Here is a 227,910-nt window from a genome sequence, read left to right on the forward strand (position 1 = left end):
CAGCCAACAGTTCTGTCAGGTCACAAAATGTACAAAACAGAAAATAACTACCCACAAACCCCAAAGGAAAACAGGCTGCCTAAGTGTGACTCCCAATCAGCGACAACGATGTACAGCTGTCCCTGATTGAGAGCCATACCAGGCCAAAACAAAGAAATACAAAGCATAGAAAAAAGGACATAGAATGCCCACCAAATCACACCCTGACCAAACCAAAATAGAGACATTAAAAAGGCTCTCTCAGGTCAGGGCGTGACACCGGTTTGAGCATCTGAAGTGGAAAGGAACCCCCATAGAAGTACATTAGCCTGCAACACAGGAAGAAATTGCCAATATTGCACAACAATTCAACATCATTGATCCAGAAGTTGACATGATGCATGACCTCAGCAGAAAAGACCTTGACAAGGAACAGTACATTCCAAGATGTCACAATAGATGGTACAGATCAAGAAATGCAAGGGAGAAGATCCATGCTGGTACTGCTTAATGAATCCTCCACGCTTGCCAGAAGAACAATTTAAGAAATTAAGGTTTGTGCCTTATTCAACATTTACAGCAGACAGACGGGAATACCAGACATATGATGTGTACAGCTTGGACACCACTGACAAGGATAGGCCTTCTCTGACTCCAAATATAGAAAATGTAAAGAGGAGTGCTGCCATGGTCAGTGCAAAGGTGAGAGCAACCTTCAACTGTGTTGAATGTGAGAAACCAAGGTGCTTGTATGCCAATAGCAAGCTGTCTAAAGAAGAACAGAAAGCAGTCCAACACATTCGGGGTGAGAACATGTTTACATGTGGTTCAGAGCTTTTCCAAGAAGACAATCCCATATCACGAGCCGATAGTTGCTTTCAAGGGGCTACCCTGTGGAACGCAAGTGGAGACGCAGTATTACTCAGCAATCACAGTGTCATTCCCAGATGTGTGTCCATTGTGGATGTCCAGATGTTCTTGAGGGGGAAGAGGTGGTGAGGCTCAACGTGCCCAGGTGTGTAAGCAAGAAGGGAAGCAGTTCATTACGAGAGCTCCAATAAATCTTAAAAATAAATGAACACTCTAGAGACCATAAATAATAAACAACAAATAAAGGACAGAACAGGCGGCGCTGTTGAACAGTAAAAAGCAGCAGGTGATTGTGCTATTGCCTTGGACTACAGAACACTGGCCATCATTTTCATTTCCAGCCAATTCTCCATGTTGAATCGCCAATGTTTGTTGACACCCAGTATGTGATCTACTGCACACGACCAACTTTAGTTATGGTGTCTTGTGAAGCTGTTCTTGATTTTTATCAGGCATTTTTTTCAATCAGGAATAAAGAAACTGTCACAAGTTATACTTCCTATTGGGTTTAATTTCTCATAGTCATAACAACATTGTAACAAATACATTGTTTTTAAGAATTAGGCCTAGAGCATGCACAGTGCCTAGGACAATGTGGTAAAGTGCTGTTATTCCTAATCCACTTAATGTTTGTATTTATTTGTTAGTTTTTTTTCGCTCACTCGCCTCACTTTTCTGGGGGGGAAATCCGTTAAACAGTGAATCAATTTTGTCTGGCCGGCCAAACCCCAAAATGTGCCTAAATAATCTACAAGATCAGAGTATTTTTAAATCTACCAGTTGGTGCTGAAACGGAGACAAATATGCATATATGGCTTTCTTTAATTGATCTCTATATTCTGACCCTAATTTCTGTATTTTATTCAGTATGTGGACAAAATTCTAATTAAAGGTGCACCATATTTAAAGGGATGGCTTAAGATAAATGTACTGAAAACCCCATTGAATGAAAACTCCACAAGAAATGTTGGACAGCAAGTGGGAGGGTTTTCAGCAGTTGAATGACATTTATTCTGAGCGCACAAGGTAGCCACACCTGCAGAGCGCGTTACATGACTGAAAAGGACAGGCATAAATTCTTAAATCTGGATCTTAAATCGGGATCGGGCCCTTGCTGAACTTTTTGTGTGCTGCCTAACCAATGGCTGTGCTGTCTAAGCCTCCCGAGGCAGTTCAGGAGGAGAGTCAAAGGCTTCTTCTTAAAATACATTTAGATTAGGACCAGTCCAAAACAATTCACTGTCTTGCGTGTGGACTAGCCTACAGCCTGTGTTATGTTCAGTTTGAGAAAAAGAGTGTGAAGATGAGGACTGGAGGCCAACTTTGATAGCTTGCTACTAGACTACTATCATTTATTTGATTAAATACAATATGTTTCTGGCCCATGATGTAGGCCTATTTATCAGAGTTATTGACCTCACAATACGCCTGATTCGAGTAATTTACATTGTGGTGCTGAAATTTGAAGCAGCAGCCGCGACACAATCAATGGACAGCTTATGGTGCTGAAAGTAGGCAATTTAGAGCAGGAAAACTAATTTTAGTTAGACTTTACTAACAACAAGAGGGCTTTGTGTTGAGCTTATTTCCTTTAAAAAATTAGGTAGGCCTACCTGTTTGACAGATGAAATTAGGCTATAGTCTGATATCCATAGATCTTTCTGTCAATTCTTCCACTCACAATGCATTCTTTAAATAGCCTACCTCTTTGTCAGTGAAGGGCTGTTAAATTAAAACCAAGACTCGAATTGAGGGAGTATGAGAGGGTACACCATAGGACTACTTTTTATTAAAGAAAATGGAAAAAGCACAGGCCTACCCCTCGTTAGTTTACGATTCTGAAGAACAAAGAATACAGATAAAATCATATAAAGCAATCTATAACAGCGCGTTGGTCCACGATGCTTCATGCTAGAAACAAGCTTTAAAATACCCATTTAAAGATGTGATATTGTTTTGTTTCTTTGACATTCAGAGGCTGAGATACAACCTTCTATAGCCAAGGAGACAAAAATGGACTTTGCTTGGGAAGTAATTCTGTCACTATCAATTGATTAAGCTATTCACTGTCTGTACAATAGAAGATGTTTAAACCCAGACAGCTTTTATGGAAACACTTGTGACCTCTCGTTGGGTTATGCCACGGAAGAAGAGTAGCCAGCAGTTAAAGCTTACATTTTCCTGCATCAGTAGGCCTATTATGTCTGGGGTGGAAAGGTAGGCCTAAGTTTTGAAAGTACATATTCCCAATGATGTCTCAGATTAAATGATGTGCAAACAGGGACAGTTTCGTTGCAAACAAGACACACTGATTTGGCATTGGAGAATCTCTGTCCATTCTTAGCCTGTAACTTCGGTAATTTGTGTGGTATTAAAAAAGATTCTGCTAATATCTAAAATCACGTAGAATTGCATGAAATGTTTATTAAAGGGGCATTTTTTTCCTCTGACCTAAAAATACGATGATAGATGAATGCTTTTACTATCAAGGAGATCTTTCCACCCCTACTTTTATCCACGGTGGTTTACGAACCCACAACCGTCTGGCCCGCAGCCCTGTGTGCTTTCAAAATGCCTGCATTGCCATATAATGCTTACAGGACGAAGAACAGTTTAAAAAAAATTGCACATCAAAGGTTCTGGTCTGTCCAAGAAGTAAGGGTAAATGATAGACATGTTCTCTGCTATCCAATTTGTGTTAATGACTATTTTGGGTAGGCCTATAGGGTAAGGGTCACTTTATTTATTTTTTCAAGCGTTCAGGGATGGTTTAGGTGAAATATATTTGAAATAATGTTTGGTTCCCAGCCTTGGCTCATTCTAAGTTAATTGTGGCCACAGCTTGTATGGAGGCATATCATTAGCAGTAATTGCACACAGCAACCTACTGCCATGTGCCTCCCTTTTCATTCCAGACTTCGGTATCAGTGATTCATGAAAGCATTGTATTACCCCACACATGCTGCTTGAGGTGAACAGTTGTCTAACTTCTGGTGGAATATACAGTAACTTCAAAAAGCATTCACACCTCTTGACTTTTTCCACATTTTGTTGTGTTACAGGCTGAATATAAAATGGATTACATTTAGTTTTTTTTCACTGGCCTACACACAATATCCCATAAAGTCAAAGTGCAATTATGTAGGTCTTTTTTTTATGTAAAAAAAAAATGAAAAGCTGAAATGTCTTGAGTCAATAAGTATTCAATACACCCAGTCATTACAAAGATACATACGTCCTTGCCAACTCAGTTGCCGGAGAGGAAGGAAACCGCTCAGGGATTTCACCATGAGGCCAATGGTGATTTTAAAACAGTTACAGTTTAATGGCTGTGATAGGATGGGTCAACAACATTGTAGTTATTCCATAATACTAACCTAACTGACAGAGTGAAAAGAAGGAAGCCTGTACAGCCTGTTTTCAACAAGGCAATTGTGGCAAAGCAATTAACTTTTTGTTCTGAATACTAAGTGTTATGTTTGGGGCAAAGCCAATACAACACCTTATGCTTGTAATCGTTAAGGACTGGGGAGTTTTTCAGAATGAAAAATGGAATGGAATGGAGCTAAGCACAGGGAAAATCCTAGAGGAAAATCTGGTTCAGTCTGCTTTCTACCAGACACTGGGAGATGAATTCACCTTTCAGCAAGACAATAACGTAAAACATGAGTCCAAATCTACACTGTAGTTGTTTACCAAGAAGACTGTGAATGTTCCAGAGTGGCTAAGTTACAGATTTAACTGAAATCTGCTTGAAAATATATGGCAAGACCTGGAAATGATTATCTAGCGATGATCAACAACCAATTTGACAGAGCTTAAAGATTTTTGAACATAATAAAGTGCAAATGTTGCACAATCCAGGTGTGGAATTCTCTTAGAGACTTACCCAGAAAGACTCACTGCTGTAATTGCTGCCAAAGGTGATGTATTAACTCAGGGGGTTGAATACTTTTTGTTCGATTGTTAGATGTTTTCCCCCACTACGACAGAGTATGTTATGCAGATTGTTGACCAAATATTACAATTAAATCCATTTTAATCCCACTTTGTAACCCAACAAAATGTCGAAAAAGTCCAGGGGTGTGAATACTTTCTGAAGGCACTGTATAGTATACATATGTGGTATGTGTGTATGTGTGCTTACTTGCATACATGCTCCTATTAAGTGGTAGTACATGAGATACAGTACTTGAGGTGTGAGTGGGCTTTATGTATGTGTGGCCGGTGATAGCACATGTGAACGAGCCCTTAACCTTGGGGCTAGGGGGCAGAATTTGCACGGCCGGATAAAAAAACGTTCCCGATTTAAACAGGTTACTACTCTTGCCCAGAAATGAGAATATGCATATAATTAGTAGATTTGGATAGAAAACACTCTAGAGTTTCTAAAACTGTTTGAATGGTGTCTGTGAGTATAACAGAACTCATATGGCAGGCCAAAACCTGAGAAGATTCCATACAGGAAGTGCCCTGTCTGACAATTTGTTCTCCTTCTGTGGCATCTCTATCAAAAATACAGCATCTCTGCTGTAACGTGACATTTTCTAAGGCTTCCATTGGCTCTCAGAAGGCGCCAGAAAGTGGAATGACGTCTCTGCAGTCTCTGGGCGAAAAACAGCAGGAGTTTTTGTGAGTGGTCAGGCAGGGAACAATGACACTGGACTGCGCGTCCACGAGAGGACTCCATGTTTTTCTTTCAGTCTTTGAACGAATACAACGTCGCCCGGTTGGAATATTATCGCTATTTTACGAGAAAAATTGCATAAAAATTGATTTTAAACAGCGTTTGACATGCTTCGAAGTACGGTAATGGAATATTTTGAATTTTTTTGTCACGAAATGCGCTCGCGCGTCACCCTTCGGATACTGACCTGAACGCACGAACAAAACGGAGGTATTTGGATATAACTATGGATTATTTCGAACCAAAACAACATTTGTTGTTGAAGTAGAAGTCCTGGGAGTGCATTCTGACGAAGAACAGCAAAGGTAATCCAATTTTTCTTATAGTAAATCTGAGTTTGGTGAGGGCCAAACTTGGTGGGTGTCAAATTAGCTAGCCGTGATGGCCGGGCTATCTACTCAGAATATTGCAAAATGTGCTTTCGCCGAAAAGCTATTTTAAAATCTGACACCGCGATTGCATAAAGGAGTTCTGTATCTATAATTCTTAAAATAATTGTTATGTATTTTGTGAACGTTAATCGTGAGTAATTAAGTAAATTCACCGGACGTTTGCGGTGGGTATGCTAGTTCTGAACATCACATGCTAATGTAAAAAGCTGGTTTTTGATATAAATATGAACTTGATTGAACAAAACATGCATGTATTGTATAACATAATGTCCTAGGAGTGTCATCTGATGAAGATCATCAAAGGTTAGTGCTGCATTTAGCTGTGGTTTTGGTTTTTGTGACATATATGCTTGCTTTGAAAATGGCTGTGTGAATATTTTTGGCAGGGTACTCTCCTGACATAATCTAATGTTTTGCTTTCGCTGTAAAGCCTTTTTGAAATCGGACGGTGTGGTTAGATTAACGAGAGTCTTGTCTTTAAAATGGTGTAAAATAGTCATATGTTTGAGAAATTGAAGTTATTGCATTTATGAGGTATTTGTATTTGGCACCACGCAAGCGTCCCACCTTGCCCAGGGAGGTTAATTCAATGTCAGGATGTATGGTGATTAATAAGAAGCAGAGTGTGCTTGTGTGAGCATGTGTGTTTTTATATCAACAGCGGTTAACCTTGATGGCGCTTGTTTCCCTGCTACAGGGGACTGGTTGGGACATGCAGGGCCAGAAGGAGCTGTAGATTTAAACCAGTGGAGGCAGGTGGGAGGAACTATAGGAGGATGGGCTCATTTTACTGGAATGGAATCAATGGAACGGAGTCTAACACATTGTTTCTATCTGTTTGATGTGTTTGATACCATTCCATTGATTCCATTTCAGCCATTACACCAGGCTTCTCTGATTTAATCACAATTACCCTGTTTCCCCTCTCCTTTCTACATGAGCAGATGGTTGGGGCCCACTCAGCAGCAATGAAGCCCACTGTGATGTCCCACTAGGCTGGGCACCAGCAGAGAGACCAAGAGGGAGGGAGAGACCCTCTGGCTGAGACATAGGAATTCAGTATCCTATCCTTCTCTACTGGAATATGGTTATGGTAACAGAGGTGGTTCTGAAATGAGTGCTGTCAGAGAGGAAGAAGCAAAGCAAGAGGTTTTACTCAGCCCAAAATCTGTACACGAAAATAAGCTCACGAAGTGAGGAATTTTTGTATTGAGGTCAATGACAGGGTCAAATTTGGTCAACAACATTTTTTATTGCTAATGCTACGTAAGACTTATATAAAAGTATATACGTTTTGTAATGGTTAGGTTGTTATGAGTGCACTGATATATGAGAGATGCAGACTCGGTCTCAACATAAAGTCTTTACTGAAGACTCGTCTCTTCAGTAGGTCCTATGATTGAGTGTAGTCTGGCCCAGGAGTGTGAAGGTGAACGGAAAGGCACTGGAGCAACGAACCGCCCTTGCTGTCTCTGCTTGGCCGGTTCCCCTCTCTCCACTGGGATTTTCTGCCTCTAACCCTATTACAGGGGCTGAGTCACTGGCTTACTGGTGCTCTTCCATGCCGTCCCTAGGAGGGGTGCGTCACTTGAGTGGGTTGAGTCACTGACGTGATCTTCCTTTCCGGGTTGGCACCCCCCCTTGGGTTGTGCTTTGGCGGAGATCTTTGTGGGCTATACTATACCTTGTCTCAGGATGGTAAGTTGGTGGATGAAGGTATCCCTCTAGTGGTGTAGGGGCTGTGCTTTGGCAAAGTGGGTGGGGTTATATCCTGCCTGTTTGGCCCTGTCCAGGGGTATCGTTGGATGGGGCCATGGTGTCTCCCAACTCCTCCTGTCTCAGCCTCCAGTATTTATGCTGCAGTAGTTTGTGTCGGGGGGCTAGGGTCAGTCTGTTATATCTGGAGTATTTCTCCTGTCTTATCCGGTGTCCTGTGTGAATGTAATTATGCTCTCTCTAATTCTCTCTCTCTTTCTCTCTTTTTCTTTCTTTCTTTCTTTCTTTCTTTCTCTTGGAGGACCTGCGCCCTAGGACATGCCTCAGGACTACCTGGCCTGATGACTCCTTGCTGTCCCCAGTCCACCTGGCCGTGCTGCTGCTCCAGTTTCAACTGTTCTGCCTGTGGCTATGGAACCCTGACCTGTTCACCAGACGTGTTACCTGTCCCAGACCTGCTGTTTTCAACTCTCTAGAGACAGCAGGAGTAGTAGAGATACTCTGAATGATCGGCTATGAAAAGCCAACTGACATTTACTCCTGAGGTGCTGACCTGTTGCACCCTCGACAACCACTGTGATGATTATTATTTGACCCTGCTGGTCATCTATGAACATTTGAACATCTTGGCCATGTTCTGTTATAATCTCCACCCGGCACAGCCAGAAGAAGACTGGCCACCCCTCATAGCCTGGTTCCTCTCTAGGTTTCTTCCTTGGTTCTGGCCTTTCTAGGGAGTTTTTTCTAGCCACCGTGCTTCTACATTTGCATTGCTTGCTGTTTGGGGTTTTAGGTGGGGTTCTGTACAGCACTTTGTGACATCAGCTGATGTAAGAAGGGCTTTATAAATACATTTAATTGATTGATTGATATAAGTGGACATAAATGGCATTTCGGCAACTTTGCAACAAAAAACTATTGGAGTTGTGCCTGTTTTCAGAGATAGATAGAGGACCCATTTTAGCATGGACATTGCCCTTCACCATTTTAAAGTAGTCAACTGGGTGGGGATTCCTATGAGTTGGGAGTAATCAGCCAATTAAGAAGAAAAGGTTCTACTTTAAAATGGAGATAGCCTCAATGGCGCTGACCATGCTTTCACAGACACTATAATTGCACAGATACAAATATGAGTCCTCGATATATCTCTTTCGCCTGTTGTTCACGCGCGTATCTGCCCTTCCATTGGCTAGAATGGTCCCACCTGATCACGCCTCCTCCCGCCTTCTCTATATCTTTGTGGACATGTATTTCCATTGTTAGAGCGGTCACTTGACTATATTGTCAATGTACCAGACAAGCTTTGGTGCTTGTTACAAAATGGCCGCTGCACTAAAGTAAATCGAAGCAGGAATGTAGGCTGCTAGGGAGATTGTGACGAATGTAGGATACACTTCACTGGACATCTGTGGAACATACCTTTTCTCCTTTCCCCATTACCATCATTATGCTAGGCTCCTAATACTGTCTCTTTGTTTAAGTTGTGTGGCCCTCTGTGCACAACCTAGTATAAAGATACAGATTCTTGGAACCAATGGTGCAACCACACTCTCTCTCAACGCAGGGTTTCAAAAATGCTGCAAGCCTGCATTCCTTCACCTCACTTGCGTTTGAATGGGGTCTGGGGGTAGAATGGATGCTAGGAAACAAACACTGAGCCAAGTGCAGCTCTGACCATGATGGTCAGCATCATATTTGGACAAGTTTAGGGCCAAAGGAAACAGCCTGGAATGAGAGCTATGAAATCTCTGGCAACAGTGAGAAAAGCAGGTCAGTAGTTTGAGAGAAGTCAGGGGTATGGGAGGGGTGGGCTGAGCTTTCTGAAGTTCCTGGTAAGATGATCTGATTTGGAGATGGGAGGGGGGTTACCTAACACTGGATTGGGCTGGCGTGCTGCTGTCCTCCTGGTTATGCAATAATGACATACAGGTAACTGACAAAATAATGGAAACACGAGTATGAAAAATGAATGCACTCATGACTGTAAGTCACTCTGTATAAGAGCGTCTGCTAAAGTTATTTATTTTATTAACCTTTAACTAGGCAAGTCTAAAATGACTAATTGACAAAAATGTAAATGTAAAATGTGTAAATGAGGATTCTGGCAGCTAGGATATGGTGTGGGGTGCATTTCCTTGGCATGATTTACAGTACCAGTCAAAGGTTTAGACACACCAACTCATTCAAGGGTTTTTCTTTATTTTTACTATTTTCTACATTGTAGAATAATAGTGAAGACATCAAAACTATGAAATAACACACATGGAATCATGTATTAACCAAAAAAAGTGTTAAACAAATCAAAATTGATTTTATATTTTATATTCTTCAAAATAGTCACCCTTTCCTTTGACGACAGCTTTGCACACTCTTGGCATTCTCTCAACCAGCGTCACCTGGAATGCTTTTCCAACAGTCTTGAAGGAGGTCCCACATGCTGAGCACTTGTTGGCCAAACCATCTCAATTGGGTTGAGGTTGAGTGATTGTGGAGGCCAGGTCATTTGATGCAGCACTCCATCACTCTCCTTCTTGGTCGAATAGCCCTTACACAGCCTGCTGGTGTGTTGGGTCATTGTCATGTCGAAAAACAAATGATAGTCCCACTAAGCGCATACCAGATGGGATGGCGTATTGCTGCAGAATGCTGTGGTAGCCATGCTGGTTAAGTGTGCCTTGAATTTTTTTTAAATCACAAAAAGTGTCACCAGCAAAGCACCCCCACACCATCACACCTCCTCCTCCATGCTTCACGGTGGGAACTACACATGCAGAGTTCATCCGTTCACCTACTCTGCGTCTCACAAAGACATGGCGGTCAGAACCAAAAATCTCCAATTTGGACTACAGACCAAAGGATACATTTCCACCGGTCTAATGTCCATTGCTCATGTTTCTTAGCCCAAGCAAGTCTCTTTTTATTATTGGTGTCCTTTAGTAGTGTTTTTTGTCAGCAATTCAACCATGAAGGCCTGATTCACGCAATCTCATCTGAACAGTTGATGTTGAGATGTGTCTGGTACTTTACCTCTGTGAAGCATTTATTTGGGCTGCAATTAATGAGACTGGTGACTCTAATAAATGTATCCTCTGCAGCAGAGGTAACTCTTGGTCGTCTGCCAGTTTCATCATAGCGCATTGATTTTTGCTTCTGCACTTTTGTATATGTGCAACTTTGAAAGTTCGTGAAATTTTCCGGATTTACTAACCTTCATGTCTTAAAATAATGATGGACTGTCGTTTCTCTTTGCTTATTTGAGTTGTTCTTGCCATAATATGGACTTAGTCTTTTACCAAATAGGGCCTTCTTCTGTATACCACCCTTACCTTGTCACAACACAACTGTTTGGTTCAAACGCATTAAGAAGGAAAGAAATTCCACAAATTACCTATTTACAAGGCACACCTGTTAATTTAAATGCATTCCAGGTAATTACCTTATGAAGCTGGTTGATAGAATGCCAAGAGGGTGCAAAGCTGTCATCAGGGCAAAGGGTGGCTACTTTGAAGAATCTCAAATATAAAATACATTTTGATTTGATAAACACTTTTTTGGTTACTACATGATTCCATATGTGTTATTTCATAGTTGTGATGTCTTCACTAAAACCCTTGAATGAGTTGGTGTCCAAACTTTGTGGACTGGTACTGTAGGTCCACTCAACCCCTTAGAGGGCAAGTAACACCAATGCACAGCCATTTTGAGTGATCACCTTCAACCTATAATGAATCATTTCTATCCACAGGGCACGAGTGTTCAATTGTTTGATGAGCATGAAAACAATGTAAACCATATGCCATGACTGTCTCAGTCACCAGATCTCAACCCAATTGAACACATTTGGGAGATTCTGGAGTGGCGCCTCAGTGTTTTCCACCATCAACAAAACACCAAATGATGGACTTTCTCATGGAAGAATGGTGTCGCATCCCTCCAATAGTGTTCTAGACACATGTAGAATCTATGCCAAGGCACATTGAAGCTGTTCTGGCGGCTCATGACAGCCCAACGCACAGCAGGCAGGGGTCAAATAAATCAACACTGACATGACTTCAAATGAATGAGAGCCATCCAGGAGGCTGGGGAAAGTGGAGCAACACAGCAGCACACTAATATCAACTCAGTGAATTGCAAGCAGGGGTTAAATTGGGAGCAGCGAGGTAGAAGTTAGACTTTTTTTTAGGATGGATGAGAGTTTAGATTTCAATTTGATTAGTAGTTAGTTTTCTATTGAAAATCATGAAAAAGCAAGAGAGTTGAACAGTTCCACCATTTACAAAGTCATCTGGTAGCAAATCACTGATAATAAGGAGAGGATGGCTATCATATGACCAGTGTGGCTAGTGGAGGACGAGTAGTTGAGTTACACTAGGTAACAGACAGTGCTTCACTTAACTGAGCGAGGTGGTGAATGGTTACATAAAGGTAAACCTGGCTAGACCAGACTTGTATCACAGTAATGGTGCGGACACACCAGTGAGAGCTAAACTACATCAAGTCAGTCAAAATTGATAGAAGTACATTGAAATATACACAAACCAGCCAGCGCACGTATTGCCTGTATATTTTATTTTATGTACATGTAAAAAAAATATTAAAAAAATAAACTGAAAATAGCCAATAACATTGACCAATGTGGGCAACAGCAGACAGCCATGTAGCTCATCAAATACAGGAATTTCCTGACATCTGCTTCCATCTTAATCATAAACCAGGTGAAAGGGGGAGCTAGGCACTCTCCTTCCCCATTCTTCCTAAAGAGTCAATCAAAACCAAAGGGACTCAAAATGGAACACAAATGCGACAGGAGCTCTGGGTAGCGTTCATTAGGGCTTGCAACAGAAAACTAAAATAAACGATTTCTATTGGACAAGTCCAGGTAGTCCTTGCCCGTTTTCTTCTGTTTAGTGCCTACTGAACAACCCATGGTTCCTGCGGTCCCTCCCTTCCCCCTACTTTCCAACAGTGCTGCTTTCAACTCCAAGGTCAATAAAGGTTGATCCTGCAGTCTCTCCCTCTCCGGACTGCAATCTGCAACCAGTATTGAGCATACAGAGTAGCCACCTATCTCCCCCACCCTTCACCAGCACACTCAAAGAGTTGAATTCACAGTATTCTTACAGCATTTTCAGGTGAATATAAAGCTTTAATTGATGGATAGGGTTTGACATTTGACAATCTTCTCCAGTGGAAACATTTGATGGAACTGGGTTGAGTTGAAAGAATGTACAAATACACACCCGAGACAAAAATGCAAGAATACAGTGTACACAACCGCCCGTGAAAAGGTTCGATCTCTGGTGTCCCAAAACTTAAATTAAAAAAATTAAAAAGTATTCTCCAAGGCCATGGATAGTGAACCTTGATATGAACTCCCGCTGCCTGGCAGTGCTGTAACTCTAGTTAGTGAAAGGACAATGAGCTTACAGCAGGCCACCAAGGTACAGATAAAGTGCTTTTTCTTTACATGACACATTAAATAATGAAAGTGAGTAGAAATGAACTTTGGGATCTCTCAACAACGACCAATACATACCACACTTCTAAAGGTATTCAAACCAAAATGGAAGAGACAAATTTGAAAAGAAAAGTATAAATAACATTACGTCGACATATCCAACTAGCACTGCTGAAGAAGGCTACAAGGATGAATCACTGTATAATAGAAGAAACTACAGTACTATCTCTGGATGGAACAGTTTCACATTCTCATATTTGGAAAGTAAGGAACTTAGTGTAAGACTTTTCACCAGAAATGCAGATATACACTTCCTGGTCTGTTCGAGAGAAAAAAAAGTGGGTGGGCTTCCAATGAGGATGGCACTGGGACTGAACAGACCTGACGCGGCCCTCTGACTGGTTGTCGTTGAACCACTTCACGACCAATCGGTTCGAGAGGACGTTCACAAAAGCAGCAGTATGGAGATCTTAAGGAATTGTAGAAAGGTAAACTTAAATCGTTATGGATAATAAATGGTTACAGATAATAAATACATTCTGATTTGTAGTGTGTTGCTATTCAGTTTCTACTGATATGGTTAAAAATAAAAATTATTGAAGAATTGTTCCTTATAGTCCATGAGATGCCTCAAACTGGCATTTCTTGCTCCCTTATCCAGTCAACAACACCCCACCTGGGTGGCCATTTTCCTCCAGCCATGTGGGAGTGGGAGGGGGGGGGTGTTGTATAAATAGTGACCCTAGCAACTGCACACGCTTTCTTGCTCTCCTGGGGAGTCAGATTTCCACAAAGCCTTTGAAAGGAGACTATTCTTCAGTCTTCAGATTCTACAGAGAGAGAGAGACAGATGGGACAGAGAGCAAATAATGATTAGGCAAATAATGGCAGTACGTTTTCCAATGGAGGGACATTCTAACTACAGGCCTGGACTTTGCACTGGAAGAGTTATGCATGTTTACAGAAAAGACAGATTCTCACTTGACCATTCAAGATATGGAACATTTCTAACTGAACTCAAGACACGATCTTCTTTCAGAAGTCACTCTTGTGCAGTGGTGGAAAAAAATACCCAATTTTCATACTTGAGTAAAAGTAAAGATACCTAAAAAGAAAATGACTCAAGTAAAAGTCACCCAGTAAAATACTACTTGAGTGAAAGTATTTGGTATTAAATGTACTTAAGTATCAAAAGTAAAAGTATAAATCATATCCTTATATTAAGCAAACCAGTCTCGGTTTTTCTTTTTTCCTCTCTGATAACCAGGGGCACGCGCCAACACTCACAGACATCATTTACAAATGAAGCAGTTGTGTTGAGTGAGTCCGCCAGAACAGAGGCAGTGTCCTGCTAAGCATTCAAAATGTAACGAATACTTTTGGGTGTCGAAAATGTAAGGAGTAAAAAGTACATTATTTTCTTTAGGAATGTAGTGGAATAGTCAAAAATATTAATAGTAAAGTACAGATAACTCCCCCAAAAAACAACTTAAGTAGTACTTTAAAGTACTTTTTACTTAAGTACTTTACACCACTGCTCAAGTAATGAACACAATGCATTTCAGACACTTCACAGCCAGATCTCTGGACAGCTGACGTGGCAAAACTATTTATGAGTTACGGAAAGAATGGCATTCTCAAAAGAGTCTGGTGTGCATTATGAACATAGTTCAGTACAGGTGTACCTTCACATGACTACTGGGCCTTCACCAAAGCAAACAGTGGCCCTGGGAGCTGTCTGGCAGTGTCATATCACCCTAAGACAATATTTAACCTAGGTGTAGGTGAACAGCCTGGTGCTTGGCTACATGGGGTCTGATTCCACAGACCTATCAACAAAAGAATACCAAGGGAACAAGGGCTTGTGCTTTCGATCTATATGATCAGGCCTAATGTTTTATGACAACTATTGGTAGGCAGACTGAGACCAAATCATAAGTCCATGGGTTCAGTCAACCAAAATCATTCAGTTAAGAATATTTTATCATACAAGGGTGAGGTGAGCAACAACTTAGTTTAGGCATTCAAAAGAGAAGATGTATTCTGCGTGAAAATTTGAATGAGCCCAAACCATTGCCCAGCATGTAGCATTAATCCAAGCTACCGTACTACTGTGTATTTAGTGAACAAACTCAAATTGTCTGAGTGTTGTGGACTCACCTACGTTTCGCAGTGAGAGGTGAGTAGAGAGGTGATCTCGGGGCTCATATGGCCCACGGCCTTGGCAGCTTCCACAATGGCTCGTCGGTACATCCCTTTCTTCTTGCGGTTGAACCGCGACCTGAAAAACTCCCGGAAGGGAGAGAGTTTGGCAACGGAGAGCTGGGAGGTAGTGGGTGAGCCAAACCAGGCCACCTTAGCCTCTGGCCACTGGGCTTCGCAGTTAACGGACTCCTCTTTGCGGCTGCCGCTGATGCTGAGCACCCTCGCCGGCCACCAGGGGAACCCATGGATCTTCCCCCACACCACGTCTCCCACGGCCACAGCGTGGCCCTCCTCCGTCACACACTTGGTCATGCTGCGCGTGTGCAGGCGCACGGTGAGTGGTGGCACAGTCTTGCTGTCGTCTCGCGAGAGCGACGAGGAAGACACGGAGGTGATGTGCTCTCCTGGAGCCAGGTCGCACAGCTCTGGGGGCGTGCCGTCTGAGGTGAAGGATTTTGATTCGTCCAGGCTATCGGTGCTGCACACGGACAGGCTGGAGGAGTCCGCCTTCCTCTTGCGGAAGTTGATGAGCAGCGTGAGGTCACTGTGGCCTCGGTCGGCCTCCTCTCCAGAGCTCCCCGACCACAGCTCCATGGGAGTCTTCTCCTCAGAGTCCTCCGAGTGGGACAGGGGACCAGGGACTGGCACCCTGGGGCCTTTCTTCCTCGACCCCTCTACCAGCTCCGCCTCGTACACCGTCAGGCTGTCCTCTCCGTCCCCCAGGGTCGTCACGCGGATCTTTGGGGACGGGAGGTCCAGGCCGGCCGTTAGGGGCCTGGGGAGCTTGAGTTTGGGAATGGACACGGTCAGGCCCGTCCTGGTGGCATCCAGGATGTGGCGCTGCTCCTGAGTCTGGGTTAGGGTGGTGGGCTCAGGCACTTTGCCCTGGTGGTCTCGCAGGCCGTTCTGCATCAGCTGCTTGGGGCAGAAGGGCTTGACGGAGCCGTGGACCCGAGCTGGGATCTTCATGACCTCAACCTTGGCTTGCGGAGTGCTGTACGAAATCTTGATGACTGGGCTGTGGGGAATGATGTTTACTGCAGGGAACTTTGGTTCGTCATCCCTTTTGTCCTTCCGGAGCCGCTTGCCGTCGTAGCCAGTGGGGCCATTCTCCCGTCTCTTGTTGTTATCCTTGGTGGCGTCTGCGTCCTCTTTCCTGGCCAACTTGACGGACCCCTCGTCGCTGTATAGCGCGTTCTCTTTCCTAGACGTCTTGGTGGTGGGCATCCCGTCTTTACTGTCTTCGTCACTGTTCAGCGTGTTCTTACACTTCTCGCACAACACCTGCCGGGGGCGGAGCCTGATGGTGCTCATGGTCATCTGCCCGGGCTCTCGGGTCCGCCTCTTCTTCCTCTTGATTGTCCGCGGTGGTGGCTGAGGTACCCACTGACCATAGCTGTGGCGGACCCATATGGGCTGAGGGAAGGGAGCGCCTTCAAAATAAGGAGGGTATGGAGCCTGCCCGGCAGGCACTGGTGTGGGCAGAGGGGCAGGGAGATGGGCACCTGGTGGATCATTTTCAGAGAGCGTGTTTTCATCCTTTGGTCTATGATGTGAAGCCTGGCTGGGAGGTTTAGTAACTGGCTCCTCTGTCAGTACTTCAAGGATTTCACAACCAGGTTTGAATGCAGGGCATTTCACTGGCTTTGTTGTGACATCTGGTAGGCAGAAAAGCCCAGTCCTATAAGAAAACAGTGAAAATATATACTTTTGTATGTTTTGTAGCTTCTGAGTGTTTGCATCCAATCATGATCAAGTCAAATTGTTTGCGCTCAACATTCACATTGTGAAATAAAGCAGGAATGTCAACTCCTCATCGAGTTCCTGTTCAAGAACATTAACTCAACAAAATCTATGCGCAACAGATGCACTCCTTTGACCCTGTCGGGGCACTTATGAAAGCCCTTATGGTTGCAACACTTCAGTTTGTATAGAAGACGCAAATCAGACAACAGATGCTAATTGCTACTTACAACAGATGTTAATGCTGTGAACACGCTAATTTACAAAACCCACTTCCATTTTCCTAATCAGTGTAGTTCATATCCCAATTACTTCAATACTATAAAAAAAAAGCAACATCAATAAAGATTTCCCTTTGTTAGAACATTGCACTTTCTACTGGATTGGGGGTTGGGAGACAGCAAGCAAGCAGGTCGTTGTCTAGCTAGCCTATAGTCTGCCCTCCAGCCGTGTGCTACAAACTGAAAGAGCTGGAGTGTTTTTTCCCCTGTAAATTCACATGTTCCTTTCCATTCCAGTGGACCTGCAGAGGTAACGTGTCCAAGCCGGGCTCCTCGAAGGAGCCCTTTGAAAGGTAGCTGACAGCAGCAACAACATGGCTGTGCTCGGCTGTCAGAGACAGCAGACAAAGAGACTACAGGAAACCCAGGAGCCCCCCTCCACTCCATCTGACTGAACAAAAACAATCCCATGAATCACTCGGGACCAAGAGAGCCAGGGGATTCACTTGTTTTCATATCAGTGTCTGCTGGGAGCTTGTATGTTATGAGAATATTAATTAAAGCACATTTAGGAAGCCCAAAAGGCGTTTCCCCATGAGCAGCCATTGGCACCTTTCAATAAAGCGGCTCGGCGAGGCCTGTTTCCTGTGCTTTGGGGGAGACCTTTAAAAAGGCCCTTATTGAGCAACAAAATCTCAGCCGGCCCAATGATTGACACAGGAGGTACAGTCCTGGCCTATGCTGTGTACAAGGTCATAGTGGTTAACCGGCCATGACGCAAACACTTGCCATTTAATCTTGTATACATCACAACCAAATAAAGAGATCCTGCTAAAAAAAAGTAGACGACATGGAAACTAGAGACACAATGAAGGGAAATGCATTTTTATGAACCTAAAAAGGAAGAACTCACATTTTGACACGACAAGGCAAAATAGGCCTGTATGCCAAACCACTGTTCTTTGTTTAAGCCACAGGGGAAGGTGAATCTCAGGGCATTTGGAGTGATCGATCACATGAACATGTAGACCTACTGACAGGAAAAGCTGTTAAGAGTAAAAACAAATAAACCCAGGAAAATATAAAAGGTGCACTCACTGCACTGTACTAGTGCAACACAAGGCCAGAACATGTGACTAGAGTCCTGGTGTGACACACTGCATGCCCCATATTAATACCAATCATTCAAAGAAAATGTTATACCTTAGGCTACCCATTGTTAACACCCTATACATAGGCCTAAATGTGATTTCTAGCCAACATTGTCTACTCTAGTTCACCCTTTGTCAAGCACAAAGTAGGCATATAGCCTAGTTTTACTGGTGTCTGTAACCTCCTTGGTAACTCAACGAGTGCCATCTTTAACAGCTGTATAATCTCTTATTTTGAGTTTCAGGTCAATCATTTATAAAAAAATATATACTTAATTGTATCATTATAAGGGTAAAATTCTATGACTTTGAGTTTCAACCTAGGCCTACAGTAAAAGCACCAGAAGTCGGCTAAATTATTAATGGTGTGATGCCCATCACCTTACATAGGCCTAGCTATTAAAACATGATGTAGGTAGATCGATGAATTAGAAGAATGCATATACAAAAGTGTAATATGAGAAAGGGTGTTTCAGCAAGGCCTGCCATAGTTGGATACATTGTAGCCAATCTAAATCTAGACAACAGTGAACTAGCTTGATAGCTAAGCTAACAATGAGGTATGAAGGTACCCACAAATATATGTATAACTAACCCCTGTCTGTGGTACCCACGTAGGCATACTTTTTCTTGAAATGCCCATCCGCATGTTACTTTCACGGGGTTTTTGGCTTTATCCAAGTTTCATAGTAATGATACACGTGTTTATATTCTATTCATATATGTTGGCTGTAAAAGTGAGCAAAACAGATATTTAACGTTAGCTGGCTAACTAGCTAGCTAAACCCCCTTGGAGTCTTTTGTATAAAGGCCCATGTAGCTACCTAGCTAGTTTAGCCAGCTAACGTTAGCTAGATAATTACTTTGTGATAAATGTATCAAATTATTCGAAAAAATAAGACTTACTTTTTATTGCAATCGAGTAATATCCCCATGTAGCTCCTTTCTTGATAGGTTAGCGTAACCACTAGTGTATCGTTAACTATTTGATCGATAGTAACAGGAATCTGAGAGCCGGCCCGCAGCTCGTCTGCCACAGCCTCCATATTTTCCGGCGTGAGATGTCCGGCTTGGCGGTACTCGATCGCGGCCGCGGGAGCCACGATCGCCTCGGTTAAAGATGCTACTCCCTTCTACTTTCGAGCACGGGAGGCTACACCAGGGCACGAAATGATCAACCCCCACATAGTCAATTACAACAGTTCTGCCACTGATGACATCACACAAGAAGAACAGAGGAGAGAAATCTTTTTAAATTGCCTCTCTGTCTTGCTTGAAATTATACCATTTGGCTTTCAGTTTATTAACTCTAATGTAGCCACAATTCAGAAAATATAGCTATTTCATCATTAGCTATACTCTAGCTAAAAGCCATGTCTGCTCTGCTGGTTTGCAGACAATACATCCACCTTTCTTGGAATGACGAATGCATTATTTTTTCGTATTTATTTGTATATTTTCTATTATCTTCTCTTCAAGGACATGTGTATCGTGCCATTCCCAATTAAATATAGGCTATCCTCTAACTTTCCTGGTTTACATGCATCCCCCCCATCGTTACTGTCTGTCTGCACTCTGTATCCAATAAATAAGTAATTTAGGCTATAGCATACAGTCAAATAAGTATACATTATCAGTCACTGTATAGCTTCTTTATAGATGCAGGCACCTGAAATACAGTGACCTGTTAGGCTATATATGGCACTGATTGACTTGAAGAATTTGTTTGTTTTCTTTGGGACACAAGCACTTTATAAACACTATGTAAAGTCGTGACATATTAGCAGATGTTAAAGCAGGTGCAGCGAAATGCTTATGTTTCAAGCTCCAGTAATGCCAAACAGTGTCAAACAGTACAATTCTAATACACAAATATTGTATTAGAATAAGTTAAAAACAAACAAAAAATAAGAAGAACGAACAATATCAGAACTAGCAATGTCAGAGTCCGGGAAATATGGTGTGTATAGACAGTGGTGTGTATAGACAGTATGGACCAAGATTATTATAGTAAACTGAAACAAAAACGAATCATGAAAAAACTTTTTAGTAAACTGAAATATAATTAAACAACCCCGTTTGAAAAGCTAAAGCTATACTGAAACGTATCTTTGACTCCAAAACTAACAAAAAATAAATAAAACCCATCATGAATTATGTTCAGTTTGATTTTTTTTACCTCACAATTTTGGGCAAAAATGTAATGAGGTTTGGTTTTCAAGTTTTTTCTTCTAATGGGGTGTCTGTATCTGGCAAGTCATATTGAGATTGACTTCAATTTAAAGGTAGACTGAGCAAGATGTACCTTTTTTGCAATTTAGCTGACACTCTTATAGAGAGCAATTTACAGGAGCAATTAGGGTTAAATGCCTTGCTCATGTAACCGATGTGAAATGGCTAGTTAGTTAGCGGTGGTGCGCGCTAATAGCGTTTCAATCGGACCACTCGCTCTGAGACCTGAAGTGGTTGTTCCCCTTGCGTACATTGATGCTGTTGACCCGGATCATTGGTTGCTGCGGAAAAGGAGGAGGTCAAAGGGGGGGTGAGTGTAACCGATGTGAAATGGCTAGTTAGTTAGCGGTGGTGCGCGCTAATAGCGTTTCAATCGGTGACCACTCGCTCTGAGACCTGAAGTGGTTGTTCCCCTTGCGTTGCAATGGCCGTGGCTCTTGTGGCGCGATGGGTAACGATGCTTCGTGGGGTGTCAGTTGTTGATGTGTGCAAGGGTCCCTGGTTCGAGCCCGGGTTGGGGCGAAGAGAGGGACGGAACCTACACTGTTACACTCAAGAGCAGATCAACAGATTATTCACTTAGTCAGCTCGGGGATTCGAATCAGCAACCTTTAGGTTATTGGCACAACACTCTCAACCAAGTATGGGTAGCTGCAGCCCGATATGGTGACCGATAATAGGCAACTGGGTGTGTCGAAAGCAGTTGGTGTATGGAAAGCGAATCAGCTAATTGGGCAGATTGTTGCCACTCAAGACCGTTTTGCGTGGCTGTTTTAGGCTGCACAACGTGTCGAGAAACCGTCGACCGCTGTTGTGCCTGCCGAAAGGAAGTGCCTCCTTCCTAGTAGGTATCATGGTAGTGTCGCCGGCAATAGTTACGTGGCAATTTTTTTCCTGACACGTGATTTTATTTCAGGTAGGTTAGCTGCGTACACAAGAAATAACTAATATTGATAACCATCTAGATGTCACCTTGATACATACATACATACAGTCTACTACTCAATGGGGAGGGCATAATGTATGCCATTTAGTGCATTTAGTGTAATGTATGCCATTTATTTTTAACTAGGCAAGTCATTTAGCAGACGCTTTTATCCAAAGCGATTTACAGTCATGCGTGCATACATTTTACATATGGATGGTCCCGGGAATCGAACCCACTTCCCATGATCTACAACATCAACACTGGGATACAGTGCCCTTCGCTCCCACTTGACATACACTACCGTCCGGTAACGGCGTGGGAAGTAGCCAATATCAGGGTGACAGTCACAGTAAACACACGCATACAAGGCAATAAGCAACAGTTCACCCATCATCAATACTTTTCATCATAAATAAACAATCCTGAGTTTTATAATTGAAAATGTACAATTATTTGTGTTAAACTAACAGCCCACTCAGCACGTGAAGTCCATGGACGTCGAATTATGGGTGATATCAGGCTGCTATTTCGCCCCAAAATAGCTAATCCCAAATGGGCTAGGTTTAGTCCGTCCTTTTTGGTTTAAATTTAGCCGAAGATCAGCCTGACCGCTAGCTTCCTGTGCTCGTTGAAAACACGAGATCAACAAAAATAATGTTATTGAGTAGCCCATAGCCTATTGATTAAATTATGGTGGCTTCGTGGAAATAACCACAAAATATGAATGTCTTTTAGACAAAATGAACTTGTCATGTTGTCAGATGTTTTGATTTTGGTTGAATATGACTGAAAACGGCTTGTAATCTTATGGGTGCACAATTTAACAACTGAATTTGAATATGATATTTTAACCACCAATTTGCTTCTGTGACAACATTACCAGTACCTATCTACTGCTGGTTCTTATTTAGTCATTATGTGCGTGTTAGTTAGTTACAGTATGTGACTAGATAGCAAACGTTAGCAAACTATTTTTCTCTAGCAGTTAACGTCGCCTACTCTGGGTAAAGTTACCTGCAGTCAAATACTAAGTTACCTAGCTAGTAAACAAGGCAGGAACGCATAGCTAGCTGGTTTGCTAACTACACTACATGACCAAAAGTATGTGTACACCTGTTCGTTGAACATAATATGGAGTTGGTCCGCTCCAGCTGCTATAACAGCCTCCACTCTCTGGGAAGGCTTTCCACTAGATGTTGGAACATTGCTGCTGGGACTTTCTTCCATTCAGCCATGAGCATTATTGAGGTCGGGCACTGATGTTGGGCGATTAGGCCTGGCTCGCAGTCGGCATTCCAATTCATCCCAAAGGTGTTCGATGGGATTGAAGTCAGGGCTCTTTGGACGCCAGCCAAGTTCTTCCACACTGATCTCGACAAACCATTTCTGTAGGGACCTCGCTTTGTGCACAGGGGGCATTGTCATGCTGAAACAGGAAAGGGCCTTCCCCAAACTGTTGCCACAAAGTTGTAGGTACAGAATCGTCTAGAATGTCATTGTACGCTGTAGCGTAAAGATTTCCCTTCACTGGAACTAAGGGGGCTAGCCCGAACTATGAAAAACAGCCCCAGACCATTATTCCTCCTCCACCAAACTGTACAGTTGGCACTATGCATTGGGGCAGATAGCCTTCTCCTGGGATCCACCAAACCCAGATTCGTTCATCGGACTGCCAGATGGGTAAGTGTGATTCATCACTCCAGAGAACGCGTTTCCACTGCTCCAGAGTCCACTGGCAGCAAGCTTTACACCTCTCCAGCCGACTCTTGGTATTGTGCATGGTGATCTTAGGCTTGTGTGCGTGCGGCTGCTCGGCCATGGAAACCCATTTCATGATGCTCCCGACGAACAGTTATTTTGCTGACGTTGTTTCTAGAGGCAGTGTTGCAACCAAGGACAGACAATTTTATGCGCTACGCACTTCAGCACTCGGCGGTCTCGTTCTGTGAACCTGAGTGGCCTATCACTTTGTGGCTGAGTCGTTGTTGCTCCTAGACATTTCCACGTCACAGTAACATCATTTACAGTTCACCGGAGCAGCTCTAGCAGGACAGAAATTTGACGAACTGACTTGTTGGAAAGGTGGCATCCTATGAAGGTGCCACGTTGAAAGTCACCAAGCTCTTCAGTAAAGCCATTTTACTGGTAATGTTTGTCTATGGAGATTGCATGGCTGTGTGCTCGGTGTGGCTGACATCGCCGAATCCACACATTTTAGATTTTATACCCGTCAGCAACGGTGGCTGAAATAGCCAAATCCACTCATTTGAAGGGGTGTCCACATACTTTTGTATATACATTACCAGTCAAAAACTTTGAAATAGCTAGTCATTCAAGGGTTTTTCTTTATTTTTATTATTTTCTACATTGTAGAATAGTAGTGAAGACATCAAAACTATGAATAACACTGTAGTAACCAAAAAAGTATAATTTATATTTGAGATTCTTCAAAGTAGCCACCCTATGCCTTGGCATTCTCTCAACCAGCGTCACCTGGAATGCTTTTCCAACAGTTTTGAAGGAGTTCCCAAATATACTGAGCACTTCATGGCTGCTTTTCCTTCGCTCTGCGGTCCAACTCATCCCAAACCATCTCAATTGGGTTGAGGTCGGGTGATTGTGGAGGCCAGGTCATCTGATGCAGATGACCTGTGAAATAGCACTTACACAGCTTGGAGGTGTGTTGGGTCATTGTCCTTTTGAAAAACAAATGATAGTCCCACGAAGCGCAAACCAGATATGATGGCGTATCGCTGCAGAATGCTGTGGTAGCCATGCTGGTTAAGTGTGTCTTGAACTCAAAATAAATCACTGACAGTGTCACCAGCAAAGCACCCCCACACCATCACACATCCTCCTCCATGCTTCACAGTGGGAACCATACATGCAGAGATCATCCGTTCACCTACTCTCTGTCTCACAAAGACATGGCGGTTGGAACCAAAATTCTCAAATTTGGACTCATCAGACCAAAAGACAAACTTCCATTGGTCTAATGTCCATTGCTCATGTTTCTTGGCCCAAGGAAATCTCTTCTTCTTATTGGTGTCCTTTAGTAGTGGTTTCTTTGCAGCAATTGGACCACGAAGGCCTGATTCACCCAGTATCCTGTGAACAGTTGATGTTGAGATGTCTCTGTTACTTGAACTCTGTGAAGCATTTATTTGGTCCTCACGAGATTCAGTTTCATCATAGCGCTTGATGGTTTTTGCGACTGCACTTTTCCAGATTGACTGACCATGTCTTATGTCTTAAAGTACTGATGGACTATCGTTTCTCTTTGATTATTTGAGCTGTTTATGCATTTCTCTTTGCTTATTTGAGCTGTTCTTGCCATAATATGGACTTGGTATTTTTACCAAATAGGGCTATCTTCTGTATACCAACCCTACCTTGTCACAACACAACTGATTGGCTCAAACGCATTAAGAAGGAAAGAAATTCCACAAATTAACTTTTAACAAGGCACACCTGTTCAGTGAAATGCATTCCAGGTGACTACCTCATGAAGCTGGTTGAGAGAATGCTAAGAGTGTGCAAAGCTGTTATCAAGGCAAAGGGTGGCTACTTTGTGTTTAACACTTTCTTGGTTACTACATGATTCCATATGTGTTATTTCATAGTTTTGATGTCTTCACTATTATTCTACAATGTAGAATATAATAAAAATTAAGAAAAAACCTGGAATAAGTAGGTGTGTCCAAACTTTTGACTGGTACTGTAAGTTGTGCTTCCGTGAGATTGTATAGCCAGGATGAAGCCTGGCCCCTTAACCGGCACAGGGGGCTCTGGCAATGGGTGACGTAATACCCTGTTTGCCAAATGTAGTGGCACTGTTGTCACAGTAATGTTTTTGGGTAGGGGCGTACTGGTCACTCATACCTGTGCCAAGGCCCCTCGCTCAGGGGGTTACACTAAGCCAAGTGCTCGGTGGACTGCTTCTTCTTCAGAGATGCACGCACACCCTGTTTCCTTCACTCCCCCCAACTCTAGGATCTGAAAATAGGAATGAGGTTGCCATAACACTGCGGGAAAGCTAGTACGTTTCACTCACTGGAAGTTTCACTAGCTTTTTAGCATAAGCTAGCCTCTTGGACCGCAGCACGGCCCGTTTAGAATAACCAAGCTACTTAATTCTGTGTATACTAAGCAAGAGAGCTACCCCAGCAACTCCACATTGGGGAGGCAGGAATAGCTAGGAATAGCTAGCTCGCCTCTGCGAGTTAGCCAACTTGGCTAGCATACTATGCAGCGCTCATTTAGCTAGCCTGGTCTTGAAAGATCACGTAGAAACGGATCACCAAGGTGGGACCAGATCCTTCATCAACAAGTCTGGGAAGATAGGCAAGAGATGTTTGACCAAAGCGGCGGGGGGTACCCACCAAACCTGGCCTTCCACTCTATTTGAGTAGCCTTCCGTAACCAGCGACAGAGTGCACAGGAGCTGAGTTGGGCGCAGGCAGCCACCGCATACCCCACGCCCAGGCAGACAAGACATTTGCTCCGACCACCCAACCCATCAGCGCATCCTGCACCTCGGTCCCAGCCAAGGTACCGGCACCTGGGAAAGGAAAATCGCCATCGGTAATTCCAAGCTTCCTCAGGAATGCTAGACGTCTTTCCAGGGAGTTTGTACGCAGTACGTGGCAATGCGCACACTGACTGGTTCGAGCGAGGGCCACCTGAGTGTGCTCCAAGCCAGACAAACTACACGAGACAAACTACATATAGATCATATCTTACAGAGAAACCACATGACTGGGGCCATGATCTCGACCCACGAACCCAGTTTAGCCATCGTCGTCTGTTAGTTAACTTAGCCATCATACTCATTGCACCAGCAAATTGAAGAATAACACATTGTTTGTGATTAGAAACAAGTACAACCTTCAGGGGTTAAGCATGCAACGTCCAGGGGGTGAGCATGCTCTACCACTATGGGACAGTTTAGTTGGCACAATGTAAGCCAGTCTCGTTTTCAAATTGCTTGTTTTAATAGTTTGAATCGTTCACACTGAAGTGAACAGTGGAATAATTTAAGGAATGAATCCAAGCCTCACACTTATCACCTGTGGAAGTGGAGGACCATGGCTGCACACGGATTTCTTGTCAGGCGTTATTGTAGATCCTTCAACCGAAGTCGCAATAGTGCGACTCCCCATAGTATGTTGTACTGAAGTTGACTGACTGAAAGGGAACAATGTTCTGGAGTTGGAAAACACTTGGAAAACACTGTGCTAAATGGTAGCAGGTTGAACAGGCCTTGGCTCGGTTGGCTGAGGTCCTTGATTATCTTCTTGGCCTTCCTGTGACTCCGGGTGCTGTAGATATCCTGGAGGAAAGGCAGTGTGCCCCCGGTGATGCGTTGGCGATGCATTGGGCTAACCGCACCACCCTCTGGAGAGCCTTGCTGTTGTGGGCGGTGCAGTTGCCATACCAGGTGCTGATACAGCGCGACAGAATGCTCTCAATGGTGCATCTGTTGAAGTTTTTGAGGGTCTTAGGGGCCAAGCCAAATGTCTTCAGCGTCCAGAGGTTAAAAAGACACTGTTGCTCCTTCTTCACAACTGTGTCAGTGTCGAGGGTCCATTTCAGGTCCTCAGTGATGTGGACGCCGAGGAAGTTGAAGCTTTTGACCCTCTACACGGCCCCGTTGATGTGGATGGGGGCGTGCTCTCTGCTGTCTCCTGTTGTCCACAATCAGCTCCTTAGTTTTGTTGACTTTGTGGGAGAAGTTAGGGCTCTCACCTACTCCCTGTTGGCTGTCTCGTCGTTGTTGGTAATCAGGCCTACCACTGTTGTGTCGACAGCAAACTTGATGATTGAGTTGGAGACGTGCGCAGCCACACAGTCATGGGTGAATAGTGAGTACAGGAGGAGGCTGAGCATACACCCCTGTGGGGCCCCCACTTTGAGGATCAGCGGGACGGAGGCGTTGTTGCCTACCTGAGATGATATGGTTCTTAACTAGCCTCCCAAAGCATTTCATGATGACAGAAGTGAGTGAAAAGGGGCGATACTCATTTACTTCAGTTACCTTCACTTTCTTCGGTACAGGAACAATGGTGGACATCTTGAAGCAAGTGGGGACAAAAGACTGTGATATGGAGACATTGAATATGTCCGTAAACACTCCAGCCAGCTGGTCTGCAAATGCTCTGAAGATGCCGTCTGGGCCGGCAGCCTTGCGAAGGTTAACACTCTTGAATGTCTTACGTCGGCCACGGAGATCAGAAGCATACAGTCCTAGTGAGCTGCAGGGGCCCGTGTGTGTGTGTGTGTGAGTGTGTGAGACATAGAGGAGCAGGGTATAGCACCATACTGTGGGTAAATTAAGAACACTTCATGGTGGTCAAGTAAGAATATGAAATGTTTATTGATGAATGGGTATTGGATACCATTGTGAATGAGGAAACTGTGTTTGTAGAGTGCTATAATTCCATACTACCCTCTCCTGTACTTCTATTTTTACATGCAATGTAAATTCATTTAATATTGCAACAATTCAAAATGGCAGTAGGGCTACACACTCAAAAATATTTTCACTTGTCATAGTAGAGTTCTCCTCAGTAAACACGATGAATTGATACTCGATGTCTCTCAGCGAGTTCTGACTGCAACCTCTTGGTCTGAAACAGAAGCAAAAAATTAAAAAATAAACACAATGAAAGAAAAACCCACATTTATTCAATTCCTGGGGCTTCTTTGTCATTGAGCACTGAAAATTATTGACTTGTTGCTTAAAAAATCTGGACTATCCAAATAAAGTGTGACCTACAGTAGAAGAGTAACATACTTCCTCCATATCTTGTCTTGCAGCTTCAATCTCCTCTTGGCCAGTGCCCCTGGGCCTCCTTCATCATCTGAACATGGCTCCTGATACACTGCTCCAACTCCCTGTCTCTGGCCACCCTGAGGTCACAATGGTCAAGGGTCAAATGAACTACCAATCCACAAACTAAAGATTACCTTAGTTATGTACCACTATATGTGGTTATCATTATCATCTTAGCATGTAAAATACTGGGGTGTAAAATACTGGGGTTTAATTCATTAAAACAATCAGAAGAACAAAAGTATTTCACAGAGGGGACAAAATATATGCTATGAACAAAAGAGATGGCTGTACAAGCACCCTCTTTCCACTAGATGTCTCTGAACATCTTTGAATTATCTGCCATTGGTTCTGTTGGTGGCTACTGTTAGTAGCTGCCCACTGGGCACAGAAGTCAATGGAATGTCTATTCCACGTTGGTTCAACGTAATTTTGTTGAAACAATGTTGAATCAACCAGTGTGTGCCCAGTGGGTTATTGCAACAGTGTAACTATTGATAGACATTGAGTAGACCTGTTAGCTACATCATACCAGGCTTCCACGTGTTGTTTCTGGTACAGGAACTATCTCTATCTCTGGATCCTCTTTGGTAGGGGGTTGAGGGTTTTGGCCAAACCACTTTCAGCAACACTACATAGAGACCTCGGTACATGTAACATAAAAATACATTAATTTCTATAGAAAGCTGGTATTTTCTTTATATAACCGAAACTGTGAGCTTATAGTAAGTTATGGATGGATGACAGGACATTCAGTGACACAGATGGACTACTACTATCCTGGCACATTGCTGAAGAGGTAAGATATTAGATATACAGCTATGGTTAAATCATTCGGTGAACTAAGTTCAGACTTCCATTTGCCAAAGTCGGATTTATTTAGCTATTTACAGCTAAGAGACAATTTACTGAAACACCCCAACTGGGTCAAAATGAAGAGTGAGCCCTCTCACATAGAAACACACCTAATCAATACTCAGAAAAGTTCAACTAATAGTAAAAAATATATATATATAGATTCCAATCTATTGCTGTCATGACACATAACAATACTCTGCAAACTAAGTGCAAGTGGGAATCTGAACTTGGGAGGCAGTGTGTAGGAATTCTCATACCGTTACACACTCAACCATATGGAGAGAATATCTATGGAAAATTATTAGTAGGTACTTTCTAACTCCAGACAAAATGGTTAACATAAGACCAGAAACAACCAGTGAATGCTGGAGAAAATGTGGGGAATTGTTCGCAAACTACCTGCATATTTTTTGGTCTTGTACTAGAATAATAACACTTTGGAATTATGTTTTTGACTTTGTAAAGATTGTATTTAAATGCTATTTCCACTACCTCTATAAAGAATTGCTGTGCTTTAAACCTATGCTTGAAAAATAATACAAATCTAAGTATAAAAATGTGTTTTTACAGCAATGGGTTGCTTTGAGTGACAGGGCATCACTATACCCTGGTTCTGTTGAGTGACAGGGCATCTCTATACCCTGGTTCTGTTGAGTGACAGGGCACCTATATACCCTGGTTCTGTTGAGTGACAGGGCATCTCTATACCCTGGTTCTGTTGAGTGACAGGGCATCTCTATACCCTGGTTCTGTTGAGTGACAGGGCATCTCTATACCCTGGTTCTGTTGAGTGACAGGGCATCTCTATACCCTGGTTCTGTTGAGTGACAGGGCATCTCTATACCCTGGTTCTGTTGAGTGACAGGGCATCTCTATACCCTGGTTCTGTTGAGTGACAGGGCATCTCTATACCCTGGTTCTGTTGAGTGACAGGGCATCTCTATACCCTGGTTCTGTTGAGTGACAGGGCATCACTATACCCTGGTTCTGGTACGTTGTGATTTGTACTGAAGTAGGGGGAGTGGGACCTAATGTTCATCATGATGTTACATTTGCTAATGTACTAGTCTGCTGCTGTGTTTGTATGTTTCTGACTGTGTGTGTGCTAGCGTTTTGTGGAATGGTGTGTTTACCTTCTGTGGGGGGGGGCTCCCTGGCGACATCTGACTGCAGGATGACTGACAGTGCTCCATCGCTAGCTAGGCCTGTCGCTATCTCCAACCTGGACAGCTTCAGCTTAGTGTCTGCACAGCCTGCACAGCCATCTTTTTCAACGTCTGCTCAGCCAGAATGGAAACAAGGACTCAAGTCAGTCTCTTTCTGTCCACTTCTCTCAGACAGTTTCCTTAGGACAAGAACAGAACTGAAAGCATTCTTCTAATTCTAATTTTCTCTTTCCAATGACTGTGAAACCCTTTCCTCAGGCTGGCGTTATGTTGCCCTCTTCTGGTTGAGAAGTGCACTTCAAGTATGTGAAAAAAATTGTGGATTACAAAATTATACGGTAGTGAAAGCAGACATACAGAACAGTCATACCTCCCCTCTCATATGTCTCTCACACCTTTCTTGCTTGTGCTCTAAGATGTTTCTCTCCTGCATGATCCTAGCATGAGTACGCCATTTCTTGAGGAGCTCTTGGTCTCTAAGTGACAAAGAAAGGCAGGGGTCATACAAAGCACATTGAGGATTCAAGTACCCTATAAACACTGATCTAAGGTCAGTTTAATTTTGTTTAGGTTATGATTGGGGATAAGCTGCTCTTAGATCTTGCTGCATTTCTTTACCTACCCCTTATTGGCATTGTCATTGGCTTTTTACGGCACATAATATTGATCCCTCCCTTTCTGGGATTTCATCGAACACCAATTTGACACGATACACCCCTGCTTTCTGAAACTGTAAGGAGAGTGAAAGTTCTCTCTCACTCGTGGTATTACATAGTTGGCAGGCAACTATATACTGTATGTCAGTGGAGGCTGGTGGGAAGAACTGTAGGACGGGCTCATTGTCATGACTGGAATGGAATAAATGGAACGACATCAAACATATAGAAACCACTTGTTTGACTCTGTTCCATTTACACCATTCCAGCCATTACAATGAGCCCATCCTCCTATACCTCCTTCCACCAGCCTCAACTGCTGTAAGTAATTCACATGATTTGAAAGGCCACAAAAGCAGTAGGGAGTCAAAGGAGGTATACTGATGTGAGATACTTCTGCTTGGGTTCTGTAAAATCAAACAGTAATAACTTACTTCCTACTTTGTTCATTGCAGCCAGTCTTCTCTCCTCTGACCTCTTCCAGTACTGCATGTCAAACGGAGGGACCTCTGGAAATATATTTCCACTGGTAATCTCTTTCTTTCTGACAAATAAATGAATCGAAAGAAAATGTTTTATTTTTATTGCTCTCAGAAGGGCCGTGTCCCTGCAGAGCCTGGGCGAATTTATCGCTAGGCCTTCTCCTCAAAGACTGTCATAAAAATACTCGTACACTGTCCATGCTGTATATTCCATCTCAATAGCCTATTAGTCTAGAATGGCTCCCTCTCATTGTCTCCTTTCCTAAACTGCATTGAATTCCACAGAGAAGGCATCCAACATATTGCTTTCACTTATCATTGCTTTCCTCGTAACCCATACTGACCACTGCACTGAGCATAGTGTTCAATCTGGTTAACCAGTTCAGGAGAGGACACTGAGTCCTCCCCCTAGATCTGCAGTTACCAGACGCCTGTCATTTCTCCCATAAGAGACGATGAACCTTTTTGACTTTACCTTTTAATGACGGGCAGGGGGTGTATCAGCCCTCTGCTGCTCTAGAGAGGCGTGAAAGAGGGAGGCCATAGCCAAACTCAGCTCTGTCCATTTGGATCATCTTCTGCCTCAGTTCTCTGAACCTCTGCTGCTCGTATTCATTCACCACCTCTTCACAGAGGTCCAAACTGGACTTCACAAGCTCTGTCAATTGTAGCTTCTCCACCGGGGGCATGTCTGCAACCAAAACATGAAGAACTTTCCATGAAAACTATTATGGCAGCAAAACAATACATTTCAGTCACTTCCTATGCAAACAATTATGCAACATATTGTCCTCTTTTCATTTTAACTCTTGACCAAGGTGGATCCTTTGCATCAATGCTGAAATAAATGTTTCACAGTGTAAAATGGTTGATGTGAATGCCCAATGAAAAGACAAAACTGTAATGAGCCTATAGTAAGCATGTCCTCTCATCCATTAAATAACATGATGAAATCTGGTATGACATGATCTGAATGCCAGCATATTGCCCTGCTAGTGACAAAATAATATCCATCAAGATGAAATGATTTTTCCAGAGACACTGAACCTTGAACCTCTTTTTTAATAACATAAATATATAAAGATACAACAAGGCACCTTTGTTCTAGGTGTAGGCTTTCTGCTGAGGGGTGACTTGGCTAGTCATGCTGATTAGCCATAGGCACTACTAGCCAGTGGTGGATGACAAAGTGCCTCTGTTAGAAGCACATGGGTTATCGATCATTTTCATCTGGCTAAAAATATGAATGTGTAGAGCTGCATAAAAAGTCTGCCTGCTGTACGTGCCATCTAAAAAGGAAACAGAGTCACACCGCTGAAGTGGAACCAGGGCAAGGAGCTATTTTGGTGGCCAGCCTTCCTTTCTTATGCATAATAACAGACGGCGGTGGACGTGTTCAGAAGGGTGCAGACCACACAAACCCCTTGCCGTCACATTGTCCAACTTCATCAGGTGACACTACAGTTATCGTTATCATTCACCTGGAAGAGAGTTCTGCACGCTAACCGATGCAGTGGAGGCCCTGCTGCACAACCTCTTGAGGCGGAAATGTGATGGGGCAATGCCTCAGACTCAGGGCCTTGAGAGTTACCTGAGAAATACAAACACATATGTCAGAAATACCTGGAGATGGGTTACTGAAGAATAAGCTGGGGAAAAAAACATCATGTCACACTAACAACCCACTCTTCAAGTAAAGGAAATGAAGTCCAAGCATCCTGAGAGGGACATATCCCAAAATATTGTCAAAGTCAGTGATGTTCTTGTTTAAAGGACAACGGGAAAAAACTGACAAAGGTGACAAAGTTCAACTAACCCAATTTTAGTGGAAGCTCTGTGATAGGATTCCTTTCTAACATTTTCAGACATCTGCATCAACCAATTAATAAATTAATCCATTAGAATCCACAGCACATCCACAATCTATATACAAATACTTTGACTGATAGGCCTATACAAACTAGCCTATAATACCTGTGCAGAATAATTTCCACAGGAAGGGATGTGATTTGATTACTTCAGAGATCTAACCACACCGAGTTTGACAAACTGGTGAACAGTGTATCTGGATGACTGTATATTTCATTACCTTCAAGATACAAATTCTTAAAGACAACAGGAAGATAGTTAGAGGATAAAGTCAGCTCCGAATAACAATGACTATTCTTGAAAACGAGAGCATCCGAATCATCTGCTTGACCTACTTTTAACTTAGTATTCTTCAAAATGCAATCCACAACATATTTTCAGTTGCTTCTGCTTAAATATAGGGTGTCAGATGTGATGTGCATAGGTCCAACACACTCAGAGAGAATGTGCAGGATCTCTGTCCTAACAGTAGTTTCACCACAATCTAGGCTCAAATTAAGGTTAGTCTAAGCTGTGCTGTTATCTCCTTTGGTTGGTTAGTAAACCTTCAGCCCATTATCAAAGTGTAATCTTGCAATCAGATTGTCAATGCTCATGACGGCTAGAGGGAGAAACAATAGAAAATATGTCAGTCATGAACTAATCTTCCAGTAAAATAGAGTGACAGTCCAATTCATTAACTGGACCTTTGGGAGCAATGAATGTGTAAAAACCGACCAGACATTGACGTAATTATCTTTCTCAATATCGCCTGCTGCCGGCCTTTGGGCTAATCACATTCCTGAGACACTCATTGGTTGCATATGTGAATAACTGTTATAGCTAGCTAGTTTGTCTACATTGAATATTTCTGACATGTAACATTTATGTCGGCTAGTTAGCTAGCTAACTTATGCAATATAACTTTAGCTCGCTAAAGTTAACTAGCTAACTATGCAAGCCAAAATATTTGGTGAATATATTGTACAACGCATCATAAATCATACTAAACCAAGCAATCACTGAAATGTATAAGAATGCATGTATTACATGATGATCAACAAGCTCAATTAAGTTAATTTAACTTTTGTAGAGGCAAGCTAGCTTATTTACCTAGCTAGTAGTAGTTCGCCGTCTAGTCGTATCATTAGCTATTGCCATGGCAACCGTTAGCAAACTACGGGGCATGTCAATAATCAAACAACGCCTACAATTTGCCAAAATTCTCCTCAGAATCATTAGCCCCATAGAATGAACGTTTTGGTTGACTTTAAGGTTGACAGACAAAACAAAAGTAAAAACAAACAACACTTTTTTTTAAATAAGGAAAGAAACGAAAAACAAAGTGTGTGTCAGTGTAGGCGTGATAGGCGGATATATATTTAAACAGGGCTGAAAAGTGACTGGTAGCAGGAACATATAAATACTTATGGTAATATATACATGTAAAGAGGAGTAATACCACAGACAGAGCAATGAGACAGATATTTCACCAACTGTATAAATGTGAAGCATCCGGTTGGCGTTTCCACTCACTACCAAATATGGTGATGAAAGGAAGCACAGTGGCAGGCAGTGGGAGAAGATGGAGCGAGATGGGTTTTGGCCGACATTCTGCAAATTTTCTCATCGATGAAACATTTGATCTCAATACCGTTTTCTGTTTCTAAAAACAAAATCTGCTTCTAACAGAGTGGACTAAGTTTCGTAGACGTTACCCTTTGCCAGAGTTTAAAACAAATTGAGTTATTTAAAATAAGTGCAAGTTATTGCACACGCGCACTTCACAGAGAAGGTGTTCCCTAACGGATATATGCAAATATTTGCTAAAACGTGGCAATAGGATCTCGCTCGCTCGTGTTTGGTTCTGCCAACCTCATTGCTTGTTCTGCCCACTATGATTAATTTGCCCCATTGGAAACGGAAAGGCTTTCTTCTATCTTGTTAGTTATAAAAAATCTTCGGTATTACCAAAGACAGTACACTACGAAGGTAGGCAGAAACTGCTTCTCCAATAAAAATCCCAGATCACGCTTGTAAGCGATGTCATGGCGAGGTTGGCTGGCTAGGCGCATGCGCAGAACGCGTAATCGGGTCTAATGGTCGTCTCGCGCTGAAATGCGCATGTGCAGGCCGTCAAATCAACGTTACGCCCTCGATATAAAGTTGTTTTTGACGAAAATGAAAACAAGTCAGTTTGTCACTTTCACGAGGTTAGAGTAACATGTTCAACTACTTAAGACATTGGCTCGAGTCTAGGTTGTGCCTTCAGATTTTTAGAAAATGAACAACTAAGGAAGACTGTTTCACTTCTCTCATTGACTTCTCTAACCCCAAACCCCATCAAAGACCTTTATAACTAAACCAAGATAGACCACAGAAGTTTCAAACGGGAACAAATTATTTTATTATTATAATTTTTTTTTAATGGGAACAATTGAGTCATAGAGGGCAGAACAAGCCAAGCCGTGATTGGGTGTCCCATAGGGCAGTGCACAATTGGCCCAGCGTCGTCTGGGTTTTGCCGGGGTAGGCCATCATTGTAAATAACAATTTGTTCTTAACTGACTTCCCTAGTTAAATAAAGGTAAAATAAAAAAATGTAATTCTAGTTTTGGGAACAGAAAACTATATTGAGATCAAATTAGCAGAATGTCGGCCAAAATCCATCTCGTTCCATCTTCTCCCACTGCAGGCCACTGGGCTTGTGGATACGCCAAGCGGATGCTTCACATTTATACATCCTGAATATCTGTCTCATTATTATATCTGTGTTCTCCAGCCTGGTCTGCTTAGCAAGCATTCCTGGAAGTCTCGAAATGTTGCAGCTCTGGGTTTAGAAACTCTTTGGTAATACCCACTGAGCACAGACATCAATTCAATGTCTATTCCACAGTGGATCAACGAAATTTCATTGAAATGATGTGGAAACAATACTGATTCAACCAGTGTGTGCCCAGTGGGTAGTGACCAGTAGCAGGATAAATAGATAGATACTAATGGTAATGGAAATCAATAATCAATGAACAGCAGCGTAGTGGTAGTAATACATCTAATTAATAATCATTTTAGCAGCAGGGTAGGCGTGAGGGGGAGCAGTAGTTGTTAACCATTTAACTGTCTTATGGCCAGGGGATAGAAGGTGTTTAGAAGTCTGATAGTCTGAGCATTGATGCACCGGTACTGTCTGCCGGATGGGAGCATGGAGAACAGTCCATGTCTCGGGTGGCTGGAGTTTTTGGCAATTTTTCGGACCTTTCTCAGACACCGCCTGGCATCTATGTTCTATGTTCTATGTTCAGTGATGCGCTGGGCCGTCCGCAACACCCTCTGCAGGGCCTTCCGGTCGAGTGCACTGTAGTTTCCATACCAGACGGTGATACAACAAGTCAGGATACTCTCGATGGTACAGCTGTAAAATGTCCTAAGGATCTGCGGGGCCATGCCAAATCGTTTCAGCCTCCTGAGGGAGAAGATGCTCTGCCATGCCTTCTTCACAACTGCGCTGGTGTGAGAGGACCATGTTAAGTCCTCAGTGATATGGACACAGAGAATCTTGATGTGAATGTGCACCTGCCCCAGTTTCCTGTAGACTCCTGGAGGTTTCATTAAAATTACTTTTAAAATTCTATTTTCTATTATTATCTACAGTTGAAGTCGGAAGTTTACATACACTTAGGTTGGAGTCATTAAAAGTTGTTTTTCAACCACTCCACAAATTTCTTGTTAACAAACTATAGTTTTGGCAAGTCGGTTAGGACATCTACTTTGTGCATGACACAAGTCATTTTTCCAACAATTGTTTACAGACAGATTATTTCACTTATAATTCACTGTATCACAATTCCACTGGGTCAGAAGTTTACATACACTAAGTTGACTATGCCTTTAAACAGCTTGGAAAATTCCACAAAATGATGTGATGGCTTTAGAATCTTCTGATCGGCTAATTGTCATCATTTGAGTCAATTGGAGGTGTACCTGTGGATGTATTTCAAGGCCTACCTTCAAACTTGCAAGCCGAAGAACACCATCCCAACCGTGAAACACGGGGGTAGCAGCATCATGTTGTGGAGGTGCTTTGCTGCAGGCGGGACTGGTGTACTTCACAAAATAGATGGCATCATGAGGCAGGAAAATGATGTGGATATATTGAAGCAACATCAGTCAGGAAGTTAAAGCTTGGTCGCAAATGGGTCTTCCAAATGGACAATGACCCCAAGCATACTTCCAAAGTTGTGGGAAAATGGCCTAAGGACAACAAAGTCAAGGTATTGGAGTGGCCGTCACAAAGCCCTGACCTCAATCCTATAGACAATTTGTGGGCAGAACTGAAAAAAACGTGTGCGAGCAAGGAGGCCTACAAACCAGACTCGGTTACACCAGCTCTGTCAAGATCAATGGGACAAAATTCACCCAACTTATTGTGGGAAGCTTGTGGAAGGCTACCCGAAACATTTGACCCAAGTTAAACAATTTAAAGGCAATGCTACCAAATACTAATTGAGTGTATGTAAACTTCTGACCCACTGGGAATGTGATGAAAGAAATAAAAGCTGAAATAAATCATTCTCTCTACTATTATTCTGACATTTCACATTCTTAAAATAAAGTGATGATCCTAACTGACCTAAGACAGGGAATTTTTACTAGGATTAAATGTCAGGAATTGTGAAAAACTGAGTTTCAATGTATTTGGCTATGGTGTATGTAAACTTCCGACTTCAACTGTATATTATCATTTTCACTGCATTGTTGGCAAACAGCTCGGTAAGAATTCCGCTATACTGTTTTACTCTTGTTGTATCCTGTGCACGTGGCGATTAAACTTTGAAATTTGAAACTAGTCCACGATCAGCTCCATGGTTTTGCTGTCGTTGAGGGAGAGGTTGTTGTCCTGGCACCACACTGCCAGGTCTATGACCTCCTCCCTGTAGGCTGATTAGGCCTACTACCATCATGTCGTCAACAAACTTAATGATAGAGTTGGAGTCGTGCGTGGCCACACAGTCATGGGTGAACAGAGAATACAGGAGGGGGCTAAGCAAATCTCCCTGGGGGGCCTCCGTGTTGAGGGTAAGCATGGCAGAGGTGTTGTTGCCTACTCTTACCGCCTGGGGTTGACCTATCAGGAAGTCCAGGAACCAGTTGCAGAGGGAGGGGTTCATTCCCAGGTTCCCGAGCTTGGTGATGATCTTGGAGAGCACTATTGTGTTTAACACTGAGCTGTAGTCAATGAACAGCTTCCTCACATACGTATTCCTATTTTCTAGATGGTAGAGGGCATGTGGCAATTGAGATTGCGTCGTCTGTGGATCTGTTGGGGCGGTATGCAAATTGGAGTGGGTCCAGGGTGTCTGGGATGAAGGAGTTGATGTGTGCCATAACCAACCATTCAAAGCACTTAATGATTACAGATATGGGTGCTACAGGGCGGTAGTCATTGTGACAGGATGCCTTAGAGTTTTTGGGAACAGGAATGATGGTAGTCAGATTTAAACATGTGGGGATTACTGACTGGGACAAGGAGAGGTTGAAAATGTCAGTGAAGACGCCTGCCAGCTGGTCTTCACATGCCCCGAGGACACACCCTGGAATACCGTCTAGCCCTGCGGCCTTACAAGTGTTGACCCGTTTAAAAACCTTACTCACGTCAACTACTGTGTTGATATGTCTGTCTGGTCATTATGTCTTGTGATGTTGTATGACCTGATATGATATCTTGTGAATATGTTATCTGCATGCTATATGTAGCCTACTTTGTTGCAAAGCAATATCCTTATGGGGTTTTCTATTCTATTCAATCAATTCAATTAAGAAATCTAGATATCCAATACCAACCGTAGCATGCATTTCTATCATATTCTATTTTAAGTTAGAATTCATACTTTTTACATTCTGGTCATTTTTAACAGAAATGTAGGCCTATCCCATTCCCAATGTATGCCATGATGAAGGATTATGTGTAATCTCACATCTATTCATGATGTAGCCTATTCTAATGCTGTGTTCATACCAAAGTGGGAAGGTGTTAATTACCAGTTGATAAGTCGGAAATATCAGTTGGATGCATTCAACTTTGAACTCGTTGAGAAAAGACGATTGGCTAATGGACAACAAGCTGCATCAAACATAAACAAAAATTACAGCTATCATGCTTGTAAACAAATTATAGTGTTCAAAAACCATATTACTAAACTGCTTATATAGATAATGTTTTGTTGTTTAATTTAACTGCTGAAAAAGCTGTTGTCGAGGTCATTTCCTTAGTAGGGGACGTCAGAAGTCAGCATGTGTGAGAAGTCGGAGCTCAGGGAAGATAGAGATGAGATTCCCCCTAGTAATTATGCATTCAAGTGGATTTTCCGTCGTATGTTGTAAATACCGCATTCCTACTTCGTTATGAACGCAGCATAAGGTCAAGGAAGTAAAGTGTTATGCTGCATTCATAACCAAGTGGGAAGGTGGTATTTACCACATACAACTGGGAAAAATCCACTTGAACACCCCTCCAACTCGTAATTACTAGCGGGAAACTCGTCTATCATCCCTGAGTTCTAACTTCACCCACATGCTGACCTCAGACGTCACCTACACCTAAGGAAATTACCTAGATAACACAATTGTCGGCAGTTAAATGTAAAAACAAAACATTATTTATTCATGTTTTTTTCTTTTTACCCCTTTTTCTCCCCAATTACGTGATATCCAACTTCATATGGTTTCTGAACACTATAATTTGTTTACAAGCATGATAGCTATACTTTTAGTTTATGGTTTGTTGGCCATTAGTCAATTGGCGTTTCTTAAAGAGTTCAAAGCACATGAATACATCCAACTGGTATTTACCATGGTGATGGGAAGTTCAGCTCTTTTTACTGACTTTTTATTGGAGCTGTCATTTGTGACTGAGACTTGTAAAAGTGTGCTTCAAACATTTGTTTTTTGCTAGGCATACAAATAATTGTATTTCTTGATACATCTGAAAAGAAGTCTAGTTGTGGCTGCAACCGGACTAGATTGTGAGCAACTCTTGGCAGAATGCATTGCTTGACTGCCGGGAGGGTAATAAGCACAATATAGTTCATGATTCGTTCTGGAGTTCGAGTTTGTTGAGCAGAGGCTTTGTGTATTTTGGTTCTATAATGTTGTGTCCATCATAACATTCAATAATCCATTAATCAAAGTAATTCTTGCACCATGCGATCAATGATCAGTTCTAGGCATATTTTTCTTTGCTGTGTTGCCTGCAGCATGACCTATTTTCCTGTGTGCATATACTGTACAATGAGTATACAAAACATTAAGAATACCTGCTCTTTCCATGACATCGACTGACCAGGTGAATCCAGGTGAAAGCTGTGATCCGCTATTGATGTCACTTGTTAAATCCAGTTCAATCAGTGTAAATGAAGGGGATGAGACAGGTTAAAGAAGGATTTTTAAGCCTTGAGACAATTGAGACATGGATTGTGTATGTGTGCCATTCATAGGGGCAAGAATGGGCAAGAAAAAATATTTAAGTGCATTTGAACAGGGTATGGTAGTAGGTAATTCTAGGTGCACCAGTTTGTGTCAAGAACTGCATCACTGCTGGGTTTTTCATGCTCAACAGTTTCCAGCGTGTATCAAGAATGGTCCACCACCCAAGCGAAATCTAGCCAACTTGATGGAACTGTGGGAAGCATTAGAGTCAAATGGGCCAGCATCCCTGTGGAATGCTTTTGAACCTTGTAGAGTCAATGCCCCGACGAATTCACCTAAATATTAGGAAGGTGTTACTAATATTTGCTATACTCAGTGTATGTTGGTTGGAGACATAGGTCAGAGCACGTCTCTGGTGACACTGAGTCGGCGGAGCGTGTTTCAATCTTTCTGTACCACTCATTGCGGCTAGCAGATCAAATGACGACTAAAATGAATGAGTCACTCAGAAAAACAAATCACGACTCTCGAATCCGTAAGATGAGTAATTGAAAAAAACGAATTGCTCTCAAATTGCACATCACTAATTTACGACTTCACAACGGGTAATTACCACCTTCCCACTTGGTTATGAACGCAGCATTAACCCCTTTTTCAATGATCTGGCGCCAATAATCTCTTAATTAGATTCGCATTTTTGCAATGACAGAATCCAGTTGTGTAGTATACAGCAGCACTTCCTGTAATATTGAAAATGGTCTTACATTCTAACACGAGACCTGCAGAGAGGCATGGTTCTTGACATCCATGACAGAGACTCAAGCCACGACGACTAGAGGCGAAGTGTCACACACAGCTCCGCGAACATAGCTAAATCAGTTGAGGAGGGAATAGAAAAATAGGCAAGCCGAGTGTTTTTCTTTGAAATACAGTATTGAGGCTTTCTCTCCGATCTAATCTCTCGTCTTCATTGGTTTAGTGAGACAAAGTCGCGGTGCGTAAATGAGAGAAAATCATCGATAAAATAATAACCGAGGACGGAGCGATGCATTTGTTCAACGTGTTCAATACAGAGCTGTAGCTAGTTTTTTTAAGTGGCGAGGAATGCTATCTGAGCTCACGCATCAATGTTTCACTGGGGCAAGTGGAAGAAGAGGATGGGCGCGAACAGTTCTAAGAGACCGGTCTACGATGAAAAGGAAGATGGTAAGAAAACACAAAGAAATGAAAGCGGCGCTATTTTGCGTTGATAGTGAACTATAGCGCAACATTGTAGCACCACCTAAATTGCATTTGAGTCAAAGTTAGTTCACTGGATCAAGCAATTTCATCACGATGTTGCCTAGGCTATAGATGATGAGCTCCTATTGATGTCACCTCGATAATTGTTTAGGAAATATTTATAAAATGATAGCCTCAAAAAACATGCAGCCTAGAGATGAAAGCAGATGTGTGGGGTTCAACTTTAGATTGATGGACAGTGAAACAAAATGTAGAACGTAGGCAAAAGTCTAGCAACTGACACCATATTTCACATTTACACGTTTTTTTTTGTTGTTGCCAAATTATACCAATGTTTTGTTGTTGATGATGACACAAAACAAATGTTCCAGAAAGAGGACACTGAAATATTGGTTGCAATCTATTCATTCTGGAGATCAATCAAGTGGCTACAGTGTCATGCAGTCAGTGTAATTACCGGGGATTGCATTTCATGTAGATGTCTCATTCTTTGATCATTTTTCTTGCTATTCTTCAGACTTTTCAGGATGTGTTTGCCGAATGCAATACCTGCACACTTCACTTCACCTTTACATGCGTCGTTTGTATGCAGCTATCTTTGGGGAACTATTAGGAAATATGAGAATGTGAAGTCATTGTGTTAATTGAAAAATTCATACAAGATTAGTGGCATGCATGAAAGTAATGCACATTCATGTCTGTCACCGTGATGGAGAATAAGCCCATTCGAGCTGAACCAAATATGCCTTGCTTTGAATCATCAATGCCCCTTTATACTGTTGCCAACGAGTTATCTAAAATGACAGATGAACTGACTAAATCAGTGAAACTGTAACTAAATGAGGTCAGTTCACTGCAGACTTGTGGTCATATGATTAGGAAGGGATGGAGATTGTGTGTATGTGAGTTCTTGTTTGTTTGTGTGTGTGTGTGTTTAGCTACAAGGGTGACCCATTTTAGAAGCTACATTTTGTCCATACAGTTCAAATGGTACTTTTGATGTATCAACAGACTTCAGTGAAAATGATGTAAATGTTATGAAAGGTGTAATGAGAAGCTGTGGACCTGCAAACAGTGCAATTTTTGTTCTTTTTTTATGTGGAGCTGTGTACAGTATGTCTTTGTTTGTCAAATAAACAATTATAAAGGTGGTTCTATTTGCAGAGGGAAAAGTGTGGCAGTTTGGCAGGCATTATGATGTTGTTTTTCCCCTATACTTTTGATTAATTGAGGAGCCTTGAGGCTCAAGGCTGGCATGGCAAAAATGGGGAGGAGACAATGTACACTGAGTACACAAAACATTAGGAACACCTTCCTAATATTGAGTTGAACCCCCCCCCCCCCCCCCCCCCCTCCGCCTCGCCCCGCCCTCAGAACAGCCTCAATTCGTTGGGGGATGGACTCTACAAGGTGTCGAAAGCAGCCCATGTTTACTCCAATGCTTCCCACAGTTGTGTCAAGTTGGCTGGATGTTCTTTGGGTGGTGGACCATTCTTGATACACACAGGAAACTGTTGAGTCTGAAAAACCCAGCAGCGTTGCATGTCTTGACACACTCAAACTGGTGCGCCTGGCACCTACTACCATACCCCGTTCAAAGACACTTAAATCTTTTGTCTTGCCCGTTCACCCTCTGAATGGCACACAAACACAATCCACGTCTCAATTGTCTCAAGGCTTAAAAATCCTTCTTTAACCTGTCTCCTCCCATTCATGTGCACTGATTGAAGTGGATTTAACAGGTGACATTGTAAAGGGATCATAGCTTTCACCTGGTCAGTCTGTCATAGGAAAAGCAGGTGTTCCTAATGTTTTGTGCACTCGGTGTATATTCTGTTTTAAAGTCTTATATCATCTCTATGGGCCGGGGTGATTGCTGCGTATTCTATACCATACTGCCATATCTGAATCACTAGTTCCATGAATTAACCCCGCCTCCACTCCACCTCACCCAGAGTGAGCATGCCATGCATGATCATAATCACCATCCCCATCACAGGAGGTTGGTGGCACCTTAATTGGGGAGGACGGGCTCGTGGTAATGGCTGGAGCGGAATCAGTGGAATGGGATCAAATACACTACCGGTCAAAAGCTTTAGAACACCTACTCATTCCAGGGTTTTTCTTTATTTTTGACTATTTTCTACATTGTAGAATAATAGTGAAGACATCAGAACTATAAAATAACACATGGAATCATGTAGTAACCAAAACAGTGTTAAACAAATCAAAATATATTTTAGGTTCTTCAAATAGCCACCTTTTGCCTTGATGACAGCTTTGCACACTCTTGGCATTCTGTCAACCAGCTTCATGATGTAGTCATATAGAAAGCATTTCAATTAACAAGTGTGCCTCCTAAAACTTTTGACCGGTAGTGTACATCAAACACATGGTTTGATGCTATTGTATTCACTCCGTTCCAGCCATTATTATGAACCATCCTCCCCTCAGCAGCCTTCACTGATCCCCATCCTCATCATCATGTGTAGATGCACATAAATGAAGTGGTGGTGGTTGATTTAATTCCTTTCGCAACGTGAAAAGACTATCTTAACACAGCATAATTACTCTCCTGAAAGGGTGGGTAAGACAAGTAGGGTTGCACATTTTGGGGAATATTCAGAGGTGAAAACTTTCCATGGGAATTAACGGGAATATATGGGAATTAACGGAAATATATGCTAATTAATATAAATAAAATGTATATGTAGATGTTTTTTGCATATGATATTTTTACCATATCATATAGAGACAGAATCATAAACATTTTACCTTATCATAAGTAGACATGATTAAATTCTTCCAATAGAGTTTAAATAAACAATTTAGTTACGAATTGAACTTGAATTACATTTGTTGACTCTTCACATGGGATGATTTCACTGAACATTTTACATTACATTTAAGTCATTTAGCAGACGCTCTTATCCAGAGCGACTTACAAATTGGTGCATTCACCTTATGATATCCAGTGGAACAACCACTTTACAATAGTGCATCTAAATCTTTTGGGGGGGGGGGGTTAGAAAGATTACTTTATCCTATCCCAGGTATTCCTTAAAGAGGTGGGGTTTCAGGTGTCTCTGGAAGGTGGTGATTGACTCCGCTGTCCTGGCATCGTGAGGGAGCTTGTTCCACCATTGGGGTGCCAGAGCAGCGAACAGTTTTGACTGGGCTGAGCGGGAACTGTGCTTCCTCAGAGGTAGGGAGGCGAGCAGGCCAGAGGTGGATGAACGCAGTGCCCTTGTTTGGGTGTAGAGCCTGAAGGTACGGAGGTGCCGTTCCCCTCACAGCTCCGTAGGCAAGCACCATGGACTTGTAGCGGATGCGAGCTTCAACTGGAAGCCAGTGGAGAGAGCGGAGGAGCGGGGTGACGTGAGAGAACTTGGGAAGGTTGAACACCAGACGGCCTGTGGCGTTCTGGATGAGTTGTAGGGGTTTAATGGCACAGGCAGGGAGCCCAGCCAACAGCGAGTTGCAGTAATCCAGACGGGAAATGACAAGTGCCTGGGCTAGGACCTGCTCCGCTTCCTGTGTGAGGCAGGGTCTTACTCTGCGAATGTTGTAGAGCATGAACCTACAATATCGGGTCACCGCCTTGATGTTAGTGGAGAACGACAGGGTGTTGTCCAGGGTCACGCCAAGGTTCTTAGCACTCTGGGAGGAGGACACAAGGGAGTTGTCAACCGTGATGGTGAGATCATGGAACGGGCAGTCCTTCCCCGGGAGGAAGAGCAGCTCCGTCTTGCCGAGGTTCAGCTTGAGGTGGTGAGCCGTCATCCACACTGATATGTCTGCCAGACATGCAGAGATGCGATTCGCCACCTGGTTATCAGAAGGGGGAAAGGAGAAGATTAATTGTGTGTCGTCTGCGTAGCAATGATAGGAGAGACCATGTGAGGAAATGACAGAGCCAAGTAACTTGGTGCATAGTGAGAATAGGAGAGGGCCTAGAACAGAGCCCTGGGGGACACCAGTGGTGAGAGCACGTGGTGCGGAGACAGATTCTCGCCACGCCACCTGGTAGGAGCGACCTGTCAGGTAGGACGCAATCCAAGCGTAGGCCGCGCCGGAGATGCCCAGCTCGGAGAGGGTGGAGAGGAGGAAGAAAGGGAATATTGAATGATCCCAATGATCGATCGCATCTCCCAAAAACGTTTTCAAAATACAGTCTGGAAACTAAAGCTTTGGTTGTCTTCCTCTCAGGCTTCCATGTCTTCTCCCTGGACCTCCTTTATGTCCACCTGTTGAAGATCATCTACACTGTCACTTTCCAACCTTGTTGAGGATGGCTTGTTGTCGGGCTCAAAAAGCCTCAAATTTGCCCAGATGGCCACCAATTTTTCAACCCTTGTATTGGTGTGTGTGTGTGTGGTGTGTGTTCCCAAATAAGGAACAGTTACGTCTGAGGCAGCGGATGTTGGTGGGATTTGGAGGATGATGGAGGCAACAGGGGAAAGAGCCTCCAATCCACAAAGTTCCTTCCACCACGTGTATGATGATATATGTTGGCATGACTGCCGTATTGCATCTCCATCCCAAAGCCCTTGCTTGGAAGTGAACTTCGCCAGGCTGCCAAGAACCTTGCCCTCATCCAGGCCAAGGTGGCGAGACACGGTAGTGATGACACCATAGGCCTTGTTGATCTCTGCACCAGACAGGATGCTCTTGCCAACATACTTGGAGTCCAACATGTACGCTGCGGCGTGTATGGGCTTCAGGCAGAAGTCTTCACACTTTGTAATTTATTTCAAAACTGAAGTTTCCTCTGCTTGGAGTGACAGTGAAGTGGGCAGGGCAGTACGGATTTCTTCTCTTACATCTGCAAGCAGAGTCTGAACATCAGACAGGATGGTATTGTCTCCCTCAATCCGTGCAATGGCTACTGCTATAGATTTCAGGAGTTTCAGACTGCTTACCACTCTCTCCCAAAATACATCATCCAGGAGGATCCTCTTGATATGGCTGTCCATATCGGCAGACTGTGATATGGCCATTTCTTGGAGAGACTCCTTCCCCGCCAGGAGACTGTCAAACATGATGACAACACCACCCCAACGGGTGTTGCTGGGCAGCTTCAATGTGGTGTTCTTATTCTTCTCACTTTGCTTGGTGAGGTAAATTGCTGCTACAACTTGATGACCCTTCACATACCACAGCTCAAGCAAGACATTCATTAGCACTTCTCTGACTATGTTCCTACATTGAGTCAAAAAAACTTCTGATTCCAGAAGGACTGTGAGCTGTTGCTATCGATAAGGTGTCTGATTCATCATTTTCACCTCAAATAGAAGTAAAGGAACTTTTTTCAGAGGTTGCTTGTTATGAGCACTGAGGGAACTTTATGCATTTGGCCAGATGATTCTGCATCTTTGTTGCATTCTTCATATATGATTTGGCACAGTATTTGCAAATGTACACAGCTTTTCCTTCTACGTTAGTTGCAGTGAAATGTCTCCACACATCAGATAGTGCCCGTGGCATTTTCCTGTAAAGATTAGAAAGAAATGAGTGAAAAAGAACCCCAAATACAATTCCATGTACAGATAAATAGTTAAGCAGTTAGAATAAACAACTCCTTTGTGAGATAAATGTTTTAAAATGAAACGTGTATGGAATTAGCACTCCTCAGGTAGCAGGCTCATGCAATTTAAAAACCACATGGTAGCAAAAACTAACTAGCAGAAATTGTTAAGTTAGAAATGATTTAAACACACTTTGCTGTAGGCAAATTTGTTTATTTACTAGTTAACAAAAAAGTATGTATGTCATCTAAAATATATTCACCCCACCCAGTATTGTATTCAAAACTTACCAGAAAGCATGTAGTCCTTGGCTCAGACAGTGTGGTAGTGTGGGCTCAATAGCATCTCATTAGTGTGCAAGATCTTGAGAATCAGCTGTAGATGTAATGGCAGAAGGCACTGTGCATGCAGAGGGTTGCAATTCCATTGAATTGGTGGATAGTTTAACCAAAATATGCCACAAGACCTAGAATTGCCTTATGTGTATCCCACAAAAAAGGTTAGCTCTTATAAGCTAACTTCTTTTGATGAATTTAAGCAAAATTCCCCAAATTCCCAGGCTTAACTTCCCATGGAAATGTCCCGGAACGTTTCCGACCCTTTGCTACCCCAGGCACAAGAGTTATAAGTGCCACGATACTTTCTTAATGCATTATCCTTCGATGTATATGATCTCTACTAGGGATGTGACGAGTCACCGATACGCACCGGTGCATCGGTCCGCGGACCCCAAACTGATCCAGATGTAGCCTGCATCAGTCACAAAATCGCTTCAAATGTTATGGATCGCCATATTATTCTTTCTACCTTCCGAAAATACCACATCTTTTGTGACAACTGATGTATCCTCTCCTTCAGTGTCGAACCGCATGTAACTGTGTTGACAGTCATTGATCTATACCCAATTTTTCATGCCGAACACCAGGCAATATCAGTAACCTAGTCAAACTGCACTGTGCCTAGCTCACTAACGCGAGGTAGGCAGCCTGTTCCTGATCTTGGGATAATACAGGGTAAAGTAAGTAATTTCATAACGAGGACAGCAATCACTTTTACGAGACGCACCGCATGGCCAAAGCGAGAGGAGAAGAAAAGATCACTTCCTTAAAACTTCCAAAACATTTGATATTGAGATGGGGAGTGAAACCCAAAGTTGTGCTATATATTCATTAGCTATGTTGTAGCTAATTTGTAAACGATCAATATTGATGCATACTAGCTGAAACAGTTCATTTGCAAAAATGACAAGTTAGTTAGAGGGTGACGGTATTTCACAACCAAAGTGAGGGGACAAAAAACAGGCTACATTGCCTACTAATCCGATAGTGGTAGTGGGGTGGTAGATGCCTAGTCTCCTTTATGGCTCAGCTCAGGTGACTACATAGTACATACACCATAGACACACACACACTCACAGAAGTAATTTCAGACAGATCCATCTCAGAGAGGCCCATCTCCTGAGCTCTATCAGCAGCAGAATTTAATTTGAATGGAAAATGAATGTATTCATGCAACAAATGTATCATATTGCATCCAGCTCAAATTGTTTTCTAATCAAACCGAATCCCACCGAATTCTTTTAAACTACAACGTATCGTATCTAGATACGCATCTAATCGTCTTGTAAGGGATAGATGCACATCCCTAATCTCTACACATTAAACCAATAGTAGCATCACATCCCATTCAGCCGATTGTATCGAAGTTGGTTTCATATGAAGAGCATCCACTAAGTGTTGTGTTTGTTTCTGCCTGGGTCTCTTGGCTTCTTGGAAAACAATATCTCTTGGTTTCTTGGAAAACGGTATATGGTCTACATTGGGCAGTAATATTAGAGCAGTACTTGGCTAGAATGGAGTTAATGTCTAACAGAAGCTGCCCGAGGGCTATTTTAGTATATATATTTTTTTTTTACATTTATAGCAAGGAGATAGGAGAGAGCCTATGGGATTGATTAGGGCACTCATCCTCCTTGCTTGGCTGTTGTACATTGCATTATTTCTCAGAACTACTTCCAGCCTTGGTGACAATTTAACTTGTGTCATATAAACAGACCGACATATGGCCGGATCCCACTGCTCCACTCAAGCCTTTCTTTAGAAAGGTCATGCAAACACTAGCTGGATGAAAGTGTTGAAGCATGTGCCAAGGCAAACCCCAGGAGAAAGAAGCACTTTCCTTTGAGAACTTGACCTGACCACTGCAGTAATGCACATACTGTAGTCTGCTTTTGAATGGAATGTAGTTGCATCCAAAGAGTAAAACATCCAGAGAGACGCCGAATGGAGATATCCATGCGTTCTTTGATAGAGCCCACCAGGCATGTTCTTTGTGTACTCCATACAGTTCATTGCTCCTCTGATTGACTATACAGAGAAGCATACTGTGTGCGTAATGTGCTCGATGTAGTGTGTGTGTGCAAGTTTGTATGTTGGGAGTGTGCGTTCCGTGAGTATGAGGGTTTGAGGAACAAAACAGCAAGGCAGACTTGGAGGAGTGGAGGAAAGAGATAAAGAGAGATGGCAGATTGCTTGCATGGAATACTGAGTCCCGGTTCTCTTTCATCTCCAACATTAGTCTCTCTCTCGAACAGAGCAGGAGCCCTATGCCTGCAGCTTTTAGCCTCACTAGTACTGACTAATTCCCCTTATGCCAGTAGTAATCCAATACGTGGCTGATATATGGTGGTTATACTGCGGTATTATCTGATTTGTGGTGAGAAAGGAATACCTCACCAACTTCAAGTTGGACATACAGTACAGTAATAGAATAGCAATAACATCAAAAACTCAACTCGTGGGTTGAAGACTGGGTGATGGATAGACTACTTTGTAATAGTGAACAATCCCCCTTTTGCGTAGTAGTAGGCAGTTGCGTAGTAGGCAGTAGTCCTTGATAAAATAGTGTATCTAAAGGTCTTGAATGTATTTACAATTCCCTTAACTTACTTCCGGTGATAAACAGGAGACGGGTCTCATAGCAAAACTAGTTTCAGACTGTAGGTGTCTTCAAAGAGATCAGCTCAGTTGGGTTCTGAGATAAAACCCGAAAGGTCGCTCGGTGTGTTTGTGTGTGTGTGTGTGCGTGCGTGTGTGTGTTGGCCAATGCATGATGCGAGGAGCGGATGAGGGCACACAGAGAATGTAATTGACGTCAGCCCAGAACGTGTCATATAGTCAGGGTGTATTCTCACACCTGCAGACTTCTCTTTTTACATGTTTTCCTTTCTCTTTACTGCACTATTTGTTGCTCTTATTCTCCATGTATTTTCCTCTCAGGGTACAAACGGTTTTAAAATGTGTATTGATGTAGGCTAATATGAAAAGGATTGATTTATGAAAATCTCTTTCTGCCCTTTTGCAGTGTTTACTGTCACTGTTGTTTCCGTCGCTATTGCAGATGTCACGTCCGGACCATAGTAAGATGTTATTTTCTATGGTAGAGTAGGTCAGGGCGTGACGGGGTGTTTTGTGTTTTTCTATAGCTATGTTTAGTTCTAGTTTTCTATTTCTATGTTGTTGTTTTTTTGGGATGATCTCCAATTAGAGGCAGCTGGTCCTCATTGTCTCTAATTGGAGATCATACTTCAGTAGTTTTTATTTTTTTCCACCTGTGTTGTGGGCAGTTGTATTCTGTTTAGTCTATGTACCTGACAGAACTGTGAGCTGATTTTCGCTTTTGTTATTTTCTTTAGTGTTCTGTGTTAAAATAGAAAGTCATTATGAGCACTCAACACGCTGTGCTTTGGTCCCCTCGCTACGACAGTCGTTACAGCAGATGGTTGTCTATGCAGCTAAGAATCATTAATACACACTAGTAAACACAGTTCTATTTGTTTTTACGGACAAAACATATTATTTAACACTGCTTATAACCCTCACAGTTTACAGTCTACTACACTGAACAGAGATATAAACGCAACACGTCAAGTGCTGGTCCCATGTTTCATGAGCTGAAATAAAAGATCCCAGCAATGTTCCATATGAACAAGAAGCTTATTTCTCTCAAATGCTGTGCACAAGTTTGTTTACATCCCTGTTAGTCAGCTTTTTATCCTTGGTCAAGATAATCCATCCACCTGAGAGGCGTGGCATATCAAGAAGCTGATTAAACAGCATGATCATTACACAGGTGCATCTTGTGCTGGGGACAATAAAAGGCCAGTCTAAAATGTGCAGTTTTGTCACAACACAATACCACACATGTCTCAAGTTTTGAGGTAGTGTGCAATTGGCATGCTGACTGCATGAATGTCTACCAGAGCTGTTGTCAGGGAATTGCATGTTCATTTCTTTCTGTAATAAAGCTCTTTTGTGGGGATGAACTCATTCTGATTGGCTGGGCCTGGCTTCCCAGTTGGTGGGCCTATGCCCCCACTCATGGCTGCACCCCTACCCAGTCATGTGAAATCAATAGATTATGGCCTAATTAATTTATTTCAATTGACTGATTTCCTTATATGAACTGTAACTCAGAAAAATCTTTGCAATTGTTGCATTTACTGCATGAATTACGCCTTCATGGTTGAATTGCTGCTAAGAAACCACTACTAAAGGACACCAATAATAAGAAGAGACTTGCTTGGGCCAAGAAACACGAGCAATGGACATTAGACCGGTGGAAATTTGTCCTTTGGTCTCGAGTCCAAATTTGAGATTTTTGGTTCCAACCTCCGTGTTTTTGTGAGATGCGTGTGGGTGAACGGATGATCTCCGCATGTGTATTTCCCAACGTAAAGCATGGAGGAGGAGGTGTTATAGTGTGGGGGTGCTTTGCTGGTGACACTGTCTGTGATTTAATTAGAATTCAGGGCACACTTAACAAGCATGGCTACCACAGCATTCTGCAGCGATACGCCATCCCATCTGGTTTGCGCTTAGTGGGACTGTCATTTGTTTTTCAACAGGTCAATGACCCAACACATGATTCCATATGTGTTATTTCATCGTTTTGATGTCTTCACTATTATTCTACAATGTAGAAAATATTAAAAATAAAGAAAATTCCCATGTAGGTTTTCTAAAAGTTTTGAGTGTGTGTGTGTGTGTGTGTGTGTGTGTGTGTGTGTGTGTGTGTGTGTGTGTGTGTGTGTGTGTGTATATATATATATGCTCAAAAAAAATATTAAGGGAACACTAAAAGAACACATCCTAGATCTGAATGAAATAATGTTATTAAATACTTTTTTCTTTACGTAGTTGAATGTGCTGACAACAAAATCACACAAAAATAATCAATGGAAATCCAATTTATCAACCCATGGAGGTCTGGATTTGGAGTCGCACTCAAAATTAAAGTGGAAAACCACACTACAGGCTGATCCAACTTTGATGTAATGTCCTTAAAACAAGTAAAAATGAGGCTCAGTAGTGTGTGTGTGTGTGTGTGTGTGTGTGTGTGTGTGTGTGTGTGTGGCCTCCACGTGCCTGTATGACCTCCCTACAACACCTGGGCATGCTCCTGATGAGGTGGCGGATGGTCTCCTGAGGGATCTCCTCCCAGACCTAGACTAAAGCATCCGCCAACTCCTGGACAGTCTGTGGTGCAACGTGGCGTTGGTGGATGGAGCGAGACATGATGTCCCAGATGTGCTCAATTGGATTCAGGTCTGGGGAACGGGCGGGCCAGTCCATAGCATCAATGCCTTCCTCTTGCAGGAACTGCTGACACACTCCAGCCACATGAGGTCTAGCACAGGGCGCCAGTGGCGAATTTGCCAATCTTGGTGTTCTCTGGCAAATGCCAAACGTCCTGCACGGTGTTGGGCTGTAAGCACAACCCCCACCTTTGGACGTCGGGCCCTCATACCACCCTCATGGAGTCTGTTTCTGACTGTTTGTGCAGACACATGCACATTTGTGGCCTGCTGGAGGTCATTTTGCAGGGCTCTGGCAGTGCTCCTCCTGCTCCTCCTTGCACAAAGGTGGAGGTAGCGGTCCTGCTGCTGGGTTGTTGCCCTCCTACGGCCTCCTCCACGTCTCCTGATGTACTGGCCTGTCTCCTGGTAGCGCCTCCATGCTCTGGACACTACGCTGACAGACACAGCAAATCTTCTTGCCACAGCTCGCATTGATGTGCCATCCTGGATGAGCTGCACTACCTGAGCCACTTGTGTGGGTTGTAGACTCCGTCTCATGCTACCACTAGAGTGAAAGCACCGCCAGCATTCAAAAGTGACAAAACATCAGCCAGGAAGCATAGGAACTGAGAAGTGGTCTGTGGTCCCCACCTGCAGAACCACTCCTTTATTGGGGGTGTCTTGCTAATTGCCTATAATTTCCACCTGTTGTCTATTCCATTTGCGCAACAGCATGTGAAATTTATTGTCAATCAGTGTTGCTTCCTAAGTGGACAGTTTGATTTCACAGAAGTGTGATTGACTTGGAGTTACATTGTGTTGTTTAAGTGTTCCCTTTTATTTTTTGGAGCTGTGTGTGTGTGTGTGTGTGTGTGTGTGTGTGAACATGTCAAGAGAGGAATTCGGATTGGTCTGCCATATTGAAGGCTTCTGTGTATTTGAGCTCGTCAGTCTGTGTTGGTAATCCTGTTGAACGTGGCTTTAAAAAAAATGTATTGGGTAGTGGAGCTGCATAAGTGTTGCTCTCCACTTTCTGCAGGTTCAAGTTTTGAAATCAGTGGAATTAGAGTATGATAGCTAAAGAGATGGAGAAAACATCTGTCTCCGGATTACATCTTCAAACTAAGGGCAACCATGGTATGGCATTCCTGACCGGGAGACTCGTCCATCATGCATGATGATGATGATGATGTATAGAGGTAAGATAGCTAACGCTAGACTAACTACATTTTCAGATATTACACATTTCTAATTTTGACAAAGTGGTTTCATTTCAAGCTAAAGTGTACTGTTAGCTTGCTAGCTAACGTTAGCAGGCTGGCTCCCTAGCTGACGTTATTGTTTGTTTCTCAGAGCCATTTGCTTTTCTATTTAGAGCCTAATGTTAGGCATTGTTGGCACTTTGTTCATTGTTGTTTATCTAGCTAACGTTAGCTGGCTGGCTCGTTAGCTAACGTTACGTTACGTGTGTACAACACCCGTTGAATATGCCAGTGTCAGTAAACGTCTGCAGAAAAAGCGTAATGAAATTGTTGCCAGCGGAGCTGGTTAGGCTGTTTTCATGTTATCCAGAGGTAAACAAATAATCGTCCAGAGTGTCGTGTGGGCTCCGAGAGCAAAACGAGATGGGTGGGGCTAAAGCTTAAGAGGGTGTGAACGATGCTGAATGGGTGTAGACAAAGAAGAGCTCTTCACAAGATACCAAAACATTCAAAGGCTGTTTTGTCAAAAGTGAAGTTACAAGTTGATCAACTTTCAAATCAGAATTACTTTCCCATTGTTCCTCAACTGCAGTGTATGATATACCATTTTGTAGCTCTGAGTCTCTGCTTTTATCCAACGTAAAAAACACTTTCAAATTTTGCTACATGAGACTGAGTCAAGGCGGTTGGTCACATTCACTGTCCATGAGAAAGCAAGCGAGGACGATACTAAGCAGAAGAGAAGAGATGATATCAATTTTCAACCCCAAAAACGAAAAAGTTGTTGGACAAAAGCATATAGTGTCATTTTCCTTAATTTATGTGTAAATCCTGGCTCAGTTTTTTTAGACCAGCGGTTCTCGTGTGTGTGAGTGAGAGTGTTCAAAGGGGAGTACTGGAGCTTCTTCTCAATCCTCTGGGCAGTGCACTGAAAGCTGGCCAGATTTTTGCCTTTCATTTGGCCCCTCGGCTTTAGACATTTCAGAAATGCCTGTTGAATCCAATTAGGCTCAATTTATAGATGATCTCAAACAAGTCTCAGATTGGGCTTGGGAAGTTCTGCAACATTTTAAGACGCCGCTGGACTTGCGTACTTTTACATAGAAAAAATAGCCTCTGGAAACCTGTCTGTGTGTGGAGGTGTTGAGAGGTGGTTGTCCTTTAGGAATAAGAGATGCCTTGGGAAGATTTAGTGTGTTAATTTATTCATGTGGCACTTTAGAGTTCAGGGAGGGATTGTAATTTGGTCTCGAGCAGCAGATTCATAACAGTAAGAGATTGAGGCCAGGGGAGGTTACTGTAGTACTCTATTCTCAGGCTGGTTGTGTGTCTTCCGCGCTGTGCATATTGATTGCTATATTGAATGAAATTGCATTTAGATTGCTGTATCATTAAAGAGAGAGTGCGAGATTTTGGCAATTAAGCCCTTCAGCTACTTACCCAGAGTCGGATGAACTCATGGTTACCATTTGTCTGTCTCTGTGTGCAGCTTGAAGGAAGTTGAAGATAGTTTTGCGAGCCATTGCTAAAAGCATTAGCGCAATGACTGGAAGTGTAGCAGAACAACTAGCTTGCTGGTATCCATGATTTCATCTGGCTCTGGGTAAGCAGAAAAAGGGCTTAATTGGCAAAATCTCACACTATACTTTTTAATATGTTTTCTGGGAAGTTTAACACTTCTCCAGGCTTTTTGAGGTGTGATAATATGTGCAACACGACTGTGTTTAAAGACGGGTTGGAAATACATCAACCGATATGTTAGAGTTAGTCTGTTGGGCTTAGGACAATGCCAGCTCACTACCACACCACGCCTCTAAAGATATGAGCCTCACTCGTGATGCCAGAGGGGGTGTCACTCACGGTGGCAGCATGCTTGGCTCATTCATGAAACACTGCTCACTGAACCCATGAATCGGCCATGAAATGTGACACCATCAAAGCTGACAGAGGCCCCTCCCCCCCAGCTGCCCGTTGGTCCCCCAGGGAGCATATATGCAAATCAACCTGCAAAGAAAATCCTACAAGTGTAGACTAACAGTGAAATGCTTCATTACGGGCCCTTCCCAACAATGCATAGATTAATTAAACAAATAATTCAAAGATAATAACACAAGGAATAAATATACAGTGAGTAACGATAACTTGGCTATGTACACAAGGTACCAGACTGTGCAGGGGTACGAGGTAATTGAGGTAGATTTGTACATATAGGTAAGGGTAAAGTGACCCCCCCCCCCATTGGTTCTTCAATCACATTTGAAACACAGGGCTTCTTTCAGGTGCCACAAGGGATCTGTCATGCCCAATTGAATAGCAGCGTTTGAAGAAAACTGTCTGGAATAATCATGTAAATAGCTGTGGTGTAGCCAAAGCCACACCGCAGATTATGGCCATTCCACTATGCCTGTTTGTGCAGATGGTGGATGCACATCATTCACAATTTACTGTGAAGAGGGTGTTTTATTTTAGCGTTTAAAAAAATTAAATGATAAATGTGTTTGTGTGTGTGTGTGTGTGTGTGTGAATGAATATATAATTGCTGGAACGCTGTGTCCCAGATACCTGGTAAGGCTCACAGAAGCAGGTGTATCTGGGCCAGAACTCAACGTGTCCTGCCGCAGCCCCAACCAAGAGCTGGACAGAACTAGGCCAGCCCCCCCCCCCAGTCACATGCAATGTCAGAGGTTGTACTTATGAAATTTGTCATGCGCGATTGCCAAAATAATATGTTTGCAGCGTCTGAACTTTGTAGGTGCCATCATCACTTCTCGTTATGAATCAATATGCCATGAAGAAACAGACTCATTTTTATGGTGTTCATTCTTCTCCTTTCTTTGCACCATGCTTTCAATTTACACCGTAATTGTTTTCGTGCGTGTTTCTGTGTTTGTGCATACTTGTTTGTGTGTGCGCACTTGCCTGTCTGTGTGTGTGCCTACGTTGCTTCATGTATGCGTGTGTGTGAGGACAGCTGTTGTAAAGATGAATTATTCAGCCCTCTCTGTGTACTTTTCACCTCGGAAAGAGTCTTAAAATAGAACGACGGTGTAATTCCCTCTCCTCACGTTAACCCTTTATAGGCCAATTCCCACAAGTGTATAGATGGGGCTAAAACGAAATGTTTCTTACAGAAGAAATATGAAAAGCATATGCATAACCATGGTGGCAATTGAAAGGAAACAGTTTGGAGATTATGGGCAAATTATTAGACCAAAAGTGAGGACACAACAGTTCACCTAACACAAGACTGAATCCAAACATTCCACTGTGGATTTTATGTGCATTTTACATTTGTTGTACTTTTCACCGTATTTGTTGATAAGCAAATCTGAAACTACTCTGGATATATTCAGTAACACCATAAGAATATTCCTGGAAAATATGGGGTAGGTGCAACATAAGAAAATAATTGCAAGGGTTTGAGTGAGAGGACTAACCAGACCCGGCACCGTCACTAAGGGGGCAAAACATTTTGGGGTTCTTGCAGTGGAATTATATTTATGTTTTAGTCATTTAGCAAATGCTCTTATCCAGAGCTACTTACAGTAGTGAATGCATACATTTCATACATTTCATTTCATGCATTTATTTTAAATTTTTATATATATATATTTTTTTTGTACTGGCCCCCCATAACCCACAACCCTGGCGTTGCACACACCATGCTGGTGTTGCTAACACCGTGCTCTACCAACTGAGCCACAGGGAAGACCCATTTAATTCTACTTATATAATCACGCTATACCACAATAAACAAAAAGTTCAAATGCCAAGACTCCGAGATCATTAAATGCTTTTGAAATCTGTAGCATACCTCTGCTGCGCTGTATCAGCATAATGGACAGTGCTCTACAGCTAGACAGTTTTGGTAATGAATATAGGCTACAAGATAGATAGGCTGTTTGTAATATGAGAATACAGCTGTACACACGGCTGGCTTACCAAAATAATGCGAACTAAATGCTGAAAGTAATAGCCTAGTCATTCATGCATGCAAACAAACATACTGAATAACAGTTTGGCTTAGAATACCGACTGCAAATGCGAACTAGGGTTGGGCGATATGGCCAAAATATATCACTGTATTTTTCATATCTTTTGATGGTATTTTATGGTTTTGAAATATAAAAGTTCTACATTTGCTTTATGAGTAGTACGTGTCGCTACGGTGTCAACACATACCTTCTAAGTGATTTCAATGGGTCTCCCTATATTTTGATTGTTATATACTGTTCAATATATACAGTGGCAAGAAAAAGTATGTGAACCCTTTGGAAATACCTGGATTTCTGCATAAATTGGTCATAAAATTTGATCTGATCTTCATCCACGTCACAACAATAGACAAACACAGGCTGCTTAAACTAATAACACACAAACAATTATACGTTTTCATGTCTTTATTGTAACCATTCACAGTGCAGGGTGGGAAAAGTATGTGAACTGTTGGATTTAATAACTGGTTGACCCTCCTTTGGCAGCAATAACCTCAACCAAACATTTTCTGTAGTTGCGGATCAGGAGGGCCAGTCAGGAGGGCCAGACGACGGTCAGGAGGAATTTTGGCCCATTCCTCTTTACAAAACTGTTTCAGTTAAGCAATATTCTTGGGATGTCTGGTGTGAACTGCTCTCTTGAGGTCATGCCACAGCATCTCAATCAGGTTGAGGTCAGGACTCTGACTGGGCCACTCCAGAATGCGTATTTTCTTCTGTTGAAGCCATTCTGTTGTTGATTTACCTCTGTGTTTTGGGTCATTGATCTAATTGCATCACCCAACTTCTGTTGAGCTTCAATTGGCGGACAGATACTAACATTCACCTGCAAAATGTCTTGATAAACTTGGGAATTCATTTTTCCATCGATGATAGCAAGCTGTCCAGGCCCTGAGGCAGCAAAGCAGCCCCAAACCATGATGCTCCCTCCACCATACTTTACAGTTGGGACGACGTTTTGATGTTGGTGTGCTGTGCCTTTTTTCTCTCTCCACACATAGTGTTGTGTGTTCCTTCCAAACAACTCAACTGTAGTTTCATCTGTCCACGGAATATTTTGTCAGTAGCGCTGTGGAACATCCAGGTGCACTTTTGCAAACTTCAGACTTGCAGCAATTTTTTTGGGGCAGTGGCTTATTCCGTGGTGTCCTCCCATGAACCCCATTCTTGTTTAGTGTATTACTTATCGTAGACTTGTCAGCAGTGATGTTAGCATGTTCCAGAGATTTCTGTAAGTCTTTAGCTGACACTCTCTAGGATTCTTTTTAACCTCATTGAGCATTCTGCGCTGTGCTCTTGCAGTCATCTTTGCAGGACGACCACTCCTAGGGAGAGTAGCAACAGTGCTGAACTTTCTCAATTTGTAGACATTTTGTCTTACCGTGGACATCAAGTATTTTAGAGATACTTTTGTAACCCTTTCCAGCTTTATGCAAGTCAATAATTCTTAATCTTAGGTCTTCTGAGATCTCTTTTGTTCGAGGCATGGTTCACATCAGGCAATGCTTCTTGTGAATAGCAAACTCAAATTTGTGAGTGTTTTTTTTATAGGGCAAGGCAGCTCTAACCAACATCTCCAATCTCGTCTCATTGATTGGACTCCAGGTTAGCGGACTCCTGACTCCAATTAGCTTTTGGAGAAGTCAGTTGCCTAGGGGTTCACATACTTTTTCCAACCTACTGTACACTGTGAATGTTTAAATTATGTATTCAATATAGACAAGAAAAATACAATTTGTGTGTTATCTGTTTAAGCACACTATGTTTGTCCATTGTTGTGACTTAGATGAAGATCAGATTACATTTGTTGACCAATTTATGCAGAAATCCAGGTAATTCCAAAGGGTTCACATTAAACTCAGCAGAAAAAGAAACATTCTCTCACTGTCAGCTGCGTTTGTTTTCAGCAAACTTAACATGTGTAAATATTTGTATGAACATAAGATTCAACAACTGAGACATAAACTGAACAAGTTCCACAGACATGTGACTAATAGAAATTGAATAATTTGTCCCTAAACAAAGGGGGGGTCAAAATCGAAAGTAACAGTCAGTATCTGGTGTGGCCACCAGCTGGATTAAGTACTGCAGTGCATCTCCTCATGGACTGCACCAGATTTGCCAGTTCTTGCTGTGAGATGTTACCCCACTCTTCCACCAAGGCACTTGCAAGTTCCCGGATATTTCTGGGGGGAATGGCCCTCACCCTCCGATCCAACAGGTCCCAGACGTGCTCAATGGGATTGAGATCCGGGCTCTTCTCTGGCATGGCAGAACACTGACATTCCTGCCTTGCAGGAAATCATGCACAGAACGAGCAGTATGGCTGGTGGCATTGTCATGCTGGAGGGTCATGTCAGGATGAGCCTGCAGTAAGGGTATCACATGAGGGAGGAGGATGTCTTCCCTGTAACGCACAGCGTTGAGATTGCCTGCAATGACAACAAGCTCAGTCCGATGATGCTGTGACACACCGCCCCAGACCATGACGGACCCTCCACCTCCAAATCGATCCCGCTCCAGAGTACAGGCCTCGGTGTAACGCTCATTCCTTTGACGATAAACGCGACTCACCAGTGAAGAGCACTTTTTGCCAGTCCTGTCTGGTCCAGCGACGGTGGGTTTGTGCCCATAGGCGATTTTGTTGCCGGTGATGTCTGGTGAGGACCTGCCGTACAACAGGCCTACAAGCCCTCAGTCCAGCTTCTCTCAGCCTATTGCGGACAGTCTGAGCACTGATGGAGGTATTGTGCGTTCCTGGTGTAACTCGGGCAGTTGTTGTTGCCATCCTGTACCTGTCTTGCAGGTGTGATGTTCAGATGTACCGATCCTGTGCAGGTGTTGTTACACGTAGTCTGCCTTCGCGAGGACGATCAGCTGTCCGTCCTGCCTCCCTGTAGCGCTGTCTTAGGCATCTCACAGTACGGACATTGCAAATTACAAAGACAACATCTGTCTCTCCCTTCTCGGCCCCATCACCTCACCAAGGCCCTAAGGTTTTAAAATTCCATGTTCCCAAGACTCGTTCACGCAATATGAGAAGGGACTCTGGGCATCTTTCTTTTGGTGTTTTTCAGAGTCAGTAGAAAGGCCTCTTTAGTGTCCTAAGTTTTCATAACTGTGAACTTAATTGCCTACCGTCTGTAAGCTGTTAATGTCTTAAAACCTCTTAGGGATAGGGGGCAGTATTTTCACGGCCGGATGAAAAACGTACCTAAATTAAACTGCCTGCTATTCAGGCCCAGGAGGTAGGACATGCATATTAGATTTGGATAGAAAACACTCTGAAGTTTCTAAAACTGTTTGAATGATGTCTGTGAGTATAACAGAACTCATATGGCAGGCAAAAACCTAAGAAAAATCCAACCAGGAAGTGGGAAATCTGAGGTTTTAGTTTTTTCAAGTGATTGCCTTTACAGTATACAGTGACTTAGGGTTCATTTTGCATTTCCTAAAGCTTCCACTAGATGTCAACAGTCTTTAGAACCTTGTTTGAGGATTCTATGGTGAACCTGAAGGGAATAACAGCCCAAGGAAGTAGGTGTGCCATTATAAGGCATGGGTTCAGTCACGCGCAGAGACTTGGGAGCAAGCTGAGTTCATATTCATTCCTAAAGAGAACAGATAGGTCCGGTTGGAATTTTATTGAAGATATATGTTAAAAACAACCTAAAGATTGATTCTATACATCGTTTGACATGTTTCTTCAAACTGTAGTATAACTTTTTTGACTTTTCGTCTGGACTAAGTAAGCACGCGCTTGGATAGTGAACTTAACGCGCAAACAAAATGGATGTATTTGGACATAAAGAAACTTTATCGAACATTTATTGTGGAGCTGGGATTCCTGGGAGTGTATTCTGATGAAGATAATCAAAGGTAAGTGAATATGTATAATGTAATTTCTTAGTTTTATTGACTCCAAGATGGCGGGTTTATGTTTGCTTGTTGTTGGTGTCTTCTGGGCTGTACTCAGATTATTGCAAATTGTGCTTTCGCCGTGAGAAGTGTATCTATAATTCTGTGCATAACATTTGTATATTGATCGAAGTTTATGATGAGTATTTCTGTAATATGTGTGCTCATTGTGCTCATTCACCGTAGGTTTGGGGGGGAAAACATTTCTGAACATTACGTGCCAATGTAAAATTGGGTTTTTGGACATAAATATGAACTTTATCAAGCAAAACATACATGTATTGTGTAACATGAAGTCCTATGAGTGCCATCTGATGAAGATCATCAAAGGTTATTGCTTAATTTTAGCTGTATTTCTGGTTTTTGTGACGTCTCTCCTTGCTAGGAAAATGGCTGTGCGGCTTTTCTTGTTTAGGTGGTGTCCTAACATAATCTAATGTTTTGCTTTCACCGTAAAGACTTTTTGAAATCGGACAATGTGGTTAGATTAAAAAGAATCTTATCTTTAAAATGGTGTATAATACTTGTATGTGTGAGAAATTTCAATTGAGTTTTTTGCTGTTTTGAATTTGGCGCTCTGATTTTTCACTGGCTGTTGTCAAATCAAACCCGCTAACGGGATTCGCGTGTTAAGGGGTCACTATCAGGTTATTAACGACCGTTCCACAGGTGCATTTTCATTAATTGTTTATGGTTCATTGAACAAGCATGGGAAACAGTGTTTAAACCCTTTACAATGAAGATCTGTGAAGTTATTTGGATTTATTTGGATTTTTACGAATTATCTTTGAAAGACAGGGTCCTGAAAAAGGGACGTTTATTTTTTTGCTGAGTTTACTTTTCTTGCCACAGTGTGGTGTGTGTGTGTGTGTGTGTGTGTGTGTGTGTGTGTGTGTGTGGGTATATAGATATATATCTGTTTGAATAATGGAAAAATTATGATTATTCAAATTCTATAGTTAGAAGATAATAGTGGCCAATTTGAATATAGTGTTGTTTGACATGAAAACGAATAAAAATGCCAGGGAGGAGTTTTTGTGACCGGGTAGGAACCAAAGTGTTGGTTAGGGTTTCCTTGGGGACCCTATAATCTTTGGCTACATTAAATGTTTTCTCTTAACTACTTCATGTAGTTAACATATTCATGCGTTGCCTATCCCTCTTTGATTTAGAAGATAATGTTGCACAAACAACATACTGATTTAGCCCTACACCATCACTGGTATCAGGCTGTATAGCTAGCTACGTTTATTCTGACTCAGTACATTTATTAGCTAGCTAGTTAGCAAGCTAGCATTAGCGGCTAACTTAACTTAGCCACAATCTGCTAAGAAAATACAAACTTGCTGTTTGCAGATATAAGAAACACAAACTAATAATGTAATTATAGAACACTTGTGGATTTATATTAAAAAGCAAAGTAGAAACAGCATTCTAGTCATCATGTGCTGCATTGACCATGCAGACTGAACGCAAGTGTCTCGTGGTTGAGCAACAACAAATGCGTTCCTTTAGTGACAGAGGGCGGGACTCGGTCTGTATGGAAAGCAGCATGGAGAGAGAGAGCGGAGAGGGATGACTCGAGTAGCGAGTAAACTATAAAAATGAACATTACATAAAATGAAATATTTTGCATTTCCCTCACTGAGACAACAAAACATTTGCAAAACTTGCCCAATTAGCTGTAGGAATGGGGGCAACTTCTTGTTGCGCGAGGTGCTTAATTTCAGAACTTCTGTCAGTCAAAACCCATACAGCGCTGTGAAGCGCAGAACCAAAGCTCTGACGTCATGTATAGCATGTTACTGTACAACCACTACTTTCCAATTTAGGCACTTATTAGTGCCTAAATCTGGAATTTTAACCCGTATACGGGGACGTACGGGTATGAGTGTAAAGGGTTACCCCATTGCAACCTCCAACCTGAACACAGAAGGCTGCTACACACTATTAATATACTGTAGCTCTCACCCCCGTCTTTTTATCTCTTCCATTTCCTCCCCTCCATCCCTCGCTCTCTTCCTGTGGTCTCTAAATAGATCTCTGTTATCCTGTGTGCTTTGTGAAGAGGAGAATATGGCATTTTAACCCTGCAGTATGGGCCATTACTTTTACCAAGGACTTCTTCCGACCCAATGGTTTGTTGATTCAGTGGCAGCGAAGGAGGACAGTGTGATGATAACGATCATGTTTATGATCATTTCAATATCTTGATCATATTACAAAAAACAAACAAAACAACAGACAGACTCGGAGCTCTCTCAATGCATGTTGCCATTAGTCTGTTGAGATTGGTACTTTTGGCAGTCTCTTTAGCTAACATTCCACTCCTTGCCACTCCTTCTCATTGCCAAGGAGACTGACATTTTGGCAATCTCAACCTTCAATATGTGCTGGATTTATGGCAGAGTTGCTCATTGGTTGTAAATAACATGAATATTTTCCATGGTAACATGTGGAGCCTCGAAAATAGAATTAGAATTTATAAAAGTCCCCCAAAAAACATTTAGCTGTGGCTAGGCAAGTTGTTGTATTCTGAGGCTTAAAAATCTAAACTAAGACAGTTGCCAACATATTTATAAAAATATGAATGACATTTTATAATTAAAAACATTATTTTAATGAGTAAATATGTTTTTGCATTCTGAAGTTGCTAACCTAGCGGGCTGGTCGTTAGTTGTTTTCTCATGTTTTGAATAGAATTAACAATTGGGTCAAACGACATTGCTCTACTAAACAAATCATTGGCATGTAGCTAGCTAGCAGAGATTTAATGATGATGAGAGACAAGAACTTCAATAAATAATGATTTAATAAATATCCAATAGGCCTACATAGGCAACAACTATTATGGTTGGCTAGTCCGAGCTAACCAAGCTAGTTGATGATGTTATTAGTGACGTTTCCGTTGATGGCACACGAGTGGAAGAACTGTCCTGGCGCTGGTTGGTGACAGCAAGTGCTTGCCTCTTCATTGCCAGCTAAAATGTCACTCCAGCGCTTTCTGTTCTCCATGTTAGGGGCTGCCAATTACTTGTTGAGTGAGCTCTCACACTGATGACCACTCGCAGCCATTATTTCCCTTGCCTCCAGGCCCGCATCGGATAACTTTTGCTATAACTATAACATTTTCCGACAAGATAGAACTGCCAAAGGGGGCGGATCTACTGCAGAGTTCTGTCTTACTATCCAGGTCTGTGCCCAAACAATTTGAGCTTCTACTTTTAAAAATCCACCTTTCCAGAAACAAGTCTCTCACCGTTGCCGCTTGCTATAGACCACCTTCTGCCCCCAGCTGTTCCCTGGACACCATATGCAAATTGATTGCCCTCATCTATCTTCAGAGCTCGTGCTGTTAGATGACCTAAGCTGGGACATGCTTAACACCCCGGCCATCCTACAATCTATGCTTGATGCCCTCAATCTCACACAAATTATCAATTAACCTACCAGGTACAACCCCAAATCCGTAAACACAGGCACCCTCATAGATATCATCATAACCAACCTGCCCTCCAAATACACCTCTGCTGTCTTCAACCAGGATCTCAGCGACCACTGCCTCATTGCCTGTGTCCATAATGGCTCTGCGGTCAAACGACAACCCCTCATCCCTGTCAAACACTCCCTAAACACTTCGGCGAGCAGGCCTTTCTAATCGACCTGGCCCGGGTATCGTGGAAGGATATTGACCTCATTCCGACAGTAGAGGATGCCTGGTTATTCTTTAAAAGTGCTTTCCTCACCATCTTAAAAAATATAGAACCAGGAACATATATAGCCCTTGGTTCACTCCAGACCTGACTGCCCTTGATCAGCACAAAAACATCTTGTGGCATACTGCATTAGCATCGAATAGCCCCCGTGATATGCAACTTTTCAGGGAAGTTAGGAACCAATATACACAGGCAGTTAGGAAAGCAAAGGCTAGCTTTTTCAAACAGAAATGTGCATCCTGTAGCACAAACTCCAAAAAGTTCTGGGACACTATAAAGTCCATGGAGAATAAGAGCACCTCCTCCCAGCTGCCCACTGCACTGAGGCTAGGAAACACTGTCACCACAGATAAATCCACAATAATTGAGAATTTCAATAAGCATTTTTCTACAGCTGGCCATGCTTTCCACCTGGCTACCCCTACCCCGGTCAACAGCCATGCACCCCCCACAGCAACTTGCCCAAGCCTCCCCCATTTCTTCTTCACCCAAATCCAGATAGCTGATGTTCTGAAAGAGCTGCAAAATCTGGACCCATACAAATCATCTGGGCTAGACAATCTGGACCCTCTCTTTCTAAAATTATACACCAAAATTGTTGCAACCCCTATTACTAGCCTGTTCAACCTCTCTTTCGTATCGTGTGAGATCCCCAAAGATTGTATGCTCTCGTTGCCTTTCTAAGGTCTTCGAAAGCCAAGTTAACAAACAGATCACCGACCATTTCGAATCCCACCGTACCTTCTCCGCTATGCAATCTGGTTTCCGAGCTGGTCATGGGTGCAACTCAGCCACGCTCAAAGTCCTAAATGATATCGTAACCACCATCGATAAGAGACAATACTGTGTAGCTGTATTCATCGACCTGGCCAAGGCTTTCGACTCTGTCAATCACCACATTCTTATCTGCAGACTCAACAGCCTCGAGTTTCTCAAATGACTGCCTCGCCTGGTTCACCAACTACTTCTCAGATAGAGTTCAGTGTGTCAAATCGGAGGGCCTTTTGTCCGGACCTCTGGCAGTCTCTATGGGTGTGCCACAGGGTTCAATTCTCGGACCGACTCTCTTCTCTGTATACATCAATGATGTCGCTCTTGCTGCTGGTGATTCTCTGATCCACCTCTACGCAGACGCCACCATTCTGTATACTTCTGGCCCTTCTTTGGACACTGTCTTAACTAACCTCCAGATGAGCTTCAATGCCATACAACTCGCATTCCGTGGCCTCCAACTGCTCTTAAATGCAAGTAAAACTAAATGCATGCTCTCCAACCAATTTGCTGCCCACCCGTCCAGCATCACTACTCTGGACGTTTCTGACTTAGAATTTGTGGACAACTACAAATACCTAGGTATCTGGTTACACTGTAAACTCTCCTTCCAGACTCCCATTAAGCATCTCCAATCCAAAATTAAATCTAGAATCGGCTTCCTGTTTCGCAACAAAGCATCCTTCACTCATGCTGCCAAACATACCCTTGTAAAACTGACAATCCTACTGGTCCTTGACTTCGGCGATGTCATTTACAAAATAGCCTCCAACACTCTACTCAGCAAATTGGATGCAGTCTATCACAGTGCCATCCGTTTTGTCACCAAAGCCCCATATACTACCCACCACTGAGACCTGTATGCTCTCGTTGGCTGGCCCTCGCTTCATATTCTTCGCCAAACCCACTGTCTCCAGGTCATCTATAAGTCTTTGCTAGGTAAAGCCCCACCTTATCTCTGCTCACTGGTCACCATAGCAGCACCAACCCGTAGCACGCGCTCCAGCAGCTATATTTCACTGGTCACCCCCAAGCCAGTTCCTCCATTGGCCGCCTTTCCTTCCAGTTCTCTGCTGCCAATGACTGGAACGAACTGCAAACTCACTGAAGCTGGAGACTCATATCTCCCTCACTCACTTTAAGCACCAGCTGTCAGAGCAGCTCACAGATCACTGCACCTGTACATAGCCCATCTGTAAATAGCCCATCCAACTACCTCATCCCCATACTGTTATTTTATTTATTTTGCTCCTTTGCACCCCAGTATCTCTACTTGCACATTCATCTTCTGCACATCTATCACTCCAATGTTTACTTGCTATATTGTAATTATTTCGCCACTATGGCCTGTTTATATCCTTACCTCTCTTATCCTACCTCATTTTCACACACTGTATACAGACTTTTTCTGTTGTATTATTGACTTTATGTTTGTTTATTCCATGTGTAACTCTGTGTTGTTTGTGTCGCACTGCTTTGCTTTATCTTGGCCAGGTCACAGTTGTAAATGAGAACTTGTTCTCAAATGGCCTACCTGGTTAAATAAAGGTGAAATAAAAATATGAAAAAGGTGGCCCAATCGGCTAAGACGCTTCAGGCAGGACGGTCACCGGTGTTTGTGAAGCAGAGGTCCCGAGTAAAGCTCCAGGTTTGGGCCAAATCGGGAGGAAGTGTTACTTGCTCATCAAGTAAATAACTTGCTTAGCAAGGTGCGTGCTGTCCTTTACACTTCGCAACCGGATACCAACGTGTTCTGTGGAGAGAAAGTATTAGTATTCCAATATTTGCATAATTTACATTTACATTTAAGTCATTTAGCAGCCGCTCTTATCCAGAGCGACTTACAAATCGGTGCATTCACCTTATGATATCCAGTGGAACAACCACTTTACAATAGTGCATCTAAATCTTTTGTTAGAAGGATTACTTTATCCTATCCCAGGTATTCCTTAAAGAGGTGGGGTTTCAGGTGTCTCCGGAAGGTGGTGATTGACTCCGCTGTCCTGGCGTCGTGAGGGAGCTTGTTCCACCATTGGGGTGCCAGAGCAGCGAACAGTTTTGACTGGGCTGAGCGGGAACTGTGCTTCCTCAGAGGTAGGGAGGCGAGCAGGCCAGAGGTGGATGAACGCAGTGCCCTTGTTTGGGTGTAGGGCCTGATCAGAGCCTGAAGGTACGGAGGTGCCGTTCCCCTCACAGCTAATAATAATCATTGTTATTGGAAGATAGCTGTGAGGGTGATCGAATCAAGATCAAATCCTCTATGCTCCTCAAGTTCATTGATGATAATGTTCATATTTGAAGATGGCAGAAAGACCAGTCTCTTTGGCACATGGCATGAGTACAGGGAGTGGATTTGCTAAAGAGACTGGTACCCAGGCTATGTCGCCTGCATGCAGTGCCATGAATAGATATTAGGTTTTTATCGGTATCGGACAATAATTCCACCGATAACAGATATTCAATAAATAGGATGAAAAAAGGGAATCTCATGCTTATCTGAACATTTGTGGCCATTCGTATAATGTAAGAAATCAACATTTGATGCATATTTCTTGGACAATTGCTCTTTGGGACGGCAATTTATGAGAACTCGGTGTGGAAAAATTACACGTTTTACTTTCCCTGACGGAAAACAGTATATCGGCAGATGTATCTGTAAGTTTTGTATGCCGCGATGAATGGCATGTCATTACTATGGTAACCTCAGATGTTTTCTTGGGTATTTTGATCAAATTGCTTCTTGTTGCTTAGTGGCACCAGGCGCACCACTGTGCAATGTCCCGGTCAACTGAAGGCTTGAAAGGTCTGGTCTGGTCGTCTGTCCGTCTAGAACATTGTTACCCTTTAGAATCACTGTATCCAGTCTCCTGTTGTGAATGCTGTATGCGAAGTAGTCCAATTTCACATCTCTATTAGAAACTCAGCATGTTTGTGAGGATCTGCTGTGTGGCCTTATCATCCCTCCAAATTTATAAATGAGTCATTCATACGCGTGAGCACGCATGCATGCACGCACGCAGAAACACACACACACACACACACACACACACATTGCAAACATAAGCATAGCCAATTTGATCTATTTTTGTGCTGAGCGTGGAGGATTCGATGTAAACAAGCCACTTTGCGAGATGTGTCAAGCAGCAGTGCTTTCAGTGTGTGTGTGTGTGTGTGTGTGTGTGTACAAACAGCTGATGAAGCACATCTGTCTAACAGCAGTGCGGAGAGGGACCCTGCCACTGCTTACTGTAAGCCAGAGACTATAATGACAGGGTACCGGAGAGACAGGCAGGAGGTTTGGCTCATCATGTTAAAGCCTCCATCTGGGGTAATGCACTGAGTCATAAGGCATCTCTTATGATGTTTTATTTCTGATAGGCCTACAGACAATGGTAAGATAGAGAGTCGAGAAAGAATGGACCAAAGAATTATGTTCACAGGTGATAGCTAGTCTGTAGAACAAAGACCTAGTGTTATTGAAAGTGAGAAAGAGGTGAAAATGAATGGGCAGGCAAAGAGAGAGGAAAATAATTGGTCAATTTGGAGAGGATGTTAGACTTTTGAAAACTGATTACTGATTGAGCCCATTTCCCCTCTGTCTGAGTCTGTGGAACACAATCATTGAGGATGTGGAGGTACTATGGACAAATAAACAAGCACAATCCCCTTGTTGGAAAATCAATGGCTTCTATTCGCTGCTGCAGGAGCCACCCAATAGTGTGGCGTGTTGATGCACAAGCCTGTGATCTGTGCCCTCTATTGATCCGACTGAGATTCACACAAGTTCATTCTAATTTGATCAACAAGTTTAGACATGGGTTTTGGTGAAAAAATGATGGATTTCATGCCTCCACTGGACGTTTTGGAAGAGATGTGCATTGCATTAGTGAGTCAGTCCAGTTAGTGGACAACATGCGCAGAAGAAGTTGAAATGCACAGGGCGGCGCGCACACAATATTTTGCCACCATAAAATCAGCCTGACATGGGATGTAGGGTATCACTGTCTTTGATGATGAGAGCTAAAACAATGGTACTAAGGACAATTAATATAGAAGCCAGAGACTCCAAAAAAATGGCAATTCACACGACAGTCAACCGACTTGGAGCAGCAACAGAGGAATGGCTTTACATAGACTGCCTGACTATCGGTAGCAAATGGCTATGTTCATTTCGACATCCTTGAAAGTGGAAATGCCTAGTTAAGATACTCCAGCCTGCAAAGACAACAGACCTGCTTCTGCTAGTGCTCATGAGTATGCACGAGTGTCTGTTTGGAAGGCCAGCAATTACACTGTATTAGGACTGCAATGTACAGTATAAGGGGAAAATGATGATGACTGCTTAACAATGATAGTAATTTAAGTAAACAGATTAGTCAAATGCAGTCTTCAGTGTTGCATAGGGGCATTGGCCCCTGTTTCGAAAGTATGTTTCCTTACTTTTATGTTAAGTGTTTGTTTGATGTCAGTTATGTTGCTTTTCAGTCCTTTGTTTATGTCACTTTGCAAAGTGGCAAGTTCAGCTCGTCAATTATGTAGTTCTGTTAGAGCTGGGATGATAAACCAAAAATGTTTGACACCGACCACTTACCGACACATTTTGCTGATTTTCGTTCATTACGAAAAACAACCTACTAGAGAAATGTGAAGTTTGAAATGAAATATTTTTTCTAATATCGATGAGTATTGTTGGGACATTGATAGCTAAAACATATTAAAATAGTAGTAGTGGCCTTGTGGTTAGTGTCCGCCCCGCGATTGGAAGGTTGTGAGTTCAATCCCCGGCTGAGTCATAACAAAGACTGTAAAAATGGGACCCGATGCGTCTCTGCTTGGCACTCAGCATTAAGGAGATAGATTCGGGGTAAGGCCCTGCGATAGACTAGCATCCTGTTCAGGGAGTGTACTTGTACATCAAGCTGCCTCACGCTACAGAAACAGGAGATAGGCTCCTGCTCCTATGGGCTGTTCCGGCTCGCACAAGCCAAGGTTCGTGCGAGGCTACTTACATGACTGTTCTAAATGTATCGTTCAATGAATCGTTATTGTGACAGTTCAGTAAATTTAGCATGATATGGAGATTTGTCCAAATCGCCCAGCTCTAAGTTCTACCTAAATGGTAATGCAATTCCAGACGGGTTGGGCTTTACAAGTTGCACTCCAACATTGAGCTCTCATGAAAAAAAATGAACACTGCTAGTAAAGCTGTCACCGTTCCCGAGCTGAACATGCTCGTCTCCCACATGCTGCTCTAGATGGCCTCGTTTGGGGAGATTGTCATTAAAGACTATGTCCTTGTGGTAGGAGTAGTTATTCTACCACTACAGCCTATGTAATCCAGCGTGATCACGGTATCGTATCACTGTCAGGGCTGACCTATAAAACCATGGTTAAGAGACGTCACTATTTCCCCCATATGATTAATATTTCATGTATATGAAATATTAATCATATGGGGAAATAGGGATGTCTCTTAACCATGGTTTTATAGGTCAGCCCTAACAGTGATACGATACCGTGATCACTGCAGTGTGGTGGGTCTCACGTGTTCATGCGTGATGCCGAGGCATATTCTCAGAGCAAAACACAGGGTGATCGATAAAGGGAGTTTTCTTTTTTTTTTTATAGCTCAAATCAATCTGTGCCAGCTCTGTTCAAAAGTGCAAACAGGGCGCTTTTCACTTACTGTGAGATCTGATTAGTCATTCACTTTAGAAAAGATATTCTGTGAATGTCAGATCGTGGAGTTGGTTATTCAGTTGAGTTTTCAAAGGCTATTAGGTCTTTGAAATGTTATCATTTCTACTTTCATCCATAATCTGTGAAGTGCAGACTGCAGAGAATATTGGGCCTCTTACCAGCTTCAATTCACCTTCCAATTGCCACCGATCACCTACTGGAAGGCTAATTTTAATGACGCTTATTCAAATGAACTTGTATTCATTTACCAGACGGTATCCACTGCAAAACAGCAAATGCATCCAACAAATTTGTAGAGTCACAAGCTTTATGTAGTCATTGTGTTCTATGAATATGGGACCAAATACTTATATTTATGCTACTTTAATACACATACAGTTGAAGTCGGAAGTTTACATACACCTTAGCCAAAAACATTTAAACTCAGTTCTTCACAATTCCTGACATTTAATCCTAGTAAAAATGTCTTAAAGTGTCTTAAAGTAATGATGGACTGTCATTTCTCTTTGCTTATTTGAGCTGTTCTTGCCATAATATGGACTTGGTCTTTTACCAAATAGGGCTATCTTCTGTATACTACCCCTACAACACAACTGATTGGCTCAAACACATTAAGGAAAATTAACTTTTAACAAGGCACACCAGTTAATTGAAATGCATTCCAGGTGACTACCTCATGAAGCTGGTTGACAGAATTCCAAGAGTGGGCAAAGCTGTCATCAAGGCTACTTTGAATAATCTCAAATATAAAATATTTGATTTGTTTAACACTTTTTTGGGGTACAACATGAATCCATTTGTGTTATTTCATAGTTTTGATATCTTCACTATTATTCTACAATGTAGAGAAAATAGTAAAAATACAGAAAAACTAGTAGGTGTGTAACTTTTGACTGGTACTGTACTGTGTATATAAAGCTGATCTCACAGTTCAGCAGCATCTGCATTCTCGATGAACCTCCACCATAGCACCCCCTAACAACACTTTGTGCCGGGGAGCGGTGACTTTGATGGTGATTTAATAAAGAACGACTCATGAAAATGACATCATCTCTGGATTCATAATTAATGCCAAAATATAACCAAAAAAGCTCAGCGCCTGCAAGCAAATTAGTCATTTTCATATAGTTAACTTTTTTTTTAAGCCTTACAGGCTGTCTCACTCTATCGTATTTAGGTCCCATATGTTTTCTATATTCCTCCCCATTTGGTGTTTTATTGAAGCACACGGCGTCAGTACAGTTCCCACTGCTCTCGCCCGTAGCTGAGTGAAACCTGTATTGTTTTCATTGCGGTTTCATTCCATATCTCCATTTGCTGGAACTTGCTGTGTGAAAAATTGAGTGGTGATTTGTTCATATAAAATGTTGAAAGGGATGCGTCTCCAGACAGTCTAAACCCACAGTTGTCAGTATTGTCTTGTGTAGAATTAGTCTGGGTAATGATCCTATCACATCATTGACCATCTTGCAGAGTCTTTTTTTTAGGTCCTTCACTCAACTCGGCAAATGGTACCATGTTTCGCAGCCTGTAGGAAAACTTACTAACTGCTATTAGGGTTAACCCACATGGGAGAGACTATAATGACACTTCCTCGTTACAGTGTTGTGGTCCTTTCTCAATAGCATATTCATTTCTGCAGTCCCAGATGGTTTAAGTGGAGGTTTTGATAGGGTTAAAGGATGTTAGACCAGCGAGCTACACTATGGTGCTCTCTCTCGCTCTGTCACCCCGGGCACTTCCTGTTTCATCACTGGAGCCAGAGTTGCTCAGGGGCTTGTGCTCCCAGTTCCAGAGTAGTTACTGTCATTTGTCCGAAAAAGCCAGAGGGAGGGTTAGATCCGCCCCCCTGCCTCAACCAACCATTCACAACCCCCATGAGGCCTACACTAAGCTGCTTCTGCATAGCAGTGGAGTTTTGTCAAACTGATGTGGTGCCATGTAGTGGAAGGCAGTATCAAAGAGGCTGAGGAAAACATTAATCTTGGTATAGAATCACAATCTGGCTTATCTGGTGTTAAATGCCTTCTTTGCAGTCATGGTATGGTATGTCATGTCAAATCTTGCCAACGGGTTGCAGTATATATCATGAAGGCTAACCAAGTGTAATAGAGTGGTTGGTCACACACACACACACACACACACACACACACACACACACACACACACACACACACACACACACACCTACACCTACTCTGTGGGCCCAGGAGCCAACCAATCATCCAGAGAGAAGCCCATCACACAGGGGAGCCTGCTTAGCGCACACACATACGCACCTAATCTGTGGGCCCCGGAGCCAACCAATCATCCAGAGAGAAGCCCATCACACAGGGGAGCCTGCTTAGCACATCCTGGTGTGTCAGCAATCAGCTTCTTATTGTGACCATGCTGCCAGATCTCTAACTTTTGGAAGCTCAAATTCACCTGCATCACTCTGTCTGCTTGAGGGCAAAAGCCACAGCCCTAATGCAGCACTCACAGAAGCCTGAGGCGGGAGAGAGGAGGAGAGTCGATGTCATGATTTCAGACGCTTTCTCTCAATCTATCAAGTCGACCCCGGCTTCCGCTGAGCACCACTTAACCCAGAAGTGACCCAAATTACAGGAAGCTTCTACTCAATCTTTGCCATTTGAATATCGACGTCTCTTCTCAGACTGGAGGTAATTTCCAGAAAAGTTAACTCATGAACTGATTCAGAAGATGGATTGCAATAACGTAATTGAAGTGTCCCCTCTTTCAGTGTGGATGAATCCTAAAATAGGCAACCACTATCCCTCACTTTAGATTCACCCTTGTGATATGAATCAGTTCCTGGGTGTCATTCTGTGTCAATTGTGCAATAAATCCAAGTCCAAGGACACTTGTTGTGGAAGAGAAGCAATTGGAAGTAAAGGCATTCTTGAAGTGGTGACATTGACGACTGAAAGAGCGAGTATGCAGAGAGAGCAATACGTATAACTTTAAAAGGGGTGAAAGGATCCGTGGATATCCAGTGAGACTCATTGTGAGAGGAAAGAAACTGGGACGTTGGCTGCTGAAGTTCAAGTGGCGACAACATGGCAAGGTCAGGCAGAGTTGAAGATTGAAAGAACGACTGCAGTGAAACCGAAAGAGGAGGCCGAATCTGCGGCCCGCGCTGCCATTTAGCAGCAACATGTTTGTATTGGGTAAAATGTGTTGAACTGGACTGAATTACACTTACTGAACGCAAACAAGGGTGTTTTGTTAGTCACAGAGTCACTGTCATCTAAAGAGTATGAAGCAGGCTTAATCAATTTCTGGGAGCCACAGGTCTGCAACATGAAAGCCCGGCACTGCCTCCCCGTAATCATGCTCTCAGCATGACCGTGAGCTAGCAAAGCGTATGAAGAGACTAGGGCCTCTGACAATGAATGGATGGCTAATTACCTTGGCCTTTTCTACTCAACACTAATTCAAAGGAGTGGCCTGATTCACAGGCTACTACGGGCAGTTATATGTTTCCCATCATACAATGACTCACTCTTCTGGGGAGATCCAGATTGATGAGATGAGCTGGAAAGGTTGAGGTAAAGGGTTTAACCGTCACAAATGATGCTGGTCATTTCCATGTAAAACTACCCATAAGCACCAACATGTGAAGTTCATAGCTTTCATTTGATATGCTCCTAAGAGTCCATATTTTTGTGATATGTTTTCAACCATTTACCATCCTCAAAATGTGGAATAAGCGAAGGCTTTGATTTCAGGTCAAACAGATGGAAAAGGGGTCTTAGAAAACATCTACCAAGCTTCTGTAAGTAAGAAACATTGCCTTGTGCCTTGAAATTGCGTCACCAAAAACCCACATATCTTTAAGATATTTTGAAATTTCTCTCCCTCATGAGGGAGGATAATGGAAGTTCACAGAAGTAACAAGTAAAGGTAGACCTATCATTTACTGATATCAGTGTTGTTTATTAATTATTAAGTGATTAAATCTTAATTTGGTAATGGAATTTCTGAAAAAATTTTAATGGAATATCTGCAATTGAATTGGCTAGAATGGGAAATCATAGTCACAAACTACAGTTGAGTTCACAAGTTGGACAACACTGTACAGCATAGTAGAGTACAGTAAAGAGTAGAGTATAGTTCAGTACTCTAGAGTTCAGTACCATACACAGTAAAGCACGCTAGAGTTGAGTACACTATAATGTAGTTTATTGTACTGTACTGAACTCTACTGTACTATAGTCTACTGTACGAAGTGGTGTAAAGTACTAAAGTAAAATTGCTTTAAAGTATTACTTAAGTAGTTTTTTGGATATCTGTACTAGAGGTCGACCGATAATGATTATTGGTGGACCAAAAAAAGCCGATACCGATTAATCAGACGATTTTTATATATATTTGTAATAATGACAATTACAACAATACTGAATGAACAATGATCCCTTTTATTTTAACTTAATATAATACATAAATAAAATCTATTTAGTCTCAAATAAATAATCAAACATGTTCAATTTAGTTTAAATAAGGCAAAAACCAAGTGTTGGAGAAGAAAGTAAAAGTGCAATATGTGCAATGTAAAAAAGCTAACGTTTAAGTTCCTTGCTCAGAACATGAGAACATATGAAAGCTGGTGGTTCAATATTCACAGGTAAGAAATTTTAGGTTGTTGTTATTAGGAATTATGACGCGTCGACTATTTCTCTCTATACCATTTGTATTTCATATACCTTTGACTATTGGATGTTCTTATAGGCACTTTAGTATTGCCAGCCTAATCTCGGGAGTTGATAGGCTTGAAGTCATAAACAGCGCTGTGTTTCAAGCATTGCTAAGAGCTGCTCGCAAACGCCGTAAAGTGCTGTTTGAATGAATGCTTACAAGCCTGCTGCTGCCTACCACCGCTCAGTCAGACTGCTCTATCAAATATCAAATCATAGACTTAATTATAATAAACACACAGAAATACGAGCCTTTGGTCATTAATATGGTCAAATCCGAAAACGATCATTTTGAAAACAAAACGTTTATTCTTTCAGTGAAATACGGAGCCATTCTGTATTTTGTCGAAAGGGTGGCAACCCTAAGTCTAAATATTGCTGTTACATTGCACAACCTTCAATGCTATGTCATAATTATGTAAAATTCTGGCAAATTAATTACGGTCTTTGTTAGGAAGAAACACAGTTCGCAACGAGTCAGGCGGCCCAAACTGTTGCATATACCCTGACTCTGCTTGCACTGAACGCAAGAGAAGTAACCCAATTTCCCTAGTTAATATTACCTGCTAACATGCATTTATTTTAACTAAATATGCAGGTTTAAAAATGTATACTTCTGTCTATTGATTTTAAGAAAGGCATTGATGTTTATGGTTAGGTACACATTGGTGCAACGACAGTGCTTTTTTTCGCGAATGCGCTTTTGTTAAATCATCACCCGTTTGGCGAAGTTGAAGTAGGCTGTGATTCGATGATAAATTAACAGGCACCGCATTGATTATATGCAACACAGGACAAGCTAGTTAACCTCGTAATATCATCAACCATGTGTAGTTAACTAGTGATTATGTGAAGATTGATTGTTTTTTATAAGATAAGTTTAATGCTAGCTAGCAACTTACCATACCTCCTTGCAGCCACAAGGTCCTTTGATGCTGCACTCGCGTAACATGTGGTCAGCCTGCCACGCAGTCTCCTCGTGGATTGCAATGTAATCCGCGTCCAAAAAGGCCAATTACCAGTTGTTATGTAAACTTAAAATCGGCCCTAATTAATCGGCCATGCCATGTCAACCTCTAATCTGTACTTTACTATTTATATTTTTGGCAACTTTTACTTCACTACAATCCTAAAGGGAAATATGTACTTTTTACTCCATACATTTTCCCTGACACCCAAAAGTACTCATTACATTTTGACAGGAAAATGGTCCAATTCACACACTTATCAAGAGAACTGTCACGCCCTGACCATAGAAAGCTTTTATTTTCTATGGTAGGTCAGGGCGTTTTGTCTAGTTTATTTATGTCTGTTGGTTCTAGTTTCTTTTTTCTATGTTGGGGGTTTTATCTAGTTTATGCATTTCTGTGTGGGGTTCTAGTTTCTGTATTTCTATGTTGTTTTTTGGGATGATCTCCAATTTGAGGCAGCTGGTCATCGTTGTCTCTAATTGGGGATCATATTTAAGTTGTTGTTTTTCCCACTAGGTTTTGTGGGAGATTATTTTGAGTTAGTGTATGTTGCACCTCTTCGTCACGGTTTGTTGTTTTGTTTATTTGTTTATTTGTATGTCTTGCATAGTTTCACAGTTATAATAAAATGTGGAACCATACACACGCTGCGCCTTGGTCCCATTCTTCAGACAGCCATGACAAGAACATCCCTGGTCATCTCTACTTCCTCTGATCTGGCGGACTCACTAAGCACAAATGCTTTGTTTGTAAATTATGTCTGAGTGTTGGAATGTGCCCCTGACTATCCATCAATAAAAATAAAAAAACATTGAATACTTTTTCCACCACTGACTGTACTGTACTGAACTATACTCTACTTCAGCGGTTGTCAAAGTGGGGTCCAAGGGGGTCCGCAGCCAGATCTCAAAATATATGTGATTATTACTAACAACAACAGAATAATCACATTTTGACCAAGGGATCTGTGGAATAATTACATTTAGAGTGTGTTAAACAATACAATGTAATATTATAAATCTACAATGTACACTACCGGTCAAAAGTTTTAGAACACCTACTCATTCAAGGGTTTTTCTTTATTTTTACAATTTTCTACATTGTAGAATAATAGTGAAGACATCAAAACTATGAAATAACACATATGGAATCGTGTAGTAACATAAAACGTGTTAAAAAAAATCAAAATATATTTCATGTTTGAAATTCTTCAAATAGCCACCCTTTGCCTTGATGACAGCTTTGCACACTCTTGGCATTCTGTGTATGTTCTTAACCCTGGGTAACATACGCCTGAGATGTTTACAGGGATATCCACAGTACTCCCCCAATTATACATTTTTCAACTCAATACTATTCCCCGAAAATGATTTAAAAAGACAAATGCATTTTATTATAAGCTTTCTACAGAATGTGTGCAATTGCAGGAAATTAACTTGAAAAGCGCAACATTTTCTCTCCGATGCCAAGGGCCTTTAAGGCCAGGCACCACATGCAGAAATTACTTTTTGCATCTACCTATCAATTTTGAGATTTGTTGGTATTTTGGTCCATTTTAGTATTAGTATTTTCAAAAAGAAACATATAAAAATGTCAATCTTGATGAAAATGTATATTTTCTTTAGTTTGTTAAACCACCGTCATCAAAATTGCCTCACCTTTAACCACTTTAAAATGGACAGACATCCATAATTTCAAAGCTCACTACATTGGATTTCACATAATTTAAAAGACAATTTCACAGAGAATGTAACAAACTGGACAATACCGTACGTAGTAACTTACTTTGAAGAGATGGTGATTGGGTCTAAATAGGTGTTGGGCATTTGGTAGTCTAAATTCAGTGTACTTGACATTAACTGCAATTTCTCTTCCCAAACGCCAACTAATTTTCCTCGGCTTCAGAAGCCACTACATTCACCAAATTGTGTGTGGTTATCCAATATATTCTTGAGACTCGCCCAGAGGAAAATGTCCGGTCCTGGAGTTTCTGAACAAAATTAAACCAAAATATTTAGACTGACTTATTCCAGTGACCCTGAAACATGGATTAGCTGAATATGCAAATAATGTGCATATTTAATGCAATTTTTGTTTACATATTTTAATACAATATTTCAGAAACATTTTAATACAAAAGGGTATTATTTTTTTAATCTACATTCAACTGGTAAAAGTTGACTGTGATATGATTAAATAAATAAAAATCCCTATTAGGGTGTGATGCCTGGTCTTAAATGTTGGTTTGTCCTGCCATGCACGCTAAAGTCATAGTAAAATTCCATGTATGCTATTTTTAACTCACTCAAGTTGTATTCTGATTACGAGGTGGTCCCTGACAAATTTGCTATCACAAAAGGGGTCCCCGGCCCCAAAAGGTTTGAAAACCCCCTGCTCTACTGTACTGAACTCTACTGTTCTGTACTGAACTCTACTTTTCTGTGCTGTACAGTATTGTACTCTACTGAGCTGTACTGTACTGTACTTTGATGTCCAAACTTGTGAAACATATACGTCTATTATTGGTTCAGATTTGGCCCAGTCCGGACCAACCAAATTTGGTCTTGTTTGGGGGCTCGTTAAAATAATAGCCAGTGTATAGAATAATACCCAAATATGCAAAAGAGGAAATTGCATATTTATAACTTTTTGTGTAGCCATTTAGGCTACATCACCATGAAGAGAATATTATTTTTTACCTTTTATTTAACTAAGCAAGTCAGTTATTTAACAGATATTTAACAGAACACCCCCAAAAAATGTGCCACCAAAAAAAAACGGCGATTTTACCAAAATTCTGTTACCAAACTTTGCATCTACACAGTTCTTCCTAGAAATCAAATCAAATTGTATTTGTCCCATGCGTCATAAGCACAGGTGTAGACTAACGATGAAATGCTTACTTATGGGCCCTTCCCAACAATGCAGAGAGAGAAAAATAATTAGAATAGAAAAGTAATAACATATGGAATGAATACACAATGAGTAACAATAACCAATAACTTGGCTATATACATGGGGTACCAGTATCATGTCGATGTGCGTTGGTACGAGGTAATTTAGGCATATACACTACTGTTCAAAAGTTTAGGGCCAGCATTCTGGAGTCGCCTCTTCACTGTTGACATTGAGACTGGTGTTTTGCGGGTACTATTTAGTGAAGCTGCAAGTTGAGGACTTGTGAGGCGTCTGTTTCTCAAACTAGACACTCTAATGTACTTGTCCTCTTGCTCAATTGTGCACCGGAGCCTCCCACTCCTTTCTATTCTGGTTAGAGCCAGTTTGCACAGTACTGTGAAGGGATTAGTACACAGCGTTGTACGAGATCTTCAGTTTCTTGGCAATTTCTCGCATGGAATAGCCTTCATTTCTCAGAACAAGAACAGACTGACGAGTTTCAGAAGAAAGGTCTTTGTTTCTGGCCATTTTGAGCCTGTAATCGAACCCACAAAGGCTGATGCTCCAGATACTCAACTAGTCTAAAGAAGGCCAGTTTTATTGCTTCTTTAATAAGAACAACAGTTTTCAGCTGTGCTAACATAATTGCAAAAGGGTTTTCAAATGATAAATTAGCCTTTTAAAAGGATAAGCTAACACAATGTGCCATTGGAACACAGGTGTGATGGTTGCTGATAATGGGCCTCTGTACGCCTGTCACAGTTGACTTGGACTGGTGTAAGGCGGAATCAGATGCAGGAGACAGGTGCTGGAGTTGAGTGTCCTTTTAATAATTTGACACACAAAAAAACAAAACCCCGAGGCACAGAGCGCTACAGACAGACTGCCTGGGAAAAACGCATTCCCGATATGGCGAACAAACTATAAATATTAGCGGCAGAAAAAAGGCACGGGGCGCAGCCCGGTAAATTCTCTCCTCCTTAAACTGTCAGATAACAAACCCGTAATAAAAACACGGACCACCGTCCTGAGTGGACAATCAACAATCCCGCACAAAATCCCAACTGAAAACACACCTTAAATAAATCCCCACTAATGACAACACAAAACAGGTGCGGAACAGACAGACAAAACTAAACGACAGAAACAACGATCGATGGCAGCTAATAGGCCGGCGACGACGAGCGCCGCCCGACGGAGGAGGGGCGCCACTTTCGTTGGATCCTGTGACAGTACCCCGCGCGCCGACGCCGGCCTCGGGGACGGCCCGGAGGGCGAGGCGCCGGCCGATCCGGTCGGCGACGGTGGAAGTCCAGCAGCATAGAGGGGTCCAGAACGTCCGCCGCCGGAACCCAGCACCTCTCCTCCGGACCGTACCCCTCCCAGTCCACGAGGTACTGCAGGCCCCCTACCCGACGTCGGGAGTCCAGGATGGCTCGGACTGTGTACGCCGGGCTCCCCCCGATGTCCAGGGGGGGCGGGGGGGCCTCCAGCACCTCACTGTCCTGCAGCGGACCAGCTACCACCGGCCTGAGGAGAGACGCATGAAACGAGGGGTTAATACGGTAATACGAAGGAAGTTGTAACCTGTAACACACCTCGTTTATCCTCCTCAGGACTTTAAACGGCCCCACAAACCGCGGACCCAGCTTCCGGCAGGGCAGGCGGAGAGGCAGGTTCCGGGTCGAGAGCCAGACTCTATCCCCCGGGTTAAACACGGGGGCGTCACTGCGGTGGCGGTCAGCGCTCTCCTTGTGCCGTTCGCTCGCCCTCCTTAAACATTCCTGGACCGCGTTCCAGGTCTCCTGAGAGCGCTTGACCCATGCCTCCACCGCAGGAGCCTCCGTCTGGCTCTGTTGCCATGGCACCAGGACCGGCTGATACCCCAGCACCACCTAGAAGGGTGACAGATTAGTGGAGGAGTGGCGATGAGAGTTCTGGGCCATCTCGGCCCATGGCACGAACTGCGCCCACTCCCCTGGCCGGTCCTGGCAATACGACCGCAGGAACCTGCCCACATCCTGGTTAATGCGCTCTACCTGCCCATTACTCTCGGGGTGGAACCCCGAGGTCAGGCTGATCGAGACCCCCAGCCTCTCCATAAACGATTTCCACACCCTGGACGTAAACTGGGGACCCCGATCAGATACGATGTCCTCGGGCACCCCATAGTGCCGGAAGACGTGAGTGAACAGGGCCTCCACGGTTTGCAGGGCCGTAGGAAGACCGGGCAAAGGGAGCAGACGGCAGGACTTAGAGAACCTGTCCACAATGACCAGGATCGCCGTGTTCCCCTGAGACGGCGGGAGATCCGTAAGGAAATCCACCGAGAGGTGAGTCCAGGGCCGCTGTGGAACAGGGAGGGGCTGTAATTTCCCTCGAGGTAGGTGCCTAGGAGCCTTACACTGAGCGCATACTGAACAGGACGAGACATAACGCCGGACATCCTCAGCCAAGGTGGGCCACCAGTACCTCCCCTTCAGGCCCCGCACTGTCCGTTCCACCCCAGGATGACCCGAGGAGGGTAGAGTATGGGACCATCGGATCAGGCGATCGCGAACATCAAGCGGAACGTATTTCAGGCCCACGGGACACTGCGGCGGAGTAGGTTCTGACCGACCCGCCCGCTCGATGTCCGCATCCACCTCCCATACCACCGGTGCCACCAGACAGGAGGCGGGAAGTATGGGAGTAGGATCGATGGTCCGCTCCTCGGTGTCGTAGAGACGTGACAGTGCGTCAGCGTTCCGGGAACCTGGAATGTACGAGAGAGTGAAGTTAAACCTCGTAAAAAACATGGCCCACCTCGCCTGACGGGGATTAAGCCTCCTCGCTGCCCGAATATACTCCAGGTTACGGTGGTCGGTCCAGATGAGAAAAGGGTGATGTGCCCCCTCAAGCCAATGTCTCCACACCGTCAAAGCCCTGACCACGGCTAACAGCTCCCGGTCCCCCACATCATAATTGCGCTCCGCCGGGCTCAGCTTCTTAGAAAAGAACGCGCATGGGCGGAGCTTCGGAGGAACGCCCAAGCGCTGCGATAGCACAGCTCCTACCCCAGCCTCGGACGCGTCCACCTCCACTATGAATGGCAAAGAGGGGTCCGGATGCGCCAGGACAGGTGCATTGGTAAACAGAACCTTCAGACGATGGAAGGCTCTGTCCGCCTTTGCTGACCATCGTAGCCGCACCGGCCCCCCCTTCATCAGTGAGGTAATGGGAGCTGCCACCTGGCCAAAACCCCGGATAAACCTCCGATAATAATTAGCGAACCCCAAGAACCGCTGCACCTCCTTCACAGTAGCTGGGGTTGGCCAATTACGCACAGCCGTCACGCGGTCACACTCCACCTCCACCCCCGAGGTGGAAATGCGATATCCTAGAAATGAGACGGCTCTTTTGAAGAACTCACATTTCTCAGCCTTGACGTATAGGTTATGCTCCAGCAGCCGCCCAAGCACTTTACGCACCAGGGACACATGCTCGGCGCGTGTGGCGGAGCAGATCAGGATGTCATCGATGTACACCACCACACCCTGCCCGAGTATATCCCTAAGGACCTCGTCCACAAAGGATTGGAAGACGGCGGGAGCATTCTTTAACCCATACGGCATGACGAGGTACTCATAATGGCCAGATGTGGTACTAAATGCGGTTTTCCACTCGTCTCCATCTCGGATACGCACCAAGTTATACGCACTCCTGAGATCCAATTTCGTGAAGAAGCGCGCCCCGTGAAATGACTCCACTGCCGTAGCAATGAGAGGTAGCGGGTAACTGAAACCCACTGTGATAGCATTTAGACCTCCTATAGTCAATGCACGGGCGCAGACCTCCCTCCTTCTTCTTCACGAAAAAGAAGCTCGAGGAGACGGGGGATTTAGAGGGCCGAATGTATCCCTGTCTCAAGGACTCAGTGACGTATGTATCCATAGCCACTGTCTCCTCCTGAGACAAAGGATACACGTGACTCCTAGGAAGAACCGCGTCAGCCTGGAGGTTTATCGCACAATCCCCTCGTCGATGGGGTGGTAATAGAGTCGCCTTCGTCTTACTGAAAGCGATAGCCAAATCGGCATACTCTGAGGGAATGTGCACGGTGGAGACTTGGTCTGGACTCTCCACCGTAGTCGCACCGATGGAAACTCCTATGCACCTACCTGAGCACTCCCCCGACCACCCCGTTAGAGCCCTCTGCCCCCACGAAATCTGGGGGTTGTGTGTGGCTAGCCAGGGGATTCCCAGTACCACTGGGAACGCTGGGGAGTCAATGATGAACAGGCTGATACGCTCCACATGACCCCCCCACGTCTGCATAACCAGTGGCACTGTGATCTCCCCTACTTGGCCTGACCCTAGCGGTCGACTATCTAGGGCGTGCACGGGGAAGGGGTGGTCCAGCTGAACCAGGGGAATCCCTAACCTCTTCGCTAACCCATGGTCCATAAAACTCCCAGCTGCACCTGAATCGACTAGCGCCTTATACTGGAAGTGAGGGGAAAAATTAGGAAAACAAACGGAGGTGTACAAGTGGTCGACAGGGGGCTCTGGGTGTGGCTGGTGCGGACTCACCTGGGGGGCCGAAGCAGTGCTCTGCCTGCCCTCCGAACTCCCGGAGGGACCTCTCCAGCACCGGTCCACAGTGTGTCCTCTGTGTCCACATCGGGTGCAAGAGAGACCCCTCCCTCCGGTCCTCCTCGGTGCAGCCCCCCCTATCTCCATGGGCTGTGGAGCGGGAGGACTGGTAGGCGGAACGAACAGGCCCCGACTGGAACGTCCCCGGGCAGCCAGCAGGTTGTCCAATCTAATGGACAAATCCACCAGTTGGTCCAGAGTGGAGGTGTTGTCCCTACATGCCAGCTCCCGGCGGACGTCCTCGCGAAGGCTGCACCTATAGTGGTCTATCAGGGCCCGCTCGTTCCACCCCGATCCAGCGGCGAGAGTCCGGAATTCCAATGCGAAATCCTGAGCGGTCCTCGTCTCCTGTCTCAAATGGAATAGTAGCTCACCCGCCGCCCTGCCCTCCGGGGGATGATCGAAAACCGCCCGGAAGCGGCGGGTGAACTCCGGGTAGTCACCCCGGGCCGAGTCTGGACCATCCCAGACCGCATTGGCCCATTCCAGGGCTCGACCCGTGAGACACGAGACGAGGACGCTCACCCTCTCTTCGTCGGAGGGAGGGGGGCGGACGGTCGCCAGGTACAGTTCCAGTTGGAGCAAGAACCCCTTGCACCCAGCGGCCGTCCCATCGAACTCCCTGGGCGGTGAAATCCGGATCCCGCCGGCACCCGCTTCAGTTGGGTGTGGGTAGGGGCGCAGGGTGAGGGACCGGAGCTGGTCTGGCTGGGGAGGCACCTCTCTCCCAGCTCTCCAACCGGGCCAACACCTGATCCATGGCCGAGCCTAGGCGGTGGAGGAGGCCGGCATGTTGGGAGACCTGCTCAGCCATGGATGGCGCTTCTGCTCCTGCTGACTCCATAGGTTGCGGTGCGGGATTCTGTCACAGTTGACTTGGACTGGTGTAAGGCGGAATCAGATGCAGGAGACAGGTGCTGGAGTTGAGTGTCCTTTTAATAATTTGACACACAAAAAAACAAAACCCCGAGGCACAGGGCGCTACAGACAGACTGCCTGGGAAAAACGCATTCCCGATATGGCGAACAAACTATAAATATTAGCGGCAGAAAAAAGGCACGGGGCGCAGCCCGGTAAATTCTCTCCTCCTTAAACTGTCAGATAACAAACCCGTAATAAAAACACGGACCACCGTCCTGAGTGGACAATCAACAATCCCGCACAAAATCCCAACTGAAAACACACCTTAAATAAATCCCCACTAATGACAACACAAAACAGGTGCGGAACAGACAGACAAAACTAAACGACAGAAACAACGATCGATGGCAGCTAATAGGCCGGCGACGACGACCGCCGAGCGCCGCCCGACCGAGAAGGGGCGCCACTTTCGTTGGATCCTGTGACAACGCCTATGTAGATATTCCATAAAAAATAAGCTGTTTCCAGCTACAATTGTCATTTACAACATTAACAATGTCTGCACTGTATTTCTGATCAATTTGATGTTATTTGAATATACAATTTGTTACATTTTCTTTCAAAAACAAGGACATTTCTAAGTGACCCCAAACTTTTGAATGGTAGTGTATGTACATATAGGTAGAGGTCGACCGATTTAATCGGAATGGCCGATTTAATTAGGGCCGTTTTCATTACAATCGGTAATCGGTATTTTTGGACACCGATTTGCCGATTTTAAAAGAAGGAGAAAATATTTTAAATTGTATTTAATTTTTTTTCCTTTTTTTGTTCATTTTTATAATATTTTTTTCCTTTTTTTTGGCAAGTCAGGCAAGTCAGTTAAGAAAACATTCTTATTTTCAATGACGGCCTAGGAACGGTGGGTTAACTGCCTTCTTCAGGGGCAGAACGACAGATTCTTACCTTATCAGCTCGGGGATTCGTTTTTGCAACCTTCCGGTTACTAGTCCAACGTTCTAACCACCTGCCTTACATTGCACTCCACGAGGAGCCTGCGTGGCAGGCTGACTACCTGTTACGCGAGGGCAGCAAGAAGCCAAGGTAAGTTGCTAGCTAGCATTAAACTAAACTTATCTTATAAAAAACAATCAATCTTAACATAATCACTAGTTAACTACACGTGGTTGATGATATTACTAGTTTATCTAGCATGTCCTGCGTTGCATATAATCGATGCCGTGCCTGTTAATTTCTCATTGATTAACACCTACTTCGACAAACGGATGATGATTTAACAAGCGCATTTGCGAAAAAAGCACTGTCGTTGCACCAATGTACCTAACCATAAACATCAATGCCTTTCTTTAAAATCAATACACAAGTATATATTTTTAAACCTGCATATTTAGTTAATATTGCCTGCTAACATGAATTTCTTATAACTAGGGAAATTGTGTCACTTCTCTTGCGTTCCATGCAAGCAGTCAGGGTATATGCAGCAGTTTGGGCTGCCTGGCTCATTGCGAACTGTGTGAAGTCCATTTATTCCTAACAAAGGCCGTAATTAATTTGCCAGAATTGTACATAATTATGACATAACATTGAAGGTTGTACAATGTAACAGTAATATTTACACTTAGGGATGCCATCCATTAGATAAAATACGGAACGGTTCCGTATTTCACTGAAAGAATAAACGTTTTGTTTTCTAAATTATAGTTTCCGGATTCTACCATTTTAATGACCAAAGGCTCGTATTTCTGTGTGTTATTATGCTATAATTAAGTCTATGATTTGATAGAGCAGTCTGACTGAGCGATGGTAGGCACCAGCAGGCTCGTAAGCATTCATTCAAACAGCACTTTTGTGCGTTTGCCAGCAGCTCTTTGCAATGCTTCAAGCATTGTGCTGTTTATGACTTCAAGCCTATCAACTCCCGAGATTAGGCTGGTGTAACCGATGTGAAATGGCTAGCTAGTTAACGGGGTGCGCGCTAATAGCGTTTCAAACTTCACTCGCTCTGAGACTTGGAGTAGTTGTTCCCCTTGCTCTGCATGGGTAACGCTGCTTCGAGGGTGGCTGTTGTCGATGTGTTCCTGGTTCGAGCCCAGGTAGGAGCGAGGAGAGGGACGGAAGCTATACTGTTACACTGGCAATACTAAAGTGCCTATAAGAACATCCAATAGTCAAAGGTATATGAAATACAAATCGTATAGAGAGAAATAGTCCTATAATAACTACAACCTAAAACTTCTTACCTGGGAATATTGAAGACTCATGTTAAAAGGAACCACCAGCTTTCATATGTTCTCATGTTCTGAGCAAGGAACTTAAATGTTAGCTTTTTTTACATGGCACATATTGCACTTTTACTTTTTTCTCCACACTTGGTTTTTGCATTATTTAAACCAAATTGAACATGTTTCATTATTTATTTGAGGCTAAATTTATTTTATTGAGGTATTATATTAAGTTAAAATAAGTGTTCATTCAGTATTGTTGTAATTGTCATTATTACAAATCTTTTCTTTTTTTTTTTAAACGGCCGATTAATCGGTACCGGCTTTTTTTGGGCCTCCAATAATCGGTATCGGCGTTGAAAAATCATAATCGGTCGACCTCTAATAGGTAGGGATAAAGTGAATAGGCAACAGGATAGCTAATACACAGAAGCAGCAGGGTATGTGATGAGTCAAGAGTTACTGCAAAAGGGGTCAATGCAGATATTCCAGGTAGCTATTGGTTAACTATTTAACTAACTATTTAGCAGTCTTACAGCTTGGTGGTAAAAGCTGTTCAGGATCTTGTTGTTTCCAGACTTGGTGCTTCGGTAACGCTTGCTGTACGGTAGCAGAGAGAACAGTATGACTTGGGTGCCTGCAGTCTGACAATTTTTACATAGCATTTTGTCAGCCTCAGTGCATGAAAGGCAATATCAACACACAGAGAGACTTGTAGCCTAGTGCATATTCTGCTTGATAAATTCAACTCACTGGTGTGGATAGGATGTTTTTCCCTGTAAGCGATCTAAGACTGGAATTCCAGATTGAATCAAATCTGCTATAATAGTGTTGTATATTGCCCAACCACTTTACAGAGCCCCAAACCATTGTGCAACATTATTTGACACGGAATAGAAATATGTTGTTTAGCCCTGTGTGACCAAAACGTGAAATATTATGAAAAATGGAATTGGTCCTGTCTGACGTTTCTGTGCACCTATCCATTTCAATCATCTAGTTACATTACGAGTACAGTCATTTTCCCCGTCTTCTACACTGTTCCTGTTGCCCCTTTCCTCTGCTGTGGTTCCGTCTAAGCACTGCCATATGAAAGGATTAGCTATGTACAAAATGTTGAGCGGGAAGAATCCACGGAGGATTAGCTCGTCTTGCAGAGCAAGACATGCAAACCAGGCCTGATGCCTTTTGTGTGGCGCCGCTGCAGTACCCTCTAAGTAACGGCCTGTGTGCCCAGGTCTGCCTGGTGGGTGGCATAGCGGGCATAAGTTAATAACGAGGCGCCTGCCCAGGGAAGGGATATCTTGATGTTCGCCCCCCCATGTTTTATTGTAGACTGGCACTGTGATCTGTGCGTGGTGTGTTGGAGGCAGAGGAACTTTTTAAGATAAGCAGGGCAGGTGAGTCAGGGAGAGGTCTGCTGTCCCCCTCCTGTGCCACTGTTAGCTGCTGGGCACACAGGGGCTTCACACACACAAACAGAGAGCTCCCGCCTGGCACACGCCACAGGGTGAAGCCAGCGGAGGCCCCTCATGACACCCACACAACACGCACTCCAACAGGGCAGCAGAGGCTCCCTCCCAGCCCCCCTTGGGCCTAACCCATCATGACATACCAGTCTGATATACAGTAATTGCACATTTGTGGTTTTCAGCTACACTTTGTTTCTTTTCCATCTTCAACATCACAGCGGCATGATCCTTTTATTACTGATTATCTGCAATAGAGATGATGCCCTCATCCCATGTGAGCCTTGCCAAATGATCCACATTTCCAGTTACAATACCAGTGTTACAGTAAGCTCATTATTTTACAGTAATGGATAAGGTTGTACTGTATCTACAGTACAATAGCATACTAAAAGGATCACGCTAGGCTTTAGAAATGGAGATTGTCTGTAGATCTTTGTGTAATAATAACCTGAATTAACCGTGTCCCTGTTACTGTGCCTCTGCTGTCCTAGGTTGTTCTTAAACTGCTGTCCGAATGTTAGATGCTACTACTGTACGACACCAACGAAGCAATTTACCGCCACCTTTTTGCCTGTCCGTTTTTGTGCCAGTGACAGATCTTCTTTTTTCTGTTTTCACAGTAACCTTTGACCACTTCCAGATTCTCCGGGCCATTGGGAAGGGGAGCTTCGGAAAGGTAATGAAGCCAGAGCTCTAGCTCTACTCTCTAGCTGCTCTTTGTGCGTACATTTGTTCCTGGGAGGAGTGACCGCTACGCAGCTCGAAGGCTTGGGGGAGATCCAGTACCTCCAGCCAGCCAGCTACAGATATGTGTGTGAGCTTTGCGGGCAGGCAGGACCCTGGGTAATTCTGTGGCACTAATTACCCCCTACAATCATTATCCTCCATGAGGAAGCAGAGACGGTCTGGTAAAGTGGGCCTGAAGTAATTACTTTTGAATTCTGATTAATCTAAACCGCAGCAGTTAATTAATTTAGCTGTGGCTGCATTTTTGGTTATTTTAAATGTAATCTTGTTTCAGCTGGGATGTAAGTAGATTTGACTCGCTGTCTTACATCTAATTACAGACAATGTAAGATAGCTCAGATCGTTGTTTTGCTCAATGCTTATCTTTGTGTAATGAAATGCCAATAGGGAAAGTGCGCGTGTGCACGCATTGTTTTGAAACTAAATACCACAACTCTTCAAATCCCATCTCGAGTGACATTATGGGTTTTGATTGGTACTCTTGTGCAGTAGTCTCAGATGAGTATAGTTTGCATTTGATGTGTGGAGAATAAATCTGTATGGTCATGCACAACAATGTGTGTATCCAGCCACACTTTATAATCATGAACAATACAAAAGGAGGACTGTGGTTATGCTACGTAGGTTGAAAAAAGCTTATCTGCAGTTTGACTCTAAAATATCATGGGGACTGATATTTGTTCATTATACTTGCGGTCTACGCAAGCCTTTTTGCAATCTCTCCGCTTTGCTCTAATCAAAATCTTTTTTGGGGGCAAAATAAGTGTCTCTTTTATACAGAAAGTCAGCCCCAGCTGCAGAATACATTACACTCTGAATTGATGTTCATTTCACTTATTGCTTCTTTCCCTCAAGCTGCTGTCACTACCCTTATGATGTTAGAGGGAGTATGAAATCCACAACACCCAGCCAGGGCTTTAAAGGCTGAGCCATTAGACACAACAGGCCATAGACTAGTGTCCAAAAGGGTATTACAGCAAGATATTCACTGGATATGAAAACCCAGAGGGAGATGAGCCCTGACAGTTATGTCTCTCTCACACAGGCATGTGTATGCGAACACACACACGGGTACACACACATTCACTTTTACAAGCATTTAACACATGCAGTTGAAGTCAGAAGTTTACATACACCTTAGCCAAATACATTTTCACAATTCCTGATGTTTAAAAAATTCCCTGTCTTAGGTCAGTTAGGATCACCACTTTATTTTAAGAATGTGAAATGTCAGAATATAGTAGAGAGAATTATTTATTTCAGCTTTTATTTCTTTCATCACATTCCCAGTGGGTCAGAAGTTTACATACACTCAATTAGTATTTGGTAGTATTGCTTTTAAATTGTTTAACTTCGGTCAAACGTTTCGGGTAGCCTTCCACAAGCTTCCCACAATAAGTTGGGTGAATTTTGGCCCATTCCTCCTGACAGAGCTGGTGTAACGTCAGGTTTGTAGGCCTCCTTGCTCGCACATGCTTTTTCAGTTCTGTCCACAAATTCTCTATAGGATTGAGGTCAGGGCTTTGTGATGGCCACTCCAATAACTTGACTTTGTTGTCCTTAAGCCATTTTGCCACAACTTTGGAAGTATGCTTGGGGTCATTGTCCATTTGGAAGACCCATTTGCGATCAAGCTTCAACTTCCTGACCGATGTCTTGATGTTGCTTCAAAATATCCACATAATTTTCTTTCCTCATGTTGCCATCTATTTTGTGATGTGCACCAGTCCCTCCTGCAGCAAAGCACCCCCACAACATGATGCTGCCACCCCCGTGCTTCACGGTTGGGATGGTGTTCTTCGGTTTGCAAGCTTCCCCCTTTTTCCTCCAAACATAACGATGGTCATTATAGCCAAACAGTTCTATTTTTGTTTCATCAAACCAGAGGACATTTCTCCAAAAAGTACCATCTTTGTCCCCATGTGCAGTTGCAAACCGTAGTCTGGCCTTTTTATGGAGATTTTGGAGCAGTGGCTTCTTCCTTGCTGAGCGGCCTTTCAGGTTATGTCGATATAGGACTCGTTTTACTGTGGATATAGATACTTTTGTACCCGTTTCCTCCAGCATCTTCACAAGGTCCTTTGCTGTTGTTCTGGGATTGATTTGCACTTTTTCACCAAAGTATGTTCATCTCTGAGACAGAATGCGTCTCCTTCCTGAGCGGTATGATGGCTGCGTGGTCCCATGGTGTTTATACTTTCATACTATTGTTTGTACAGATGAACGTGGTACCTTCAAGCGTTTGGAAATTGCTCCCAAGGATGAACCAGACTTGTAGAGGTCTTGGCTGATGTTCTTTTGATTTTCCCATGATGTCAAGCAAATATGCACTGAGTTTGAAGGTAGGCCTTGAAATACATCCACAGGTACACCTCCAATTGACTCAAATGATGTCAATTAGCCTATCAGAAGATTCTAAAGCCATGACATCATTTTCTGTAATTTTCCAAGCTGTTTAAAGGCACAGTCAACTTAGTGTATGTTAACCTCTGACCCACTGGAATTGTGATACAGTGAAATAATCTGTCTGTAAACAGTTGTTGGAAAAATTACTTGTGTCATGCACAAAGTAGATGTCCTAACCAACTTGCCAAAACGGTAGTTTGTTAACAAGAAATTTGTGGAGTGGTTGAAAAACGAGTTTTAATGACTCCAACCTAAGTGTATGGAAACTTCCGACTTCAACTGTAGATGTGACCAAGTAATTGGCCTTCAGGTAACCTTGCTTGTAAGGCTTGTAAACTATAACGTGTCTGGTAAGTTGGTCTAGCCTTCAAGTGAATGTTTGTAGCCCACAAGGGGCATGGATGAGATGTTAGTACTCTGTAGCAGACCTGGGTTCAAATACTATTTCAAATATCTCAGTTACTTTCACATACATTTTGAGTATTTAGATATGTTTTGTTTGAAAATACAAGTACTTGAATATGGGAATATACACTGCTCAAAAAAATAAAGGGAACACTAAAATAACACATCCTAGATCTGAATGAATGAAATAATCTTAAATACTTTTTTCTTAACATAGTTGAATGTGCTGACAACAAAATCACACAAAAATAATCAATGGAAATCCAATTTATCAACCCATGGAGGTCTGGATTTGGAGTCACACTCAAAATTAAAGTGGAAAACCACACTACAGGCTGATCCAACTTTGATGTAGTGTCCTTAAAACAAGTCAAAATGAGGCTCAGTAGTGTGTGTGGCCTCCACGTGCCTGTATGACCTCCCTACAATGCCTGGGCATGCTCCTGATGAGGTGGCGGATGGTCTCCTGAGGGATCTCCTCCCAGACCTGGACTAAAGCATCCGCCAACTCCTGGACAGTCTGTGGTGCAACGTGGCATTGGTGGATGGAGCGAGACATGATGTCCCAGATGTGCTCAATTGGATTCAGGTCTGGGGAACGGGTGGGCCAGTCCATAGCATCAATGCCTTCCTCTTGCAGGAACTGCTGACACACTCCAGCCACATGAGGTCTAGCATTGTCTTGCATTAGGAGGAACCCAGGGCCAACCGCACCAGCATATGGTCTCACAAGGGGTCTGAGGATCTCATCTCGGTACCTAATGGCAGTCAGGCTACCTCTGGCAAGCACATGGAGGGCTGTGCGTCCCCCCAAAGAAATGCCACCCCACACCATGACTGACCCACCGCCAAACCGGTCATGCTGGAGGATGTTGCAGGCAGCAGAACGTTCTCCACGGCGTCTCCAGACTCTGTCACGTCTGTCACGTGTTCAGTGTGAACCTGCTTTCATCTGTGAAGAGCACAGGGCGCCAGTGGCGAATTTGCCAATCTTGGTGTTCTCTGGCAAATGCCAAACGCCCTGCACGGTGTTGGGCTGTAAGCACAACCCCCACCTGTGAACGTCGGGCCCTCATACCACCCTCATGGATTCTGTTTCTGACCGTTTGAGCAGACACATGCACATTTGTGGCCTGCTGGAGGTCATTTTGCAGGGCTCTGGCAGTGCTCCTCCTGCTCCTCCTTGCACAAAGGCGGAGGTAGCGGTCTTGCTGCTGGGTTGTTGCCCTCCTACGGCCTCCTCCACGTCTCCTGATGTACTGGCCTGTCTCCTGGTAGCGCCTCCATGCTCTGGACACTACGCTGACAGACACAGCAAACCTTCTTGCCACAGCTCGCATTGATGTGCCATCCTGGATGAGCTGCACTACCTGAGCCACTTGTGTGGGTTGTAGACTCCGTCTCATGCTACCACTAGAGTGAAAGCACCGCCAACATTCAAAAGTGACCAAAACATCAGCCAGGAAGCATAGGAACTGAGAAGTGGTCTGTGGTCCCCACCTGCTGAACCACTCCTTTATTGGGGGTGTCTTGCTAACTGCCTATAATTTCCACCTGTTGTCTATTCCATTTGCACAACAGCATGTGAAATTTATTGTCAATCAGTGTTGCTTCCTAAGTGGACAGTTTGATTTCACAGAAGTGTGATTGACTTGGAGTTACATTGTGTTGTTTAAGTGTTCCCTTTATTTTTTTGAGCAGTATATTTGGAAATACACTTGGAAAGTATTGGCATGTATTTGAAAATACACTGACTCAAATACACCCCCATGCATTTAACCCAGATATTTAGAAATAGTATTTGAAATAAGTATTCAAATTTACATTTAAGTCATTTAGCAGACGCTCTTATCCAGAGCGACTTACAAATTGGTGCATTCACCTTATGATATCCAGTGGAACAACCACTTTACAATAGTGCATCTAAATCTTTTAGGGAGGGGGGGTTAGAAGGATTACTTTATCCTATCCCAGGTATTCCTTAAAGAGGTGGGGTTTTAGGTGTCTCCGGAAGGTGGTGATTGACTCCGCTGTCCTGGCGTCGTGAGGGAGCTTGTTCCACCATTGGGGTGCCAGAGCAGCGAACCGTTTTGACTAGGCTGAGCGGGAACTGTGCTTCCTCAGAGGTAGCACAGTTCCCGCTCATCCCAGTCAAAACTGTACTATTTATAGGAAATTATTAGAGAATGCTTTTAAATACATCCAATAGAAGTAGTTGATTCGGGACACATTATTTGAAAATACTCAAAGTATTTAAATAACAAATAATCAAATACACATGTATTTAAACCAAGGTCTGCTCTGTAGTAAACTTTGTTTAGTAGTTTACCCATAAAGCATGATTCCTCTACCTGTGGCGTTTTTGTCATTTATCATCTTTCATCTGACTCTTCGTGTGTGTGTGTGTGTGTAGGCTAGGTTGTAGATAACACTTCCTTGTAGCCCAGGGTCTGATTGTAGATATGTGAAGGTTATGCAGGCAGACAGACAGACGGACAGAGAGACATATAGCTCAATGACTCGGACTCAGACTTCCAGACCAAGTTTTAACAGTTTGGAGGTCATCTTGCCTCGACCATGGGGAGCTGTGTAATGTAGCTGCACTTGGTATGCATGCTGTTACAGAGCAGCATGGTCTTCCTACCAATAGGGGACTGTCACACGGGAGAATGTGCTGACCGTGTGTTTGTGTGTGCTTTATGAGGTGTGTTTTGTGGTGTTTTGAGTTTTCACAGCACGAATGGGTCTTTTCCTCCATGTTTTATACCAAAATAGTCCCTGCCGTGTGTGTACTTGTGCGAGCCAGGCATGTGTGGGGAGCCCGCCTGTGGGGAACGAAAGGAGGCTCTCAGTGGGAGAACTGTTTGGAGCTGCGGAACCCCACCGAGACCACCTCTCCACTGGCTATCTAAAAGACATCCTCTTTGGGCACTGATACAGGCTCTTGTGCCTGTCCGCTCCTGCATGCGTACACACACACACACCCACACACCGCTGCTGTCTGTAGGAGTGGCTGCCTTCCCATCTTCCTGTGATGGGTGGTAGTAATAGAGGAATTGGAGAAGGAGGAAGGTCTGATTTATTTCTCCCGGTCGCGATGGAGAGTGATGTTGTCCTAGTTGTGAGGCCGAGCAGCCTTTCGTCCCCTATGGCGAGGGGAAATGGCCCACATACGGGCTGCGGAATAATTGCCTCTCCCCCTGTTGCTCTCTGTGCTCTCTGGTCCAGGAGTGGTCCATGGCGCCACTAGGCTCATTAAGGCCCTTGCAACGGCTCTGTGTGTGAGAAGAGACTCCACATAAAGCCACCCAGCGTGGGGACCACCACCTGAAACGGTGACAATAAAAGACAGAGACGGCTCCTTAATGGCAGCAGGTATAGATTGACAACAGTCTCAGCCTCTCAGTGGAGAGCAGGGCACAGGAAGGTCAGGGGAGAGATGTCAGCGATGTCACAGAGCTTGGTTAAGGTCGAGTTGACAGCGGAGCTCAGCTGGTGGATTCACAATGTAAAGGTCCCTCTCGAAGTGCTGTGCGAAGACTCGTTATGATGTGGCAGACTGGCAGTGACAGTGAGAGGAAACAGAGAGGCTGGAGGAGTGGGATAACAGACCAGAGAGATCACGTGGAGAGAAAAGGACACACAGACAGGGCACGCAGACGGGACACGCAGACAGGTAGGGTTTTGTGCTGCTGGCGTGTCTGTCAGATTGTATGATAGGTATCCACATTGCCTGTCTCCAGAAAGGTCAGGGTGATCACTGATGACAGGTCTTTGTGATTGGTTCTATATCAGGCGGAACATCACGATATGGCTGTGTCCGAAATGGCACCGTATTCCCTGTGCATACCGCTACAATACCCCATAATGTCAAAGAGGAATTATGTTTTTAGAAACGTTTACAAGTTAATGAAATATGAAATGCTGGCCATCTTGAGTCAATAAGTATTGAACCCCTTTGTTATGGCAAGTCTAAATAAGTTAAGGAGTAAAAAGTTGCTTAACAAGTCACATAATAAGTGTGCAATAATGGTGTTTAGCATGATTTTTGAATGACTACCTCATCTCTGTACCCCACACATACATACAATTATCTGTAAGGTCCCTCAGTCGAGCAATGAATTTCAAACACAGATTCAACCACAAAGACCAAGGAAGTTTTCCAATGCTTCGGAAAGAAGGGCAACTTTTGGTAGATGGGTAAAAATAAAAAAGCACACATTGAATATCCCTTTGAACAAGGTGAAGTTAATAATTACACTTTGGATGGTGTATCAATACACCCAGTCATTGCAAAGATAAAGGAGTCCTTCCTAACTCAGTTGCCGGACAGGAAGGAAACCGCTAAGTGATTTCACCTTGAGGCCAATGGTGACTTTAAAACAGTTACAGAGTTTAATGACTGTGATAGGAGAAAACTGAGGATGGATCAACAACATTATAATTACTCCACCATACTAACCTTATTGACAGAGTGAAAAGAAGGAAGCCTACACAGAATATAAATATTTCAAAACATGCATCCTGTTTGCAACAAGGCACTAAAGTAATACTGCAAAAAAATGTGGCAAAGCAATTCAATTTTTTCCTGATTACAAAGTATTATATTTGGGGCAAATCCAATACAACACATTACTGAGTACCACTCTCCATTATTTAATTCATAGTGGTGGCTGCATTATGTTATGGGTATGCTTGTAGTCGTTAAGGACTGGGGAGTTTTTCAGGATAAAAAAGAAACGTAGGGACCTCCCGAGTGGTGCAGCAGTCTAAGGCACTGTATTGCAGTGCTAGAGGCGTCACTACAGACCTGGGTTCTATCACAACCGGCCATGATCGGGAGTCCCATTGGGCGGCGCCAATTGGCCGAGGGTAAGGGGAGGGTATGGCCGGGGTGGCTTAACTTGGCTCATCGTGCTCTAGCGACTCCTTGTGGCGGGCCAGGCGCCTGCAGGTTGACCTCGGACGTCAGTTGAACAGTGTTTCCTCCGACACATTGGTGCGGCTGGCTTCAGGGTTAAGCGGGCAGGTGTTAAGAAGTGCGGATTGACTCGGCCTTCGTCTCCCGAGCCCGTTGGGGAGTTGCAGCGATGAGACAAGATCGAAAATGGGGGTAAAAACATACATATATACATACATATACGTGTATATATACACACACACATATATATATGTGTATACACGTGTGTGTGTGTGTGTGTACTTATTTCCCTCCATTAAAATGCAAATCATTTATTAACATATTTGACATGCGTTTTTCTGGATATTTTTGTTGTTATTCTGTCTCTCACTGTTCAAATAAACCTACCATTAAAATTATAGACTGATCATTTTTTTGTAAGTGGGCAAACGTACAAAATCAGCAGGGGATCAAATACTTTTTCCCCCCCACTGTGTGTGTGTGTGTGTGTGTGTGTGTGTGTATATATATATAGATATAGATATAGATATAGATATATATAGAGATATATATATAGATAGATATATAGATATATAGATATAGATATATATAGATATATATAGATATAGATATAGATATATATATAGATATATATAGATATATAGAGATAGATATATATATATAGATATATAGATATATATAGATATATATAGATATATATATATATATATATATATAGATATATATATATATAGATATATATATATATATATATCTCACACACACACACACACCACACACACACACACACACACACAAATCATCTTGGGTATGACGCTACAAGCTTAACACACCTGTATTTGGGGAGTTACTCCCATTATTCTCTGCAGATCCTCTCAAGCGCTGTCAGGTTGAATGGGGAACCTTGCTGCAAAGCTATTTTCAGCTCTCTCCAGAGATGTTTGGTCAGGTTCAAGTCTGTGCTCTAGATGGGCCACTCAAGGACATTCAGAGACTTGTCCTGAAGCCACTCCTGCGTTGTCTTGGCTGTGTGCTTAGAGGCGTTGTCATGTTGGAAGGTGAACCTTTGCCCCAGTCTGAGGTCCTGAGTGCTCTGGAGCAGGTTTTCATCAAGGATCTCGCTGTACTTTGCACTGTTCATCTTTCCCTCTTTCCTGACAAGTCTCCCAGGGCCTCCCGCTGAAAAAGATCCCTACAGCATGATGCTGCCACCACCATGATTCACGGCAAAGGATGGTCCCAGGTTTTCTCCAGACGTGAGGCTTGGCATTCAGGCCAAAGAGTTCAATCTTGTTTCATCAGACTAGAGAATCTTGCCTTTTGGCAAATTCCAAGCAGGCTGTTGTGCCTTTTACTGAGGAGTGGCTTCCGCCTGGCCACTCTACCATAAAGACCTGATTGGTGGATTGCTGTAGAGATGGTTGTCCTTGGTACCACCTCCCTGACCAAGGCCCTTCTCCCCCGATTTCTCAGTTTGGCCGGGCGGCCAGCTCAAGGAAGAGTCTTGGTAGTTCCAAACTTATTCCATTTAAGAATGATTGAGGTCACTGTGTTCTTGGGGACCTTCAATGCTGCAGAAATGTTTTGGTACCCTTCCCTAGATCTGTGCCTCGACACAATCCTGTCTGCGGACAATTCCTTCGACCTCATGGCTTGGTTTTTGCTCTGACATGCACTGTCAACTGTGGGACCTTATATAGACAGGTGTGTGCCTTTCCAAACCATATCCAATCAACTGAATTTGCCACAGGTGAATTTTAGAATAAGGCTGTAACGGAACAAAATGTGGGAAAAGTGAAGGCATCTGAATTCTTTCTGCACTGTACATGTGACATTAGTGCAGGGCTGAGTACCGGACAGGTAGCTGGCTAGTAATGGCTGTTCAACAGTCTGATGGCCTGCTGATAGATGCTGTTTCTCAGTCTCTCGATCCCGGCTCTGATGCTCCCGTACCGTCTCTGTCTGCTGGATGGTAGCAGAGTGAACAGACCATAGCTCTGGTGGCTGAGATCCTTAATTATCTTTTTGTCGGCCTTCCTTTGACACCGAGTGCTGTAAAATCCTGGAGGGCAGGCAGTGTCCCCCCCCCCCGGTGATGCGTTGGGCTGACCGTACCACCCTCTAGAGAGCCTTGCGGTTGAGCGGGGTACAGTTGCCATACCAGGTGGTAATACAGACAGACCGATTGCTTTCCATGGTGCTTCTGTAGAAGTTTGTGATGGTCTTAGGGGCCATGCTGAATTTCTTCAGCCGCCTGAGGTTGAAGAGGTGCTGTTGTGCATTCTTCACCGAGGTGTCATTGTGGTGGGACCATTTCAGGTCTGCAATGATGTTCACAACAAGGAACTTTAAGCTTTTGACCCTCTGCACCGCGTCCCTGTGGATGGGGGCGTGTTCCCTCTTCTGTCTCCTGTAGTCCACAATCAGCTCCTTTTGTTTTTTTTTACGTTGAAGGAGAGGTTATTTTTCTGGCACCACTCCCAGGCTCTCACCTACTACCTATAGGTTGTCTTGTCGTTGTTGGTAATCGGCCTACCACTGTTGTGTCGTCAGCAAACTTAATGATTGAGTTGGAGTGGTGCGTAGACACGCAGTCATGGGTGAAAAGGGAGTACAGGAGGGGGCTGAGCACACACCCCTGTGGGACCCCCGTATCCAACCTAACATACTATTACAGTATTGTAAGGAACGGTTTGAATGACTAGAGATTAGTCATATTATATATTTTTTAATACATTCCAAATATCCCAGCTAAAGCGTGCAGCAGTTACTAAGGGTTTTCGTCTCACACAGCCACAGTTGTGCGAGACGAAAAGTAGTCTATCATTTATTGACTGCTGGTAGGCTGTTGTTTGGACCTCCATACACTTACATCCACAGGATGGTGTGAAGGAGCTAGTTAGATGGGAAAGCTTTTTCATCCTTCCCCGGCATTAGGAGGGTGAAAGTTCCTGAGAAAACAAACTTTCCTGTTAAGCTCTACTATCTCGCTTTGAGGCCGAGGTCAAACAATCAAATGGAGGCTGTTTTGTTATTAATGACTATGGCAGCCTTAAAAGTGAGTCATGTAGCTCTGAAAATGGCCCCCAAGCTCGGTAAACATTTTCCTCCTGCCTGTCACTAGCGATATAAGGGAAGACGGCGAGGGGAATGAATTAAATAAAGGGGATTATTTATTCTTCTCTCTGTGACTGACAAGTTCATCAGAGCCTGAAAACATACAGTATTTGCCTTGCTCATCACTGCCTCTTGACAAAACAGACAGCTAGAGCCCATGTTGCATCCTATTGTTTGTTTGTGTGTGTCTTGGCGTATGTTATTCTATGCTTACATCACTCTCTGTTTCAATCACTGTAGTCTGTTTGCAAACAGTATGATATGCTCTACACTATTATACTGACAAAACCAAACCTATCCCTCTCACGCAACACCCCGCCTGAAACTCCAATATGAGATGTTGATATACAGTATGTGAGCACTTGTATTTCCCCAGAAACAGAAGCACATAGTTTAAAAGTCAGTTTAGGGTCTATGAGGAAGTTCTTCCCTCTCATCTCTTAAAGCAGAGGTCATCAACCGGTCAATCGCGATCGACTGGTCAATCTTCAAGGCATTCCTAGTCAATTAGCAAATATTTCTGTAGAAATGCCAACGATAAAGCCTTGCGCTTCTATTTTAATTTTTTTTTGTCATGCACTGTTGGCTCTAGGTGTTCCCATTTTTAACCATAACATTTTTCTGAAGGGGCACACTCCACCTACCCGGCGGACCAGGAGAGGTAAATCAAGTGTGCCTTCTGCATTGGCCAATCGGATAGCTCAAATCACTGTGCCTACAACTTCCACGACCGCACAGCAAAGTTTGATACTAGCCTTCCTGAGATGTAATAACTTTTAAATCCATGACCAGGGAGAGACTGTCAAATAATACAGCAAAGAGCTGCTGTTTTTATGAGTCAGTTCATGTTTGTTTTTATTCAACACTTTTACAAAACTTAAAACATGCTTCTCCCTACTTCCACTCACGCTACAACCAGCACTGCAGCTGCAACGAATGAGTAGCCAAGTGTAGGCCTGCATTTTTATTATTAGCAGCTCGTTGTGTCTATTTTAATATCGAGGCATATTTCACTTTCTCTGGTCATAGGAACAACATGAATTTGTGCATGAGGCAGAAATAATGTGGTCCGACTCAAGTTTTGCCATCAGGTGGATGATGTGTCCCTTCTCCCTAGTCAGTCTCACCTTCGGAAAGGAAAGAGCAGGTACAGTGACAGGCGAACCCTCTGCTGCTCTCTCCCTCCTTCCTCTGAAACTGACCATCAGATGCAGGTACAGTAAAATAGATGCAGTCCAGTGATATCAAAAAGCGAATTATTTGCAAATTATTTCAATTTATTTATGCTCAGCTGTGCTTCACAAGTAATACAATTGATCTATTTTGTTATCAAAGCTCTAGTTTTTAAATATCATATGGTCTGAGAAGAACAATATTGGCAGGCATTACCAATATGCTGTGATAATGTTTAAAGCCTACTGCACGAACCTCATTCCTACATAACTGTTTTTATTAGGTTAATGTTGGTTAGGCTTACAATTTTTAAGTCATGTTTCAAAAAAGAACCTAGTGGTAGGTCTAGGCTTGCTTTTTAAATCCAAAAGTAATCTTGACTCAAAGGTTGGGGACCACTGTCTTAATGGGTAAGAAGCATTTACTCACCAATGTAACAACATAGTGTGGTCAAAGACATAAGCTGTGTTCGAATACTCATACTAACTGCACTAACCCGTACTATTTGTGACATAAATTGAGTGAGTAGTATGCTTAATGGTCATAGTATGGATATGGTTAGTACGCCAAAAATTCCTGGATGTCATACTAAATTTGCCATAATACGAAGTATATAAGCAGGGGACACTATTTCCCTGCTTTTAGGGACCATAATGCAATTCTTCAGAAAATGAGCGTGGCTTCACAGCGTTTTCAGATTTGAAGAAAATTGCGGAAAATATGCAGCTGAAGTCCGACGAGAGCGGATACAAATTAATTGTTTTAACTAATTATGACAAATGTTAAGAAAATGTTGAGAAATGTAATAAAATAAAGACTTTTCAAATAAGTTACGTTACACGTTATGTTGGCTGAGAATTTGTTAGCTACGCTATCCTTACGAACGTCGTACATTACAGCAGTATGTACCTGTATGTTAGCTAGTTACATAACGTTAGTTGGCTACTAATACATCAAACTTGCCAGGCAGTATATTAACTATAATCTAACTAACTACCCAACGTTTATTGACGTCATTCTTAGCTAAGTGGTATAGTTGTGGTCCGTTTTCAATGGACATTGTTAATTCTGCCTATCTACTCTGATTTCAGAGCACTCTCGTCTGAGTGTGCCAGAGCGCAGAATAACTGATGAATTTATGAACGCTCAACACCCGTTGAATATATGGCCGGTGTCAGTAAACGTCTGCAAAAAAAGCATAATTAAATTGCCAGCAGCACAGTTAAATCAAATCATATTTATTTATATAGCCCTTCTTACATCAGCTGATATCTCAAAGTGCTGTACAGAAACCCAGCCTAAAACCCCAAACAGCAAACAATGCAGGTGTAGAAGCACGGTGGCTAGGAAAAACTCCCTAGAAAGGCCAAAACCTAGGAAGAAACCTAAAATATTAAGATCCACAACATCCATGACAAAACTAGGTCCAGATTATGACTGTGGCAGTGAGTAGGTCCGGAGACATGTTGGACAAAACCCACTGAGTCGACGTTGGCTCCGAAAGCCTTTTGGAGTGGGTCTGTGGACTTTTCCATGTGAATATTAAAGTCACCAAAAAATGTTATTATCTGCTATGACTACAAGGTCCGATAGGAATTCAGGGAACTCAGTGAGGAACGCTGTATATCTGACCTAAGTGGTCAGATGAAGCAGATGCAAAGCTACAGGACTGTTTTGCTAGCACAGACTGGAATATGTTCCGGGATTCTTCAGATGGAATTGAGGAGTACACCACATCAGTCACTGGCTTCATCAATAAGTGCATCAATGACGTCGTCCTCACAGTGACTGCATGTACATACCAGAATCCATGGATTACAGGCATCATCTGCACTGAGCTAAAGGGTAGAGCTGCCGCTTTCAAGGAGCGGGACTCTAACCCAGAAGCTTATAAGAAATTCCGCTATGCCCTCCGATGAATCATCAAAAAGGCAAAGCATCAATACAGGACTAGGATCGAATCGTACTACACAGGCTCTGACGCTTGTCGGATGTGGTAGGGCTTGCAAACTATTACAGACTACAAAGGGAAGCACAGCCGCAAGCTGCCCAGTGACACAAGCCTACCAGCCGAGCTAAATTACTTATATGCTTGCTTTGAGGCAGGTAACACTGAAACATGCATGAGAGCATCAGCTGTGATCACGCTCTCCGTTTCACAAGGCCGCAGGGCCAGACGGATTGCCAGGACATATACTCCGAGCATGCGCTGACCATCTGGCAAGTGTCTTTACTGACATTTTCAACCTATCCCTGTCCGAGTCTGTAATACCAACATGTTTCAAGGTGACCACCATAGTCCCTGTGTCCAAGAAAACTAAGGTAGCCTGTCTAAATGACTACCGACCCGTAGCACTCACGTCAGTAGCCATTAAGTGCTTTGAAAGGCTGGTCATGGCTCACATCAACACCATTATCCCAGAAACCCTAGACCCACTCCAATTCGCATACTGCCCCAACAGATCCACAGATGATGCCGTCTCTATTGCACTCTAAACTGCCCTTTCACACCTGGACAAAAGGAACACCTATGTGAGAATGCTATTCATTGACTACAGCTCAGCGTTCAACACCATAGTGCCCTCAAAGCTCATCACTAAGCTAAGGACCCTGGGACTAAACACCTCCCTCTGCAACTGGATCCAGGACTTCCTGACGGGCCGTCCCCAGGTGGTAAGGGTAGGTTACAACACATCCGCCACGCTGATCCTCAACACGGGGGCCCCTCAGGGGTGCATGCTCAGTCCCCTCCTGTACTCCCTGTTCACTCATGACTGCACGGCCAGGCAAGACTCTAACACCACCATTAAGTTTGCAGATGACACAACAGTGGTAGGCCTGATCAATGACGAAACAGCCCATAGGGAGGAGGTCAGATACCTGGCCGTGTGGTGCCAGGACAACAACCGCTCCCTCAACGTGATCAAGACAAAGGAGATGATTGTGGACTACAGGAAAAGGAGGACCATCGACGGGGCTGTAGTGGAGCAGGTTAAGAGTTTCAAGTTCCTTGGTGTCCACATCACCAACAAACTAACATGGTCCAAGCACACCAAGACAGTCATGAAGAGGGCACAACAAAACCTATTCCCCCTCAGGAGAATGAAAAGATTTGGCATGGGTCCTCAGATCCTCAAAAGGTTCTACAGCTGCACCATCAAGAGCATCCTGGCTGGTTGCATCACTGCCTGGTATGGCAACTGCTCAGCCTCCGACCGCAAGGCACTATAAAGGGTAGTGCGTACGGCCCAGTACATCACTGAGGCCAAGCTTCCTGCCATTCAGGCCCTCTATACCAGGCGGTGTCAGAGGAAGGCCCTAAAAATTGTCAAAGAATCCAGCCACCCTAGTCATAGACTGTTCTCTCTGCTACCGCACGGCAAGCGGTACCGGAGCGCCAAGTCTAGGTCCAAGAGGCTTCTAAACAGCTTCTACCCCCAAGCCATAAGGCTCCTGAACATCTAATCAAATGGCTACCCAGACTATTTGCATTGCCCCCCCCCCCACGCTGCTGCTACCCCCTTATTATCTATGCACAGTCACTTTAATAACTCTACCTACATGTACATAGAACCTCAATTACCTCAGCTAACCGGTCCCCTTGCACATTGACTCTGTACCGGTACCCACTGTATATAGCCTCGCTATTGTTATTTTACTGCTGCTCTTTAATTATATGTAACTTTTATTTATTTATTTTGTGGGGTATTTTTCTTAACTGCATTGTTGGTTAAAGGCTTGTAAGTAAGCATTTCACTGTACGGTCTACACCTGTTGTATTCGGCACATGTGACAAATAAACTTTGATTTGATAAGGGCGGAAATGGTTTCTGCTTCGTTTCCCATGTTGACCATTTTGGAGGCTTATCCATTTGGAGCTGTCAGTAAAAAAATCTATCTCTCTCCTCTGAGAAAGCTCATAAATGTGGCAGCACAAAGCTCAATTGTTGGATTTAAAATATTCATTGGTCTGTAAAACAGGTATTTGAAGAGCTTGTCATCTTTAAATTGTTTTGACTATTAAACCTGAAGACGCCGTGTGCATCTCTAAACAGACTGGATGCCTTTATTGTTTTGGTCGCATGCTCCAATAGTTCTATGTGCTGATTTTAAAGTTTAAAAAATAAATATATATATATGTATCATATATGTATGTATGTATGTATGTATGTATGTATGTATGTATGTATGTATGTATGTATGTATGTATGTATGTATGTATGTATGTATGTATGTATATTTTATCTTGATCATAATTAAGTTAGGAATGCAGAGATGGGTAAATAACTGACACCTACAGTATGACTTGCTGTATTTTGAAAACTCAACGTGTTTCTGATGTATTCTTTTGATACACAATACAAGATACTATTATGCGAAAACCATTTCTTTCCTTGAATAAAAAATGCCTGGTTTTGGACATGATAAATCATTTGGGGGTTTTGATATGTATTTATTCATGCCAATAGGCTGTATAAAATCTTTGCCGCCGTTTTTGAGTGACGGGCTCTATTTTGTTGTCGGCTAAACCCCTATTATTTATTTTGCGGCGTGCACTTGGCACCGTCTCCCGTCTGTAGAAGATTCTCTTTGCCTTGTCAGTCATGGACTGTATCTGTCACATTTTCAGGTCCAATTAAGAATTTATACTCCATTAGAATTGCAGAGAGATTCCAAAAACCCGGACAGGGTATTTCGAGTCAGAGGGATGGGGTGTGGGATTAGGCTAGATATGCAACAACTAGCGAATGCTTTGCGATTACTTAAATTGATGCTCCCATTACAACTCCTGACAACTCCACAATTGTTGTTTTGTATTTGCTGGTGAGTGTCTCCTCATTAAGCATAGGCCTACTCAAAGTTCTAAGAAGTATTTGGATAAATAAGGTAACTTTATGATGCCCTTTTTTTGTCTCATTTATTTATTTATAGGGGTCAATGCACATTAATCAACATCAATATTACAGTAATGCAACATCCATCTACTCCCGCTCTCCCCGCTCAGCGTCACCGGTGTACTAACCACCGGTCCTGGCAACCACTCATTACGCACACCTGGCAACCATTATTACTCACACCTGCGCCCCATCATCAGTCACACCTGAACTTCATTACTACCTTGATTACTTACCATTTATCTAGCAGTCTGTTCTTTCAGTCATCAGGTAGTATTGTTTGTTTTCCTTGTTAAACTCGTCTCTTGTTTTGTATTTGGTTCATTTTCATTAAACTCACACTGCACTTGCTTCCAGACTCCCTGTGTCTACGTTACAGAATACTACCTAAAAAATATGGAAGCAGCAGAAGATATAGAGAAATATATATCAGACGGTCGGCGAACAGGGACACCTACTCCACCAACACAACAATCAGCTGGCGACTATGGATGAGGTCCACCATCCAACAACGCTCCTCTGGACCGTACCCCTCCCAGTCCACCCGTTGCTGGAGCCGACCCCCATGACATTGGGAGTCCAGGAGGAATCTGACGCTATAGACGGGACTCCCATTACTGTCCAGGGGAGGGGTGTCGTGGTGGACGGCATCAGCCAGGGGACCAGTACCCACCGGCCTGAGAAGGGAAGCGGTAATGGACTTAGTTATTCGATCAGATCTTTTAGTGAACACCAGATAAATTTGAGTCTGGGACGTCTGTTACTCTAGTTGGTCCTTGTGTAACCGATGTGAAATGGCTAGTTAGTTAGCGGTGGTGCACGCTAGTAGCAGTTCAATCGGTGACGTCACTCTCTCTGAGACTTGAAGTAGGGTTTCCCCTTGCGTCGCAAGGGCCATGGCTTTTGTGGCGCGATGGGTAACGATGCTTCGGTGGGTGTCAGTTGTTGATGTGTGCAAGGGTCCCTGGTTCGAGCCCGGGTTGGGGCGAAGAGAGGGACGGAACCTACACTGTTACACTTGTGTTATTTTAGTGAGGTTGAAATGGTCTGTGATCTGAGTTTTTTTTTTTTTCCTGCAAATTTTGTTTTCCCAGTTTATATTGAAATCGACCATGAAGATTATCTCCTTCTTATGATCACATTCTTTAAGCGTGGCATTTAGATGTACATAAAACAAGATATCAGATATTGGTGGTCGATATGCAGTGCATTTTGGAAGCCATTTAGACCCTATGACTTTTTCCACATTTTGTTATGTTACAGCCTTATACTAAAATTATCACGTTTCAGGTAACACCCAGATGCAGACAGTGTTGAAGTAACACAGTTTATTACTAGTACAGGGGCAGGCAAAACTGCAGGTCAAGGGCAGGCAGAGGTCAGTAATCCAGACAGGGTTCAAAAAGGTCCAGAATGGCAGGCAGTCTCAGGGTCAGAGCAGGCAGGGGTCAATAATCAGTGTGGTGTGGCAAGGTGCAGAATGGCAGGCTCAGGGTCAAGGCAGGCAGAATGGTCAAAAACTAGAAAACAGGAACTATAGAAAGACGAGCGCAAGGGGAAAAATGCTTGTAGGCTTGACGAACAAAACGAACTGGCATCAGACAGAGAACACGGGTATAAATACACAGGGGATACTGAGGGGAGATGGGAGACACCTGGTGGGGGGTGGAAACAAGCACAATCAATACCCCTAAATGTATTTAAAATACAAAACTGAAATATCACATTTACATAAGTATTTAGACCCTTTACTCAGTACTTTGTTGAAGCACCTTTGGCAGCGATTACAGCCTCAAGTCTTCTTGGCTATGACACTACAAGCTTGGCACACCTGTGTTTGGGGAGTTTCTCCCATACTTCTCTGCAGATCCTCTCAAGCTCTGTCAGGTTGGATGGGGAGCGTTGATACACAGCTATTTTCAGGTCTTTCCAGAGATGTTCAATTGGGTTCAAGTCCAGACTCTGGCTGGGCCACTCAAGGACATTCTTGAGACTTGTCCCGAAGCCACTCCTGCGTTGTCTTGGCTTTGTCCTGTTGGAAGGTGAACCTTCCCCCCAGTCTGAGGTCCTGAGGTCTCTGGAGCAGGTTTTCATCAAGGATCTGTCTGTACTTTGCTCCGTTCATCATTCCCTCTTTCCTAACTAGTCTCCCAGTCACTGTCAACTGTGAGACCTTATATAGACAGGTATGTGCCTTTTAAAATCATGTCCAATAGATTTAATTTACCACAGGTTGACTCTAATCAAGTTGTTGAAACATCTCCAGGATGATCAATGGAAACAAGATGCACCTGAGCTCAATTCTGAGTCTCATAGCAAAAGGTCTGAATACTTATGTAAATAAGGCATTTTTGTTCATTTTTTTTAATACATTTGCAAACATTTCTAAAAACCTGTTTTCATTTTGTTGTTATATGGTATTCTGTGTAGATTGATGAGGAAAACATGTAATTGAATACATTTTAGAATGAGGCTGTAATATAACAAAATGTGGATAAAGTCAAGGGGTCTGAATACTTTCCAAATGCCAAGTTATCGTTACTCTTTGTGTATTTATTCCTCGATTATTTTTCTATTTCAGTTTTTTTTACTCAGCATTAATGGGAAGTAAGCATTTCACTGTTAGTCTACATCTTTTGTTTATTTATGTGACAAATGAAATGTGATTTCATTTGCGTTTGCTCATTTTTAGTATCTGCTTCTGGTCACAGAACACTGATTAAATAAGAATTGTGAAAAGAGGTTAAAAAAAGTGACAAACTATAATGTTCAAAACAATTTGATCCTTTCCAGTGATTGAGCATTTCATTGAGGTGTGGATCTCTTTTAGGACAGGAGTTTTTCATCTCCAGCCTCCATCCTCCCTTCCTTAGACTCTTTCCACATCAAACGGCTGCTGCACACTTCCCTCTCTCCAAGGCTGTGCAGGGAGGAAATCAATATCCAACCTGACCAATGGATGGGTAGTCCCTCTTTCAAAGGCCTCTTTAGAGGCAAGATAAGCAGGTGTGCTGTGCAGCTGGTGGCCAGAGATTACAACCATTCAGCTAACGTTGTCACTACGTAGGGTGCCTCACCTCCAGGCAACGCTGTCCATGGCGTCGCTCCTGCCAACGAAGCTGGAAGCAAGCAGTACACACAGTCTGTTCCTGTGATTGTGCCAGTTTATTAGCCGCCGCTTCACCAAGTCACACCGCATGCCCCAGTCGACAGCCTGCCGAGCGGTTTGGCACCATCCTCAGGGCTGGCCCCAAAGTAAATACTCCCAGTTTCAAAAAAGGTTGACCTTTTACTGTGCCTATTTATTAACTCTGAAGTTAGCCTGAATAGCAGGGGTTCATAATGAATATTTAACAATGAAATATAGCCAGCGGGACCATAATGCTTTGGACTGTGCCGCCTATTAGCATTTTAGAGAAAACGCTTCGGAATTAATTAGGCTCACTTTGGCATCTATTACCCTGAGAAAGGCTCAGACCCAGAAGCCATTGTTCTGACAGTCAGTGCTACAGTCCTAGTCTAGGACCACCATACTAATCTATCTGTCCTCGCCATCTCCAATGATTTGAATTTTAGATGGTGTATATAGTGCACCCTATATTCATAAGCTAATAGTTATGAAAAATGTCAGATTCAGACCTTCAGCTCAGTTTGATTCCAATTGTCTATACCTATACAGAATTGGTCTCTGATCATTTGAATTGCTAATATTCTATATGAATAAATGAATAAACTCTTCATACATTTTCTTTCTGGCTGGTGGTCACGCCCCCATCCACATTGACAGGGCTGTAGTGGAGCGGGTCGAGAGCTTCAAGTTCCTTGGTGTTCACATCACTAAGGACTTAACATGGTCCACACACACCTGCACAGTTGTGAAGAGGGAATGACAGTGCCTATTCCCCCTCAAGAGGCTGAGAAGATTTGGCATGGGTCCTCAGATCCTCAAAAAGTTCTACAGCTGCACCATTGAGAGCACTGGCTGCATCAACGCTTGGTATGGCAACTGCACCGTCGTTGACCGCAACGCGCTACAGAGGGTGGTGCGGACGGCCCAGTACATCACTGGGGCCAAGCTTCCTGCCATCCAGGACCTCTATCAGGCGGCATCAGAGGAAGGCCAGAAAAATTGCCAAAGACTTCAGCCACCCAAGTCATGGACTGTTCTCCCTGCTCCATCCGGCAAGCGGTACCGGAGCATCGGGTCTCAGACCAACAGTCTCCAAGGAAGTTTATCTCCAAGCCGGTAGACTGCAATATAGTTAATCAAATGGTTACCCGGACTATCTGCATTGACCCTATGCACACTCACAAGACTCTACCCACACACACACTCACACATACTATATTGACCCTCTCACAGAAACGCATACACTACATACGCAGATACACATACAAGCATGCTGACGCCACATACACACACATACTTTCACGCTCATCATACAGTATATACTGCTGCTACTATGTTCCTTTTTTAGTCTTAGTATTATCTATACTCTGTGTATATGCACATATCTACCTCAAATACCTCGTACCCCTGCACATTGATATGGTACTGGTACTCCCTGTATATAGCTTCATTCTTATTTTTTAACTCTGCATCGTAGGGAAAGGGCTTGTAAGTAAACATTTCACGGTAAAGTCTACACCTGTTGTATTTGGCACATAAAATAAACAAATAAAATCTGATTTGTTCAGTCATACACGTGTCTGAACTGAAATGAGGGGCCAGAGATTGGGTATTTGACCACAGATTTGATTGGTCTGATAGGTAGTTGGCTTCTCGGTGCAATAGGCAGTTTAGTGTAACTGGCCTCGGTGTGAAAGACCGCTTTGCTCTGGGGCTGAAATTACAGGCTGTCGCCAGCGCTCCATGCTTTCCCAGCAACAAGGGGAGTCATAAGAAAAGCTAACAGCCTTAGAAGGACAAGCGGTAAAAGCTATAGCCGTTTGGTTAGCAATTGCAGTGTTTCATTTATTTCCCTTCATCGTCCATCCCCACGTGCAGTGCAGCTGACTGGCTGGCCTCTATGAAATGAGGCTGAGGAAATTGGGTCTGTGTGTAGGCTAGGGCAACAAGAGAGGAAGGAGGATATATGGAGGGCCGTGAGCCGCGGTGTCACCATGAGGGGGCAAGGAACTCTTTAAGAACATAATTATAAAAACAACTTTCACCCCCTGATCTGTCCATTTTATGAAGGAGCCTGGTTTTACTCAGCAAGCTTCTCCTCTCCCACCACAAACATGTCCTCTGTCATCTACCTGATGCCTCTTCCCACACCCTCTCTCCTTACAACTTAACACCGATCCATAAGGAGGAGGGAAATGGTATTACTTTATACTGTACTGTAATGAGCCTATGACAAAGACTGACAGAGAGAAAAACCTGAGTAGGAAAGAAGAGAGGGACGGAGAGCAGTTCTTATTTGTGCTCCAGCTAGATGGAGAGGAAGGGAGGCAGGCAATTAGATTGCGTTTTGGAGAGTAATAGATTTCCTCCTGTCATTCCATCCTCTAATGCTGTAAACCAACCATCTGTTGTAACGAGGATACCTGGGCTGTTGTGGACAATTCAGTTAGATAGCTGGAGCAGCATGTGGATGTGATGTTTTACTGATCTGTGTGTGTGTGCTCAGCCACATCACTCTGCCTCCGGCACCGCAGTAACTTGATACTACCTGAGACGTGACAGTTGGGGTGGGCTGTATCATCCTGGTACTTTCAGTCAAACTGTTCAATGGGTTTGAGGTGACTTTTTTTCCACATAAAAGCTATGTGAACTTGTTCCAAACTTGCATGAATTGTTTTATCACTCAACTTGGGAGTGGGATAGGTGTAAACAGTGTGTTAATATCACAATTGATTATTTCAATCTGTTACTGAGTACAGTTGATTTTCTATGTTCTTCATTGGAGATACGTACTTCTTTATAGAATTGAGTTTTCTTCCCAAGCCATTGTTTATTTTCTGCAGCAGACAGTTTGCGTAACTGTAGCTGAGGTCATAGCTTCCTGATGTCTGATGTTTTCTGTAATGATCTTAGTGATCACTGTGTTAAATGTGTTAAAATAAACATAACAACAACATGGTAGCAACACAATATGGTAGCAGCACAAAACATTTAACACAAAATCCGAGAAGGGGCCAGCTGAGTTTAAGACTATATCATCTGCATATAAATGGATGAGAGAGCTTCCTACTGCCCGAGCTATGTAGTTGATGTAAATTGAGAAGAGCGTGGGGCCTAGGATTGAGCCTTGGGGTACTCCCTTGGTGACAGGCAGTGGCTGAGACAGCAGATTTTCAGATCTTTACAACAAAGCTTTCTTAGTGTCCAACAAGCTTTCTCTACCCTTAACCTTGTTCTGAACACCTCCAAAACAAAGGTCATGTGGTTTGGTAAGAAGAATGCCCCTCTTCCCACGTGTTATTACTACCTCTGAGGGTTTAGAGCTTGAGGTAGTCACCAAATACAAGTACTTGGTGGTATGGCTAGACGGTGCACTGTCCTTCTCTCAGCACATATCAAAGCTGCAGGCTAAAGTTAAATCTAGACTTGGTTTCCTCTATCGTAATCGCTCCTCTTTCACCCCGGCTGCCAAACTAACACTGATTCAGATGACCATCCTACCCATGCTAGATTACAGAGACATAATTTATAGATCGGCAGGTAAAGGTGCTCTCGAGTGGCTAGATGTTCTTTACCATTTGCCCATCAGATTTACCACCAATGCTCCTTATAGGACACATCACTGCACATCACTGTATACCCGTTGCAAGACCCACTGGTTGATGCTTATTTATAAAACCCTCTTAGGCCTCACTCCCCCCTATCTGAGATATCTACTGCAGCCCTCATCCTCCACATACAACACCCGTTCTGCCAGTCACATTCTGTTAAAGGGCCCCAAAGCACACACATCCTTGGGTCTCTCATCTTTTCAGTTCACTGCAGCTAGCGACTGGAACGACCTGCAACAAACACCCAAACTGGACAGTTTAATCTCAATCTCTTCATTCAAAGACTCATGGACACTCTTACTGACAGTTGTGGCTGCTTTATGTGATGTATTGTTGTCTCTACCTTCTTGACCTTTGCTGTTGACTATGCCCAGTAATGTTTGTACCATGTTTTGTGTTGCTACCATGTTGTTGTTATGTTGTGTTGCTGCTATGTTGTTGTCTTAGGTCTCTCTTTATGTAGTGTTGTCTGGTTGTGATGTGTGTTTTGTCCTATATTTATGTTGTATTTTTATTTTATTTTTTAATCCCAGGCCCCCGTCGCAGGAGGCCTTTTGCCTTTTGGTAGGCCGTCATTGTAAATAAGAATTTGTTCTTAACTGACTTGCCTAGTTAAATAAAGGTTAAATAAAATACATCAAAATTCCTAATGACTGGATGTTACAGTAATGAGGCTTCCCTCCCATACCCCCTGTCCTGCTCTTGACATTTCACATTTACTTTTCTCCACTTTGTCCACGGAACGTCTACTTTTAATGAGCACAACATGATGAGGTCGGAGACTGTTTGTGGCTTGTTTTCCATGCCACACTGGAAATATTCTAATGGAGGGCAGTAATATCAGCCATTATGAAAATGCAATGTCTCATGCCATGGTGTACTGGATATCATTGCATACTAATTTTTGTGTGTGTGTGTGTGTGTGTGTGTGTGAGAGAGAGAGTCTGGTTCCAGACCTAAGTTAGTTGATAACTCACTCTCTGTTCTTCTGTCCTTGTCTCCCCTGCAGGTGTGCATTGTGCAGAAGAGGGACACAGAGAAGATGTACGCCATGAAGTACATGAACAAACAGCAGTGCATAGAGCGAGACGAGGTCCGAAACGTCTTTAGAGAGCTAGAGATTCTACAGGAAATTGAACATGTTTTTTTAGTAAACCTCTGGTGACTATCCTGTGTTTTTTTTCACTTTCTATACTGTTTGTACATTCTGCATGCCTCTGATGGTACCCTGTGTGTGTGTGTGTGTGTGTGTGTGCGTGTGCGTGTGGATTCTCTGTTGGGGGTAGATGCATGTTTAACCCTCAATTGGACAATGAGATGAGAATGTTAAATTGCAGGGAAACAACCGTTGTGGTCTCTGCTTCTCAAATGACACCCTATTTATAGTGCACTACTTTCGACCAGAGCCTTTTGATAAGTCAATGCCTGCCGACTGTGCCAGTTTTAACGGACCCAGAAAGTGGGGATACGGCTCTGGTCAAAAGTAGCGCACTATATAGGGAACATGAGATTTGACCAGATGATTTTCATTCAGATCCATGAGCCCATTGCACCACACATTTCTTAATTGCTGTAATGTAAAGTAAGTTGACCCAATACTTTCCCCTCAGGAGTATGAATGATATCTGGGTGATGTAGGGGACCAGCTTGGTTATTCAACTATCTCCGTGTCTCTGCAGCACATATTCTAAATGGCATTGGGAAGCTAGCACAGTGTTTACAGCATATTACACCGAGGCACTTTGCTCCTGTTTTAATTGGTAGAATGATATTGCACATGGTGGTAATATCCTCTGAGTAATTGATACAGGGAGCGTCGATCATTTCATACACACCCTTTATCACCGAGCACCAAGACAAAAGTACACCCAGAACACACTGCAGCTTATTACTCTAAGTCTTGTATGCGTGTTAGTTTTTATCCAAAGTTGGCGATGATTAAAGTTTTAACACTAGAATGTTTTTTTGTCTGAGAGAAGCTTCCAAACTAAAATAAACAGAGGGCTTTTTAATGAGGTGGTGGTGGTAGTAGTAGTAGTAGGGCCTGTGTGTGTGTGTTTTTTTAATATAATTCCCTCAAGGAGTGTACAGCCCTATCCTTGTTCTAGTTTCCCTGCTTTTCTCTGATTGGCTCTGCATCTGTGCATCTATGGCACATCAAAAGCCCCATTAGCGACAAAGACACAGCAGCGTTATGAGTAGGCAGGAACTATAGTGCTCCTTAGATCGCACCTCATCTTCCTGCGATTCAAGTCAACTTCAGAGGGAAACTGGGTAAGTGGTCAGCCCATCTCAAATTACGCTGGAACAAAACAACAACAACAAGGCATGCCAGAGTGGCGTGGAATTGGTTCCATCACACTCAGCCGGTATATTTTTTTATTTCACCTTTATTTAACCAGGTAGGCTAGTTGAGAACAAGTTCTCATTTACAATTGCGACCTGGCCAAGATAAAGCATAGCAATTCAACACATACAACAACACAGAGTTACACATGGAATAAACAAAACATACAGTCAATAATACAGTAGAACAAAAGAAAACAAAAAGTCTATATACAGTGAGTGCAAATGAGGTAAGTTAAGGCAATAAATAGCCCATGGTGGCAAAGTAATTACAATATAGCAATTAAACACTGGAATGGTAGATGTGCAGAAGATGAATGTGCAAGTAGAGATGCTGGGGTGTAAAGGAGCAAGATAAATAAATAAATAAATACAGTATGGGGATGAGGTAGGTAGATAAATGGGCTGTTTACAGATGGGCTATGTACAGGTGCAGTGATCTGTGAGCTGCTCTGACAGCTGGTGCTTAAAGCTAGTGAGGGAGATATGAGTCTCCAGCTTCAGAGATTTTTGCAGTTCGTTCCAGTCATTGGCAGCAGAGAACTGGAAGGAAAGGCGGCCAAAGGAGGAACTGGCTTTGGGGGTGACCAGTGAGATATACCTGCTGGAGCGCGTGCTACGGGTGGGTGCTGCTATGGTGACCAGTGAGCTGAGATAAGGCGGGGCTTTACCTAGCAGAGACTTGTAGATAACCTGTAGCCAGTGGGTTTGGCGACGAGTATGAAGCGAGGGCCAACCAACGAGAGCGTACAGGTCGCAATGGTGGGTAGTGTATGGGGCTTTGGTGACAAAACGGATGGCACTGTGATAGACTGCATCCAGTTTGTTGAGTAGAGTGTTGGAGGGTATTTTATAGATGACATCACCGAAGTCGAGGATCGGTAGGATGGTAAGTTTTATGGGGGTATGTTTGGCAGCATGAGTGAAGGATGCTTTGTTGCGATATAGGAAGCCGATTCTAGATTTAATTTTGGATTGGAGATGCTTAATGTGAGTCTGGAAGGAGAGTTTACAGTCTAACCAGACATCCAGGTATTTGTAGTTGTCCACGTATTCTAAGTCAGAACCGTCCAGAGTAGTGATGCTGGACGGGCGAGCAGGTGCGGGCGAGCAGGTGCGGGCAGTGATCGATTGAATAGCATGCATTTAGTTTTACTTGCGTTTAAGAGCAGTTGGAGGCCACGGGAGGAGAGTTGTACGGCATTGAAGCTTGTCTGGAGGTTAGGGCCAGAAGTATACAGAATGGTGTCGTCTGCGTAGAGGTGGATCAGAGAATCACCAGCAGCAAGAGCAAGAGCGACATCATTGATGTATACAGAGAAAAGTGTCGGCCCGAGGATTGAACCCTGTGGAATCCCCGCAGAGACTGCCAGAAGTCCGGACAACAGGCCCTCCGATTTGACACACTGAACTCTATCAGAGAAGTAGTTGGTTAACCAGGCTAGGCAATCATTTGAGAAACCAAGGCTGTCGAGTCTGCCAATAAGAATGTGGTGATTGACAGAGTCGAAAGCCTTGGCCAGGTCGATGAATATGGCTGCACAGTAATGTCTCTTATCGATGGCGGTTATGATGTCGTTTAGGACCTTGAGCGTGGCTGAGGTGCACCCATGACCAGCTCTGAAACCAGATTGCATAGCGGAGAAGGTACGGTGGGATTCGAAATGGTCGGTAATCTGTTTGTTAACTTGGCTTTCGAAGACCTTAGAAAGACAGGGTAGGATAGATATAGGTCTGTAGCAGTTTGGGTCTAGAGTGTCTCCCCCTTTGTAGAGGGGGATGACCGAGTTATTATGTATCTCTTTGTTGATGAATATATTGTTTGGATAATTTATCCATTGTTTTGATCTACTCTCCTAAAAACATACACAGGCTGTCAAATCTGCATTACAAAGACCATCAATGGGTGGGGTGGGGGTGGGGGGTGATAGGAAGGCACATCCGCAACCGTCGCCATCAAACTGTTCAGATTTAGCGAAACAAAGGTAGAAAGCTGGCAAAACCCACATGGAGACGGCCTGCCTGTCAGGCCACAGCTGTTCCCGTCTGTCGACTCGAGGGAAAAACCGATACAGTACGTTTTTTCCAAAGTTGATTCGTTTTTTTAAACCCACGGACCCCAAACCTGAGCAGCTGTCGTACCGTAATACTGGCCAGCCTGGTCCCCTGCCAAGCCACCAGAGAACGAACGGCAGAGTTTCTAAAATAACTTTGTACAGAGTGTATCAATCACACTAGCCTCATTGTGTATTCTTCCTGCAGATGAAGGCTCTCACTGACCAGACTCTTTTTTTTTTTTGGTTGATTTGGCCTTCCTGTTGGGCTCTTCCTTGGCTTGTCTGAAGTTGACATCTGATGTCCTGCTGAGCCTATCATGCTTACTCAGTGAAAAATCGAATGAGAAAAGGCTCTGACTTTTCTCCTAAAACCAGAGAAAGAGAGCTCAGCACAGAGACATAAAGGAATTCACTGTTTATTTTCCTGTTTAAAACAGGAAACCGTCTCCTTCATTAATTTGTTCTTACTTTCAATCAATCAGGTGATGAGGAGTTCCTAATATGGATGTCATCACAATATTTGGTGATACTTTACTACCCTCTTTACAGTGTAAGGGTCAGGAGTTTAATTAGTACTGTTCGTGGGTATGCTGTTGTACATCTTAAGTCTTTGCTGACTTGCAGAACATTGGCAGTGTCCATGGGCATGTACTGTGTTATGTGTTCTGGCTGTAGGAGTTTGCCCAATGAGGTGTTCCATTATTGATGGACTGAAGATGGGCCAACCAGGGTTTCTGGGAACTGCAGTGCCTATATTCCCCAAAGTAAACATCAGAGGGTGCCACTCATGAGAACGCCAGCTTTGATTAAGATTAGTAGGAGTTGTTTCCTCTCCAGAAAGAGAGGGGGAGAGCGGAAGCTTGAGAGCAACAGCCATCCCGTAAAGTAACGATTCTTGAAATCACAACGAAGGCGAGAGAGAGAGGGGGAAGTAGAGAGGTGGGGGGTAAAAGGTGTTAAGAAGAGATTTGGGCATTGTTTAGTTTGTCAAAACAGAGTTTCACCATCTACGAGGCTTTGGATTTGCTTCCTTCTCTCTATCTCACACACACACCATTTTGAAGCCTAGGTTTGCTTTCATTATGATGTCCTGAATTCTGTTGGTTTTCTTTTGAAAAAAGCTCCATCCATTGCTTCAGCTTTAGAGATAATTCATTAGAGGGAACCTGGGCACCGAATCCACATCACTAGAACAAGACTGCTTAAAAAGCCTGGAGGACTGTCAAGTTTGCTGCATGCGCTAATTGCCGTGACCATTCACTTGCTGCAGATAGATGCCATATAATGTGTAGGAGTGGGATATACATGTATTCAAATGGATTAGCCACCTTGAGAATTCCCAAAAATATATCATCTGCAGCATTCAAGAAATCCACCCAAATCACCCAAGCCATCACGACACGGGTGTAGACGCGGTCTACGTCTTATCCCCCGATCAATTTGTATTTCTAAATTGCCGAGGTCATATTTCCCTACCCGGACGTACAGTATTACATGCATTAAGTGTATGCAGTGAAATTGATCCCGTGCACTTTCCAGTGTAAATCATTACCAGGACAAGGTTTTGCCTTAAGCATTACATTGAAACAAATCTACTCTCAAACACCGTTGGCCAGAATCCCCTGGGATGTGGACGGAGGTAGTGAAAGCTGAACCAAGTGAAGAAGAAAGTGATGCGAGAGGGAGTTAATGTGTCAGAGCTGAGCACTGTGGGATATTTGTTGTCTGTGAGCTAAGGCTCTGGAGACCCTTTTAAAGAGGGTTTTTAAGGCATCGCAGAGGGTGAGTCATCGGTGGATCCGCTGAGCTGTGTTCTTCCTCCGCTGTCCATCCGTCCTGTCCATCAGAGAGAGTGAGAGACTGAGCGAGAGAGAAGTCACTGTGGTGAGAAAAGATGCACACCCTGTCCTCCTCCATGTCCATTAAGAATATTGATTCCTTGGCTGAAGAGAACAATGCTCTGGGAGACGGCGAGACAAATTAGGGCTTTACCCCAAACACAATAGGCATAACAAGCCCTGGGTGGAAGCTTAGGTTCTGTTGACATCCATAAAACTAACTGAAGGATATTTCCTCAGGGGCTAAGTCCTATTCGCTTTCTTCTTCTGCTGTTACAAACTCATTTATACAGCAGTCTGCATTAGATACAGAGCGTCACAGGAGTTAGTAACAGTCACAGGACTCTGTAACTTTCCAAAGCAACCTCACCATTAAAGTGAGTGTTCTGTTCTCTGCAATTGTAACTTTCCAGAGCCACCTTAACGTTTCACGGTCCTGTAGGACATCCAAAGTGCACATTGTGAAATAAGGCCAGTGGAGGTGGGGAGAGGGGTGTGCTGGGGGGAGCAGAGGAGGGGAACGGGGGGGACTAGGCTAGGGAACGCAGAGCGAGAGGCAGCGCTCACTCATTCATTGCATTGTTAGAGGGATCCTCAGAGGAGCCAGACGTGTCTTGTGATCCAGCCCCTTGACCAGCCTGAGCCACGCTGTCTCTATCGCAAGACTATCTAGGCCACAGTCACAAAGCAGACCACATTCAGAGCCCCGTGTCTCTTATTTTTCTCTCTCTTCCTCTCTCTCGCTCTCTCTCTCTACCCCATCTCTCTTTCACCCTCTCTCCCCTCCATGTCTCTCTCCTCCCTCGCTCTCACTCATCTAGCGCTCTCTCTCTCTCTCTCTCTCTCTCTCTCTCTCTCTCTCTCTCTCCTCCTTACGCTTCCCTCGGCTCATTTGTCATCATGGCCTGATTATTTCAGCCTGTTTCTCAGACTCTTTACAGCATGGTAACCTTCCTCTGTACTCTGCAGTCCCAGTCAGTCCAGGCCTGTCCTGACTGTTCCACATGGCCCCTCTTCTCCTTGGCCCTGCCAAAATGCTCCCAAGGCTCAGGCCTTAGCCAGGTCCCCAATCAACTGTCTTGGTCATATTTGACCCATGACAAGTCCATTCTCAAGCTGTTTCCTCTTATAGCTTTCTCTTTATAGTATTTGTTTTCAGAACTTTAACTTCTGTAATATTGTCAATGAGAGAAGAGATGTTTGGAGAACTCCGTTTGTGTCTGGTCACACACATTACAATTCTCCTCTTTCACTAACTTGCTTTCATCTCATCCATTTGTCTTAGCTGCTGCCTTGGCCTCTCCTTGAACAATTTTTACAGACATTTTTACAGGGTGCTTGTGTGCTTTGATTTTGAATTTGCCAAACGTATCTAGTGAGACACATGCTGTATTTGGTGAAGCATTCATCCGGAATGTTCTCTCTTGCTCTCTTCTTCTCTCTCACTTTCTGTCGCTCCCTGTCCTTGGTGTTAAATGTGAATGTGACAACGCTGTCACTATCCAAGCTTAAATACGGCTCAGATGTCAGCTCCACGTCTGACAGTATACCTGAAGGGGATGTGGAAACTGCTCTAATCTCAGCCACGGGGGCTCAGGAAACGGGCCCTAATACCACTGCTATCACACTGGACGCCACAGAGGGCATTCTCTTCACCATCAGCTGCATGCTGCTCAGGATCAGGGCATAACAAGGAGGTGATAAGAAGGTGACAATAACTAGGCAGCAGACTCCATCTCAACCAATCTCAGCCTGGCCATCTGTTGATGCTGTGTGTTTGGAGTGGAGGTTAGGTTTGTTAGATCTCCAGTCATCAGACCAAGCTATCAGAACACGTCACCAGGATGTCCACGGATAGATCCTGCATCGGTTTTCTCTTGATCTGAAGGAAGATGGACGCTTTGGTAGAAATTGTTTAATGTCATGCTGTTTTTGACTGCAGGAGACTGGATTTTACCCCTAGGGCAGTGTTTCCCGAACTCGGTCCTGGGGATCCCAACAGGAGCACGTTTTGTTTTTTGCCCTAGCACTACACAGCTGATTCAAATAATCCAAGATTAATGATGAGTTGGTTGTTTGAATCAGCTGTGTAGCGTTAGGGCAAAAAACAAAACGTGCCCCCCTTGGGGTCCCCAGGACCGAGTTTGGGAAGCACTGCCCTAGGCTATAGATGATTTCACTGACTTACAATAATAACCTTATACAATGCTGATCACGTAAGTCCAATATTGTGTTTAGCATGGATCCCTCCCAATCCCTCCTCAGAACTTCTTCTCAACCAATCCCTCTGACAGAAATAGGAAACCCCTGTCAATAATTTTTATTTTATTTGATGGGGAATATTCATTGAGGCAGTAATCTTTTTCAAAATCAGACCATTTCATCAGTTGATCGGTGTGTTCCTTTTGACGTCAGGCTTGATATTGTTGTGAACAGCGTTCGGCGTTGCAAAACCGATGTCTTGGAGAGGATAGGTTGATTTTCACTCGCTCTGAAACATGGTGCTCCATTTTCTCGGATATAGAGAGCAAGAAATTGCGCCTGGAGAGGGCCAATCAAAATGCCCCCTGAGTGTGTGGGGTTAAGCCTGGTGATATAGAGCTAGGATGAGGAAATCTGCCAAGATGAAAAATATATAATAATGCTGCAATAATCTACCAGGCTTTAATGGGAAAATAAAGAAATCTCCCGCTATCTCTCGGCTTGAGCGCCTCCGGAAAGCCTTCTCGCTCTCTATCTCTCTCTCGCTCTCTCTCTTGCTCTCTCTGTTGTGACTACTGTGAGATGATTGTGGGTTTCTGACATTTTGTGTTTATGTACTGTGTGGTTTGTATTTCTAGTGTGCTGCTAGGGCTTGGTGTTTTAGTCGACACCTGTGGAGAGAGGGTGTAGTAGAGTGTCCCAAATCCCACCCAGATTATTTTCTGGATGCGTTTTAATGTGATGTGCTTGATTAGTAAGCCTGATTGACAACGATCTTCAGCCGTCCATCAGCCGTTTTCAAGTAAGAGACATCAATCAAAGGCTGGCTCTGTTCTCGCCTTAATTTGGCAATCACTCTCCTGCATTCACACACTCCGACAAATGTCAGCTCATTTAAGATAACGATCACTCTCAAAGTTATCGCTCCCACGGTGCTTGTTTTGAGTTTACATGTGAGTACGCACTCACACCAACTCCTGCATACATGAACACATAATAGGCTATAGGCCAGGGCTCTCTAACCCTGTTCCTGGAGAGCTACTCTCCTGTAGGTTTTCGATCCAACCCCACTTGTAACTAACCTGATTTCAGTTTATCAACCAGCTAATTATTAGAATTAGGTGCGCTAGATTAGGGTTGGAATGAAAACCTACAGGACGGTAGCTCTCCAGGGACAGAGTTGGAGAGCCCTGATCTGCACACGCAAACTCAGTTCCACACATGCATAGTGAGTGTCTTGTGTGAGAAATGCTACGGTTTTACTGTTGTGTGTTTTTGCGATTGGTAGATGCAGGGTTCAGCAGGAGGCATGTGGTCAGCATGTTGTCTTGCGCCTGTGTGTCATGTTCCCGTGTGTGTGTGTCCTTGTTTGTCTGTATCCTGGTCCTAACAGGATGTTGACTGAGCCCTCTGACAGCTGCCTTGTGTCCCAGGTACTCGTTCCAGGACGAGGAGGACATGTTCATGGTGGTGGATCTGCTGCTGGGGGGGGACCTGCGCTACCACCTCCAACAGAACGTCCATTTCAACGAGGACGCTGTCAAACTCTACCTGTGTGAGATGACCCTGGCACTGGACTACCTGCAGAGCCAGCACATCATCCACAGGTATGGGCAACATCCATAGACACAACATCTACTGCACTGGGCTACATATAGGCACCTCATCCACAGGTATGGGCTAGAATAACGACACCGTTTCGCCAAAACACCCAGCAGGTGATTGCTAACACACAGCTGGCCACCATCTGCTTTTAGCTGTCCGTCTTACCTCCCCGATTACGCCTATCCTGGGTGCCACTCCTGGGACTCCTGGCCCTCTCTCTCCCACTCCCTGCTCCAGAGACCCGACATCCCATCACCTGCATGTCCAGAGGGAGATGAATGGCCTGCGTTAGGGGGTGTTATGATTCATCATCATCCTTTTCTCATCTGTCTTGTGTGTCCCCGGGCAGAGCGGGTAGTCCTGCATCACTCTTTTCACTGTCCCAGCTCTGACACCGGCTACATGCTCACTTCACTGCAGTACTTGAGGACCGCCGCTCTTGGTCTGATGATGTAGCCTTTCAATCTGTGGGCTCATTGGAGGAAAAGCCACAGCTTTTAATTGACTAGTATATCACTGGACAGTGGTTCAGTTCTTTGTATGCTTTTTAAGGAGCTGAGTTCTCTCCATCGGATTTTGAAACTTAAATGGGTTTAGTAGCCTATAGGCTATGTGTGTCCAGCAGTCTGTTGTTTGCTGAACAGAATTGTCTCTATAATCACCTGGGCATTCTCCTTTCATTTTTTGCTTCTTTGCATATCTAAACAAAGCTCTGGTATCTATGTTGCTGTAACCATCAATCTTCTTCAGCGTGGGATGACTTGCACTCGTGAGTTTTTGTTGAAATTGCCGAGTGCAGTGAAAAGTGTCAGTGCTGTAAATGAAAAGTGTTTATGTCCCTGTAGACCATGAACTCCACTCACTGATGGCCTCAAAATGTTTTAACCTTTATTCCAAAGCTCGTTTTCAGCAAATCGCTCCTCGAAAGTGCAAAGAACTGTGTGGGTGCTTGCATACTGGTTAGAAGGTGAGTGCGTGTGTGCGTTTGTGCCGTTGAGCGCACACATACACCAAATGGTGTCAATCCAACTAGATCATCACACTTATCCTTTCTTAAACTCAGCAGTTAATTAAAAACATTTTCACCTCGTGAACTTGATAAATGTGCTTCACGATAGGGTTGGCGGTATCCAGATTGTCATACTGTTTCTGTACCATACCGGGGTATACGGTATTACCAGAAGTGCACACACAAAGGGGTGCTATTTAAAATATATATTTTTTTTTTTACGCACAAAACAATTTAGGCAACAGGGATCTTGATCCAGGAGGGGATTGAATGTCTCAGCTGTAACCAAGCAGCTTGATCTAGCCACTTAGCTAGCAAGTTAGTAAACCTAGCTGGATCCCTGAGCTGGATATCATTTATTTGACACATCTTAGATTTCTCATAGTTATACTTATAAGCAGTGGCGTAGCTCGCACCCACGCAGCCCCTGCTAGGCGCCCCCCCCCCCCCCAAAAAAATGTCATACCATCGGTATTTCAAAATACCGCGATATACGGTATATCGCCCAAGCCTTCTTGATTATCTAAATACCAATGAAGTCAGTTAAAAAGAGATTCAGTGAGTTTTACCAAGTCTCTGTTTTAATCTCATCCTGGCATCAGCTGTTCTGACTGACACAATTGTGTCTGCTGGAGGAGGCCAAGTCCAATCCCTAGGTATCTGTGGCCATCTCCTGCTCTACAATGTGGTTTCACGCTGTGGGTTTGTGAAAGGAAAATACTATTCTTTTTTTGCACCAACTGGGGGAAGAAGTGTCTCCTAGCAACAGTCTGCTGCTGCCATGATGCCCGAGGAATGAAAAATTAGTCCAAGCGAAGGAGTCCCCAAAGAACGCCAAAACATTCCCCCTCTTTTCTTCTTCTTCTGCACTGGAGACAAACTAAAACAGTGAAAAGAAATGTTAACTTCCCACTTCTAAAGTGGAGGGCTTTGACACTTGTCAGTCGTCTGCTGCTGGAGTTTCCATGCTTGGGAAACACGTTTGACTGCATTGCTGGTCACGTAAAATAAAAATTGTGTTCAATGAGCAATGCTCTGTATGGTTTTACATATCAAATAACGACGGTGGCGGTATGGCAGGGTGGCAGAGCTTTCATATTGGGTTTTCTCGCATGGCTATAGGGTATGAATAGAATGCATTTCCATTAAACCTCTTGAGGAATCCATCAGTTAGCAATAGAGATGTACTTTTTGGTATAGTATAGCCTCAGCGCTAACAGGAATGTTACTTTAGTGGAGTGTATGAGCTGGTTTTGCATCAAATAACCACTGTGGCGATATCGGGACTTTCATACTGGAGTTCCTCCCATACATTTCCATTGTAATCTCTTGAGAAATACATCAGTTAGCAATAGAGACTTACCTCTTGGTATAGCATAGCCTTAGTGCACATGCATTTTATAGTAGTGTAGTGTATGAGACAAGGACTCTGTGGGCTAAATGGCTTGGTATTACAGTTCCATTTTCATTCATTTTTTATTTAACCTTTATTTAACTAGGCAAGTCAGTTAAGAACAAATTCTTATTTACGATGACGGCCTACCCCGGCCAAACCCGGACAACGCTGGGCCAATTGTGCACCGGCTTATGGGACTCCCAATCACGGCTGGATGTCATTCAGCCTAGATTCGAACCAGAGACTGTAGTGACACCTCTTGCACTGAGATGCAGTGCCTTAAACCTCGGGAGCCCCATTAAACCTCTTGAGGAATACACCAGTTAAAAAAAGACTTGATATATCCTGGTATGGTCTTGATAATATATCCTGGTATGGTCTTGATAATATATCCTGGTATGGTCTTGATAATATATCCTGGTATGGTCTTGATAATATATCCTGGTATGGTCTTGATAATATATCCTGGTATGGTCTTGATAATATATCCTGGTATGGTCTTGATAATATATCCTGGTATGGTATTGATAATATATCCTGGTATGGTCTTGATAATATATCCTGGTATCATGTTAGTGTATGAGACTCCATGTGGACTAAATGTATTAGTCACACTTGCGTGACAGGCTGCATAATTTAAAGTGGTGTGGGCTTTGTTAATTGGCTGTGGGCTGCGCTGGTGGGTAAACACCAAGGTGTTGTTGTTTGTGTTGGGTCTCCACTGCATGGATGCCCCATGTAATAAGCATGTGTGGAGAAAACCTGCAAGTGTCTCCAAGGGATTGGATTGGAAATCGCCATGTTCCCCTTCATCCATGTCCAATGTAGTGTTGTAGGGATCGATACATCGGAACACATACACACATGGGCACACATTCACATATGTAATACACACACACACACACACCTACAAGCCTCAACATGCCGATACACATGTAACACATACAGCTACCCATTCTGTTCCACACACGTGCAAGCACATGCACGTGCGCACTTAGAAACACACATTCTGTGACACACGTTTTATATTGACTATAAATAGTTCCATGTTCTTAGACACTGATTTATCTGTGTTTCTCTCCTTCTTTCTCTCACAGGGATATCAAACCAGACAACATCTTGTTGGATGAGCAAGGTGAGCATGCCTCCTCTTAGAGATGACTTTATCCTGTACTCATTACATGTTCGCGACATGTCACAGACCTGTGTACGTATTTTACCTTCATGTAACATACTACAGTGCGTTCAGAAAGTATTCACACCCCTTGACTTTTCCACATTTTGTTGTTGTGCCTGAATTTACATTTAAATTGAGATTTTGTGTTAGTGGCCTACACACCATACCCCATATGTCAACGTGGAATTGTGTTTTTATACATTTTTACAAATTAACTAAAAATGAAAAGCTGAAATGTCTTAATTCAATAAGTGTTCAACCCCTTTGTTATGGCAAGACACATAAGAAGTTGCATTTACTCACGCTGTGTGCAATAATAGGGTTCAACATGATTTTGAATGACTACCTCATCTCTGTACCCCACACATACAGTTGGTAAGGTCCCTGAGTCGAGCAATTTCACAGATTCAACCACAAAAGAGCAGAGAGGTTTTCCAATGCTTCGCAAAGAAGGGCACCTATTGGTAGTTGGTTAAACATAAAGACAAAGCAGACAGTGAATATCCCTTTGATCATGGTGAAGTTATTAATTACACGTTGGATGGTGTATCAATACATCCAGTCACTACACAGATACAGGTGTCCTACCTAACTCAGTTGCCGGAGAGGAAGTAAACCGCTCAGGGATTTTAAAACAGCTGCGGAGTTCAATGGTTGTGATGGAAGAAAACTGAGGATGGGTCAACAACATTGTAATGACTCACAATAATGACCTAAATGACAGAGTGAAAAGAAGAATACAAATATACAGAATAAAAATATTCCAAAACATGCATTTTGTGTGCAACAAGAAACTAAAGTAATACTCCAACAAAAAAACACAGCAAAGGAAAACACTTTTTGGCCCAAATGCAAAGCCTTATGTTTGGGGCAAACACAACACATCACTGACAGGCACGGCCAGGATTCTTTCTCTCCCGGGGGGGGGGCTGGCTAAGAAAAGAGTTGATTTTCATGACTTATATATAGTTATAAGGAAGTTCTCGTTTTTTTCTCTCAATAGAAACAGATATGGCACAAAGCACATTCGATATGAATGTCGTTTTTAATTGAATTTGGCCAAAGCGAGAGCAAGGGTGACCAAATAATATTCAACAAAATATCTATAAGCCTAATACAGTGGGGCAAAAAAGTATTTAGTCAGCCACCAATTGTGCAAGTTCTCCCACTTAAAAAGATGAGAGAGGCCTGTAATTTTCATTATAGGTACACGTCAACCATGACAGACAAAACGAGAAAAAAAATCCAGAAAATCACATTGTAGGATTTTTAATGAATTTATTAGCAAATTATGGTGGAAAATAAGTATTTAGTCACCTACAAACAAGCAAGATTTCTGGCTCTCACAGACCTGTAACTTCTTCTTTAAGAGGCTCCTCTGTCCTCTACTCGTTACCTGTATTAATGGCACCTGTTTGAACTTGTTATCAGTATAAAAGACACCTGTCCACAACCTCAAACAGTCACACTCCAAACTCCACTATGGCCAAGACCAAAGAGCTGTCAAAGGACACCAGAAACAAAATTGTAGACCTGCGCCAGGCTGGGAAGACTGAATCTGCAATAGGTAAGCAGCTTGGTTTGAAGAAATCAACTGTGGGAGCAATTATTAGGAAATGGAAGGCATGCAAGACCACTGATAATCTCCCTCGATCTGGGGCTCCACGCAAGATCTCACCCCATGGGGTCAAAATTATCACAAGAACGGTGAGCAAAAATCCCAGAACCATATGAATGACCTAGTGAATGACCTGCATATCCCAGACCTAGTGAATGACCCGCAGAGAGCTGGGACAAAAGTAACAAAGCCTACCATCAGTAACACACTACGCCGCCAGGGACTCAAATCCTGCCGTGCCAGACGTGTCCCCCTGCTTTTGGATGATCCAGAAGAGGATTGGGAGAATGTCATATGGTCAGATGAAACCAAAATAGAACTTGTTGGTAAAAACTCAACTCGTCGTGTTTGGAGGACAAAGAATGCTGAGTTGCATCCAAAGAACACCATACCTACTGTGAAGCATGGGGGTGGAAACATCATGCTTTGGGGCTGTTTTTCTGCAAAGGGACCAGGACGACTGATCCGTGTAAAGGAAAGAATGAATGGGGCCATGTATCGTGAGATTTTGAGTGAAAACCTCCTTCCGTCAGCAAGGGCATTGAAGATGAAACGTGGCTGGGTCTTTCAGCATGACAATGATCCCAAACACACCGCCTGGGCAACGAAGGAGTGGCTTCGTAAGAAGCATTTCAAGGTCCTGGAGTGGCCTAGCCAGTCTCCAGGTCTCAACCCCATAGAAAATCTTTCGAGGGAGTTGAAAGTCCGTGTTGCCCAGTGACAGCCCCAAAACATCACTGCTCTAGAGGAGATCTGCATGGAGGAATGGGCCAAAATACCAGCAACAGTGTGTGAAAACCTTGTGAAGACTTACAGAAAACGTTTGACCTGAGTCATTGCCAACAAAGGGTATATAACCAAGTATTGAGAAACTTTTGTTATTGACCAAATACTTATTTTCCACCATAATTTGCAAATAAATGTGATTTTTCTGGATTTTTTTTCTCATTTTGTCTGTCACAGTTGAAGTGTACCTATGATGAAAATTACAGGCCTCTCATCCTTTTAAGTGGGAGAACTTGCACAATTGGTGGCTGACTAAATACTTTTTTGCCCCACTGTACAAGTGACCACAAGGCAATGACAAAAGCGTATTTCAGCCATAACAACACGACATCCAAAATGCGACGACAACAAGAAGTGCATTTATTCCATGTTTTGGATGAAATGTCTATCACAACGTCAGAAATGAAATGAATAATATCCAACGTGCAGCCACAACGAGAAGTGCATTTATCCCATGCCTGTTAACTGTGCACACATAGTGTAAAATGAGCTGGCTATCATCACAATCGTACCCGTACCCAAACCGGACGCGCACGTGCACCATCATGCGCAAATTGATTTTTGTCCCCCCCACACCAAACATGATCACAACACACAGGTTGAAATATCAAAACCAACTCTGAACCAATTCTATTATTTTGGGGAAAGGTCGAAGAGCATTAAACATTTATGGCAATTTAGCTAGCTAGCTTGCAGTTGCTAGCTAATTTGTCCTGGGATATAAACGTAGAGTTGTTATTTTACCTGAAATGCACAAGGTCCTCTACTCCAACAATTAATCCACACATAAAACAGCCAACCGAATCGTTTCTAGTCATCTCTCCTCCTTCCAGGCTTTTTCTTCTTTGGACTTTATATGGCGATTGGCATCTAAACTTTCATAGTATTACCATGACAACCGACAAACTCAGTTCTCTTTCAATCACCCATGTGGGTATAACAAATGAGGAGATGGCACGTGGGTATCTGCTTCTATAAACCAATGAGGAGATGGGAGAGGCAGGACTTGCACCGCATTTAGCGTCACAAATAGAACAGACTTCTATTTTAGCGCTTGGCAACGCAGACACTCGTTGCCGCTCACGAGCAGTGTGGGTGCAATGATTGAATAACATGTATGTGTACATTCATTTTCCAGTGCGCGAGCGGTGTGGTCCTGCGGTGTGGTCAAATTTTTTTTTTTAAATATGTATGAAATGAAATGTATGCATTCACTACTGTAAGTCACTCTGGATAAGAGCATCTGCTAAAATGACTAAAATGTAAAATGATTTATATTTCTATTGCAAAAATACTTGTAGGCCGACTGCTAAAATGCTTGAGGGGGCTTAACTGGGGCTATACAGATTTGTGACGGGGCTATGCGCTCAGGGGTTTGAGTACTTATGCAACAACTTTTTAGTTATAAAAAAAAAATTCTTCCACTTTGACATTAGAGTATATTGTGTAGATTGTTGACAAAAAAGGACAATTAAATACATTTCAATCCCACTTTGTAACACAAGAAAATGTGAAGAAAGGAATGCTTTTGCAAGGCACTGTATATGTTTTATTGTCACGTACACCAGATAGGTGCAGTCAAATTTGTTATTTTACAGGGTCAGCCATAGTATTTTGGCACCCCTGGAGAAAATGAGTATTAAATGCCTTGCTCAAGGGCACATCAACAGATTTTTCACATTAGTAGGGGCCGTGGCAGGATTCATAACCATTCGCTAGCGGTTATATGTGGTCTGGATTTGCCAGTACTACCACTAGACCAGACTCCGGCACGCAAGTCTTGTTGACACACTGAATCATGTTTTCACTAAGCTATTTGTGTTTTATTTTTCGTTACAGTTAGTTAGTCAGAGTTAGATACTGTAGTTTGAAGTTTATTTAACATGTTTTTTGAATTTTATGGATGTAGTGTTAAATATAAGTAGTTTGGTTCTGATGCTGCATTCATGACAAGTGGGAAAATTGGAAAATACTACTAATAACAAATTCTAGTGTTCAAAAACCATATTAATAGATTGTTTTTATAAATCATGTTTTATTGTTCCATTTAACTGCCGAAAATGCTGTTGGCAAGGTAATTTCCTTAATATGTGATGTGAGAGTTCAGCATATGGTAGAAGTCGGAGCTCAGAGATGGTAGACACGTTTCCCACTAACCAATAAAATTAGATGTTATGAATGCAGCATAAGCACGATATCTTCACAGGCCACGCCCACCTGACAGACTTCAACATTGCTACAATAATCAAGGATGGAGAGAGGGCCACTGCCTTAGCTGGAACCAAGCCCTACATGGGTAAGACTCTCACCTGTTATTCCTTCAACCCTTGGAAACCCTTATCACTGGCCTGGTCCCAGATCTGTTTGTGGCGTCTTGCTAACTCCTATGGTCATTGCCACAACTATGACAAGACAGATCTGGGACCCGGAAACCTTATCATTAACATACTGTGTAAATGTCCATCAGTAAGCTATGGTCTTGACTGGGTGTAGCCTGTCTGACCCTGACTGAGTTGTATCCCCTTCAGCACCAGAGATCTTCCAGTCCTTTGTGAGTGGGGGGACGGGTTATGCCTTTGAGGTGGACTGGTGGTCACTAGGCGTGACGGTCTTCGAGGTGCTGCGTGGATGGGTAAGGAAAGGCATTATGGGAAGTGGAGCTGATCTTGAGTTATGACAACTGACGCTTACTGTATGTGGTTGATACTCATCTCTCTCTCTCACTGTCTGTTTATGCTTTCCTCCCCCTCTATCTCCCTCCCTCTTTTTCTCTCACTCTCTTTCTCTTTCCCTGCCTCTCTCTCATGCCCGCTTAATCTTTCTATCTTCCCTGCCTCTCCCTCGTACCCTCTCTCTCTTTCTCCCTCTGTCAGAGGCCCTATGAAATCCATGCCAGTAACTCAGTGGAGTCTTTAATGCAGCTCTTCAGTACCGTCAGTGTGCAGTACAACACCGCCTGGCCCAAGGACCTGGTCCATCTCATGAGGAAGGTGAGGGGGAAAAGTGGACAGCAGAGGAAAGTTGAGAGGAAAGTTGAGAGGAAAGTTGAGAGGAAAGTTGAGAGCAGAGGAGAGCAGAGGAGAGCAGAGGAGGGCAGAGGAGGGCAGAGGAGGGCAGAGGAGGGCAGAGGAGGGCAGAGGAGAGGAGGGGAGAGGAGGGAAGGGAAGGGAGAGGAGGGAAGGGAAGGGAAGAGAGGGGAGAGGAGGGAAGGGAAGGGAAGAGAGGGGAGAGGAGGGAAGAGAGGGGAGGGGAGAGGAGGGAAGAGAGGGGAGGGGAGAGGAGGGAAGAGAGGGGAGGGGAGGGAAGGGAAGAGAGGGGAGGGGAGGGAAGGGAAGGGAAGAGAGGGGAGAGGAGAGGAGAGGAGGGAAGATGAGAGGAGAGGAGAGGAGGGAAGATGAGAGGAGAGGAGAGGAGGGAAGATGAGAGGAGAGGAGAGGAGGGAAGATGAGAGGAGAGGAGAGGAGGGAAGATGAGAGGAGAGGAGAGGAGGGGAGAGAGGGGAGAGGAGGGAAGAGAGGGGAGAGGAGGGAAGAGAGGGGAGAGGAGGGAAGAGAGGAGGGAAGAGAGGGGAGAGGAGAGGAGGGAAGAGGAGGGGAGGGAAGAGGAGGGGAGGGAAGAGGAGGGGAGAGAAGAGGGGGAGGGAAGGGAAGAGGAGAGGAGGGGAGGGAAGAGGAGGGGAGGGAAGAGGAGGGGAGAGAAGAGGGGGAGGGAAGGGAAGAGGAGAGGAGGGAAGGGAAGAGGAGAGGAGGGAAGATGAGAGGAGAGGAGGGGAGGGAAGAGGAGGGGAGGGAAGAGGAGGGGAGGGAAGAGGAGGGAAGATGAGAGCAGAGGAGGGAAGAGAAGAGGAGGGAAGGTCAGGGGAGGGAAGAGGAGAGGCGGGAAGAGGTGGGGAGGGAACCGAAGGGAAGAGGAGGGAAGGGAAGAGGAGAGGAGGGAAGAGAGGGGAGAGGAGGGAAGAGAGGGGAGAGGAGGGAAGAGGAGGGAAGGGAAGAGGAGAGAAGAGGGGAGGAGGGGAGGGAAGAGGAGGGAAGATGAGAGGAGGGAAGATGAGAGCAGAGGAGGGAAGATGAGAGCAGAGGAGGGAAGAGAAGAGGAGGGAAGGTCAGGGGAGGGAAGAGGAGAGGCGGGAAGAGGTGGGGAGGGAACCGAAGGGAAGAGGAGGGAAGGGAAGAGGAGGGAAGGGGAGAGGAGAGGAGGGAAGGGAGGAGAAGAGGAGAGGAGGGAAGAGGAGAGGAGAGGAGGGAAGGGAGGAGAAGAGGAGAGGAGGGAAGGGAGGAGAAGAGGAGAGGAGGGAAGGGAAGAGGAGAGGAGGGAAGGGAAGAGGAGAGGAGGGAAGGGAAGAGGAGGGAAGGGAAGAGGAGGAGAGGAGGGAAGAGGAGAGGAGGGAAGGGAGGAGAAGAGGAGAGGAGGGAAGAGGAGAGGAGGGAAGAGGAGGAGAGGAGGGGAGGGAAGAGAAGAGGGAAGAGGAGAGGATGGTAGAGCAGAGGAAAGCAGGGCAGGGAAGAGGAGGGAAGGGAAGAGGAGGGAAGGGAAGAGGAGGGAAGGGAAGAGGAGGGAAGATGAGAGAAGATGAGAGGAGAGGAGGGAAGATGAGAGGAGAGGAGGGAAGATGAGAGGAGAGGAAAGGAGGGAAGATGAGAGGAGAGGAAAGGAGGGAAGATGAGAGGAGAGGAGGGAAGATGAGGAGAGGAGAGGAGGGAAGATGAGGGGAGAGGAGGGAAGGGAAGAGGAGGGAAGAGGAGGGAAGAGGAGGGAAGGGAAGAGGAGGGAAGAGGAGTGAAGAGGAGGGAAGAGGAGGGAAGAGGAGAGCAGAGGAGGGAAGAGGAGAGCAGAGGAGGGAAGAGGAGAGCAGAGGAGGGAAGAGGAGAGCAGAGGAGGGAAGAGGAGAGCAGAGGAGGGAAGAGGAGAGCAGAGGAGGGAAGAGGAGAGCAGAGGAGGGAAGAGGAGGGGAGGGGAGGGAAGAGGAGGGGAGGGAAGAGAAGAGGAGGGAAGGTCAGGGGAGGGAAGAGGAGAGGCGGGAAGAGGTGGGGAGGGAACGGAAGGGAAGGGAAGGGAAGAGGAGGGAAGGGAAGAGAAGAGGGAAGAGGAGAGGATGGGAGAGCAGAGGAAAGCAGGAAAGAGGAGAGCAGGGAAGAGGATGGAAGGGAAGAGGAGGGAAGAAGAGAGGGGAGGGAAGATGAGAGCAGAGGAGGGAAGAGCAGAGGAGGGGAGAGGAGAGGAGAGGAGGGGAGGGGAGGGAAGAGGAGGGAAGGGAAGGGGAGAGCAGAGGAGGGAAGAGGAGAGGAGGGAAGAGGAGAGCAGAGGAGAGGAGGGAAGATGAGAAGAGAGGAGAGGAGGGAAGATGGGGGGAGAGGAGGGAAGATGGGGGGAGAGGAGGGAAGATGAGGGAAGGGAAGAGGAGGGAAGGAAGGGAAGAGGAGAGCAGAGGAGGGCAGAGGAGAGCAGAGGAGGGAAGAGGAGAGCAGAGGAGGGAAGAGGAGAGCAGAGGAGAGCAGAGGAGGGAAGAGGAGAGCAGAGGAGGGAAGAGGAGAGGAGAGGAGAGGAGAGGAGAGGAGGGAAGAGGAGAGGAGGGAAGAGGAGAGGAGGGAAGAGGAGAGGAGAGGAGGGGAGGGGAGGGAAGGGAAGAGGAGGGAAGAGGAGGGGAGGGAAGAGGAGGGGAGGGGAGGGAAGAGGAGGGAAGAGGAGGGAAGAGCAGAGAAGAGGAGGGGAGGGAAGATGAGAGGAGGGAAGAGGAGAGGAGGGAAGGGAAGAGGAGAGGAGGGGAGGGGAGGGAAGAGCAGAGAAGAAGAGGAGGGGAGGGAAGAGGAGGGGAGGGAAGAGAAGAGGAGGGAAGGTCAGGGGAGGGAAGAGGAGAGGCGGGAAGAGGTGGGGAGGGAACGGAAGGGAGGAGAAGAGGAGAGGAGGGAAGAGGAGGGGAGGGGAGGGAAGAGAAGAAGGCAGAGGAGAGGATGGGAGAGCAGAGGAAAGCAGGGAAGAGGAGAGCAGGGAAGAAGAAGAAGAGGAGGGAAGGGAAGAGAGGGGAGAGGAAGGAAGGGAAGAGGAGAGGAGGGAAGGGAAAAGGAGAGGAGGGAAGGGAAGAGAGGGGAGAGGAAGGAAGGGAAGAGGAGAGGAGGGAAGGGAAAAGGAGAGGAGGGAAGAGGAGAGGAGAGGAGAGGAGGGAAGGGGAGAGCAGAGGAGGGAAGAGCAGAGGAGGGAAGAGCAGAGGAGGGAAGAGCAGAGGAGGGAAGAGCAGGGGAGGGAAGAGCAGAGGAGGGAAGAGCAGGGGAGGGAAGAGCAGAGGAGGGGAGAGGAGAGGAGGGGAGGGAAGAGGAGGGGAGAGGAGAGCAGGGAAGAGAAGAGGGAGGAGAAGAGGAGAGGCGGGAAGAGGAGAGAGAGGAGAAGAGGAGAGGGAGGCGGGGAGGGAAGAGGCGGGGAGGGAAGAGGCGAGGGGAGGGGAGAGGCGAGGAGAGGAGAGGAGAGGAGGGAAGAGGCGAGGAGAGGAGGGAAGAGGAGAGAGGAGGGGAGGGAAGAGGAGAGGAGGGGAGAGGATGGGAGAGCAGAGGCAAGGGAAGGGAAGAGGAGGGAAGGGAAGGGAAGAGGAGGGAAGGGAAGAGGAGGGGAGGGAAGAGGAGGGGAGGGAAGAGGAGGGGAGGGAAGAGGAGGGGAGGGGAGGGAAGAGAGGAGGGGAGGGAAGGGAAGAGGAGGGGAGAGCAGAGAAGAGGAGGGAAGAGGAGGGAAGAGGAGGGCAAGAGGGAAGATGAGGGGAAGAGGGAAGATGTGGGGAAGAGGGAAGATGGACCAGAAGTGGAGAGATGGACTGCTGTGTGGAGAGTTGTCGGGGGAGAGTGTACAATTGAGTAGAGAGTCGAGGCAGTGGTCAGAAGACAGTGGGAGGCTAATCATAATTGCGTGGGGGGCGGGGGCTCGCAGCAGTAGTGGAGGTGAACGTGGATGGAGGGAGAATGGCATGAGGCCAGAGGGAAAGAACGGGAGAGATTGAGAGAGATAAGGTCAGGGAGGAGAGACTGATGGAGTGGCAGGGAGACGGAGGAGTGAGGGACTACTCTGTGCGTGTCTGCTCCATTCAGAGCCAAAGTGGAGGCTCCAGAGCGATGGCATCGGTCTCTTCCGCTCGGCTGCTGATCTATTACCATGTCTGAACTCCACCGAGACAGACTTAACCAGCCCTCTGGGAGAAATGACTCGCCGTCGGAATTTCGGGAGTGGGAGAATTGGGAGAGAGACTGTTGCCATGACAACAGACCACATCCCCAAAATAATTTGCTGTACCAGGGAGAAGTCAAACAGCTGTTTTCCTCCATTGTAGATATAACAGTATTGAAACCAGTCACATGTATTTAGTTTCTCCCCTGACAATGATCTCAATCCTTCTCTGATTCCATCTATGCTTATCAGGGTAACATCTTTATTTTGGATTCATAAGGGACCTGATCCTTGTACTGTACGACTGTGGCTGACTTAAGACTGCCCCCTAATGGTGGCACCACCTACGTTATTGGATCTGATTTTAGCATTCAACTTGTTTTGTCTAAAGTCAGAAGTTTTTTTTTTCACTTCAATACGACTTTATTAATCCCTGAGGGTAATTTAGGAAGGAATGAAGTGTATCTCTGTAGAGATTATATTCTTTTGAATCTTTAATGGGTCTAAATGAGGAATAATTGTGTTTGTGTGTCCGCATGCGCGCGCGCCTCCCAGCTGCTGACGGTGAACCCAGAGCATCGTTTCTCGAGCCTGTCTCACATGCAGACGGCTCCCTACCTCTCTGACATCAACTGGGACGCTGTCTACGAGAAGAAGATAGATGCTGGGTTCGTTCCTAACGTAAGTATGGACCATAAACATATCACAGAGGAGCATAGAAGTTTCACCTTTTATGGACCATTAACACTGATTCACACATGTCGAACATCTCATTCCAAAATCATGGCCATTAATATGTAGTTAACCCCCCCCCCCCCCCCCCCCTTTTGCTGCTATATCAGCCTCTACTCTTCTGGGAAGGCTTTCCACTAGATGTTGGAACATTGGTTTGGGGACTTGCTCTTGTGGCTGAATGGAAGCATTAGTGAGGTTGGGCACTGATGTTGGGCGATTAGGCCTGGCTTGCAGTCGGCGTTCCAATTCATCCCAAAGGCGTTCGATGGGGTTGAGGTCAGGGCTCTGTGCAGGCCAGTCAAGTTCTTCCACACTGATCTCGACAAACCATTTCTGTATGGACCTCGCTTTGTGCACAGGGGGCATTGTAATGTTGAAACAGGGAAGGGCCTTCCCCAGACTGTTGCCACAAATTTGGACGCACAGAATCGTCTAGAATGTAATGTCATTGTGTGCTGTAGCGTTAAGATTTGGCGGTGAGCTTCACTCCAGCCAACGCTTGGCATTGTGCATGGTGATTTTAGGCTGTTCGGCCATGAAAACCCATTTCAAGGATACACCTGAGCTCATAGCAAAGGGTCTGAATACTTTATTTATTTTATAAAAACCTGTTTTTGCTTCATGGGGTATTATGTGTAGATTGAGTTTTTTTTATGTAATCAATTTTAGAATAGGCTGTAACATAACAAAATGTGGAAAAAGGGAAGGGATCTGAATACTTTCCGAATGTACCGTATTTGTCATATGCACAAATACAGTACACAGTACAATGACATGCTTACTTGCAGGTACACCTGTGTGTGTGTTTGTGTGTGTGCTTGCGTTCATCCATGTGTGTGTGCCTGTATTATAGTCATTCATTAGTGTACTGTGTGACTGGTTCCACAGAAAGGCCGTCTGCATTGCGACCCCACCTTTGAGCTGGAGGAGATGATTCTAGAATCTCGTCCCCTCCACAAGAAGAAGAAAAGACTGGCCAAGAACAGGTCACGGGAAGCCAGCAAGGATTCCCAGTCGGTGAGTGTCACATCACCCAGTCAGTACTGACTGTGCCTGGGTCATGTTCATTAGGCACCAAACTAAAGAAAACGGACTGAAACTTGGAGGGACTACCTGAACTTGTCCAATTAGAAAAGTTTATTTTTGTTTTCCGTTGCGAAATGTTTTGCTACGGCATGCCCTAAAGAATTCAACCCTTGTAAACAGTGCTTTAACCTGAGGTATTGGACAGTTTGGCAGGTCTTGGTTTACTCAGAGTGCAGGGTGCCTTCTCTAGCCTTCTGTTCCCCAGTTGTTATTTTTGTCCCTTCATTTCATGAATGTCATCAATCTCTTTGTCTTGAAGACCGGTTATTTGCTTACAGTATTTTAAGAAACCACTTTATTATCTGTGATTGCGGCCACAATTTACCATGGATTTTAGACAATCCATATTTATGAGCTGTGCCAGGTTTTCATCCGCCAAACTTGTCATTACGAGCTCCACATTATTATTGTCGACTTTCAGTGTTATCGAAAGTGATCTCTGGGTGCTGTAAATGCAGTAAAACTTGTATCTTCTAACAATGGGTTATTACCTAGATTATTAAATTATGAAGCATTCAGTGGTGTTGTGATGCCCCCAAGTGCTTTTGGAAATATTAACTTCTATTTTTGTCCCATGCCAAACGTCTAATTTGAGGGAAAGAACACAAACAAATCACCAGGCATGATTTAAAGAAGGGAAGAAGGGGGTGTTTGTAATCTTTCAGGTCTCGCTGGTGATTGTTTGAGGTGAAATTGATCTCCTCGTCCGCCGTTGTCGCCCTGTGTGTGTGTGTGATGATAATGGCTGTTCCCTTTCCTTACTGCCCTCAGGAGAATGACTACCTACAGGAGTGCCTTGAAGTGGTGCAGTCTGAGTTCATGATCTTCAACCGTGAGAAGTAAGACCACAAACCAAACACTTCGCCTGGGAGACCAATCAAAATACATTCATGTTAAACCATTTAGGGAAATTGTATTTAAAGTGGCATGCATAAGGCTGACATAACACCTACATAAGGACTAGGCAACCTGACATACACATGAATAGATATTTATGAATATCCCAAACATTGTTAGCTCTATAATATACTATGCCGATATAAACACGGACCCAATTACTGAACCTGGGAGACCAATAAAAAACACATTGTTACATCAGTCTTAGCTCTATTTATACCATGGTATTGTTTAATACTCATTCCTGATTGGCTTGAAGGGCATTCTAGAGTGTGCATTATTTCCCTATAACGCACAGTATATCAGCACGGTAGAAGTTAATGGCTATAATTCATTCTTCCATGTTCTATGTTTGAGCTGCATTTGAAAGCAGAAGTCGAATTGAAAACATTATTGGCATTGTTGAATTCAATTTTCAGAAATCAAGTTAGGACCAGTGTTTTGGTAAGCTAAACTAGCAAGCCTGTTTGTTTGGTTACCAAGGCAACTGATGTAGCTATCTATATACTGTAGTAACTTGCTAGCTAATTCAGTGGATGTTGAACACATTTCAACCAGCAAATGTACACGTTTCTAGTGGCAAATGTGTTAAATTATAGCCATGGTATAAAAGGGATAATCAACTCGGCGCTCTGGAACGTAATGCAATTTCGTGGAAGTTTAGTTCCTCTCCGCTGTTGTGTCGCAACGTGGAACGTCGTTCATTCTTTTCGAGAGCGCATAGCCCCTTGTTGATTATCCCTTACATATGACATAAGCACTAAAATGATATAATGATTATTTCCATGGTAATTTCTCCGTGTAATCTATCATTTGCAGAACAATATGCATTATGTTGTCGTCATATGAATCAACCTTATAATAGAGGTTTCTGCAGTCATCATTTTAAGTTTATGGCGAACAGCTGTTTATGTGCTACTGTACATCCTCCCTGTTCAATGTTGCTTCCAGTGACATTGACATCACTCTGCAATTCATATAGAAATGCTCTGTACATTACCTCGACTTAATGATGGCATTACAAAAATATATAGCTGTTTTATGACCCTATATTGTTGCCCTAATGCTGTGTTTATATTAAGAGAGGAGTGATGGTGATAGTTCATATTTCATGTAATGAAAAAATGAGTACCTCATTTATTATTTACCTGTCTGAGATTGCAGCATAATTTGGAATTCTTCCTGCAAGGCAAATTTAGTTTTCTTATTGCTGTAATTAATGGAGCTTGAGTTCTATTTTTACTACTTGGGCATAATCTCTAGACAGATAGTATATCACAGTCCTTAGACTCCCACTATGTATTCTGATTACACATTTTTTCCCCTCTCCTATCCGTGTGTGGCGTGCACGTGTGCATGTGTATGTATGTACACTACCGTTCAAAAGTTTGGGGTCACTTAGAAATGTCCTTGTTTTTGAAAGAAAATAATTTTTTATGTCCATTAAAATAACATAAAATTGATCAGAAATACAGTGTAGACATTGTTAATGTTGTAAATGACTATTGTAGCTGGAAACGGCAGATTTTTTATGGAATATCTACGTAGGCGTACAAAGGCCCATTATCAGCAACCATCACTCCTGTGTTCCAATGGCACGTTGTGTTAGCTAATCCAAGTTTATCCTTTTAAAAGGCTAATTGATCATTAGAAAACCGTTTTGCAATTATGTTAGCACAGCTGAAAACTGTTGTTCCTGATTAAAGAAGCAATAAAACTGGCCTTCTTTAGATTAGTTGAGTATCTGGAGCATCAGCATTTGTCGGTTCGATTACAGGCTCAAAATGGCCAGAAACAAAGAACTCTCTTCTGAAACTCGTCATTCTATTCTTGTTCTGAGAAATGAAGGCTATTCCATGCGAGAAATTGCCAAGAAACTGAAGATCTCGTACAACGCTCTGTACTACTCCCTTCACTGAACAGCCCAAACTGGCCCTAACCAGAATAGAAAGAGGATTGGGAGGCCCCGGTGCACAACTGAGCAAGAGGACAAGTACATTAGAGTCTCTAGTTTGAGAAACAAGTCCTCAACTGGCAGCTTCATTAAATAGTACCCGCAGAACACCAGTCTCAACGTCAACAGTGAAGAGGCGACTCCGGGATGCTGGCCTTCTAGGCAGAGTTGAAAAGAAAAAGCCATATCTCAGACTGGCTAAAAAAAAGAAAAGATTAAGATGGGCAAAAGAACACAGACACTGGACAGGGGAGCTCTGCCTAGAAGGCCAGCATCCCAGAGTCGCCTCTTCACTGTTGACGTTGAGACTAGTGGTTTGCTGTGCTAACATAATTGCAAAAGGGTTTTCTAATGATCAATTAGCCTTTTAAAATGATAAACTTGGATTAGCTAACACAATGTGCCATTGGAACACAGGAGTGATGGTTGTTGATAATGGGCCTATGTAGATATTTCATAAAAAATGTGCCATTTCCAGCTACAATAGTCATTTACAACATTAACAATGTATTTCTGTATTTCTGATCAATTTGATGTTATTTTAATGGATAAAAAAATTGCTTTTCTTTCAAAAACAAGGACATTTCTAAGTGAACCTAGACTTTTGAACGGTAGTGTATGTACGACCCCAACACTTTTTGGTTACTACATGATTCCATGTGTGTCATTTCATAGTGGTGATGTCTTCACTGTTATTCTACAATGTAGAAAATAGTAAGAATAAAGAAAAACCCTTGAATGAGTAGCTGTGTCCAAGCTTTTGACTGTTTCTGTATGTTTCTCAGGTTGAAAAAGAGGCAGGAGGAGGGTGCAGAGGGAGGGGAGTCTGAAGGAGCTGCCGAGGGGGGGGATGATGGGGATGGAGACGGATCCGGGGAGGCTGAGGGAGGCACAGAGGATGAGGATCCCGAACCCGAGTCCTCCTCCAAACTAAGCATGTGCGGCTCGGTCTGCTCCTCTCCTGGCAGCTGCTAGCACCACACCACCACCTGGTGGTCTCTCAGGCTGCTGTGTGTGTGTGTGTGTGTGTGTGTGTGTGTGTGTGGAACCATGCCTATAGATACTCTAACCTCTCCTATGTAGCCATGATGACTGGAGGAACTGGAACGCACAGCAGGGCAACAACGCACAGCAGGACACAAAATGGCTCTCCTATTTCTTCTTCTGTAGCATCCACCGTTAAGGCATGAATGAAACTGCAGGGTTACAGAGCGGTCCCGCCCTCCGCGCCCTAGAATAAGCTCTAACTAATTTCTATGCAACGTACAGTATAGCATGAAAGTAAGGTATCACTACGAGAGGGGATAACGCGCAGCAGAAGCCACACGATATATGAGCATGACAACATACAGAGAAATAGGAGCCAGGCTTAAGAGTTTTGAAAGAAATATTTGTATTTTTTTTGCGTTCCCGCTCTTTTAGCCTCGAGTAGATGTAGCTACCTCTGCAAACTCACATACTGAATTATTCAACGGCGTTAGACACTCTTAGTTTTCTTTGCCTGTGTAGCTCGTGCAAGCCCTCTCCTCTCTGTGTACTCCTCCTATTCTGAACGACTATTACTGTTGTTACCTTCTCCAAATGCCTTTCATTTCAATTATAGTATATATTTGTTCAAGTATCACAATGCCAATATACAGTGCAGTGCACATAGACATAGAATAACTATTATATTACTATGTTCTATGTAATTCTATTCCTGAGGTAGTGCAGTGGAAAGAGACTTTTAGAGGAGGGTAAATGTTGTTTCCAGTCACAGTAAGTGAGTCTTCTAATAGATACATACATTACAGTATGGGCCATTCGGGACAAGGAGGTTTTGCAATTTAAAATAAATCACTAGTTCAATCCGGTAACGTAGAACCATTTTGAAGTGGTGTTGATTGTTAATCAATAACCATTCATTACACGTTAATTGTGATATATTATGCATCAGCATGCTGGTTTGATTTTTACTACGGTGATTTACGCTCCTCCAACGAAACCTTTTTTCCAGACATTGTTCGTTTTTTCAAATGCCCTGTCAGTTAGATGGACTTAGTACATCTGTGGTGTAAATGGAAGGTTTCCCTCACCGTCGATCTCTGTGACTGTTGCCAAGATGCTGTTCTATTATCCCACGGCTCCACTGGGGGTTACATGCTCGTACTGCTTGAGTTCTTATACGTTAAACATAAACATTGTCGCTAACAGGGGATCAGACCATAGAAGAAGAATCATATTGAGCGTACCCCGTAAAGGTTTAGTTCAATTGACGTGGTCTGGGAGGCTTTGCCTGTTCTAGTCTTTCTTTGTCCATGGATCAGACATGATCAGCTTCTATTGAATAGCTACAGAAGAATCTCGTAGTTGAACATAATCCCTTATTAGACTAAGATGACCGTGACATTTTAACAATCGTCTTTCATTTGATTGTCTCGATCACTCCCGTATGAAAAATGATCCCGGGGCAGTATTATTAGTTGTGGTACATTTTAAGGTGGTGCCATTACTCTCAGCCTGGACATCTGGGAACATGTAGCATTGTCCACCTTAAAACCCTAAGGCCTAACAAAGTAAGGTGTAAATAGCCTAACCTCGCTCCACAGTTTTATGTGGGACTGCTTACTAAACGTACATGTTACTAAATTAAGAGTAGTATGAAGCCAAACATTCATACACTGTTGTACTCATTTTATTTCCAAGTGTGCAGGCACAACTTGTAGGCAGATATGCCAAAGCTTTTCTACCATTTGCATTGCCATTTCTAAGAACTTTGTGTGTGAATGTATGTTTCCTCTCTGTAGCGCATAGAGCCACTGTTCCTTCTGTGAAAATACTATCATTTGTATACGAACATTTATTGTGATTATATATAAAGGAATGTTTTTGGGGAGAAATAAAATATTATTCAATTATATGGGGGGGAATCTGATTTCCTATGAAAATAAGCGCATTAGTTACACCCATTGCGTCTTGAACCCTGCATTTTTGCATGCACCTCTATTTACAGTTTAAAGCAGATTTTGTAGGAGAGCCAAACGCTAGGGTTTGTGGGTGGCTTACAGTATGTGCACATGCAAGCTTCAGGCAGTAGAATACCTTGATGTTCACCTGTGTTCTGATGATTGACAGAGGAGAGGCCTCATATAATCAGTGTAGCCCTGTCCTGCTTGCCTGTCTATGTGATGTCTAGGTTTGCTTTAAAAAAAAAATTAAAAACGATTTCAAGACCTACGACTGTACAAATAATTTATTCCCATTGTTATATGGATGCCATGATATTTTAGATTGTATGCAGTGACTTTTGGCATCCCGTAGATTGTTTTAAGAATATGTTCCAAGTGCACAGGCTTTTGTTTAAGTGGATGATTTAATAAGTCAGTATCTATGCCCTCCTATGCTCCAGTGTGGGTAAGTTTAGGTTTTCTGTGCTTTGTTATGTATATGGGAAAGGGATAAGGCCGAGGGTTTGGGGCATTGTGTGAGTCTACCCTTAGCTATGTGAAAAGTCTTAAATATTGCTCTTCGACATGTCTTTACATTGTCCTCACTACTGACGACTAGATGAAAAAGCTTGACTGGATGTTCAGTCTCCAGTGCTAGAAATGGCCATGCGATTGTGTTGATTGTTTGTAATGAATAGTCATCGATTTGAATGGAAACCCTGCTCGGTCGTTTTATTTCGAAGTTCAACAATATTGTAGCCCGATGTCATTCCCTTGATTATCATTTAAAATGCACCTCCATTCCTGGTCGGATGTTGCTTGCCTAACCCTCAAATCTTTCATATGTTTGTACCATTGTGTTTACATGCTAGTTTATTGGATAATATTGTTGTAAGTATATTTACCTGGGTGTTTCAAACAGCATTGTGATAGAACGAGTGACCAATCACCACAGTACTTTTCCCATCAACTGGATAAGGATTAAAGCTCTCACAGATAATAGTACTGTCTTATCTTTGTAGCAACATTTAGTAATGTAGTGTCCATTTTTGAGAAAACAAAATCTATGACCACTCTCCTCTTTGTTTCAATTTTGAACATGTTCTGTAAGATTTTTATGGGGGCTAAATAAATACACTTGCAACTAGCCTGGGTCTCAGTGGTAGCCTTGTACTGTACCTATTCAAACTGCTCTGTGTATTGAAACATGTTGCTTTAACTGCTTTGATAAATAAATTCCTTCCAGTACTCTCTATTGGTTTTCATCATTCATCCACATTGAGATTATTAGTTGCCCTTAACCACTGATACAAGGTTGGGTATTATTTCAAGCCTCCCTAATGGTTTAGGATAGGGGTTGTGTAACCTGATTCCTGATCTGTGGTAAAGGGCACGGCCTACCTTGTGGCTCGGTGCTGCATGTGTAGCTCTCAACTGGCACCAGGGGGTGGAACAGAGGCATGGGACGAGAAAGGGACACAATCCCACACAGAACAGAAAGCATTACTAGACAAAACCAAAGTGTCAATTGTTTAGAACTGTAACCATCCTGAGAGGCTGAGACAGTTACCCTTGTGTGTTGTGTAGAGATTCAGGTTTAGTCTAAGAAGGAAGAAAGGATGAGTGTCTGAGGATTAGAGGAGTGTATTATGCAGACAAGTAAGCATTAGTGTCGGGATCTATCAACTGTTGCACAGAATACATACTAAGCCTGTGTTTACTCTTTAAAGGGCTTGTTTTATACCGTTTGTGTACACTTCCAACTCCAGAAAAACAAAGATTGTACATTAAAGTGTCTTTCATTGTCTGTCCTTGCCAGGTGCACCCTCATCAGGGCAGAGTGAAGTAGCATAGCCAACCAACAGAGATCTCTGCTCTCCTCTCTCAGGAGTCGCCACCTTCTCCCAGTCCCTGGCCGTCCAGGATGTCCACCACAGGTTTTCCAGCAGTTTCCAGCAGGGGGCTCCACTCAGGGGCCTCTATGGCATCCAGTAGCACAGCCAGCTCAGCCTCTAGCTTCTGGACTGTGTCCTCTACACGCTGCAGGGGACATATAGGAGACAGACAGGGTCATTATCAGCCCAACTCACATCGATTTCTAAGTCCTACCCCTAGAACCTAGACCCATCTGAGTGCAGATCTGAAAGAATTGGACAGTAAGCAATATGGCAAAAATGTAATGTAGCCTATCAAGGGGACGCTATTACATAAGGGATAAACACTGACGTTCTATACATTGCCTTGTAAATAATGGACGACGCCGAGGTAATTTTTCCAAGGTAATGTACAGAATGGAGGCGTTCATCCCGCTTATACCACCATTGGCAAAGAAAACAATATGAAAGCGCACATTCACCAGCAGAAAATATCATTTTTCGCCTTTTATTTTATTTTTTATAAGCAAAGTCCTACTTTCTCATCTTCTGGTTGCTAGAGATGCGACACAGTCGTTTGTTCCATTAGTTCGATATTTACAGACCAAGAGTGTGCAAAGCCGTCATGAAGGCAAAGGGTGGCTACTTTGAAGAATTTTGATTTGGTTACTACATGATTCCATATGTAATATTTCATCGTTTTGATGTTTTAACTATTATTCTACAATGTAGAAAATAGTAAAAATAAAGAAAAACCCTGGAATTATTTTAGGTGTGTCCAAACTTTTGACTGGTAGTGTAGGTTCTCCTCAGATGCACTCAATACTCATTCAACAGCAATACTCCCTGGGCGGTGTGAACCCCCAAAAAAATTGTAACTGAGTGATTTCCACTGCTGAGTGGTTTGGATGGACATTGTTAGTACAAAAAACTTTTCCTTTAAAGGAAATAGTGCAGATTATTTTAGTGACACCATAAAAAAAATAATACAAGGTAGTAATGTTACAAACCACTGGGAAATCTCCCAAATTCCTTGGATGATTGAATGTCTGCCCTGGAAATGGGAAATGTGAAACTATTTCTAAATAAGGCTAGATTTATTTGTGTGTGAGATACAAAGAAAGATAGGTCACATTTGAAGCAAAGTATATATGTCATGGTTTATTGAAGCCTACATAAATGCTTAACAAATAATTTATAAGAATTAGAATATCATTATAAAGTGTAGCCACAAAAGTCTACATTTTTGGAAAAGCACCATGTTATATCCCTCTCATATAGTAGGACATTTGGTTCTGATTTAAATTTGGCAGTGGATTTAGAAGTGGATCTAAAAAAATCTTCACTTGAAATTGATTGTTCAACTCCCTCAGCCCTCCTGCAGCAATTTACATACTTTGTATCCTTTTGGGTTGCTGAAGTTCAGTGTTGTGGCACTAACTTTGCCCACTCAGAGGGCTGTAAGAAAACTCATAATAAGTCACCAAAGATATGGGATAAAAGGCAGGAATTCAGTTGGTGAGGGATGAATATTGCACCATTCCTGTTAGTAGAGACCTTGGAAGGGTAGGAATATGTAAATAAATTGCTCTACCAGGCAGTTGATATGTCATTAAAAAGTACGCTGGACTAAGAATAGGGTACAAAAGTGTTTATAACGAATACTTATTTTGGTGAAAAATATGATTGAATTGTTGACAACAAATGGGTTAAACCACATTTCATTCCCATGGGGTCAATTAATCAATATTCAGATGAAAGGTCGCCTATAAAATAATGCCTATAATAGTAATTAAAAACTGCTCTTTGTCATTCATTATCTCAAAATGTAGTGTGAACATGTGGAAACATGATGGAAGAACCTGGATCAGGGATGGGCAACTTTGATGGGGGTGGGGGCACAGTGGCTAGCGAGTCTGCGTACCCACATCTATGCCATTGGGCAAAGAGAACATTTTGCAGTTTTAAATCAAGTTTGATGCATTTCTTTTGCCATGGGGCGGAGTGAAAATGTTGCAATTTCATAACTAATTTCATGCAATTCTACTCTTTTAAAATGTGCAGTTTTAGCGCTAATTCCCATTCGTTCCCATTTTTCCATAAGGTGGAGAGAAATGTTTGCAGTTGTTAAGCCAATTTCCTGCAATTCTACACATTTTGCCATTGGGTATAGAAAACATTTTGCCATTTTAAAGCAAGTTTGATACAATTCTACACATTTTGCCATGTGGCAGAGGGAAGATTTTGCAATTTTATAACTAATTTCATGCAATTCTACTCATTTAAAATTAGCCGTTTTAGAGCTAATTTCCATTAATTCTAAACATTTTGCCATAAAGTGGAGAGAAATGTTTGCAGTTAAGCAAATTTCCTGCAATTCTACACATTTGCCCTGACTAATATGATATCTGAGTGAGAGTGACTTACAAAATCAATGGGGGGTCCCCGGGTCCATAATTCGACCATGATTACCACAAGTTTGGATAGCTGGCTAGACGAATTTACCAATCTGAAAATGTTTAGCTGGCATGGACTAATTCAGTGACTGTCAGTGACTTACATAACAAGAGAGAAACTGCTGACGCACAACCAAATTTCAAAATAGATTGTGTATTCTACTATTCTAACTCTCAACATTAAGTTGAGGCCCTGACTGAGTTCCTAATTTTAATTGAATTTTGGGGGGAAATTGATCTGTGGGCCTACAAAACGGGGGCTTTGGGTCGCTAGTTGGCCATCCCTGATCTAGATCATTTCAAATTCAAGAAAACCATATTATGTAATTGATTATTCATATTTGGACACACAACATTACCATAATATGTTCAAATTTGAAATCAGTCCTTGTTTACCAACGCTTTCCCATGAAAGCCATTGAAGCAGACCTAAAGTAATTTATGTTCTATTTTTGAGATGAGTAAAAATTCCATGCCAATTGCCATTCTAATGTGAATTCTCAACCACCTGGTAAAGCTCTGTAATTTACTAATTAAATATAAAGTTGAAAAAATTACATTTCTAGTTCTTATTTGAGTTATTAGAAATAGGAATGTAAGGTCAAATCCTTTTTTCATGTTTTTCAAGAAGAGACAGTTAAAGGGATAAAGGGTTTATGAAGGCTTTATAACTCCATATGATTTTGTTATAGTGTGACAGAAAGAGACAGTGAAAAGCATTGCGTCTTACTCTACCTTCTCCACTACATCCAGTCTGTCATGAAGAGTACTGTGGTCCTGACAGGCACTCGACCGGACAGCTCTGGGTTGGAGCTCAGACTCAGGTCCTGATCGAAAACATAAAGCAGACGGCATCATTTTCCATACAATACAACATTATTTCTAACAGTATTTCTGATATTGTCTTTACATTACAACACCTTAGTATCCTACATAGAGCCTAGACTATAGGATACATTGTAGTATGTATGGATCCCAATACCCAGCACAGCAAAATTCTCAAATACTCCCTCGGCCTGAGAATACACAGTGTATTTTTGTCTACTATCTCTATCCACAGCTTGAGTTCCATTATAAATCTTCATCCAGCTAATCTCTAAAGGTCACCAAAACAAGTCTTTCTTGTCTCCTCTCCTGCTCCTTCCTCTCTCTCTCCCTATGACTGGTTCACAGCCCGTTCCAAGTGTTTTCTATTACCTCTACATCTCTGCTCTGCAGGCAGCCTGCAGCCCAGCCATCCAGTTCACCACAACCTCTGACCACATGCCATTCTGTTGACATCACACTGCCACAAACTGAGTTGGGATCAGTTCACCCTCACACTCACCAGTACGTAACCCAGTTTGTTTAGAAGAGATGCCGCTGATCCAGGGTTAGCATTAAGGAGCAGCGTCACTGCCTGTGTTTTACCTGTACACCTTTAGGCTTAGTAGTCTACTACAAGAAATGGCATAGCTTTGATGCAACCCTTTGTCTGGAAGGGAAGGCGGTCTCACTTTAAATCAAGCTTGAACCTTTATGGGTTGGGTGTGGTGAAGAAACCTCCATATACATTGTTCCACCAGGTTTTTTCTCTTTGTCATCCAGGTTTCATGGTTTCAATTAACCACCCAGACCCTTTTGAAGAGCCCCCTATTTTCTCTGTGAGCTGAAACTCTGGTCTATGCCGATGAATGTGGCTGGGATGTGCGGTCCGTATGTCTGTGAAGACAAGTTTCTTCTTAATAATTAGTGGAGCATAGACCATGCATAATCTATTGCCTGGCGTCCTTTCTATTCTCTTCAGCCACACTTCCTGTTGCATCTGGTTTCCATCACATCACAGAACTGTTTAACATAGGTCTTTAAGCGAGACATTTCTTACTTACTATATATTGTCCCAGGCCCTTGTGCACACTGAAGGGTATTACAAACACAAGACAAAGACATTTACATACAACATACTACACTGCTCAAAAAAATAAAGGGAACACTAAAATAACACATCCTAGATCTGAATTAATAAAATAATCTTATTAAATACTTTTTTCTTTACATAGTTGAATGTGCTGACAACAAAATCACACAAAAATAATCAATGGAAATCCAATTTATCAACCCATGGAGGTCTGGATTTGGAGTCACACTCAAAATTAAAGTGGAAAACCACACTACAGGCTGATCCAACTTTGATGTAATGTCCTTAAAACAAGTCAAAATGAGGCTCAGTAGTGTGTGTGGCCTCCACGTGCCTGTATGACCTCCCTACAACGCCTGGGCATGCTCCTGATGAGGTGGCGGATGGTCTCCTGAGGGAACTCCTCCCAGACCTGGACTAAAGCATCCACCAACTCCTGGACAGTCTGTGGTGCAACGTGGCGTTGGTGGATGGAGTGAGACATGATGTCCCAGATGTGCTCAATTGGATTCAGGTCTGGGGAACGGGCGGGCCAGTCCATAGCATCAATGCCTTCCTCTTGCAGGAACTGCTGACACACTCCAGCCACATGAGGTCTAGCATTGCCTTGCATTAGGAGGAACCCAGGGCCAACCGCACCAGCATATGGTCTCACAAGGGGTCTGAGGATCTCATTTCGGTACCTAATGGCAGTCAGGCTACCTCTGGCGAGCACATGGAGGGCTGTGCGGCCCCCCAAAGAAATGCCACCCCACACCATGACTGACCCACCGCCAAACTGGTCATGCTGGAGGATGCTGCAGGCAGCAGAACGTTCTCCACGGCGTCTCCAGACTCTGTCACGTTTGTCACATGTGCTCAGTGTGAACCTGCTTTCATCTGTGAAGAGCACAGGGCACCAGTGGCGAATTTGCCAATCTTGGTGTTCTCTGGCAAATGCCAAACGTCCTGCACGGTGTTGGGCTGTAAGCACAACCCCCACCTGTGGACGTCGGGCCCTCATACCACCCTCATGGAGTCTGTTTCTGACCGTTTGAGCAGACACATGCACATTTGTGGCCTGCTGGAGGTCATTTTGCAGGGCTCTGGCAGTGCTCCTCCTGCTCCTCCTTGCACAAAGGCGGAGGTAGCGGTCCTGCTGCTGGGTTGTTGGCCTCCTCCACGTCTCCTGATGTACTGGCCTGTCTCCTGACAGACACAGCAAACCTTCTTGCCACAGCTCGCATTGATGTGCCATACTGGATGAGCTGCACTACCTGAGCCACTTGTGTGGGTTGTAGACTCCGTCTCATGCTACCACTAGAGTGAAAGCACCGCCAGCATTCAAAAGTGACCAAAACATCAGCCAGGAAGCATAGGAAGTAAGAAGTGGTCTGTGGTCCCCACCTGCAGAACCACTCCTTTTATTGGGGGTGTCTTGCTAATTGCCTATAATTTCCACCTGTTGTCTATTCCATTTGCGCAACAGCATGTGAAATTTATTGTCAATCAGTGTTGCTTCCTAAGTGGACAGTTTGATTTCACAGAAGTGTGATAGACTTGGAGTTGCATTGTGTTGTTTAAGTGTTCCCTTTATTTTTTTGAGCAGTATATATACTGCATACAGAGATACTGGATATAACAACGAGATGCCTATGTCTCCGCTCTAACAATGGGGATTCGTAGTCCACTTAGCGGAACGGCAAGCTCTCAAGCTCTCGCCTTTTACTCTCTTTGGATAGGTGGATGCATCTTGTTATTTGAATACTATTTTGAACATTCGATGGTGGGTGTTGACGTCAACTGCCTGTATTCAATGGAAAGTGAGATGCTATGCTAGTCTCATGAATATGCTAGTCTCATGAATAGACCGTCTCCGATATAAAGTGTGTTTTCTCTAAGATGTTGCGTGCATCACACTTTTATCAGTACACTCTTAACAGCCTAAGCAGTACGAAACTTCTATCCGATAAAATAAGCTTCATGTATCAAAATAGTAATACATGTTTATCTTGACTAAATTCTCCTTGCCCTCCATACAAGCACTGCTCACTTGCTTAATAATTAATGATTTTCTGAACGTGGAGACATTTTAGGCCGAGTAAACCCTCTCGCTTCGCATCTTCTTCTCTGATATAGCAGTCTATTAGGTGTTGAATTTGGCCTCATATTTCTGGTTGTGCTGTTTTTATGGAGCTATCCCGCAGTACAATTTCATAAGCTCCATTACAGCACCACTGATCATATCTAGGACAAAAGCCAAGGAAACCCAAGGGATGATTGTAAGATAGAGCTCCTCTTTAGATTTCTCTCAATAAACACACCAGGTGTCTCTGCATCAGTATTACAGCATGTACACAGACATAAGCACCCTTCATTTTCAGTAAATTAAACTCATCTGAGTGTATGAGCCAGTTGGCAAACTACAATAGCTAAGGACTTTTTTTTCTTAGGAAGACGTGTCACATGTGAGCATCGATTGATCACATTCTGTGAAAGATGCGTGTTTAGCACGTTACACAGTGTGTGCACGCACGCACGTTCGGTGCACACACAAACAAAGACACTCACACAAACAGCGAACGCACACAAACACACACACACAGTGGATGCTGTCTCAGTTGGATAGTTATGTGGCGTATGTAACCTGAACATAGTGGTTTGCTGTTGAATGCCAGAATTCCCTGCTCTGCCAGTTTAAACAGCCTGTGCTGCTCCTAGTTTGGTTATCAACATGGAGGGGAACCAAAAGACCCTAAGACTGCAGCTGAAGATTGTCAGGGAAGTGTGTTCTGAGCCAATTGTAATTTTCCAAGGTCGCTCTTTGTGGCACCTGACCATACGACTGAACCAGTGGAGGCTCCTCAGGAGAAGAAAGGGGAGTACTATCTGTGTTGAGAAGCTTGGTGAGTTGGTGACATGATTAGATAGAGATTGAAAAGTGATAGTTGAAAATTGTTTGGGATATTATTCAATTCAAATTAGTTTCTTCAAATTACAGGAGACGGAGGAGGTAGATTATACATCGTTTTCTTGGTTTTAGAACTTTATTTTTGTGTCCAGCTAATGCAATTTATTTCAATTTGCATTGCTAACTTCAGTAGCTGTAGCTTGCTACTTGCAACTGAAGAAGCGAAGAAAACCGAGGGTCGACCTGTGCCTGAGATCAGTTTCACGGAGAAGGATGAAAAGGTGAGGGCGTTCAATACCAATTGGTATCAAAAGTATAACAGTAGCTAGTTAACAGGAAGCCTCTCATCAAGCCACCTGTATTGCTGGCCTTGCCTGCTTTTTGGAAAGTCATCTTTGGGCAAAAGAGGGTACAGGGACCTAAAGAACATCGATCATTCTGCTAAACGCCAAAACAAAATCAGGGAGCATATAAATGCCCACATCAGATTCAAGCTTCTGGGAAAAAGACGCATCGATCATGACGAAGGTCTGCGTATTCAAACTGCGCAACACAACGAGAAAGTAAAAAAAACAGGGATGTTCTCAAGAGGCTTATCAACACCACTGGGTTTTTAGGCATGCAATAATGGGCTTTTAGAGGACACGACGAGAGGGATAGTTCCGCTAACAAGTGCAACTCCAAGGAGCTAGCAGCGGTAATTTCACATTACCAGGAACTTGAAGCTTTCCACCTTCTCCACTTTGACGGAACCGCAGTGGTGAAGGTGGAAAGCTTCAAGTTCCTCAGCGTACACATCACAAGAGGCGCAACAGTGCCTCTTCAACCTCAGGAGGCTGAAGAAATTTGGCTTGGCCCCTAAAACCCTCACAAACTTTTACAGATGCACAATTGAGAGCATCCTGTCGGGTTGTATCACCGCCTAGTACGGCAACTGCACCGCCCGCAACCGCAGGGCTCTCCAGAGGGTGGTGCGGTCTGCTCAATGCATCACCGGGGGCAAACTACCTGGCCTCCAGGACACCTACAGCACCCGATGTCACAGGAAGGCCAAAAAGATCATCAAGGACATCAACCACCCGAGCCACGGCCTGTTCACCCCACTATTATCCAGAAGGCGAGGTCAGTACAAGTGCATCAAAGCTGGGACCGAGAGACTGAAAAACAGCTTCTATCTCAAGGCCATCAGACTGTTAAATAGCCATCATTAGACGGCTTCCACCCGGTTACACAACCCTGCACCTTAGATGCTGCTGCCTTATATACATAGACTTGGAATCATTGGCCACTTTAATAATGGAACACTAGTCACTTTAATAATGTTTACATACTGCTTTACTCATCTCATATGCATATACTTGTGTTCAATTCTACTGTATTTTAGTCAATGCCACTCCGACATTGCTCAATCTAATATTTATATATTTCTTAATTCCATTCTTTTACTTTTAGATGTGTGTATTGTTGTGAATCGTTTTTAGATACTACTGTACTGTTTGATACTACTGCACTGTTGGAGCTAGGAACACAAGCATTTCGTTACACCCGCAATAACATCTGCTAAATATGTTTATGTGACCAATGAAGTTTGATTTGATTTACTTGCTGAACATATGGAACTTTCTACTGTCTACTGTCTTTTTCTGGGATGTCAAAATCAATTCAATAGCTTCCATCGCATCATCCATTAAAAGTTTGATTAGAGGCAGCGCATTTTCTTGCACGCGCTCAAGTAGGTTTTCCACTTTCCTCAGGTATTTATTTAGCAAAGATGATAATACATAATCACTCCAGACAGACACAAGCAAAAACTCATATAAGTGTTGTAGCAGCCTAGGCTTCACCTTAACATTAGAGATCTGACATGCTGAATGGGATGAAAACGAGACGATTGTTCAGTCTGATCAGCTGCATACAACCTATGGGCGCTGTCCATCTGGTCAGGGTAACTAATTGGTAACATAATGTATTTACAGTCCATTTGTGTGTCAGGAGCAAATGTGAATGTGATCAAATTTGCTCGGCCCTGTGAATTCTATTGTCTATCAGTTGTTGTCTATGTGTCTGGGTAGAGGAAATCCCCCTCCTAATCTAGTCTAAATATAATTCATATGAACAAGTATAAGGTTGCTGCAGATTGACAGGATTTGTATCTGCTATTTGTATTTCCAGCTAAGTCCCCTCCTGTTCCCTGATTAAGAGGTGATGACTACTCCACTCCACTACCATTGTCAACTTTCTCCTGACATGAACTGAAGCCACGTCTCATGTGCCTGCTCATCCACTGGCACATTGAATGTTTCCCCTCCAAGCACTGTGACCTATCAATTTTCTCTCATTACTGTATGTCGAGTCAACTGTTTTGTGTGTTGTGTTATTGTTTTTTGTCTTCCCAGTCAAATCCTGTCCTGCACTGGTCAAGCCTCTGAACACCTCAACTCAGGCCTCATACCCTTGTTCAATCACTGCTGTGATCCCTTTCCAACACTGTAAGTAGCCCTCTTATTCCCATTCCCCATAATATTGTACTATAAATGTCTTTATTAAACGCTTCAGGTTAAAATAATTACTCTTTCACGATTTTAGAAACACACTTTGACTTCTCTGTGCGTTCCGCGCCTATACCGTGGGTCTCCCATCCTCCTCAATTTTTCAAGTCACCAGCCTCATCTGGCATGAACAGTAGTCCAGGTGCGACAAAACTAGGGCCTGTAGGAACTGCCTTGTTGATAGTGTTGTTAAGAAGGCAGAGCAGCCCTTTACTATGGACAGACTTCTCCCCATCTTAGCTACTGTTGTACCAACATGTTTTGACCATGACAGTTTACAATCCAGTACAAAACCTTTCAGTAGAGAATCGATTCAAAACCTTTCAGTAGAGAATCGATTCATCTGGTTTAGTATTCTCTATGGGCCAAGCCTGTGGAAGGAAATAAAGCAGTTTAGTCCCTTCAACTTGCTCAGTTTCCAAATACAATGCTTTTAGTTTTTGAAGTATTTAGGACTAACTTATTCCTTGCCACTCATTTTGAAACTAACTGTAGCACTTTGTTAAGTGTTGCAGGGATTTCACTCGCTGTAGTAGCTGACGTGTATAGTGTTGAGTCATCCGCATACATAGACACACTGGCTTTACTCAAAGCCAGTGGCATAAGCCACGATTTACATTTTTTATTACAGGAAAATAGCTTCAAAACTGGAAGATTTGATCTCAGCCTCATGGCAAAATATATAAAATAGCATGAAATAAGCTATAAAACCATAGAATTATGAATTAGAATACTAGTAATTTAATAGGATCTGTATGTATAAAACTGCAATTTTTTCTCACTGCCCCATGGCAAAAGTTTTGCAAGGGGCCACAGGAAACTGTGCTACGCCACTGGTGTGTGTGTGTGTGTGTGTATGTGTGTGTGTACAGTATGTGTTGGACAAAGGCAGATGATGAAATGCCTGATGAAGTGTACACTCATATGTGTATTATATCACAGCTGCACCAGGAGAAATACTGACCCACACACTCAGAGGAAACAGGCCATATGAAAGGAAAACACAACAGCCCACAAGAGTCTGATCTAACACCCTCCGCCCTGGGAGACAGGTTTGGAAGACGGTGTGTGCGTGTGCGTGCGTGCGTGCGTGCGTGCGTGTGTGTGTGCGTGCGTGCGTGCGTGTGTGTGTGTGTGTGTGTGTGTGTGTGTGTGTTGGCCTGTCTCTGTGTCTCTGTGGGGTGTTCATGTTCACATGTGTGTTTGCACTGGCCACAGGAGACAGGGCAAGTTGTGCAGTGGAGTGAATACTGAAGAATACAGCCAGAGCATTAGGTCAGTTTGTACACAACACCAGTGGTCCCACAAACCAGAGCTTGCCTAATACAGACCCGCCCATGGAAAAGAGACTAACAAGCTGTTAGTCAGATCTCCAGAGTATTTCCTGAATCAATATTGGGTTGGCAGAGAGAGCAAGAACTAGTGTGTGGTTCCATGTGTTGGCCATTCCTTGTGTATGAAGTCACACTCAAGCCCAATCATCTCTGGTTTCTCATAAGTCCTCAAAGAGTAGGATATGGAGGGGGGGGCTAAAATGTTTACGATTTTCGTTGAGCAGTAAACAAGATTGGAATGATAGACAAACATTAGACATATAAGGATAAAATAGAAGATTTTTGTAAGAAATTCAATACTGATGAGGACGACATGGAGAAAGGTCAATGCTGCATTAAACATAAGAAACAGATGTTTTAACCTCATGAGTACAATCTCTCTCTCTCTCTTTCTCTATACAGTACCAGTCAAAAGTTTGGACACACCTACCTTTTCCAAATGTTTACTATTTTCTACATTGTAGAATAATGGTGAAGACATCACAACTATGAAATAACACATATGGAATCATGTATTAACCAAAAAAGTGTTAAACACCTCAATTACATCGACTAAGGAAGACCTCAATTACCTCGACTAACCAATGTCCATGCACATTGACTCTGTACCGGTACCCCCCTGTGTATAGTCTCGCTATTGTTATTTTACTGCTGCTCTTTAATTACTTGTTACTTTTATTTCTTATTCTTATCCATATATTTTTTTAACTGCATTGTTGGTTAGGGGCTCATAAGTAAGCATTTCCCTGTAAGGTCTACACTTGTTGTATTCGGCGCAGGTGACTAATACAATTTTATTTGATTTTAAACAAATTAAAATATATTTTATATTTGAGATTCTTCAAAGTAGCCACTCTTTGCCTTGATGCCAGCTTTGCACACTCTTGGCCTTCTCTCAACCAGCTTCATGAGGTAGTCACCTGGAATGCATTTAAATTAATAACAGGTGTGTTAATTTGTGGAATTTCTTAACTTCTTAATGTGTTTGAGCCAATCAGTTGTGTTGTGACAAGGTAGGGGTGATATACAGAAGATAGCCCTATTTGGTAAAAGACCAAGTCCATATTATGGCAAGAACAGCTCAAATAAGCAAAGAGAAATGACAGTCCATCATTGCTTTAAGACATGAAGGTCAGTCAATTCAGAAAATGTCAAGAACTTTGAAAGTTTTTTAAAGTGAAAAAAACATTAAGCGCTATGATGAAACTGGCTCTCATGAGGACCTCCACAAGAATGGAAGACCCAGAGTTACCTCTGCTGCAGAGGATAAGTTAAATAGAGTTAACTGCACCTCAGATTGCAGCCCAAATAAATGCTTCACAGAGTTCAAGTAACAGACAAATCTCAACATCAACTGTTCAGAGGAGACTGCGTGAATCAGGCCTTCATGGTCGAATTCCTGCAAAGAAACCACTACTAAAGGACACCAATAAGAAGAACAGACTTGCTTGGGCCAAGAAACATGCGCATTGCACATTAGACTGTCCTTGTGTCTAATGAGTCCAAATGTGATATTTTTGGTTCCAACCGCTGTGTCTTTGTGAGACGCAGAGGAGGTGAACAGATGATCTCTGCATGTGTGGTTCCCACCATGAAGCATGGAGGAGGAGGTGTGATGGTGTGGGGGTGCTTTACTGGTGACACTGTGATTTATTTAGAATTCAAGGCACACTTAACCAGCATGGCTACCACAGCATTCTGCAGCGATACGCCGTCCAATCTGGTTTGAGCTTAGTGAGACTATCATTTGTTTTTCAACAGGACAATGACCCAACACACCCCCAGGCTGTGTAAGGGCTATTTGACCAAGAAGGAGAGTGATGGAGTGCTGCATCAGATGACCTGGCCTCCACAATCACCCGACCTCAACCCAATTGAGATGGTTTGGGATGAGTTGGACCACAGAGTGAAGGAAAAGCAGCTAGTGCAACTAGTGCTCAGCATATGTGGGAACTCCTTCAAGACTGTTAGAAAACATTCCAGGTGAAGCTGGTTGAGAGAATGCCAAGGGTGTGCAATGCTGTCATCAAGGCAAAGGGTGGCTATTTGAAGAATCTCAAATATAAAATATATTTTCATTTGTTTAACACTTTTTTGGTTACTTCATGATTCTACAGTGGGGGGAAAAAAGTATTTGATCCCCTGCTGATTTTGTACATTTGCCCACTGACAAAGAAAGGATCAGTCTATAATTTTAATGGTAGGTTTATTTGAACAGTGAGAGACAGAATAACAACAAAAATATCCAGAAAACGCATGTCAAAAATGTTATAAATTGATTTGCATTTTAATGAGGGAAATAAGTATTTGACATGCGTTTGATCAAACACTTTTTCCCCCCACTGTATGTGTTATTTCCTAGTTGTGATGAAAAAGAGAAGAAACCCTTGGATGAGTAGGTGTGTCCAAACCTTTGACTGTTCATATATATACTTTAAATATCTATCTATCTATATATTTATATCATGCACACACACACACACACACACACACACACACACACACACACACACACACACACACACACACACACACACACACGTTCATCTACACAAGTTCATCCAACTGTCACCCACGCACACACAGATCCTGGAACCTATATGCTCATTGACAGATCCTGAATGACCAAGATGGATATTCCTTGAAGAATCAGCCTATTTTACATTTACATTTTACAGTGGAAAGATCTCCAAATCATGTAAGGTTAGACATCACAAAGAACTATTCAACTCCACTGCATAGTGAGTACTGTTCATCACTACACTGCTACAAAGTCACTTAGAAAATAGCACTTCTATCAAACAACTCAGAGCAGAATCTAACAGAGTGAACCACACATCTATTTATGGTTTGTTTACACATCTGCTGTGCCCCCTGCCCTTTCCCCTATGACCTCTAACCCCAGCCACATCGAATCACATATCTTACCTGCAGCTGTGTAGGCAATAAGGAGGAGCAGAAGTCCAAGTGAGATGGTGGCAGGGCGGGTCATGGCGGAGGAGAGGAGCTGGAGGGTAAGAGTAGAGTCTGTAACTGGTGCTTGCAATGTGAGAAATATAGGGAAGAAAGAAAGAGAAAGAAATACTCACAGTGTATTCAGTGCCCAAAAATCTCCTGAATGCTAACCTAGACTGTATGCAATTTTTTCCTTCCTTCCTTCTCTCTCTCTCTCTCTCCTCCCTCACTCTTTGCCCTGCACTCACTCTCGCGCCCTTGGTTGCGCCCAGTTTCCTAATGAAAACATTAGATGCAGAACAAAAGCCCTCTATCTGGGAGGAGGCTGAGGCTGAGGGGTGAACTGAGGGGTGGGGTTACTTCTAGGGTGGGACTTCTCAGCAACACGGATAACATGTAGTATGAAGGGCATGAAGATAGGGTTGTAATCATTGTGGAACGGTATGGTGTGTAATGACACACTGGGTCAATTCAGCATGAAGAAAACGTATCCTTTATAATCTGTAGGAATGCTTGCAGTTACAGCTGCCTTAATTGATTACTGTCACATGCACATACACGTGCACACACGCGCATGAACGCAGGCACACGCACACTGCGGAGGCTCTTACATAGTGAACATGGTTATCTCCATTAAGCATTAAAGCTTGACTTTCTTTGGCTCCATCAGGGGCTGACTGTCTGGCCTCGTAAGCAGCTCTGAAGAGGAGAACTAAGCAGGGTGGGAAAGAAGTGGAGGAAAAGTGGGGATAGAGAGGGGGGATGGTGGGTTCGACCAGAGACCACTGATATGACTGGAGAGAGAGAGAGAGGAGAGAGAGAGAGAGAGAGAGAGAGAGAGAGAGAGAGAGAGGAGAGAGAGAGAGAGAGAGAGAGAGAGGAGAGAGAGAGAGAGAGAGAGAGAGAGAGAGAGAGAGAGAGAGAGAGAGAGAGAGGAGAGAGAGAGAGATATAGAGATAGAGAAGAGAGAGAGGAGGAGAGAGAGAGAGAGAGAGAGAGAGAGAGAGAGAGAGAGAGAGAGGCATGAAGATGGCTAGTTATGAAACATGTTATTTCCGCATACCACTAACAAATCAAAACTCAACCACACAACAGAGAAAGGAGGCAGTCAAGAGACGCCTGACAACCAAGGGGAGAGAGGGAGGGGAGGGGATGGTGGGTGCAGGGGATAATATCTCTCTCTCTCTCTCGCAAGGAGAGTTGTGTGGGAAGCACAGCCAGGTCCCCTGATAGCCTTTCCAGGAACAACAGTGGTTGGCCTGCCAAGAGGGTCATCATCAGATAGACAGGGAGTTGTGCTGAATGGAACAGAGCCTCCCAGCCGTCTAAGCCCCAATGCTCCAGGGTAGGGGGTGGCCGAGTGCTACACAGCCCATTAGAAAGGACCTTTGGTGGTGGAGGGGGACAGCCAGTGAAGGATCAACAACGCACCCACGCCCAGTTTCTTAGTTCATGCCCCATCTCCTAGCATTCTATAAAACACCATTGTCCTGCCAAAAGATTAGGTCAGCTCTGGATACCGGTTAACTGTTTGGCAGAGACATCCCTCCCTGTCACTAACAAAGGGGTTAGGGTTCAATCTGATGTGTGAGCGTGCGTGCGTGTGTGTGTGTTTCTGTGTAGATGGGATTGTGTACGTCAACGATGACCTTTGCCTCTGGTTTATCTCTTCTCTCACTGTTCCAGTCAGAGTTCAGTCAGCCCCACTGATTCCTAGATTCGCATATTGTAAATATCACATATTACATTCTTTACTAGATAGTGTATGTTGCTATCTTAATCACAATGAGGAGACACAGTTTCAGTCAAGTGAGTGTAATAGCACAAAAATATATGCTAATGTCAGCGTTTAGACAGCTGTACTATCTGAAATGAGTCAAAGGTCAAAGATTTTGTTGATCCTTCACTGACTGTGGGGAACGTTGTAGGGGACATCTTCATCCTAGTTTAGAGATCAGAGGTGGAGGAAGCTTCTACATACCTTCTTATCCTGACTGAATAGGATCTCCCTGCTTAGAAAGTCATTGCTCTCTCTCTCTCGCTCTCTCTCATCTCTGATCCTCCTAGTGTCTCTATCTCGACTAACTGCCGAAGATCCCAGATCATTGTTCCCTAGATAAACTGTAAGTCTGTATCTATCCCCTTACAGCGTCTGATTACCAACACGCCACAGACCTGGAGGTTTATTCCAGGTCTGGGACCGGAATAGAGACAAGGGGAGGGAGGGGCCAGGCCAGGGCTGGAGGCAAGCTGGGCTGGAGGGCTGGGCGGCGGGCGGGCATGTGCCTCTGGGTAATCCCCCTTTAAATAGCCACAGGAAGGGATCCAGGGCAGTGCAGTTAACACCGTGGGAGCGCTCTGAGCCGACACACTGTACCACACACTCCTGGACGTGCAACACAGGAGGAGCAGGGAGAGGACTTTTCGGGACTTATCCAGAGTGGATCCTGGGACTATAGCTGAAAAAGTGGTCCAGGATGAACTTTGCCGCCCAGTTCATCTACGCCAACTATATCAGAGATGGATCGCCTAACAGAGTGGGATTCAGCGATAGTGATGAGAATGATCCCTTCTGGCAGAGGTGGGACTCTACAGATTCATCACCCACCCACTGTACCCCATTAGACACAGAGGGATTTCCCACCCGAGCCCTGGCTGCAGACGTACCCCCCCAACACCCTAAGGAGCCAAATACTCCTACTGCCGCTTCTACTGTAGTGACTCCTGCTGTGGCTCCTACTGCACCTCGTGCTGCACCTCTTCCTGTTCTCCTTCATCCTTGTTCTGCACCTCTTCTCTCTCCCCAAGGTCAACTAACCCCACCATCCACAACCTCCACTCTCCACCATCTTCCTTCTCCTCATGCAAGGATATCTACCAAGTCCTCTAGAGCCACCAGCAAACCACTTCCTCATCATCCAGCACTTCCTGTCCCCAAATCTAACGCCATCTCCGATCCCTGTCCTCCTCCTCCTCCACCTGAAACAGCACCTCCACCACCTTCACCTCGAGCTTCCCCTGCTCTCCCCAGGTCCACAGTAGTAGCCAAGGCCCCCCTTAGCCGTGTCCCTGCCCCTGTGATACCCTCTCCAGACCCGGGGAACAGATTTCTCTTGCCAGCCTTCCACGTTCTGGTATGCCTCCTCCTCCGCCTGGTTCTATCCTTCATCCTCTTCTTCCTCCCCAGGTAAACAGACTAGACACAGGGAAGGACATAAAGATAGAGAGAGAGAGTGATAAAGGAGAGAGCGAAAGACAGAGAGAAGCTTGGAGTCTTCCACATTCTGAGACAGTAGAAAGGAGACGGAGAGGTGGTATTACTGAAAGAAAGTGTGAAGGATTAATGAGGCAAATGGTGTAGAAGGACATTAGTGTCATAGGGTTAACTGGGGGAATGGGGTGAAAGGGTAAAGCAGCTCTTGTGGCTGAGTAGACGATATTAATAGAACGACTGGTTGTAAAACAGGAAACGGAGCCAAATACATTGGATATTGGGGAAATAAAATGTCAACAGAGTAACTCCACCTGGTGGTTCTATGTGCTAGTGCTGTTTGTATCTTGACGTCTTTGCTATGACTTAGCTCTTGGAAATTCTGCCCATGTGTATACCAGTGGAGGCTGCTGAAGGGAGGACAGGTCATAATAATGTTTGGAACGGATTAAATGGAATGGCATCAAACACATGGAAACCATGTGTTTGAGATATTTGATACTATTCTGGTCCAACCATTACCACAAGCACGTCCTCCCTAATTAAGGTGCCACCAACCTCCTGTGTATACACAATGGAAACTTAAAGTGAAGTTATATTTTACCAGCTGGTTTGAATTATGACATACAGTCTATCCATTTCAGTAGTGCATATGTGAGCAAAACTGAGTGACTTTTGAATAGGAGTCTCCCCAAAACATAATATATCATACAATATCATGTATGTGAATGCATTAGGTTATTTAAATACAATTTAATGAATACCACATGTAGTTGCTATGAATATTTATAAAGCAATGTTAGTAGGTGAATCTAATCCCCGGTCTAATCTAATCCCTGTATGTCTTTATAAATAGAGCCTTAATTCTGAATGACCTGATTGCTGATAATATACAGTTGAAATCGGAGGTTTACATACACTTAGGTTGGAGTCATTAAATCTGGTTTTTCAACCACTCCACAAATGTCTTGTTAACAAACTATAGTTTTGGCAAGTCGGTTAGGACATCTACTTTGTGCATGACACAAGTAATTTTTCCAACAATTGTTTACACACAGATTATTTCACTTATAATTCACTGTATCACAATTCAAGTGGGTCAGAAGTTTACATATACTAAATTGACTATGCCTTTAAACAGCTTGGAAAATTCCAAGCTGTTCCTATCTTGAAACGCAGTGATTGACATCATTGGAAAATCAAAAGAAATCAGCCAAGACCTAAGAAAATAATTTGTGGACCTCCACAAGTCAGGTTCATCCTTTTGGAGCAATTTCCAAATGTTCATCTGTACAAACAATAGTACGCAAGTATAAACACCATGGGCCCACGCAGCTGTCATACCACTCAGGAAGGAGACGCGTTCTGTCTCCTAGAGATGAATGTTCTTTGGTGCGAAAAATCAAATCAGTTTGCAACTGAACATGGGGACAAATATCATACTTTTTGGAGAAATGTCCTCTAGTCTGATGAAACAAAAATAGAACTGTTTGGCCATAATGACCATCGTTATGTTTGGAGGAAAAAGGGGGAGGCTTGCAAGCAGAAGAACACCATCCCAACCGTGAAACACGGAGGGACTGGTGCACTTCACAAAATAGATGGCATCATGAGGAAAGAAAAGTATGTGGATATATTGAAGCAAAATCTCAGTCAGGAAGTTAAAGCTTGGTCGCAAATGGGTCTTCCAAATGGACAATGACCCCAAGCATACTTCCAAAGTAGTGGCAAAATTGCTTAAGGACAACAAAGTCAAGGTATTGGAGTGGCCATCACAAAGCCCTGACCTCAATCCTATAGAAAATTTGTGGCCAGAATTGAAAAAGTGTGTGCGAGCAAGGAGGCCTACAAACTCAGTTACACCAGCTCTGTCAGGAGGAATGGGCCAAAATTCACCCAACTTATTGTGGGAAGCTTGTGGAAGGCTACCTGAAATGTTTGACACAAGTTAAACAATTTAAAGGCAATGCTACCAAATACTAATAGAGTGTATGTAAACTTCTGACCCACTGGGAAAGTGATAAAATAAATAAAAGCTTAAATAAATAATTCTCTCTACTATTATTCTGACATTTCACATTTTCAAGCGAAAATCAAGTGGTGATCCTAACTGACCTAAGACAGATAATTTTTACTAGGATTCAATGTCAGGAATTGTGAAAAACTGAGTTTGAATGTATTTGGCTAAGGTGTATGTAAACATCCGACTTCAACTGTAGCTATGTATCCTAATTACCACAATAATGCAAAGGTTTGATTAACTATATTATCAATCCCATTGACTGTTACGGAAATGTTTGGACATTAAGTACTAGGTTTAACAACAATCCAACTAAATGCTGTACCAAGTTATTATTGAGTTACAGGATTTCGTCAAACTATCACTGATAATAAGCGTCTCTCTCATTTAACTTTTTTAAAGCATGTTACGTTTAATTACTGCGTGCCCCTAAAAGACTGCATTGAAATTATTCAAATTAGTCATTGTTTAATCAGAGATCAAATAAATCAAGCAGAGGTGAAACTCTGAGAACATGATAGGTGACTAAATGAAATCCAACCATTCCCTTCCCCTCTGTACCATCCAAACAGACAACAACATAAGAGCCGCGTGTGTGTGTGGTTAATAGGTCAAAACCTACAGCTATTTCCGTTGTCATCAGGGACAGCCAGTTGTACCTGGACATGGGAAGATCTCTGTGGATTATCTCCTATTGTACAGAGCACAAGGTTACTGCCATCACTCCCAGACTATGTAAAGCAGTGGCTAATCTATTCCCCACTTGTTCACACACGTACAAATCTTACTCCTGAAAACTCCACCCAGCCTATTAGCAATTCTCTCCTCCTGCTCCCTCTCATCACTCTAGTCCATTGCTGAGACCTTTGACCTGAAATACATGTGTAAAACGGTAAGAGCTGTATCCATCATTACAGACACCCAACCAGAGAGAGTAATTCCAAGCCCTGTTGATCTTCCTTTCTCCCCCAGCGAGGAGCAACGTCTTGGGTCAACTAAACAGGGCTGCTCCACCTCTTCCAAGAGTACCTGCAACAAGGATGCCCCCGTTTGTAACGGGGTTGCGGGCGTGCGGCCCACCCTCATCCACCCAGAGCGCCTGAAGGACTTTGGTATTGAGGAGGAGGAGTGCCTCAATGGGGAAGTCAAGACCAAGGTGACCAAGGTGGTGGGGGCCCCTGAGATCCAGCTGATGGACCCGCCCAAGACTAACAAGAAGAGAGGCAGCGAGAGCAAAGCAGTCACACCACCCAAGCCTGAATACCTCCGCTTCGATGACATCAGTGCTGCAGCCTTCAAAATCCAGTTGAGGATGCAGAAGACCCCCTGCATGGTATGTTCAGAGCCTTCAATACACTATCAGAAAAAAATGTACCAGTTAGAACCATAAAGGGTTCTTTGGATGTCCCTCGTCTGTAGGAGAACCCTTTTGTGTCCAGTTTAAGCCTTTTCACCAAAGGGTTCTTAAAGGATTCTTTGATGAGGGATAGGCGAAGAACCCTTCGTTTATTCTAAGTAGTACCTTTTTTTTTGAAGAGTAATAACTGTAGATGATGAACCCTGCTTCATATGCAGAAGCTTACTCGCATCGGGCTTGTTTGTGTTTCCCAGTACTCCAGACTATCCAAACAGTACGGCATGGAGATCTTCCTGAAGAAGGAACACCTCCACTACACAGGCTCAGTGAAGGAAAGAGGCGTTCTCTACGTGCTCACCTCCCTCAACCAGGTATGCATCACAATGCATCTCTCAATGCATTCCAGCTGGGGAAAAGTCCAAGCTAACAAGTAGCTGACAAGTTAACAAGTAGCTAACAAGTTAACAAGTAGCTAACAAGCTAAACAAACACTAATTACTTTAACAGTTAGCTAACTCCCATCCCCCTCCACAGGAGCAGCAGAAGAAGGGGGTGATTGTGGCTAGAGACTGTAGCTTCTCCATGGCCGTGGCCCACCATGCAGTGGAGTTGAGGATCCCAGTGTTTGTCATCATGCCAGCCAGCTGTGCCCAGCCCCACCTCAGGATGTACCGTGACTACGGCGCCATGGTAATCTCCTACGGCAGCACGGCCAGGGACTCCCTGAACCACGCCCGCCACCTGGCCAAGGAGAACGGATACCTCTGCCTGGAAGAGTAAGTCACCCTGGGGGCCAGTCCCATAGCTCTCCTTTGTTTTAAAACATGCACTGATGACAATGTGACACTAACACATGGGCACATGGTAATACTGGATTTCTCTCTCTATCTCTCGCTCAGGGATGATAGTGCCGTGTACTTGGCAGGACTGGGCACAGTAGGCATGGAGATCTATGAGCAGGTGCCCAAACTAGATGCAGTCATTGTGCCCGCTGGTGGGCAGTGTAGTCTACTGGTTGGCACAGCAGCCGCCATCAAACACCTCAACTCGCGCATCACTGTCATAGTAAGTGTTTCCTAACTCTGAATATTTGTTTAGTGCACTATTGTCGTAGTGAGTAAGTTGCAAACATGCTCTCCAAAATGTGGATCCCCATCATACTTAGCATAGCACTTAATGTCCACTAAATCGACAAAATAATATTGGGATTTATGTACCATTGTTCTCTTTGACAGGGAGTTGAACCAGAAGGATTCTCATTGCTACTACAGTCCCTCAAAACAGGCAGCCCGGTGATTAGAGAACTATACAGCACCCCCAACAAGAAGCTTTATGGAGGTACTGTGCACTTGTACCCCTGTAGGCTATATGAACCCATACCTACCCCCTGTGATATGTTTTTTTCTCTGTACTTTGTCTTTCGTTTTCTTAAATAGATTGTCATGGCACTGTACTCACTGAACTCAACGCCTATAACCCCACTCTCTATCCCCAGACCTATTTGAGCACTCAATGGGGACCCACACCTTCCATCTGGCTAAGACATTTGTGGATAAAGTCATCTCTGTCAGGTATCATTTACATTTAAGTCATTTAGCAGACGCTCTTATCCAGAGCGACTTACAAATTGGTATTACATCTCTATGGAAGAGGAGGGTATCTCACCACACATTTGCCATCGTCATAGTATTCCACATGTATGGACATAGTCACCCCTCTGTTCCCCAGTGCTGTGATTGTTGCCATGGCTCTATATTGGTAGCACTGATGCTCCCAAGGTTAGAAGCACCAAACAGTACTTAGCAGCAGTATTTAGGAACACCAGGGGCTCTATTAAATCCGTATCACGGAAGTTCAGCGTTATTGCGTGATTGACAATTAAAGATGATGTTCCCACAGTGGCGGAGACTGCATTCGCTTCAGCGATACAGATTGAATAGAGCCCTAGGCCTATGTGAATCCATATCTCCTGGAGGAGACCATTTCCTTTCTTCCAGTGCCTTCTTACCGGGCAAGTTACCAGGTTGTTAGGCAGCTAGGTAACGTGACTGGACATTTGCTTGTTATCAAACAAGTTAGCGGCCCGCAACATGGTTTCTGAAATGATAAAATGTGACCTGCGAATCCGCAATAGACAGGAAAAATGTTAGCTCCGGTCATCCATATTGAACAGTTTGGGCAAGAGGCTAGCAGTTCTATGCATTGTAAAGGTGCAACCATGGTACTCACAGGTGAGGTGCAAAGAGAAGTGAACACTGCCGGGTTACCTCCCTCTCCAACCAAGGTGCATGAATTGAGGAGCAAACAGAGTGCTAAAAGCAAAATTGTGTCTCTGCCTTAGCCTTTTGCAGCTAGAAAAGAAGGAGGCTTTTGTATATTGCTAAATGTTCTCCTATGGGTTTAGGGACCAATCACAATGGGAATACAACACAAAACATGATGTGATTATTTGCAATAATCTGACCAATAGGCGGCCATTTTGAAATATATAAAAGTCCCCTTTATTTTTATGTCTGTAAAATCTTGATCAAATCTAAGGGTCAAAGTTTGTTTAACTTTTTGTAATAAAGAAGCAATAAAGAAGCTTTTAAAAGTTGCTGAATTCCCTTTTCAATCTCACAGGTGAGGGGAAATTATACAATATATTGACTTTTCTTGCCGCAATATATCGGTGGCAGGGTAGCCTAGTGGTTAGAGAGTTGGACTAGTAACCGAAAGGTTGCAAGATCGAATCCCCGACCTGACAAGGTACAAATCTGTCGTTCTGCCCCTGAACAAGGTAGTTAACCCACTGTTCCTAGGTCGTCATTGAAAATAAGAATTTGTTCTTAACTGACTTGCCTAGTTAAATAAAGGTAAAATATATTCATATATAAAATATGATACAAATGTAACAACTTAACTTGTTGCTCCTAACGACACCAATATAATTTTGCCATTCAATGTATTATCTGGGTGAATATTTTTATTCTACAGCAAAATATTTAGGATCATATGGGACCAAGATGGTCGCAAATTAGAGCCCAGAGTGCAGTAAAGTGTCTCAATCATTGTCCTTTAGCACTGCTGTTGTTGTGGTGGTGTTGTTGTTGTTCTCTCTCTCTGAGTATCCCTGACCTTTTACTCTTCTCAACAGAGAGGAGGACTCTCTGGTAGCCATGCTAAGGTTCCAGGAGTTTGAACACTCCATGGTGGACACAGAGGGAGCCATGGGACTGGCGGCCATCTTGGCTGGTCAACTACCAGAGCTGAAGGGCAAAAGGTGGGTTAACGCATGGCTAGTGTGGGTTTCTGTATCAAAACATATGAGTGAATCCTTAGCCTTCAATTGACATCAATGCATGACTAAATGAAAATTCGACTTAAGGAAATTAGGATTCACCCATAGTGTCAAAAATGTAACCTGTTGATATTCCGATGAATTGAGTCTCCATCTATGTCCTTGTCTGCCCGCTGCAGGGTAGCTGTGGTGGTCAGCAGTGCTAACATGGAGTTGGACCTGATCAGACAGTGTGTTGACCGAGCCCTGGTTCTGGACGACCGGGTCAACAAGTTTACGGTGCAGTTGGGGGACCTTCCAGGGGACATGGCCAAGCTACTGGACATCCTGGCCCGAGAGGACATCAAGTGAGTTAAACACTAACATGTGAACAGATAGTTATGAACTATACTGTACATCTGAATATAAATACACTAGTGTATAAGCGGTTGATTACTCCCTATTTCTCTGAAACACACACACACACGTCAGAGTGTATGGTCAGACAGACTGACCGTAACCCAGTACTACCAGACCTTATTAATCACCTAAGTTCTGATATCTGTGCTGCATATGGATGGAGATAAGTGTTATAGTTAGATTATGGTGCGTATAGTTAGATCACTCACTCTCTCTCAGTGACGGTAATGCCTCTGTGCTCAATCTGGCCCCGTGACCCTGTTCTCCCCACATCCGATCGCATCAGAATAAGCCACAGGACAGGAGGAGGCTTTACCTGGCAGGATGTTCAGTCTGGACAGACAAATCCTCTGATACCAAGAACAATGTGAATGAAGTCTGCTCCTTTCTTTCTCTTCATACACTTTTTCTTTCTCTCGTTCTGTATGTTTACAGTGGCTTGCGAAAGTGTTCACCCCCTTGGCATTTTTCCTATTTTGTTGCCTTACAACCTGGAAATAAAATAGATTTTTGGGGGGTTTGTATCATTTGATTTACACAACATGCCTACCACTTTGAAGATGCAAAACATTTTTATTGTGAAACAAACAAGAAATAAGACAAAAAAAACAGAAAACTTGAGCGTGCATAACTATTCTATAACTAGTTGCAGACTCTGGGGCCTTTCAGAACAGGTGTAAATATACTGAGATCATGTGACAGATCATGTGACACTTAGATTGCACATAGGTGGACTTTATTTAACTAATTATGTGACTTCTGAAGGTAATTGGTTGCACCAGATCTTATTTAGGGGCTTCATAGCAAAGGGGGTGAATACATATGCACGCACCACTTTTCTGTTTTTATTTTATTTATTTTTTGAAACAAGTTATTTTTGTAATTTCACTTCACCAATTTGGACTATTTTGTGTATGTCCATTACATGAAATCCAAATAAAAATCTATTTAAATTACAGGTTGTAATGCAACAAAATAAGAACAACGCCAAGGGGGATGAATACTTTTGCAAGGCACTGTACATCTGTCATCTCTCAGTAATGCTTCTTTCCATCTTCTTTCTCTCTACCTTTCTCTCTCTCTCTCTCTCTCTCTCTCTCTCTCTCTCTCTCTCTCTCTCTCTCTCTCTCTCTCTCTCTCTCTCCATCAGGTTGTTGGATGTTTGCCACCGTAGACACAATGACAGAGGCGATCTCTTCAAGGCCCTGGTACAACAGCCTTACCCTCTTCCCCCAAAATCCCCTCAGCTGCTTTTCACACTACCGTTGCCGTGGAAACCCTGGCTCGGGTTGCCGCTGTGTTGGTAGTGCAGGGTAGTGTGAGATGAGTGGTGGATTCTTGGACCAGTGGTGGCAGACAGTGTCAACATGTGATTGATTTGGAAGTGGTTTATGACTGATTGAGGCGTTGCCTACTAATGTCAAGCATGATTTAGAAGTTCCAGATGTGTGACTTTAACTGACTGTAAAGTTGGCAGCTGTAAAACAAGTTATGTACAGGTATGTTATGTGAAGGTACAATATTATGCTACTACCACGTACCGGGTTAAGTCTAGTCATAGAAAGGAGACAGACTGGAATCGACAGGGACTTCAGATGCATTGAGTGTGTTGCGTCATGCTACAACCACGTAGCAATGGTATGTTCTAAACGTGTGCGAGTGGGTCAATGTATAATTATCTTAGAGATCATGTATTTACATTTCACAGACTGTGCGTGTGTGCGTGCGTGTGTGTGTGTGTGTGGCAGTGAGAGATGATTAGGATTAAATCTGTGGTGTGTGCCCACAGGTGGAGTGTGTGGTGGAGACCAGAGATAAGACACAGAGCACTCAGCTCCGCAGGACACTGTCTGAGCGCTATCCCACACTACGCTGGCTGGACCGGTGATCAACACTTGTCACGGCTCTCATCACGGCTCTCACTCTGAACACGCACACACACACGGACAAAGCATGCACACGCATGTATGCACGTCACTTGCAGACACACACACAGACACACACACAATTAAACAGACAATGAAACAGAAACATTGTGAATGTATATGCAAACTAACACATAACACATGCACTGAACTTTTTTGCTGCAAAACCACCGAATTGCAATTGCTTTTGAGTATCAGTGAGTATAATAAAGCCTTTTGAATAGTAGAGATTATACAGGGAGATAAACTTAAATACGGGAATACATGGCATTTACTGCATATGCTGCTCTGATGAGAAAACAATCATTTCACCCCATACTTCTGTTATTAGGGAGGTCAGGGGGTTCTTTTGGGCCAGTTTCCCAGACAACGATTAAGCCCAGCTGATCCTAACATAACAGTGGTAGTGACAATTAAAAGCATTATGTTCTGGAAATAAAAGTTGTTGATGATGATGATGACGCATTCAACGATTTTTCTTCATAATGTGTATGTCCAGTTCAGATGAGATAGGATCAGGTAAGGTCAGCCAATGGGATCAACTGCACAACGCATGTTATTCATAGTTGTGTTAGAGCATCTGCTATCTACCCATCAATTCACTTGATCGTGGGAACGAAATAAAGTGGGCTATTGTATAGAATCAGACCTGATCCTTTGACCCCCACTCCTTGCTGAACGAGAGAGGATGAGAAAGAGAGAGAGAGAGAGAGAGAGGTGGAGAGAGAGGGAGAAGGAGCGTGCGATGCCTTGAAATAAAAGTTACCTCATGGTTCAGAAGATGACATCTCATTGATTAATGGTTGGAGACAGTGCCAGAGGAGAGACGAGATGATTTAGACGGGCTAATTCCCTAAGTTCGTTAGCAGAGGACATTCTGACCCCGCTGTGCTACTTTGGCCTGGTCAGTACTAAGAAACTGCCCACTATATATCAATGAAGCAATCTAGACCTCCCAATGTCCTATACTTCTTACCAATCTACGGCTCCTAAGACAGAGAAACACGGCGTCATCGCCGAACCGAGTCAGATATTGATACTGAGATATTGCAAATGTCCCACAAGATTAGGTGCCTATGAACTGTCCCCGCAAGCTTCTCCAGTTTATCACCTGAAAGATGACCAGTTGTATCAAAATTAAGACAGTGATAGCTTTAATAGCTGGTACCAGTCTCGGGAACCAGACCCAAGGCAAGCTGGAGCATTTGAAAGAGACTCAACTGGAGCAACAGTGATTCAATAAACATCATGACAGTGCCTGGGGAGATATTAGCAGGAGGAGATGTTTGAGTGTAAGCTCTGTGTTAATCAAAGTAATCAAATGGATAGCTACTGACAGATAATTAATTACTCTCCTGTAATGGCAATAAATCCTGTGACACAGCCACAGAAACTGTGAGGGCAGAGACTGGCAGGCAGGCAGCGCTTCTCAGCCAGTCGAAATCATAAATCAGATGGCATAATTTTTATGGATATAAAGAAGAAAGAAATGTCAATTTGAAATGTCAATCAGTTTGAAGTGATTGTGTTAGCTGTGTTGTTGGCTAGCTCCTCTGAACAACATTGTCCTGGCGAGTGAGCACATTTTCTATGCCAGGCGAAATTGCACCTCATTAGCTCATTGTTATGGATGTATCCAAATTAATGTCACTAGAAAACTGCTTAAACAAATGCAAATGCAGCTATTTAATCTGGCTGGACTTTTTGACATTGCTAGCCAGTATGGCAATGAATCATTTAGAACGAACGACTGGGTCGCGTCTCTAGCAACCAAACCGATAGAACGAACGAGCAGCTGGCTTGGGTAGATTTGTGTTGGGACTATATCTTGTGAAAGGATGAAATAGTATGAATAAATGCACCAAAATAACGTTTTTATTGAAAACATGTCAATCCGTATTTGAATATGCTGGTAACCCGTATAAAAGTGATAATGCCCTCAAAGCTTGTGTTTGGAGGATATATTGGCACGGTTTGCCGGATCTCGACTTCGTCTCGGGCTTAACAACACCTGTGTCAATGTGTTCTTAAATTAATCAGTTATTCTGCACCCTGGCACAATCAGACGAGAGTGCTCTGAAATCGGAGTAGGTAGCCAGAGTGAATTTACAAATGCACCCAATATATCCTCCAAACAGTGGAGGCTCCTCAGAGAAGGAAGGGGAGGACCATCCTCCTCAGTGAAATTTCCTAAAAATAAAAATAGTGAAACACTAAAAAAGTTATCCCTTTTAGATAGAACTATACTAAATATATGAATATGTCACCAAATAACTGATTAAAGCACACTGTTTTGCAATGATGGTCTATAGTAAGTTCAACAGCACTCTCTGGGGTAGCGCCATGGTGTAGCTGGAGGACAGCTAGCTTCTGTCCTCCTCTGGGTACATTGACTTCAATACAAAACCTAGGAGGCTCATAGGCCTCACCCCCTTCCATAGACCTACATGGTAATTATGACCACTTCCGGAGGACGACCTCCAACCAACAAAGCTTTTGCAGTATGAACTGGATTAGGATCAGCGAATGAGTGTGTTGTATTGGGATTGTGCTGCAGAATAAGGCGGGACAGGGGTTCTATGTGTTGAGAAGCTTGGTGAGTTGGTGACATGATTGGATAGAGATTGAAAAGTGATAGTTGAGCATTTTTGGGACATTATTCGATTCAAATTAGTTTCTTAAAATTACCAGATACGGAGGAGTTTGATTATACATTGTTTTCTTGGTTTTAGAACTTTATTTTTGTGTCCAGTTAGTGCAATTTATTTGAATTTGCCTCGCTAACTTAAGTAGCAGCAGCTAGCTAGCTACCAGCTCCAGTGTGAAGTTTTTGCCTCCAGCGCTACCGCAAATTTTGATGACTTTTTGTTGAAGAACCCCTTTCATTCTCTGGGGGCACATAGAAAAGAAGTGAATTAAAACCGAGGGTCGACCTGTGCCTGAGATCAGTTTCACGGAGAAGGATGAAAAGGTGAGGGCGTTCAATACCAATTGGTATCAAAAGTATAACAGTAGCTGGTTAACAGGGAGCCTCTCATCAAGCCGCCTGTATTGCTGGCCTTGCCTGCTTTTTGGAAAGTCATCTTTGGGCAAAAGAGGGTACAGGGACCTAAAGAACATCGATCATTCTGCTAAACACCAAAAAAAAGCAGACAGCATATAAATGCCCACATCAGATTCAAGCTTCTGGGAAAAAGGCCCCATCGATCATGACGAAGGTCTGCGTATTCAAACTGCGCAACACAATGAGAATTTAATTAAGAAGAAACAGGAATGTTCTCAAGCGGCTTATCAATGCCACTATTTTCGCGCATACAATAATTGGCTTTTAGAGGACACGACGAGAGGTAAAGTTCCACGAACAAGTGCAACTACAAGGAGCTTGCAGTGGTAATGTCACGTTATGATGCTTTACTTGCTGAACATATGGAACTTTCTACTGTCTTTTTCTGGGATGTCGAAATCAATTCAATAGCTTCCATTACATCATCCATTAAAAGTTTGATTAGAGGCAGCGCATTTTTTTGCGCGCGCTCAAGTAGGTTTTCCACTTTCCTCAGGTATTTATTTAACAAAGATGATAATATATAATCACTCCAGACAGACACAAGCAAAAACTCATGACATAAATGTTGTAGCAGACTAGGCTTCACCTTCACATTAGAGATCTGACTGGGATGAAAACGAGACGATTTTTCAGTCTGATCAACTGTAGGCTACTAATAAGAGTAGATGCATACAGCCTATGTGCTCTGTCCATTTGGTCAGGGTAACTAATTGGTAACTTTATGTATTTATTTATTCCAGACTGCATCACAACCGGCCGTGATTGGGAGTCCCATACGCCGGCGCACAATTGGTCCAGCGTTGTCCGGGTTTGGGTCTGGCCGGGGTAGGCCATAATTGTAAATAAGAATTTGTTAATAAATGTCACGCCCTGACCAGGTGAACTCGGGTATTTTGGGTCAGGGTGTGTCATGTTGGGTATTTTTCCTTGGTTTGTTTTATGTTTACGTTTTAGCCTTGTGTTGGCTCTAGGTGGGTTATTTCTATGTTGGGTTCTGTCGATTCCCAATCAGAGACAGCTGTCGCTAATTGTCTCTGATTGGGATCACATTTAAGTTGCTGTTTTCCCCACGCTGTTTGTGGGGTGTTGTCTCTTTGTTTTTGAGCAAGTAACGTATCGGCAGTTTCTTGATTTTGTGTACGTGTTTAATTCAGTGTAAAGAATAAACATGTGTTCGCTCCTAGCTGCGTTTTGGTCCGCTTCCTCGTCACCAGGCGACGAACGTTACAGAACACCCCACCGAACCAGGACCAAGCAGCGGGAGGAAAAGGAGCGCGAGAGATGGGCTCGCGAGGGGAAGGAGTTCTGGACCTGGGAGGAGATCAAGTCGGGGAAAGGACCCTGGCGGAAGGATTCCCAGGTCGAGGAGGTAAAGCCAGCCGGTGGAAGGAGTCGCAGACGGCAGTCAGGGAGGCCCGGAAGACACCCCCAAGAATTTTTTTGGGGGGGGGCTAATGGGGTGGTCCGGAAGGGCAGAGGAAGAGCCCAGACCACTGCTCTCGTGGGGGATGACGGCGGAGGAAAAGACGATGATGATGCGGCAGTTGATTAAGGACCTGCAGAGGGAAGATCTGGAGGAGGAGCCATGGTATGCAGAGTTGCACGCTGTGTCGCCAGTGCGCCCGCACAGCCCGGTGCGTCCGGTGGACATGCCCAGCACATGCCGTGCTAGGATGGGCATCCAGCCAGGACGAGTGGCTAAACCGGCTCCACGCTTCAGTTCACCAGTGCGTGTTCACAGTCCTGTCTGGCCCGTTCCTGTTCCCCGCACCAAGCCCACGGTGTGTGTCCACAGTCCTGCCCGTCCCTGCTCCCCGCACCAAGCCATGGGAAGCGGAGTTGCGCGCTGTGTCGCCAGTGCCCCCGCACAGCCCGGTGCATCCGGTGGACATGCCCAGCACATGCCGTGCTAGGATGGGCATCCAGCCAGGACGAGTGGCTAAACCGGCTCCACGCTTCAGGTCACCAGTACGTGTTCACAGTCCTGTCTGGCCCATTCCTGTTCCCCGCACCAAGCCCACGGTGCGTGTCCACAGTCCTGTCCGGCCCGTCTCTGCTCCCCGCACCAGGTTAGTGGTGCGTGTCCACAGTCCTGTCCGGCCCGTCCCTGCTCCCCGCACCAGGTTAGTGGTGCGTGTCCCCAGTCTTGTCCGGCCCGTTCCTGCTCCCCGCACCAGGTTAGTGGTGCGTGTCCCCAGTCTTGTCCGGCCCGTCCCTGCTCCCCGCACCAGGTTAGTGGTGCGTGTCCCCAGTCCTGTCCGGCCCATCCCTGTTCCCCGCACCAAGCCCACGGTGCGTGTCCACAGTCCTGTCCGGCCCGTTCCTGTTCCCCGCACCAAGCCCACGGTGCGTGTCCATAGTCCTGTCCGGCCCGTTCCTGTTCCGGTCGACGGCTCCGCTCCGGAGCCTGAGCATGCCGCTCCACAGTGGTCCAGTCCGGGCCAGAGGGGTAGGGTTAAGGTGAAGGCGGGGGAAAGAACACGCCCGGGGCCAGAGCCTCCACCGAGGGTGAGGCGCCCACCCGGGTCCCCCCCCCTAATAGACTTAAGTTTGGTGCGCCGGGAGTACGCACCGTTGGGGGGGGGGTTCTGTCACGCCCTGACCAGGTGAACTCGGGTATTTTGGGTCAGGGTGTGTCATGTTGGGTATTTTTCCTTGGTTTATTTTATGTTTACATTTTAGCCTTGTGTTGGCTCTAGGTGGGTTATTTCTATGTTGGGTTCTGTCGATTCCCAATCAGATTGGGATCACATTTAAGTTGCTGTTTTCCCCACGCTGTTTGTGGGGTGTTGTCTCTTTGTTTTTGAGCAAGTAACGTATCGGCATTTTCTTGATTTTGTGTACGTGTTTAATTCAGTGTAAAGAATAAACATGTGTTCGCTCCCAGCTGCGTTTTGGTCCGCTTCCTCGTCACCAGGCGACGAACGTTACAATAAATGACTTGCCTAGTTATATAAAGGTTAAATAAAATAGAAATGTATAGTCCATTTGTGTGTGTGAGAAGAAAATGTGAATGTGATCAAATTTGGTTTATGTTCAAAATTGGACTGGCTAGGCTGCCTATACGTTTTCAATCAACAATTATTACCTGGAATTAACCAATCAACATAATAGTGATGGCAGGTGTGAGTTATTTATTTTTACAAGGCCTACAGTTGCATAGGCCTGCATGATGCAGACATTCATAAAGCAAGCTCAGCCCTGTGAGTTCTGTTGTCTATCAGTTGTTGTCTATGTATCTGGGTAGAGGAAATCCCCCTCCTAATCTAGTCTAAATATAATTCATATGAACAAGTATAAGGTTGCTGCAGTTTGACAGGGTTTTCATCCCCCCTGGGGCCAGAAGTTTTTTCCCACAGTTTTTTTTAAACCATGTAATCTGATTAGGAAAAACTGGTCCCATCATAACCCTTATAAAACCTTTTTACAACTGAATCACTGTCATACCTTATTGGGTCCAGAGTTTTCCTGTTTAGGTTAACAGATAAGGAAAAACTCCGGCCCCAGGGAGTAAAAAAATCCCCCCCACGCTCTGGGACCTATGGTGCCACCAGTCTGCTTGCAGTTGTCAGTTATGGTCAGGTATGTGGATGATCAGGGCTTTATTCAGGAACGTTTCTTGGGCTACTATGATGTGTCAAGTGGGCAGTCTGTTTAACTTCATGGAGAAACTTGTTGTCCAAACCTACGATGGCGCAGCTGTAATGGAATGTATCTGCTATTTGTATTTACAGCTAAGTCCCCTCCTGTTCCCTGATTAAGAGGTGATGACTACTCCACTCCACTACCGTTGTCAACTTTCTCCTGACATGAACTGAAGCCACGTCTCATGTGCCTGCTCATCCACTGGCACATTGAATGTTTCCCTCCAAGCACTGTGACCTATCAATTTTCTCTCATTACTGTATGTAGAGTCAATCACATACACAATCACATTATTACACGTCAATGATTTTACTCCTTGCTTGGACTAACTCATTCTTAGCTCTTTTGTCTAACTGTTTTGTGTGTTGTGTTATTGTTTTTTGTCTTCCCAGTCAAATCCTGTCCTGCACTGGTCAAGCCTCTGAACACCTCAACTCAGGCCTCATACCCTTGTTCAATCACTGCTGTGATCCCTTTCCAACACTGTAAGTAGCCCTCTTATTCCCATTCCCCATAATATTGTACTATAAATGTCTTTATTAAACGCTTCAGGTTAAAATAATTACTCTTTCACGATTTTAGAAACACACTTTGACGTCTCTGTGCATTCCGCGCCTATACCGTGGGTCTCCCATCCTCCTCAATTTTTCAAGTCACCAGCCTCCACTGCCTCCAAACACCGGCTTCTCGGGCATTATCACTTAAATGACAAGGTCATAACCATTTCATAACATGTCATAATATCTGACACAACTTGCCTGCTATAATATGGCACATCTATTTTTACCTGTTGTGACAGGTGTAAAAACCCACAAAACCTACCACTGTAGTTATTTTATGGCCGGGGTATGACACCTACATAAGAGTGTCAAAATCTACCACTTTAGTTATTTTATGGCTGGGTATGACACCTACATAAGAGTGTCAAAACCTACCACTGTAGTTATTTTATGGCCGGGGTATGACACCTACATAAGAGTGTCAAAACCTACCACTGTAGTTATTTTATGGCCGGGGTATGACACCTACATAAGAGTTTCAAAATCTACCACTTTAGTTATTTTATGGCTGGGGTATGACACCTACATAAGAGTGTCAAAACCTACCACTGTAGTTATTTTATGGCTGGGGTATGACACCTACATAAGAGTGTCAAACCCTAGCACACAAGGCAAAACATTCCATTACACCATAGCCTACGTGTCAACAGTATGTTTATGTTGTATTTTTTATTTACCATATTAAAATATCATTGTAATTGCGTACACATTGATGTCAGACATGCACCTACCCCAATGCTCTGTTACTGATGACTGGGACGAATGCAGGAGGAGATTTCAGAAGCAGGACAAGACACCATCTTTTTGACTGATGACTGATATAAGGGCATGTTTGTGATGGGCCTATCTGGCTTATATGACTATGATGGTCATAATGCTTCTTGACAGTGTCATAAAGTGTATTTTCTTAGTCCAAGTAAAGTGACACAGTATGGTCATAATACTTCTTGACAGTGTAATAAAGTGTATTTTCTTAGTCCAAGTAAAGTGACACAGTATGGTCATAATACTTCTTGACAGTGTCATAAAGTGTATTTTCTTAGTCCAAGTAAAGTGACACAGTATGGTCATAATACTTCTTGACAGTGTAATAAAGTGTATTTTCTTAGTCCAAGTAAAGTGACACAGTATGGTGATAATGCTTCTTGACAGTGTCATAAAGTGTATTTTCTTAGTCCAAGTAAAGTGACACAGTATGGTCATAATACTTCTTGACAGTGTCATAAAGTGTATTTTCTTAGTCCAAGTAAAGTGACACAGTATGGTGATAATGCTTCCTTGACAGTGTCATAAAGTGTATTTTCTTAGTCCAAGTAAAGTGACACAGTATGGTGATAATGCTTCTTGACAGTGTCATAAAGTGTATTTTCTACAAGTTATTTAAAATATGATTAAAAAAACATGACTGTAAAGAATTCATTACAACAACAAAGGATCGTACGCTTTTAAAAAAGATTTCACCTAAAATGATATACCCAAATCTAACTGCCTGTAGCTCAAGACCTGAAGCAAGGATATGCATATTCTTGATACCAATTGAAAGGAAACACTTTGAAGTTTGTGAAAATGTGAAACTAATATAGGAGAATATAACACATTAGATATGGTTAAAGATAATACAGACCAAAAAAACATGCTTCGACAAAATGCAAGAGAAAGGCCATACTTTCAGATATGAGTCTAGGTGTAGTTTATATTTTGGCCATCAGATGGCAGCAGTGTGTGTGCAAAGTTTCAGACTGATCCAGTGCAGAATTACATTACTGCACAATATATAAATAAAGTCTAAAGTCTGCCAGGAGTTTGCCCAAATGTGCAGAATTGGTCAATTGATACATTTTCAAGAACATAACTATTGAGAACAAAATGCTATGGTAATAATTTTTTTTAGTTTACACTCCCAGGAATGTCAAACATGATGGATCATTAGCTTATACACTAACTTTCACACATCTAGATGGCCGGGGGGGGGGGGGGGGTGTGTGGAGCCAGAGACAGCAGTGGGGTCAAACTGTAGAACCCAGCTCCTACATTTGAACATAAAAATTTATTTTATCAAACAAAACTATGCCACATTTTATCTCTGGGACCCTCAGGATGACAAATCAGAGTAAGATTACATAATGTAAATACATTATTTACCTTCAGAGGTGAATGTATCAAACCAGTTGCCGTGATAAAAGTGTTTTGTTGTTGTGCACTCTCCTCAAACAATAGCATGGTATTTTTTCACTGTAATACCTACTGTTAATTGAACACTGCAGTTAGATTAACAAGAATTTAAGCTTTCTGCCCATATAAGACATGTTTATATCCCGGAAAGTTGGCTGTTGTATACAACGTCATTCTAGTCACATTAGCGCATGTTAGCACCACCGCCCCGGTTTAGGGACACCCATCCCGTGTTAAGAAACAAACTTTCAAATGAAAGGAAACTTCTTGGCAGGGATTTTTTGTTGTTGTTGAATAAATGTGTCACACCCTGATCTGTTTCACCTGTCTTTGTAATTGTCTCAACCCCCCTCCATGTGTCGCCCATCTTCCCCATTATCACCTGTGTATTTATACCTGTGTTCTCTGTTTGTCTGTTGCCAATTTGTCTTGTTTGTTCAACCAATGTTTTGTGTCTCAGCTCCTGCTTTTTCCAGTCTCTCTGTTCTCGCCCTCCTGGTTTTGATCCTTGCCTGTCTTAACTCCGAGCCCGCCTGCCTGACCACTCTGCCTGCCCCTGACCCTGCCTGTCGACCTGTACCTTTGCCCCACCTTTGGTTTACTGACCTCTGCCGACCTTGACCTGTCTATTGCCTGCCCCTGTTGGAATGTTAAACTATTGTTTATTCAACATGGTCTGAACTGGCCATGACTAACCCAGCAGACCTGGACCAGCTGCGTAACACCATCTCCTCCCAAGGAGCCTCCATTGGTAGGCACAAGGAATTGTTTCGTGGGCTGATGGAGGGGTTCCAAACGTTGGCTGAGCGCCATGACCGGGCGTTGGACATGCTGCTGGAGCAATTCTGCGGGTCGTCTGGGGCGCAGCCTGCCACGGTGGTAACCCCACCGCCCCTCAGCAACTAGGCGGTTAGCAGCGCCGCCCCATCGGCCACTCCACCTTCCCGTGAGCCCCAGTTACCTCCTCCGGAACGCTTTAATAGAGAGCTGAGCACTGGTCGGGTGTTTCTAGCTCAGTGTGCCCTCATTTCCGAGCTTCAGCCCTCCTCCTTCCCCTCGGATTGCTCCAAAATAGCCTACCTCATCATGCTGATGTCTGGAAGGGCTCTCACCTGGGCTACCGCTGTATGGGAACAGCATCCAGCCATATGCGCGAGCCTGGAGGGGTTCGTGGGAGAGGTGAGGAAGGTCTTTGATGCCCCGTTCTCCGGGAGAGAAGCTGCCCGGAAGCTAATCCAGCTCCGGCAGGATGCTTGCACTGTGGCTGACTATGCAGTGGATTTCCGTACATTGGCAGCGGAGAGTGAGTGGAACCCGGAAGCACTGTTTGACATGTTCCTGTACGGTGTCTCTGAGGAGGGTAAGAATGAGCTTGCGGCTCAAGATTTACCTACAGATTTTGACTCCCTCATCGCTTTGACCATCCGCATCGATGGGCGATTGTGGGAACGACGGATGGAGAGGAAATTCGATTTCACTCGCACGTCCAGGGATTCCACCTCACCTCCGAGTCATCCCGGAAGTCCCCAACGGTCCTGTGGCCGAGAGCACCCAAGATTTGGCTCCAGCGACACAACCCACTCATCAACTGGTCTACAGGTGATATCATGGGCTGGAGTCCGTTCTGCCACACCCATTGTCTGAAGTCGGCGCAACCTGCCCCGGGACTTTTCCTGGGTCCTTAGGGGTGGTTCCTGATCTCTCCGCCAGCAGCCACTACGAATATCTGGTCATGCCCTTTGGCCTCACCAACGCCCCTGCCGTGTTCCAGGCTCTGGTGAATGATGTTCTCTGTGACATGCTGAACCGGTTCGTCTTCGTCTACATTGATGACATCCTCGTCTTCTCCCGCTCACCCCAAGAACACGTACTCCATATCCGGCAGGTTCTCCAGCGCCTTCTGATCTCGAGAAGGTGAAAGCGGTGGTGGATTGGCCTCAGCCTACTTCCAGGGTGCAGCTGCAATGCTTCCTGGGGTTCGCCAACTTTTATCGCTGCTTTATCTGGGGTTACAGCACCCTGGCCTCCCCCCTGTCTGCCCTCACCTCTACCAAGGTTCCATTCACGTGGTCCACGGCCGTGGACCAGGCGTTCCGGGACCTTAAACACCGCTTCACCGCGGCTCCGATCCTGGTTCATCTGGACCCTTCCCATCAGTTTGTGGTGGAGGCCGACGCTTCGGATGTCGAAGTGGGGGCTGTTCTGTCCCAACGTTCTGCCCTGGACCTTAAGCTGCATCCCTGTGCCTTGTTCTTCCACCACCTCACCACCATGGAGAGGAATTACGATGTGGGGAATCGGGAGCTTCTCGCGGTAAAGATGGCATTGGAGGAATGGAGGCACTGGCTCGAAGGAGCGGAACATCTGTTCATTGTGTGGCCTGACCACAAAAACCGCCAAGCGCCTCAACTCCAGGCAGGCAAGATGGGCCCTGCTGTTTACCCGGTTCAACTTTTCCCTCTCCTACCGGGCAGGGTCCAAGAACGTAAAGCCGGATGCCCTGTCTCGCCGCAATAACCCCATGGCTACCACCCCAGAGCCCGAGACCACCCTTCCCACCTCGTGCCTGGCGATGGCACTCAGCTGGGGTATCGGGAAACAGGTCCGGGAGGCACAGCAGTCCCAGCTGAACACTGGGGGGGGCCCGGATAACCGGATATTCATGCATGATGCTGTCCGCTCCGCTGTACTGGAGTGGGCCCATTCCTCCAGGCTTGCCTGCCACCCGGGCTCCCGGCGGACCCTGGCCTTCGTGCGACAACGCTTTTGGTGGCCCACCATGGTTCCGGAGTCACCGCCTTTGTCGCTGCCTGCATGATCTGTGCACGGAACAAGACACCTCAACAAACTGTAATGGTCCAGGTTACAAAGTGGCTCAGTGACTCGTGTTTGCATCTCAATGTGAAAAAAACAGTTTGCATGTTCTTCACAAAGAGGGCAACAGATGCTACTGAGCCAGATGTCTATGTGTCAGGGGAGAAGGTCCAGGTGGTATCTGATTTTAAGTACCTTGGAATCATACTTGATTCCAACCACTCTTTTAAAAAGCATGTGAAAAAGGTAATTCAAATAACCAAATTCAACCTAGCTAATTTCCGATTTATACGAAATTGTTTGACCACAGAGGTAGCAAGACTGTACTTCAAATCGATGATACTCCCCCACTTAACATACTGCTTGACTAGTTGGACCCAAGCTTGCTATACAACATTAAAACCTATTCAGTCTGTCTACAAACAGGCTCTCAAAGTGCTCGATAGGAAGCCCAATAGCCATCATCACTGTTACATCCTTAGAAAGCATGAGCTCCTGAGTTGGGAAAATCTGGTGCAATACACCGACGCATGTCTTGTATTCAAGATCCTAAATGGCCTAGCTCCCCCTCCACTCAGTATTTTTGTTAAACAGAAAATCCAAACATATGGCAGCAGATCCACAAGGTCTGCCATGAGAGGTGACTGTATAGTTCCCTTAAGGAAAAGCACCTTTAGTAAATCCGCTTTCTCTGTGAGAGCGTCCCATGTCTGGAATACACTGCCATCAGACACACATAACTGCACCACATATCACACTTTCACAAAATGCATGAAGACATGGCTAAAGGTCAATCAGATTTGTGAACATAATCCCTAGCTGTGTATTGCTGCTTTCCATGTTGTCTGTTGTCTGTAGCTTGTGAGGTGTGGAAACACTTTGTTGTTTTTATGGATTTTGTCTTGTTGCTTTTTGTTCTATGTTGCTCTGTCTGTATGCTACATCTTGCTTGTCCTATGTTGCTCTGTCTGTATGCTATGTCTTGCTTGTCCTATGTTACTCTGCGTGTGCTCACTGTTCTATGATTGTCTATATTGTAATTGTTTTTAATAACCTGCCCAGGGACTGCGGTTGAAAATTAGCCGGCTGGCTAAAACCGGCACTTTTACTGAAACGTTGATTAATGTACACTGTCCCTGTAAAAATAAAATAAACTCAAACCAAACTCAAACTCCGGCTGGCCTCCTCCAACCTCTGCCCGTCCCTCATCGCCCCTGGTCTCACATCTCCCTGGACTTTGTCACGGTTCTCCCCCGTCTGATGGCAACACTGCCATCCTGACTGTGGTGGCTCGCTTTTCCAAGGCCGCCCACTTCATTCCTCTCCCCAAGTTACCCTCTGCCAAGGAGACGGCCCAGCCCATGGTGCAGCACGTCTTCCGGATCCATGGACTGCCTGTGGACATGGTCTCCGACCGTGGCCCTCAGGTCTCGTCCCGGTTCTGGAAGGCATCTGCACCCTCATTGGGTCATCGGCCAGCCTGTCCTCCGGATTCCACCCCCAGTCTAACGGCCAGTCGGAGCAAGCCAACCAAGACCTCGAGACCACCCTGCGCTGCCTGGTGTCCGCCAACCCCACCACCTGAAGCCAGCAGCTGGGGTGGATGGAATACGCGGTCTGCATCTGGGTCTTACCTTCATACCTGATAAAATGTGGGTTTTGACCCTCTTATGTAGGTGTCATGACCAGCCATAAAATAACGCAATATATGTCACAACAGGTGTATATATATATATATATATATGGGTCATGACAGTGTTATGACCATGTTATGACAAGTTGTCAGATGTTATGACAATTTATGACATGTTATGACCGTGTCATAATGTGTGATGACACTGGGTGTCAAAGTGTTACCACTTCCTGTGTTAAATTAATTAATATATTTGTTCTCTTCTATCATAACTATATGACCTTGTGTTATAAAAATATAAGGAAATATAGCTGACCTACTAAAATGTCTTTCCCTTTGTATAGTGTCTCAATTTGCCCAAGGTTATAGGTCATATGCCATATAAAAAAAGTTGACCTTTTATTAAAGGAGAAGTTTACTCAACATCCAGAACTCCCAAGTGATTCCATACATTGAAACTGGTTCAGTGGAGTTTGCCCTCTAACCCTCGCTCTCCCTGTAGTGCTGTACTGAAACTGCTGCAAAAATGGGTTTACGTTGCTGGATGCAGGCCCCGCTCTGCTCCGTTGCCAGTGAATTCATGATTCACAAATCCGCGAAGTGTGGACATATTGGTTGTTTTATTGAAAGAGCCTGTCCGAATGAGTTATTTTTGTCTATCGGGTTTGAGTCAGGAAATGTGTACATTCCCACCTAAAACATAGCAGGGTCTCCACCACGAGGGCAGTTGTTACCCATCTCCACTGCTGTGACAGTTGGCTACATAAAATAATGATATAAAATCATCTCAAATGTTTTAGGTGGAAAAGTACAGACTTCTTGACTCAAAACCGATAGTACGTTTGACAAAAATAGCTCATTTGGACAGCACTACAGGAAGGGTGAGGGCAAACCCCACTGAACTCATTTTAGTGGTGAAGCTCTTTGTACTTTAACAATCTACATCTGGGCCCGGTTTTCCAAAAGCATCTTAAGGCTAAGTTCATTGTTAGAACCATATGGTTCCAGTGGCGATTTTAGCATGTAAATCTTGTTGGGGCAAAAAAAATAAAAAATTGTGGGATGCATGCCAGTAAAGCCACTACACAACACTAAACAATACATTAATTGCACTATAACGGTGACAAATGTTGCCCACAAACACAAAGGGCCTACATAAAGCTGTCCCAAAGCAGAGACCCAACACCTTACCACTGCTACAGTTCATTCAGCCTAATTTACTGCCCTTTAAAAAAACATAGCTGATATGGCTGACTTGCTTAAACAACAATTGAGATGTACAAATTATGGCATAAGGGGACGACAAGCGGATAAGAGGCAATCCGTAATTTCAATTAAGACATTAATGAGGTAGCTAGGGCTAACGTAGTCAACATTATTACTTGCTTAGGACTTTTGAAATGTACAGCGACAGAATTCAGAACATGGGCCATTCTTACAGTGTTCTCCTTGTACACCAAGTCAGAACCATAGGATAAATAAAGGGGCATATAAGCAGACAGTGAAAGCTCTTACAATATTCGATGATTACATTTCTCTAAAACAGGTTATAGGCTATGTGCACCACCAAGTCAGAACAGTAGGCGAAATCAAAAGGTGAAAATAGACCAAATTATTAGGGTGAGGCACATGGGCTACTAACAGCTTACTACACAACATACATTTAGTATTACTTTCTTAGCTGCAGTATACACATCTCCCTGGCATATTGCATAATTTACGCAGCAGCATACAAGACATTTTTGGACTCAGCTTGTTGTGCTGTGCTCACTTGAACAGTGGGCAAATAGTGGGCCCATTTTGTCATCAAACTTTGTCATCAAAGTCTGGCATTCTCTGGATTTATGGTGCTTTCAAGACAACTGGAAACTCAGAAAAAAAGGTTGAATCATGATAATGTCAGTGATCTTCAGGTCGTAGCTCTAGAAAGAGGCCCGAGTTCCCGATTTACAATTCCGAGTTGGATGAAAGTTCAAAACTTATTTTCCCAGTCGGAGCTCATTTTTCCCAAGTTCCCAGTTGTCTTGAACTCACTAAAGTCAGATTTTGCCGTTCCAAGTTAACAGTGGTTTTGAGTGAGGCACAAATCATGCTTCATTGATAGGATGGCCAATGTTGAATGTGTATAATTGTAAACTAGGAAAAGAGACCCTTAATCTTAGATTTGGGACCACACAGTCACTCCACTGAATAGCAGGCTATTGATTGCTTTGCAATGCTTGCAGTTAGGCACTGATTCCTTCCAAACCACTCATTGTTGAATTTGCGATTTCCAACTTGTTGTGTAACGTTTATGTCAAATGGCCGATGAGCACTGATATGTTTTATCTGTAATTTTCCTTCATTATTTCTCTTCATATGACAAGGATTAAAAAGGATTTGCCAGTAGATTGTCGACTTGATTCATGAAGATGATTGCTAGCTAAGATTTTGAAAGTATGATGTTGACACGATCAGTCCAATCAAAGCTACTATTGATATAACGTGATTTAAAGTCATTTTATCTGTGGCCAATGATCTTGAGCCTTCTTGGATGGGCACTTCTAATGTTACTGTATAGCAGCACCCAAGGGGCTTGAGTTTTCGAGCTCTACCCTTAGACTTGGCGGTGACGTAGTGTCCCCATGAGTGACAGAGCACTGAGCCAATCACTGCGCAACGCTCTGTATTTTCTGCTGACTTGCCCCACCACCACAGAAAGCACTGAGCTAGGCTGAAACACCTGCATTTTGGAGCTGCATTACTCAAGAAAGCAAAAAAATGCGCCGTTATTATTATATTTTTTCTTTACATTATTTGCAAACTGATATGTGACACGTATTAATGCCAAAATAACATGAAAAACAGGCATTTTTTTGCTACAAATGTGGGCTCACAGCCCCACCTTCTCTAAATGACAGCTCACCACTGTATGGTTCTAAGATGAACTTAGCCTTAAGATGTTTTTGAGAAACCAGGCCCTGTACAAGAGATTCTGTGGGACAGTACGCCATGACGTTATGTCCTCATCATGACTGTCCAAGCACTCAAGATGTAGACAGTATGATAGACAAAGGTGGACAAAAATAAAGTAGATTTAAACAGCCAAGTTTGTTCATCAATCACTCTTTATTTGTCACACGTTATAAATTAGACAACTTCACTCTTCATCTCTCATCTTATCCCTTATCTATATTAATTTGTGAATTAATTCCCAGCATGGTCATGCTTAAAGGCAAATGGATTAATCTAATGTAATCTAAGGAAAGTTAAGAAACATCTGTAGTCCTTCATCATTAAAACAAGATAGAGCAATGTAAACAGTGATTAAAATGTGTGATCTGAACTTAACATTTGAAAATGCTTTAGCATGATTAGAAAACATTTTGTAGGAAAACTTGGTACTTTTCCATCATGATATAAAACAGAAAATATTTAGTAATTTTGAACCTTGTGATAATCTCTGTGTAAACAGTGCATTACATCCTGTCCTAAAATATGCTCTGGATAAAAAAATGGCATTTATTTTTCTGAGGAATGTTGGGTGTGTGGTGGGAAGCTTCACAATAGCTTTGTATTGTAAGAAGAAGAGTTCTGACGGCTTGAATGTTTCTACTGTTCAATCAGAAGGTCTAAAGGTCCTTAACAATCACAGTGCTGTAAGTTATTTTATTTATGGTCCTCTCTGGGTACTGTAAAAAAAATCTGGAATCACAAATTACTATCTTGTTCCCGAACAGATAAAACAGTTTGCAGATAAAAGTTCACATCATGCCATGGCCACGCATTATTTGTAGAGGAAGTGGTGGTGTAGTCTATAAAGATTCTAGACTCTGTTCTGCAGCAGGGTCTTCCTTGTGGCATCAGTGTTGTTTGGTCCTGTGGTCAGGTTTGTATTTGAGAAGCAGGCCGAGAGAGGCAAAGCCAAACAGCACCGTCTGGACAAACCAGAGGCAACGTGTCATTGTGCCGTCCACCCCTTTGTCACTGTGAAGAGAGTGACACACACACACAGACAGGCAGCAGTTTAGTCTCAGGTTCAGTGTCAGTGACTACAACACAATGGCCCTTAAGGTATTGAGTAGAGTCCAAATTGGCAAATATAAAGAGAGGAGACAGAAGGCTGTGCATAGTAAGATCTTAAATGTAACTAGATATGCAGTTATACCATGCCCCCTTCTGGCCAAAACAAAACATGTGGGATGGTGCACTAGAAGAATCACAATAAAACTATTGTATTCTGTACAGTCAACAGTATCTCTATGACTCCCACTTCTTCAATTCTCTTTGACCTTTGGGAAACATGAGTCAAAACATAGGCTTAAACACCTTAAGAGTCGATTAGCTCCCCGTGTGTTTATGCTAGAGACACCAATTCTTGTAAAGGCTGTAGCTCAATCCCCTCTTTCTGCCGATATAAGGCTTGTGCCTATTCCATAACATGGGGCTTATGAAAGTGGCCTTTTTCTACACACGAGAGGATCCGGATGAGAAAATTGTCACGAAATCATCTGTAAAACCCGAACCATGTGAGCTAAGTAACTAATATGCCAAAACGGAAGACTTTCACAAACACGACAGTGTTTTGGTTCTACGACATCCACAAGCTTCACGGCAGTCGTCTGAACTCTGTCGCGGACATCCTTATTTCGAAGAGGTCTTTTCACAAAACCGACTACAAACGAATATGTCCCCAATAGCGAAAGGGGAGACTCTCCCAAACAAGAAGGTGCCAGATGTTCTGCTCTATGACGCACACAAACTTCAGGGGAATCGTCTGAAGGTTAACCCAGTAACGGGCTGTAAAAATTGCTAAAAGTGCGTAGGGGGTAAAATGTGCCAAAAATAATGTCACCAAACATGGGTCAAAAAAATAAAAATATATATATTTTTGAACTTTTGGTTTTGCCATTTATCAATGTGTTATTCAATATGTTGGGCTATAGCAGTAAAGGCCAAATTCAATGTATTATCAAATATTTGTTTAATAACGACAAGGGTCCTACAATTCTAAATTAAAATGGCTAAATTATACATTTTATGACCATCTTAAAACAATTACATATGTAAGCTTAGTGGATATTGCGATCTAAATGATTACACCTACAGGGGTTTTAAAGTAGGTGTGATAGCATGTCACTAGAGGGAGCCAGATAGAAAGCAGAACAATAGCACTCCTTAGAGGAGACATGGATATATGAACATCCATCTTACCTGCAGACCTTCATGGCAACAAGGGCTTCTGCCACATGGATGACCCAGGTTGCCCACCATCTGAAACACAGAGCAACACCCAAAATTCAGAATGAGGATGTTTCTAGTCAATGTCTAACAGCTTTCTTTAAAAACAGTCTTACATTTTTTTCAGGCAAGTGACCAATAATTTTATGACTTCCTCTAGCTACAGTGTAATGGTCCCACACCACAGCAATTGATTAGAGATTCAAAAACAGAAAACACATTGGTTTTGTGCGGATATAAAATGTGTGAGTGTTTCTTTGATATTTCATAAGCGGTCATGTATGTGATTGATGAGTGGAAGTGTTACACTGTTTGAAAATGTTGTGAAAATGGTGGGACACAGTGGATTATGCAGACTGACCAAGCCTCTGTATTCTGTGTGTACTTGGCACATCATTCGAAATCTCATTTACAGCGATATGGTGTGCTGGCAAACCTACCCAGTGCAGTAATTATTCCTTGTTCATTTGCATGCTAAATCTAAAATGATTGGTTATTACAGAGTTAGGCCTAACAACTGTAGCAGTTGCATGTGCTTTACATTGTAACTGCAGTTTCATTCAGCATTTCTTTCAATTTCACATTGACTATCCTCATTCTGACTATAAACTTGTTTGGCCAACATTTTGACGAATACTACTTGATGACAGAATCTTGTAAACATTATCATGGAGAAACACTAACTTACCCTTTGTACATGAGAGAATGGTAATTGTCCACCAGGTATCTGGACAGGGTACCAAGTGGACCCAGGTTGTCATAGGGGACCTGCTGTGGCCAGAACACTGTCCACTGAAACACAGAACAGAGACGCGGCCAGACAGTCAGTTCATGGAATACACATAGTTTTCACTAAATACCATGTTATATAAACAGTGCCAAGTACACATGAATTGCTTCCACAACTTTTGACAACATTAATTAGGTACACATGTCCCCCATCCAAGTAATTTTCTAATATAGTCACATGGTCACTGTAACATTGAGTTTTTAATATTATGTCCACCTCTGACAGGTTGCAACATGCTTAACAAAAAGACTATTCAGGCCAATACATTCCAGAGGGCTTCCAGCTTGTGCAGAGGCCATTGTGCACTAACTCTCCACTTTTGGCTCATCATTGTTCGGATATAGCCAAACTCATTTAGCTTCGCTGACAGTCCTAGCAAGCAGTTGTCACTGGGGTTCCCGTGTTGGCACACACATCCTGACATTAGTATGACCTCTGATTTACATGACTGAGGAAGGCAACGCATACGATAGATGTGGTGGGGAAATGATGTGTCAATGAGGGGATATTATTTAGCCAGAATGGAACTAAACTACTAAGACATATATTTTTTTTTGGCACCCAAATGATCTTTTCACGCCTGCTATGTTAAGTTAAACTCACCCTTTCCCCACATTCCAAACATAATGCGTTATCTATAGGGTTATCTATGGCTGATAAATAGACCTGGTTAGATAGCCTTTGACATTTCTCTAACGTTACAATATCATGGAATTCTTTCGATCCTTTCCATTCCGCAGCGCAGGTACATTCTTCCACTCCCCCCACCCCCACACCACAAGTAACTGCAATAATAGATAGCTTAAAAGTCGGTAATTACAACGGCAACTATACAATATATATATTTTTTCAATTAATTACACATTTTCAAATGAATTGTATTTGCCGGGATCTTACAGCTGGAATAATTCATATTTAACTCGCAGGGTTGATGACCTGGATACACTTTCATTGCAAGCGCAACATCCAGGCTAACTTCATAAGCTAAATACGGTACTACTTCGTCATGGACTTCACGGGAATTGGATAATAAACAACAAAAAACAAATGTCTGAATAAAAGACAAAGTTGGCCGAGTAAAATTGAGATCCACCCGGAGTCCATTCGTGGTGACGCCTTGGCTATGTTTTCGGCACGGTGGCTGTGGCACAGTCAACTCAACAATTTGCTTTATAATTGCGGTGGTATTGCTTCAAATCCATCCACGTTTTGTGGCTTTGACTTACTGTGAAGTATCCCAGCGAAAGCGCCACTGTAGTTATCCAAAAAATACTGGTTCTTCTAAAATAATGACACCCATCGCTTTTGGCCATGGTGGCGTTTTTAACTTGTCCCGCTCTCAAATGAACACGTGCAACAAAAACAGTGGAACGCTTTTGTACCGAGACTGCTGTCTCCGAATGGGATTAGAGTAGCGTGCTGTCCATCTTTCTTTATCAGTCATATGATATCCAAGGTTCAATATTGATTTGAGACAAGTGCTATTTTATTTCGAAATAGGAATAGCCTTGACTAAAATAAAGAGAAAAGTTAAAAGTGCAGGCATTGTATGTGTGCATGTATTTTTGATTTGTTATACATTTACAACTTTGAATAGAATAGACGAAAATCATTGGCAAGTAAATGTATTTGCCAATGATTTTCGTCTATTTTATTCAAAGTTATAGGATTAAAGCTCAGTAAAAGTGGGACATTATCCATCAAAGTGGCTAAAGGTGGTAGACTAGATCTAAACTATTGGATCTACAGTAAGATGGTCATGGGACCTAAGGTATTTACAATCTGATCCTCATAGTGTAGCTATCTCTATCTGCATGACAATAACGAATCAATCACTTTTTGGTAATTTCACCATTAGTCAAATGGAAAATTGGTCAAACTAGTTATCATACATGCTTAGTCTGCTTAGTTAAGAACATACATGCTTAGTTAAGAACATACATTTAATTTAAATGTACTATATGACCATTAAAAATAGAGCTACATGACTCACTGATCATTGCATGTAAAACTGTGTGTCGGAAGTATTTATGTCCTGAGCAAATGCAAATGTTATAGGCTATGTATGTATTGAGGAGGACAATACTGATGTTGCAAGAGCCTTGAAGGACCAAAGGGCCAGAATGAATTGCTGTCAGGTCCAATGGCCCCTGAAAAGGAGGGACTCTCGGGAGCCGTTCCAAAATATGGAGACACTGATCCTCGCAGTCCAGATAAGGAAAGAAAAGACAAGGATTGTCTCATCGGCTGATATTAAAAGTAGAGATACCAGTGCTGTTATTGCATTTTGTTATATGTTATTTAGGATAATTACTATATAATAATATTAATACCAGTAAGAGATAAAATACTAAGATATATTACAGTATATTGTACTATTTACATAATATTATTGTTTTTTCATTCAACTACTTGTGTGTTTAAATACCTGTGTGTGGTGTCCCTACATTTCTATCAGTGTCACTGAGCTGAAAGTTCACTGTCCTCTGGGTCAGTCTTTCCCATAGGCCATGATGAAACCAGCGCAATCCCTGGCCTTTCACTGTATTGGGCCTATACATTAATGGGAGGTGAGGCAGCATGATGATAATGATCCTTTTAATCACCAAACAATTACACATCCTTGTTTTTCTTATTTTTATATCTTGTATCTGTGTTGCATTTCAATAGAAAACAGCAGAAGTTGCAGAAAAGGTTCTATGCGTGAATGGCATTTTGCGTTTCTCTAAGAAGGCATGTGAGTTGATATTTCTTCAGGCCAATTGTTTGGTTAATGAATGCAAACAAACCAATGAATTTGTGAATACAAAAAAAGTTAGCAGTTGTAATAGTTTCTGTTGACACAATGCCAAAACTTGTTTATAAGGCACCTTGAAAATGCAGTAAGCTCCACATTTTCTACACACAAAGAAGTAAGCACGTATTACAGTTATACAGCACCAATTTTCAGCTAGTCATAAGAGTCATATTTGATTTAGTCATGTATTGTATGTCTCCTTGTGTGCCAATGACCTTGCATGTGATGAGGATGATGTGGATGGGGTGGATGGGGACAGGGCCATTGTTTAGTCCAAAGACCATTCAGATTATCGTGGCCTTAGTACCTCTAAGACAACCCCCAGGCCAACACAAAAGGCGGGGATACTGTTTGGGTCCAGAGTCTTGCAAGCAATATAAAAGGGCTGTCAATACATTTTGGGAGACAGAACTCTTGAGAGCCTTCATGAAGGAGCATTTATACCTACACACAGACCACCTACAGATTCCTACACCTCTTGGATACCATCAACCAAACGGGACCATGTGGAAGGACACCAGCATCGGTAAGGAGCGGTCACTGGCTGACACAGCATATAGACAATATCAGATTTGTATTTTTGAGTAGGCCGGGTGAATCACAGATTATAATTATTGTCATTTTTGGTGGGAAATGTATTTTTTACTTTTTTTAATTCTCTAAAGCTGAACATTTTCTTTTGTAAAAACAATGGATTTTTGAGCTTTGAAATATCAAAGGAACTTTACAGATGTTTTTGTCCTATGGGGTTTATTTACCAGTCGTAATGCTTCAAAGTGATAGAGTCACATAGATTCTTGCCTAAGCAACCTATCCTGGAGACAGACTCACTACATGATAAGACCACCCTCCACGACCTGTCCTGCCCTGGGCTCCTCTGGCTCATGTCTGATCTGGAACCTGTTGTTTTCCCCTCAGATGTCCCAGGACAGGTGGCCGTTACCGGAGCCTCGTGCCGGAGTACCAACCGTAGAAAGAGGACCAGCTTCTCCAAAGAGCATGTGGAGCTACTCCGTCTCACCTTTGAGACAGACCCTTACCCTGGCATCAGCCTGAGAGAGAGCCTGTCCCAGAAAACAGGGCTACCTGAATCTCGTATCCAGGTAAGCAGCCACGCACACATGTAAGCATGCCGGAACACGCACGCACAGATGCATGCACACGCGAGTGTAATGGGCTTGGTTTATATTACAAATGTCCCTGTGTTCAAAATGGGGCCTGCATGTGTGCTGCTGATACTGGTATCAGGGTTTCTGTTCATCTTTTAATTCACTAAGATGATGTAAGCGGTTTTATCTGTGGTTCGTTCGGTCTGACTGGTGGAATGTAAAACACATAGTAAACAGAGGAGTCAAAAGCAAGATAAGCCCCAACGCTCTCACTGTATTCTACAGGTGTATGTGGGTGGGCATGGTAAATTATTAACATGGGCTCAAAGCAGATACCTGTATCTTAGTCACTGGAGTCAACTAATTGCAAAACCTATTCTGTTTGCTTTGGATGTACATTCTAAATGCAGTGTTATAACACAGTTGTTTTGCAATTTCTCTCCAGGTGTGGTTCCAGAACAGGAGGGCTCGGACTCTGAAATGTAAGGGAGCTAAGAAGTTTCTGTGCCAGTCAGACTCTGGCTTACGCTCCCCTGGTGGGTTCACCCCTGTCCAGGATCCAGTTTCCCAGCCCCGCACCATGGGGACAGGGGCTACCCAGCACAGCCTTGCCCCTCTGTCCACCCCCCCCTGCCTGCCCCCTGCCTACCCCACCCAGGTGAAGGAGGAGGATTACTTTTTCTATGGACACTACCTTCCACCCTACCCTGGAGCGGAGGAGGCTGGCCTCAACAACTCCCTGTTTGGGTTTAGGCAGGCCAGGGTGCTGGGATACAGCTCCAGCACGCACCTGAAGAGCCCCGGGCACCAGATGGTTCAAGGAGCCTGGCCCCAGACGGTTGACCAGACGACCCCAGTCCAGTCCATGTGGAGACCTTCTCCTCTGGAGGTGAGGAACTACAGCTCAGGCTCCAGCAACGCCTTCCTCTACCATCGCTCAGCCGAACAGCAGCCCTTCTACAACAACCCCCAGGAAGCCTATGGAGGCCCCATTTCCCAGGCCCCAGCCACCCCGGATTCCGGCTGCTGGGAGGTTGGACAAGAGAACACCCCTCCGATGGAAGGCCAAGGTTCCCGATTGGATGGCTCCTGGAGCATGGCTATGTCTACCCCAGAATACCCAGGACAAGCCCCACGCAATGCCCTCTTGCAAGAGCTCCCGGCCATGTCCCTGCAGGAGATCCTGGGAGAGCTGGAGGGAGAGTGGCAGGAGGGAGATGGACTGGACAGCCACCCCAATGGGGACAAACTGGTTTACTGCTGAAGTCTTTTCTCACTTTTATTTTAACGATAGATAATCTATTTATTGTTATTATTATTATTATTGTAGTATTTTGAAAGTTTGTGGGAGTTTGAGAGGTGTTTACTGTATAGCCTGTGTTTCTGTGGACTAAATGCTCTGAGAGAGAGAGAGAGAGAGAGAGAGAGAGAGAGAGAGAGAGAGAGAGAGAGAGAGAGAGAGAGAGAGAGAGAGAGAGGATCATACGTCCTTAGTAATTCCACAATGATTCAATTTATTCTCCCATGTACTTCATACCAATTCATTTTAGGTTATCTATTTATTTAGTTACCTTATCGCTTCCTGCACTATCGTTTCCTGCACTACCCAGACTATTTGCATTGCCCCCTCACGCTGCTACTCTCAGTTATTACCTATGCATAGCCACTTTAATAACTCTACCTACATGTAGATAATTACCTCGATACCGGTGCCCCTGCACATTGACACATTGACTTTGTACCGGTACCCCCTGTATTTAGTCCCGCTATTGTTATTTACTGCTGCTCTTTAATTATTTGTTATTCTTATCTCCTACTTTTTTTGAGGTATTTTCTTAAAACTGAATTGTTGGTTAAGGGCTTGTAAATAAGCATATCACTGTAAAGTCTACACCTATTGTATTCGGCGCATGTGACAAATAACATTTGATTTGATTTGATTCGAACAAGTCCATTGTATTAAAACACCTTTTGATTTAGAGGAAGTAATATCATGTTGATTCATAAAGTATCATTCCATAATGAAGGGTATTTAAAACACAGAGAGACTAAGTAGGCCTTCAAGATGGTTGTGAATCCACAGAGTAAGGCTTTGAATTTACTTCCTTTACACTCATCTGCATTCGTCATGCATTTGATCCGTTGTCCCTCTTGCACAGTGTAAGTCACAGATTCATAGTATGGGAATGCAAGGAGCTGGTCAATGTACCGTGTATCAATTAGAATGCTGTTTCTGACCATAACTCTTAAATTGTCCATACAAGCTGCTGTATGATGTGGCATTCGTCATTACTCTTATGCTAGATTACCATAATGACTCATTTTAATTACCATATATTATAGGATACATTTTTATAGATTTTTGAAACTCCATTCTGGTTCTATATTATGTATTGTAATGCCCGTGTTTTGAAACTCCATGCTGCTCTATATTATGTATTGTAGTGCCCATGTTTTGAAACTCCATTCTGCTCTATATTATGTATTGTAGAGCCCATGTTTTGAAACTCCATTCTGCTCTATATTATGTATTGTAGTGCCCGTGTTTTGAAACTCCATTCTGCTCTATATTATGTATTGTTATGTATTTTATTTCTTTGATGGTTGACCTTACACTTCTAATGCTTTCCCAGTGCTGACATTTTTTCAGGCCTCTCTCTCAAAACAAGTCAACCTTCAAGAGAAAAATAAAGGATAAATGGTTAAAAAAATACTGTATATTTTCCCAACTATAATTCTAAAACCACAATCTTTTATAATACAAAGACTGTCTGTGCCATCCATTTTTCTATCGCTCATGGATATGTCTAATGATATTGTAATATTTCTATAGACACCATAGAAGATCCCTCCCGTCATGCGCCAAACTGACCACCCTTCTACATGACGTGTTACCACACAGAAAGGGGAGACAGTACTGGCAGAGTATTTTACAACCAGAAACGACTGTCCAGCATCCACACAAGGACAAACAGGCTGAAACGTTCTACCATAGCCACTGCCATCAGACTTTTTAATAGCCAAATGTGACTTTTTAAACTGTAATTTCTTGTAAGCTAGGACCCTTTCATTGAACGTAATACCCTGTGTTTTTGTTTTTTGAAGGTTTTGTCTAAATATAACTGTGCATTCTGCAATATTCAGTCTTGTTGACTGCGAGCATGAATGAAAAAAATCAAATCGAATCAACCGATGACCTCACTCTACCTCTCATAATAGACCAGCATCCACCAGATCAGCTGAGTAAGGAGGTGCATATCTGTTGCTATGACCAGCATTTCCCCTGCGACTGCTACCTCTGTAGTCACACCTGCTCCACAGGGGGAAATGGGCTGCGAGACACAATGGAAAGAGAGACATCTGTTGTTCTCACCCAGCAGCACAATTCATTCACAGTAGCATCATTCATTACACAGGTCATAGAGGAACATTGAGGAAAATGTTTGTGTACAGGAGGTGAACATAACAAAATGATTATTTGCGTACAATGATATTTTGTAGTAGTGTACCTGAAAGACCTAAAGAGAACACAGGTATATGCATGTGCGCGCACACACACACACACACACACACACACACACACACACACACACACACACACACACACACACACACACACCATTCCAAGCAGCATCAATCAATGGCTGGAAGTGAAGATGTGCAATAAGACAGGAGAGAGGGGAGCAATCACAAAGCCCTGAGATGAGCTCTTAAAATAGAATGTGCAATACAGGACCACACTGAGGGATTGATGAAATTACAGGCCATATTTTTTGTGAAGGCTGGACTCATACCCTAGAACTGCCAGCAGCTGATGGAACAACCCATCACTCATATGCCTGTCTTCCCCAAGCTTGTTACACATTGGAAAATTGACACTGTGTGTGTGTGTCTGCTCGTCTTTGCGTTTGTGTGTGTGTGTTCATGCGCGTATATGTGCATATGTGTGTGTGCGCGTTTGTGTGTGTAAGTATGTGCATGTGCGTGTCTGTGCATGCATTTGTGTGTACATGTCACATGAAAAAAGGCAGTATCTAGAAATATGATAGAAGAGCGCACCAATCCAAATGAAGTGCTGGAGACTGTTAACGGTTACCGTAGCTACTGAGACAAAGATTTGGATTAATTTGCATGCACATTTCATTTCAAGTAAATGTTCTCTACAAGAGTGATAAATCAAAACAGTCAAAAAGGAACTACTGGGATAGAATAAAAGACAAGACCTGTCTTTTATAGATGCCTTCACTCTTTAAACCTTGTCCGGTTACAAAAATAGACAGTTGATATTAAATGTCATCCACTGGGAAATAAGGTCAGCAGCTCACTAATGAACTCATGTAGCTTAACAACATCAAACTTGCAACAGTAGCCTAGCTTATACATGCTGGGTAAAATGAAGCAATGTATTATATACAGTACATATACAGTAGGCTAAATTAATATATGCATTTTATGTGCCTTCATTATAGATTACATAAAGGCAATGCAGATAGTCTCATTTGGAATTTGACCTAAAGGCTGTTGCTTCTCTTCCCTGATTGGCTCATGTGTAACATCTAATAAGTTACATGATTTTAACAGCAAGTATGAGGTAATTGTTTGGTCATGTGACAGCTGCAGCAACTGTCAAAATGTGATGATAGGGCTACACTGAAGGTTCAAAGGCACATTTTCTCAGCTCTTCTTAGCCACGCCCCCTGATGCTGATTGGACCTTCGACATCTGGCTAGGGACTATCAACAAAGTGGACGTGAACTGTGGAGTTGTTGTGGGGAGGAATGTGTGCTCATGTGACATCAAATGGAAATATACTATGAGAGAGAAGTCATCAAATGTTTGGTGTGGCAAACATGTGTAACAAGACAGCTGTTCCCACAACTGTCAGAAACACAGGTGTGTCTTTGTGTTTGTCAGTTTGTTCTTCCTCCTCCTCTTTAGAAAGAGAATGAAGATGAGTGCAACACAGAGGTCAAGTAACCTCTTGTTCGACAGTGATTTCACAGCACCCACTCCCTCCTGTGTTGTCTCCATCTGCAGGGTCCTCACAATAACTCCCTTCCATTCTCTCAGAGGGGTTGGGTTAGACACATTACAGTTGAATACATTCAGTTGGACAACTGACAAGGTATCCCCCTTTCATCCATTGCCAGCAACCAGCCAGTCTCTTACTGTTGACCCTCAGACCTCTCACTTAGGCTAAATTCTCAGGTCATCATGACATTGTCATACTTTGCTAATGCAGATCTAGGCAGTATAATCCCTATGAGTCAGAGCTAATGATTTTGTGCAATGTTTTTAAATACTTTTGGATTAATCAGGAAAGTAATAGAGAAAGTCTAAATCGAATACCATTATGCATAAGGTATATATGCCTAAACATGTTTTGTCTAAAGATGCAAATCAAGTGTCAGAACGATGACAAATAGGATATTTAGAGACACACCAATATGAATATTGCAAGAAAAAGTAGACTAAAATCAATAAACTAACCACAATATGTGGATTTTTACCAGAGCCCCTTGGTCTCGGGTATAGTCCCGCCTCTACAACAAGCGAACCCACCTTGTCTATAGTGCCGATGCAATTTAGGCGAGGGACCGAGAGTCAAGGGGCGAACTGGGGAACAGGCTCGGCAGTGGGCTTCTAAGCGGGTGTCTTGTAAAGACATCACCGATAGGGCGGGGGACGGGAGTGACGCCTTTTTCGACTTTCTAGACTTTGCTAAACCGGTATATAGCCACCCTACACAGTGTATGTGCAGTTTGTGTATGCAGAGGGGAAATGAAACTAATATAACACAACATTTGGAAACCGTGAACCTTGGCGATGAGAAGAAATTGAATTTCCATTGGTCTCCGTGCGTCGCGCAGTCGGATTCTGGTGATGCCTGTGGTGTGGGGATCGCCGTGCATCTCAGGAAAACAGGGCGTCGGAGGATGATGGTAATCAAAAGATCATCATGGCAAACGGAACCGGCACTATTATGTTGAAATGCGTTGTGGTTGGCGACGGTGCTGTGGGCAAAACGTGTCTGTTGATGAGCTATGCCAACGACGCCTTTCCAGAGGAGTACGTACCCACTGTGTTTGACCATTATGCAGGTATGGGGACATTGGAACATGTCATGATTATACATATGTGTTTTCTCGAATGGAAACATGACCAATTACCCAATCGTTAATTATAAAAGCTGACATCATTCCTTCAGTAGGCTAGTTGCATGAGTTTAATCTCTATGCCAATTTGCTTGTTTAGTCTACCGAAATCCAGTGTTTAGGTGAAGTGTATGTTCGAATGTTTTGCTTACTTTTTCGACCTTTGGCTCAGATTGCATAGGAATACATCTGTTTCTGTAATCAAAACCACTTGTTTGCCTCCAGGTGAAGGGAGGGGTTGAGACCGCGCTCTCTCACTCACTCACTCTCTCTCTCTCTCTAAACTAGCCTTTTTCATTGCTTTGCAGTGAGTGTCAACGTTGGCGGGAAGCAGTACTTATTGGGATTGTACGACACAGCTGGTCAGGTACAGTGGGTTTATTATAACTCTGGCTGCATGACACAACCTATCCCCACGTGCTCCCCCCACCGTTAACCAATGGTGCTCTGGACACACCCACAAGCTTGAAATTCTGACCAGACTCTATAAACTGCAACAGGTGTGGTTCACACATTGCTCTAATTTCAGTCTGGTCTGTGGTAGACAGTAGTTGTAGGCCTAGCGAAGCATTTCAATGGGTCTATTATGTGTGGAACAGGGGTCTTATGTCCAGTGTCTAGTAAGGATGTTTTCACTGGCTGTCCGAATACCCATACTAACATATTACATACATAAACTGTATACAATTTACTCATCGTCGCATACTGTTTAGCACGGACCTTTTAGTGAAAAGTATGCAGTATGCCAGAGTTGCAACTCAGTAGCCGCCCTTGATTGGCTTGCATCGCATTAACCAGCCTGATAATAGCTCATTTCCAATTTGATCAATTCCTCTAAACTGAATAGGAGTGGAGTTATAGGCCGACTCAGGCTGGTTATAGGCAGACCATATATGCCCATCTATCCTATTTAACAATGACTGAAAGACAGAAACAGATTTGATACCATTTCAACACATTTATTAGTGAAACCAAAGTGCTGTAACATATAGAGTATAAGTCAAAAGTTTGGACACCTACTCATTCAAGGTTTTATTTTGACTATTTTCTACATTGTAGAATAGTGATGACATCAACTTTAAAATAACACATATGGAATCATGTTGCAACCAAAAAAGTGTTCAACAAATCAATATTTTATATTTGAGTTTCTATAAAGTTTCATTTTTCTACATTTAAAGTAGTGACCCTTTGCCTTGACGGCTTTGCACACTCTTGGCATTCTCTCTAAGCTTCATTCAATTAACAGGTGTGCCTTGTTAAGTTAATTTGTGGGATTTCTTTAATTCTTAATGTGTTTAAGCCAATCAGTTTTGTTGTGACAAGGTAAGGGTGGTATACAGAAGATAGCCCTATTTGGTAAAAGACCCAGTCCATATTATGGCAAGACCAGCTCAAATAAGCAAAGAGAATCGACAGTCCGTTACTTTAAGAGATGGTCAGTCAATTCAGAAAATTAAGAACTTTGAAAATATCTTAAAGTGCAGTCATAAAAACCATCAAGCGCTATGATGAAACTGGCTCTCATGAGGACCGCCACAGGACGGGAAGACCCAGAGTTACCTCTGCTGCAGAGGATAAGTTCATTTGAGTTACCAGCCTCAGAAATTGCAGCCCAAATAAATGCTTCAGAGTTCACGTAACAGACAACATCAACTGTTCAGAGGAGACTGGGTGAATCAGGCCTTCATGGTCGAATTTCTGCAAAGAAACCACTACTAAAGGACACCAGTAAGAAGAGGAGACTTGTGTGGGCCAAGAAACACGAGCAACGGACATTAGACCGGTGTAAATCTGTCCTTTGGTCTGATGAGTCCAAATTTTAGATTTTTGGTTCCAACCGCCGTGTCTTTGTGAGACGCAGAGTAGGTGAATGGATTATCTCCGCTTGTGTTCCCACCATGAAGCATGGAGGAGGAGGTGTGGGGGTGCTTTGCTGGTGACAATGTCATTGATTTATTTAGAATTCAAGGCACATTTAATCAGCATGGCGACAGCAGCAATACGCCATCTCATCTGGTTTGGGTTTAGTGGGACTATCATTTTGTTTTTCAACAGTACAATGACCCAAAATACACCTCCAGGCTGTGTAAGGGCTATTTGGCCAAGAAGGAGAGTGATGGAGAGCTGCATCAGATGACCTGGCCTCCACAATCACCTGACCTCAACCCAGTTGAGATGTTTGGGATAAGTTGGACCGCAGAGTGAAGGAAAAGCAGCCAACAAGTGCTCAGCATATGTGGGAACTCCTTCAAGACCGTTGGAGAATGCCAAGAGTGTGCAAGGCTGTGACCCTCGCCATTATAAATAAATTTAATAGCCCCCGTGATCCGGCAGGATACTGTAGAAGAGCGACTAATGTGGTTACCCAATGAGCAAAGAGCATAACACTCTGAGCGTTCGTTCAATCCTAGTAGTTGTGCAATGTGTGTCCTGGACAACCATGTCTCTTCTGGGAAAGCTACAGGTGAAAAGCTGTGGGCTCCAAGGTGGGGGAACAAAAGGTGCATTTTTTTCTCATGTGAGTACGGTCACAAAGAGAGCTGCTACACAGAGAATAGGGTTTTTGTCCTAATGCAGCCCTCTCCACTGCTGCAAAACGCAGAGAGGGGAAGGAGTGGCAAACGGTAAACCTGAGGAGAGAAGGTAGGGCAGGGAGCCGTAGGCTTTGCTCTCTATCCACCTCAGATGCCCTAGGTTGGCCGACCCTTACCTTCCTTAGGAGGGTTAGAAAGGCGGAACCCTGCTGCAGCATAGGACTGCTTACCTACAGGTTTGGCCTGATTCAGGGGCCTAGCCTGAGTCTTAGCAGACTGGTGCGTCGCTGGGGACCTCAGTCCCCCAAGGACAGCTAGTTGCCCCCTCCCAGCTGTGAGATGTTGGAACCAATGACCTGCCACGAAGCCCGGGTCTGCAGGGCAGGTAGAAGCTGACGGCGTCGCCTTCTTTCTTACCTATATCACACTTCTGTCGCATTGCGGTGACAGTGGTCCCCAACTCCTTGGGTGTAATTGGGGCATCCAGGAGGTCCACCTTTTTCTTTGTCAATCTGGATAAGCTCAGCCAAGGTACCTTTTTTTTCTCCCACTACTCAGCTCATGGTACGACCACATCCTTGAATGACACTATGGGAGGCACAGAAGTTCAGGAACTGTAATCCTAGTGAAATCCTCCCACGCATCTGGATCTAGGTTATCCGAGTCCAGTTGCTTCCCCACCCCCTCCAGTAGCTCAGCCGGATAAGCTAACAATAAAGAGGTCACATCGAAAGCTCTGAGAATGAGTGGCTGAGCCTCCGCTTTTGCGGTTGGCTCAGAGGTGAGGGGATATTGAGATGCTCTTTTAAGCCTCCTCCTCAGAGCTGCTCTAGTCAGTAGTTTGCGGTGCTCCAAGGACTCCGGGTCGTCAAGCCCCTGTTGGGCATGTTCTTTTCCCAAGCAGTTGCTGCATTGAGGGTAGAAATCCTTCACCGCAATCATGGAACAGCAAGAACGTGGGGGTTTGAGTGCTGGACTTGTCCTGGGATGGTTATGAAGGCTTGCTCTAGCTAGCTCAGTGATGGCTGAAGGGAAACGTGTGGTGGCAGAGTTGGCCTTCAGGTATTGTGCTCCTGCAACCGAAGGAGTCGTGAAGCTGAGATGGTTGGTCTATTTAACGCAACGGGTGAACGTAGGTTAAGCTAGATGAGAGAAGGGAGCTAGCAATGCTACCGTGTGTGCAGGTTAGCTTGCCTCATTGAGCTAGCCTAGTTAGCCAAAGTCTTGCAGCATGGGCTAACTGAGTCTCAATAGCTAGCTACCAACGTAGACTGAGAAACAGAAAAGCAATTTCTACACACAGCAAAAACACTTTTGGTCAGTATTCAACCTTTCGACAGGGTCTAAAGATGTACGCCAGGCAACAATATCTTTCACGGTTTACTTGTGAGCAGGAAACCAGGGATCCAGTTGTGCTGGGGAGCGCTTAGAATAGGCCTGGGCAATTCCAGTCCTCAGGGGCCTGATTGGTGTCACACTTTCCCCCCATCTCTAGCAAACACACCTGATTAAACTAATTACATTTTTAACTGAAGATCATGATTAGTTGATTATTGGAGTCAGGTGTGTTAGCTGGGGCTGGGGAAAACCAGGCCCCCGAGGAATGGAGTTGGCCTGGCTTAGAGAGTAATGCTCTTCGCGAAGAAGAGAAGCGAGAATGACCAGAGGGCGGGAGAGTGGCTCCTTCATTCGCTCACCTCATTCACCACATTACCTGTCTGTCTCCCAACAGATCCTATTGATTTGTTCTTCAGTAAGTATTGGTGGTCCTGGCAAATCCCCATATGTGATACACAGAAACACATTTTTGAAAGAGAACATACTCACTCACTTTTTCCTTTTAAGATCTTTTAGCTCTGTTTTTCCTAGCTGGGTCTGAAGCTAAGGCATATCACATGCAGCGATGAATTGTTAACTCTCCTCTGAACCTGATTTTTATCTGTGTGAAGTCCAAACATGGTCCTGAACTGAAACATTATCCGCCCGGTGAAAGATGAATAGATTTGAGGTTGAGAAATGTTTGTTAATTTAATCAAATATAACTACATGTGTAGCAAATTAAAGTTGCTATTGTTTCCAGTGACTCAATCATTATTCCCACATAAATCTGTGGCTGCCACAACTCATTCTTTGGGGAAACTAAATCATCGTAAATCTACTACTCAGTAGTGATTCACACTGCTTTTTGTTTACCCCTTTGTCTTCGATTGCAATTCCATGTCTAGAGCCTTTTTGTTTTAGCTGATTCAGAACTGTGAAATTGAGAAGTTTCCCAGATGTCGACTGTGGGCGCCGAGGCCACAGAGTAGAGTTACTTCCCTTCAAACGCAGCGCCTCCAATCCTCCTCCCCCCCCAACCCTGCTGACTTCTTTAGGCTGAGCACAAGGCCAGCTGGTAATGTTTTATAGCTTCAGAGTCTGATCAAAGAAGGGAGTGCCAGAGAGCGAGGGGAAACCAAGAGATGGAGAGGAAGCGAGGTAGACGGCGGGGAAAGAGGAAGCGAGCGAGACCAAGGGGCTGGCTGAGGGGTGGGGGGGTGTAAGGGGTAGTGGACCGCTGCAAATCTGCTCTGGAATCCTGTAATTCAACCCTAGGAGGCTCAGGCCGGGGATGTAGAAGAGTGCAACACTTAATGCTCTACCTCTGTTGAGGAACCTTGTCCAAACCAGCCACCAACCCCCCCCCCCCCCCCCCAATTCACACTCTCCTGCTACAGTCTCCACCTCTTTCTCTGCATTACACATGTTTTTTTTGGCTCCAAGGACTCTTTTCAATATTTATGTACCTGGCAGATCTGAAGCTCCCAGAATCCTCAGCTGTCTCATAAGGGAAGATGAACCATTTTCTCGAAGAGAAAATAAGGCTTTGCAGACACGCTCTGTCTCAATTGACTTAAATTCATATTCTCTTCGCCTCTTCATCACTCTGATCTGGAAGAACAGATGAGGTGAATACCAGCGTAAAGATGAGCTTCCGCCATATTGTTTTCACCTGTCAAGTCTCTTGAAGTCGGATGAAGGAGAGGATGTATTTTTAAGCAATTGTGATTAGAGGTCGACCGATTTAATAGGAATGGCCGATTTTAATTAGGGCCGATTTCAAGTTTTCATAACAATCAGTAATTGGTATTTTTGGCCAACGATTTGCCAACTTTAAAAAATATATATTTATTTTATTATTATAATTTTTTTTTTTTTTACACCTTTTATTCAACTAGGTAAGTCAGATTAAGAACACATTCTTATTTTCAATGACGGCCTAGGAACGGGGTTAACTGCCTTGTTCAGGGGGGATTCGTTTTTGCAACCTCCCGGTTACTAGTCCAACGCTCTAACCACCTGCCTTACATTGCACTCCACGAGGAGCCTGCATGGCAGGCTGACTACCTGTTACGCGAGGGCAGCAAGAAGCCAAGGTAAGTTGCTAGCTAGCATTAAACTTATCTTATAAAAAACTATCAATCTTAACATAATCACTAGTAAACTACACATGGTTGATATTACTAGTTTATTTAACATGTCCTGCGTTGCATATAATCGATGCGGTGCCTGTTATTTTCTCATTGAATCACACCCTACTTCGACAAACGTGTGTTGATTTAACAAGCGCATTTGCGAAAAATGCACTGTCGTTGCACCAATGTACCTAACCATAAACATCAATGCCTTTCTTTAAAATCAATACACAAGTATATATTTTTAAACCTGCATATTTAGTTAATATTGCCTGCTAACATGAATTTCTTATAACTAGGGAAATTGTGTCACTTCTCTTGCGTTCCATGCAAGCAGTCAGGGTATATGCAGCAGTTTGGGCTGCCTGGCTCATTGCGAACTGTGTGAAGTCCATTTATTCCTAACAAAGGCCGTAATTAATTTGCCAGAATTGTACATAATTATGACATAACATTGAAGGTTGTACAATGTAACAGTAATATTTAGACTTAGGGATGCCATCCATTAGATAAAATACGGAACGGTTCCGTATTTCACTGAAAGAACAAATATTTTGTTTTCGAAATGATAGTTTCCGGATTCGACTATTTTAATGACCAAAGGCTCGTATTTCTGTGTGTTATAATTAAGTCTATGATTTGATAGAGCAGTCTGACTGAGCGATGGTAGGCACCAGCAGGCTCGTAAGCATTCATTCAAACAGAACTTTTGTGCGTTTGCCAGCAGCTCTTCGCAATGCTTCAAGCATTGTGCTGTTTCTGACTTCAAGCCTATCAACTCCCGAGATTAGGCTGGTGTAACCGATGTGAAATGGCTAGCTAGTTAGCGGGGTGCGCGCTAATAGCGCTTCAAACTTCACTCGCTCTGAGACTTGGAGTAGTTGTTCCCCTTGCTCTGCATGGGTAACACTGCTTCGAGGGTGGCTGTTGTCGATGTGTTCCTGGTTCGAGCCCAGAGGGACGGAAGCTATACTGTTACACTGGCAATACTAAAGTGCTTATAAGAACATCCGATAGTCAAAGGTATATGAAATACAAATCGTATAGAGAGAAATATTCCTATAATAACTACAACCTAAAACTACTTACCTGGGAATATTGAAGACTCATGTTAAAAGGAACCACCAGCTTTCATATGTTCTCATTTTCTGAGCAAGGAACTTAAACGTTAGCTTTCTTACATGGCACATATTGCACTTTTACTTTGTTCTCCAACACTTTTTTGTTTTGCATTATTTAAACCAAATTGAACGTTTCATTATTTATTTGAGGCTAAATTGATTTTATTGATGTATTATGTTAAAATAAGTGTTCATTCAGTATTGTTGTAATTGTCATTATTATAAATAAATAAAAATCAGCCGACTTAATCGGTATCAGCCTTTTTTGGGTCCTCCAATAATCGGTATCGGCGTTGAAAAATCATAATCGGTCGACCTCTAATTGTGATGCTGTCGCATGTGACCCCATTAACTGTCACATGAGCACAACAGCATACAGTAAGGTGTGTCACTGTGTTCTATCTGCATTGCCCTGTGTTTTTGTCTGGGTATTGCTTATTACACCACCTGTATATTCCATAGATATTTTTTTACCCCTTTTTCTCCCCAATTTCATGGTATCCAATTGTCTCATCACTGCAACTCTCGTACGTGCCTTAGACCACTGCGCCACTTGGGAGGCCCGCATATTCCATAGATCTATACGTAACACGTTCGATCACATCTCTTCGCTCTTGAACATGTGGGCCAAGAACAGAAGGAATGGAATGGAGAGTCTTTATTCATTCAGTCATCCTCTCCCTAGCTGATGCACTCATCATAGCAAGCTAGCATAGCATTGCTTCTGTATATCGGAGCAGGAAGTGGATGTTATGTGCTGTTGTAGTACCCATGGCAACACTGGGCTCAGAACAGAGTCCCGCTGGGATCGGGCTCTTCACTCGTTCTCTTCGCTCTCTCCCTTTTGTTGCTGCTCCGTTCCTAATTTTCTCACTCCCTCCTGCACTCACACTCAGTGGCACATCCTTCCATCACTCTTCTATGACTATTCCCCCCCCCCCCCCCCCCCCGTTGTTTTTTTTGTACAGTGCCTCGTTAAATTTGACTCGGTGTCCTCCCAGAGAAATGACCCAGTGACCCCTAGACATCCCTGCAGGGGTTAGAGAGTAAAATGGGATCTGTTCTGCTGCTGCCGCAGGGCCTTGTTCCTCTCCAAGTAGCTGAACCCCAATGGGAGGTAGCTAGACATGTCATGCCCCTTTGAACACCAATGAGAGCACTAGACATGTCATGTTCATTTGATCACTACAGCCTGCTGGTGGATGTTTTTAAACTGTTTCCCCATTGACCATCATGGGTCTAAAGCGCCATTGTATGGTGTGTGATGTACTCACCTTGAATGTGATACCTCAGATTGAACTAGTAATCTATTCTACACGGTTCATCCCGTGTTGGGAAATGTTCAGACAGTTTTGGTGAAGTACTGTAATTTGAAATTCAGTAACTAGCTGGCAACTAGGGATTAACATGGGTAACCTGGATCCTGGGACTGTCCGGGAACACTCTTCACATTTCCCGATATTATAATTAAATGACAAGACCTGGGAAATAAAAAATGTCCCTCGATCTCGCACTAATACACACATGCGCAGCAGCAGATTAGCAAAAAACAAAATGGCACATTATCCAAACAGTTTGTCACATGGAAGCCTTTAGCCTAGTGTATTTACTTCACACAAAGTCACCATCAATTCAAAGCACACGCATAATTGATACTGCCGGACTGCACACGTGACCCGAATGCCATTAATAAACCCTACAGGAAACCCCTACATACGGTGTATTCAGACCCTTTGACTTTTTCCATATTTTGTTACGTTATAGCCTTATTCTAAAATGGATAAAACCGTTTTCTCTTCAATCTACACACAATACCCCATAATGTCAACGCAAAAACAGATTTTTATACATTTTCTGCAATATATTAAAAATAAAAAACTGAAATATATCACAAGCATTCAGACCCCTTACACAGTGCTTTGTTGAAGCACCTTTGGCAGCGATTACAGCATCGAGTCTTCTTGGATATGACGCTACAAGGTTGGCACGCCTGTATTTGGGGAGGTTCTCCCATTTCTTCTCTGCAGATCCTCTCAAGCTCTGCCAGGTTGGATGGGGAGCGTTGATACACAGCTATTTTCCGGTCTCTCCAAAGATGTTCGATCGCGTTCAAGTCCGGGATCTGGCTGGGCCACTCAAGGACATTGAGACTTGTCCCGAAGCCACTTTGCATTGTCTTGGCTGTGTGCTTAGGGTCTTTGTCCTGTTGGAAGGTGAACCTTCGCCTCAGTTTGAGGTCCTTAGGGCTCTCGAGCAGGTTTTCATCAAGGATCTCTCTGTACTTTGCTTCGTTCATCTTCGCCTCGATACTGACGAGTCTCCAAGTCCCTGCCGCTGAAAAAGATCACCACAGCATGATGCTGCCCCCACCATTCTTCACCGTAGAGATGGTGCCAGGTTTCCTCCAGACGGCCTGAATGCCAAGCGAGACAAAGAGTTCAATCTTGGTTTCATCAGACCAGAGAATCTTGTTTCTCATGGTCTGAGTCCTTTAGGTGCCTTTTTGCAATATCCAAGCGGGCTGTCATGTGCCTTTTACTGAGAAGTGGCTTCCGTCTGGCCACTACCATAAAGGCCTGATTGGTGGAGTGCTGCAGAGATGGTTGTCCTTCTGGAAGGTTTTCCCATCTCCACAAAGGAACTCTGGAGCTCTGTCAGAGTGACCATCGGGTTCTTGGTCACCTCCCTGACCAAGCCCCTTCTTCCTCGATTGCTCAGTTTGACCGGGCGGCCAGATGATCAATGGAAACAGGATGCAGCTGATCTCAATTTCGGGTCTCATAGAATAGGTCTGAATACTTATCTGAATACTTATATAAATAAGGTATTTCAGTTTGTGAAGGTTTTATACATTTTGAAGAATTTCTAAAAACCTGCTTTCACTTTGTCATTATGGGGTATTGTGTGTAGATGGATTAAATGTTTTTTTTTAAATACATTTTTGAATAAGGCTGTATAGTAACAAAGTGGAAAAAGTCAAGGGGTCTGAATACTTTCCTAATGCACTGTATAGCCAACAAACAAAACGTGCCTCTTTTAGCTGTCATTGTGACTCTTCACACAGACACATTTGATAGGCTTATGCACAATTTACTACATTAGGCGTCTGTTAACAATTCAAAGAGGCATGAGGGAAAATTGCGTCTTCTCTTGTCCTAAAGCCTCGGCTGTTTTCCTATCCAGTCCCAATCCCACTGAAACCCCAAATCTTGACTCCTGTCTAGCAGGAAAATTCCTAAACTTTATTCTGTAATCCCTGGCTTGCATTATCAAAGCACGTCGCTCGCCTATAACATTTCCTCTGCTCTGTTTTGTACTTTCTGCCCATATGAGAGAACCCTGGCATAGTGACCATATCCTGTTAATTAATTATTATTTTTATGCTTTAAATGGGCGCTTCCAAATAATTGTATTTATTTTAATTAAAATAAATATATAATTTTATTTTTTGTGGTATTTCCCGGTACTCTGGGTTAAGTATGAATTATTTCAGGTATTGAAACTTGGTTTATTTATTTTTTTCATTTTTTTCTTGACAACCAAGAAACTAAAATTCACAGTAACCTCTTTTTACAGTGCAGTGTTCAGACCAGTTTTGTGTTTAGACCATGAAGTTTAGTGCCTGCGCTCATTATTCTGTGGTCATGTCTGAACAGGTGTCTCTGACACAGCTGCTGGGCCCGAGGAAGAGGGGGAGTGACTCACTGATATTATAGACGCTCGTATGTCACTGACTTGACACACTCACTCACAGCTGAGATCACATACCAGCCAAGTAGAAATGCCATAAAAAGCCTTGCCCTGATGGAAATGTAAGGACGCGTATGGGGAGAATGGTTGGAATCTGCCCTGCCTAGAGTGCCTTTATTAGCATCTCCAGTATAAACCCTCTAACAGCTAACTTTCTCTTCTCCTTCCTCTGTCTTACCTCTTTGCTGGCCCCTCTTGTATTTTTACTCTTCCTTCTTCCTCCTTCATGCTTTTTACTGTACACACTGAGGAACTTTGTGGAAGCATTTCTGAAATGTGATGGGGATGAAGGAATGGAGGAGAGCGATTGGCCACCTTCACAAGATATGTTGTGTTAACTGCTGAGTGTTACTGTGTGTTCTAGTAAAGTACACTGGGATGTGGTTCTCCATAAGGGGAACAGGGGACACACACACACACACACACACACACACACACACACACACACACACACACACACACACACACACACACACACTAGAGCTGGGAAGATGAACTGAAAATGGTCGACACCGACCATATCGATCACTTATCGCAGGCATTTGCTGATTTATAGCTCATTTGATAATAATTAGCCTGTACTAGAGAAATGTGAAGTTTGAAATGAAATAATGTAATTGTTAATGGGACAATTCAGCCATCAAACTAGAAGTAGTAGTTTAAAAGATAATAGCAAAAAACTGTGGTGCATATTGTTATAAACGTATCGTTCTTTTTATCTTTATCACATCAATTTCAAGAAATGTATCCCGATTTATGGATATCTTTTTTTTCTACCATATCTTCTAGCTTTACACACACACACACACACACACACACACTTGGGAATTCACATGAAACCACTGCGCTCACCACAAGTGGGAATAACAGATACTATGGTGGCATCACCACAAGGTTGTCCAAGACTTCTTAATGGTCCGTGAGTCTGGTCTTGACTTGAGGCATGTTGATTAAGTTAGTTTGTTAAGCTTAATCAGACAAGTCATATATTCCTTTCTTCAAGCTTGCCCGTCACCATCATATCATAACTATTCTTGATGTGTTCGCTCGGCATCACTTGTATAATGTCTGGTCATTCCGGATGTGTATGGCCCTCGTATATAAACTCTGGTCATTCCGGATGTGTATGGCCCTCGTATATAAACTCTGGGTGTGCTGTGGATGCTCCTAAAGTCAGACAACTCATGAATATTCATATGGACTGATGTAGTAGGACAGCCTGTCCGAATTAGTTATCAGGGAGTGATGAGGAAATGCTAGGTCTCATTTACACCAACACGACCATGTTGCATACGGTATGTGAATTAGCGATTTTTAGGTCCACACAATAAACTGAGGCCTATCGGAGATGGCAATTTTGTCTGATGCCTTCCGCAATACTTCCTGTAACGTACTGCTAATGTGAAATAGTGCCCAGTGGCCCCAGTCAGAGTGACGGCAATAAAATAAGCAGTCGGATGTAGGTCATCTGTAGAAATCTGCACATCCGCTCCCTTCTTTTTCTTTTTTAGGCTTGTCACTCCCTTCACATAACAGTATTCACTATTTCCATAAAACAGCCTGGATCTTGGCAGTGCATGTTGGAGTCTAGTAGATAAGCACAGTGTAAGTTTGCTCTCCTCTGCATCAGTGAGGAGGAGTATAAGGATGGTTGCATTTGGAGCTCATTTTTCCATCCGGTTGAATAATTCATGAATAATAATTCTGAGGATCTGGTAGTCTCTTGGTGGATATGATCTAAGGAAGGCTGTTGCTCTCTTTCTCCCCCGTGGCTCCTGTTCCCCTCCTCTAACGCCTCCCTCTCTCTCTCCTGTGTGTGTGTGTGTGTCTTTCTCTCTCTCCCGTGTGTGTGTGTGTGTGTGTGTGTGTGTGTGTGTGTGTGTCTCTTTTATATATTTAACTTTTTCCAGGAGGACTATGACCGCTTGAGGCCTTTGTCGTATCCCATGACCGACGTCTTCCTGATCTGCTACTCCGTAGTCAACCCGGCCAGTTTCCAGAATGTGAGGGAAGAGTGGGTCACCGAGCTGCAGGAGTATGCCCCCAGTGTCCCATACCTCCTCATAGGCACTCAGGTGAGCCTAAAGATCTACAGCCACCACACCCAAATCTTGTATCTACACTGTGTCCTGGCCATTCCACATGCTGAGTTTCACAGAGAGCCTGGCATGCTCTATCCACATCCACCCTACTCATGCTCACACTCTACTTCACATTGACAGGGGAGGGGTTGCTTTATAAAGCTGAACCTCCACTTAAATGTGTTGCGCTCTCTGTTTTTCTTTTATTCTTAAGACCATTCGCGAATACGCACAAAGAAATATAGGTGCATATTTTCGAATCCTAACAAAAAAACATTTTACAGCAAAAGGAGCATTTTTAGCTTTTTGGTATTGGTTGACTTCTATTTAGTGCCACAGCTCTCTGATACTTTCCAAGAGCTCAGTCCAGACACTTTTCAAACCACACTTGTGGGTGTCCATCCGCTGCCAGAAATAGAACATGGGCATATTGGTGGTGAGGTTAGTGGAGTGGGCGTGGGATTTATCCTTCTGTCAGCTGATAGTCACCGCTTTTTTATCAGTCCAACCATAACTCACACTGCATACCGATGCGGGCCCAAATCCATTCAGGCAGACCAGCGCCACAAATCAAACACAACCACAGATGTGTTAATGAATGTTTTGTCTCAGTAAAGAGTTTGTCACAGGTATCAGTGGGCGTAGGCCGGGTAAAGGATGAATCTGTTTTTATTTGGGTGGTAGTAAGAGCGGAACAACGTGGTCGAGCAGACACTGTGTGTCAGCTCTGCATTTTAAATACAAGTAAATAAAGGGACTAATGTCTCGTGGTTGAAGTTGCATTCAAACCCGCAAGAGCATATGAAATAATAATATTATAGAATAGAGAAACAGGGTTTGGAAATGCTGCGCTGGTACTAATGTGACACTTTTCTCTAGAAATGTCTCTCGTTCTCTACTCCCCTGAAGAATGGTGAAACAGAGGAGGAGTACTTCTTACAGAAGTCTGACTCAAGTTGCTCTTTTTGAAAATGGGGAAGATGGTTAAGTGAACGAGTTGTTCGCTCCAACTGAAGACGTTTCTTAAGAAGCTGCCTTGCTGATTGTCTGTGCTGACAGGAAGTGTTGCGTTATCGCTCCCTGTTTCAGATTGACCTTCGTGACGACCCCAAGACCATTGCCAAACTGAATGACATGAAGGAGAAGCCCATCACCACAGAGCAGGGCCAGAAGCTAGCCAAGGAGGTATGTAATCACTGTGGAGCCAGCAGAGGGTTCCAGAAGGAATTGAGATTGTAAATGGGCCACTCGGTAGTTGGTTTACCCTACTCTACACTAGATGGGTTGTCCCTCATCAAACTAATTGTTTATGACCGTTATGAACTTTTGGATCTCTTCAGTCTGGGGAATTTTGATGATTGAGCCTTTTTACTAACACCAGACTTCTTCCCTAAGCTAACCTGGGGGTGAGGTTAACCCTTTCCTTGATAGTTTTTTGAGTGACAGCCTGGCCCTTCCCTCCCTTCCTCTTACAGATTGGCGCGTGTGTCTACGTGGAATGCTCGGCTCTCACCCAGAAAGGACTGAAAACTGTGTTTGATGAGGCCATCATCGCTATCCTGACCCCCAAAAGGAAGAAGGGCGTCCTGAAGAGAAGACTGGGGCCGCGCTGTATCAACTGCTGCCTCATCACGTGAGAGACATGGGAACGTCCAACAACACCTGGGTCATTTTCATTAGGGCATGCAACAGAAAATGTTTCAAAACATGTCGAAACAAAAAAAAGCTTTTTTTTCTTTTTTTTTTACAAGATCAGGTAGCCCCACCCTGTTTCAGACTGTTTTTCTTCCGTTTGGTGTCTAATGAATACACTCCTGAATACAAACCAGAACGAATGACGGAGACAGAGGTCATAAGGGGAAAACGACTGAAGGACCGACATGGACAAATGAGGACCCTATTTTTAGTTCAGGGCTCTTGTGCGGTTTTCTCTCTCCTGCTGTCGACCAATGGAGTCGGGGGGGGGGGGGGCAGCTTTACTACCAAAGGAGCACAATACCCAGGTCAACAACGCCCTTCAGTAAGAATTTATTTGCCTTCAAAAGTATGTCCTTTTTTCATTTTTTTTTTTAATGCTTTTCCTGTACAAAAATATGTATCAAGCTGTCAGAAAACACAGAGGTATCATTGTGTCCATTTTAACTCCTGATATGTCTATTTTGTTTTGTACTGTCTGCTGTAGAAATGAATGAATGGGTGCATTGCATTTATTTAAAGTGCTTTCCATCTGGCCTCCAAGTGCTTTACATTATGTTTTGGGTAACTCACCTTAGCCATCACCAATGAAATGCACACTGTTTAAAAAAATAATAATAATACTTTGATCCCATCTAGTATGGGGAGTTTTTTTATGATCCCATATTTTAGGACGCGATCTGCTTCTCTTGCTCAGCTTGCAGTGCTAATATTAAAAATGTTGGATTTATTTTTGTCAGTAGCCCAATGGTGCTGAAATAATTGAATGCACACACCTGTATGGGATACAGGGATGTGGGGAGAGCGGCACAAACATATCTCCAGCACCAACATTAAGCACAGTCCACATACCTATCCCTGTACATTAAAGCACAGTTTAAAAAAAATCAAGGTGTCATGGTGTCCTAAAAAAAATGCACCCCCCCCAATGTTACAAATATTTACATACACATGAAAAAAATGGCACACTCTCCCCCCTCATAGACTTAGCTCAAAATAATGTTTACGACCACAAATAACAACTGTGGATATCGACTTTGCCACTTTAGTATGCTTTTTTTTACTATTTTATACATTGAAGAATAATAGTGAAGATATCAAAACTCTGAAATAACACATGGAATTATGTAGTAAACAAATCTAAATAGTAGCAATCTTTTGTCTTGATAACAGCTTTGCACACTTGGCATTCTCTCAACCAGCGTTGAGGTAGTCACCTGGAATGCATTTCAATTAACAGGTGTGCCTTAAGTTAATTTGTGCAATTTCTTTCCTTAATCCTTGAGCCAATCAGTTGTGTTGTGACAAGGTAGTAGTGGTATACAGAAGATGGCCCTATTTGAAGACATGAAGGTCAATCAATCCGGAAAATTTCAACAACCTTGAAACTTTCTTCAAATGCTGTCGCAAATACCATTAAGCACTATGATGAAACTGGCTCTCATGAGGAAAGGAAGACCCACTGCTGCAGAGGATAAGTTCATTAAGCGTTAACTCCGATTGCAGCCCAAATAAATGCTTCACAGAGTTCAAATAACAGACATCTCAACATCAACTGTTCAGAGGAGACTGCATGAATCAGGCCTTCATGGTCAAATTGCTGCAAAGAAACCACTACTAAAGGACATCAATAAGATGAAGAGACTTGCTTGGGCCAACAAACACGAGCAATGGACATTAGACTGGTGGAAATCTGTCCTTTGGTCTGATGAGTTCAAATTTGAGACTTTTGGTTCCAACCTCCATGTCTTTGTGAGCCGCAGAGTAGGTGAATGGATTATCTCCGTGTGTGTTCCCACCGTGAAGCATGGAGGAGGAGGTGTGGGGGTGCTTTGCTGGTGATAGTGTCAGTGATTTATTTGGAATTCAAGGCACATTTAACCAGCATGGCTACAGCAGCAATATGCCATCCCATCTGGTTTGGGCTTAGTGGGACTATCATGACTTTCATCAATAGGTGAATGGATCATCTCTGCATGAGTGGTTCCCACCGTGAAGCATGGAGGAGGTGGTGTGATGGTGTGGGGGTGCTTTGCTGGTCACACTGACTGGGATTTATTTAGAATTCAAGGCACACTTAACCAGCATGGCTACCGTGGCATTCTGCAGCGATACGCCATCCCATCTGGTTTGTGCTTAGTGGGACTATCATTTTGTTTTTCAACAGGACAATGACCCAACACACCTCCAGGCTGTGTAAGGCAATTTGACCAAGAAGGAGAGTGATGGAATGCTGCATCAGATGACCCTGGCCTCCACAATCACCTGACCTCAACCCAACTGTGATGGTTTGGGATGAGTTGGACCAAAGAGTGAAGGAAAAGCAGCCAACAAGTGCTCAGCATATTTGGGAACTCCTTCAAGACTGTTGGAAAAGCATTCCTCATGAAGCTGGTTGAGAGAATGCCAAGAGTGTGCTAAGCTGTCAAAGGCGAAGGGTGGCAACTTTGAAGAATCTAAAGGATAAAATATATTTAGATTTGTTAAACACATTTTTGGTTACTACATGATTCCATGTGTTATTATTTCGTTTATTTATTCTACAATGTATAAAATAGTAAAAAAATAAAGAAAAACCCTTGAATGAGTAGGTGTGTCCAAACATTTGATAGGTACTGTATGTTCAACTCATAAACTAGTTTATCCAGTGACCACTGCATTTAGAAGGATAGCTACTGCACTGCCTGGAATGTAGCTGGCGAGCTAGCATTCTGCCTCACACTGGCCATGCAGTAGCCAACTAATTGTGGATACCAAAAGACAGAGCTATCAAGACTTGGGAGCTCATGGGCACACAGGCTACATTAGCCAACTTGTTAGAAATGATTACACCACGGCAAGAATATCTGGTGACGAGTTAGTTATCAGACAATTATTTTCAACTCTTCAACTTAGTTTATCCACTGACCACCACGTTTAGGATGATAGCTAATTACTGAAAAATAGCTAGCTAGATCACTGGCCAGGCAGTAGCCACTAACCGTGGACGCCTTAACTTGCTCATATCAAGCAAAGCATACCAGACCGTTTGTGGAAAAGTAAAAAATAACAATTTGTGGGATTTTTTTTTGAATGATAAGACATTTAAACAAAAATAGATTGGTTGCTAGCTGGTGATGGTTTCATTTATTTCCCGAATTAATTAGGTGATCAAGCTGAAGCTGAGATTTCCAATCCCTTTGTTCGGCGCTAACTGCTCATGCACGATATTGCTAAACAGACTTCTCCGTAGAGCATCTGTGTGACGTCACACTCAAGAAGGCTCAACCAATCACCCGGCGGGTTCTAGATCAAGACTCATGAATATTCATGACATTGCCCCTGCCCATCCGACTTTAGGATCCAGGGACCGTCTCTGCTGATCACATCTGCCAATCACATTCTCCGCATCTAAGGTACTGAACACAGCTGGTGACAGTTCGAGAGTTCGCCGACAAACTGCTATCAGGTAGTCATTTTTAAAATGTTGTAATCTATTTAGTTATAGGAACTACCATCAATGCAAGCTGTAAAATTACTCCAAACTTATACCCTACAAAAATATAAGTGTTGGTCCCATGTTTCATGAACTGAAATAAAATATCTCAGAAATGTTTCATACCTACAAAAAGCGTATTTCTCTCTAATTTTGTGCACACATGTTTTTACATCCCTGTTAGTGGGCATTTCTCCTTTGCCAAGATGATCCATCCACCTGACAGGTGTGGAATGTCAAGAAGTTGATTAAACAGCATGATCATTACACAGGTGCATCTTGTGCTGGGGACAATAAAAGGCCAGTCTAAAATGTGCAGTTTTGTCACAGAAGACAAAACCACAGATGTCTCAAGTTTTGAGGGAGCCTGCAATTGGCAATGTCCACCAGAGCTGTTGCCAGAGAATTTAATGTTAATTTCTCTACCATAAGTCGCCTCCAACGTCGTTTTAGAGAATTTGGCAGTATGTCCAACCGGCCTCACGACCACAGTCCTCATGTAGGGCGTTGTGTGGGCGAGCGGTTTGCTGATGTCAACATTGTGAGCAGAGTGCCGCATGGTGGTGGTGGGGTTATAGTATGGGCAGACATAAGCTATGGACAGCGAACATAATTATATTTTATCGATGGCAATTTGAATGCACAGAGATAAAGTGACGAGATCCTGAGGCCCATTGTTGTGCCATTCATCTGCTGCCAGCACCTCATGTTTCAGCATGATCTCAACAATTCTTGGAAGCTGAAAATGTCCCAGTTCTATGGCCTGCATACTTACCAGACATGTCATCCATTGAGCATGTTTGGGATATTCTGGATCGACGTGTACGACAGCATGTTTCAATATCCAGCAACTTCGCACAGCCATTGAAGAGGAGTGGGACAACATTCCACAGGCCACAATCAACAGCCTGATTAACTCTATGTGAAGGAGATGTGTCATGCATCATGAGGCAAATTGTGGTCACACCAGATACTGACTGGTTTTCTGATCCACCTCCCTACCTTTTTTTTAAGGTATCTGTGACCAACGGATGCGTATCTATATTTCCAGTCATGTGAAATCAATAGATTAAGGCTTAATTAATTAATTAAAATTGACTGATTTCCTTATGAACTGTAACTCAGTAAAGTCTTTGAAATTGTTGCATTTTTATATTTTTGTTCAGTATACATGGCACCTTTTTTTTGTAAGAGTGTAAGTATAACCATATAGGTTTCTTCAGTTTGTCCCCATAGGGGAAAGGCATCCTGATCTCCTTATGGTATTGGTGTTGCCAGTCACCCGCCTCATTTTCCGATCACCTGGCGCATCTGCCACTCACCTGCCGGTCACCAACAAGAGACTATCTATCTATCCATCTATCCCTTTCATCTTTTATTGTCTTTTCTCGCTTAATTTAATTTAATATTTTATTTTCCTATCCAACTTCCTTTTTCTTATTTCCTAACCTAAATCTGTTTTCTCACTTACTTTTCTCCCTTCATTTCCTCACTTCTATTTAAAACAATATCATTGCCATCTACTCTGTATTTTGAATTCCTACATGTGAAGTGTCTCTTTCCTTGGTACCTTCAGTCCATTTCTTTCACGACTGTGCAGTTAATAAGGTGGCACAACTTTTGTCAGATACAGTGTAACTTCTGCAATGTAGGACTTTGTAGTTCAGGTAGGATTTTTTTGAAGTGTTTATTTCTATGAATTCACTGCTGGTGACTTACCATCTCACATGCGTTTCTTGCCCCGTTTATACTTAGTTGTGTTCTTGTCCACATTCAGATTGTGCCCACATGTGTAGACAATCAAAATACTAATTGTGATCTGATTGTGATTAGAGCTTCCTGACCACCTCTGGAGGTAGTCAAAGGTGCATCTCGTAAGGATACTGACAACGAAAGCATATACATTTGGCCGACATTATGCTTGTCCTGGACTCTCAAAAAAGAAATCGCACTGGCCAGTTGAGGTAGTAAGTAATTATAGACAACAATACTTCTACAATTCCTCTAGAATTAAGATCACGGTCTTCATTAGAAACCAAGTGCCTATTGGCACTGTGGTCGGATGCCACAGTCCAATACCGCGTCCAGCTCTGAATAAAATGGGAATATAGAAATAAAGATATTTATAAAGAGATATCGTCCAGAATGAGGAAAAAGGGTTCTCCTGTCAAATGCCAGCGCAAAATCAAATATTCGAAAACATTGTAGGCTACAGAAAGGCCACGGACTGTAATAGCAGAATTTTAACTGAACTACAAATGTATTGGGGATACATGGGACAGACGATGATTGAGTCGCAGTAGAAGGCTGCGGTGCATGACAAGTGTATGGCAAGGTATAATGTGTAGGCCTAATGTTCCCCCTGTACCTTTTTAAATCTAGCCAGAATGAACGGTGGGCAGTGGGTGAATTGTCGATTTCAGTTGCTGTATCAGATATAAAAAAAGAATACAGTGGTATTATAATGCAGTCTTTTTAAATTGTATTATGTTCTGTTAATCTTCAAGCATTTTCCATTCATCAAAGTGCAGAAGATGTCCAAACTGATGCATAAAGGCACATAGCTTCTGTAAGCATGAGCAAGGCCACTGTCCAATATAATGTAGGCTACAATACGAAGGACTCTTTAGGCTACTTTTAGATTGACACTTTATTCCTTTATAAAGCCATAGTATTTGCTTAACATGTGTGATCCTTTGCACTTTTTTATCGGTTGCCGCTTTTATACACTTTCATAATTTGCCCACACGTCTTGCTATAGGTTATCATGTTAAAGGTTCCGTTAGTGAATTATTACTGATCAATAATTTGGAGGACGCTAAACCATGGTCGTTCTCCCAGCATGCCACTTTTTCCCCCCTTTGGTACTGTTTAGGTCTATACTAAAGGTTATTTACTATACGATATTGCAAAAATATAAAGATCAACCCTGTCCAGACCTGTTTGGATAATAAGTGATTAGAAAAGATCTGATGTGATTGGACAAAAGACCCAATTAGTGGAGAAAAAAAATCTGAATTGGGCTGCCTGTGTAAACACAGCCTTTTACTTAACCGGGACAGTAGCCAGTCTTAAATCGTTGGCTAATAAAAGTTGGCCCCATGGCTTAAAAAAAAAGTGGTAACCAATGCCTCTGTATTCCACCCTCTCTAGGCAGCGAGGGTGCGGAACTCTATGGCGAAGTCAACCACTGGTCTGGCCCATTTGCGGAGGTTGAACCGTTGGCTGGCCGCTTCTCATCCGCCGACTGGGTGGTCGAAGACTCGTCGCAGCTTGGCAGTGAAGGCTACTATGGATCTGCAAGATGGTGGCTGCTGTTCCCACATCGCCGTTGCCCACGCCAGGGCCTTGCCCGAGAGTAGAGAGGGATGTAGGCGATCATGGCCCGATCGGTGTGAAACGAGGAGGACTGTACCTCGAACACCAGAGAACTCTGGGGAACCCCTTGCATCCTCCCAGGTGGCTGTCATAGTGCTCAGGGCTGGGATCTTGGGTTCCCGGTGCAGGTTCCCTGGAGGAACCACAACGACGTCTGTAGCACTGGGCGATAAGACCTGGGCATTGGCTCCTCTTGGTTTGGGGGTGTGCTGTGGTTGGAGGGACTCTGCAAGTGACCGAAGGGTCCCAGAGATTTGGGAGAGCTGTTCTTGCTGACGTCCTAACAGTGATCCTTGGTGGGCTATCACATTCCGGATCTGGGGGATCTCTGTTGGGTCCATGTTGTGGCAGAAGCTTGCTGTGACGTGGTAAGGTTGGACCCAGGTGCAGAGAAGAGACCAGACGAGGAATCAGTGGTTAAGGATAAACATAATACTTTACTGATACGGTAGCTGCAGGATCACAGTACACATGAAAAAATAACAAACACTAAGTCTCAAACTCACTCAGGAAACGAACGCACACGGTGAACAATTCAAGCTTCTACAAAGGACCACAGAAAACACACTTCTTTTAACAGGGACACAATAATGAAATAATAAGACACACCTGAGTCCAATAAAAGTCTCTAGGGTGGTCTCTGGTGCCAGGAAGAGCCATGACAGTACCCCCCCGGACCTGGGAATCTGGAGACGATAAGTTGATGCGACTCAGGATCTTGAATGGTCCTTTGTTGCGAGGAGTGAGCTTCCGTGAGTCCACCTTTTAAGGGAAGATCACGGGTGGACAGCCACACCCGTTGACCCAATCGGAGGAGCCAAAGAGGTCTTCGTGTCGGTTTGCCTGATGTTGGTGTGGGGCAGAGGAGCAAGGAGGATCACGCTCTGATCCAGGTGCGGCGACATCGTCGAATGAACGCCTCGGCTGATGGCACCCTCGCTTCGGCCTCTTGTTCAGGAAATGGGGGGCGCACCCGAACTGACACTCAAACAGCGACTGTCCAGTAGACGAGTTTGGCAGTGTGTTATGAGCATTACTCCACCCAGACGAGGAACTTGCTCCAGTTACTGGCCTGAGCGGAGACGAAGCAACGGAGGAACTTCTCCAGCTCCTGGTTGGCCCACTCAGTTTGCCCATTCGACTGAGGGTGGAACCCTGAGGAGAGACTCACCGATGCCCACAACAGGGAACAGAAGGCCTTCCAAAACCGTGCTACGAACTGGGGCCCACGATCTGAGACAATGTCGTGGGGAAGTCCGTGTAGTCAAAAGACATGGATAATCATGAGATCAGCAGCAGTGAGGAATTGGAGAAGGTCAAATAACTTCTTAAAATTAAGCACATTAATCTGCTTTACAACGGGTGTAGAGCCTAACTGGCATACATACGCAGCGTGTGAGTTTAAAGTTTTGTGGAGATCATTTTCACCATAAAAATGCACCTTTTATAATAAAAGCATTACATGCATAATCACATTTGCAGTCACTTTTGAGAACAGTGTTTTCCTGCTAATGAAACATTCACGCTGCCTTGTGCGCATTTCTGCGCTTATAATGTGACGATATAGACATAGTTTATCAACGTTCTGATCTGTTACGTCAGCCTCATTGCTTAAAGTTTTTTTTCTCCTTTGTTTTCTGCCTTGTTCAGGGGCAGAATGACAGATTTTTACCTTGTCGGCTCTGGGATTCGATCTTGCAATCTCTCGGTTAGTATTCCAAAACTCTAACCACTAGGCTACCTGCTGGTTGTACTAACTTGGGATCTATCAACCGTCTCTGACTATGTTTGGAATATTTATTTCTCGCACAGAATAGAATAGGTCAACTTTTGTACTATGGGGATAATAGATTAACATAGGCTAGTGCTTATGCTGTTCGTTAGGTCTACTCATCTTATTGGCTGCCGAAAATTAAATGTGGACAGATTTTCCAATATCTTCCGCATTTGTGTCCCCGATGTGTCTGCACTTGTAGCCTGTGAGAAAGACCCAATCTTGTGATGTAGAGCCATGTGAGTGAGAGGCACTTAGGAGCACAGAGAAGGGAATTATAATTATTATATTTAGCCCAAGGTCACAACAGCCACTGGCTGCAAAAGGCATGGATAATTTTTAGGGGACATTACGGCCACACAAAGGGGATGCCACTGGAAAATTTGAGGCATTACCAAGTGCTTGTCAACCTGTGAATGAGAGACGGATGAAGTGTGTACAGCCTGCGCAAAAAACAAAGCAGAGCTCATGCCTTTTATGCAACTTTTTTCTAATCATCATTAGAGTCGCATCATGCAGCCTTATAATGTATTAAAAATCAAAACACATAGCCCAATGTTTGTAGAACAACCAAAGTTACAGTAATAACTCTAAATTAATCATATAGGAGTACCTATTTGTTTGTTAGCCACTCAACACACTTTTATTCAGCTATGCTCAAGTGTGTTCTTCATGTTATAAAATGATATAAAATAATGCCCTGGAATTCTAAGCAAATCTTGTTTGCTAAATGAACTAGAGTAGCCCACAGCCATATGGCATAGTCAGATCAGGGCCTAACATAAGGACAACTCAGAGTATGCTATTCTGTTCTTCTGAAATATTTATTCAACTTTTAAAAATGTAGATGTTCCAAAGGTCTGCATCAGTGGCTTGTAGGCTATGCGTGGATGCCAGGAGATGCTAAATGTGCTTATGTTTATTAACAGTCAATTACTGGGAGATCAGCAGTTATAAATTGGACAGTCACTGGCTGACAAAATGTCATGACCACCACAACTCTAGACGCATCCAAAGCAAAAAAAACTGACATCTCTAGCTTAAACTGACAGATTTTTATGGCGATGTTTGTATT

At 43.6% G+C, this 227,910-nt stretch overlaps 7 protein-coding genes and 1 long non-coding RNA gene across 11 annotated transcripts; 4 read left to right on the plus strand and 4 right to left on the minus strand.

The window, feature by feature from the left end:
* Positions 1 to 12,194: 12,194 nt before the first annotated feature.
* Positions 12,195 to 19,813, minus strand: pwwp2b (PWWP domain containing 2B). Of its 3 annotated transcripts, none has more exons than XM_029698104.1 (3): positions 19,329 to 19,813; positions 15,267 to 16,988; positions 12,195 to 13,932 (listed from the first exon to the last, which is right to left on the minus strand). In XM_029698104.1, exons 1-3 carry the CDS (start codon positions 19,466 to 19,468, stop codon positions 13,926 to 13,928), a joined length of 1,869 nt encoding a protein of 622 aa, XP_029553964.1. In that variant the 5' UTR covers positions 19,469 to 19,813; the 3' UTR covers positions 12,195 to 13,925. The 3 variants fall into 3 exon arrangements, with proteins under 3 accessions (XP_029553964.1, XP_029553965.1, XP_029553966.1); XM_029698105.1 differs by having other exon boundaries at positions 15,263 to 16,988; XM_029698106.1 differs by lacking the exon at positions 19,329 to 19,813 and adding an exon at positions 18,185 to 19,322.
* An 8,115-nt stretch (positions 19,814 to 27,928) lies between these two features.
* LOC115153061 (uncharacterized) lies at positions 27,929 to 34,579 on the minus strand. The gene is made up of 9 exons (XR_003867631.1): positions 34,541 to 34,579; positions 33,061 to 33,170; positions 32,055 to 32,270; positions 31,532 to 31,641; positions 30,812 to 30,917; positions 30,409 to 30,552; positions 28,950 to 29,060; positions 28,379 to 28,494; positions 27,929 to 28,211 (listed from the first exon to the last, which is right to left on the minus strand). It is a non-coding gene; the product is annotated as an uncharacterized LOC115153061 (long non-coding RNA).
* Positions 34,580 to 41,551: 6,972 nt separating this feature from the next.
* stk32c (serine/threonine kinase 32C) lies at positions 41,552 to 143,564 on the plus strand. Its single transcript, XM_029698109.1, has 12 exons — positions 41,552 to 42,058; positions 90,900 to 90,955; positions 115,694 to 115,845; positions 124,561 to 124,734; positions 128,235 to 128,272; positions 132,925 to 133,014; positions 133,247 to 133,350; positions 133,592 to 133,708; positions 138,417 to 138,542; positions 139,485 to 139,613; positions 140,454 to 140,521; positions 143,319 to 143,564. The coding sequence occupies exons 1-12, from the start codon at positions 41,980 to 41,982 to the stop codon at positions 143,506 to 143,508; spliced, it is 1,323 nt and encodes a 440-aa protein (XP_029553969.1). The 5' UTR covers positions 41,552 to 41,979; the 3' UTR covers positions 143,509 to 143,564.
* Positions 143,565 to 145,191: 1,627 nt separating this feature from the next.
* Positions 145,192 to 161,729, minus strand: LOC115153065 (placenta-specific protein 9). The gene is made up of 4 exons (XM_029698110.1): positions 161,550 to 161,729; positions 161,389 to 161,467; positions 150,526 to 150,617; positions 145,192 to 147,500 (listed from the first exon to the last, which is right to left on the minus strand). Exons 2-4 carry the CDS (start codon positions 161,450 to 161,452, stop codon positions 147,345 to 147,347), a joined length of 312 nt encoding a protein of 103 aa, XP_029553970.1. The 5' UTR covers positions 161,453 to 161,467; positions 161,550 to 161,729; the 3' UTR covers positions 145,192 to 147,344.
* Positions 161,730 to 163,741: 2,012 nt separating this feature from the next.
* Positions 163,742 to 174,065, plus strand: LOC115153063 (serine racemase). 2 transcript variants are annotated; one of them, XM_029698107.1, is made up of 11 exons: positions 163,742 to 164,602; positions 167,619 to 167,979; positions 168,258 to 168,374; positions 168,538 to 168,779; positions 168,903 to 169,068; positions 169,239 to 169,341; positions 169,499 to 169,574; positions 171,140 to 171,265; positions 171,463 to 171,630; positions 172,833 to 172,890; positions 173,472 to 174,065. In XM_029698107.1, exons 1-11 carry the CDS (start codon positions 163,893 to 163,895, stop codon positions 173,568 to 173,570), a joined length of 2,226 nt encoding a protein of 741 aa, XP_029553967.1. In that variant the 5' UTR covers positions 163,742 to 163,892; the 3' UTR covers positions 173,571 to 174,065. The 2 variants fall into 2 exon arrangements, with proteins under 2 accessions (XP_029553967.1, XP_029553968.1); XM_029698108.1 differs by having other exon boundaries at positions 163,742 to 163,996.
* Positions 174,066 to 190,587: 16,522 nt separating this feature from the next.
* Positions 190,588 to 194,916, minus strand: tmem254 (transmembrane protein 254). Its single transcript, XM_029698112.1, has 4 exons — positions 194,735 to 194,916; positions 193,407 to 193,510; positions 192,692 to 192,751; positions 190,588 to 191,464 (listed from the first exon to the last, which is right to left on the minus strand). Exons 1-4 carry the CDS (start codon positions 194,819 to 194,821, stop codon positions 191,341 to 191,343), a joined length of 375 nt encoding a protein of 124 aa, XP_029553972.1. The 5' UTR covers positions 194,822 to 194,916; the 3' UTR covers positions 190,588 to 191,340.
* A 1,200-nt stretch (positions 194,917 to 196,116) lies between these two features.
* On the plus strand, positions 196,117 to 199,137 carry LOC115152640 (segmentation protein paired-like). The gene is made up of 3 exons (XM_029697394.1): positions 196,117 to 196,831; positions 197,224 to 197,408; positions 197,860 to 199,137. The coding sequence occupies exons 1-3, from the start codon at positions 196,489 to 196,491 to the stop codon at positions 198,676 to 198,678; spliced, it is 1,347 nt and encodes a 448-aa protein (XP_029553254.1). The 5' UTR covers positions 196,117 to 196,488; the 3' UTR covers positions 198,679 to 199,137.
* A 3,850-nt stretch (positions 199,138 to 202,987) lies between these two features.
* LOC115153068 (rho-related GTP-binding protein RhoQ) lies at positions 202,988 to 219,095 on the plus strand. The gene is made up of 5 exons (XM_029698114.1): positions 202,988 to 203,515; positions 203,878 to 203,936; positions 216,343 to 216,507; positions 217,603 to 217,698; positions 217,989 to 219,095. Exons 1-5 carry the CDS (start codon positions 203,374 to 203,376, stop codon positions 218,148 to 218,150), a joined length of 624 nt encoding a protein of 207 aa, XP_029553974.1. The 5' UTR covers positions 202,988 to 203,373; the 3' UTR covers positions 218,151 to 219,095.
* The last annotated feature ends 8,815 nt before the right edge of the window (positions 219,096 to 227,910 follow it).

Source organism: Salmo trutta, chromosome 18 (assembly GCF_901001165.1).
Source record: "Salmo trutta chromosome 18, fSalTru1.1, whole genome shotgun sequence".
Classification (NCBI taxonomy): domain Eukaryota; kingdom Metazoa; phylum Chordata; class Actinopteri; order Salmoniformes; family Salmonidae; genus Salmo; species Salmo trutta.

Coding starts and splice junctions, on each gene's coding strand:
- pwwp2b (XM_029698104.1), bottom strand. CDS start 19,468: ATGGAGGCTGTGGCAGACGAGCTGCGGGCCGGCTCTCAGATTCCTGTT. Junction 16,989..19,328: donor TTACTCGATTGCAATAAAAA/GTAAGTCTTATT, acceptor GTTTTCTTATAG/GACTGGGCTTTTCTGCCTAC.
- stk32c (XM_029698109.1), top strand. CDS start 41,980: ATGTTTCACTGGGGCAAGTGGAAGAAGAGGATGGGCGCGAACAGTTCT. Junction 42,059..90,899: donor CTACGATGAAAAGGAAGATG/GTAAGAAAACAC, acceptor CTGTTTTCACAG/TAACCTTTGACCACTTCCAG. Junction 90,956..115,693: donor GGAAGGGGAGCTTCGGAAAG/GTAATGAAGCCA, acceptor TCTCCCCTGCAG/GTGTGCATTGTGCAGAAGAG.
- LOC115153065 (XM_029698110.1), bottom strand. CDS start 161,452: ATGACCCGCCCTGCCACCATCTCACTTGGACTTCTGCTCCTCCTTATT. Junction 150,618..161,388: donor TATTGCCTACACAGCTGCAG/GTAAGATATGTG, acceptor GTTTTCGATCAG/GACCTGAGTCTGAGCTCCAA. Junction 147,501..150,525: donor GACTGGATGTAGTGGAGAAG/GTAGAGTAAGAC, acceptor TGTCCCCTGCAG/CGTGTAGAGGACACAGTCCA.
- LOC115153063 (XM_029698107.1), top strand. CDS start 163,893: ATGAACTTTGCCGCCCAGTTCATCTACGCCAACTATATCAGAGATGGA. Junction 167,980..168,257: donor TGCAGAAGACCCCCTGCATG/GTATGTTCAGAG, acceptor TGTGTTTCCCAG/TACTCCAGACTATCCAAACA. Junction 171,631..172,832: donor CTGGCCCGAGAGGACATCAA/GTGAGTTAAACA, acceptor TCTCTCCATCAG/GTTGTTGGATGTTTGCCACC.
- tmem254 (XM_029698112.1), bottom strand. CDS start 194,821: ATGGCCAAAAGCGATGGGTGTCATTATTTTAGAAGAACCAGTATTTTT. Junction 193,511..194,734: donor TTTCGCTGGGATACTTCACA/GTAAGTCAAAGC, acceptor TCTGTGTTTCAG/TGGACAGTGTTCTGGCCACA. Junction 191,465..192,691: donor GTTGCCATGAAGGTCTGCAG/GTAAGATGGATG, acceptor CTCTCTTCACAG/TGACAAAGGGGTGGACGGCA.
- LOC115152640 (XM_029697394.1), top strand. CDS start 196,489: ATGTATTGTATGTCTCCTTGTGTGCCAATGACCTTGCATGTGATGAGG. Junction 196,832..197,223: donor GTGGAAGGACACCAGCATCG/GTAAGGAGCGGT, acceptor TTTTCCCCTCAG/ATGTCCCAGGACAGGTGGCC. Junction 197,409..197,859: donor TACCTGAATCTCGTATCCAG/GTAAGCAGCCAC, acceptor ATTTCTCTCCAG/GTGTGGTTCCAGAACAGGAG.
- LOC115153068 (XM_029698114.1), top strand. CDS start 203,374: ATGGCAAACGGAACCGGCACTATTATGTTGAAATGCGTTGTGGTTGGC. Junction 203,516..203,877: donor TGTGTTTGACCATTATGCAG/GTATGGGGACAT, acceptor ATTGCTTTGCAG/TGAGTGTCAACGTTGGCGGG. Junction 216,508..217,602: donor ACCTCCTCATAGGCACTCAG/GTGAGCCTAAAG, acceptor TCCCTGTTTCAG/ATTGACCTTCGTGACGACCC.